The sequence below is a fragment of the Varroa jacobsoni genome, unplaced genomic scaffold (genome assembly GCF_002532875.2).
Source record: "Varroa jacobsoni isolate VJ856 unplaced genomic scaffold, vjacob_1.0 contig00012, whole genome shotgun sequence".
NCBI classification, from domain to species: Eukaryota; Metazoa; Arthropoda; class Arachnida; order Mesostigmata; family Varroidae; genus Varroa; species Varroa jacobsoni.
Genome location: NW_019214396.1, coordinates 108,317 through 359,980, shown reverse-complemented (window position 1 = coordinate 359,980; position 251,664 = coordinate 108,317). Strand labels below are relative to the sequence as shown.

Below are 251,664 nucleotides of genomic sequence, written 5' to 3'. Positions count from 1 at the left end.
TTTGTATGTCAAAGCCTGTCCGCGTTTATTGTTGTCTGTTATACTTAGTTATATGCCGGCGTAGGATATACAGGCCGGCAATTATGAAAGCCCAATGTTGTGCTACTGAAAGAAATAGATCTTATATACAAAAACTCATAGTTTACGTCTCATAATAACAACTTCAGCCTTGAATAACAATTACCAGCAAACATCCTATCTACGGCTATTATTGTAAATATAAAAATTTATGGCTCTTGTTGCTACTTTAAGCTTTTTAAGACTCTACGCTACAAAAGTTAATCTTTTTATCTCCATGTCATATCAGAAGTGTCGACAGCATCGTTGGTTAAGAGTGGTATGATGGTGGTCAAGAGTATAGAAAGCCAGCGGCTTTGTCCGCTTTTCTTTTTACTGCGCGATCCTTTACTGCGCATTTCTTATTTGTATCACGTACGATACAATCATGATTTTTTAATGGAGAAAAAATTATCAAAAAACAAAAACAGCGAATGGAGACAAAACTTCTTTTGCGGTGCAAACTTCTTTCTAAAGCGGTGATTAAATACACGTACTACAGATTATTTACAGCTGTAAATACGTAGAGCAACGTTTCATACCAAAATGTCGTCCGTATTTTTTTGTGTTGACGTCATTATCTAGTGATTATCACATCATTGCAACGCATCTAAGCACTAAACGTTATAATTCTGTCGAGCTACAATAATATATTATATAATTTGAAAGAATATAATAAGAATAAGAAAATATAAGAATAAGAAAAGCAAATGCCTGTCCATCATCCGTTAGCGACACCAGGTTCCAGAATCTCCCGTGCCGTGTCTAATCCTTCTATGGCGAATAGGCCCTCTCCAGGCGCTAGACGAAGGTTCTGGCCTAACCACTATCAAGCTGCTGCCCGCCATTCGGCCTTGAACGATCTTCGAATTTTGGCTGGCTGGCTGGCTGGCTGAATGAGAAGTGCTCCAATGTTAGTTCGAACCAAAGAAAAAACAAACTCATGTGCTACGATGTGAATGAAGTCTTGGTAATTAGTAACGAAGTCATCGATGGCAGCTAATGTGGCGGAGACTCGCTCCGCTGCTTTAGGAACTTTTTCGCTTCAATTCAGCTCGACATCAATAAACATCTCTCGTGTCAATGCAGTATACGCCTTTAAAGCTTTGCCAGCGATCTTTCGAAATGCTCGTAAAACATCTAGTAAAAGCACACTCGTTGTGTCCTGCCTGAAAGTTAGGCAGTGGAAAATTTAATTTGTCGTATTGGTAATAGATTATACGCGAACCCATGATGTATACGTTGAGCGAAAGCATCGTACCGAGTAGTAAAATAGTCTGTAAATCAGTTTGAATATGTTTGCCTTATAAATGTTTCACAACGGAGAAAATAACTGAGACAAAAAATTGAGGCTCGGTAGTTCATTTGATTCATTCTTCACGCAATTTATCTGAATAATTATATCAGTTCGACCACAGATGAGTTGAAGTCTGTCTGAGACGTGCGCAGATAATAGGGACCTAAAAAAACGATACATTCCTAGTAATCGAGTCGTGGCTTCTTGCCTGATATGATCCTAAAGCGCATGACGGAAGTGGGACAACAGGTTTGCTATAGTAAAAATGGGTTTTTACATACCCAACTAGCCTTAACACAATAACGTTGTTTTCAAGCTTGATGATATTCGGGTTAGTAAGAAGCAGCATATGCATGCAAAAAATGTTCATATATATGATCACAAAATGAAAAATGGGTAACGACCATGATGACTTGCAACTTAGACTTCTAGCGAGGTGCGCATGCTCGTTTGCAAAATTACTATTTCTACTCTGGAAGCAAAACATAAATCTTGAAAGATTAGTCTAAATAGCAGTCATGTTACATCAAGGATGAAGACCTTGAACAATGACTACAGTGCTAATAATGGCCATTGTGGGCCAAGCTGCGCTTTATATTCGAAGAAACATTATATTTCTGATTCTAAGCTCATCTGGTTTTCCTTGAATATGAGTGAGTAGTACGCGTACAATATTGAAAAAAAAAAGGGGGGGGGCGTTAAATGTGAATGCATATCGGGGCTTATCTAACAGGAGATTCCGATAATGATATTTAAGCCAATCTTACCTACCATATGTAGCCACTGGAATGTGCGAACCTCCTTTCATGATCAGATCATTGTTTGTTTGGTCAATGACAATCGAATCGCACACACGCAGGCGTACACATATATAAAAAAAAATAACGCTATACTATTTTGTTGAATAGTTTAACTCGATATCAATAAATTTACATACAAGTGAGGTGCGTATCTACACCCCTAAATTCCTAGAGACTTCACAAGCAGCGTTTTCCCTCTTACGACGATTTCTAGTTTCTTAATTTAGCATATTTACGCGTCTTCACAAAACCGGCGGGTTCCGCCATGGTTTCCGATTGATTTAACCTTAGCCACGCTTGGCTACAAGCATGGCGCCACTTCTGCGCACGGGATCGTGGTGTCATGTTCTAAGCAAGGCATCTTCTGTGAGATAACAATGCCGCGGTGAGTTACTGGGCGTCTTATTTATGACAAATACAAACCCATGTAATCGGTATGCTTGCTCTCCTAAGTGCTATCTTGATAATTGGGTTGATTTTCACGTTTTTTAATCATTCTTCTATGTCTCTGGAGCAATTCAAGGAGTGAAATTCATCCATTTGCACTTCTTTTTTGCATGCTGGGCATGTAAAGGACTCGCATGGCAGCACTCAAAAAGTAAACTGGGTTTAGTATTATGTCAAATTTAAAAAGAAAACAGTTCAATTAATCCTAAGCAGCTAAAAGAGAATGTTTCTGGCGAGGCAATTGGAAGTGTTCGAGGACCCTTTTCGAAGCCTTGTGACACATATATCAGTGCAGCCTATGCTGACAAATACATCAACCGAAGCTTTTGCGAATCGTGCGCAGCCCGAAATTATGAAATGAATCAATGACAACGACCGATGTCTATGTGGTCTCGTAGCTCATTCCAGACGGGCATCGATTCAGAGTTCACAACTGCATAGTGTGTGCATGCTAAGATAACTAAGTTGGTGGCCTTTGATATTGGAATAAACAACATAACAATCGTCAGAACTCACGGTGCTTGATCACATAAGTTATATTTAAGGAGACTAAGTAAGCAGAATTTGTCAGATATATTGAAGTTTGACATGCTCTAAATGTCATCATCCACAGAGCGAAAGCTAGTTCTTGTAGACAGTGTCCTTAACGCTCAAACCCATACGTCGAGCTTGTAGACGCATAGTGTCATTCAACAGGTTCTTTAGAGAGCGAGCAATGTTTGCGTGAATCAGCCAAATTCGTATAGAATCTTTTCTTGGATACAATGCAAGCATGAGACCTTATATATGTCCCTTAAAACACGTTTAACTCTCTGCGGATAATAGCATTGACAGTGAGCAAACGGTAAAAACTTCCGGACGTAACCCAGCAACTGTAAGAAGCTGTTTGCATTTCCTCCAAAAGCAACAAGAAGAGGCTGGCTCTAAAAACCGAGTAATTCGTGCATTGAAAAGCTAGCGTTCGGCTACCGAGGATCTTAATCTATTATACAGTAGGTTCAGAAATCCTATCGATAAATGGGGAAATACAACGGAAAAGTAACGTAACCCGCTAGCTGTTAATGAACTTAATGCTGGCTTCCTCGATCTCTATTCACGAAAAACTATTCAACTGGAGGAAACAAGTTGATAATCCCGCAGAATCAAGGTCCGTTTAAGCGTGCAAATAAAGAAGTCCATCCGACAAATACATACGAAAATACGATACTCACGACGAGTGTCGATTGATTTCGAGTATTAACCGACCCTTAAAGATAAAAAAGAAATCCTTTGGACCAGATTCTTATCCATGCATAAAATAGGACAGACATGTCTAAAAATGTTATCTTCAATGCACCAGCGATGAAAACAAATATTTCTATGTAATGATGTGCATACTTCGCTGAAAAATTTTAATGATAGGGAACAGTAAACCTTACAGGCCAACGATCTCAGTGATTAGCATCAAAACCCAAGGTCAAATACGTCACACCCACTTTAGTCCGCAAGTACCAAATAACAAAATTGAGACTTGGCTAGGTGTGGAATGTGTCATACTTTAATATCGAAAGTTATGAAGTTTGTACAAGTTGGTACAGGTACGACAGTTGGGACGGTCATAGCCTATCCCTAAAAATAATTGTAACTGCGCTAACTTGTGTATGGACATTAAATGTGGGTACCTGTGGGCAAATGTGGGTTAAATGGGGATTCCTTTCATTTCTTTTACCGAAGAGCTGAACTTCCGCTGGATCATTTCATATCGATTAACGCAAGTTTGCCCAACCGTTACTGACCTTTTTAGTCTTGTTTTCCTTAGTAACAGTTTAGAATACTCCGAGCGACAATAGAGACAAGACAAGCGAAGATATTACACTTGCCCGCATTTCACGATACCTAGTCCAATCCAGATCGGAACAGAGCTCCTTTGATTTTTGTATAAGAGAGCAGTTGAAAATGTAGTTTGCTCTCAACCTCTGCAATAAGCCAGCACCCATCAAGTACAGTACTAGTTTTTCTCGATTAAAAGAACGTCTGATGGCTGAATAATGAAATGGTCCCTATAGAAAAAGAAACCAAATGGCAAGCCTTCCTCAATTATTCCCTAGCGCATATCAACTTCGCATCACGTGGTTTCAGGAAGTTGCCGTTAGGTCTAGAGGGCCTCAAAGACCATTGTAACCGCCAGTGTCGTATTTTTCCGTACCTTATTGATTGGATAAAAATATTACTCTATAGTTTGCAGATCTTCTCCCGCCTCAAGCAATACAACACGTACCCAAAGGTTCCGAAGTCAGTGGTTGGTAATCCCACGTCGGCCGAGCTCAGGGCAGAAGCCAACGCAGTAATCAAATAGTACCAGTTGCATCGAGACGCCTACCTCACTGAATTCACTTACGTTATAGAAGCGTACATTTCAGCCACCAGCCGTTCGTTATCGATTAAACCAATTTTTAAATGCCAGTAATGTAATGTTGTAATGGTGCGAAAGGTTACCTTCTTGCCTACCAAGTGTAATTGAGGTGGTCTGGGTTCGAAATCGGTGGAGAGTAACTTTGTTCTGCACTGAAGGCTAATTTTTTTACGCTTACGGGTTATACCGGACGTAAATCTAAAAATATCATTTAGTGGTTGTTATTTACTGGCAGATTGGTGGTTGGTTTTAACCATATAGAGATTCACGTATTGTACTATATCATGGATCTTATCGCCAGCTTTCTCATACTCAAAATCAATAATATTTATTAGACCAGCAACCCGTTCTTTGTGACGTTCCGCCGTTAAAGAAATCTATCAGATACCCTGCTTTTGTGTATATATAAGAAACCAATCCCATGATGTGCAGAAAACGCCGGGTGATAGGCTGCTAAAAATGCATTTTTTTTTCAAATCAGGTTAGAATCTTATGGTTAAATTCCGCGTTATGAACGCGCCAACTTTAGCCAGTTAGCAGACAACCCTTATACACGAACTTACGTCCAAAATTCAACAGATAATCATTTATTTAAATCATTGGTCGTTCTAATAAATGTGAAGACTCAGTCATTCGGAATTTCTGCTTGCGATTTTGCTGACGTCTAAACGCTATGAAATTTTTGGTAGCGATCTATTACTTGAAAATTCTGAGAAATACGCCCATTCATTTTTGTTAAGAGATCAATAAAATTAGCGCCGCGATTGCGGTGAAAAGTCGCCTGGATAATAATTCCTAGACTACTGTGACGGCAATTTAAAAACTTTGTGTATACAAAAGAAATTCTGCCCACAATATGTTTCGGCTTTAGAGACCTGCATATTTCATTTTTGGGTTGCTTCAGATGCTGGTAAAGCAGAATAATTTCAAGTGCCATTGAAATTTTGCAACAAATTTAAAGGCTATCAAAGGGGCCTATGATTTAATTGAGCCTTTTGAAATAATTATTTTATTTTTATTCTAAAAAACGCGATATATAACGTTTTTCAAAATATTTTTCCATTGTTAAAGGTAAATTCGAGAGTGAGGAAAATTATATTTATATAGCAGAAGGGTCGCACTTTTTGCCATTTTATGAACCTACTTTATATTTGGCGACTCTTAAAGCAGACTCGAAGGTTGATGAATTTTGAATGATTTTGCTTCTCATTTGAAACTTTGTAAATCCTCCATATTGTGGAATGTACCCAATCGTGTGGTGGCTTACTTATTATGTAACAACGAATATAAATTTCGTATAATTCATTCCGATTTTTCCCATATTAACGATTATAGATATATATACTTTACAAGATCTCTATATTCACATATTTTGTCGTGTGTTTGGTAGAGTCACACCGATTCGACGGAACCATCTTTGTTAGTAGACATCTCCATACGTACTAATTATTAATATCGACTGGTCTGCCACTTGGCTAATACTGCATTGGGCTCATTTAGGAACACTACTTCGTTGTTTATTTCAGTCTGTCCTTTTTGGGTACCGGTTTTCAGTGTGCGCTATCACCTTTTTTTCATTCGCAAGCATGTAGGCAAATCTAAACAGGTACGTACACTATAGAAGAGGAAAACCTAAAAAACAAGATATAATGCATGCTTTAGCATACATAATGCATGCCTCTGCTCAGTCGATTCGTAGCCGTTTTTAAATTAAATTGGAAATGGAAAAAGGTCATCTTCTAAGCAAGCAGAGTTTAAAATTATTAGAAAAGAAGAACGTATCGAATGTTAAGCTATTAATCCATCTTGAAAAATTATTGATAATTTTCATATCTAGTGCACATAGAAGAATGTTGGCAATGATGGAGTAATTTAATAGTTTAGGCGTGCAAGACTCTGGTTAGAAGTGCACGGAGTTGCCGCCTGAAATTTTATCTATCACAAATATGTTATACAACTTGAATTAATAAAGAGAATACCATGTAGGGTGAGAATGTGGCCATCATACTGTTGTTAGCACTGAGTTTTTGTTCATTGATTCACATTGTAATCTGACATAAGCCATACTCAACTATCATGTATAGATAATAATATTTATAATTTTCGCAGCTTAACTATTACAGGTTTGCTTTAGTGTTCAGCTGTCGCTAATGATGCCGATTTCAATAGAGGAGTTCGAGCAACGTTCTGGCTTAAAGCGAAGGCACAAAGCGATACTCCCTCTACAAGTAGAGAGATAGAATCATATAGAACGCAGTTTAATACCAAACTGTGCAAATAAATAGGTCTTTAAGCTTTAGCTAAAGTCGCGTGCAAGCAGGCGTTGCATCTCTTTCTTCAACTGGCCAGTATTACCTGATGCAGGCACGAAATGTGTAGATCAATAACTTCAAATTACTGCAATGTTGAGCCAAGATATCGGTAAGCATAGGCCACGGGAGATTGGGTCGCAAGCGCAGAACGCTGGTATTCCTATAAAACCTTGAATACTCCTAAGCGTACGAACGTATTGCTCTCATTTAAATAAATCCTTGCGATAACCTGCCTTCAGGCGAGTCACAGTTCAAAGGAGCCTATGGCAACGAACACTCTAGCTCACTGCTTCAAACTAATATGGATAATAATAATCGCTATGCCGTTACCGGAAAAACCCATAATACTCAGTATTACCAAACTATTGTTCTGTTTTTGCCTTTTGTTAGTGTTCAGCTATGACACCAAAGCATTATGACGACGGAATTGACCTTGAACGAAAAAAGTTGAACGACGATGGCATTAGGATCCAGCGATTATATTAGTTCAGGTTCAATAGTGGATATCTGAATAAAATTAAACTGACCTTCGCCGCTTAACTCAAATGGATTATACTGAATGACTAAAAATTATTCGCAAAGATTTGAAATGCTTCTTTACAACAGTTAACTGATGATGATCACTTATCTTCTATGTCGTAATTAATTTTTTGAAAGTATCGTGAGAAGCATGTTGGTTTCAACATGTTTCTTACGATACTAGATATCTCACATGACTCAACATGCAACGACAACAAAACGTCAAGCCCAAGCAAATGCAAACCTCATAATTACAACACAGTAGTTGGTGTCAAATAGTAAAACAATTGTATTTACCAACTATTATCAAATTCTGGCTTTTTTACTTAGAAATTATGTATTTAATCCTACACTCAGAGGCAACAAGGCTCGAGAGCATTCTTTGCGTGTCCATGAGCCTGTGCTAATGTCAAAAATGTTCTCAGGTCACAAGTTCGTACTATCTTCATCACTGCCTGTTAGCCGTTCTTCCTAATCGGTCTAACCTGCTGTTTTGCATCTGTACTCAAGCATCTTCGTGGCTTACTTCAGTTTCTTTAGTGTACATGCATATATTTGATTACCCTCAGCTGTAATACACCCACTATAATGACACTCTATTCAGTCCAATGAATTCGAGTTCGGCCATGTCATTTACGAGAGGCTCATTCAGTCCGCAGTTTTCCGAGCAACTCGTTGACCATGTACGTGTATTTATTGTGAGGTCATTGGCCACACTAAGGCACTCACTGTTGTTGTTTCAGTCACCGTCCATCCGTACCTCAGTGTCTTTCCGTATCTTATGTGGTCAAAAGTGAATTCCTTATATTGTTATATACAGAATACGGAATAGTCGCGTATTGCCCACTACGTAGTGATCTAATCAATTCAGCAGTTTATCGGGCTTCTATGATATTGCATATGGTGCCCAGTACGTTTTACGCTAATATTGCACTTCCAAATATATTTTCTTTATGAAAAACTAAGATGTGGTTCTATGCATTTTGAAATAATTGGTTCAGTTATCAAAAACTGTCACATCAAACATTAGCAATCATACGCTTATCATAGAAGCTGTTGCATCATGTAATGATTGGATGGATGAAAACCGACGGATCAACGACTTTTGCGCTTGTCAAGAGTAATTTTTCATCTGCATGATGATAGTTGCCTAACAATCTCCGTGATGCTAATACGCTTCCGCTAAATAATACTTTTAGTTACTTTATTCGATTTATCTCTGATTGATTTACTTTATTTGATAAACGTGATTTTGCGCCTGTTATATTGCTGATCACAGCATTGTGTAGGCGGTAGCTTCCAGTTGTATTCGTAGCTTGACCGAGCTTCGCCTTCGACGTCGCACATTTGACCAGTGTTTTTCAAATTTTGAATTTTCCGGCGCATCTCCTCTGGCTTCTGCTTATGAGTGACCAGATACGAGTTAAGGCAACCCCTAATAGGTTTATGAAAAAAGAGAAACAAGAGAAATCTGACTATACGCTATTTACTCTATATACAAAAGGGAACATAAGCCTTCAGTTATGGATTAGCAGTGTTGGTGCTGAAAAAGAAATGGAATACACCTAAATACCCAACCGTTACGTGTATCCTTCACACATGCACGTAAACAAGCTCCCTCATAGACAACCTTACTTATAAGCTCCTATTTATCCTTATTTCTCCCACTGATAAAAACGCGATCGTCTTGACTAAATTCGCTATAATGGAAGATATATTTGATCACAGCGTCTACACCAAATCTCTTACCGGGATAGATATTCTGTATCGAATCGAGGATCGTGCACTCTTTTTAACGTTAAGCCGGCAGTCCACGCACCAAACGACACGTCCTCATTAACATACCTGAAATTACCATAACCAAGATCACAGTTCGTCGGACGATATTTTTATATATATATATGTTTGGAATATTTAGAAGACCTATTGCGTTATTTGACTCGAATTTATGTACTTGCTTTATACACGCAAACATGCAAATCACATTTTTTCCTTTATTACGTCAACATTTTAATGTAATTTGCTCAGTACTTAACTTTGAAACGAAGACCCTCGCAATTGATCTTACCTCTCCCAAACATCCACATAATCCGCAATGAACTTTCCTAATCCACCAGAGAAAACGTAACCTCCGCCGCGGGCGTATGGCAAGTATCGGTCGCATAAGAACCAATTGTTTTCAGCCCATCTAAAACGATTAGAGCGCAGTGTCATCTTGAATGATAATGCGGTACACATCGATATTTTGAAAGTAATCGCCTCATCATTTTGTACTATTGTGCCCCAGGCAGCAAAGAGCCCACAATGGTAGATATGGTGCAGCGTCCTGAAGGATTCATGGAAGGCATAACAAAGGCTAACTCAAATCATAGCTGTGATACTAATTTCTTCACCACTTGTTTGATTAAATCATTTCTGGTTAAGTATTATGATGAAAACTGACTTAATCCGTCTGACAAATTACTTGAAACAAATTGCGCCTGGGCATATAACCCATACATTACATCATAGTTAATAACATTATTGAACAGGTACGGGCAATCTATGACCATTATTCCAATATAAATTAAGAAACTAAAGAATGTAATTTATAATACAAAGAAAATATCTCGCTAACTAAAGGAAAACCTGCTGTTGCTGTAAAATCATTACTGAGGGTTTCCTTTTCATTTGTGGTCTTCATTTTACTTCTAAGGACGAGCACGAAGCAAACCTATACAAGTTATAGACGTATGTTCCGCAGAATGGATAGAAATGAAGACGTTGAGAAAATTGTTCTTTATGCTTAGCTAGTAAAATATTTCAAATTTAAAGTCTAACCTTCCTTTATGGTATACGGACGCACGTCCTGTAAAATAGCCCCAATAAAGCCATTTGTCCAAATTGACATTCGTTAGTTCTGCAAGCATTAGGTCAAGTCGGGCAAATGTGTCATCATCGGCCTGAGGATTCACATAGAAAAATGATATATAGTTAACTTTTACGTAGCAGTTATGACAAAAACATAGAATGTTGTTTTTGCACAAGAGCATTCATCCTAGAGGCAGCGTTTAGTTTTTCATCAGTAAACATTTCTAAGTAGGTAAATACACAAAGCGTATATACATACATATTTTAGTGTTTTGTATAAGTATTGTACATTTTACTGAGCATCCATAAATGGATAGAACATCTTGCTTTTTGTATTGTGGAACAAATGCTGGGTTACCAATTATTCCAAGTTACTCTCCAAGCAATAAAGTTACAGCATCTAATACATTAGAGGACATAGAATTAAGTGGTATTGGTAGTTACATACTGGTACCTCTTCGTATTCATGTGACTACAACCGCTTGTACTGAAAATTTGCCATGTCTTACCTTGAAAATAAATTTGCACTGTTCGTTTTCAGAAAGATACTTAATAGTTTGAAGGACCTTTAGACTAAGATTCGCGTAGTGATCGTCCAAGGGTAAGTCAACTAGGTCACCTAGAAGCAATTGGTTACCATTTTATCGTCCGTCATGCTCATGAGAAAATCATGCTTACACACAGACCAATAAATAACATTAAACTGTTGCACATTAACAAAAATTTCCTAAGCTGCATTGCTTGGCGTCAAATGTATCAGTAACGAAGACCGTGCGTCTATCGTGTCGTTCAAGCTTGAAAGGTTATCTTTTAAGTTTCAGAACGCTTAATCCGGAACCATTTTCTTAGTGGTTCTTGCAAAAACATTCCTTGTTTTACTCTATATGCAATAAATGAGACTGGGCAATTATTGAATATCTTTGTTGAAAAAATGATAGCCAACTCCGTATTAATGCAATAGCTCTTCTGTAGCTTCTCTAAATGGAGAAGTTTAAACCCTGGTGCTAAATGCTATTTAAGTTACCAGATCTTTATAAGTAACCATATCAACGAAACGGAAGGCGCTGTCTAGTTGCCTCGTCAAAAAGTGATCACTTGCCTAAATAAGTACTAGAAAATATCAGACGCAGCAATCTACGCTACTTGTTCGTTGTCAACCAGTTAACAATTACTTCTAAGGGTGTATGACAAAATAATTAGTAGCCTATTATCAGTTCCATTTTCGACTTCTATACCTGTTAGCAGTAACTACATGCCCTTAAGATGAACATAGGCACTAACTCTCTAAGTAATTTAAATATGACCCAAATTTTGAATGATAATTTCTTACAAAAATTTATAAGCTAGAATTCGCTCAAATATGGACAGAAGTTACCATATGCTTGTTGTTCTTCAAGAATCGATTTCTTGATTGAATTCAACGCGACCCCCGGCTCACTTTCTGCCCGATCCTCGCCAAGGGGTCCTTTTAAAAGATGCGCCAGTGGCTGACCAAGGAAAAAAAATGTTTTGACAGCAGCATCATTTTCAGGAGCCAGCGTGAGCCAACTATCCCGACAAGCGGCCCGTTTATGGGCACCCTCTTTATTAGGCGTCGAAAGAATGGCTACACAAAGCGTGGTTGCCTAAACACATACACACACAAGTTAACGGAAAGTTTTTCCCTCAAATTTCACTATGCTTTGGTCTAAACATGCAATACTACAACGCAACATTAAATATTTTTAATATACTGCGAGCATTTCTATTGGCTGTACATAAGCCGTATGATTGAAATTTTTAACCTGAAAGCTTACCTGCTTATCCCGCGTTGCTCTTAAATGATATATTATGAGCGGTATATATATAGTGAAGAACACTATGAGAGCACACATAATAATCTTGCGATTCCAACCACGTCGATTGTGCCAGTCAAAAAACATCGCTGTTCGAATAGAGTATCGGGTGTATCGGCGTTTGAGGGCAGCGAAGTTGTCGCTTTTAAACGGCATCTCTACATGTTTTTTACGGCTACTTGGCCGTTACGTAGATTTTAAAAACATCGCCTGAAGGCCATTTGCCTGTAAAGCGGAAAAATTAGAATAGCGGCGGTAAATCTGAAGGACATGCATTCGGTGGCCTTTTGTATTGTTAAACATCGAACTGAATATTACAGCGTATTAGAGTGAGGTACAATCGCAACAATAATGACAATAATAGAAATATAGCGATTGTATTGTCCATTGATGCTATTACCGTTGCTTAACAAGGATTCGGATACCGTATGTAAATAAGCAGCTGTCTCCTTTTTTTAATATGATTCTTTTTTTAATCATTATAATGTACTAGCGTAATGTGCAGCATACATCACATAAGCGTCCTAAATTAGAATTTCTAAAATTTCCTTTTGACACCTTAATTGATTAATTCATAAGCATCACTCACATAGTTTGCAACACAATATTAGTCCACATTTCACTTGATTTTAACAGGAACTTGGCGTACATCCTCAAAATCTTGCTATGTGTATTAGTTAGCGCATCAGCTCAGCTGGTACTTCGATAGATGTCTTTGAAATGATACTTGGTGAATCGAAGGAAAAACGCGGCTGGTGCGGTGACACATCTAAAGTAGAGTTGGATTTATTTAGTAAATAATAGCGATATTTATTCAAAGATGCATAAATTAATAATGAATTAACTCTCAAAAATATACGCTACAGCTTACTTTTGTCAAAACAATTCAAGACGTTTTTCTTGCTGACGATGCCGTATCGGTCGTTTGTCTTGATCTACATGTGTACACTGGCAAATAGGCTTTGCTTTATATAAAAAATCTGTCGTTGCATTTCTTACCTACACGAATTGATAAGTGGGATTCCGGCAATTAAAATTGCTTCACTTTGCCATATGTTTTTCATGATGCTCTGAAACAATATTTAAAAAACGTATTACTTTGTGAGGACGAATATTTGATCGCAGCAATAATATAAGTTTGAGCCGACTGTGACGAGAACACTTCAAAATGTCGATTACGTAACTCTGTGTGAAAAATGGTTATCAAACAAGTTTTATGAAAATAGCATTCGACGTCTGTATAATTTTCTTATGTTATCTATTTAGCTGAATTGACCATGAGCTAAACTGGTTAAAAAACAAGATCTTTCTTTCACTAGGGCTCTCATTATATTGTACATTCAAATAATTCTCGAATTATGCTTAGCACAGCATTGAAACACAAACTTATTGACATGTAAGTTGAAATGTTTGTAATGTTCATTCAGATTCCTCAGTACACGCTTCCGAGGCATAAAAAAACCCACAATCAGCTCTATATAAAAACACATTCTTTTATTGTTTTTTCAGCCTTAATGTTTTCGAGATATTGGAGATGAAAACTATCATATTCTGTATTTTACCATTGACCAACATTTTTAGTCAATAAGCGCGATTTTTTTAAGTGTATCTGAGCCTACATTGCAAAATGCATGCACCTTTATCCTCAAATATTCTTTCTAAACAAATAATTTCTTGACATCTATACCACTCCGGAAGCAGAACTTATCATGAATGAACATACAAACACATGAATGTGTAATTTATTTCGTCCCACAATAAACAACAAGAAGGCCCATATTTGAACACAGGTTTTTCCTCAAATTAAAAAAAAAACAACGAATAACGCTCTCAGTCGGTAATTAGATGCTTTATTACAAAATCACGTTCGACGTGGCCTATCTAGCAAGCTTATGCAAACGCCAAAAACAACTTCATCTTCACAAAGGTTTCGGACCTAATCCATCGTTGTACGCACCGAAATACAATATGCATTCGGCCGTTACGCATTTACAATCAACAAACCAAGCGAGGTTCTTTCTACGTCGCCACACTACTGTGCCTTAGGTTCCATACGTCGCTGAATCGCTGAACAAACTCCACCAGTTCATTTGTTCGAAAGACTAACTCAGCCGGCCTCTGTTTATGCAGATTATGACAGCGCGGTGCTTATCTCCGGTGAACTTTTCTTGCTATTGCCGAGTTCCGTGGATTAGCTAGAAAACGACGGAAACATTTATACATCCAGTTTTCTAATTTATAGCGGCGTATATGGCTGTATGTTCCTAAACGTTTCTAGAGGGAAAATCTACATATTGATTAAAAACTCAAGCAAGACCTTTTTGTGAGACAAAAACTATAGAAACTAAAAAGTCATCTGGATCGGTCGTCGTACGGCAGCCCCGAGATATCCGCACATTTGTGAGCTTATTGTGGTTTCACGAATTTCCACCATACAATACCTACAGATGATATTCTCTAGCAAAATCAAGTAGAACAAGTTGTGGATAAATCATTTCTTTTAATTTCTTTAAGTGTCTCGTGTTACGATTTTGAAGTGATTTTGAAGTAACTGTAATTGCGTACTCAAGTGGAAAGGAGTAAATTTAAACGAGGTAAGGGAGACAATTATTTTATATATATATTGTTTGCTGAAAAACCTGTTTATATGTATTATCTCACATTATTAAAATCTATATTTAATGAAAACAATTAATGAACAATCATGATCGTATAAGTAGCCATACTGTAGCGGAAAACATTTTTATATTAGCTAAAAGTTTTCAATCATCCATTTACCACAGTAAGTATGATGCCCGAAAAAAATAACCCATATACTTTTTTCATGTAAGTAAACCTTGCAATGTTTGCAATTTCATAAATAAAATTCATAACGAGAGAAGGCATTGCGAACTACTTCTACGGGCTTCTTATAAAAAATATTTGACAAAGAATTGTTTCTCTACTATACTGTCGTGCGTCTAACATGCTTCTCTGCATTTCTGATACAACAGAGATGAGCGAAAAAAAATCCGATCACTTGAAAAGTTCAAGAGCTCAAACCTCATCGTCTGAGTCCGACGTAGAACAGCACCCTGTACCTCGAAGTTTCGACGAAGTCTTAGCTTCGGCTAGTGATGCTTCTGCATACGGATCTCAAGGTGACAATTTAGACTTCGGTGATGAAGCACCTAGTGACGGAGTGAGTGGAATAAAGCTTGATATGAAACGGCTGTCTGACATGCTTGAGTGCATACCGCTTCCAGAACGTCTGGGAGTTTCGGAGGACATCTTCCTTCCTGAACAGGTGGCCGAATTTGAGCGTATAGCCAAGCAAAGGCTGAAAGCGTTTGACGAACGCGTGAAGAATATTGCCACATCGGAAATTCGCGGTGATCGAGCAGTGATGAGTGAGGCTGAAAAGGATCTCATGAAGGTTTGTAGTTTACGAATCTAAACTCCTTAATTGGCAAATTAGAGTGTATTAAATAAATGAGTTTGTACTTAATTGTGCTTATTTACTTTTAGTACGTACTTATTTGGTATTTATTATTATTTAAATATTAATAATATGGGTTTTTACTCTGAAAAACAACTCCATAGACGGAAGAGTAGTTATGTTTCTACTTTGATCCCGCTATTAGCTAAGCATTCCACAGTATATAACGAACCTTATATATATATGAATATTAACTATGTTTTTGCTCTAGGTGAAGTCTGCGCTGAAAGCCCGAGTTCCCACTGAAAATGAAGAAAAAGACGAAGCCGATGATGATGACGACATAGATGGATTAAATCCAGATGATATCGTTGACTGGCTGGATAAAGTTCTCGCTAAATAATTTCGGCTCTTGACCTGTTTCATAATAAAACTTTTTTTTTTTATTATTTAGCTCGGCATTTTCCAGTTTTTTTATCTGCCATCAAAGCAAGTTTCGATCACTTTTTTGGCTATAAGTTTTCCATGTTCAAAGGGTCTAAAAATGGAGTTGGGCAAATAGCGGCATGTGGGCTTTATGGTTAAATTTTGCACAACCGGGGCCTTGTTGCTAGCGATTCAGATGTAATTTTTCTACTACTGCACCGTAGGACTAAATTAGAAAACTCCCCTCCCCTTAAATGCTAAGGATAGCGCTGCACTTTTAGTTTTATTTGACAAAGCATCAACAGAGAGTCCCAGATAAGATGAATAGGCACAATAGTTCGTCTTAACTACTTATAATAGTAATTATCGTATAGATGGTTATTTCCGTAATCCAGTAAAAGTTTCACTCAACATGTCACAGCGCTGCAGCAGCTAATCCTTGCTCCACATATGTCATATTAGAAGATAGTTTTAATTGATTTTGATCGTATTTATAAAATGTTCTCAGTCTTTTGTTATCCGGTGCCCAATCATGATATTCTACGACCTCAGTATTAAGAAGATCAACGAATTAAAGCTATAATCTTTGTCTAAGAAAAAAAAACTACTTTTACATACATTTATTCTATAAAGTGCTTAGTAACATTTTCACTAATAATGGGGCACTGACTTTCTTCTACAGGAACCCTGTAGAGTGTGAGTACCATCTCTCATCGTGAATGCCGAATGTATATGCAGGCGTTGTGTACTTCTGTACATGGCACAGTCTGTGGGTTAGGTTAACTGAAAAGCTTTACATTCATGACTGAGTCTGTTTTTCTCAGGCGATTGCTTATGTGGTTAGCAATGATTGGCACTCTTTACCCTCGATTAGAAGTACCGCAATTAATCGATAAGTAAAATACCATTTTGTCTCAATAAGAAATCATTTTGTCTATTAGACACCTTAACTCACAGTTGTATGGCTTGCAAGGTGCAGACTAATTCAATTCTGATTATGCCTGACGCGTTGAGATTCAATGTGTATATGTGTACGTATGTTATGTTAAAGAAGGGCAGCACTTTCTAGTCGTAAAATTCCTGGGTTAGTGGGGTAAATATTATGAATTTTTATATCTAAGTGACCAGTATGCCCAGTAGTAGATGAGATTGCGCAGATAATATTGAACTAAGCTCGAAGTGAGTTACTTGGGCGGACAAAATGCCGTATAAACAAACAATACATCTGTGATCAATCACGTGTAAATAGTAACATATTAGTAGTAAAACAAAGTAGCTCAATAAATTTACGAGCGAATGTATCATTTACAAATCATAGAAGGCATCATAGTGGTCAGGATTCAAGTACAATCTGAACAACTGTTACGACTCTTTACTGCATAAGAAATAAATAAAATTCATATTTATTTACGATCGCAGAAAGCCAAGAAAATGCTTTTTTCCTCTCTCACTATTGTAAAACACTGTGAAGCAACAATTTGTTGGCTGGTGTATGAGGCGGACAGTTATGGCTAACGGAGTCAATTGATCTTCTTTGTAGTTGAAGTAAACAAAGGAACAATCTAAACAAGTTTATAGACATAGTTTTAGAGCCCTAGATCTGAGTGCTGTGGACGATTTGCAAAAGCAGTAATAGGGGATTACACTATTTGCTGCGTTGATTTACTGAATATTTCCTAAAAAAAGTTTTGTTCTTTAAACGATTGTTTTATGTTATTGCCATGCACAATGTACCATCGGGAACACGTTGTAGTACAATCAGAAAAAAAGTAGGTTTATACAGATTCACTGCCAAACAACTAGTAATGAGTTGTTTTCTTCTGTTTGATAACAGTTTTCTGTTTATGATATATCACGTTGGAATATGTTCAGACAGTCATCTGCGTGCACGACGTGACCTTAGTAATATATATATATATATATACGCCTCTTGTTGACAAGCGACTTAAGAATATTGATATTTTCCAAAAACTGTCCACAGTAACATGGTAAATGAGAAGCGGGACGCTAGCAAAACTTAGTTATTATGTAAATAGGTAAAATATGTAAATGGCATACTTTGATTAAGCTTCAGCTGTAGGCGGGATTTAAATCGGATGATTTCTTATCAGCGCTCTCAACGCGTTGCTTACCGATATTGTGCTAAAGATTTACTAAAGTCGCCTAGCTGTTCCTTATTTGCAAAGTCACAGTCAGATGTATTAATAATACCATTATGACAACAATCTGTCATTATCATTATTATAATCGTTGCTGTATTTATTTATTAAGGTGTTTCACTATTATAACCTTATGTCAGTTCTATTGGTACAGGCTAATCTAATGATATTAATTATAAGCTCGCTATTAATTATACGATGAATTTTATTAATTAACTATATGTCTGTCTCATTTTTAGTATCGTAGCGAGTGTTTAATGTAATGTACACTGTGCGAGATTTCTAAATCAGCAACGTCATCATGTGTCTGTTGTGTCTCAGAATTGCCTTAATCCAGAATACCGGCTGTTGCTAGTTCGTGTTTTAACATTTGACGAAACTACCTAATCAGATATACAAAGTTGCAACGTGCAAAATTCCCGCAGGCAGCTTAATAAATAGATAGAGTCTTGCTTCCGACTGTTAAACACATGTTTGAGTAAGTATATTAAGGGGGACTCAGCTGTACCGATACCGAATATTGGGGTCGATTCTAAATATTTTCCTACGGGCGCGCCAAATGCGTTTAGATACACGCGACACTCAGATTTACAGGTCTGATGAAAGCGTCAACAAAACGACTATTCAACGAAGCGATTGTTTGCGGTGGGCCGTAACACGGTACTTATTGTTGAGCTACAAGCTGTTTAAGCTGCAAGTTCATTGATTCCTCAGTTTAGCAGTCATTACGAACCGGACACTGCTAGTGAATACAAGTTTTTCGCTGTGTTAGATGCTATGACCATTATAAGGCTCATTTTGATGTTTGTCAAACATTATCACACACATGCGCTGCATTTCGTACGTCCCAGAATCTATTCGACGATAGGCTTTTAATTAGGCAGTTATTATAGAAACAGAAAGTACTGGCCTCGTAGGTTGTTCGATGGTGCACCGTTCTAAAACAGCTCCGTAAAGGGTAGGCGTACTTCTGTAATATAAGCATGCTGGAACGGTTTGTTTATCACCTTATTATATAGATTATGAAGAAATCGTAGAGAGTCTGTATCTGTAGATATGGCGACTTCATACTATGCATGTTATACATCAACATCCATCTTTTCTTTGCGACTTTTACTTTTTTATACGCTTGAGTAGATAGCAAATGGTGTGAAACAACCCCAATTTACGGTTCGTGCGTTACACCCTAATGTCGAATCTTTCTCAAACGTCAACCCGCAAGGAGGACATTTTGTTTCTTTCACCTCCGTTTGGTTCTGGAAATAATTATTGTTGGTACATAAGCCAAGATATTTACGATTTCAGCATTACTAATCCCATTGGCCATATGAGGGACCTTTGATAGCACCATAGTACCTCTCAGACCGAGATTACAGAAATTCGTCGTTTATATACGAATATGCATGCATATAAATATTTCAACTATATATGATGACAAAAAACAAAAAACAAAAATTACGTTCTAATTTTCATTTCATCCGGTTTCATTGGCGACAAGAGAAACCTTGATGAATAGTTCTCTATCGACGCGTGAGACCTGGTTAGACCTCTTTGGCGGATAGTTTGACCTTGAACGTTCTTTGATAAAGAGTAGATCCTGCGCAGAGTGCCGCAAGGAGAATAGTGATGGGCACAGATACCCAGAATGCCCATACCAAGGATAACACGATGCCCAGGCCCACGGATACCACTGAAATAGGTTACAGTGAGCAAAACGAATGCTATGAAGCTTCCCGATAACAGTATTAATGTCCGTGGCAGATAACGTTTACAATTATTTGTTAAAGAGTTTTAGCTAGGTACGTAGAAGCCTTTATAAAAGCTGACGTATGCTAAATCAATAATATGTATCGCTAAGGATGCTTTTAAGGATGTATTTAAAAAGCGCAAAACAGTGCACTCTATATACTGTAAGAAAGGCGCTGCGCCAATTTTTGCCCTTAAAAACCATACTCAGCTTGCCTTAATTGTAAATTTGCCTCATCTAAATTTATAAACAAACACATTTCCCATAACACGAGATTAATGTTAGCTTACCGTTTTGATATTAACTTTTTGACTTGAAAATTAAATCATCTTATTTCTGAACGCTGCTATAACAGCTTTTACCTTCATGTTCTGAGTTCAATATTCTTTTCCTTGATTTCAATTTAAAACGCAGTCTATAATAAATTTAGCTTAATGTGTATGGCATGAAACATTGAGTGTCTTACCCACGAGGAAGGCGCACGCTGCTGCAGAGCATGCGACCAAAAAGGCGGATAGAATAAGAGCGGCTGCCAGTGGGAGGACCATGACGATTGTCGCAGTTATGAGGGCAGATGACAGCGTTGCGTTATCCGCAAGGTACCTTATGGAGCCCACGCATAGGTCAAATAATAGACAAAATTACAAACACTGGAACAACACTTGATCAGTATTTGATTGGGTACACACAATTTCTGTTAGATGAACCACACCGTTCACGTATCGCTTCATATTCTCCACGTAGAACTATGGCATTGGTGGCTGTGGGTCTGTTCACAGTATTTGATACCTAAACTGCATAGAATATATCGAAATGCGTGGGTTTGTACTCAGAATGCAGAAAAGGAAGGATATTGTACTTACTTGCGGAAAATCATGCTATCGAAAAACCACTGAAGCCGTGGCTGGAAAAAATCGTGAATAACATAGAGTAGTGTGAGAAGCAGACCCGTACTTTCACTGCGCTCGCCGCGAGGCTGACACAACGCATCGACATTTTGCAGAGTGTGACTACGATCTGGGACTATACCTGTGTATATTACGAAGAGCGAATCGGGTTTGCTGTTATGTGACAGATGTTTTTTAAAAGAATAATATGTAGATTTTAATTACGGATACCGAGCCCTACGCCTAGACAAAATAAAATTTGCCGCACTGGAGTAAAAACTTTGCTAGCAAACTTACCAAGTACAGACGAGCCCTTTAAATGCGCACGTTTCCAGAGTCGGTATTTGTTACAGCACATATCTACTGTACTAGCTATCGAGCCGTTTGCAATATAAGACAAGCTTCAACGTGGGTGATCGTTTACGTTTTTATATTTTTTTACGTTTCGATCATTGAGATTCGTAGGTGCGTTTGCCAGTTGTTAGATTACGAAATATGGTGGTTTCTTACTCTACCTGAATGTCTAGCGGCAATTTCAGACGCAAAGCTCGAAACACAGGAAGACTATGGAATATAAATACGAACCCTCAGTTAACTTAAACAGCCTGGTAGTTTATATTCACATGACCAACGTTAGGAGTAACGTAAGTACTGGCAAATGACTAAAATCTTCATTCAGCCACTAACCTGACCCGTAGATATCGGCAATAATCATATTTTCAGAAACGTCTTCATCTCCGTCGAAGGGGGCTGTTACATGCTCTAGTTCATCATCAGCATCGCCTTCACATGGTGCGACGTCTTCCTCCTCATAATCACCTTGCCCTATTTTATATTATTCAAAAAAAAAAACTTCGCTATATTATTTTATCGAAGTTTTTTGCGTTAGCAAATTGCACAATGTCGTCTTTAAGAATACACCGTCTTTCAGCTATGACCATCACCGCATTTATCTGGACAACAGTTGTCGTTAGCCGCTGAACAGTCGTCACACTTCCTGTTTTTATTACTCCAATGCACACCTTGCATTCTACTTTGATGCGTCATAGTTTATCTTTGATATGCAATAATCTCCTAAAAGTAAGGCCGTTCCATATTAAACAGGATATAAATATGTTAAGTATAAAAGGTGTAATGTGGTCAGTAGACTCTTCCTTATAACACCGAAGCAGTACGGTAGATCTATGTAATTGAACTATATCTATCACGTGCCTTGCTATGCAATATATTCTTATGAAAAAATTTCTGCTGGCGGTGATCTTACCGGATCCCGCTTCAAGGTCCGGGTCGAACGACGGTGGCTGCGAATCTTCATCGTAGCTCAGCCGTTCCCAGTCACTATCAGAGAAGGTTACCGGCATTACGCTGAAAAACATCAAAGTATTCGTTACGAAACAGGATCGTCTCAGTTCCGCGAGGCCTTTTACTGATTTGGTTCAGTCATGGATCAGCACAATCCAGCTAATTATTGAATATATAAACAAGCTGGCTGCTATGAAAACTGAATCGTTACAGCTAGATGCCTAGGAAATATAGTAAATCAGAGTTCAGTTTTATGCCATGCGTGAGATTTAATGGTCTCGGTAAATTACTATCAAGTAGTTTTGCTTTGAAATGCAGTCGACGGATCTAGCTAAGAGAAATCTATCAGCTGCAAATTTATTCTCTGGCAGAACAGTAGTGATATAGCTTTAAGGTTCAGACCGAGAGGACTACTCAGTTCACCGATGCCGAGATTGAACCCTGACGCGTTCGCTATAATTGAAATGTTCACACAATTAGACTATTCCCTTCGAAAAGAGCGCAGCCAATACTGTGACAATATTATTCCAATCCCTTCGATTTAATTTAGTACAAAATATATTCTGCTGGAAGCCTACGGCATGTTTGGACATATTGTACCAAAATCTGTAATACTGAAACACTCATAAAGATCGTAAATTGACTTTACGGGATGCGTGTGATTCATTAACTGGTAACGAACAAAAAATATAGCTAATCAGTAATGTTGACCTTGCGAAATAAAATTAATGTACACTGTTAATTATTATTTGGAATAAATCACAGGAAAAAAAAGTCGTATCGCACGACTTGTTGTCATACCACACGTTACGGAAATACGGCAGAACTGCCAAATATGACATGAATTTTCGTAGAAGGCAACGGATTTGGGGGCCATGGGAAACTAAAAGTAGGTCTAAAAATGAATGACCCTTTTGCGCCGATAACATACTCTATACTTCGAGGGCAGAGAGTACGATAGGCAGAACGATTGACATTTCTACGAAAATGTACGCCTATCTGAGTTTTAAGCGCCCAGCACACGAGGACAAACAGCAGCGTCGTTGACATGCGAACACAAACGATCCTCGTATAAGATCTACCTTGGCGCGGAGATTTTGCAGACAAAGGTAACTTGAAATAAGTTAACATTATGATTTTATATTTACCTCATTGTAGGCTTTAATGCCGCTGTTTTATATTGCCTCAGTGTCCTAACAGCATACGGGAGGTTGATACTTACCATTTTGAGACTTTAGATCAGCAGTAGAGAATATGTAATGTTTTCCATAATTTACTTTAACGCTGACCCCGGAATAATCTAGTAAGATTTTGCAACATCTTGCAGCCATTAGTTTCGGATTTGAAGGGATAAATCGACGTACGAGAAAGTCTTCTACGTATTTTCTCTGTCTTTGCTTGAGGCCCGTGCAATAGCGTATTATCGAGTTCCAGTGAACAATTTATCGATTGTCGAGATCCCTTGACGATCGATAAATAAATTGTTTGGACGGCACGACCAGCATTACAGAGGGACTACTTGATCTTTTAGTTCAACTTTGTAATCTAAAACTGCGTTTCCTATAAATATCTTTTGCTGGACAGGCTGCTATTTGGGCTGGTCTATTGGTCACAAGCAGTCAGTAGAAATATTCGGGGACGTAGTGTTTATTGGGCATAGATTGTCTATTTTTGGCATCAAAATCGCCACGCTAACTTGAATAATACTTCACCTTCGTGACGACGTCATCTGATGAGTACCTATAGATCTTTTTCTCTTTCGAAACTATGCTTGCTATCTCGGCCAGTAAGCGTCAGCTATCTTATGCGTATCTTACTGAATAAGTCGGCCAACGGCAACAAACAGAATACGATTGGCACGTAATCTTTCTTAGTAACCGTCCGCCTACCTCACAATTTACAGCAACAACTTAAACGACATTTGGCGCCCTAGCTGCATATAGACAAAACTTTCTGTTCACCGTGGGCTGGTGAGGCGGCGCCGAAGAATACTAGCTCAACCTTATGCGGGTGGCAGGCGGAATCGACACAGAAGTCCTCATTGTTGAAAGAAAGAACGTTTCTGGCGTTCGTCATAGAATTGGTTTCCCTTCGCGCATTTCTGGCAGACCAATGCCTAGATGCGTGTACCTGTCAGTGTGCCATTCGGTCTGCAGGAGTGTCTATGAATCGACCCGGCCACATTTCTGGCTAGCTGTTTTTGTTGCTGTTGTTAGCCTTTGACGAAGCAAGCTCTTTCGGGGGCTTAAAAGCGTGGACCAGACCATGACATTTATAGATGCTATTGGCAATTCACGTAAATAGCCTACATTTTTATACAGCATAAAGTGGTAGTAGTGTAGTACATGTTTGAATATGACAGCCTGACTATTTTCGTTCTAAGGACAAGCGCACTCATGGATAATTAGACAAGATAAGGGTTAAATTTACTTATTGCTCGCAATTGTGCATTTTGTGGGAAATTTTGTATCGTTGATGACGTGAGCGTTCTGCTTGTTATTTAGTTAGACACGGATCAGGCATGAAACCGTTTGTAGGTGGCACGATCTCAATAGAGAAAACACAGGAGACCTAATTTCGTCTCACGACTTCCATATGCAACCATAAATCGCAGAAGTCGAATTCCTATTTTCTAAAGAATCCACAAGGCAAAAAACAGTCGTCTTAAGTCATGGCCAAGCTTTACATGAATAATGCATCAGCTAACTGAGGTGGGTATGCCGTGAACCCACCGAACTGCACCAGTCGACTGCATTGTGTTGTTAGAAGCTGCGCTACTATCGTGTACGTCGGCTCAATTCCGGTTTTAGAACATTAACACTGCTAAGCCACGAACTGCGAGATTCTGTGGAGACTTGAATGGTATGTCAGAGGTACGTAAATGCATGCGAATGAACGGCTTCAGTCCTTCATCCTGAACACTGATGATAGTGAAGTAAATCACGTAGAAGAAGTAAGACCACGATAAACAATCGTTAGAGATTCAAGCATAACGTTCAGGTGAGATCGCTGATATTGCGGTTAGTATTTGGTTCAGTCATTGTTTTGGTGTTTCCATCTTCCATACGAATTTCAGCCTGATTGCACCGTTTCTGTATCCAGATATTGCCCAATCAATTGACATGATTGTCTTTTATGTGCTGATATAAAAGCCCATTTTAACGAGATGTTCTTCTCGTCGTTACCGCCAGATTGTTCTCCACGCTGTAATACTGAGTTTGGCTCCACGAAATTTCCAGCCAGAACTGCCCAGCTGATGCTACGCTAATTTCAACAGTAACAAAATAAAAGAAGATCTACATATTTATGTAACATATGGAATTTTCATTACATTATGGAGAAATGGACAGCAATCTGGCAAGGTTGGGAATAAAATTTTGGGAAAGCTCGTTGATATAATTTCCTTGGGGGCAACAATTTCCCAACTTTATTCCGAAACAATGATGTATGTATGGAGGCGATCTCCTGTGACACGTTCGATGCTCAACCAGTTTTTAAGCAATAAAGTTCACTTGATAATAACTATGTAAATAACGTAACCATGAAAGTGGTTTCATCACGTCATGTATCGCATCAAATCAGCAATGCCTACTGTTGGCAATTCAAAACCCTACACTATGGCGCATTACAGAAGCGTTCCGTCCCCTTAGAGTATTATTTTGTGGGCTATAACCTTTCATTCACATCAAATCATATTGGACCATTCGAGGGGTAGAAAGAAGGCAGCAAGCACGCTTTCTCGATACCTAGAATCCATGATAAATCTACTTGACACTTTTTAGCCAAATATACACCACCCTGATTTTTGTCGAATAAGTTACAAATGAACGACTTAACAGAAAAGTAAAATTCTCGACACAAACAACCTTTTGGTAAATATCTTGTTGGCTATATAATAGGATTCAACGACTTTCCACACATCACTGCATGCCCCTAAGTAGATGGCAGAAGTGTGAGCTCATTTACACATGTGAAAACATTTACCTAGCACCGCCTTTTTCAAAGACTCCTAATTAAGCCGTTTTATGATTTTTACTATACAAGTACTTTTTACTCCATTGGAAGGGTTGTAATTTTGAATAAAGAACTGTACTCTAAACTAGAATTATTAGCGTGCAACGAACGTTCTGAAACAGAGGCACAACGTCCAGAGGTGGTTTTTAAGTCTTATACAGACTTTGAAGCAAATTTTCGTTTTTGAGTGTTGCCTTTATTATAAGAATCCCTCCGTATACTTTCCTGACAAATGAAACTATCTAGGAAGAAATATTCTTGCGAAAAGCACCACAATAGATCAGCAAAACATCAACTGTAGGCACTTGAAGAACACCGTTAGGCGTTCCAATAAGAACACTCAAGTGTTCTTAGAGGAACACCTGACAAAGATTGTTAATAAGCCGCCCATAGTTTAAATGAAAGCCAACTCAATGGACATGTTATAATGGCGGCCTGTAAAATTGTCCCTTCGTTGATATTTTTGTTGGAATAAAAAATATATTTACTGATGACCACTCATTTCCTGAAGCTTAGCTATAACTTACATTTTGATTATGTCAACCTATTTATGGTATGTCATTTCCTTCGATTCGGGGTGAGGTTTGTCTTTTCTAGTCCTTCGGAACGTCAGTTGCTTATAGTGAGATCCACACCCACAAACCAAACACTACGCTGCTTTCCCCCGTCGTTACTTCACAGCCTAACTTAGCACTTTGATATGATTCCTCAGGCATCACACATACGTAAAGTAGACATGTCTCTATCTGCTTTCTTTCGGACGATAACCAGCCAATAAAGCTAAGGGCGCAGAAATCGGGCACTATTTAGCTGTTCAAGCAATGATGGATTGTGTCCGCGACTACCGCTCGGACTGGTAACAGGCTACGGTGGACAACAGAGGGATTTCGCGTGATGGCTAATGGTAGGAAACAACTGAGGAAACAAGTACCACTAATTCACTCACCCGTCGTCGGAGTCCTCTTGGCGCGACATGACCTCCGCGCCGCCAGACAGGGTGACGTCCGCAAATTCGATAAACTCAACACATTTCTCGGTTTGGTACCGAGAAGCGGCGAGATCTGGAATACCGAAAAATGACAAGAGTGATTAAGCCGCGCCAAATATTCAACAACCAACAGCCAACAGTCAAGAGGAGTCTGTCGGTGGCTAACGAAGCGTCCACAAAAGGACTCGTATTATGGGTATGTTGAGTCGTTTAGGGGAGAGCACCTCAATGTTGTGCCTCGGTCAGCTGATCCCAGCAGACCTCGCTAACGGCTGTCTTCCTCTACAACGCTGTCCCTTTACCTGCAAAGAAAGCGACAGCAACCTCAGCTTTAGAGGTCCCCTCCCATCTTATAAACCCCCCTAAATCCCGCACCCCCGTCTCCTAATAAAGTTTCTCTCGCCCACTCGAAAAGCTTCCTCGGCACCAAAAGCCATTTTCTTTTACCTTGAAGATGACGTTACTACCAGAATAGTCGTTCCTTCAAAACAATTCAGTTCGTTGATATATAAGATACGTGCTTACTGCAAAGATTTATGAGACAGCTCGAATGCTGCCTAACGCCTTCTACGCCTGTTTTGCTTTAGGTTTGGTATGAAGGTGGAAAATAAGGATGGATGTATAAAACAGCCTGACATTGGCAGGCCTTTGCGAAGCTCCTTCGTGGTTCTCTTCCCCAAGCCGCTCTAAGCTCGCATGGTGTAGGAGTCACTCAGAAAGCCTCTTGTCCAACTCCTTTTGAGGGGAACAACTGAGAGTTGGCTGAGTGCAGAGGAAAGAGGGGAAGGGAGCACCGATCTATCGAATTTGGGTTTCGGCCGCCTGTATCAAAGGCAGACAGTCGAAATAAAAGGTATACGGCCCCAGAGCAGACGGGTTGGCGATTGAAGGGTCCGACGCGCATGCGCGGCTAGGATAACGCCTCGTTGACAGAAAAGGAGCCCTTCACGAACCTGTTACGCGCGTTGTCTCCTCATGAATGCCAAGTCATCATGCGTTCTAACTCGTGCTACGGTCGTGGAAGGGAAAAGCCTTCTAAAATGGGAAAGTACTTGAACACGTCAAACAGTCTGCATCAGCGGAAAAAAATCTATATATTGCTACTATTATATTAGCTTTACCTCGTTGGAGAGAGCCCAGTTGGAATCTAGAATTTAAGTTAAAATTTTAAGTAAGAATCATTCTTTTTACATAGAACCGCTTTTTGATATGATTAGATACTATGGAAATCATGAACGGGTATCACTGGCTGAAAGGTGTTTCACCTTTTAAGGTGAAACCTTAAAAGGCATTTACTTCAATTTTGGGTTTTTCTAAGGCATGAACACACTGGAGATACGTTAAAAAAAACCTATTCGCCCTAAAATGGATTCAATTCAATACGCGCCTTACACGTGGTGTTGGACAAAACGGTTGTCCAAGCTTCATCTTGGACCAGTTATTCGCTGAGGCCAAGTAAAAGCAAACTGATAGCTAATAAAATATAGAGATCGTCATGTCAAAAAAAAGTATATTTTGCTGATATGAGGAAGTTGATAATTTATTTTAGGATTTAACTTATATCATATCTAAAGCAGATTATAATAACACGTTTGGAAGGCGTTTTTCCTAAACCTTATTACTTTATTAAGTTTTGTTAAGATTACTATCAGTCAAAAACACTTTGATCAATTATATTATAAAACAGATCTGTGAACAGATACGCATTTCAGCCATACATATAAAATATATTGGAAAACTGAAGTCCGGAAGTAAGCTCACTTCGTCTCTTCAGGTCTAGGCTCACTCATTGCTAATGTAAAAAGCTATAATCAAATTTAATTGTTAAATGAAATATCCTGGCTGTTGAGCTATCATAGAGGTTACAGATAACTTTTAACCTTAATTTGACACGTTGGTGTTCCTTTATCCATTAGGTGTTTCATGTATACGTTCGGTTTCGTTGCCACCAAGTGTTGCTTCAATCTTCCAGTACAAAATGATGCATGTGCTTGCCAGTTCTAAAGCGATTTAGGTATCTCTAACTTTAATAGATAATTACACCACCACGGTGCCATCACGGGATCTTGCGTGTTTTTATCTAAGAGAAAATACTGTTTTTAGTGAAAAACAATGGTCGCCCCCTGTACAAGCAGTGCAGCATGATCAAAACTGAATTTGGGGGTCTTGTCGATTAAATAAGCCCTATTTAGATGTAAAAATAAATACAGTTGTTTCATTAAACAAGTATCTACAAAAGAAAAAAACAGATTCCAAAACTTCGAAGACACTCTGTGCTCGCACCACTTTACGACCGATCGGGAAACAACCGCTGACATTGAACGTATTCGCGGCGAATGGTAACCATTTCAATCTTCCTTCATCTACTTCGCTATGCCGGCCGGCTTCATAAAAAAAAATAGATAGTGCCAATCGTGTTCACCCACCCATTTAAGTGGAAACAAATCAGATTATATTCGAGCTAGATTGCATTACGTTATTTTCCCCACTTACGTTCCTTTTAGAGAAGCGGACGTTCTAATTATTATGTGCTCACTTTGGGGTTAAATTCAGTAATGGGCCAATCGACCATCGGAATATGGTTTACTCACATCAATGGTGAATCAAGTAGATAGAAAAAGCGGAATATGGCAAAAATATTTTGTTTGAAATTTGTTGCCCGTTCCCGCAATGTAAATGTAGATCGTTTCTTTACCTCTGATAGAAATTCGAATAACAAGTGGCTCTACACTAGGAATTAATTAAAACTAATATCTAAAATCAGCAGCCAATGAACATAAACAATAAAGCCAAAAGTGGGCGTAATAAACAAAAAAACAAAAATCGAACAAGAGAATCTTCGAGTAATTAACAATAACAATAGCAATAACGGTAACACAATGCAACACTGAATAGTACGCATGTATTATAAATACGTCGTTCCAATCATAAGACATCCTATGCGTATACGAAAAAGTTGCAAAAAGGCCTCTCAAGTCATCAATAAAAAATAGTTAGGCTGACTTACGTGCACTTACCTAAGTATCACTCATGAACATCATTGATCAAGTGTTATGGCCATAACTATAATAATAACATAACTCTAATAGTTATAATTATAATATAATAACATTATAAACATAATAATACTAATGGCGAAAATAAAGTAATAGCACCTTATTCGCGCGCCTGCCAACAGTACATTAATCATAAACACGTCAGAGACAGGTAACATCGAAGCAGATCGCAAAACTTGCAAAGTAGTCTTAGTCAGACAAGGACATGAAGAACATCTTTTTAATCATTATTCCAAACCGTTCTATCAAAGGCGGTCTTCTCGGAGGTCTACCGGCCTTACCGATAGATGCGGAGCCCGCTACCTTTCACGTAGCAGGCAACCAAAGGCGTTTAGCCACAATTTATACTGTCGTGACGGTTGTAGTAAATTACGTGGCTTTTTGCTGGTAGAACAGAGTAAGTAATACTATCTGTAGCTCACTTATTTGTCGCAGTCGAACGCAGATGGGCTCGAAAGCATTTCCCTAATTGGAAATATGGGACTAACATAACACTGTAACCTTTGTCAGTGCTTCATGCAAACAATTTCTAGTGCCGTGAAGAAGAATTAGTTAGCCATTGAGTTTGACGATTGCTGATTGCCTGATTATATAAATGTCGAATGTACGCTTAGGCAGGTGGGAGTAGAAATCTGGGCTGGGTCACACAACCGTCCCACGTCAGATGAATTAGTGTATGGCCATTTTGGGCAAATGTAAATCTGAGTACGTATTAACCTTTGAATTGCTAATAAACTAAATAAAATGAGAAGAATGAAAAAAAAAGTAATAAACCAGCGTCATTCTACATACAACAGCTTTAGCATATGAATATTCGATCGTTTTGTATGTGAAGCTTAAAAAATATACAGATAAGATAACAATTCAAGCACAAGGGAGCATGTGTTCAGGCTAGGAGCCTTTGTTATGTTCAGTGAATTTCTTTTTGTTCTCAATGTCTGCAGTCAATTGGGCAATTGGCTTATCGTGTTTTTGTGCGTTACTTGAACTATGCTTCTAACCGTACGTCGGTCGAAATGGTAATTATACAGAAAAATCTTTTAATCAAACTTCTTTATTGTAAGCAGTTAGTTGGTGGAGCCCTACAAAAGGCTATCGGGCGGATCATTATTGAAGGACTTCTGTTCCAAAATGGTTTTTGCTATAAGTAGCCCTTAAGTTACGATTAATCGTGATCACTAAAGCTATTAATATTGTATAGACTCTTGTATAGTAGAAGGCATCATTGAACTCACTGCATATATGAAGCGCGTTGAGACGGGCCATCCTGTAGCGCTCAAGTCTTTCAGAACTCCCGTTTATCAAGCGTTTAGGGCGTTAATTCTATTAATCGATATAGATTCCACGGTAATGGATCACCGATTCTTGGTCAGCTATCCTTAAAACTTTACCAAAATGCACCAGCAGAGCTCAGGCAAGATAAGCACTATAAACAAAGACGACAAAGTTATCAACTCTATGGTTGGACGCAGATTTATCAAACCTATAATAGACATCAACAAGAACACATCTGCTTGCAGAGAGCATATTCGATTGAGTCCGCTGGCTTGCAATATTTACAGAAACTGACACTGTCACACCAGCGTCTCCTCCATTTAAAAGTTTCTGTAATGAGTAAATATTGTTTTTTTTTTCTTTAAGAAAGCGGGAGGGTTCTGCACGTGGCGCTGCAACCCTCTCATGTTTGGAACTTTCCTAGCTAAAAGCACTACCACGGCTGTCTCTTTCTACCAGGGTCTGTCCTCTTTCAGATCTGAGGTCTGGAAAATTGGTGCACATAGTGCCAGGCCGCTAAAAAATCAGATCATTAAAGAAAAAAACTGACGGTAAAACAGGTGGTGCTTCGCCAACTTGCACACATTTGGTGTGGGGAATGAGGCCACCCAATCGAAGACCTCACCACAGTTTCTCCTCGCATCGGCTGTATGGGTAGAGCTGAACATAACGGAGTCGAATAGCAATAGGTGAGTAGTACTGCAAAACGCGGAGATCTATAAACGTTTGCTGCAATTTTGCGTACGTGTGTCATTAGAAGTTACAATGGGATCTTAACGAAGGCCTCCGTGTGGATTTTTAAAGAACTTTCTTGGCACGAATACTAAAAGAATTCCCGCAAGTGTCTCCAAAAGGACGTTGTCATTTAGCTGTCATAAAAATGTACGATTGTATCTAAACTAGAAAGTCTGCATGACGTATGTGACATCGCTAAACCTTTTGTAACTTATATTTAACAGTTAGCTAGCCTTGAGGCAATGTAAGGAAGCTGCACAATTTGTATGACAGACGCCAAATATACATGACGCCCAAAAACAAATCCGTGGCGTTGACATTCCATGTCAACTGGAACATCAACTGGAGATGCTCAGTGTTTTATGGCAGTGGAACTGGTCGGACATTTTTGTCCTTTTAAGTAAAATGTCGAACCATATGGTACCAGGCGGCTATAAGGTAGAAGTGATTCAGACAGAAAGGTAGCACAGCCTGTGTCACTGTCAGTTCGCACCCGACCAGAGCCAAATGACTAAGCATTAATTAGTCTTTGTGATTGGCACCTTTTGCTCTGGCCAGGTAGTCGACAAATTTGACAAATTCAACCACATCATATCAGTAACGTTTTGTATTTTGAAGGAATCATATTTTTTTTTCATCAATTAATGCTTTATTACGATGTGGAAGAGCCATCCATCACAAAAGTGGCATATGGAAATTTGACATAAGAAACACGTTACCAGATTGATTGCGGTCCTATAATGTCACCTGACAGGCGCGGTCGGCGTTTTTCAAATATAGTCTATGTGGAAGTGGAAGCTCCCTACGCTACTGGCGGTTAGCTGTAGGCATGCCCTGCACGATCGTCCTTGCTTGCGAAGGATCTGTTGGTAGATTAACCAGCTGAAGAAGGTTACGTGAGACAAGTGAGCTGACGTCTCTTCTATAATCGCATATATATATATATATGCGCGATTTTCCATGGTTTTAAATACGAAGCAGTATTGGCCAAAAGTTTTATATTGCTTTTTGTTAATTGTGCTTGCTCTATTGCATAAATTTGGAGGCCGATGTTTCTTCGGCAATTTTTGGAGCTAATTAGAAAAAGAAAATACTTAGGTTTTCGTAGACAGATATACTGCGTCACAGCGAACGCAATTATAGTCATTAAAATGTAATCTAATTTAATTATACTTAAAAGTCCGTAACCCACCTGCCTGCTATTTTTTAGATTTCGTAACTGAATAGATAAAAAGTCAAAATTGTTACATTTAACAGCGTAATGTTCGAAAGTGTGTATAATATGTATTCTTAAAGAAGCCAGCGATATACTTAATCATTTTGAGTTTAGGCGCCACACTCACTATACCCAAACGGAGTTCCGGAACTTCATTCCCGAAGGACTACACGACTCTTTCAATATTGGGTCATTTTTTTATGATGCCATTGCTTTGAAGCAGTTTCAAACAACAGCTTCTTACATCCTTCTTTTGACACGCTTTGCTTATACAGGAAAAACCTATCCTGGTCTAAACCTGGGTCTGGCAATAGAGGAGACCAAAGTAATATTATATATCATTAGGACAACTAATCTCGAAGACAAAGTGCGCTTAAGAGATGGATATTTTAACCGGCTAATAATTTATTATTGTTTTTAGTGCAGTTGAATCAATGTTTGTTCCTTTACATCAGTACGAATATCTCGCGTTTGCTATTGATTTTAACTGTATTTGGTTGACTGGCAGTTGAGTCAAATCACGCAATAAGAAAAACAGAAGAGCACAGTGAATTCCCACATAAGACAGATTACAGTGGGTGCCACAACTACAATGCTGTGATTTCAGCATGGCGCGCCGTGTAACGTTCGTTTTATATAACACTTTATCGTTATCAATAATTAAAATGAATAAACGTAATTTTGGTTAGTTTACTGTACTAACAAGACACGTGATAAGCTCAGTTTGAAATCAACGCTAGATGCACATTGTTTTGTGCTAGACTCAACTCGTCGTTTGATTGAATTAACGTAGCAGCGTTCAACTAAGGCAGTACTGGAAATGAAACATCTAGTTAATGTATTTTGGGATCGTTCTTTTTCGTGTACAGAACTTAACTCATCTAAAAGAGTGCTTTTAGGTATACAGGATGAAAACGTTGATTTATTTTCAAAGGTGTACGTCGATCCATCAACCAGAAGCTTATTGCTTTTGCCCTTCAAGCGGAAATACTTTTCAGTTGAGAAAACGTTTCTTCTACGTTGAATGCAATTCTCTGGAGTAATAGTGGCCACCATGTTTTAACGAAGCTAAGTGAAGTCATGAATTTTAGCAATAACCGTAATCTCATCCTCAGTCGTCAATAGGACCAACTGTACCTGAAGAACATGATTCGTGGTCTGTCAACTGACTGGATAATTCCCGCATTATAAGATCAGCTCTTACTACCTAATTGGGCTGAGATACAATGGTACTGCTAACGGTACTATAAACGACTGATACAGAATACTGCCACAAGCGTATTATTATGGAGCTATAGAAGCGAGTACTCAATGTGAGAATTATTCTATTACAAAAGCCAAAACCTTTTTTTTTTAATAAACTATTCAAGCTATGACATGTCCAATAACACGAATGTAACAGGCTGATAAAAGGCTCGTAAAGGGTTCGTACCATTATAAATTTCAAAAGGGGTAAAAACGATGATGAAAAAAGCGGAAAGGAATAAGGATCGGGCATCCACGCAAAGTAAAGCATATTAGCGGTTTCTGAATCTCAAACACGATTTCTAAACCGGCTTTCTTGTTACCGATGGGTCGATGTGCCAACAATTACAAGAGTTTAAGGAATTATGCCCTAAGCAATAGTGGTGTTTCAAGGTCAACCTAGCGATGTGATTGCTATTTAACTCGCACGGATCGGAAGAAAGAAAAACGTCATATACATCCTCCGTGCTTTGCCGCCTCAAACCAGTATTGATTTTTTTTTTTTGGAAAATAATTTCTATTATAGAAAATATAATATGGACATATTTTTCGACCCAGCGGATATGCTGTCGCTACATTCTATACGAAACTATATCTTACTGGTATCGGGAGCATTTGTGCTGGGATAAATAAGGCAAATAAATTTTCCCCGAAAAGTTTTATAGATCCAACCGCAAGCAATGCACTAAACATCACTCTAAGTGACACGCTATAGAGTGTTGAAGGCATTACGTGAGCGGAGCTATAAGTGTTTAATTAAATGACCGTTTTAAGTGTTTCTTTTCAAGGGGCGGATTACATTTCGATTTGCAGTGTATTATTAGAATACACCGGTTACGCAGTATCACGAGTAGACCTTTCGCACACCATTGCCCTGGACTCCCCGTTTTTTTTAGGCATCGGCATGGATTCAAACCCAGCGGCCGTGAATCCAATCTCCCTCACCCGGGACCAAACCCAGCCTCCATGGACTCAAACGTGACCCCCGTAAGCCCACATTCAAGGCACTTGACTCCATAGGAAGGTCCCTTTTGAAATAACCTCTACCTGACGACCCAAGCGCCTTAGATCGAAAGTAAGCGACCAACTCCGTGAACCACCCAAAACTGCTAAATAAATTCCTGAAGCCAAAAATAAGTTCTAAGAACGATTCCTTAGACTCGGGCCATTAACGAATGGACCTTTTTTTTCTGGAAACGAGCGCTTAATTGAGCACTTGTGTTCCACGGTTCTTTGGCTATCATTGCCTTGATCGTATCCCAATGATGGACATACTCAATTCGATTCAATTAAGATCTCTAACTGGATCACTCCAGCTTGAAATCCATTCCCAAACTCAAATTTTTTTCCCTACACCTAGGCCAGCTCATACAACCGATAGTACGACGCTCGATCTAGAAACTACTATAAGCGACGGCCTAACGGGATAAGGCGGGTGCAACACTGTATACACATGTAATGTTCTGTTACTACTCTTCCAAATAACCCTACACATGGCTGTTTTAATATAGCGTAGTTTGGCAAAAGTTTCGCTCTTATTTTATGTCATCACAGAACAGCTTTTACAGTGTCCAGTATAATAATACAGAAACCGTGGAAGCGTATGAGAGAGGATGAGTTAAATTACGAAACACTGTTGGCATTGTTTAACAAACATTCTAACATATATATATATATATATATACACTTATGTTAGCTAAACTGTTTTCTATGACTTGTCAATAAAAAATTATTACCTGACTGACCCCTTAATTGCAGACATGCATTGTCGTCAAAGCTGTGAATTTAGCTGATGACGCCGATTGCTCTAACCCAAAGAGGTTGGCCGGCAGCGTCGGAAAGATCGGGAAGTTGTTTAGTTCAACAACACTCGTCCGAATGATAATAGCAACAACAAAAACACCCACCAGATAAGCCAAGAATAACAGAATATGTTCTGTATCGATCACTTCTTTCCTTAACAAGTTTTTTCCGTTATTGCAGAAGATATTATAGTTGCTAGGCGTAGAGGCGACAAGAAGGATTCAAGTACCCAACATGAACTGATATGCCAATGTAGGCTAAACGAATATCAGCGCTGGTGTTGCCAAAGTGAGCTCAGAGCGTCGAGCGACTTTACAATGGACTCAGGGACAGAAAACAGCTATGAGTCTTGGCAAAATAGAAAATTGTAGCGGCGGTGCGAGGGATACTGGCAATACCAATGTGACAAAAACCAGTTAACAATACACGTCGGAAGGGCAAGTCAAGTCGCACAAGTATATGGGACAAATGAATCGAAGCGCAGCGCCCAAACAAGCAAATAGTAATGTCCCATCATAAGTAGTAAACCAACGAGCACAAATAAAGACTTCAGATAGTCAACAAGATATCGCGATAAGTTGAGTTTTGGGCTCAGCAACGAGGCCTAACGTTGACGAATGTAGATCAAAGAAATAGGCAGAGTTCAATGATATAAGCTACAACAATAGGCGTCAGTAGACATGCTAGTTTAAACCCGACCTCAGGAACGAACCGTTCAGAAGCTTCAGACGATTGCAGTTACATGCCGCATGATAGTTTGGTAGGTGATGTACTTACCTGCCAATCTTAAGGAAAGGTTATGGTTTAGGTTCGAACCTGGGCATAGACATAGTTCATTTCGCGCTTGGAGCCAGCCGTTCGGTGAAATGATAAGCGGCGATACCGGCCGTATACATAGAGCTCACAACATAGAGAGACGAGTGACATCTCTCACTTTGAAGTGAAACTTAACGTAGTTATTATGAACTGAAATTTTCTCGCATAGGAGCTAGGCCTTAAGCCAAGCACAACGCCATCATCATACACGGTAGAAAAATAATACCCTATGAAAGTAATAAAGCTATCGAAGCCATTGAATTCTCTAGCCCTATTTTGGACTACACTGCTAGCACTGAAATTGGATTTAAGCTTTTATTACCGGCCGGACTTACTTTCAATTGGGGCATGTGAATATACAACTATAGAGTGATAATTAGATTTGACTAAAAGCGTTTTGTTTATAGCAACTCTGCTTTCTCGTTGATATGCTAGCAACTTTGTGAGCTATTTAAGGCTCTCTGGCTATACAGCCTCGTGAAAGTGGTGTGACTGGTTGCTAGCAGGGTTCCGAAGTCGGATATTTAATCATCCCATTTCTACAATTATTGAAACAGCCTTCTTTATTTTGGCATGTTTGGTGATGTTTCCATTGCTTGCTGCTTTACGGTGTTAATGGCGCTAGGAATTTTTAATTCCGAAGCATCAATCACGTTCTTATGTTTTAATTTACTCTTATCCGCCTTAAGAGCATTAATAGTTCATAAGATTCCTGTATTTAATATGCTCTGTTATCACATCCTATGCTAGAAAACCACTTCTATATATATATATATATATATATATATAAACAAAATTGCTTTACAATTACCGATATAATAAAAAAAATACCATCTACAGAACCCTGGAACCACATATAAGTCAGAAATGCCCTTGGGGTTAAAATACATGACGCTACTTTAATGACGCCGAGCTTAATACGAGTAAATGGATTCCTTTACAACCAAATAGGTTAGGTACCTTTGAGTTACGCCATAAATGTTAAACGTTCTTGGCTTGTAACTTTTACTCGGCCTGTAGTAGGAGTAACTTTACTCCCTGTTTTTTATGTACTGCAACGTTTTTATTATTATTAGTGGTAGTAATAATAATTTTTCGCGTAGGGAGTGGGTGGTTGCCGCTTATCCCTGCCATTGCAATGGAGGTGTCGTCACATTGTTCGTCACGAACTTCGATACTCGGAAGGCGCCGACCAATGCTCCACACGTTAAGCAGCCAATCCATGTGTCTGCGTCGTCAGAGACCTGGCAATAAACGGCCTGATGGAATAACGTTATTTGTTTTTACCAGGGGGAAGTTCCGGATTTGGAACAACCTTATGACCGATTTTTCAACTGTCTTATTTATCTATCAGCCGAGAAGCAGCACTTAAGCCATACTGCCAACTTAGCGGAAGAACTCAAAAACAGAAAGGATGTAGCCCTAACAGGTGACCACTATCACCGAAAGTTCGAAGCTTTAGGCAGGCTAGGTTTTTTAGGCACACCGATTTTTAATGCGAAGGTTATCCTAGTACGTGCAAAAAGGTAACGTTCCTTTTCTTTTCCGCAGTTGAATGATGCAAGAAAAATGACACTTCGTGCCTGAGGTGGCTCAAGGGAGTAAAATTTTAAAGCGTTTTCAATAACGCCGCTATCATCAAGTATACAGAGTAGGCCAAAAATACCTTAACAGTAAATGCCATTTGATAGTTTCAAAGTCAAGATTATAAAAGTAGCGGCAGGAAAAAATGTGATACAATTACACGTAAAGGAAATAGAGCCAAGACTTGCTAACGACCAAAGACTCGCAATGAACTTTCACCCGATTTTATACATTCTCAATGTAATACACAAAGAAAACATTTTTGATAAACTGGCAGTTATGTCCAACCAACATCACGTGCTTATACCGCCTGAACTCAAATTCACTCAGATTGTTGGTGCCAATAGCAGACGATCGCGCGATACTTCCATTAGCGAGCAGTTCATGTAGAGAGGGCGACATTCTGCCGTTTGATGGAGGAGAGGGGACAAAATACTACGAACGATTGTGATCAGCTGATCTTCTTATTTGAGGACAGCATCTCTTACCTGTGTTTTGTTGCTGTTTCGGTTGTCTGTGAGGTTGATCAGTTATGGGCTGCTTATTTGTTTTCTCTGTGAATTTATTGAGTAACAGGCCCCGTTCCGCTGTAGAACGGTAGCCAGATTTAGTTAGTTTAAATCGCATCTACAACGTTTCATCTAGGGTTAAAGTTTGCCTTCGAGTTGAAAACTAAAAACATTAGAGACTGCGAGATATTAAAGAGATCAAAGGTAACGCGTATGCGACTTACTTCGTGTGTTAGATGCATTAGTAATCGCATATGTAGTATTGGTGCATTACCCGAATCTGTTTTTCACTATATTTACGTTGTGTGTAGCAAAGTCATAAAGAATGCATAAAACAAAAACTGCTTCTCTTAGTCCAATGAAAACTTAGCCGAAATTATGAAGATTTAGTTGAAAATTGAAAGGTTTAGTATCGTAAGTGGGCCGCGTAGATTTCGGTGAGTTTCATAATATATTTTAAACATATTATTTTGTATCAACACAGTGACTATCTAATTTCATTATTCGGGAGCCATCAGTGTACAAGCGAATTGAAGCTATGACGTTTTAAATGATAATTTCTAATTTTTGTTTTATCTCGATACCGGCCCCAAATTACCCCAAAAAAAGATATCAATTAGAAAACATACTTACGTGTTTTACAACACGTCAGAATTATCGTAAACTGTTTATAATTGATATCCAGTATACGTTGCTCGATTTGTTCCTTCGAGCTCCAAATATCAAACGAAGACTAACTCGCTTTATTCACACAAGTGATGTGTATGATATGATATCGGCGATACCCGTGGCCGCTTGACGTGACTGTATAAATTACATGTTGTTAATTACAGAAGACCAACTATAAAGAACGGAATAAAAACAGACCTGTTTCACTAATGGTACTACCGTGACGATTTATAGATTAAAAGCAAAACTGAATATATCTAATAAATACATTTGGGTTATGAAATATCTCATCTTTTATCTTCATTGAATACCGATTGTATCCATATAGAGCCATATAGATTGAAAGATGTGTTAACATGAGAAAACCTTTGCAATACATGATAATAAAGAGTATTTGATAAGCTCGAAATATTAGCGCATGTAATTTAAGAAGAAGATATTGTAGTGTTTGTCCTTTAAACGATGGAGCTTGAATGGCAGCTGCTTAAAGGGTTCCGAGGACCTCAGATTGCCTCAGGAGCATTACTAAACCTCTCTTGTTATATCTGCGCTATTCAACTACACAAACATGTCCATCCTATAGTCTTAACATCTGCCGTAAGCTTTTTATTTTATTTAATTCGAGAAGCCATAAAAATTTATTTAGAGATTATTTTTTTTTACCGTTTATAGTGCTCGTTGAAATTATTCACTCAATTTACAGTGTGATTGATTGATACATGTAGACAGGTTTCATTAAGGATTCACTGACTGTTCATCACCTATGACAGTGATTTATCCAATGAGCTGTTGGTAATGTGCGATAGTAAAAACACTCAGCGTTGGAAAGCTACTCAGATACTGTCTAAGGATTATGCGGAATATGAAAGATGGCTTCACATCAACGGTATTTCCTAATCCCTTTGATATCGAATACCCCTGTTTCGAGTTTTATGTCCGCTTTCGCCGTTAGGTATTCCATTAGATGGTATCCGATGCCTACGCATACTAGATTTGCCCTACCAAGAAAGTGTAATTTTAGTTTGAAATTAACACGATTATTCAAGAGCATCGAATTAAAAGCTGCACAAATGTTTTTCTCTTTCGTTTAAAATGTGTAACCGCGACTGCCAGTCGGAGGTATCCGCGAACAACGCTTAACATAAACGATTCAACGGGCTCATATTGGTAGATATCTAAGAGTTAGTATGAAGAGGCTATCGCAATAAACCAACTATGCTTTTTACTAGAATTTTCTTTCATTACTCTATATAGGGTAGAACTCAAGTTTACTCAAAAATGCTGTTCCTCTTCTTTGCTTCATTGCCCTTTCTAATTTGATTCATTTTCAACGTTCATTCTCTAGTTCATTCCAGCGGCGAACTACGCATCGTGAGTCGTTGGAACAGCGTACGGCCTTTGCATGCTAAAAAACCGTGTGTGGTTGCTCCAAAAACAAATCATGGACAAAATCTGCGACGTTCGTATTGTGGATTGCCTTGAATCTTCGTACATAAAACCATATCGAATGGAATATAAACAGGTAAGCTCGGCTTAAAGGATTTTTGCCGTCAAATAGACGCATGTTGATCAACAAACCTAGAAGCACTTGAACTTCTACCTATTGGTTGCTATGTGTTAGTTTTCCGAAGATACGCCTTTCTGTAACCTCCTTATAAAGAATAATAATAATAACGGACATCCGCTAATAATTATTTAATTATATTTAGTATTGTTTATCATCGAATCATCCCGCATGGCCAATATGACAAAAGTTCTCATGAGTGCTCTGATACGAGTCACTTGCATCGCATAAAAGAACATATATTCTTACAAGAAAGATACCTAATTTTTAATAGCGACGTTGTGCGACGTTTCCAGAATGGAAGACAACGCGTTTGGGACTTGTGTAAAGTGCATGACAGTGTTGCCTGTATCGTCTATAATTCAACGCGAGACCGACTCCTCTTTGTGACACAGTTTAGACCTGGGGTTTACATGAACCGGTGTTCTTCGGTAAATGGGGTGGTGGACACAGATCGGTATGTATCCGTGACGAATAATCGATTATATGTTATGTGGTATGTTTTCAGCATTACTTTCCTTCGTATCGAGCTATATTTGTTTGCGAGGTATTTTTTGTATGGACCTATTCACGAAACACACCAACATCCATGCCAAATTAAATAATTACTTACAATTCTAAATCAGTGATTATTATATTAAGTACAGAATGCAAGTTATCAGTGACCGGTGACTAGAGGTAGAGGTTTAAATATCGTCTCCGTAAACATTTTCAATGCGGAATAATTTGCGTCGGCTACAGCAACGGTAAAGTAGGTGTAAAAATTCTTTTTAACAAACATACACTAATTTGTCAAATATTTAGGTCTTAATAGAAAATGAAAACTTTTTCAAAAGTCTTGAAACAGGGGAGAGAGCACTAAATGATATGAAGAACACAGTTTATAGTGGGGAGCTTTCATACTTTTAAGCAAGCTTTATCCCCGTGACAGCGAAAGGGGTATCATTTTTGCCTGCTAAACAAGGTCTGAAGCCGGACGTAGACACTGTGTTTCGTTTCGTGGTAGAACGAGCGAGTAGTTTCGAGTAATACCTAATAGCTTAAGTACGATACGTAGAATACAAAAAATACAGTGATTTTATTTTCGAAATTCCAGTTACCCGGGAAGCCTGGGATTGACGTTGGAACTTTGTGCTGGCATTACGGACAAAGATAAAACGGTCGAACAGACCATGCAAGAAGAACTTGAAGAGGAGATTGGGTACCACGTTCCCCTTGATCGTATTCAAAAGGTATGTTACCTAGAATTACTAAAAAAAACCAGCTACGATTAATCATGCCTGCTTCTAGGTCGAGACTTTTCGCTAAAAATACTATAATCTGTGACGTTCTTTACCGTCTACGAACTAAATTGGCTCAATTACCGATTTTATAGGAAACTGATCCCCTCAATACATGTTCGTTATTGTGGTTCTAGGTAACCGCGTATCGTTCCGGTGTGGGGACTCAGGGTTCAAAGCAGACATTATTTTATGCCGTTGTCCGCGACGAAGACCGCACCTCGTCAGGGGGCGGCAATGATAGTGAAGGCGAGATGATACAGGTCAGACCAAAATTATTGAGAAACCTGATTTGTTGAATTAATAACGTACTGTCTATTCAGATTTCAACGAAACGTCTTTAACATTTACTCACATTAAATTACAAAAAAAATCAGGTACTTGGTGACAAGACAGCTTCTTAAGGTAAAAAAGAACTAGTGTAGACTTGAAGCATAATTAAAAGTGGCCAATGTTTTTCTCGGACGTTTACGCGCATCCCCACAGAGGTTTTTAAGAAAGCCTACAATACACCATTACTTCCAGGTGATCGAGATGAGTCCATCCGAAGCACAAAGTGTTCTTATGGACGAATCTATTATGCGCCCGCCCTCATTACTGTTCGCCGTTCAGTGGTGGTTAGCTAACCACGCCAGTAAATTCGCAGCCAAGGAAGCGGCTAACAAGTAATCGATGTTAATATGGAAATTCGACCCGTGTAAACGACAACCGACGAATGAAATATGCGAACCGATGTTATAGATCTAATAGGGAAAGGTTGCTGGCATGGGTAGAAGGAAAGCGAGGAGAACCGTAATCAGAAATAGTTTCTTAAACTCCATTCCACTTTGATTTGTCAACTTCATTGGTATAATATCTATATGGATATACGTATAATTAAAAAAACACATCTTATCGAAAGATACGAATTTAGGCAATAAAGAAATCAGCACTACATTTAGCTCTGCCTGGAAATACTGAATCATCGTAAAGCAATTGTTTCATTAAAGACGTAATTATCTGAAAGAACACTAATCTGAATACAAATTGTTCCATTTATTGTTAAATACGGTAGAAAAAATGGCAGTTTTGCTTGCGTGTTTTCTGAAAAACCAATTTCTGACTCATATGTGCTCAGAGTTTGCTGTTAATTGATTTAACAGAAGGCGAACGTGCCTGAATATTGCAATAGTATATTTCATTAAGATTTAAGGGGCGCTGGTATTGTTATATGGAAAAGTTTTCATCGTTTCACGTCTGTATATAGCTAATTATAACGATCATGCTTTAGAATTACTACGCAGGCCTTGAATAGCTTAGAAGAAATCTTGTGCTATACAAAGGAAACGCTCCGGCTCGTTAAGCAAGTTACTTTTTATTATTTAAACTTCAACACATTATACAATGATAACAAAGTATTAAGTAAAGGAAAATCGGTCTAACAGGACAGTGACATCAACGTCAGGATCACGGTTCTACGTTACAGAAATGGTTAGAAACAGAAAATGAAAAGCAAATATATTCGGAATACGACTTAACCATTGTTGTTCTGTATATGAACTACATCAAAACGCATGTAAATGTAATTAGATATTAGCGGGATCGACCGATGGGGCCACACGACGCTACTCAAGAGCGCGTTTGTGAACACGGATGAATAAAACTCAGTTAATACAACCCCTAGGCTCGATTTCATCGACTACACGACCCGCGTTTAAGTTATTAAAGGTGCGCATGGCCGCTGCACATGCACTGACTGAAAAATAGAGATATCTTGTGATATACCTCTATCTTTAGTTGTTTTGTAGTATAACTGGGCTATTTAAAGCAGTCAAATTTTGGCTAGTCGAGTACGTATTAGCGTAACTTTCCTAAATGTGTATGTATACATAAATGAGTCACAAAGCTGCTTGTAGTAGCATCTTTTCGATCGCCATTTTTATTGGGCACCTTACCTAAAATCAGAAAATGACTACACATCGACATGATATCAAAATGCGCGGAATTTATTATAACTGCCATTAATTTTATCGCTTGCTGGGTCATTTTTAAATCAACCAAAAATTCAAAAGCCTTTCTATTGTTTCTGACCCACATCTGGCCTTGTGTGTTTCTTCACTTCTGTTATTATGTGCATTAGATATATTTACTACTATCCAGATATTTAGTACCATCAATGCCGTCGTGTGTCATATCTTTCCAAATGGGCAAGTCAGCTGTTGTAATTATTATCATTGTGAGATAGAAATCTTTCTCTTTGCCATTTCAATAGCAACAGTGATGAGGGCCATGTGTGTTCACCAAAATTCTATTGGACATATATATATATATATATATATATATATATATATATATAGACATCACTATATGCGACGCGTGTGATCAGAAAAAAAAACATGATTTGTTTTTGCCATTCGTTTTCTTGCAACCATTTAAACTTTTTAGTCTGAGCATAGTGACTGCCCTTATTCCTCACAGTTAAAGAACTACCATCCGTCACTGTCGCAAGACAAACAATGTGAAATTATATGTGATATACATGTATACATATGCTGTCACATTGTTTCGTCTTTATTTCGTTTCGACATTTCGAAAAATCCATATTCGAGCACGTTTCCTATAAATTGTCCGTCCGTTCCCGTCTGACGTGGTCAGGCTATAAACAAATAAGTTTCGTTTTTTCCGAAATTTCTCGTTTAAGCCTTATTCCGCATACGATGGGTTGGCTTCGGAGTCATGTTGCGCGTACCTATCCACTCACCAGTTGAATATTCGATTTGTGTAGGTAGATTACAATACTAGCATCAATTTTATCAATATAATCATCCTTCATATAATAATAATTATTATTATCGTTTGTTTTTGCAGCAGTGGTACACGCGTTATTGTAGTATCTGTTGATGTGGTTGTTTTATTGTTGAAATAGTTATTCGCATGTATCATTATATTAGATATATTTCTAACATTGTTCCCGTAAATGACGAAATCTTGTGCCATTGCGTGAGGCACCGCAACAGCGTTTACTGAGGAGTCCACCCTACTGATTCGAACTGTTGAGGTTCTTTGTTGATATGCAAAATAATCCATAAACACATAATCAAAGACAAGGTATTGCGAGGCCGACCAAACTGATTGAAGGAGGCGATAAAAGAAATTAAGGCTATCAAACGGTCAGTCTTAAATAGGTAGGAACGACAGATAGAGACATTTTGTCGCTTATAACGCTAAATTGATTCCCCGGGAAGTAAAAGATTGTAGCATTTACAACGAAGAAATATAGCCCAAAGCGACAAGGATGAAAAGCCGAAAAAAAGAGGCATTACTGCGTTACTTTTTTCTCAATATGTGTTGCTGCTTTTCATGTTTTTTTTATTGGACACCCGTTTTAACAGGCCGCTTAGCGATTTTCGTGGCTGATAAGCCTGTTCAGTGACTGATTCGCGCGGTACCACACTTACGTGCGAGTATTCGATGTTCTTATCACCAGCCCAACCACATTTTCTTCGACACCGTATGTTTTGCTGGATGTAATAGAAACTCCGAACTTATCTTTACCTTCATCTATACAGTCTCATGTTTTTTCAACTCGTTATTACTAATTACCGTTACCACACTGGTTCAAGCTGTTACCATTCATGCTCAAGCTGATAAGTCACAGACAATATAGTCGATTCGTTCGCCAGACTCAGTTTTTGCTTTCTTCATTTATTGCTGCTACTGTATATCTACAACTGAAGTCAATAGCTGTCGCAGTCCAAGCTTTCGTTTATGCTATAGATAAACATACATTCATATGGGCATCACCTTCTTTTTCAGGCTTTTTCCAAAATTAACCTCTCGCATCTCGACGATCCAGCTCAAATCTAGTCTGTCGCACAAAGTCATTTTTCCACTTATTTTGTAGTGTTTTGTTTATTCTTTGATCCTCCATGCCTCATTTGGCAGCAAAGCAGGTAGAGTATCGCCAACGCCCTCTTGAGGATAAGCTAGGGCCGCAGACGTCCGCTAAATTGGATACCAACGGAGTGAGTTGCGCGACCCAGTCATTGTCCATATGCGGAAGCTGGAAAACACATTAATAGGACGATTGCCTAAATCTATTTGATTTGGGCCATGTCAATGTTTTCCGATTCTGCTGTTGTCAATCATGCCGAACATAATGTCTTTCCATCAGATCCCTTTCAGCAAGTCATTTTAGATGTCCTCCGTCCAAGATCAAGAGAGATGGTCAGTTGATGGTACTGTCCGTTCTTTCAAAATGTTTCTCTTAAGCGATTGTTTCCCTATACATTGAAATCGGCCCCACACCTTGTACATTTTGCACTGCGAATATAACTACTCGCCATGCACCAGAGCTGGCCTGACACCGTATGTCTGTTTATTTTTCTGTCCAATTATGCGTAGGTAATATCGTTCCTTATTAAATAATCGCTACATTTTTACACTCGGTACACGGGTCATACTCAGAATTTTTGTCATCGCCTTCGTTGAGCTTCAAAGATACCATCCTCATTTTTATTGGCCTCAGCTTCATGTCTGTCGTTCGGCCTTTATTGTATATCATTATATTCACCACCATTTATTCGTTGTTACGAGAATAGTAACTCAGGTCATCAGCACTCATCATAACCATTATCATCAGCATACTCATTTATTGTCAGTTATATTTACTCAGCTCTGTGGGCTGCAAACATATTGATGTTTACACTTACACATATATTTGTATATCATAGGGGAGTGTCCTCTTGCGATATATATATATATATATATATATATATATATATATATATATATATATATTTGTAGCAGTTAAGCATTATCATCAGTAGTATTATCTACTGTCAAACACTTCTCAGGGTACCATCGTAATGAGTAAGCAGTGCCTACAGTTTGTTGACACCATGTCGCTGATATATTTCCACGTACCTTGGCAATGGTAGATCGTCTCCTCGAAACTGAATCACACACATTGCTTCGTTTCTGCTAGCATAATCTGTGTCAACAGCAGTTACGTAAGTATATATATGAGTCTCTTGCGCACATTGTATATATGCCTCTTGCATTATTCTACCCAAATCAAATCGCTAAGTATCTTGTTCGTAGTGCACCGTTCCATTGAGATTTCATCCCACGCAATAATAAAGAAAAGCGAATGACAAGATACAAATTTTTTCTATCCACTGCACGTTTACCGCTCTGTATATAACTGTTTTAAGGCTTTGAACTACGTGCATTAGCATGGCAAGATACCCAATGCCCACATTACGTTTGTTGCATTCTAGTCCAACCTTGTTTCCCTTACCCTTTGAATACACGTTGTTGGCGTACTTCCCTATAAAAGTTTCATTTATTACCCACAGTAATCGTTCTTCCTCCCTTGTGTGTATGTACAATTTTTGCGATGTGTCTGCTCCTTGTTTCGAGAGCCGTCGGAAGTTTGTTTAACTTGCTGAAACTTTGCGCGCGTTCCCCTTTGAAAGGGCTTCCTCCACAATCCCGTCGTTGCACAAGTTCGCTTACCCGCTAACCGAACTGGGGTTACACACGCAGCTTACCTTTTTGTGCCGCTTTTTATTGAGGTATGGCTGAGCTTAGAAAAACAAGTGTCCGTGCGGTCAAGGCGCTTGTCGAACATTCGCCGTAAAGCGATTTACATGCTTGTATCGACTGGGCCAGACGCACAGCGTTTCTGCGTCCGACCCGTGCTCTTTTTTACTATGAAGCGTCCGCCATAAGACACCTGTATACACGTAAATGGCTGAATTGTGTGACTATGCCCGAATTCATCATCACACAGTGACGCTTACGAGTGGAAACAACTGATTAATTGTGGCTAGGAAGTTGGGCGACAGACAATTAGCTTGTCGGCTCCAGCAGTGGAAGGGGAGTATCGGCTGCGGCGCGGGCCGCTGAACCAGCGGATCCGACCAGGCTGGTCGTGCCATGATACGAGAACTGCTGGAAGTACGGCTGCTCTACCTCTTCCGAGATCGAGTTAAGGCCAGCATTGGCGGCGTCTGTTCCATGGTAATCTGGCGGCGTAAGTTCAACGCTCTCCCCTGTAAATTCCTGATCAAAGTAGCGGGTGTCGGTATCAGATGTCACCTACAAATAGTAAGGAACAAGCCAAACGAGAAGAATCGTCAAGCCACGCGGTGTGTTACTTTAAGTGCATCTATATTGAGAAGCAAATTATTAGCTCTGTATTTGTAATACTGACTAGATACCTTTCATACCTGGTTATATCAAATACATCGCTAACTGACAATAATTTGCCCCCCGGAAATAACCGATGTGTCTACTTATGGAACAATGACAAAACGGTACGTTTTCTTTTTAGCAAACACACTTGTCTTTTGCCTATACATTTTGGTAGCGGTTTATGCAAACGTACGCACCAGCTAATGAGAGGCCAATGCATATGGTTCGCTAGGCCATTTGCTGCTAGGCAGCACTCTACTGGAAATCTATTTTTTCAAATCCGTATTGCTTTCTGAATCCATATTCAAAACCGCGAATTAAAACACTAGTTATAACGGTAGTATTCTCTAACATAACTGATAAGTAGTACGCGTCTAGAATTGAAATGTAAATAAAGACACGCCAACATTTTGACCGTATACCTTCCTCATTCATTTGTTGTCCTAAGCGTGGGATGTATACCTGCGGTTTGAATGGAGGCGTCAACTGTTTTGCGAGTAGCAGCTCCCATGGTACTCGACAGAAAAACGCGTGCTCCTTAATTTCTTGAGCATCTCGTTCCGACCCACCCAATCGTTGAGAAGGTTCCTTCGTTAAAAGACCAGTCAGAAGATTCCGAGCATCTGGACCTAGCGTAGGCGGGAACCGTACGTCCTCTGCTAAGATTAACTCAAACAAGACATCGTGGTCCCGATTGTAGAACGGCAATCGGCCACACACCATTTCATACATTACAACACCAAGGCCCCACCAATCGACGGCTCGACCGTAGTCCGTGTCGTCCAACACCTCTGGTGCGAGGTACTCAGGCGTCCCACAAAATGTGTGAGTCGTTCGTCCTGTTGAACCGACGAAAATACAAATGAAAAGTTAGGTAAGCGTAGCGTAAAGCTGTGATTCCTACTGAGTGACTTTATAACTATGAGAAGAATATCAACGCGAATATGGAAAATAGTTACAGGTAGTTCAGATGCCGCCAAGGACCATGTTACAAGCAGAAAACTATTTTTATCAAAGCTATAGGTTACTGACCGAAGGGAACATCCTCTTTACACAAGCCAAAATCAGCGATCTTGATGTGTCCGTCCCGGTCAAGTAAAAGATTCTCCAGTTTCAGATCTCGATAAATGATTCCCTGCTCGTGAAGATATTCCAAAGCTAGTAAGATTTCGGCGCCATAAAAACGCGTCTTTTCTTCGCCAAAGACGCGCTCCTGTAACCGGAGGTAAACGAAATAATTCCACAGGTAAAATGATTAACTGCTTCGATATCTCTGCTATTAACACAATTCTAGGTTTAACTATAATTTAAGACCATGTAGCTTCAGCTTCAGATAAACGGATTGATTGCCTCATGATGTAATCCTCCTGTTTCCATTGAAAATAATCTTTGAGACCAGATGTGGCCATTAAGATCATGCGCAAATAAATCTTACCCGTGATAGATGAAAGAATAGCTCTCCTCCGTTAACGTACTCCATTACGAAGCACAATCGATCCGCTGTCTGTGAATGTTGAAACAGTCCAGCATAAGTTAAAAATATTTGCGATTTTTGGTTTATAATATTTAATGCTTGCTGCGAAAAATCCTTGCCTAGGTTATATCTTATATAGTTTGTTGTTTACTCTATATGCATGGTCAGATAAACTTAGACCTACATCCGGGAAAAAAACGAGTTAAAGCTTCGGTAATGACGTAAATCTACAATTCAAACTAATTAATCTGTTTCTAACTCGAGTCGTAGATTATACTTATCCCACCACCGTGGGCTTACCTTTGCCCCACACTGTATTTGAATATTGTATATCTAGCAGTATCAAATCTTGAAAATTTTGACGTTCGTCTTTTTTCGTCTAACCTGTCGAAATCGGCTTGTTTGGGTTCTGGCTTATTGCCATAGTGAGATAAATAAAAAAATAAAAACTCTAAATTAAAATCTTAGGTAACGAAAACCCCAATAGGTCCCGGTTTATAAGTAGTAAAACACCTAGTTAGAAGATGAGGCATTAAAGAACTGTTTGTTTTCTGTACTACTATCAAGTTTTTCACGTACCTGAAAAGAATACTTAAGCGAAATGAGGAATGGATGGGACGTCGTCTGCAGGACCCGGTTTTCCGTGAGCGTATGAGCCACTTCGTCCTTGGCGATTACCACCTTTACAGAGGATTAATAATAACGGCAAGAAATAATAAGCCATAAGTTATTGGAAATCATTGGACTCTCAATAGATTTACGTACACTATTGTATTTTTAAGAAGTCAATCCTTTTATGTTAAAAATTGCACTTGACAAGGTGGGAACCTTCAAAAGGCAATGCTATGCACGTACAGCGCGTTCAGAATAATGGTAATATATGACCAAGCAAAACATCGGATTTTATAATGTTCGAAAATTACTAAGCTAATGGTGCATAAGATGGTTGGATCTACGAGATGTATTAAAAAGGCGCGACACGTTTTTAGTCATCTGCCAAACATTTCACGACTATTGTCACGGCCGTAAAAGCTCCTGAGGGCTATTCTAGTGGGTAGTAACTCTACCATTGTTTGCACTACCACAACCCTGGAAATTCGAAGCCGCTGAAAGAACATGAAAGCGTGTACTTCAACGCGGGCAGAAAATGGTGAGGTGAGAATAATCTGCTACGTCCATAGACGTACCTGCTTTTTGAGTATCTTTATGGCGTAGAGGTGAGCGCTCGCTTTTTCTCGACACAGAATAACCTTGCCGAAAGTTCCCTTACCCAACACCTGTAATTATGTCAATTAGGATTTTTAGTGGAATTAAGCGTCGTCCCGTTCTATTTTTCCCGAGATTAATGGCAAAAGGGGTGTACCATTTTGTGGAGCGGACAACACCCACTTACGTAAAAACTACTTGAACGAATACGTCGCCTAATATAATCACTATGGACCAAACCAGCAAGTACTAAATCATGATCAGACTTTTATAAACTCGAAGTTCTCAAGTGTAATTTTCGACGAGGCGTCTCTGCGAGTCGACACATTGAACTTATCACGGAGACTTTGCTGCTCCAGTGTTGATGCCTCCTCAGCCATTTCAACGTCCTGACGCAGATTGTGATCGACATACTCAATCGCTGCCACCTATTCCAGTCGGGATAAAAAAGATATATGCATATATTATTGTAAGATAAGATAGGAGGACAAATGAAATACCTAGTATTTTTAATCGCTTCAAAAACTATTTACCTTCAGTAAAAACTATTGCGCTTTGCACTTATTTTTCTATCATATATGATAGAAAAATATCTGTATACATTTCAAAGTGGCAACATATTCGATACGGCGTATGCTTGCGTTCATTATTGAATACACTTCTACTAAAATGAATTAAATCTAGAAGCAGACATATTTATATTTTTTGATACACGGATCGTGCACGGGACTCACCCATTTTTCTCGTTCTTCGTGACTGTCGACAGAGAACATTCGCTCGATGACCTGAGCCCACTGTAAACCGCGAATGATGAAAGTGAATGCACGAGGACGCTCTTGACGCATTACCTATGAAGAGTATCGAATAAATGTGAAAACTTAGAGAAAATCAAGCAGCAGTTCTTTGTGCTTAAATAATGGTATAAATGAGAGTTTCTGAAAAATCACCGTGAACTTAAATGGACGATGGTTTGCAGCGTCCCTAATGTGAGAATAGGGAATATGTATCTTCAAATTGTATAAGCCGGGTTGCGACAATCGGGGTTTCAGGCCTAAAGTAAGCGCATGACTAAGACAAGGGTCTGCCTAACAACACAAGTTTTGTGAGTCCGACTATGAGATTATCGAGGTACACCTTTTAGCCAAACCCCAGTGTAACATATGTGAGAGACGTATAATAATAATAATAATGCTAGGAATACAAAATACTCCGCACTAGTTTTAATTGAGAAATTTAACTGAAAACATGTCTTTTTTGACACTAGTCGTTGACCCTAAAAAATTATCGTTGCTCTGCGAATATGACACCTATATTACATTTTGGTTAAGTCTTCCAACCAGTCCGGAATAGATATCTTACATATAGTGTAGTCGGATATGCTGCGATCTGTTTCAAAACCCAAGCGTCCAAAAAAGTCAAAAAGTCAAACAGAACTAACGAAGCGCAAAAAGTTAAGGCTTAATTACAGAATCTTGTTAATCCTGTATCACCATTTTTGTAATACTAGAAATTACATTCAAAGTCACTTTGAATTATTCTTATGCCCTTTCAATCTATCCCTAGTATACACATTCTGTTTGGCTTAAATCCGTGTCAGAAAACCTAATTCCGTAATTTCCTTCTAGTAAAAACCAATTGCCTTCTAGCACAGAGAGCAGCCGATAAATGTTTGTCTACTACCGAAAACAGCTCGTTAAAATGCGTTTTAATTTATCCTGAACAACCTGTATAAAAATACTAGTGAATTCCAGATTGTTGTAGTGTATAGCACTAGTAAGCAATCTGCTAAACGTCCGTGGTAACCGACTAATGTCTGTTGAACGTTAAAATCATAAAGTGCCGAATCTCTTAAAATTACGCCAACAAATATTACTGTTGATCCAATATGTTAGAGCCATCACTATGAGCCATGTCAGTCATTTGCTATGATTCTGCCGCTAAAAACAGGAATAGCGGAGGTAATGAGATGATGGAGAATAAGATAGCTCGATGAACTCACGAAGGCTTGGTACAACGGCCTTGAATAAGCCAGCTCGCGCACTGTGGACTCTCATAAAACTACCTGCCGTTCTCCTACCCAGGCCACTGCCTGCCTGGTGACAAAATGCCGTAATGCTACATACGTTGCAGAACGTGAGTCCGCGAGACAACCGAAAGCTTTACATAAGTAACACGTTCTTGACAGGAAACAAGCTAGTTATGTTGTGCCTTCAACCAGCGACACAACTTTGACAAAAAAACTCAAACCGAGAGTTAGCCGATTGGTCACATAACGACCAGGGATAAGGGTCGGGGTGATCAAAGGCGCTGTTAGGTATCATTAGCAGAACTCGACCTTTTCCACTTCTTTCCTTTCAAAATAACACCACCATTTATGCAAGTGCGAACAATACCAGTGGATCAGTTGAGGCCCATAGAAATATCGTGGCTTCGTCAAGTATAGTGAACATTTAACAATAATGCTTCAAATCCTGGCACAAATCAGAGCAACACAGAGACAATGCTAGGAAGAATGATATTATTCTAACACGAGTTTTCCACTGTGTTAGTCAACGAAAAGGTATGCAAGATTGAGTTTATTCAATTACTTGTTGCTCGCAACCTTCTTAAAAACAGGAATACAAAATCAGCGCTGCCGCCTGGTTAATAACTATAATTAGCACGTCCAAAAAGACTATGCAGTTATGAACACTTTTTAAAAATGAATAACTCGTTGAACAGGGACCCCTGTCGAACAGGGAATGTATCCAAACTTGTTTAGAATAAGCAACCTCTTCACAAAATTACTAGTTGAGCTCGAGTTTTATTCGACCGTGTATTTAGCCGATAAAGTTGTTCTTTTTTGACAAATTTTCCTGAGAGTGTCTACGACTATACTATAGAATACCTGTTAATAGATGTTGTAATTATGATGTTCGATTTTCTAGTAATAGACGTATTTCTTCACAAACAGATAAATAAGGATGGTGAATGTATATGAGGGTACCTATAGTAAAACCACCTAGTTTCAGTTGCAAAAATTTCTTGTCATAAATTCCGTTATTCATCAGTGCGTTACAAACCTGACAGTCTTTGACGGTGAAGTTATTCAGCGGATCTGAATACTGACCGGGCTCTGGCTGAGCCTTGAATCCTATCAGTGAACCGTCATCGCGCAGAATGAAGTATCGTTTTCGCCAGTTCTTGATATGCTCACCTTTCAAAACAGACAAGCAAAAATCAAAGTAACCGTTAAGAAACAGCTAGCAAAAGGACGCGTGCGTCTGGTACGCACATTGTAGTTCTACTATAGAGAAATTACATTCTGTGCACATCAAATATGTATGTTTTAACATACATCGCCTATTGCGACACGTTCAAATAATTTCTTAGGAAAAACAATTAAGTGAGTCATGGACTGATTTTTGCTTTCTAACCGTAAATACTCAGGTACCCTGAAGAACTAGAGTTAGCGTTTTAATCACTGCTATTTTCAAGGAAGACTTTTTGTTTAGCTTTTGTTTAGTTAGTGACCGCGCCGTTTGTACGTGACGAACCGGATTGATTACAGCGAAACACACACAGACATCCACACATACAGACACCCATGAACACACACCATAGATCACATCATCATCATCTATGCAGGCTTGCTGTTACTGTTCGTTCTATTAAGTAATCAGCAATTTTTGTGCATGATAATAGAACTTTGGTAGAGCTCTATCAGATCCATCTCATCAGCGTCGCTCACACCGCAATCTACGAAAAACGGTAAACAGATCGATGGAAAGCAAAAAATTTATAGGTACTAAAGCGGGTCATGCTGTTCATAAATTTTAGGTTAAGCATCGTTGCTTCAGACGGCTGGCTCTCTCCAGCTCGAAAATAACCTCGACTACCCCCGGTTTCAAGACCGTTTCAATTCCGAAAGTAGGAAAAGTAAACAAACACGTAACCACTGTACTAATCGCAGTGTCATATATAGACATAACAAACAACGTAATAATGAGATGATTAAAAAACGACGCCGAAGTCAACCACAACAAGTACATATGTTTTTCTTACGACACTAGGATTAGTGTTTTACTGGGAAACGATGACGGCCGAAGAAATTTATGACATTACGAAATTTCATCACAATAACAAGAACTGTGCTTTGTTATCGTAACACCTTACTGCATAAGGCGTCAATTTTATTACAAATTTCGTACACCAATCGGAGTTCAAAACGCAAGTCTAAGCCATAGATTTTCATGAGAAACTTTGTAAAACCCATGCTTCACACTTGGCTTAAATAAATAATAATGAATATTATAGTTAAATAAAAGTTACTTTTAACTTAAAAAGAAAGAAGACAGAAAAAGTACATACTTGTTACACTATTTTAATATGATAGGACAAAAAACGTTTCACCAACAACGAAACATCTGTCAAACACAGAGTCACACATTTTCCGCGCAACTGTTCAGAACAAGACAAAAAAAGCAAAACAAAATCGAACGTGTCTGATTTTAAATTAATCCAAATCAAGTGGAACAATGGAACATGCGCTTAGCCGATGAAGTACCTGGTTGGTGTTAACAGATCTACTGACTCTATCCGCTAAATAAAGGCAACAACAAGAAACCGTGAACTAACTACACAGACACACATATATATAAATGGAACAAAATGTGCAGCGCGCGCGATGGACAATTAATGAAAGCAGACGCACAGTTACAACCTTGTTATCTACTGGAGGTCCAATCGCCTACTGTCGCTACTATGATTCCGTGAAATTAGCTGGCAATTAAATGGCAAAAACATATCACCACTAAAAGCATCACGATAGCGTTCAGTCACTCCCGGCTTCATATATATATGTTTAAAATGTTACACTTTTGGTTGCAGTCACCTATCACCATGCTATAAATGCAACTGCTTAGGCAGAAAAAGGTCCGCAATCCCAAAAATTTAAGAGAGATGAAAAGCTTTTTTCAAGCCCTCAAACCATACCTCGTTTATGCAGCCATCCCTCTCGGACAATGCTCGGCCCCTCTGGGCCAGGGGCGACTGCTGTGCCCTCGACAGTCGCGCTCATGTCGGTGGCTCCTTCACCTGAAAATAATGACGACAAAAGACGAGTTCAAGCGAATTAAACAAAAGCATAGTATTATTTTCACACGTAAATACACCCAAGGGGAGAAAAACCACAAAGGTTACATTATGTTAATCGCAGCGAGGATCTTCTGTGGACAGTTTCTCTGTTTCGTTTCTGTGTCTCGGCAGCATGCTCACCGGGTACGGAAGATACAGCCGATACCTTCAAATCAAATATCAAATGAACTACTTGTCTTGTGTAGTCTATTGTTATCTTCGTAACATATTATCTTTATAAAAACAAATAACTGGTTTACAAACAATTATAAAAACAACGATCAACGTATTTGTTTTGCGTTGACAGAATGCTTTGCATGAGAAATAAGCGAGCCGAAGCTTGTGCTGCAAAATTGTTATATGAGTGCATCATTGATGTCGATGTTGTTATTGTTGTTGATGTTGTTACTACAGAACGCGCCAGTACTAGTTGTCAAGGAGCGAAGAGGAAATGGGGTATCCTATCGGCTGTGTTTAAATCATTGACGCAACATTATCTAGCAATTCTTCATATGTGAGCGGTTTCCTCAGATGTCTACCCGGAATTCGTAGTAACAACACTTTTTGTAGTTGTAATTGTAGCGTTTTGTCGGCAAATGTATCAATGAATGCAGGTTTATATAGAAACAAACCCGATAATATCGTCTGCACGTAATAACTGCCTTATTTAAAAAAAGAACGATCTGTTGTTCTGAACGGAGTGATAGAGCATTTGGTCGAACAAACGAATCATGTGGAACACCGTAGAGCAAGCAGACATTTGGAGATATCGTTGTTATAGGGACGATCTGATGCCATACGGCACTAAAACCCTTGAACTAATTCTATTTTACCTTCCAACTGCGCATTGGCAAACTAACAAAAATTACTCATTTAAAGCCCTTCATACATATTGCTCTCACTCAATATAGAGAAACATAGCTAGTTTTTTACTGCATGGTTTTGAGCAAGTCGTTTCTTGTCATTTACGCTAAGTAGCAATAAACTATACTAGTCGATAATTATATGCTAAATATAGGCCATGGAAAACCCGCAATATTGAGTAAATTAATGCTTTATTTCTGCCCTTCTTAAAGGGTATGTTTGGTACATTTTAATTGCAAATACTACATTAATAAAGTTTGGTCAATCGAACTACATTACGCACGGAAATCAAGAATCATAAAAGGCTCCTTTGCATATATTGAATAGGTATATTTTTGGATACTCGTTTAATAAATGTAGTAATAACAGCTCGTTCTCTAGGCATTACAAAAGTAAATCGAGTTTTCAAATTTGGTTTGCAAAGCAGATCCACATAGCCGTCATTTTTATCAAGTTAAACTACACCAAGTCACAGTGGCACAGTTTATGTAAACACTCTCCTCGAAAGAAGACTTATTTTTAATTCTCCATGCTATCTATTTTGAAAGGTCTTTATTTACTAAGGGGAGAGACAATTTCAGCAAATTAACAAGAATATTAGGGTGGTGCCGTTATCGCGAAACACAATTGACTCTCTTTCTAGACAGGTGATAATGTTTAATTTATGTGATATGTCTAATCTCACAAGCGAAGTCGATTTCTATACTGAGTTCTTCGGACGGAGAGGCCGTACTCGGTAATCGCAAAAGCTTCCTAAATCGGTGTCAAATAAACCATTAGATCAATGAACAACAACCATTATAAAGGCCATTTGCGCTACCTCAAAAGTACTTTTCGGTGGTATACTTGCACCACTTCATTGGCAACATTGTCGAAATGAAGCCTACCGATTTTTTTTTAATGTAATTTTACAATAAATCGCCAGTGTACGTTTAAATAAATTAAACCTAACGTGCGTAACGATTAAAAATATTAAACCTTTACAGTCTTCTTGCAGTACTTCTTAACGTAGCATTTTCTATCAAAACTGACTGTTAATCAATCTAGCGCACTATATGCCGGATAAACAAGAATATCCAACTTTATACAATTACTTTTATTGTGCACCTCCCTCCAATCATATTATCTAGCTTTAAACGGCATAAATTAACGCAATAGTGGAGCGTAGCAGTATCAAGTACTTTCGCTGCGATCAGCCCTCAACTACATAGCCTCGCCCCCAGAAACTGCTTTCTATGTCTGGTGGATACTTGTCGTTTAATAATTTTATCGATTTCGAACGGCGTTTAGGAAACGATACATATGTTTGATCCAATTCGTGTGCTAGATCTATTAAGCGTCCAAATACTGTAGCATTTGGACGCTTATACACTGTTGCATAGTGCACAGCATAATTTGAAAAGCATTGTAACTGTTCTTTATATATATATATATACACTGAATATTACAAAGCCCGTTGGTACTATGGTAAATATTATTGTCCAGTTAGCACACGCATGGATCACGAATGATAGTTTTACGTTAGTTGTCAACAAACAATTTGGTCCCAGCATCTCTGAATAGATCAACACCGTCCACCTGTCAACATGTACTTAAGACCAGGTTAAACGTAACAAAGCCCGACAGTGCTGGAAAACCCCCTGATACCACGTGATCGCCCGAACTAGGACGTTTACTTACCTCGCCCTTAATACAAATAAACACAAAGCCGGTAATACAGTGTTGTGCCAGAATTGATTTCCAGCCAGTAGTAAACACTGTTAACTACGCCCCATTTTCGCTGTTATTATTGTCATCCACATAAGAATCACCTTTTTCTACGACGGTAAACAGTTCGTGGGTATTATGAAGACTTATCTATATATGCCTAGTCCATCGCTGCAACCCACATATAGCAGCGGCAGCAGCATCACAGCATCGCGAGACCACATGGGCCTGCTGTCGTCCACAGCTGAGCAACAACACTGCAGCTATAGCGGCATAAACGCCAGCAAGACGCAGCCTCTTCACAGCCGAATAGCTTAGAGTATGATAGCGACAGTACGGGAAAAGTAACTAAAGTTATTTCGTCGATACGACAGCAGTCGCGGCAGCAGCGTTGTCAACAGCCGTGAAACCAACAACATTCCGCCGGCAGTACACAACTCGCTATATAATTTTATTTTCTATGAGATATCGGAGCGGTGTATTATTTGTCCGTCCGTCTGTCTGTCTGTCGATCCATACGCCCGCGATAAAATTTTACGAGGAGATGACGACGACAACAACAACAGTCTCAACGACGCATCAGCCTCGTTCGAATAACATGCATGAACGACAGCGGCGGCGGCGGCGGTAAAAAGGGGCAAATGCAATAGGTATGAACGAACGGGGGATGAAAGACGACAAGCGGATCGGGACGGCAGTCGCAACAATGAAAATAACAAGATCACACTATCTGCTAACTAATAATAATAATACTAACCCCTAAATAGTGATAGTTATCGTACTAAAAGGCTAGCTACTCATAATAATCTACAAATTCATATATGTACGGCAGCCCAACGAGATGACGGCCGAAGAATAATGCCTAAGAGAATCGACTTATATTTTTATGGATTGTTATGAATAGCGATAATAACAATTTATGAATAACCCCGCAGTAACAAGAAGTGGTCATGTCGAATGTTCCCCATGGTACCGAAGTTCTGGCGATGCATTTTTCTTACCCTGACGTACATGGCTTTTAAACATCATATCTGTTTGCTATTGACTCTTGTTTTCTTTCGTTCTTTCTGAGGGTCTCTGGATACTGACCTGTTTTCTGCGCACACTACCAGTACGACTATCTTCATGTGAATAATGTTTTCGTTGGCTGAAAGCGATGGCGCTCCGTTCTGAAGAGACGGGCACCTGAGCAGGCAACTGACTCGAGATTATTCGATCGACAAATTCTGCAGCAAAACTACAGAAGTACCTACATTACAAAGACGACTGTTTGTGTCCACAGCAGCCCAAAAACGAATATATTGGCCGAAACGGACATGTAACAACAACAACGACACTTACATTTATTGGGCCGTAAGGTCCCAAACAAAACCGGTAGTAAACAAGTGCCAGGTAACAGGCGACATTCGTTCGACCACTCGTTTTGTCGCTGTTATCACTCTAGTATCGCTGCTGCTACTGCTCCTACTACTACTACTACCGCCAAGGTAACAACAACTACTAACCATCCGCGTCTATTTCCATCGGGGGAGTGGACGGAGAGGGGAAATTTGACTAGTGCTTGTTTTGCAGCCTGCGCAATTCGACATTCGTTGGGGGCAAGAAAAAGAGGCAGACCGGCTCAAGAGTAAGCATTTGCAAACGCGCGCTCTGGGACGGACACATGGTCACTCAACTATCTATTTGCCCCTTTTCTACTACAGCACGGTTGGAACAGTTCATTGTGTAAACGGCCGCTGATTATTGTTGTTGCATGTAAATTTCTCGCCATTGATGATGTAGTCGTCGCCATTTTTCAATAGTAATTTTCAACTTTTGCTCTTATCGTTCATGATGTTAGTTAAACATACCCACATAGTGACGCATGCAGTCACTCTGCGTTTTCTGTTACGGTTTAGCTGCAAACTTTATTGCGCGCTGCTTAGTAAATCCAGGTTTTAGTAAAAGTACTAGTAGCATTTTCGCAGAGTACCTAGCCACCTTACATTTTTCGTCAGCCGCAATAGACAGTTAGTTAATGGCGCTTGGAGGGTATCCACTAATTATTCGAATAGCTTTCCGTGTTCGTAACAATAATGACAATAATAACATAAACAAATCCAGTTTCGTTACCTAATGAAATTTGTCCTGCTACTACTCACTGATCGACTTCCTTTTTCACTCGCCCACCCTCATATGCGGGAATTTCTATTCTCGCTCATCTGTTTATCTGCCTATGGCTTGTTGTTTTTGTTGATGACTACCCGGCGGTTCTACTAGCTGACGGGTCCCGTTTGATCGTTCTAACCGCCTACTCCCGTTCCATTAACTAGCGCTCCCTGGATAATATTACTGCTGTTGTTGTTATTGATGTCACGACGTAGCGAAACGCACGCCAGCGCACACCTCCATTCGACTGGCCTCATCATCATTGCTACTTATCATATCATACCGTATCTTCTAAGTCAAGTTAAGCAGTTCAAGTTCATTCTATGTTTCACTTCTCAGTTGATTTCTAGATGAATTAGACGTAGACAATGGACAATATCAAAACAAATTGCCTATAGCAAGTAGTCTGAGGACGCATAGCGCTCGTTCAGCTTGGGCCTGTACTCACCTTGATTCTTCACAGTTACCGTAGAGCAAGCAGCAGCCGCAATAACTCTGACCACAAAAGATGGAGAGGTTGGGTCGATTTGGGTTGGGTTCTACGATCAGTAATCAGCAGCAGCACACGTCAGTGTTATCGTCTCCGTTGGCGTTGTCGAATGTTTGTCATTGATCCGTCGGCCGGCTTTATTCCTGTTTGGGCTGCTTCCGGAGCCGCAACTCCGTCGCCGGCGTATTCAGCTAGCCTCTTATGCCGCTGTTGATTGATTTTAGCACTCAATTGAACATTGAATCGCATGCCACAGTGCAACGCTAGTACCGCGGACGCTCAATCCGGTCCCGGCGCTGCATCATGTGTACCTCGCACTTCTCACTGATGTGCTGCTTTTTTTGTTATCGTGGCGGGGTTGTGTCGCTGACGATAGCCATCGAAATAGTTCATCTAGCTTGGATGGACAGAGCGACAACAACGACGTCGTCGTTGTCGACGACGACGATAGGTCGCCGCTATTCGTCGTCCGCGTATGCAGTTGCAATCGCCTCCTCTCCTTAACTTTGTCCGTCTGTCGCTCGCGCGTTAGCTATGTTGGCGATGACTATTCGATCTCGATGCTGCCACACTCACACAGCGCTCTTATACAATGAACGTAGTCGGCGACTGCCGCACGCCAACAACAACGACGGCAGCTAGCATGGAGGCAACGGTGCTTATATAGCAGTTCTTGTACTATTGTTGATGATGATAGGCTTGTCTTCTCTTGGGACTGAGTAGCTAGACGACTGTGGCTAGCGCCCTGTCCCGTGGACTAAAGACCGCGCCGTGCGTACGCAGCGGATGAGCAGCAAGCACCTGTTTTTCACCGGCAACGTCGCGACGGACCCGGCCCAATTTGATTGACAGCGATAGAGATATTTTCAGAACGCAACTGTTAACAATACATTGCATTGTTATCGCCCCATAAAGAAGACGACGTCGACAGCTCAATCGTTAGAGTCCATGTTATAAGTAGCGAAGAGAGGAACGTCGAGCTGGCGTGCGGTACAATCGTCGAGTAGTTCGGTTGTTAAGGGCCGGAGACACTGTCAGTAATAGAGGACCAGCAAGTCGTAAGTCGGTACGCGCACGCAAAGCTCGCATTAGATGCCGGCCCACTCAGCGCTGGCTGGCAGTGGCGTCAAGAAAGCATCTAGTTTGTTGTTTATTGCGCCGCGGCTGAGTTCTGCAGCGACAGTAGCGCTAGCGGTAGACCGCCTCTATTCAAACCGACCAAAAAGACACAGCTACAGATTGGACCACACATACTGCAAAAACAGGTGGGCGCAGGCACCCTTGTGTTCAATCGAGACTCAGGCGCTCGCTTGTTCGTTCCTACTCCTTCCCGTGTTCGTTTGAACAGCCTCCCTCCAAACGGCCGTTAGTAGAACGATGATGCAAACAAGATCATCAATGTTATTGTTCGTTGTTGTCAGTGGTTCTTCTATTAAAAGATGCGGCTGCTATCGCTGCAGCTGCAACTGTTATTTTCGGCGATTAAACAGTACGGACGAGGGCAAAGCTTTGGAACAATAAGGCAAACGTATGAACTAAAACAAAACGAAGGCGTCACGACGCGCGACTTGAAGCCAGCTACATAGCGTATTGTAGTATCACAGCCGATAGACTAAACGGCGCCGTATCTTCGTCTCTCATCGTGATACGGTAAGTTCTGTAGTTGTGAATTCCGCGTTAATATAGTTACCGCTAGCTTGATCGTTCTACGCAGTTTTGGCGCGAATTTGTTTTACATTGCGTTGCCCAGTCGCCACCGGTACGTGAACGGCACGGTGTAAATAATAACGCTAGACACCAGAAGTTGGTTATGTTTTTGTTGCTGGTCGAATTATGTCTGTGAACAGTGCATGAAAGTGAATACGAGTCGCCATTGTTCTTAACGGCGTTGCTAATATCGTTGGCTCTTTCGAGCTGCTGTCTGATTTAGTGGTAGTTTTAATGTCATTGATTAAACACTTACGTTCAGAACGTTAAAAGGATTTTTCAAGAGCTACGACGGATCTCACGGCCAGTGTTGTAGTTTCAGGCCTGGAAGTCTCCAATGAGACGTTTTATGTGTGCATAATTGCAGACCACAACTGTTCATTGTTTGCGAAGATCGTCACTTGTAGTAAGTCAGTATAAAGCGATAATAACGTGTGAGTGAAGTTGGCGTTTAATTCAAACTTTCTTTGATGTTGATGTCGGTGACAGACAGCGTTAATATGTAACAGCTCGAACAAAGTGCAAAATAAACGTTTTTGAGCGGATTTTTACACGGGCGAACGAAAACAGTGTCACCCAGCGATTGTCGTAGACGTATAAAGTAAGCGTGCTATTCGAGCTGGTGTCAACATTGTTATTGCGTGTGGAGGGAATATAATTTATATATTGGGTATTTGTATTGTTATTTGCGTTCCGGTACAAGCGATTGGAACGAGTTCATAAGAATATTCGCTAGGCCGTCGGTGGTATTTCAGTCGAAGCGCATACAAGCATTTGGGCAGCAGTATCACCTGTCGGTAGTGCTTCGCATGGTATAAGGGCTATTTCAAATGTTTCGCGTGTTTTGTTGATGGAGTGCACTCAGCATTTCCACTGTAGTCGTCTATAAGTAGCCCTGGTGCAACTGCATACGTCCTTCGCTCATAGTAACAGCAATGTAGTACAGTTCAGTAATTATGAGTAAAGCATACGAGGTTTATGTAGTTTGAGTATAAGCTGTAGACTTAGACAAACATTTAAGGTACTTGATTTCAACCATAGCCGGAAGTTATTATTAGAAGGCGTTTCCATAAACGCATATAGGGGTGAATGAAATCATTTGTGCGAGATTCAGTTATTTCATTTATTTTTATAAGATGCTTAGATGGCCAATGTAAGTACTTCGGTCCAGTGTGAAAAATAGGAGTTCAGTAATTTCAAAAATAAATTGTTTTTGAATGTAAGCGTCCTGGTGATATTCTCCTCGTACATCGAACATTTCTTCATTAATTAGCTTGAACTTACTAAATGAGCTCAGCGTAGTTTTTCATTGCAGTACTATGTCTGGTTCCAGAAGTTTTAAAGACACGCAGGTCAGCCTTCAATGTTCGTAAATGAGTGACACTTTACAGTATGTCTAGCTCACTTGTTGCATATGATGTTAGTTCAGAATCGGATACGGACGAATTACAGTCTCCATTAAACGCCAAAGCTATGGCGGTGTTAACATCGCAAATCAATGCATCACCGGCTGTCCATTCAAAAGGTTTGGCCAACTATATTGTGCCTGTCGATCCCACGTCGAAACAGCTAATGTATAATCCTCGCTATGAAGACCTGTACGCCACCGAAATTGGACCAGTGAATCCTTTTCGCACTAGTGGTTCGCTTATTAAAAAAAACACATTGGCAGGCTTTGCTGAACCAGCCCACATCAGCGACTACCATTTTGAAGCAGAACGCCGAGCCTTCCACACGCTTGGATACGCCCATGATCCAACGGAAGATGCAAATCCAAATCGGCTCATTGGAGATGGAGCAGCGGCTCAAATGCGTCACGAAAAAGATGGAATTGAGACCCGCAATATAAGCCAGCACAAGGCTTCGGGAAGCAGCGCTATTAGTAAGAAACAGAAACGAATACGTAACGATGAGGCTGGCGATATTGAGGGTTTCCTAGGTCCCTGGGGCGGACTTGTGGGCGAGAAACGTAATGTCAAACCCAGTCCTGAAGAACAGGAGGAACTTAATGCAATTTTAGCCAAACGACAAAAACACATTAATAAGCAAAAAGATGAAGCCGCCGCTGATGAAAAAACCACGCTGCACATCGAAAATCCGCTTGACTATCAAGGACGAAGCTTCCTCGTGGCGCCGACTCATGTTGACGGCGTGAAACTTCGCCCGCCTGAAAAATGCTTCTTGCCGAAGAAGCTAGTCCATCAATGGGCCGGCCACTCGAAAGGTGTTGCATGCATCAAGTTGTTTCCCGATTCTGGCCACCTACTGCTGTCTGCCGGTATGGATTCAAAGGTCAAGTTGTGGCGTTATTATGACGATCGGGCGTTGGTTCGATCGTATGCAGGTCACAAACAGGCGGTACGCGACATCGATTTCTCGTTCGACGGCACTTCGTTCCTCAGCACAGCATACGACCGTTACGTGAAGCTATGGGACACGGAGACTGGTCAGGTTCGAGAACGGTTCACTTGCCGAAAAGTAGCATATTGCGTCAAGTTTAAGCCAGATAGCCAAGATCTTTTTTTGGCAGGCACCTCGGACAAAAAAATTATCTGCTGGGATGTGCGCAGTAACTCAATCGTACAGGAGTACGACCGTCATTTGGGAGCCGTTAACACGATCACGTTCATCGAGGATGGGCAAAAGTTTGTGACAACATCGGACGACAAGAGTGTTCGCGTCTGGGAGTGGGATATTCCGGTTGACATTAAATATATTGCCGATCCAGCTATGCATTCGATGCCTGCTGTGGCGTTATCGCCGAACCGTAAATGGCTCGCGTGCCAGTCGATGGACAATAAGATTATGATCTTCTCAGCGTTAAATCGACTGAAGATGAATAGAAAGAAGGAGTTTAAGGGTCATATGGTAGCCGGGTATGCGTGCGGTTTAAATTTCTCACCCGACCACGCATATCTTGTGAGCGGGGACGCGGATGGAAATATGGCGTTGTTCGACTGGAAGAGTACGCGCATGCTTCAAAAGGTAAAAACATCACCAGTCGTTGAACAAATTCATTGTTGTATTACACTAAATTATATATATATATAGTAGTAACTATATAGTATATATATATTAACTTGCTTTCCATTGCGTTGACCTCAATGTTCAAAACCATGTCTTATTATAACTCCCTTTTTGTTTCTTCTTTATTACTTCTACAGATCAAAGCACACGATTCAGTATGTATATCTACTTTATGGCATCCAATGGACACTTCGAAAGTAATTACGGCTGGATGGGATGGAGCCATCAAGTTATGGGATTAAGCTGCGCTCTGCTAAAAGAAATCTCGGTATCATTGCGCACCATTTGTACCACTTAATGTAGTTATATGAGCTTTGTGCTCTGCTAAATTGATCACAATTGAGCTTTGCAATGAATTATTAATTATTTATATGTATAAAATAGTTAAGAAACGTAAGATGAAAATAAATGATTATTTCTATAACATATGTGTAAGGCGATAAAAGAGAGATTGGTCAAAACATTTTGCTTAATAATTAGTGTTACAAGCGAGATGCGTTCTTCACTTGCAGCAAACTCAAATGACGCATATTCCCTATTTTTAAGATGGCTAACGAGTAAAACGCGACTTTTGCAAATAATTTGGAAGGAAGATAATGCTGACGTAAGCTAATTATTTTTATCTAGTCGCTGTTCCTCAATCGTTCGTTAACATTTAGAACTCCGGAAATGGATGCATATGCAATAAAGGGCGAAGAAGTCGACATGGCTCAATACTTTACAATTTGATCTCCCTTCCAGAATCACATTCTCGTGCTCATAACGAAGTGCGATACTCGAGTTAATCCTATATATAATCTTCTAAAGTATAGTCATGCAACTAACTTTAAGTATAGAGTTTCTCCGGCACTGTTAGGTAGAGAGTTGCTGAAGCCAAAATTTTATAGGCACTTTGTGATCTGCACAGTTCTTTAATTCGTAAAAATGTCGTAATGGTAAGCAAAGAATTGTACGAACGATTTTAGAAATACTCGCACTAAATGTGATTCGATTGGGATAAACAGAAACGCTTCGAGACGGCGAAAACGATAAAGCTTGCGAGCTCAGCATTCTGGTCAGAATAAGGGTGAAGCGTATATGAATAGTGTTGAAAAAATGTATATAAATATATTATTATTTCAATGTACGTTAATAATCTATGTGTAGTCTTTTTTCATCATAATATATCTTCGTAGATTTAGAGGTTTGTTTTTAGCGTCGAAGAGTAGGTATCGACAAATTACTTTCTTTTATTAAAAACGAATTTGGTACTTCCACATACAATTGGAACATTTGACAAACACCTGTGCTCTACAGAGGAATTGGTAAACAATATGGTGTAGACACAGTTAGAATGGCTAGAATTAGGTCATATCTTTAAATGTTCCATATTGGTTCATCAGGAAAAACTATAACAAGGAACGTATAATAGGCGTTAGTCTGACAAGCAATAAGCATTATAATTAATCACAGTTCAGAAATGATGATTTATTTTCCTCAACAGATTTTTTAATGCGGCACGAAGTTGAGCTATGGTAGTGACTGGAAAAGTGTGCCAGGATATCATAACTCTTTCCCTAATAAATATAAATTCTGGTTTATGAAAGTATTTTTGTTATTGATAGAAGAGAAAAAACAACATGTGCCGGAAAACAAAATTTGAGTCCCTCGTACAAACCATACCTCGTGCTGGTAGGTCCCGTAAGAAATACTAAAATCTGTTCCTGTAGCTACATCTTGAGTAAATTATGCAGAGCTTTTTATTACTAAAACAATACTCCTCTAAGTGTACCTTCTGTGAAAGAAACGTCTGACAAATTTCTGCACTTAAAGGTTTTAAAGTATTTCAGCTACTGTCGAAAAGCATGCTTTTTGAAGTTCGAAACAGGTAAGGCTGTTCGTTCGTAAGTTTTGTTTGTGATGGTTAAAAGCGAAACATGTACTCGGAGGGAAACAAGGTGTCGACATAAGTCTGTGTACTTCTAGTCTAACTTATTTTTGTCGTTTGATTATAGAATCCGTTTGAGTACATGGTTCAGAAATTAAGATAAACTAGAAGAAGGTAAGAGGGGCATATCAAGAACAGGCATGACGCAAGGATACTTTTCGCTTAGTATTCCGGTGATAACGATTAATATGTTGGGTTAGCAAGTACACGGTATACCTAGTGAGTAAAATAGCTTACAGAAGCAAATTTTAATACCGGTATATGGATATAGCGGAAACGTATTATCAAACCAGTGACAATACATCCTGCAAGAATTAAATACGTAAAGCGCGGATCTAACTTTATTTTGGACACCCCTCACAATATATGCATTCGTATCAAAACTAAGATGGATTTTTATTGAATGTGTCAGCAAGTAATATATGCTACGAAATATACGATATCTCTTCATGTGTGCAACCGTCTCACTGATTTAGATTTCGCATTCAATGCATGTGACGTTAAGAATTTCAAAGATTCTGAGTAGATTTTTTATGTTTATATATATATATATATATGTAGCATTTAATCAAAGTAGCAGTTAGCACGACTGCTAGATTGGAGAAGGCTTTCAGTAAGAGCAGCCCGCATACATGAGTTGCTATTGCCTCTGCAGAATCACTGAGATAATGCTTTATCAGTGACAAACGTAAGCGATCTAACTGAGCGAGTGTCCCACTTAGCTTGTAGTTTCTCCTAATGCCAAGCCATTCGTCATCGGAAAAGTGGGATCATTTCATCTGTTCATCAGTCGTTTTGTTTAGTAGTTAAATGGCGTCTACTGAAGATATAGTACTAACGTATTTGCTGGATCAAAATCGGCCCTATAGCATGAATGATATTTTACAGAACCTACGTCAGGGTATGTGTTTTTTGTTTTTTCTCATACCTTGCATTTTGTACTCTAAGTGTTCTACGCGGTGGCTACACTTTAAAATCAATAGAGATATAAAACATTCTTCGAAACTAACGGACATTGATGAAGATCACAATCTATAATAGCTTAGATATTATCTTCTGTTTTCTCAGGACAGAATTACCTGCTTTACTTAGCCTCTCAACAAGTCATGCACGATTAAAGGTTAGTAAAAGCAAGTGAGAACGGGTACGTCCAAAGAGAGTTTACAGCTACGACTCCATTTCATGTAGAGCTGCTGTCAATAAACCGGCAACCCGGTAAATGCCGATTCACCTACCTTGCTGCCGGTATTTCATCGGTGTTTTGCTTCTCATTTCTGCTGCACGCAAAGGCAGGGCACCAGTAATTTCAGCCTATTTTTATGTACATAGATAGCCAAACACTCAGATACAGCTACATCAGGTTAACCAACCTCTAACCGATAAGCGGATAAAATAAATCTCTTGAAACCAATGCTTGGCATTACTGCTAAGCGTTGCTTGAAACGGCTGGCTCGGACCAGCATAAAGCAGAGTGCGTCGGCGTCCGGTTTCAAAGACTAGCTAACGGTCGTCAGGTTTACTAGCCGGAGCCAGAGAGACCCGTGAAGATCGCCTGACAACAAAGCCAAATCCATGTAATTTGGTAGGCAAACATGTTATCATTGTATAATCACACACGAACAATCCAAGCAGCTAATTTCAGCACAGAAATGATCCGCGCTTAAATGCTCTTATATACTAGCGTGTTATAATTAGAAGAAAGTTCCTCCGATATTTCAGCGGTTGGGAAAGCAGCCTTACTTCGTGACCTAAACGCGTTAGTTGAAAGTGACCTTATTATAGAAAAGACCTATGGAAAACAGAAGATTTATTATGCCAACCAAGAGAAGCTTGCAGATGCAACACCGGAGCAGCTAGCTGAAATGGAAATCCAATGTATCAATCAGGAGAGCCTTTATAAAGTAAGCAGGATCAAAATTGATTTTCCGTTTTCGCCATTTGTTAATTAGGAATTAGTAATTACTATCATAACAACACACCTACAAATACTTGAGTTGTTACATTGAGGTTACGATTAGTAGAAACATATGGCACAAAAATAACATGATGTAGCGATGGCTTGAAATTTTGTAAACCTAAGATAAATGATCAACTGAACAGTTGCTACTTCTAATCTAGTTTACCATCGAAATAATCGTATGTCCGACCCAATATCTAATTGGTAGTTGCCGAATAAAGACCACAAACATATCGGAACATTCAAGTAAATAGAGAGCTTCACATATCAATCGATTTTGAGGCATTTTTACAGGAAAAGCAGCAAGAAACACTTGAACTTCAGGCTCGGATAAAAGTACTGCAAAAACAGTTCTCAACAAAAGAATGCTTAGACCGCACCGAGGCGCTTCTTCGCGAAAACGAACAACTTCAGCGCAAGATTCAGAAACTGCAAATTAACGGTAGGCTTCCAACAAACTAGGCAATTTTCCCGGTGTGTTACAAGAAAGGGTTTAATTATTTTCATTTGTTGGCGTCGATGGCCAAATGCAATACTAAATATCATTTGATATATTGCGCAAGATGATTTTTGATATGGTTTTTTTTCGGATTTATGTTATGATCTACTGGTGTTAAAGTGACGGCGCGCCTCACATCACTTGAAACACGTGACCTTAAATTGACTACTAGTAACGTAGTCATTCGAGTTACTGCGCATAATTAACCTAACAAGTGAATGGGTTGTTAAAAAAATTGTAATAGCTAATAACTTTATGTAGGACACAAATTGTGGAGCTTTCAGTTTGTATTTGTCAGTTTCCAGACTTAATAAGTTATAATACAGTTTCGGGCTTTTATTACCGAGTGCGCGAGATGGTAAACCCAGACAGCAACCGGCTAAATTAAGTGTAAAATATAATTGTTTTATTAGTTATAGCATGGTCGCCTTACACAGATGAGCTTAATAATATACATTATTTTATAAGAGATATCGAAATTTGGTGCCATTTCTTAACATGCTTTGTGTGCTAACATCCGATAAAAAAGTATCTGTGTCCAAACCTTTTTACATGCATTTTAATTAGGTGCAGAGAATAATAACCAACAACACCGACTGCAGCTCGAAGAATCAAGAAGACGAGGTGTAATGGAACTACAAAGACGGCGTAAAATTGCCGAAAATATTATAAACCGCGTACTCGACAGCGGTTACCCTGAAACCATGAAAGAGCTAACGGAAGAGCTTGGATTAGAGATCGATTCGCCAGCGAAATTTTCATGAGTCCAAATAGAGCCGCAAAAACGAAAAACGCATTCACAGAAGAATATCATCTAAGCAAATAATGCAAATTCAAAAAAACTTAGGGAGGCATAACATTTAATTATAACATAAACATAAGCAAGTTCATTGAAATTTCTATATAGATTAGTTAATTAGACTAGCTAAAACAAGCCAGTGGAAGATTGAAGCCAACGGAGTTTTGTCAAATTTTATAGGATTTACAGATTCCTTATAATAATTGAGTATTGTTTACTTATGAAGCGATCAAATATCAATCATCTCAAAAATGGACTTGGCACATTTTCTAATATGGCATATTTCTTTATAGTTGAGGTAAAATAAAGTGAAAATGAAATAAAACTATGCGATCAAATCATTTGCTTATGATATCGTTTGATAGATCTATATTTAAGACTAAAAAACATTGTAAGTTTTTTCAATTGACGTTTCTGGCATCATTGATAAAGTTCCATTTGAATGCAACGCCTGGGCACGTATCCAGTACGAATATGTACAAGTATAAATCTATTTTCAGCGTAATTTATCAACATTCCCCTATCTAATTATTTTGAACTTCGGGCATAGAACCGCCATTAGGCGTTCCGTCAGACGGAACATCCACCTGCTTAGAAACATATAAAGGTGCAGCATAAATTGTCGGCCACATAGGACTGTATATCGCCTATGATTAGATTATGCATTCAGTGTAACGCTAAACCGATTATAAAAGTTCCTGTCTACACCTTTGGTCCAATTCGCAGTTGCCTCAAAGGCTTCCAAATTCGTACGAATGTATTCCTATTTTTCTTCTTAGATTCGATTATCAGTGTCTATCCCATATTTACCTCAATACATCCTTCGACATGAAGCAACACACCGTTATTAGTAATAATTATTTTCCAAATACGATTTTCTCCGAAAGTAATACCATACACATTATACAATTGCCTATTGCGATATTTTTAAATGTAAACGGAATAATAAATAAGTATAATTTTTATTGAATGTCCAACTACGCACTATTTGCCAAACAGGTGTACCAAAAACGTTGAGCTTCCCGACTAGCGCCACTTCTATCGTTGACCGTAGGTCAATTAGAAAAGGCCATGCTTCAGAGGCGATAGGTATGTCATTCTGCGTAGACGGAAAGTCACAAAATGAAAGGAAATCCAGCAAACATGTTAGTGGTCATCTGTAAAAAAATGAATAATTTTACTTTTGCAATGACCGCTCGGCGACGTTGTTTCCCGTGATGTCAACCGAAATTCAGATGCATTATGTCGCTTCTAATTATACAGCTTCAAGTGAATCATAAGGAACGTTATAATAATGGGGCAAATCACAATTAATGAAGTTGCACCTGTAACTGATCCCGTAGCTCGTATTGTTACAGCAGGATGTTTTAATTCAATTCACCAATAACTGTCAGAGCTTAAGACGCGCCGGATTACAACTCAAAAACAATATATAACTCTAACTTGGAAGTGAATTAGTCACAACCTACTAACACCAAATCAGATAAAAATGACGTTATATATCTGAATAAATTTTAATTAGAATGTAAACCAGACACCACACTGAATGACGGCCATTGCCCTAAAGTCGAATGGTCTTACCTCTTCGAGTGTTGATGTATCCTTTACGATTAGTAATAAAATATAAGCGTTTGATTTACATCTAGAAGAAAAACCTTATTATGACGTTTAAGCACTTGGTTCAAATATCTATGACCTATTGTATAAGGTGTTCCGCTCGTGTGTTGGTGCCTAGCAAAGGTGCTTGCTTAAAAATTAGGTTTTTTCAAGTAAACGTCGGTGTGATTAAAGCCATGATATATATATTTTTTTTAATCTAAGACGCTTACAATGCTGCTTTAATTATGTTTCAAATAAAATCCTTTTCGAGTTTGGTTAGTTGATAACCAATCCTGGTTGTCCTCTACCAGAGAACAGTTTCATTTCCATAACAGCACATATATATGTATATATAGTTTTTATTACCAATTTGTACATTTCGAGATGATCAATAAAGCCAGACAGGAATATACGCTAAGTGAAAATCTGAACACGCAAGGCGTCGGAAACCGTGCTTCTGATTGACTTAAATGAGGATTTCTGGGAAGGAGGAAACCCATGAATCAATTAATTGATGCTCAATTATTACGTAATATGTGAGAAAAGAAAGCAGTAACCAACAAACAATTTGCTCACATGTTCTGGCTCGACGGGTAACGGCGTCGAGGTTTGAAGCATCGCGGAAGTTTTTTACATTCAGTTGTTTCATTATTATTGAGTTCAAATAACAAACATTAAAAAGAAAAAAGTAGCTACGTGGGTACACGAATCCTATTAAAAAATCAATCTTCACAAAACGGCTACGTATTGTATTTGCATAACCTACCCGTCACATAGCCTTCAGCCTAATATATGGACAATGAAACACAAAAGAAGATAACACATTATAAAAAGCATTATTCCAGCATCATATGCAAAACTCATGAAAAATAAGGTCATGAGAAATGACACAAAAGAAAAGTTCTGCAAAATAAAAACGCTGCAATAGAAGTTGCAAATTTATCTCTGCTACCTTTTTTTCTTCTATGTCCTCCTGTACACGTGACCGACCATTATACGTTAACTTTAAATAGTTATGCGATGAATGAATTAGAGCTAGAGATGCATGGGTGTAACTTCTTAACAAGTTACAGTTTGATCCGACTTGACAATTAACAAAAAACGACGATGGCTGCAAATTAAAAATGATATTAGGGATATGTAGCTCTTTAACTGTCTCGTTATGGTAAAAGGACGGCCGGTAGAATCTCCTGGGAGCGTCATTCAAACTACAGTCGATACATTTCGAGAGAACGTAATAGGTTAAATTCAATATAAACAAGCTAAATATCTTCACAATCGACTGTGCGAATGCGCACTATTTTGAAATCAAATTGATTCAAAAAATTAGAATCCCGTGATGGAAACTTTTTGAAGAGGGTAGTTTAGGAGCAAATAGCATACTCACGAAGCTGACGTGGAAGACTCTGCCTGATAAAAGACTGCGAAATCACTGATATCACTAACCAGTGTCTCCATGTGCGAAAGAAAAAAAACATGTATTGTATTTAATTTGAATACATTTCCAAAAGTTAGCGCAGTATTGTATTATACATGTATACGGTGGTTACCAGTTTCAAGGAAATTGCCCAGGTACGTAGTGCAAGGAGAGTCAAACGAATGACTCAATCCGATGCAGTACAACTTCCTATCTTTTCAACCTTCTACTATGATATAGCAGATAATTTTTCTATGAAAAAATCGACCACTGATTGTACGCGTTTGCTGCGTGCTTTGCTTCTCTTTGCATCGATATGGTTTTATGTTCCCCGAATACATAATAATTCGCTTTTTTTCTTACCTTTCGTCAGCCTTCTGCTGGGCCTCTTTAAAGAAACACCGCTATTTTAAATGAAAATAATTATAATATTAGCTGAGGATTAGCAGAAAAAAGCCCACTTTACGTTCTATTGAAGAGACAAAGATACTTCCATTACTTTAGAAGTATAAGAAAATGCAAGGTTTGTGTTTGTCAAGATCGACTCAATTATTATAACTCGTCCAATTATCAAAAAGCACGAAATGTCCTAGTATATCTGTCTGTTCCATACCGAGACATATGTCTGTGACCGGTTTAAATGGTCTTGCAATTTCCTGTTTGGCAGCACACAAAGGCCAATTTGGTGTTCGTATTGTGCTCTGTGTTGAGCACTATTGTTGACATGTTGCGCATAATTCATCTTTACTTAATAAGAACGTAAAAACCAGCATTCTCTAAATAACCCAACACATAAATAATCAGTAAGCGATTCATATAAAGTGTGTTGTATTAGGCCCGTACTATTTCTGCACATACAGCCGTTTTTTGGCATACTCAAAGGCGCGCTTATTTACCTCGTTGAAAACCGTGTATCACCAAGGGCGTCTGTAGAGCTATATGCTGCTGCTAATAATGAAGATACGCTATAGGCAGCATATTCATCACCAGATTTTAAACAAGGTAAATCCCTAGTTTTAAATTACATACGTATTATGCATAATCTTAAATTATTATACACAAACAAAAATATACACTAAAGACCTTGAATAGATGCAAGGATTTCTCAAGTACTTTATATAATTTTCTTTGGCGGACTGTTTGTCGTAGCAGGCATTTATTTATATTACTTAAGAAAAAAGCCGGCTCTTTCTGGAACAAATATCTTCTAGAACAATGCAGTCACCATGGCGAAATAAGGCTGTCACGATTAACAAACTTCCTTTTTTGCCGGAAATCGACCATTACGTACGAAAAATCTGAAGCAGGCTTTTAAAAGGTAGATCAGACAATTTTCAAGAGTTCAGATTTGGGGGGTTCAGAAAATTCATTAAGCATGGTTCAAAAGAAAATTTTAGGTAGCAAAATCGAGTATCATTGGCGCGGTAGGTTTATCACACAGACTGCAGGAACGTGTAAACAGTAGAGACCGTTATTTCGAACACTTATGACATGAAGCTTCAACCATGTTATTCCAATATAAGTCAATAAAACCATAGAATGACTACAGCCGTGATTAATATAGCTGTTGCACTTTAAATATTTATCAAAATTATGACATCGTAACATAGGAATTATATGAGTGGTGATTAGATATCTCGTTCACGAGTGTCGTGCGTGGGTAAACCTGCTTTTCATTTCAATTATTTGCCATATATTATTAAACTACATCCTGTATGCTGAATCATCTCGAATCTGGACTGTGCGATATTATTACGGGAACCATCCAGAAGTGGGTTCACGGCCTACTAGGTTTGCTTCAGTTGTCCTCTGGAGGACAAGCCGAAAGTGAAATGTTATACGCCAATTTTTTTTTGGGTCTTTTTGGACTTATCTGCATCATTTCCCAACAGACCTATAAAAAAGATCATTAACAATATGCCGGTAATCATTTGCAAGCGATGGCCGCATTTTTATGATTGTCATAGGAAGACAACCAAAATGATAGCTATTAGCTACTCGGATCACGACACCCCTTACCGATATCGCTTGATGTACGCCTGCTAATTGCGGATTAAAAAAAAACCTTTGAAAATGACTAGTTAGAGGTTGTAGATGCAATCGAGGTGAATTGTGGTTGTATCGAATACAAATGACCACCAAAAATTACCATCCAAAAAGTTTTGATGAAATATCTGTTTTTGTTTAGATACAGATTCAAAAACCTATAAAGAAAGTTTGTCTTTGCATGATTCATTGCATAGAGATACCTATCAATGTTGCAAATGTCGTGGGAACACGTAATCAATGGTACAGTACATATAAACATGCTAATCTCTGCCTATAAGATATTTATTTCTAAGAACCATCTAATTGTGAATCATTCTGTGTTTTAGGACGTTGCAATGGCACTGCACCAACTTACTTGATACAATCACATTGAGTTAGAAGATTATCTGTTGATGTCTTCTAACGGATACGGAAGATTATTAAGATGATGAGAGCTGTAACAATTGAAACTTTTTTATTTAGTATTTTAAGAAATGTTCAGAGTAGACAACATTTGCACTAAATGGTATAGTAATGTAGCAAATAGAAGAAAAAGCAGCCCACAATTGTTATGAGGATTTTTTGCTCATAAATATTCGGGAAAATTTAACACTAGGTCTCTTTCGCAAAACATTCGTGCTGCGAGTCGTTGGTGAATTGTGATAACTGTATGCAGCTTACATATGTTCGTAAATAGTGACGACTACTAATCAACCATATATATTCTCATGATTAAGTTCGTTAAGTTACTTTCGTTCATCAAACTGCTTGGACGCGGCTGATCCAACACGCAACGCTTGTTCAGAGTATAATTATTCAACCCTTCATAGATAAGAGATACCAATTTACAAATCTGATTATATGTTGGTTTTTATAGTTATAAGTAAATTGGAATAAGGTTTAGCGATCATACCGCTTGATTGAATAATGGTATAATATTTACTGTTGGACTCAGTAAACGTATATTTACTTAAGTGACTGAAACGAGGAAAGCTTTCTCAAAGGAACTTTTACAAAGAAATAAAAAAAATGCCCCTTTCATATAAACCAAAGTCGCGCATATAGCTAGCATGCTCAATAAATGTTTACTCTTGTGTACGATAAAAACGGTAAAACAAAATATACTTTATATTTGTATTTTTATTAAACGTCAATGCTCTGCCCCCTAAGTATGATGTAATTATCACATTGTTCAAGGCAAATTAAGTTCAGTTTTATGCTGCTTCGAGCAGAAAATCTTGTGTCACGTAAGCTTGATTTAATCCAGAGGTACCACAGCCTGTAACAATTTGAAGTTTAATGTGACGTCCTCATAGATCGCTATAGCCTACTGTTTTTGCTACCGTAAGTCTATATCTCCTCCTTAAAAAATTGACTTTATGTACGTAAAAATAAGTAGATCCGACAATGTCGTCAGTATAAGCCATATAGAAATTGCTCTAAATAGCAGACGTTTTATTATGCAGCACAGATGTCAATAACTGTTTCTCCAGTATTGCCATAATAACGTTGTACTTTATTGTTAATATTTTTGTAGTAGATATTGGAGTTTTTCCATCATTTCCAACTTTTAAAGATGCTATATTGTGAATAACGCAAATGAGTATCGGTACTGCCAATTCAGTGATGAACAGAGAGCTTTCGAATTACTTTATCAAATCAATGTCCGTTTTTCTTTACTGTTGACTAAGAGTTTGTGATTTTCTAGCAAGCGATAACTATTGAATTCTGTTTAAAAAAAAAAGCCTTCATTTTTTATAAAAAATTGATTTGTTATGTAATATGTTTAAATGGAATTCTAACAATCAAACCATTACGATCCTAGGTTAGACTCAAATTTAAGCTCAGTTTAATTAGACCTTAAGAGTTATTTATATTAAATCGACATTCGCACCCCTTCAGCCAGAAGAATGATAAAATTCGGCAAACAGGTTTTGGCTCGCTAAAAATGATGGCAAAGAAATCATCAATTGCGGCCATCTATAATTCTTGAATGATTGATTTTTCTATTTTTTGCTATTCGTCGCATTGTTTAAAGCGGAAAGATATAACACTGTTTCAATTACCCATAATAGTATAAAGGAATGGTGCCGATCAATAAATTTGCTATCTCGTGCATCATGAAATGCATCGCACATTTTATGGCTTTATCTTAAAATTAATTCTCAGAATATTTAATATTTAACCTAAAAATATATCTTGTCTAATACCGATCCAAATTTAATCGTAAGCAAAATAAAGAAACAATGGTTTACTCGATCACTCAAATGGTTTTGCATTTTCCGTATAAAAATTTTATCGAAAAAAATCTCTAACTGCAAAAGTGTTGGTGGATTATCCGTCGATGACCTACTTAGTCTACCTAGTGTGTGGGTCGGCGCTGATCAGCAATTTATAAACCCAATACAAAAAGGCACATATTAATCTCATCACACATGACCGACGGTTTCTACATTATTTTAAAGCACAACTGTCATCGATACATATCAGTCTTTGACAACCCGCATTACGTTCTGAAGAGTACTTTTCCGCAGGCTTGTACGAAAAGGCCATAATGCTGCGGTTAGAGCCAGTAATAATTTTCTGAAATCCCTAACCGTAACTGCGCTCTGCGTAAATTTAAACTTACATGCAATGTTTCAAATGGTTTCATGTTATATGGAAACCGTAGACCGAACCGTGTACCCCAAAACTTAGCTACTGCTTAGCAGCCAATTCATTTTGTGTGAAAGCCAATCGAACGCAAGGCATACATACCATTTACTTCGATTTCTCAACCACTTTATAAAGACTTCCTCCGGTGTCGCCCAACAAGAGTCGTCCACTTATCGGTCGAAAGCTTTGTATTAGAAACATTGTCTTTCTTAGCTACCTCAGTGCGTTTGCCAACGGATAGCTCTACACTACAGTCGGCGGAATAAGATAAGCCTTCTAACTGTCAGACCATTCATGTTCTTAGGTAAGATTCGTCTTCAGTGAAACCGGTTAAAACGTGAGTATTGTGAATTCATTTCTTCACGGAAGCGCCATTTCGAATGGATCAGTTCAAAGACCTGACTGAGCATTTTTAGGGTTCCAATTAAGGGTTAATCTTCCAGTAATTGCTGACAAGTGTATTACCGATAGGTTTCTTACAGCGTAGTTCTTCGCGCTGTTAATAAACTTTAAAAAATAGGATTTTGCTGGTTTTCACAAATTGGATTTCAGAAACCGTGTGTATTTTCCAATAGCTTTTAGAAAACAACAAGGACGAGTGGTTTGTTACATAGTTAGCCTTAAACTCTGTCAGGTATTTTTAATAATTTTAAAACAGCTATATACATGTTCTAATTAAAAATAAATCGGAATCGCCTCGAAGTGGTTACACATAGGTTACATATGGTTCTAGCGATAAGTTAACAAAAGATAACACCTTGATTTAAATTTTTTCTCGGTCTTTGGATATGTGGTTTAGGTCATGGTTCTATTTGTTTCAATGATTGCTTCTATTCTTCTCAATTAGGTTTTCCTAAATTCTTAGTCCTTTGATGCATTTGCTATTCCAATTTATTTCCGTTTTATTCATGAATCTTACAAACGCATAACAATAATAATACAAACAATAATACTCCTTAGAAAGCGTATAAACTAATAATAAGTATAAAAATATAAACTATGCTTTGGGCTATGGAGCGTAAGATCGAACTATATTATAGATCTGAAATTTTGCTCTCCTCAACAGGTGTCCGTTTGTCGATTCATCAAATCATGACTTCATTGAAGTTACAACATCTTTCGTCGCTGTTACTATTAGTCCTATTAAGTGTCTGTTCCCACCATGCAGCAACAAACAGCTTGATGCCAACGGTTCCATGTGGAAAACCATCTTACCGCGAAGCGCGTATCATCGGTGGCGCACCTGCGAAAGAAGGCCAATTTCCGTGGCAGGTAAGTACTGAGTAAGGTAATGCTAATGCAGTCTCGACTCTTGAGGAAGTGAGCTCGAACCTAGTAAGTTGCCAAGGCTCACAACAAACACCATTAGCTGCTTGAAACGCATGTGTATCATGCATTGCCGACGCGGTAAGGACGCATTGTCCAATGGTGGTGCAGTGGTAACTTATTTACCTATCAAAGCTAAGGACATTTGTTTCATCCAAGTTCGTCCTGGAAAAAGCCAATGGAAAAAACTAAAGCAATACCTAAGTAACGTCGTGAACAGGACATAAAATCCAACTTGATGGCGTTTCTACACAATCTTGTCCTTCTTTTCTAGGACTTATGGCTTTTTCGAGATGGCATATATTTCATGTTCGTTCAGTTTCCGATTAATACTTCTATACAAATAATTATCAGCAACTAGTTCATCGAACTGGATAGGTAACCGATCATTAAGCTCTAAAAAAGCAATCGATGGTCGGTATGAGGGTACATACTCCTCAAGAAGAGTGCACTTTGTTCGTTGTGAAATATGAGGTTTGCTTTCCTATTACCAAATTAATGTGTGATCTAGGCAATATGCCGAATCTATTCGTAAACTACTGCACGACATTAAAGCAAAGACCAAATATAAACAAGTAACGGCAGGGGAGGGGGCACAGTTTATGCTACGTGTGTTTCGGAGACTTTTTCTAAAGGATCCTCACATTACCGCATTTTAGTAGAACTTGCTCTGTACGCGGCGGCGCTGTTATGGCCATGAATCGTTTAAAGTGCGTTCTGTTAAATTATTTTCGTCGCTTCATGAAGATGTATAAAATTATCAAGTGGTGCTTCAAATAGCGATTAATTGGGTGTATTGTTGTTGAAACCTGCACAAACAGTCGATAAATTTATTACGCATGAATTTGAATGTTCCAGTTCATAATATTCCAACTCATTTACAAAATATACGCGACTGTCCTTGGCGACACGGATGTGATTAGTTTATCAGTTGTAGTTGAGAAATCTCCGGGTCACCTTTTATGTTACTTCTCCAAAGATTTATTACCTTTAATTGATTGAACAATGAAAGACGAATCTAAAACGTATATACATCACGCATTTTCACCGTTTGGCGTGGCCGTAGTAGCGGTCACCTCAACAATGATGCAATTTCATGCCCTTTCTGATTATAATCATGTTCTTTCAGCTATTCATTTTCTGCTAACCACCCATAAAGCCAATTCGAGTAGTCCTATAAGAACTTTTTTTTAGTACAAATAATTTATATATATATATATATATAATAATCGATGCTGCAGTACTTTTTTCCCTATTGATTTGTCACCAATGTACGGGTGTACAGATACGGATTCCGCCGTAAACTTTTTGAATATAGTATTTAGGACACTGCTTTTTCGGTAAAAGTGTCATCCATCATAAACCGCCCAGCCCTAGAACTTTTTCGGCGGAGCTTCGTCGCTTTAAGCATATTCTTGACAAGCTGGAAAAATATATTGTTGCGATAAAACCAAGCAACAACTTAAAGATGCATATTACAAGACACTGAAGGAGTATTGGTCACATGCTGGTTAAAACTGTCGCAAAGGTATTGGTCCGACTACAGTGCCTTGTATTAAATCGCTGTGGCGTCTCGTTAACAAATTCTGCGTCAATATTAGACAGGCTTGCCCATCAAGAACTACGGAACCTGACGGCATCAACTTTCGAAGGCTATCATGAAGTAACTGAATTATTTACGTCTTTTTCGCAGAAGTGAGTTTGACCCTGACAGCTCACTTGACTCACTGACTATGATATGTTTTCTGCCAGCGTACGCTTTGACGCTCGCTTAAAACGCCTTTTCCTTTTCTTTTTTTTAATTTGTCGGATATCAGCAAAGAACCTGTTTTATCACTTGGCATTTCCATGAAAGCCGACTTCACTGGCTTACTACTGATCCGCCCAGAAAATACTGCACGTAACTGCCTGGCTGCTGGCGCGTATACTTTGCTCACCTCTTCAGGTCTCCATCTTTCCAGCATCGTTAAAGGTCTCTCAAGTTACCCCTCAATTTAAGGGTAAGGGCGGCTGTGATAGTCCCACAACCTATAGACCCATAACTATAATCCTATACCAGTGCAAAACTTTTTGAAAAATAATTTAAGCGTCAGCTTAAAATCCGCCTGTTATTTTTTAACATATTTTTAATTTTTTTCTAAATTCGTGATGGCTTTACTTGTTCGTTCTCCTGGAATATGGCTCTTTGTGATACCTATCATGATCAAACACTCGCTCTTGCAACCGAGGAAACACCTCTACTGTAACCTTATTTGATGTCGCAAAGGCTTTTGACACAATCTCCCGTGATGTCCTTTCAAAAAAGTAATTTCCTCCAATAACTCTTTTCCTGTAATTTGCGATTGGCTCAGATCTTATTCGACCAACCTCTCCGCAACTGTACGCATTAGCAACGCGGTCTATTGAGACGTAAATTCCGCAACGTTCAGTTTATGCCCACTTTTATTTGTCCTTTATATGAACATACTGCTACTTCACATCGAGTCCCATGGACAGATATCGTGCCGTTTGTTTTGCCGCGGATTTCGCCCTCATCAGACAGATTCGCAAATCGTCCACAAATGCAGACACCTGTGATCTTAAAAACAAATTGGCTAACATTAAATATGTTTATGATATACTTGGCCTTACTGTAAACATTTTAAAACCAAGGCTTCACCAACATACCAAGCGCCTTAGTCGATCTTGATAGGACAGTCATTCAGTTAACTTCATCCGCACGGTGCCTTGGCTTGACATTTAGAGTGGGCTAGTGATTTCCTCAAATTACGCTCAAAATGCTCTGTTTGCATTGTTATGCTATTTAGTATACGAGTTGGAAGTCTGCGCTAATGGACATTTCTGAACCTTTGTGGATTTCTTCTTGAATCGATAATTACATACGCTGTTGTGGTCTAAGGCGTCCTTTCAGCATTTATATATAATGTCAAGGGTGTATCATGATGCCAGATCATCAAGGCTTGCTCATATACCAAGTGTTTTGAATAAGCATAGAACTGCTACTGGGTGACAATTGCACACATTTCGAATACTCCAGTCGATGCACATATTTAACACGAACCAAATTGCATTTGATTTCCACCACCGTCCGTCTAGTTATCCTTTTGGAAAGGACCATAGGACGCAACTGAGCGCAGGAAGTACCTAGTCAATTCCCCGAATTGTGAGGAGAAATATATTTGGATTTCTTTACCATTCTATATTCGTTACATAGAAAGTTCTACCCTTAAAGTTACTAATATTTATTAGACATCTCTAGCAATTACTTAATTTTGCCGCTGATTTTGTTGTTGCCATATGCTGAGTGTGTTACACGAGACTGTTTTTATGCCCTGGTTAATCTCAGTCTATTCACGCCGTTTTGGGGCTCGTATGTTAGATGATGTTTAAAAATCACACGAATTTATAAATAGTTAAGTAAGCAGCCGTCGATAAATTTAAACTGTTGAATACGATAATTGAGTTGTCTGCCGTTGTTGAGCGAAATAGGCGTCGTATGCACCAGTTAAATCGATAAATGCGTTATCAAGCTTTGTAGGAACATGTCTTGTTAAGAAGTGACCATTATATATATTTTTCCAATATTTTGACAGCAGCATTCTTAAGAAATTATTCTAGTTAGAGTTAAAAAAGGTACCAATAAAAAGTCCACTTTTTATCATCCACAACCAAGCCATGGATTATGGCATCACACTCACCTGTCCGTCTGTTACCTTCAGGCCGAACCTTGCATTTTTTTAACGTATTAGAGTGAATTACTTTTAGCCGAGTTTTATTTTGCTGGTGCATCAAAGAGCATCATATTCTGTATTAAGAACAAAATGAAGAGTGCACAAGCGGAGCCTAGAGACAATTGTTCGTCCAATCACTTAAGACAGATATTACAAAGTAAACTTGGGAAAAAGCAATTCATATTGAAGGACGCACGAAGTACTTTTAAGCAGCTTACAGAAGATTCAGGCACCTTCACACGAGTCGTTTCGAACCATTTCGGAAAATCGTTTCAAGCCAAAGACCCAGGGATTATGCCGAGATGCTTAAATTTTGAGCAAATGTAGACCAGCTATTCGGAAGACTTAACGCACTTAAAACGATCTAAGGAGAAAAGTACAATCGTCTACCCGTATCGTGTTTTTGTAGCAAAATTCAATAACTGCGTAGCGTTAAGTATCGATTTCATTGAATATCTATAGCCTTTGTTACTTTTTCCTCATTTTAAGGCTCGAAAAACACCAGAAAAAAACTTTGAGACAATCGAAGAAGTTTAAAAAATGATGGAGCGAAGCTGAGTCTGAAAACGTTCTCAACATCTAAGAAAAGGTGGTATGTAAGCATTGAGCATAGCTTAACTTATTACGAAAAGGACAACTGGGACTTCGAAGGTTGACGCGTGTGTAGAGTTGTCACAGAGCCCGACTTTTAATATTATTTAACCTAAAGGAATTTATGGCTGTTACTATTTGTTTCAAAAATTTCTTCAGCTCCTGGCGAAAACCGGCCATTAATGTTTTTCGCACGACATAATGCAGTCCACGCAATTCCTTGTTTTTCTGTATATAATCGCGGGTATAAAGATGGGTTCTAGCCACTACATTTTCGAAGTAGCGGTAGTTTCTATTACAGACTTCAGCGTTAACGATGAACATAGAACTGGGAATGGCCGAGCGTTTTATGCTTTGCTTGAAAAAATAGAATAGCGAGCAACTTTTTCCATTCAAAAGAACTTTACATGATTCGCGTTGTATAATCTTCTAATGTTCATTTTAGTAATATGCATTGGTTTTTGATGTCCTTCTGTGATAAATTCTTCCTCTTGACATGCAGGCGTCTTCTTTGGGCTTTTCAGAAATAGCGTGATAATTGACTATGGCATAAATCGCTGACTTGAGGTGTTGAAGGAGGTTCGTAATTATAGACATGCTGCGTTTTACATGCAAACATTTGACGTCATTTGCTTTCTGGGTGTGTTTTTGACTTGGCCATAATCATATTATTATTGTATTGTACATAAAACAGACTTTTTGTAGAACGATTCGCAAACATGTACGGTGCGACTTACAATTAAAACCTTCCATAGCGGCTCCACCATACACATACATGCAAATAACGTTATAGTGAGAAAAGTAAAATGGTACCTAGATAGTCTCGAACTCGGACATAAGTACTTTATATATACTGAACATAATACGTCACACCGATACAGTCACTTAGTGACTCAGAGTAGTCTTTAAAGTTAGGATATCTATGTTGCTATAAATTATATAGTATGAAGTCCCAGGAGAGGTGGCCGCGATAATGTACCCGCTTTTTCAGACAGATCAGGTTCTGTGCAACGTGTTAGCAAAAACGAAAGCGACTTTTGAGGGTAAATAGGTGATAATGACATAATAAAATTACCAAGAAAAATGTAACTTAAATTGGGCATGTTACAAACTAGCTTCCTAAAACCATTATGTGAAGCGAAATTGTAATGAACAACAGTTACGCGTATATGATGTGTAAATGGATTTACCAATACAAGGAATGCCAACTAACATATTATATACGACCATTGTGCAAATAAAGATGTCATTCGATTCAAACTCCAGGTGATTCTTGGCAGATACCGCAGGGCCGTTTGTGGAGGAGCAGTAATATCACCGAACTTTGTCGTAACTGCCGCACACTGTTTACAGGTGGGTGACTAGAAAAGTACAGTATCTAAACTGCAGGTTTTACTAGATAGTGAATATTGTTTTACTCCGCCTCATAAAATAGTAGTCAAGATGTTTTTAGCGTTACTTTGTTTCTCTATGCGTAATATCTATGCACAATTTTAATACTTACGTCGAAGTAAAACACTTAGTTTTTGTTGTAACGTGTATTCGTGGGTGACAAAGGGTGTGTATATGTATGTGTGTGTTCGAGCGCGTTCACCATCTGCAGAACCCTCCTCATGATTCTTGTGATTTTTCGGTGTGTACTTAACAAGACCAGTCACTAGAAGACATTGGCAGAAAAAAAATCAGTTTCATGCAGTACAGCATTATGTAGAAACGAATAGAAACTAATATACGTTTACACTTGCGGTATCATCTGAACAACGGTTAAGCGTTTGTGAATCATTCAAATGTAACCGTAGATTTTTTAAAATAAAATCTTGTCAAGTTTTACAGATAGGCATAAACCTTGATTTGAAAAAAATAAATTTTCTTATTTTTTCATAGGTAATAGCTTTTCAAGGGTATAATATTTTCCAGAAATATTAATATTACTTGCAGTATCACGGAATTAGTAGCATGCCATAGTTAAATATTTGACTTCGAGTTACCCGCAATGAAAACAATGAAATTTCCGAAAGAAAAACACGGTGATACGAAAATACGAGAAATTCACAAACGGGTTGAATACTGCGTGGGCTATACTACGACAGGCAACCAGGAGAAATCTTCAAAGAAACAACAACGATAACTCGAATAAAATGATAGAACAACTGCAATTAGCAGAGATCTAATAGTCGAGTTTATCAGATCTCAATTTGCCTCAAGTTTAGAAAGCAAATGGAACGCCTTAGGCAGAGGCTAATAGGTATGTTTAGTACAAACCATGTGTATAACCCACACTATTTAAAGGTAAGCGTGGGCCAATGTTACCTATAACATCGAGTCGAATAAAGACAGTTCACATATGTATGGAAAATTTTGACAAAGCAAATTAGTTTCAAAAGTACGTTCTTACAGTGCGGATAAATATTCGACTAGAGCTTGTAGCTTTTTAAGATCAGATTTTAGCGATCAGACATTGTAGCTAAAACAGTGACATATACTCTTATTGGTGTTGGATGTTATTTTCTGATGATAATAAATAGGAACGTGACTCAGCAGTATACCGTCTCATCACCGGGACCATCCGGAAGGGCGACTTCGGAGTTTCTCCTTCGAGTCAGATGCGCAAGGTCTGTTCTTACCAACGGCAAGTAACGCGTGTTCCACTGAGAAAACATAATGGCAGTTTCAAAATATTTATAACTTTAAGGCTTCCTAAACACATGATGTCTTTTATTTTGATAAAAAAGTGTAGAAGAGACATCCACGAGAACGATTAGGCTGTTACAAGCGAACCTGGTGGTATTCGAAATTAAATAACTTTTGAACTAGATGATGAAATTTGGCGGGTAAATACTGCATTATTTTAGAAACCTATGGGTCGAAGCCGATTGAGTTTATTCCGGGAGAAATGAGTTCATAAACAAGAATATCTTTTAGTCTCAAAAACCAACACTCAATGGTTAGGTTTGTCTTCCTTGAACGCCACAGCACTGCAGAAACCCATCAAAGATAGGTCAAGACATTAGGTTAGGAAGCCCTAGACGAAAGCACATAACGTGAATGGTGCAAATGTTTCAAGAACGAAGACAGGAGTGTTGAAGATCGATGAGAAGATGACCAGACGTTGGGGTCGGGCGTTTTGAGTCAGGATGTATTATCGTATTCGAGGAAACTTTTCACTAAAGCAAAACTTGGAGTCTGAAAGCTTTGTTGGCTAAAACTGGTATCTTATACATAACGTGTCGCAGAATTGTAACTAAAACACTGGAAATGCGGGAACTGAGTAGAAAACGGGTCTCCCGTAAATTTGACTCCAGACCGAATAAAATGCATGTGGTGTATCCTACGTACAATTTAGAAAACTTTAGCCAACAAAAACCTATCTGGAGCATACGGTCGCCATAGACGAGATACGGTCCGATTTCTACAGCCAGTATAAAAAGAACAACGCGAAAGAACTGCTCAAATCAAGTTTGATAGTTGAGTCAAGTAGGTTTGGACGTAGAGGCGATCGAAGTACCTGCAGTGAACACCTAGTGCATCCGCTAATATGAGATATTACCCCAAACTGAAACAATGAATGTGGCCTGCCATTTCGGGTTCCCCAAGAGACCCGTGAATTCTCTGAACGGTAATTTAAAGCACACGGTTGAGTTTTCCAGCTTGATCTTATCGTCATGCCTTAATTACTTCCTGGGTTGAGCAAAGGAATATTCAACGTTGGCGTCAATCTGCTTATTCTCCCGATCTAAGTCTGTCTGATTTTGGGGCCTTTCGTGTCCTAAAAACATACCCCACTATTGATTTACTTCAAGAAGCCGTAAGTAGAGAAATCACATATGGAAGTAAATATGTGGCTGCTCAAAAGCTGCCAGAGCATTGGGATGACTGTGTAAAAAATAAAGTACCTCTAACACATCTTATTGAAAATCCTCTCTCTAGCCTAACGAGTTTATTCTAATCTATTCAATTTTAAAGCCGTATTTGTTTTTACATTTACAAAGATTGGTATGGTACACAATTTCTTCACACTTTTTTCAGGTGTTAAGGATTATGTATCATCCCGGATGGCGCCTAGATGCCCCGTTGTCACTCAGCAATGATTTGGCTCTATTGAAAATCGACCGACCCTTCTTCTTTGATACCCATACTTCGCCTGTGTGCCTCCCTATTAGGGAAAGATACTGCTCGAATAATTCCAGCAACAACAGCACTAGTGATCAGTGTTCCTGCATTGTGTCCAACCGAAGCGCAAATGAGATTCATAATGATAATGATATTCGTAACGGAAAGACCAACTCCAACCAAGTCCCAGTGGTTCCTAACGGACCTTCTACCATTAATAGAACACTTTCTATTTTGGTATCTGGTTTTGGTGCCACTCATGAGATAGGCACACCCTCTGACCGGCTCCTCTACACGGAGGTAAGCTTTTATTGAGCATAGATCTATCTCGTGGTTGAATTTCGGGTTGACAAAAATCAACCCGAAATGCAACCCAGAACTACAACTACAGCTATAATGCTTTTAATGCTAAATATTGCCGGTTGTCAAACGAAACTGGTTTCAGCTATTCCTGATAATTGATGTTTCAAACGCTGTTTTAAAGCATAGTTGTTCGCTTTACTAAGAGATTTACTATAACTTCACTGAGACTGAATAGCATTTTTCTCAGTAATGCATAACCACAGTAATTATTTTTGCATTACAACAATTCGGTTACAAACATTTTTTTGGATAAACGCACGTGATATTTGAAACATGGAAAGATTAATTACTTATTACATGATTCCTACAATGTTACTCACTACAGTTCGAACCCTATCATAATTATATCGATACAGCTTGGTGCTGTTCAACCTTTTCCTTTTAAAAGCCTCGATTTGATCTATATGTAATTATTATTTTTGCAACTCTGCCGTGATGCCTAGGTACCGCAGCTAAGTGACGCCGCCTGCTATAGGGCCTATCCAAGGTTGTTCGACGCGACGACAATGTTTTGCGCCATGGCTGAAGGTGGAGGACGGGACTCATGTCAGGGTGATTCTGGCGGTCCGGCGGTTATAGAATCAAGTTTTTGTAGACGTAAGTTGAAGTTATAGTTAATGGGATATATATAGTTTTTTTTTTACCCAGATAACTTTGAAATCGCACATCACATAGTAAGGTGAAATCTGGTAATAGTGAACGCGTTCAAATTGTTCAAATGCCTCTTGTTCAGAGTCAAGGTAGAGCGCCTTGACGACAGGTAAACTTTTTGTAAAAACGCGCTAATTTTATTACGATAAGAATGCAAATTCTGCCTAAGCCCGTAAAAAATTTTGTGCTGTTTATGTTCAAGATACATTACTCCAAGGAAACGAGCCAAAGATATCACTTGTTCTTGAAATGTTGACAGTAGCTCTTTTCGCAGTGGTCAAAAAAAAATTACAAAAAAAAGCTGATGAAATGATTGCAAAAGCTGAGAAAGACCTAGACGTGAGTAGCCGTGATATCGCCACGGGTTACGCAAAAGATTTTACTCGATTGTATTCCCACCCGTAGAACTACAAAGAAACGCAACGAAATCAACCCGTTTTTAAAGAGTATGATAAAGCGAAAAATAGACGAACAAGTCACGATCAAAATAGGAAAAAATATTATAATCTATAACGAAGCCCGCACTAACGCCGAAGGAAGTGATTCTATGTGTTTGGTGAAGTAGGAAAGCAGAAACATTTTCTGCTTTACGAAGGTTATGGTCGAAGACGATACATTATCGTCTTCGACCATAACCTTCGTATGGTCATACGCATATTTAGTTATCCTTTAAAAAAAATTGAGAGATCTTGGATGGGTAAACTTTACTGCTGGCACAACCAGACAGTCAGTCTGTTTCGGTCTGTGCAACAGTTCCCTGAAAAAAAATTTAGTTCCAATTGAGGGATACAAAAATCGATTGTCAGAATTTTTTCGGGGATAAATTACAGAGTTTCTACAGTAATAAGACTATGATACTCTAAAAGGAACATTGCTTAAAAGAATAAAAACTATTTACTAAAATTGCACTTAAATTTGCCAATACTTTTCTGACCACTTAATATTATATATATATATATATATATATATAAACGTTGCTTGACGCCTATGAAGTGAAATTAATGCGTAATTTAGATGAACATCAATTGAAACGTTTGGTATCGATAATGGTAACTCCTGATAGCGCTATTAAGTATGTAAGTAGATTCAAGTCGTATTTAGGTTAAATTAAGCAAGGCGTATAGGAATTGCACATTTCACTTGTTCACACATTTCACTTGTCGAATTGTAAAATTAAATTGGTATTAGGCTATATGCTTCTCAGTAATCCTCTTCTGTTCAATTAATTTAAGCTAATTGACTGCAACACGCAGCGCCTCAATATTATTTTGATTGAATTCATCTGCCTTAGGAAACACTGATACCACTACTCCTGGTAGTGGGGCGTCCCTAGACAGTAACGAAGATGCAGGTCAGCATAAAATGGTCTTAACGGGCATCGTCTCTTGGGGAGTTGGCTGCGGCCGTAACAGGTTTCCCGGTGTCTATACTCGCATTGAATACTTCACGCCGTGGATCATAGCTAACATTCTGCAGTATGGAGAGCAAGAAGATCTACAACAGGTGGGAGGAGGAACAAAAGAAGGCATACACAATTAGCTTACAAACGGCGCGCAATGAATCGCGCGACCTCAAAAAGGCTTTGTTATTCGAGAACTAGATTGAAAGTATTTCATTTGCCTGTTGTCAATACATTTTGAAAGCCTTGATTAAACGATTAAGTGAAGCACTAATAAAATATTTTTTTGAAAACGACTCTTACCACGTTACAGATTTCCATATGATACATCACTATCACATCGAAATCTGCCATAACAGAAAATTAAAAAGTAATGTTCTTCGAGTGGTGTTCTTCGACTAGAATTTAAGTGCGAGTTTATTAAATCGAAACTACTGTCATTCCACAGTTTGTTATTTAGAGAGGACTCCATTTTCAGATGAAGTTCTCGTTGCCTAAATGTATCGTCGTATATAATGGAATGTGTTGGCGTTATCGCTTAGTTACTCCATGTTCTTTTCACCTAATTAATTTATAGTACGTACTTATTATCCAAGTACATCATCTTTTTCTTTTTTGGGCAGATATCGAGTGCAATGACTCCGGAGATGATGCAGGAATATCGGGAAATGGCGAAGCATTTTTTTGGCAAGGACTTCTATGATTCGTCCAACGGGAACGCAAACGAGCAGACCATCAACTCGAACAAATGGAGCATTAGTTCGTTCCTTACTGGCTTTTTTGGCTAATAAAAAGTGCTTTACACTTCCTACAGCATTTAGGCGCATGTTGTAGAACGTCACAGAATGACGCTAGAAATTCCAATTCATATTGTCTTTGCTTTGAACATAACTGGACACGCGCTGTAAAGCTGAAGTGATGTTGTTAACTTCAGAATTTATTAATACCGTTTTAGTAGTAGCTAGATATAAACGAGCCGAATGCAGTCATACAGTTAATGAAACAGAGAGCAGATCTAGAGGCTCTACCAAAAGTAGTTTTGTTTCTCCAGAGAGCAGATCTAGAGGCTCTACCAAAAGTAGTTTTGTTTCTCGTACGCGTACATTGTGTCAAGAGAGTGTATACGTCGTCAGTTTTTGGAAAAATACATAAACAGCGGTTTCTGACACGGGAAAAATGCATGTTGAGCAAGGCCTTGTAAATACAACCTGTAGCAAAAATTTGAATAATGACCTGAAATTCGTACTGATTACAAGGTTTTCTTTCGCTTTGCGCAACAGCTAATGCTCAGTACCAGGGCATAGTTAACCCTACTGTTGGGTTAGTAAAGCATTCAGCTAACGGCTGTACAGATCTTTACGTGGTGCAGGTCATGTATAGAATGATTATGGTGTTCTGTTTAAAAGAGATTCTGCCAATTCATCATATAAACCGCTCCGACCATAGAATACATGATGCGCTTCCAGAAAACACGAGTAGTAGTCTATTAGGGACATTATGAAATCATTATTCCTCGAATTTAACGTAAAACACTTGACTAGCTTAAGAGATCCCTAAAATTACTTTCGCGATAGGTTTAAAATTTAAATCCTCATTAGCTCCTATAGAAGAATGAATTTAAAATTTTCGCTTGGAATTTGTTCAACGAATTCAATGTTGTCAAAGGTGTTCAATGAATTGAATGCGCATTGTGATTTTACGTTATATTTATAGCACAATTCTTAGTTTCCTGGCCCCGTTTTAAATACATGTGCTCATCGAAAGTGCTCACAGGTTTTAAAGAAGAAAACACTTGCAAGACTAGTAAATGATAGAAGTATAGTGTTCGTAGTATTTCTTATTGCAGTACGCATTCTCAACATAGAAGTCAATCTTTTTGTGGGTTTTTGCTGCGCGCAACTCCTCGGGATTCATAACCAAAATGGCCCTCAACTATATACACAACACATAATCCCTGGACGCCTTATTTTAAGGTTCAATGGAGTCAAAATGAGTGCAATTCCTTATAAAACTTGTTTGTTTATCTCAACCTACCCTATATATTAATCATACTGGTGCTTCGCGTTAACTAATAACACAACAAATCAATTATGAAACATTCTTCGATAGTTGTATTGATATACGTTTTATATAAAGTAGCAGGAACCGGGACGCTATATATATATATATATATATATATATATTGTGAAAGCAAAGCTTCTTGTAGTTAAGTAGACGATGAAGTTAAGAAGCGAACTTGATGAACAAAGATAAAATTAAGAAAGCTTTTGGAATACAGCCTGCATTGAAAGCAACTGATAAACTTTAGTTTGACCAGATAAAACTACATTTAGATGATTTCTTTATAGAAATAAATCCTGAAGTTGATGTAACCTGAACACAACTCTTCGTTAAAATCTTCCTATCTGTTTACCGACGAAACACCATAAATTAATAACATCGAATTCAAATTTTAAATAAAATTTACGGCGTTGTGCTTTCTATAAACGTAACCTATTTCATATCTACAATAAATATATCTTGAAATAAAATTGTAGCCTTTAATAAATTACAACAAATCGCCTCCTTATTGATCATCGCCACCGAATGATTATGCAATTGTATTCCTAGTTTTTTTCTTATTTTACAATCATCCCATCTCCTTCTTAGAATCAGTCCGCATGGCTCTGTTCGCTGCTCTCTATAATTCTGCATCTATGAACTCTTATTTAACATACTCTCATTTTTGTTTAGCACTTCCAGAATTAATCCGTCCAAGAAACTGTCGTGCTCACGTTTCAACTTAAAAATTGGCTACAAGTAAATAATCTTAGGTAGTCTTCTCATTCTATCAATATGCTTTCCAATTCGAAGTCGCCCTACCTCCAATGCTGCCGAGTCGTTCTGATCGAAAGCGCTCTCCAGCAAAGTACACAGGATATCGGTATTACTTTCTTTCCTAAAACTTGCTTAGAACCGAAGTCTATACATCTGTCCTCGAATTCTGGTGTACTCGGTTAGGCCTTCTACGGGGCCGACAGCGGCCACAACAGGACACCTGAAAAACAAATATTTTAAGGGGTTGAAACACTAACGAAAATTCTAATATGTCTTTGCCTAAAAATATATACATACACAATAGTGGAAAAATATCTAGTGTACAATTATCGTTATTTTATGCGATGCGTTTCTTTAAAACCTACCAGTGTAACCCATCGACAGAGCTAAAAATTTCGTCATCAATGATAACGTTTCTCATTTATGACTGAATGAACACGTTCAACCATCATATCAAAATTAGTAGACAACCAACCGGAAACTAGATATATGCATTTCAATCAGAACATTGAAATTTTTATTACCATTGGATATGAGATTGAGCTTAACTTTGCCTACCTGTCATAGATGTAAGTCTGGCAAACATTCCTGATTGTGTCGGCGTCGATGGCATCAATGCGCGCCTCGAGCTCGTGCAGGGGGATCCTTCTTCCATAGCAGAGCATCTGTCGACCGATATCTTCGCAGAGAGGGGTGGTACCATCTAATTGCAACAGAAGGTTGGTTTTCAGTAGGTTCTTCGCCCGGGTTACGTCGCCATCGGTCGCCTGACATCAAATTTACATTGATAGCAGTCTTAACCAAGCTGAACGAATAGAGTAAACGGTTCGTTTTCTCGTGCTTTTTTCTTACACTATCATTGCGCTGTGTATTTATTTGGTGTCCTATGGATGAACATGAACGTAAGGTTTCAAAATTTATTGGCAGGACCATTTTTCCTTAGATCTATGTAAACTAAAGGAAGGCCAAATGTAATTAAAGTAATCCCAGTATAGATCGCTTTTTCGGCTTTAATCGTTAGCACAGAATTTCATATATTTCAAGCTCGGTCTCTCGAGTTTCATTCTGAAATATATGCTATTCAAACCCAGTAGGCTTGATTGACAGCCATTTCCTTCAGTCAATATAGTCTACATGTACTTCTATACCTAGGTCGTTAATCTCACCTCTGTGCAGATACGCATCCATTCTTCTTGAACCGCTATCATAATATCATCGAGGTGCTCGTCGCCATCGGCCACAAAGTATAGGCCCCATAAGCCGGTATCCTTGTAACACGTATTGAAAGACTGGAACGAATGCATCGACTTGAATGGAACAGATTGTGCCCATGCAGCTAGACGCGATGAGGCGTTGGCTCCGCCACCGTGTGAGCGGTCCCACGATCCAATCATCGTATTAGCAACCATCAACGGAATATTGTCCGCATTTGCCCAGCCAGCGCCCTCGACGGCGATCGCGATGTGTGCGAACGGCATGTCATCGTCACGGACGCGGATGTCTGAGCCAGTGTAACGGCACGGAGCTAGTGTCGGGCATTGAGAGTCCATTGAATTGCTGACTTTTCCAAATGTCTGGAAACGAAACCGCCACAAAACGGCAAAAAAGCAGCAAACTGACGAACGTCACATACTGAATAAATAAGACAAATCGAGGAAATCGTTCTTCATTGTAAATATAAAGAAATAATAGCAAGTGGAAACAAATATTAGGTTGAATCGACTTAAGGCTCTTCTTATATGGGCTATACCTCTTGAGCATATATTCTATACACAAAACTTCAGAAAGAAACGAAGTGCAATTCTAGGTGCAAGCGAAGTCAAAGACATGTCGATCTCGTATGCATACGTAATGGATAAAAAAAACTGTCTAAACAATTAGTCATGATGTTAATTCCGGTTGACTTACAGGAAAACAGCTTTCCTGAGACCAACAAAAAAAAACGATGGCACTTTGCGGCTTACTTGTTCTGCGATCTTCACGAGCTCGTCGTGGTCGACTCCGCCAGCTCCAGCGAGCACAATTCGGGATCCCTTGTAATGTGTATCGATGTAGTCCTTGAGATCCTGCCGCTGAAGGGACTTGATGTTCTCCGTGGGGCCAAGGATCGTTAGACCCAGAGGGGTGCCCTGATATGCTATCGAATGGAGGTGATCGAAAACTACTTCTTGGAGATTGCCTTCAACCTACGCCAAATGTTTACGTTACAAATAAAGTACACAATAAACATCAATTGTATTACAAATCACACAAAGTGAATTCATTACGTAGGCAGAGCAAGGAGTGCACCCAAGGTCAGGCACTCTTTGCTACTGCAGATTTGATTGATGAATAGTAGTAGCACCATTTAGCTAAAACATGAATTTTTACCAGTAGGCAACGATGAGCTCAAACATCTCCTAACGTGCATCTTCTGGGCTATGGATATTTCTAACAATCGCGGCGAAAATTATTTTTAGGAAGAATACAACGTATTCTTAAATTGTATTTCAGTTCATAAAATAGTATACTACCTGTATATCAACTACCTGTGTGAATAGTGTATACTGCAAATAGAACGCGATTTGGTTACACATCAAATTCTCTTCCGCGCATGTTCTTAGTAGGCAGCTTTCTTTTTTTCTCATGACACATAAATATGCAATACAAACCTTTTCTTATTTGCAATTTCGTATCTGATTACTCACCTCTTCCATCTCGCGCAGGATGACACCCCGCTCTCGTTCGATTTCCTGCTCGCCCAATTTCGGGTTCTGTGTTATATCGGCAATAATATCGACGGCACGAGCAAGATCCTAGAGATGTAAACGACAGAAAAAAATATACCTATAGCTTTGGCAACTTTATCATGTCACATCAGGTCGATTTCCGCCACAACGAGTAAACCTATTAAAGTGTTACTTTTCAAACTAGTTCATACCTCTTTTTCAGATTTAATATTAAATTTAGGATAATTTTCTCTTCTACTGGCCACTTTAAGCCCACTAAATAAGAACACATTTAGTTAAAAAATTTAAACGTCGACGAAGCTTATACTATAGCCTGCGCCAAAACAGAAATCTTTTGTATCGCTTACTTTCTTCAGGCACTTCGCATAATATACGGTCTGTTCCCTTGAGGTGTAGGCGTTAAGATGCATGCCAGCGTTTTCGACCTCGAGCTCCAAATCCGTTTGACTGCGCTTGCCAGTACCCTGCGTAATGATATCAGAAGAAAACAAACTGAAATCTCGATACGACACCAGGATTTGAAACAGTATTATGGCGACAAAAAGCTTGACCTATTTGACGCTAGCAGCTTAGGAAAACACGTAAGTAAGAAAAGGTAAAAGCAAGCAGAGCTAAGTTCACAGCTAGGTTCCAACATGAGTTGTTGGACGCAAATGCTAGCGGAAGAATTTTGAGATTGATAAATAATTTATTGTTTACCATCCAGTGGACATTGCTTCACTGACCAAGTAGGTACAGGGATGTTTAGCTGACTCCAAGGAATGGATATGATCCAGATTTTTGATTAAAAGGCGTGGAGATTTAACGTAGACATAAATATAATCAGTAGTCATCAATATATAATCGCTGGCTGAAAAATTAGGCCACTAAAAATGGCACAGATTCGATAAATAAATAGATCGATGTCATTTATCGTCACAATAATCGCGTCAACACAGAACCTTTTCAAAGGTTATAAATGAATCTACTCGTTTAAAATAAACAAAATCTTTCCTGATGTTTTATCCCCAAGCTAATTTAGTAATAAGGTTTTCTTTATGCGTTAGAAACTTATGCTTTCAAGCAACGAACTTTTTGTTTATCAAACATCCTTGGCGTTTCAAAATTGTCTAAGCAGTAGCAAGTTTGTCGTTATATAATCGCTGGGTGCCCATCCATGGGTACCTGGCCTCCAGCTAGTGCGTAAGGCAGCGACTAGTCCTGCTGGTCGCATCATCCATTAGTTTGATTATACTGTGTTAACAAACTAGAGACGAAACAGTAATCTTAACAGTCATTTCGAATGTGATTTGCCAAGAATGCTCTCCTCTTTATGTAACACGCTGGCGCGCATTAATAGTAAAAGTGGCAGGTCATTCACATGTGCGACAAGTGACATTTTATTTATTATAGATACTTACATACTTTAATTCCTTGCTATTGCCATTAATATGTGAGCCGTTCCGAACTCAAGTCTCCAAAAACTCAGCAAATTGCGTCAACAGCCTTTTTTTCGGACTCTGATGAAAGTCATAGGCTTGTGATTTTTCCTTCAATCCTATAATCTCACCTTGAAGGCCATGTGCTCCAGAAAGTGTGCCACTCCATTAGTTTTCTCTGTTTCGTATCGGCTTCCAGCATCTATCCAAATACCGACTGTAGCCGTTGGGGCACCAGTATCTTCTGAGGCTACTCGCACTGCGTTCGACAGGGTCGTCACCCGAGTTTCGGGCACATTGAGCAACGACTGGGAAAACGTTGTACGCGTCAGATGGGTCAGCTGGCGTCTGTGGTTTTGCAGGGCCGTATGATGACGCGAGCCTGCTCGAAGGAGTGCTGTGAAGAAAGGCATTTTCCTGTCCGATTCACACCAGCCGGACAACTGCCAAGTATTGATGGGATGCACGGGGGAACCGCACCAGCACACACGACTATTTCGCACCCTGACCTGAAATTGCGATCAGCAGAAACCTGACTTTGCAGTGCCCTCACACGAATGTAAACATATAACCGATGTCGTCTGCTCAGAGATGAAAGCCGTTGTTGAGGGTCTGTTGCTGTCGTCTGCTGGTAATATGGAGAGCGGCTGTTTGCGCTGATCAATGAACGTCACGGATGTCTATGAAAGCAAGGCGTAATACGGAATTCTCGCGGTAGCTTACTGACTTAAGGTTGATATCAAATGCATTTAAGATATTAGACGTTCGTATCAGTAAATAGCTCAATTATCGCTTCTGGACAGAATTGCGCATGAGCTTTGTCTGTTTTGTATTTACTCGTTGGTAGTAGGGGAAGGGAGACTGATTTATGCCTACGAGTTGATCTAATAAGTATACGCCTGTAACATGAAAAAAAGTTATAGATTGAAATTTCAATTTTCCTATGCAGTATTATTGCGAAATTGCTCAGTATGATCTGCGGTAACATACTTTCATATTCATCTGAAGCAACGTCCCGCAGCTTCACCAACTCGCTACGTCTCGATTGCATTTGATACCAAAGTAGAAAGAGCAAAGTTACGAGAAAGGGAATACTCATTATATCTATTTCTTGGTATATCCTACAACCGACTAAAGACATAAACACTCACTACTGAAACTATTCCTTCTAAGGACCAACCCACACCTATCATAGTCGCTCAATGGGCCCGTACCCAATTAACAGCCGAATGAGCGGCAGGCCTCCTTTGGCATCAAAGGACGTCGTCTGCTAATCTTGTTCGCACTCCATCTCTACCGTTAACTTAGGTCTGTTCAAATGGATTCACGCGTCTCGTTTACCCACGTTCATCGAATGACGAGCGCTGCTGTCGCAGACGACGACACCGACGAATCCGAGAAAATCTAAATATCGTGTACCACCACTTGCCTCCCTCAAAACAACGTGGGTGCGTGAGTCCAGCCCGGCGCCACCGCCGCCTCCATCATCCGCTCAGTGCTCGTAGCGCTCTCCTGACGCCGACTGTGTCTCCTGCTGCATCCAGTAACGATTTCGCGCTGGGGCCACCGCAGCCCCATCTGTCGTTAGAAGCATCGGCACTGCCTACCTCTCTCCACCTTAGCCACCGCGCCTTGCAGCTCCGCACACAGACACGCATGCTCACTGAATAATAGAGAACGGTTAGCGGGTCGGCTCCTTCCGGCACCGCCGTCCTGTAGACAGGTGCTCCTGCGCCGTGTGTGCGGGCGCGTTTTAAGGTTCGCTCCTGCCGTTGATGCTTCACTACAACTGCTATACGATGAGCCAGCAGCCCAGCTCGCCCAACAGTCAAAGTGTGCGCGAGCTCCGAAGCAAGCAACTAAGCGCTGCAGGCGGTTGTAATTCGAACGATTCGCGCTGCTACGGCTGTTGTGCCACAGCAGAAAGTGTGATAATATCATCAACATCGTAGTATGAATAGTGAGGGCAGCAGTCAACGGTGGTGGTAGTTCCAGTAGGTAAGTAAGTAACTCAAGAGTCGCCAGTGAAGCGCGCGAACTGGAGTAGAGTCAGACAGAGCGGCACTGTTTGTGGCGCTCTAGACACAACAGCAAGCGGCAACAGAAAGCTGAACAACAAAAGCAAACTGCTGCCCACCAATGAACAGGGCGGGCCGCTGACGGGACCGCCGGGGTCTGCCCACGACAAAAGGGCGACAGCGCCTCCATAGAGCAACGGACACGGCCAAATTGAAAGAGACCTTTTCCTCTGTGTGCTACATTTCAACAGCTAGTTGGCTTTTATCACTGTGTATACAACTGCTAATGAGCCAGGTTGAACAACGACAACAGGGATAGATCTCTCCCCTGCACCCCTCCATAGCAGCCGCTTATCTACCGAGCGAATTACTTTGTCTACCGTTGCAGCTGCCTTTTCTTTGCATTGTTCCTGTGCTATGGTTACTGTTGCCAGAACAGCTCGGCCACGTCGAGTCGCCTGTCTACTCCGCTGTCATCGTGATCGACCATGGCGCTCGACGCTTGATCGTCGCTTCATGGTGACGGCAGCGTCGATAGCAGCGGCGGGAAGGAGTGTGCCAGTAGCTGAAGTCGCTGCTGTCGTAACGGTGGCGAGAGTGGTGAGCTACTGGCAATAGTTGATGCTCGGCAACTGCTCACAGTAGAATATTGCTGGTATGGTCGTCTGCAGCCACAGCTCCAGTGGTGAGTCGTTCGTTGATCGGCAGGTTTGCAGGGCTGCTTTCTGATTTTGCTACCAACCGTACAACGATTTAAAAAAAATCAGCACGAACGTGTTTTACTTTTGTGCCAGTTTCACGGGGGTGGTCCCGGTGTTCGTAGACTCTGCCTGTTCCAGCAAGCATTCGTCGTCGGTGATTGATAAGAATTTATCGATCTACTTTCGACAGGCCAGTCAATCCACGAGTCGCTGGGTTTTCGCTTGTGTGAGTGAGTCAATGCAGTGATGGTCGATGCTGCCTGTTTGTGCCAACAAGTTACCATAGATACAATGTATGTTTATACTAATAATAATTCTAATGACTAGTTAAGTATGCAGCTGTCGGGCTGTCTGCGCTGATGAATCGTCGACCCATCGCACCGAGTGACGGAGCGCCGTCATGAATATACCGGCTCGGTCTATTCAATTCTGTTCCACTAATGTGTGGCAATGACCACTGTTTAATGGGTCCTGCTACTATTTGCTACTAGTGACAGCAGATGTGAGGCTGTGCGGCCGCTAGAGAAAAGCAAAAACAGTACAGTGTGATTTTTCATCGTTTATCAGTCCGTATCTCCGCAGATTCTGTGTATATTCGCACGCATATGTGTACATACGTGCCTGTATATATATTAGATAAACTTATCAAGCTACACTGGACTGGATGCTATAATATATGAACTAGAACAAACCAAGCAACAAGTACCGTACGCGTTTGTGGCAACTGATCGACATTCGCCTGACAGCAACGAACAGCCCCCGGTGTTGGCAGCCAGCCGTATTGAATACTGGTTGTCCCGTCAAGGGGCTCGGTATAAGAACTACACACTAAAAACGTTGCGCCATTGCGAAAGTACTGATTGCCGGTCGCTCTGTGGGCGGTTAATTATAGTTATTAATATTGTTAGTACAACAATTGTTACTATTGCCGCATGATCTACCTTTATGAAAATACCATGCGTCTTTATGGTAGTTTGCTGATGAGTTTGAAAATGTCGTTACAACAATCGTGAAGAAGAATGAAAAAAAGAACGTTACGGGAAAAACTGCTAACGTTTTAAATGTCTGTGCTGCGTTCACTCCTATAACAATTGTCGCTGGCATCGCCATTGGTTTTGCCGTTGCGCGTTGTTAGTTCGTAGAGTTGGATCATCCTGGTCCAATAACAGGACTTTACTGTTCCTGCAGTTGTTCATGTTGATACTGGTAGACGACGTTGGCCACCGTTGCACATTGTCGTGTACTGCCAGATTTTTTTTTATTATTATCATTGTCGTCCGTTGTTTAAAAGGAGCATTGGCGAACGTTAAGCGTTCAATAAATAGCAGTGCGAGATAGCCAGTTAACTCTCGTAAATTTACAAGAACCGACCTGTCGTTGCCGTTCCGTGCGTATTTTGTATGTAAGCTACCATAGCGGCAGATCGTACTGTAAAAGTGAATAAGATTACTGAACTGACTATATGGTTCATTCAAGCACATACAAACTGAGAATTACTGACAAGCTACAGCAGTTCTTTGTTTTTTCGGTAATCACAATTACACGTAAATACGTACACGGTTGCAAATCACAACCAGAAACAGTTTAACAGGAGGCTTAATAGAACACAACAGTTTACCTACAATCTATCCAAGCAAAGCTGTCAGACAATGGTAAATAACAGCACCTCCGCTAGTGTCTTTTCTCACTGTACGCATATATATTAATTGATTCTGTGAGCCAACAGAACACTATAGCGGTTTGGTAAATTGCATGATTCAGAAGGACAGCTGTTCTGGCTATCTACTTCATTGGACTTATCTGTGGGCGTTCGTTAATGCCGGTCGAGAATGTTCCTTCGACGAGGAGCGCCTCTTCTGCGCGTCTCTGCTTGGAAGAGGCCGTAGTCACAACAGGAGGATGCTACGACTAACCTTTTTTTTAAGTATTTAAATCAACAGCAATGTCAATGAGGCGAAGTGGAAATTAAATGGACTACTTTAAACGCTTGACGGCGACTCAACAGATGGCGAGTGCTCAACTTCAGGGGCCAATAAGGTGTGAGGGAGGCAAAACTACATACACAGACAATCATTTTTACTCTCGTTGTACGCTCATGCAGTCGTTTGAAGGGAATTCGAAGGAAAGTCGCTAGAATTTCAAATACTGAAAACACTCGAATTACGAGCGTTATTAATGGCGCTTTTGCTGCAAGATAACGGAGATTACAGCGCCCTCTATTGATGTAATGGTCTGAACAAGCGGTGCATTTCTATGACGAGAGTGTGTCGAGTGCTTACGCAAAAACTTCATAAGCAATTTTAGCTCACGCGAAAAAACCTAACCACAATATAAAGTTGTATCATTTCTGTACTAGTAGCCGTATTTGGACCCTTAAGATTTGCATTTGCGAAGATGGCCACTGCTAGTGGGTGTGATGACTACTGCTCTACTTGGATCATCAATGTAGTGTTGTAGCTAATTGCCTGCCAGCACAAATCCTTTCTAGGCAGTTAGCGCAAACAAGACAGGTTAAACTTCCCAACTAACTGTTCAATCAGAACATATAAAAATAAGTGCATAATACAATTAGTTGCTTGTTTAAAGCGGACATGTTCCGTCGTAACAAAATGTGGGTAAACGAATCTTTTCCTCACTACTGCAACTATCGCTATAGCTGTAAGCCTACTCTTACATTTGGCACTTTTTATTAGAAAATATCGCCATCGCATGCCATATTCTTGACATATTGGCTTCCGCAGGGGTGCTGCAAGCTTCTTACTCCTTCGCTTATCTAGTGGTGAACGGGGCTCAGCGGCAGACCCAGCAACCCGCCTACTAGCATTTCAACCAGGAAGCGAACATAGTGAAGGTAACGAAACAGGCCACGAGGACCGTGTAGCATGCCGCGAGACAAATATAGAGCCAAATAAACTATGCCCTTCCCCCCACCTGGCTCATCGCCCCCGACGGGCTACCCTCCGACCGCCCTTACCCTTTTATCCGTTGGACCGCAAGTGTTTCCATGTGTCATTCTGGTCACTACCACTACACTGGTTCTTGTTATTGCCCAGTGCTAACAACCCATCCCACAGCATCCAGAAGCGGTGTGTCTATCCATCGCCTAGCGGATCCGTTGCTACCACTGTGAAACCAGCAAGCGGAGTGGTGGAACTAACGCCCCAACATCAAGTGGAGCACCAGTTATCGTGCGGAATTCGTGGATAAACGAAAGGCGATAGAAATCGCTCACGGTGTATATTCGTTCTGGTTCGGTTCGCTCCTGTTGACGACCTCAGCATAGCCGGCAGCGGCGGCCGCCTGCGCCGACGACGCTAACGCTGGGTAAACGGGCGGAAGGTAAGGCGATGGCTTGCAATTGACACTCACTGTCAGCGGCAACGCAACCCGATAGAAGCAAGGCACAAACAACGGAACACTCCTGAGGGCTCAGTCGTCTACTCAACTGGAGGAATTGTTGCGGCTGATGATTGGGCCGTTCATTACTCGCTAAATTGGAGTTGCTGGCAGAAGACATTACCGCTGGATCAGTTGCTACTATCGTGTGATCTGAGATTCAAGATTATTAAAGAAAGGGTAAAAAAAGTGAGATAGTGGATACGTCGTAGTCGATCTTTTTGGCTCGCTTCTATCGGCGCGTGAATATAGAGAAGATGTTCGAACTTGGTGCGAGGACAGCGGGTCCTTATCATGAAAAGATGGCAGACTTTCAAGTAAATGTTTTGAGTTTTATACTTAGTACTGTCGTATCTTGTATTTTACGAATATTACTGTTAATGTTAAGATAATGAAAACGTAAGGCGTAATTAAGAATGAAAAGAAATCAAGCATGTCTCCTTCAAATATTTTTTATTTTACGGCCTGTGTTTCGGACACGCTCTTATTTATATATATATATATATATATATATATATATATATATATATATATATAGGCATGCGTACATATAATGCAGGCATTTTTTACATATACAGGCAATTTCTGGAAGCAGCGGTTCTGGTGAATCTAGCGGTCGCTTGTTATTATTCGTTGAAAAGAAACAGGACACAACAGAGCTGAGATCTGTTTCCCTCGAGGCCTGATCAAAGGTGTAAACCCAGGTGAATATGCGCCTACGACTCTTTGCTCGGTGGAAAAATCACGAAGCAAAAAAACACCAGCCTAAAGCTAGGAACAACAAAATCCCGCAGGCGCAATGTTCAACCAGAATCATCAAATGAGTAGGTAGACCGTGGCATGAAAAGCAGCAAAATCCAATCGTTAGCAAACGACTAGAGGATATAGTGGGACAGCGGTCACTATTTGGAAAACAATGCAGCGACTATGAAAAAAGATAATGTCAAACCGCTGCGTGACAAGGGAAAGCTAACGAACGTACAACCTTGAATGCGTTAAGATCGTGAGCCACAAACGACGTAACAAGGCCCGGCTGAGAAACAATGGTAGCTGCAACAGTGATAACGGGGATAGAGGAGCCAGATAAGAGCATACAGGATTGCCCCAGTCATGTCCTCGAATATATTTTTTTTACCATCCCCCACTGCCGCTTCCATTACCGCTGACCAATACAAGACGTACAACAAGAGAATAGAAGATAGATACTGGCCCTATTTCGTCCGATCTGCCAGTTTACGGTGTACTATTTACGGTAGGCCATTAACAGCTTCTTATTCTACCAAAGAAACGAAACGAGGGGTGAAGAATTAGTACCGTCGTCAATCGGTACAAAGTAGAAAGCAGCAGTAACCGTAGCGTCGGAAACCAGTGTTCCTATTCAACATAACATCGCAGTTTTTTTTTCGTCAACGTAGTTCGCCCGCCGTAGTCACTACATATAGCAGTGGTAACCAGTTGTTGACACTGCTGTGTTTTCACTCTGTGGGTTTCGCTATCTCCAATACGACCGTAACACCCATAGCATATACCCTATAGTGTATTGTTGGCTCTGACAGCAGCATCTTTTATTAACGACGTAATACCATTACACTCCCAATTTCCCCCTCCACACGCAGATACCCTAGAAAGACACGTTAATACGCTTTCCGTTCTCATTTTTCTAACGTGCTCTCACCCTCTTTGGCATATCTCTAATTAATCTTAGTAATAATAATAATTATTATTATAGCACACAGTTCATCACCATGAACACGCTCCACCACCACAGAATCGGTAGATTCGGTGAATATAGAGGGAGTTTAAGAGAGAGAAGTATATCGAAATTATGGTAGGAAAATAGAGCATATTGAAGTTAACCTGAAAGGAGACACCGGGCAGCCATTGGCACGAGTCGCTACTGGTGGCGCCGCTGTCGCCGCCACCTCCGGACGCCGCATGCACAAAGCTAATGTACCTGTTTGCGACTGTGTGTTCATATTTCTCTTCTTAACGTATAGCGTCCTTTCTCAAGTGTACGTGTAATATATGCAGCTCAATAGAACATTCGAACTAGACCAGCGTTCGTCGTTACCAAGAGTAAGCAGACACGCGCCGACACTCATCGTGGGCGAGTCGCCGTCGTCTTGAGTCGGCACGAACGTGACTGTCCGTCTATGGACTGCATAAATGCGTTGGCCGTGTTGCGCAGCGAAAGTGTAGTACCTCTTAAACCAACAGCGGGAGCAGCAGAAGCAGCGTTAGACGACAGGGTTAGAGAAGGAAGCATACGGACGACGCAGCTGCTTTGTCACGAATGTGGCAGAGAGGGAGCATCATCCTAGATTGTTCTCGCTCGCAATGGAATGGCGGTTACTGGCGCTGGCTGGCCCCTGTGTCTGGGTAACTGCCTGGTTAGCTGAGCTGAGTTGACTGGTATGATGTCGCTGCTGGCCCCGTAGATAGACATATCTCTGTCACTATTCTAGTGTAGCCGGCCAAATAAAGATCGTGGCTGCTGTCTCGACGCTGTTCCATCAACAGCAGGAGCATCGACGCTGCCAGCTACTTTCGGCACAGCTGAACATGTACGTGCACAACAACGTAGACATCTACTCAGCGGATCTCATCTACGAGTCGCTGTAGCACTACTATTTAAGCTTTAACTGTTAAACATAAGGTCGACTACCAGGCGTGTCTACGTGTGCCTGAGCGATCAACTTTTGCCTATTCCTTGACCTCAAAATGATGAAATGCTCATTGTACAGCAGCTTCTAGTCGTCCTTATCTTTTGAACCAACTCGCACTTTCAAAACAACAACGATACGACACAGGGAGTACCGACAAAAATTCATGGTAACGATTTACCAGGACAGGTTGCAATTGACGGCAATCCTCCTTGTGGTACTACTAGTATTACTGTAACATTACTATGGTCGCGTTGATAATTGATTCAGTGACTCTTGGTAGTTTGCTTTGTTGAATCGTTCGTTCATTGCGGGATCCTATCCAACATTCAACGACCTCGTTTGTCCGTAGGTTGAGGGGCTGTGAGCACAAGTACGAGTGGATAGATGCTAAAGCTGTTGTGTTTGACGGGGCGGTAATGAGAAGGGTCAATGGGGCATAAATGGTACTCTGTTATTTACGAGGAGCGCTTTTTTCATATACATTAATTATCGATTCAAACAAAATCGTTTTCATTTAATTATATTCTACTGTTTTGTGTCTCAATGTTATTTTTAGTCAGTCGCTCAGCCAGCGACAGCCAATGTACATCAACTGTATGTGAACTGTGAGAGGACGAAGTGAAGTTCACGAATCCTTCGCGACATCGGCGTCCTTTCATCCACCTCGTGCTTTCATCGTTGGAGAGACGTTCACGCCTCTTTCGTCTTCTCCATCTCCACCATCACCAGCAACCTTTGCCAACGCAGATTCGTCTATCTATTGTGCTTTTGACGTGCGTATAGATTATCACCTGTCGATGTTCGTCTGCGTGTCTACAGGAGGACCCACCTACCATTATTACCTTCTTTTGGCACTGTCTCGATCGCCCGTATTTGTAACGGCCGTATTTGGTTAGAATAGCACCTGGATAGTGCTAGCAGACGCGTCGCGATCGTACGAGTGGCTAGAAAACATAGTTTCCTACGACGATAATTGCTTGCAACTGTCGGACGCTGTAGTGCATTTCTCGACTGGTTACACAGCTCCTGTTAACCGCCTGCGCCAGCCACGTTCTACAGTAGAGCGCTAAACTGTTGTTAATTTGGCGTCGACGTCGCTGGCCCCTCGACGTCTATAGTGAACAGTATATAGAACAGTCATTCACAGAAGAAACCAGGACGGATTCTGCAGGAGGGTACGTCAAAATAGAGGGCGAGACATAGAACGATCGAGAGGAAAGGTGAGATATTTACGTCGTACATTATCTACGATACGATCTACAGTAGAGATTCTACCTTGTTTCTACAGTGAACGTACGGTGTGCAATCGCGTGTGGATATAAACAAAATAGCGCAAGTCTAACGTGTGTGTGAGGGAGACGACGAAAAAGTAAAAGAAAAGCAGATTTTGCAAGCCACTGATCATCACGATCATCAGCATCATCTCCGCCAATAAAAAAGCCGTTATCGTACGCCAGCCTTCAGTGATACCGTATGTAATGCGCGGTTCGGGTGACAGTGCAAGGAAATATCGTGGAAGGAGACGCTAATAAAAATCGGCTACAATTGTTATTATTATTAGTATTAGCCGGCCAATCAGTTCGAGTATATCAGTATCAAAATATATCCACGTATCCCTTTGTTTCATGTAGTGTAAACGCGGCGAATCATAGAAAACCTCAGTGAAAATGAATCGACACGACGTTCCTCCCGAGCTGACGAACCTGCTCATGGAGTTTACGGTATCAGTGCTCGTCGAAAGGCCGGACGATATCCTCTCGTATGCCGCACGATACTTCACGTGAGTACCTAAAATTGACACTAGTACTAGTCACATTTGCTATTAATAATAATAGTAATAGCGTTCTGATTGACGTCGGCGAGAGATTTCGCTTGGTATCAAGTAACACTCTCCTTAGTTAGACCTTTATGTAGGCATTTGGCTGGCATTTGTTAGACAAAACCGAAAATCCCACTAAAACTATAACCCGCCTCAACTTTTATAGCCGTTTCATCGACGTGTATAAGAGATTCTTCACGAGAAGGGACAGATTTTAAAAGTCCCATTGTTGGACAAGCAAATATCACCAGCTGTGTAAAATATATAGGATTAAGGCATCAACAGGACTACTAGACCTAAGAACGTGGAGGTGGTATAGGTTCAAATCTGAGCGTCGACACACAGTTTGTTCTTGTGCTCGGAGTGGCCCTCTTCTTAACCAGTTCCTAACGGCAGTACCGCACGTAGAAATTCAAAAAAGTAGCATCGGTAAATGCGCAAGATGACGCTTCTCGCAAGTGCATATATTTATCTAGCCTGTATATATATATATATATATATGTAAAATATCCTACTGCAGTTTAGTATAACGCGATGGTTCCGTTCAGCCATAGCAGCTATGAGGTTGGCTCGTCTGAGGCAATATGTAAAGACAATACCGGGCGTAAAATTTGAAGTATTTATTCAGCTAGAAGCCCGTTGTCTTACACTCATTAATGTCCTGTCAATCGTAGATATGACCATGTCACAATTGTTTATGCTGGTTTTATTGGGCTAGAGTAAAACGCAGGCATCATATTGAAACTATAATATTGGAAACGCTAAACAAAAATTGAATCTATATGTATACAGCGTGTACAGTTGGCGTCAGCGGTTCTTCCTTGATCCATTGCATTCAGGTTGTAATGGAAATGTTATATCTCTGCCATTTGATAGTTCTGGTAGTCGTCTCAGTAAGCATTGAAAGGCTAATCTGGATTTGCTTCGTATGTGGGACGGTGCAAAGAAACTGCTTAGGGCTCAATGGAAGTGTTCAGAAAATTTTAATGAACCACTCTGACCTTAGTTGTGAATGAGCCATTTTACGTGAAGGACCGCTATTCTACAAACAGTAACAAACAATTCGGAGAAAATTATCTTAGACACCTAAATACTCGTTTAAACAAAAGGCAAAATAACCTAAAGAAAACACCAAAGACAGAAAACAAATATCTAACTATTTAGCTGCTCTGCTATTTATCTGTCTGTGATTTAACTGGCAGGAAAATTAGGGACGTGGTAGTAAATTGGGAAACCAAACAAAGCATGGATTTACTACAAAAGCAAGGGGACTATCACTACTAGAATAATCTCTAGCCAGATTGAGCTGAAGATCAGCTGTACAGCTGAACTGGGCATATTCAATGATTACCGATTTTTGCCACTCGACGGATACAAAGCGACCTCAGGACTTCGATCAGCTTCATTATATATATATATACAACATAATTCTGCATAGAAAATGTTCAGGTGCTACGTCAAAACTATGGAGTTCACTTAGCGTACAAAAATTTGACATCAACTACTGCGAATCTAACAATCGATACTCCATAGAAAAATCGAAACCTTCTTAAACGTACTTGCATTTATATGCAAAGGAAGCCAGAAGATTTAATATAGTACCTTAATCATATATACGTCGCAGTTATTAGTAGCGTCGCGTTTGAGTATGAGAGAGAGAATCGAGTAGTACTCTCTCGGCGTGAAAATACACGTCGATTATTTAGTGTCTCTTATAATTAAGAAGACTCGTTGCTGATGTTCTGAGGATACTGTCGTTATAGATGTTGTAACATGTGAGGATTTTACTTTATAGAAATAATAATGGTTTCGAGAGTGGTATTGCAAAAGAAGAATGATAGGTGGCTAATTCTGATATCCAACGAATGGCCAGAAGTTACATTAAACGGATAATCGAACTAGTACGAATTTACAGAAGCAAGCGTTCCTCACCAAGAAACACAATAAATGTTTGTTTGGTAATGTTAAAAAAAACACAATAAACAAGGAAAAGTGAGCAGTTTTTTTTATTCTGGAGACGATAAATGAGGATTAATCAGTTAGTCCTATCAATACCACCAACTAAATCAATATCAACCAAAATGCTAAGATGCTTTACATTAAGTATTGACGCGTCATATTTATTACTTTCTTGTTTATTCACGTTTTTTTTTTATCTCATATCTTGAAGATTTGGTAGGGGCGTCCATGTCATGTATCTTGTCATCATTTCCCTAGCATACTTCTGGCCGTAAATAATTTCTCGCTACACATTACGAATTGAAAATCGTGACGCCTTCTATGCGTGGCGTAGATATACGTGTCTCAACAAATTTTAGCGAAATCTAGATTATGAAAATGTAACGCCTCTACCTCTAAGCATTGTACACGTTTTAGGTCTTATTCGGTGTCGTAGCTACATATGAAGCTTTGTGTGATTCAATTTTATCTATCCTAACCGTTTTTGCTTTTAGCTGAACAATGAACCTTGTCGATTGTGTAGAAAATCGAAATCATTAAAGGATTTTTGGCGTTTTACGATGCGTATTGTCCAACTTTCTCTTCTTGAGTCGTTCATTACAAGAACGCCGTTCAAGACTAATTAATTATGCCAAAGTAACCAGACGGGTAAAAGTCGACCGCCGTCTGCCATTGCAGAGAGTGACCTAGAATATGCGTTTTTAGGCTCGCCATTAACATTGCGAAATTAAAGTGCGCTCGTATCACCGTAAAGTCAATATCGATATTCATGGATACAAACGTATATATCCATTTGTAATTGCTATTTAGGCTGCTCATCGAGCTTTGGGGGTTGCCGTAATAGCATTATCAATGGAAAACATTTGCCACTCTGAGGGGAAGCATCTCCTGAATAGAACCTGTTAAAATACGTTTTTTGGCATCACTGTGACGTCTTTGCTTCCAACCTAAATCTCCTCGAAGCGCTGGACTTGTGTGTTGGTATAACTAAATAAACTAATTGCTTATTATTGCACCAACAAGGGATATGGGTATGTAGAAGAATGTGTCATAATCGTTCGAATCAATGAGACCCAATTTAATACAGTCGTTATTGTTATTACTGACAATACGGAAAGTCACGTGCTTTCCCAATGAAATGCGTTGAAAAAATGATCTACCAGCCAAGTAATCAACGAAATAACATATGCGCTTAAGTTTACGTAGTAGCATCGATGATCTCGACGGCCGAATGCTCCCATACGGCTTCTCAACATAGACGTCGGCCAGGATGATCTTCCTCCCTGGTCGATTTCTTCCATTTATCTGGATGCGAAAGCTGAAAGACACGAGCCGTTTCGCTTTGTCTGTGAACCATTTCTTGCTATTATAGCTATTATGTTGAATGGTTGAGTTTAATTATGAAGTGGATTACGCTCGAACGTATTACTTCTACGGGGAATCTGGAGAGCGTCGCCTTGGGAAAAACGAAAAAGCATTTAGCCAAGAGTGACTGACTTTGTTCAGGCTATTTATCGATAGGCACCGTGACGATACGATGGCCGCTAAAGATCTAGACGTAGCAACGGAAGCAGGCCAACGATTATATTATTATTATTGCCAGCTGATGTTGTTGTTGTTGAGAAGGCCACCGGTAAACATTAGGACGTCGTCACCCGAATGTCACTTGAAATGCACTGTACGTTCATAGCTAAATGCGTGTGTTTTTCATCCCTTTTGACGCGTCCTGGCTTCTTTCTGTCCGTCCTCTTTCGCTATAATTCCTGCGGTACCATCCCGCCGTAATTTGATTCGTTATAGTCAACTGATGTATTGGCGTCTTTATGAGAACATATGCTTTTGAGATAAAATAAGTTATGTTTTTTGAATTAGACTAGATATAAGTGAATTCAAGTTGCTGAACGACCACGGTAGAAATGAAAGCGTCATTATCTTGTATCTAATTATAATGCAGATTAGGTACGTGCAAGAATACGCATCTAATTTTGTGAAGGGAACTTACTCTCATTATGATTATAGTATTCGACGTTTCCATCTTTATCCCTGATCGTTGTCGCGTGGGTCGTTTTCAATTTCTAATGACGTCTGCAACTTAGAACAAATAACTTTCTCCGCTCGTTACCGTTGCAAGTTACCACTAAAAATGCGTGATAGCTACCAGGTCAGACATTGCTCGTGTTCTTCTCTACTACGACACTGCCGAAGTTCGTCAGAGCTTTTTTTTTAATAGGACCTACTTTTCGCTTCCCGGTCTTTCTTCCTAGTACTTTTTTTCGTGCATTTTATTCCACTGATGTGCCATTCCACAAATGACGTTCAATCGACAAGTGTATGTTGTCTGCATTTTTCCTCGTTCTTTCTCCTGGGTTCTCCGTGTCTGCCGGCTGTAATAATAATTACAGCGAAAATGCACCCATAAACGAGTATTACTCGACTTCCGTACCTAAGCGTAGTCTGGGCAGGCCGAATAGGCGAAGGTTACTTTGAAAAGCTAAACCCGGGCTAGCCAGTTTATGTCCGTAAATAGGGTACAGCAGCAGCACAAGAAGCTCCTGGTTCAAAATTAGCTGCAGGTGAAAAAGATGGCCGATGCAGACTGCTTTAAAAGTAGAGTCTCATCTGTGCAGTCGGCTGCATCCCGGTTGAAGTTTTTGTTGGGAATACGGAGGTTGAATGTTCCTGGCGTGTTTGCTGTTGCCTTTATTGTTGCAAACGACGTTACTAAAATTCAAATTACTTTGTAGTTTTCTCTGTTGGAAGGGGTATTGCAGAATGGGCTCGTGGCACCGTGTCTGAAACAGTCGGCTCACAAGTAAGTTGACAAAGTCCGGGTCAGCCACTATGCATTTCTGGCCTGGTATTTTGTCTGATATTACGCAGATTTTGGTGTAGCAATGCTACCGACTACTACTCCATTACTTTTATAGCCCATGTCCCCCTAATACAGAGAAGAGGCCCTGGCAATTTCCTTACTTCGTCTCTCTCTACACATCTCGCCCTTTACCCCCTCTTTTTACTGGTCGCCATCATCCCGTTGATCTTCAAGTTATCGTTCGCATGCAGCGCTGTGGCTAACAGCCGGCGATCAATTAAATTATAGTCAGAACAATAACGATTTTGAGAGAAAAGGTTACCTCTCGTAGTACCGTTACGACTAGAATTGTGATTGCGGATATAAAAAAAAAATGTGCTTCGCGTGGGTAAAATCTGCGAAACAGGTAATGGTGTACTACCCTAACATATTATTCAGGCTCTGATCTTTAATGCGCTACATGTACAAGGGATAATTTTCTTGATCGCAAGTAGAGAATGAACGTTTGCTTGCATTTTAATTTAGCCGTATGCGTCGTTCTTGGCTGTATCGTACTGTAATTAATTAAAAGCTGCTTGATTGACTGCTGCATATGAGGCACTAACAGTTACGAATTGTTTGGAAACCGTAAAAGCCAGTTGTTTGTGGGCCCTGGCTTCTGCAGGCGTCTGATTTTATTGTAAAGCAATAGGGTTTTTTCGCTAGTATCTATCCCATATAGATGCATACATACTAAACTTCACCCAAAGTTGACAATTATGCCACCATTTGCAGTATTTTAGTCTGACTCGTTCTATTAAATTCATTAAAGAGGTGAGTTGTCTGTCATTTAGCGGGGTAACAATGTTGATTTTTCATAGCAGTTCAGCTAAGCAGTCAACAGATCGTGATCTACCAAAGCAGTACCATTCATACTATGCTTTATCTATACGTAAACAATAGCAGCAATAGCGAAAACTATATCCACTAGTTTCCATATAACAATTGTGCTTGCTCGTACTCTTTAATTAAGGCCTCCGTTACACTGCGTTATATTCTATTGTATAATAGTATCAACAGACAGGCGTCTTCCTTCTATAATAACGTCCAAAGACAGACACAGATATAGTACGCGGCGCTAAAACTCATTCTTGTCTAATGATTGATGCCCTAATCCATGAGAGTATGCATTGGCACAGAGACCTTCCACTTTGCTATATATATATATCTATGCATTTTCTATGATCACGTTTACTTGACGATCTAATTTTGGGCGATATAAGCCTCACTTGTTTCTATGGGTAAAGTAGTAATATCTGGAGCAGTGACACCCCTTCTCCTGCTCCCCTGCGCCCCGACACCGACTCAACATGACGATGAAAGGAAGCAGGCTCTTTAGAGAAAAACTGTTCCTACAGCTTTACGTTGACTCTCAACCAATTTTAAGCGAAATTTGGGTTCAGCTTCCGTGTACTGTGAGCGGGCTTAGAATTATTATGGCATGGATTCAACTAGAAGAGTAAAAATTAATCGCTTTACAAGACCCAATGAGCCGCAATTGACCTGTAGGCATTTTTATCACGTATGCTTTAAACATAGAATTAAATGTTAGCCATTTAAGATGCGATCATGATTATTCTACTAAAGCTACTTTAAAATGTATTTAATAGTTTTAATTGTCGTCATTGCTATTTATTTATTTTTATAGCTATTCGTTTCAGCATTTTATCATTGAGTCGGGCATAGTCTTCCTTTGACTAGCAATTTTAGTGCAGATTTTTCTTATAGAGCATAAAGCAAAACAAGGCCGAATTACACATATTTTACATAAAAGATTAGTTATATTACATTATCTTGTTAGTTCCAATTAGTTTTCACGGATGTAGCCCTTAGGGCCTCGATTATTAGACCCTTTGAGTGCAGCTGTCTACCTAGTCAGAACGACTGACAACTCTGGAGCAGCCAAGAACTCACACAGGGCCGTTCGGCGGTTTGTTTTCAGTGTAGTGAAAAAAGCATACCATACCGTCTAGTATCAGTAAGATCCTGTTCGCAAACAATTGCGGTTCGAAGAGCGTGCGCCGTCTGTTTTGATTAGGCTCTCTCGTTTATCCTTATCCTACAACTTATCCTAGCTTACAATGCTGAGCAGACTTTGGCCTGCCCGCTGTCGGATTTCCCCATAGACATCTTCCCTTGCCTCATTCGACGCGTGCCAGTTCGTGAAACACAAATGCTTTTGCGTTCTCATCGCTACCACCTTGGTATTATCGTGTCTTGTGGTGGTTACCGGTTTTATCAGTCTATTATCAGTAGATGGCGACCTGTGAGGAACGTGTGTTCAATAAGCCGGCAAATTAAAGTGGAAGAAAATGCGAGTTAGCCAGCCAACAAAAGAAACACATTGCTGCTGCTTTGAACACTCCTCTAAACATTTCGTCCCAGGAGGACAAGAGCCGTCAGGCGAGAAGGGCGACGGCACCAGCAGCAGCAGCAGCAGCAAACGCGCCGATTTGTGGACGGCGTCAGATCCGTTGAGATTCGCGATTATTTCTAGATCACACAAGATGTCGCTGTTTCAAGCAGAAAATAGCTTCGATTTTTGCCTTTCTTTGCCAGCGGTAAATTGAACTGATCGAAGCACAGTGGTCGCGAATGCTACATATAGCACTACCACTCTACGTAGCTTTTTTTTTTGTTAAAATTTTCGACATTCGGCAACGGAGTGTAGGAACGACTAACGTATATGCGGTAATAACGGCCATTCTCAACAGCGCGGCTACCGTTTTCATGCTTATTGTATTTTCGTTGACTGCCATATTCAAAGGGTGGGGTGCACAAGACTGTACCTTTTCTGAGCTGTCTCCGGATTGTACACTCCGATTGTTTGCTACATATTTATATTAACGGAAGAATTGAGGACGTGAGAGCGGTAACAAATTGGACGGGCAAGCAAGCGAAAACATTCATCGTTTTAGAGGGATCTATTTATTCAAGCTACTAGGGAAGCTGGGGCTTCGTCCATATTAAGCGTATATCGAACAATTATAAAGATAAATATAATGACAATTCTTGTAGGCATGCTGTAGATATATGTACCGTTTAATGTAAAGCTATAATAAAACGCTACGAACAACGATACATAAATTAAAAGGCAATTTTCGTTAGCGAGGCAAATGAGGTAGAAACCCTAGACAAGACTAGATTCAGCAAGACATTCCTTGCTAAATCTTTTAGTGAAAGAAAGGCCTTAATTATATAGTAAAGAGGTAATTAATTATACAAAGAGTTTGTTTATACAGTGAGAACAGTCCGAGGCTTAAAAAAGTTTCGAAATCGACACCGGATTATCATGATCGATGAGAAATGCATATTTATATCAATAAAGGCTTCAATTTTTCTTCAAACGGAGGTATCGTTCGACCGTGAATCTTGTATTTGTTCTAATGGTTGACAATCTATTTGCTCTTAACCTCACGGTTTTTCAATGTTTAAACATTGTGGAACTGCATTAAATTTGGGTTTGCAATTCTCGGATAGATTCGCGCGGATAATATTCGTGACTGGGGCAAACGAAAAGTATACATTCTGTGTCTAAAATCAATGTCAGGATGATGAATTTTTTTTGAGAAAAATTGTAACGGTTGAGACCGATATAAGGACGACTTCAATAATTGCGCCACAGCATCACTTAGATGCTTTGAAGACACGCAGAATCGTTGAAAGGATCGAAACGACAATTAAAAAGTAAAACATAAACATGCTGAGCGTACTACATGTAACCCGCATGCATGTTCCCTTCATCTTTTAGCAAGTGTTTGTTCAACGAATCCGCGTAATCGTCCGATCGCCGGCTTTAGCCACAGAAAAATTATACTTCTACAGTAATACAAATATTTACATAGATGCACGTAAGATAGATATTCGCCCTTGTGAACAACATTTCGTTGAAGGGAATATTCTATTTACTGGGTTTCTGATATACCATTCGAGCTTGGCTGTTTGTAAGCGCCATAGAATTGGCCGAATCGAATGCGCGCGTCACGCGTAGTCACAGACTTCTTGCTAGTATAATCTAACCCTCATTCCAGCTGTCTTGTAAGCACAACTGCAACAATAAGGAATGATAGAATGAACGCGTATGTGATCAGCCGTATATCCGCCAGTAATGGTCATCGGTATACAACAAGCGTGTATTAGGGTATCAATTGTTTTTTTCTGCCGAATCGGTCACAGCTTCATCCAGCCTCTATTAAAGCTCGTTTATTTCTTTATCTTGTTAGCAAATGGGCCAATCTGACAACTTTCACAATTCGGTCTACTGTCGCTGCCTGCCGTTAACGTGCTGTCGATCTAAATAATCATGATATATGTCTCGAACTGGCTCTGGATGAACTTCAGATTTATTCGTTGCCTTTCGTAATGTCGAACCGTTCTTGGCCACGGTACTCTTCTACAACTGTTTCATCGTGTTCAACGTACGCCCTACAGTTATTATCGAAGCTGCCAAAACAAACTCATTGCAACACCTGACAGTAACAATTTTTACATACATTAATAACAAGGTAATGGTCGCAACGTGTTTTAGTCGCCAACTGCATAATATACTGTGATTTGCCTTGACCGTTTCATAGTAGTAGCAATTATCACTGCATGTAAAAGCACGCAGATCAACCAGATTTCAGTTAGTTTATGTCACGCTCCCGTTCGATGTTTAACTCCTTTAGATACTTTTTACTCTGCGTAGTTGTATCACGCAGATACGTTCTATTTAGAAAATGTCCATTAAGGCCCAGAGAGAAATTTGTTCGTTGTGATATATATATGTATGCTATTATTTTTCAATAGAAAGCATAGTAAATGCAAAATGAAGCTGGCAACAGACGTCCGAAACGCTGCACCTTAAGTGTCTGCCAACGAACTGTGCGGGTATAGCTCATCAGAAATACAAGATCAACGAGCACGAATTCTGTTTCTTCTTCAAGCTTCGGAGGAAAATCAAAGGTACCACGGATGGGAAACCAGTGCCAATTGATCGATCCATGATACCCTCCTGTCCTTTGCCTCATTGTTGGTTCTGCGACGAAAGCTATTTAGAGATTCGGATAGTTCAAGCACGTCGGAACGAAGTGATTATTATTCTCCTTTGGCTGAAGCTCAACTGCCTTCACTTGCGGCTCAATGAATAAGACCAAGTTTTAACTGGGATTAATAGTTTGGCAGAAGATTATTAATGGCCGGCTTAAAAACAAGGCTTCTATTAATTATTATTAATACCAATAATATTAAAACAAGAAGTACAGATAAGGTTGAACAGTGCAAAGCTTCAACATCAGCTTTAACCCTACCCTTATCGCTGGGAAAACGGACAAGCCTTTTTTATAGCCTTAACAAGCTAATCAAGCGCATCTAGAACCGAGAGCGGTTTCTGCTCTTAGGTACCCTACAGAATTTCAACACTATTCACTAGTGCACAATTTCAATGTAACGACGTACATTTTATCTGATCTTTTCTTTTCGCGTGCGGCCTTTTTTGCCTCGATCTCGACTCCGTAGTTTACTCTTTACCGTTTGGGACCTCAATTTTTCTCGGAGTTCAAAAAAGCAAACAGGTTATTTCTTCTATTATTCTAGTAACGAACGGCAAAGCTCAGGAGCAAACAGCCGTACAACAAGTTAGCTGCCCTGCTGTGACCCTATCCATGCTCCCATTTGCCATATGCTGGAAGTTCCACCCGCTGTTACCTCAGGTGGATTGGTGCCATCAGCGGGTAGTGGGAGACAAAAAGTCTGCGTTTGTTTATGGTTCCGCTGCGAGATGCGAAGTGTGAAATGAAGTCTGCCAAGAATAACCTATAGACGAACAGGTTATATTGGAAAAAAATTGAGCACTGAAAGAGATGATATTTTTTATGCTTCTTCAAAAGAGATCAAGGGACCGAGGTTCGTCCCAGAATGCCCCCCAGCTCTGGCTGGGGGTGTGTAGATGAGGTACATTTTAGGGGCACGTTTTATGAGAAGGTTGAGGGAAATGAAGATTGCTTTCGAGTCCTTCGGTTTTGACGGTCTGGGATGACGGTGTTGCAGTAGAAAACGTAAGTTTGGAATAGCAGGCGGTTTGTACAACTGAGGTTCGAAGGTTGGGGAGCCTGCGTGTGGCGTCCCTGCCTGAATCAGTCTGTATGTTGACATTTGAGTGCAGTAGAATGGTTGTGGCCCACGGACTGGTCAGTAGTGGACGTGGGCTGAAATACCGACATCATCGCGTATTCGTGGAGTTGCAGTGGCTGATATGTAGAGAGGGGTACTGAAGAAGTTGGGATTCGATTTTCAGCCCTCGGTACTAGTGGTGCCATATTCGCGATATGTCCAAAATGGAACGGACAAAAGAGGAGTAAAAGAAGAAGAACACGAAAGAACGAGAAGGAAGTAAATCATCGAAATGGACGGTGATGTTAGGGACAAATTAGATTCTGAAGGATGTAGAGGACCTGGAAGCTTGCTGAGCAGAGCGCCGAAGAGGGTAACAAATATGAGGCGGCAGAGTAGAACGTTATGGGCAAACAGAGTACGGCATCTCTTTTATGTCCTGGACAGTTTGCCGTTTAAATAGATCCGCTCTCTTTGCACGATGGTGTTATGCTTTCGGCTGAGCAGAAGGTGTGCTGTGACAACGTCGAAATGTACAGATTTAGGCCCTTCTCGTTTTTGTCTTTCTTAAATGAACTGTCGAATGCGTACGGTTTATGAAGGGGGCTTTTTGGAGTTGAGGCTGAAATTAACAGGTTTGCATCTTGAACATAGCCGCTTGTTTGAAGCATGTTCTTAGAATCTTGTTCGATAAGATATTTAAGCGCTGAGACAGAAACGTCATACACTCGGCTGCATAGGCACTCTAACTTTAATTGATTAGATCATTTAGGTTTTGTCCGTTTTGATGAATATCTTATTTCGGAGAATTTCCGAAAAAACTAACGAAGTGAAAGGTCGAGATTGACAACTCGTGTGCTTTGAGACCATTTTGCTTTAACTGTGGGTCGCAGCCCACATCGTTACTGTTTCTGCCATTGCGCCACGGAATCTACACACTTCACACGTTGTTGTAAGTTCTCAACACAACAGCACTGATTTATTGCATATAGAAATTGTATAATTTGTTATAACCATTCATGTATGTGATTTTCCACCTTTCCGGCACAAGTTCTCGATATGTATCTTCAAGACAAATTGGCACCGAATGTTTAAAAAATATATTCATTCTTTCTTTTGTCGGCTAGCCCGTGCAAACGGGGTACGTACGGGAAACGTACGATCCGACTGAAGCAGCGTCAGAAAGAATCGTTTTTCTTCAGGTAAAGACACTTTTACTGATTCATCTTTGCTGATAATACTATGACTTTAATATATTATTCTCTAGAACTAAAAAACACTTATGAGAGCATAAGACGCATTTAATGTGCCCATCAACGTATTAAGCTGAATGCGCAGAATTTTTTTTCAGAGAAAAACCTCTACGTGCTATAGATATTACTTCGAAATTCTATGGTATTTAGAACGAGCCATCTGCACCTTTCATCTCGAGGCAGAGCAAAATCCAGGGCAATTGGCAGAGAAGGGTTTTAATTTTAATAAGTAGTTCTGACGAATGAACGCGCATGCCTGTTGCGTGTGTGTGTTTATCATAAATTATCCTTTAATCTGTTTGAAAAACATCGAAAACCCGGAACGAGGGACGAGAGCAGGACTGAACGTGATTTTAATAAATTCCAATAAAGCCATGTGTGTGATTTGTATTATAGAAGTATCGCAGAGGGAAAAGGGCAGGGGACTAAGGGCAGCGATTGTTGAAGTAATCCTACTCAAGCTGTTCCCCATTAATGTCATCTTTTCAGCTAAGCTCTAAACTTATGTCGTTGGCATTTTCTATCTGATTCAAGCTAACGACGTACGCTGATCGACTTAAATCTGCAGAAGCTGTTGTTCACGATTACAAAAGCACATCGTTATTACGGAAGCAATTTACAGTTAACTTAGGGTAAATCATAATGGACTCGAGACATAACGAAGCAGGGTCAACTACACTGTACTTATTCAGTTTCCATACGTAGATTTTTTTTGTTCTGTGTGAGATGTTTCTTTAAAATCGATTCCTCGCTCCGATATGTAGTTTTCGATGAAGTATAGCACATGACCTGTAACCCCTATGCTTCGAGTTTTACTTCGAGGTCATAGCAGCTTGAAGCCAGCACGAAAGAATATATATACACACCCGAATTCGAACCTAGACCGCAACATCTTTCTAACATAAGGAGACAAATACGTTAGCGACTAAGCTATCACCGAGATATGTCCCTGTATCTCGGGACGAATATAGCTATATTTCGGTGTGAAAGAGGCCTACTATGGTATCTGATGCACCTATGTCAAGGCTGTGAGCTTCTTTGAGCGATTTCTTTAATGAAAATCAATTGAAGGGATCGATTTTGATGAATATTTTTCTTTCGAAAAGAAATCCAAATGAAAAAAACATTTTACATGATCACACTGTCTTTATTTCGTCCGTCTTCCATAGGTAGATGCCAGTCAATTCGGCCACGTCTCCTGCGAATGCGATGTAAAGCACGTTTACAACTGAGTAACGATTGAATAACGGATTATTTTTAAGCGCGTCGTATTTTTCGCGTTAAAATATGCGCATCATTTTCACACCTGACAATTTTTCACAAAAATTTTGCACGCGAAACCCAATTCCTCTAGCTGCTTTCGTTTCGTACCTCTGCGCCATACAATCGTCAGCCTATAGAATCAGATACGTTCATGCACTGACTTTAAAGTAACCGCGTTAAAATCTATTTCTACAAAGAGCGGCAAACAAAAGCTTTACTTAATTAAGCTTAGCTCGTAATTGCTCGCTGTAGATAGAGGTCAACCTAAATAGTATGATGTTTGTCGACCTTTACAACCGACAGATATTAATTGTATAAGTGACCATGTTGCCGAGGCGACGAACGGGTAACAGCGACAATCGCCGAATGAAAAAAAGGCTCAATGTCGGAGGCGGACGAAGTAGACAACAATCAGTATCCGTGTGACGATAGGTTTACGAAGAGATGTTTAGACAGGTGCTACGGTTACTTCGCGACAGAAAATTCAGAATTTGTCTTCCCACTAGTCTGAATGAGACGAATAGATGTCACCGCCTTGGCAAGAAATATGCTGCCGCACTGATTATTAATCAATCACTATTTATTTATTAGTGAGTTGTTGAACCAGGTGTACAGAAGGCAACTTAATATATACGCCTTCTAACTTGGGTCAAACGCATCGGGTATTTGACTTTTAACGATAAGTAAGGTTCGAAAGATCGCGGCACATTCACTCATCCATGCACCATGCGACTCCTTTTGTACCTCATATTTTACAGGACGGCTTAATGGCGGCTAGACTAGATGCTAATGCTTGACTCTACCTTTGCGCCTTCGGTTGGCCGCATTCCTGGCCAGAGCATTTGACTAACGTGAAGCCTATTATATGGGTCGTAAAGAGAATGGAACTATATTTCCATATGTAAATTAGCTTGCAACTTTTCTAACGACGATAGGACGATATCTATTTGATGCTTGTACTGAATCGAACGGCTGAAATGAGTTACTATCTGACTAGAAGGAATGGTTCTATAATGTATTAGATTGAAATAAATCCACAGTGTGAGTTTTGTTTGCCTCATACATTTATGAACAGCTTATTAAGAATACGCAAAAGTAGGTATTCAAACTGAAGATCGTTGGCATCAGCTCGTACCTGTTCAGTCGGAGCGCTGAGGCACACCTGACTACGTTACAACAAAACAGTCCCGCTCACAGCGATAATAACCGTACGTTAAAAATAATAATGTCAGTCCGTCTAAATCGGCTACGAATTATTATGGATCGTAGAGCAGCTATGGATTGAACCTTGGTAGTTAACTTTCGTTGCTTCGATCGATTGTGATGCTATGGATTTCGAATCCGTTTAATTGTCGCTACACAGCCCCATAGGGAACCAGTAGCTACTGTGCCGGCTTTTGATGTTCATTGTTCTACCGTTTCCGCAATGGCTGAGTCACACACTGACCGAGATCCGTTTGCAGGTCTGCGTAGGCTGTGCCGGCGTTAGGTAACGGTGTTTTCCACTTTTGGTCTGCGTTTCGCTCGTCTATTGCGGGCCTAAAGCTCAGGGCAATCCGGCTACTAGAAGTCGGTAAGCATTCAGCAGTCGTATGCAAACGGACAGAAACCCAGGCCACAGAAGGGCTCGTCTCTCAAGGGTTATTTTGAACCGGTCGGGCATACCGGTTCGTACAAAATCCATGTGGTGCGACGGACATAGGTGGAACACAAAAATCGAAATGATTGGCGTTAGTGGCACAATGGGATAAACGATAATAAGCTACATTGAAGAGCACGCAAACAGCTATGTCGTGCTTCGTTTGTATTGCGGTACCGAGTTAGCAAGCCGGATGCCTGCAGGCTCAATTGTCAAGATCTGTTTGTTTGTAGGGTCACGCTTGTCGATCGATATGCACGCATAGTGGGAGTCAACGAAGAAAAATGGTCGTTTTATCGACGCGTCTTCCGTAATTGCCTATCATGATCCGACAGCCCAATCTGTCAGGCTTCTTTTTTTTAGACTCTGCAATTTCAGCGTTGGAACGATTCGGACTTTTGGTATGACAGTCCAGCAGACTGCCTAATAATATACAAGCCCATTGTCGTCGCTGAGCCCGTAATCGCCATACAGAAAGCATCGTATGTTTGCGAATGCTGTTGGATTATATCGGGCAGTTTGTGTCGAAACAAACCTGTAGTGTTCCCGTATGATGCGGCTTCGTGGTTCAGCGACAACAATGGGTCATGAGTGAAAAAAGCCAGCGCGAGTACAATCAGCACTCACATGACGAGTGAAACGGACCACACAGAGCCGACTTACGCAGCCCTTCCATAACAAATAGTTATATAGCAATTGCGGTACAAGTTGGCAAGATAATTGCGATTCTACAAGGTATATATCTCAGTAGGTGGTTTCGAAACAACGATACGGTCAGCTTCCTTCGTAGCAGACCACAATTCAGGTTATAAGGCAAGAGGCTCCGTGATGTTGGCAGCTTCTGCTGATAATATGTTGTTAGGTCCTACTGAATCTATGTACCTCAGAAGCCCTGTTAGGGTTCTTTGTGTTTTTTCATATATAGATCTATTAGAGCTTCACCTATATCACATCCGAACGACTGGTAGGCTCAATTTTATTGTGGCTTCCATTCCATCAGACGGCTTCCAGTACGAAATTTATCTATGCCCGGGTTCGAACCTAGACAACAACGCGTCCTCAAGATTAGCAGGCAAACACGTTACATACTACGCTAGCACGGCGTTAATTGTAACATGAAGCTTGCTCTTGCTCAGGCTGCTATAACTCACCCGACAGCCAGCTTCGCCGGATATTGACTCGGAACTCGGAAGTATGACCAACCTATTGTACCTCGTAAGCCTATCATCGCGTATACGCCTTTTTTTCTCTATATACGTGATTATCTCTACGCGTTATATATATGCATGTGTATTCGGAATGCTATTATAGTAAAGCTAACGGTAGTGACAATTGTCAACGGTCAAGGTTGCTTAGGCTCTAAAGCTACGATAGAGCTGTTATCGGTTAACAAAATTAGTAATTATTATAATTATTGACTTGCTCTCGATGTTCGCAATGTTTAACGTAGACGGAAAGTCGTACGGTAGTATAAGACACCACCAAATAACCGAGACTTAATTCTTACTACACTCGTATGCGCTCTCTGTAGTTCTCCCGGTAGAAGCAATTTCCACGCAAATTATTTGCTTACCAAAACCCATGTGTGAGGTACAATCACACAATTGTTTAACATACTGAAACATTGGAGACATCCAGTATCAGATTTTTGATGACCGATCGCCAACAAACAGTGGGTGGATTTTCGTTTCGATTATATATATAATGATATTGCATCTGTTAATGTCCAATAAATAATCACAGGATAGTCAGAATACGATGAACATAAAGATTACGTTGTTGATTAGGGTACAAAATTTAAACAAGACACAAATACTTGAATACATATATATGTAAATCAATCAGCGCCGCTATCTCAAAAGCTTAGCGCGCTTCGATGTTTAAGCGCGGGTTTTTTTAAAGTAGGCGCCACTCACAAATGCATTGATTTCTGCACAAACGTATGGCCAGATGCTGGCGGCGACGGCCTTTTCCAGCTTATTGTTTTAGCGATCGTTATCTGTAGCACGATTTCCTTAGGTGTCTACTGTTGCAATGCATAATGTATTGGGAGGGCTTTCAAACTATCGCTAGACGAAGGAGCTTCCGAGCTTTTCCAAAAACATCACTATTGCTTCTGAGAATTGGCTTCCGCTCCCTTTATTGCCTTTTGGTTGCTTCTAAATCGCCATATGAGTAAAAGATGGACGCATTTAACTCAAAAATCAATATACGTTGATCATCCTGATAGAAAATAACAACAGCTATAGAAGCATGTGTTGTCACCATAAACAGCTGTATTAAATCTTCCAGAGAAAGTGGCTATATTTATGATAATATGGTTAATCACTAGGAAAAGACCGGGGTAGAACCTGCGTTTTGCCTCTTACAATTACATCTCTCTGCCCCGTTAAAATGCGAAATCTATATTAGTGGTATTATCTCTTTCATTCGACTTGAAAAAATAGTTCCCTATTATGATAGGATATCGGGTAAGGGGCGGACTTTCTGTCAACGAAGAATGCACGATGACTACTAGAATGGAAACTTAATCAGGCTCATATACGTGCCTGTAAATCCCACTTTATCCGCATCTTATGATCGTTGTCGTTAGAATCGTTAGGTCACAGATCGGATAACCACAGTGCTGTCGCGTTATTTGTTGAAACAGCAAACATACTCGGTATTAATGACGCACGCTTGAACATACGCCTCGTGCATGCGTGCATTTAAGGAGCATCGGTTGAAGTAATCAATATTCAATTGGTGCATTTCCTTACTTAATTAGATTTTACGTGTAGTATATGTCGTTGGTGAAGCTCAAAATTAGTTGTCCTTGTAAGCTCTTTTCGGCGATAGGTTTACCTGTTTAAACCCGCACCAATGTAGAATTGGGCAAGTGATCGGCCCTACTAAAATAACGTTAAACTGATTACAGATGACTCTCATGCAATGTTTATGTGAGCTATAGAATTTTCCATACATAGATAGACTATCTTAGCCTGTCAAATCTTGGGTGGAGATGAAGATTTGTCATGAAACGAGGATACACTTGGGCATATTGCTAATTTGCGAGGCCTGCCTTGCGGTACGGCCTGACCCGAAGCTCTAGAGAAGGGTCGTTGCTGTGATTGTTCGTTGGCCGTCTCCCATTGTTGCCGTCGTCATGAAAGGAGGATAGATAACTAATATATACGACCGCAAATAAAAAAAGCCCTTTAGACGTCGTAAACGTAATAAAATAACTACGGAAACGAATATCTCCTTGTTGTTCTTCAGCTGAAATCATAGGCGTCGTACGACCGCGCTCAGGCGCTTACAGTATTCATTATTTTTGTAGCAACTGGAAGTACATCGTACAGACCTGTTCGATTACAGATGGTTATATAGAGACTGAATAGTAATGTGCAAGTATAGTATATAGTAATGTGCTGAATGTTTTTCTGCTGTCTATGATCCCAGCACATAAAAGAAAAAAAAAAAAAGAAAAAAGCTCACAAACAAACACATACATATATATATATATATACACACACTCAAACTAGCGAACTTTTTTATATATAAGGAATCACCGTGCGTGTACACTTCAGTTAGGATACAGCCGTTAGTATTTTCAACTTTTTGGCATTTAATTTTTCGGCATGTGGATAAGATTTAGAAAATCAACGTTATTCTGCTTTGCCTATGATACATTGTAATCGTAGGCGTTTGTTGGTTTACCATATATCTGGACATTTATCTATTTCTGCAAGGTCGACGTATCTTACCGTCGTCTACATTCCGATAGCGACCGCTTACTAAGATATTTCAACGATAACTACGACAAGGCTAAAGGCGTTGCGGTGTCGACGAATACATGAAAAGGCTGTCTGTAGTAGTTGCTTGGGGATGTACGGCGTTTGTGAAGTGGTTACGAACCTATAACTATTAATTGAGGTCCCTCCACTTGCGGTTTGCCATATAGAGACCTCACTGTACTTGTGACTGCCGTACGATTCGCGTGTCTGGTAAATGGTTAGAAATGATTTCACAATGGATAAGGACAACGATAGCTTCGGTCCGAGGTCACGAGGACGATACGTCGTCTAACGAGAGTCGCCAACTCAGTCGGGCGAACAGAAATGGTAAATACTACAGCTTACAGATTTGTCTCCTGATTTCTCTACCCTCATTTATTACTATCACACACAGCTTATTCGTGGTGTTCGGTCGCACCAGTGAAATCAACCCGTCTAACTTTCATCTTCTCCTTTCGGCTCATTCCTTGTAAATTGTATTGGGTCTGAAGGCGCCGGTATCGTTGCAGTTTTTCAGTCAATGCGAGCGAGCTATTGAGTTTGCTATTCGTAAAAGGGACGTACGTATGGCCGATGGCTGCATTGCTCAATGGAAAGACGCAGATGTAATAGAAAAGAGTGGGTGAAAGCAGAATATAGAGATGATAAATAGTGTGAGTCTCCGGTTAGAGAGTAGAAGCTAGAGTTTGCATGAGTATGGTGTATAAGTACGGTTTAGAGTGCAGTCGGCCTTTGTTTGCCGTGTAAAAGGCACGTTGTACCAGGTAAATGGATCGGTAGGGACGTTTTTTTTTTTTTACCTACAACAAGGTAAAGGAAACGATCTGGGAGATAGCAGAATATTATTAGGGCTTAGGTTTACAAAAGGCACAAGCTTATCTAAATAATTTTTCCGCTTAGCAAAAAAATTGTACTTGTGTAGAGTGGGTGCTGTGAAATGCCTGGCCTTTAGCTTAGTTACCAACGTCAGCAATGTAATATTGATTTTGTGTTCAGCTAGTATTTTGTGTAGGGGATGCCATGGGTTAAGCAGAGAGACCATATGTTAGCTTTATTTGTCAACTGAGGGGTATAATTATTCAGCAAGAGATAGGGCACATCCATAATAGGAGATAAGGCATGTATTAGGTAACAAAGCTTATTGTGTTCAGCTTATTTTTGAACCAGCCTGTATCGCTGTCTAGCTATACAAAATTTACCTCGAGAGGTTTGTCGATGTTAGTGGCGTCCCCATACGAATACCTTGCGCTATATTTAATAAATCAAAGTGCAGGATATGTTCTATTTGCTATACGAAGTGATTTGCCACTGTGGTCTTGAAGCTGAGCTACTTCATAACAAATAAGCGAATCTAGGATACTTATATACAAGATTCTTCGTGGATACGAACGTACCTTTCCCACCATGGCATTAATATATTATTTTATAGCTAGATGGTCTTCGCTTCCAGTGAGGGCCATTTATTTGAAGGCTGTTAAGCTAATAAATGTTTTCAAAGACCAAATAATATCTGCCTCAACCTGTACCGCCTATGCTCAGGATTTATTTTCTGTCATATGGCGAACATTTGTTCTATAGAGACTGCGCTGCTGTGATTCTGGCTTCAATGAAGTCAATTCTTTATTTTGGAGATAGGTTTTCTACACGATTAGCTTCATTGTAACTAATCGATATGTCAGGTAGAAATCATCATCATCATCCGTTTTCTATTTGTACGTTTACTCTCGTCGGCTAAACGTGACGACATTAGTGCTGAAATGCTGTTGCATATCAGAGTTGTCCTGCGCCCTGACCTGGCAGCTGTTAGCCCTTTAGGCTTAACACCTTTAACAGCGGCATTGTTATGCTTTGTTTACCATTTATATAACATACATTGTGTATATATATATATATATATATATATATATATATATATTTGGCATACTTTGTATAGCCATTCTGCGCTACCGTAGCGGGCTGATAGACGATATTCTTGAAAAGTGTAATTATAAGAATTATCATACGTGTATCTCACCAGGCTAAAAAATACGCGGAAGAAAAGAGAATTGACAAGAATTGCCTGAACAGAGACCCACCTGTGACGAACAAGAAGTAAGTAGTGTCGTATGACCATTGAAGGGTGCGAGTTTTCCATGGTTATATCCCCGAGTGTGCTAAGTTGGAGGACACCCGAATGCGCACGTGTCAGGCCGAGCCGTTCCTCCAAACGCAGGACGCAGGGAGTTAGCCGAATCCCCTGAGATGAACATCATTTGCACAGCCCAATTAACATACAATGGTAAATGCCAGAAAAACAAATGAGCGTTCGTTCGCATTATATATTTAGCATCTGCAAGTGCTCTACGTCTAAGCCATACAATAATATTATAACTTAGCATCATTGCTTCGACAATTAGAAAAAACGAGTCCAGATGAGTGTGCGTGCACACGTAAGTTAGTCAAGTCGGTTTTATACTTCTTCTTCACATATTTCCGTTCATGACGATGCTTTCTGCTATGACGTATTGAACGATAAATATGTCCAAACCGTCCTATTTCTGTCTGGGGCATTTTTGAGCAAAATAGAGAAAGAAAGCGTGAAGGCCGAACAGACAGAAGATGGTAAACGACTTGAATTGTTGGTGGCATTTTTTTTTCCATAGAGCTAGCTCAGTTAGGCAACAACTACACTCAGCACTTAGCATTGACAAAGGGTCGATCAGACTCGTTCACCGCTGATCGATGGGGCATAACTTGATGAAAGTATGCACGGCTTCGCTCGTGGTCCGACAGCAATGTAAATGCTCTCTCCATCTTCGCGCTGTATTTTTCCGTTCCCGATCTCTCTTCTTGCCCATTTTCGACCTTTCTTTCTGTATCATGGAAAGCCACCACTGTGTTGGATCAAGATCGATTGAATGAAATGCAGGCAGGCACGTCATTTCCCCCCTGGCACTTTAGTCTAAACAAGTCGTCGTAAGATTTGTTCTCTTGCACCTTCCCCCTAAAACGCAACAAGAACAGCTGTGTATTCATTGGTCTGAGTTCCGATCACCCGACAGACGTCTACACACGTCCGCTTTAAGTTGACGGCGATGACAACGCCTTTCACGATGACACCTAGCCTTCGGGACAGGACGAAACGATGCCGCTACTGATGAACCGAAATGAAAATATTTTGCCCTCGGAATTCTTTGTTGTGCTTCTAGTCCAATGAGGATTGCCACTCTAAATGTAAATATAAACGTTTTTGTTGATTTGTCGGAGACGTGACAACCGTTTTTCTCTCTTTTAGTTAGATGTCTTCGAAATCAGCTATCTAAGGTAATAAAAGTCGCCTCGAGTCGAACTTAGCTTCATTTGAAAAATAAGATTTGCTAAAACTGTCGAAACGCCAGACTTTTAGCATTTTAATGAGGCAACTCACTACTATATGTGGCATGTTCATCTATAAAAACAGCCAATTTTATCGTTTTCCCAAATGTGCACATATTATATATACAATGTATGTGACGGCCTTGTTTCTCACAGTTGGCCACCAGGTAAAGATGTGCAACTCTTCTTTGATATCGAACGAACCCTCCCATCTCTGTGCCTTCTTATTCCTAGGTGACAAGGCTGAAAGCGCGAATGATGTGTGCATGACAATTTGCGTGGATGATCATGCCGCCCTGCGTTATCTATGATAAATGATTGCCGATGATGCTCCATGGTAGTTACCACTACTTATACTACGAGGTAACACAGATATCCCATAAATCTCCAGGACGTCGCTATCAATAACCATCGATAGGTCACAACCCGTACCTGCCTCGATACAAGCTCGAATGTGTCCTTACCCAGTGTTTTTTCGCCGCTATACATATATGTATATGAAGCAGTTTTCAGAAAGATAATCCAATGAATTTTCCAGTATCATTATCTTTGAGTAATCATTAATATGTTTCGAATTTCATGTCTGACATCGCTGACGGCCGACCCTCACCACCAAATGAAACGTGCTTATGTCTGGGTTCGAACCTACACTAGCATGTATCATTGAGATTAACGAGCAAACAGATTTCCTACTGAACTATCATGGTAGCATGTCATTCCCGCTGCTCTACGTGAGCGTATAGACTCCCTCCGCCGGCTTTTTTTTCTTCTTTCGTAGATAAATGCCGAGTGTATGGTTCGCGTAGTCGGTAACAGCAGCGGCGGGGCATCTAGATACAATGAAACCATAGAACGTCAACACTATTTTCAACGGGCGTCGTATGATTGACTGATACGATGTCGGACTTTTTCTGTTTCTGTCTCTATTTTTCTCTCGGTAAAACCTTCGTTATCAAACGAGTGCAATGCCTGTAATACAAGGCTATATGGCTTGACGGCGAATTTTTCACGGATCTCACTGTTCGAGATTCGGCAGTCACAGAAATGATCAGCGATTGTGTGTCGGGTTGTGAGCACCTGGCCAACCTAGTGGCCTTCGTTACGTATTGAATATATTGTGTCAGGCCATTATATCGTACTCTGAGTCGGCTACTGTTTATACTATTCGCCTGTTTCAAGTATCGCATACAGCAGTCGTGCCATTTCATAAACAAACCAAGTGCGGAAGGCAAAGAACGTTTTTTTTGTTTATTTAGTGTGATCTGCATTATCAATATTGTTGTTGCTGTTAATAGGATTAGATTATTGAAATAATATTCGCGGCTAGACCTAATAGCAGTCATTTACTTTTCTTAGTATTGCTAGCTAAGTTACCTTTCAATCATTTGCGAGCCATGTCTGTATTAATATACGTTCATGTCGATGATTTTTCATATAATGAGGCTTGAATTTCATTCGTCATTTGCCTATAAAACCTAACTATCCTCTAAAAATTACTCCTCTGTTTATTTAAACGGTGTATAGACCTTGTTGTATACAACCTACGCAGTAGAGACAAAAAAAACCACTAGGGGAGGTCACTGTGCGCTCACAGGTGGCTAACTTCATTTACCAGCCTATTAGCAAATTTCTGGCACAGGTCATTTCACTTTTATTCGTTTATTATGCATTTACGGTTTGTTATTTAAAAGCCAATAATTTATGTTTGAGGCAGGAACTTATGGCCAATCTAATTCAGACTATATATATATATATATATATGAATATAACCATTGGATTGTTAAAAAAGGGTTGATTATTTGTTAGCTAGCTGAAGTATATATATAAATAAAAAAAAAAATATATATATATATATATATATATATTAATAAGAAAAATAAAAAATAAAGCAAATAATGTAAATGACATCGGGTCGGCGTTAGCGTCGTTCGAAAGTTGCCTCTATTCAGACTTATGATGCAACACCTAGAGTATAAGTGAAATTTCTGAAATATCGTTATTTTATTATCGCTACAATTTATTGCCCACACACGCTACCCAGGGACATAAACAAAAATGTATGCTGTTTATGGTTAAGGTGCGTATCACCGGATGACCCCCTCCTTCCCACCCCCTCAAACATGCTCCTTTTTCTGTCAGGCTGGAAATTTCGACGTGAAATATACTCCTCCTAGTAATAGGCCAAGCACGAAAGAAGTTGATTGCGGAAGTTCAACGTCAGTAATCACCATTACCGAACAGTTTTAAGCTGTTTGAGCAATTTTCCTAGCTGCAAAAAATCTTGACGTTTGAATGTTCCATGCATTAACGAATGTTCTCAATGTAAGGCAACGAAATTGAGCCGTCTTTGTAGCAGCTGATCACAATAATGGAAAATAGATCGCATACAACAACCATATGTTGAATATGTGTTTCAAGTAAAACCTGTGGCAAAACCCAGAGTGACGCCATGATGAGAGAGATGTCAGAGGACGCTATGGATTTGGCGGTATTGGAAATGAGTAAACAGAGACGTTGTTGCCTTCCATACAATCTTCCAGACAATATCTGATCACTCAAAGCTTTACTTACTCGACAGAAATTGAGAGACCTAAGGTGGAAAATTTCATGGACATGCCCAGCAGCTCAGATACTGTACCGTCGGACTAATAATATCTGTTTCGGTCCCTGCAATATCTTAGCAGTATCTGTTCATTCAGCTTCATTGGATGTATGTAAACGTTTTAGCTTAGCAATGCTATTTTACATTATACGAAAATATTTACTTCAATCTTGGCTCACAACAATAAGTGCAATGTAATTAGCCCCCGGTCACTGAGACATTTTCTCGGCGCCTTTTTATACTATTGAGAATATTACTGAAATGATAATCTTGTTGTCGCATATTTCTCACATAGCAGACTGCTACTTCAGAGAACTGCTTGAAGAAAGCTTGAAGTTTACGAGTTTAAGTTGAAAGTTCATTAGGAAAAAAAAAGTGGGTAGGAAAATTAAAAAAGCTTATGATATGGTTGCTCTACTGCTGGAGACTAGTCTTGGTAGGCATCTAGGCAACAGTAAAAGGTTATCTACTTGGGAGGTTAGCTGCGGATTTGCTCAACAGAAGAAATTTCTTGTTGGATTTTCATTACATTTTAAGTAAGATTTTCATTGAAGGTAATTGAATAGTTATAGGCGAAGGATTGGAATGTTTCGCCTACTAATATCTTATTGCAATATATTTGATATTTCAGTTTATTGAGCGAAATCATAAGGTCTAAAGAGCTTGTCTGTTACGCCATCCACATTTCCAGGTTGCGTCTTATTGCAGTTTTGTTAATAACATACAACAAGGAAACGTCGTAGATATTTCATGTCCATCCTATTGTCGACCGTCTAAGAATCTACCAACGTCGACCGCGTTTTTTCCAACCGTATTCAGCTGTATATCTTCATATACTGAATAATCCACATGAGCGGCCCTAATTGACAATGTAGGAAGTGCGCAACGTTCTTCTAACGTCCGTTTTCATATATTTGCCACACGATCATAAGTCACTATGCACACTCCAAAAGGACTGTTGGGTCACAACTGGGCGTCTGTGTACTTAAAGGACTGCGTATTGCGTCCTCTACGGATATGTTTAGAGTTCACAGAATATATTTTTCCTGCTTTCACGGAAATCCATGCCCTATATCAATAGAACTCTTGTATACTTAGTCCCCCTGGAAATACTGGCCCGCCGTCAGTTCATTGAATGCTCTGCGGACAGAACGCTGCAGTAACACATGTGAAGGATTGATCCCAGATGAAACTTGGTAGTGTGTAAGGAAGCAAATCATGGTTCAGAAGTATATAGCGACGGCCACCATCGTACCTGTAGTGGTGACAACAGTGCCTGTAGTATATGCACTGCTGTTAGTTAGTAACTCGCCGAATCTAGCTTTGCAAAGGATGCCAGGTGAAGCCAAGAATAATATGACACTGAAGTACGCCAGCGCCTAAGAAGATAGATCGGAAACTGAAGTAGGACCCGCGGCCGGACTTGCCCTGCTATTGTTGTTGCTGTTACGACGCTGCTTGTTAGTCGATGGCTTACCGTTCTCAGACACGGTGGCTGGAGAATGCCATCCTCTGACCTAACCTATGCGGCATCTAACGTTGTTTGTTTTAGAAATATCTAGTTGTACTAGTAGTATTTTGTGGCTATAAGATAAAGGCTGACAGCAGATTTGCCCCGAACAACGTTACGATGTTGTAGATGGTCTGAGCAGCGGTTTGGTCTGAGTAGCACTAGAGATCCTGTGCACAAGCGAACTGTCGCTTGGTCTAGTCAGTCCCGAGAGAAAAAAGCAAATAATACCAAATGCAAATAGCTCAAATATATTTTGAGTGAATGAAGATCAAATGCTACAGCGTATTATGAACGAGTAAAAAGCATTGTCGTTTCTCCTGTTTTTATTTTCTAGATAGTTACGTCCAGATAGTTCTGCTATAGCACAATACGCCGTGCATTATGACCCTAGTTTCATCGTTTTCTCAATGATGTTTTGTAACATAATAACAATAATACATTATCTCGTAGGAAGCGATCTTTGTGACGATAATGTATGGCCGCCATATCTAAACTATTCTGTTCGGGTAGCTTTTTTCCCTAAATATAGATGAGCGGTTTTCCATGGGCCCTTTATGGTTTTGTACTTTCACAGCGGCTCGCGCACGGAACATTACACCGTCGTCGATTCCATTTCACAGTGACTCAAACACCAGGTACCGCTTGACCACTGACTTGACTGTTGCGGTTACAGCTGGGGTGGGGGGTAAGATCTTCGACGTCGCGCGCTATTGACGATGGTGGCAACCATACTCGTTATAGATTCGAACGCCACGTTCAGGGCGGCGATCCCGAACGACACGGCGGATTTGGATCGGCAAATCGAGTTCATTTTCTGGATCTGGTCGTGAGCTGATTTTCCAGGAAAAGAGAACTGCGAAAGGCGCCGATTCGGTGACAGACAGCGGGACCTACTGAGTCGAGCAGCTAGATACTTTCTCAGAGCCACCAGAGCGCGCTGGTTTTTCCTGTTGCACATTCATGGGATGGTTGGGTGAGGCGTTGCCATCGCCCTCGCTTGCCTAGAACACAAGGCCGCTTTAAAAAGAGCGAGGCACAGCGGATGCAAGGAGTAGAAGAGGAGCATAGGAAAAGAATAAAGGAAAAGTGTTTCGTCCGTAATCGCACCAACGTCGTAGAATGGAAGAAAAAGAGCAATTGTCTGTAAACGAGGCATACGGATAGAAGCGAGACCAGAGCAGAAAAGAACAAGTCTTAACTTTGTTGTAACTTGCTTTCGAAATATCAGCAACCTGAGCAATTAGATTATAAAAGTTTGTCCCGAGGACTTCCGGGAAAGGGAGCTGTTTTGTCTTTCATGCCTAGTCTCTTCGGAAAAACAACAGAAAAATAACAACAGAGAATGCAGTATACACAACAAAAGGAGCCGTTACGATATGTTTAGAAATAGGCCATTTATTTGGAGTTACTTTGAAAATAACTGATGCTAGTTTCAGCCTAGTTTTGAATGGTGAAGTTGTTTCTGTGCAGGACAAAAAGGATAGCAAAATAAATACGGACGCAATTCAGCCCATCATCATTATCACTGTATCATTGAGTTGCATTGAGTTTTCTAAGAGATTTGCTTGTAAAACAACAGCCGGTTTGAAGGTTTCATAGTGTGCAGTTTTCGTAATAGCAATCGTTACGCTTGAAGTAGAAATTGGAATCTATTAGTACCACTGTCCTTGATCGCGACTGAAGTGTTATTCGGCCTTTCCCTAAGAAACGTATTCTGCTTTCGTCTGCTTGTGAAGACTACATGCACCCTTCTAAATATTTACTGCCAAAATGATATCACCGTTCATCCGTTAGTGATGCGAGCTCCGACAAGGTACCGCTCAACGAATCAAAGCGTTAAGATGACCAAAATAGACCGTCGCCGGCAAAACTATTTTACGAAACAAAAATCTACCGTATTGGCAGCAAAAGAAGACCGGTTGCTATTAGATGACCGTTTCATGGAGTTCTATTAGCGTGTGATGTAAGAACTGGACCCGACCGATTATGCCCTGTCGAAGTCCGCAGTTTTAGCTCCGTCCGCTGCTATCCATCCCTTCGATAAAGCCATGGCATCGTTGTTGATTGATAAGTACAAATTAAACACGTCGCGCGAAATGGGTATTGGATAAGCTACATGAACGCTACAAGCTACAGCCATAGTAGCCTGCTACAACTACAAGCCAACAGCAACTCGAAGCGGAAAGCAGCCGCCGGACTGCTCAAGAGCTCGGCTGCGACTGTCGCGCAATACGCAGACTCTTCCTTTGGAGGAAGGAGGTCAAGTCTTCTGCAGCAGGCAATTTCGTATCCTTCAACCCTATCTACCATTTGCCCGGAGTCACAAAGCTTGAGTCAGGCAAGACAGGGTGATGCGCTTGCCGGCTAGCTATTTTATGCAAAGTTCACCAATAGTGTATTGTAACAACCGGAGTCCACAATAGTGCTTACTGAGCCATGAAACGGCCGGAAAGCACTGGCAAACGGAAATGCGTCAACCGGGAGCTTTACTAAAACGAGGGATGGGAGAAGGTAAGGGGTGTGGGCATTGAACGAGACAATTTGACTGAAGTCCGAGGTGACAAAATAAAAAGGACGTAATCTCGGCTAGTCTCCTTGCCAAATAAAGGTCGTTGGCAAATGAGACCCGCACACCCTGCTGATGTATAAGCTTTGCTTACCTAAAAAAGGAAAACGTTTATTAGCGCCCTTACGTCAGTTTAGGAGCTACGGTCGCTACACTGATTCAGCCGTACCAGCGGGGCTTGATTTAATTTTATTGTGGTTAACGAAATTTTATTTTATCTATTCGTCTACAAGCAGCAATGCATAGGTTTAGAGTTGAATTAGCCAGTCAATATAGAAACCTGATCAGTTATTGAGTTGGTGCATCAGCAATAGTTTTTTTCGTGTGCTTTCATCATTATCAACAACGGGAACTCGTTATTAATACGATTGTAACTATTACTGTTATTCGGTAAACGATTCTGAGCTAATAAAAAGGTAGAACTGGTCGTGCGTACTCCCTTTGAGGTGTTTATTCTTCAATGAAATCATTCGATTTTCTTGCAAATATAAAATAGCATCATTCTTATGCCAGTATTCGCAGTCTTTTCGTATACGAAAAAGGTTAGCGTACTCTTAAAGTTCTGTTCAGTATTTTGTATTTTTGCACCGGCCGCTTCTGAAACGCGGCCGGTGTAGTGAGCAATTTTAGGTACAGATTTGGCCCTCGGGTGAGCATTGTCTCACAAAAGCTAATACGTACCTTTTTCTCACTATCAGATCTGACTATGACCCCATGTGGTTGTATGTTTCACTAAATTACATGCCATTCAAGGCTAATATTAAGGACCCCAACGGCTTATACGTATATCTGCAGGCGCTAGATACAAAGTTTCGCGTTTTCGTTTATACGCTTTTTTAAGTACGCGATTTTTACGCCTGAACACGACCTATGCACAAATAAATCTTTTCATTTTAACAACCCCTGTTCATATGATGTGATAGGGCTGAAAGTAATCGTAGGACCCTATTATTTTCTATAAAGAGCTGAACGATGTTGCTTTCTAATGATGGCTCTCTCGCGCTTCTCCATATTGAAGTATTAGAGAATTGGTATATAACAGCTGTTACATTGCTCTGGGACTTAATACACATCCGTAGTTTAATGCCTACTAATTGTTCATTATATGGTTGTTGTAAAAGAGTTCTATGCGAGCAAACATATATGTCACAGCTTCCAAGAGCACGCGTAACAAATTAAATATTTTTCAATTTCCGCCTGTCACTTCCAACACGTACTCTTAGTTGACCGATATAATTAAACTATCATGTAATAATTTCACACCTACAAATGTATTTTTTTTTTCGGTAACTGCCACATATGTACTTTCATTGATTCACTTTCACAACCTACGGAACGGGGCAAACCCGCAGGTTTTTTAAGTGGTCATAATACGTATGTCTATGCGGTTACAAACTATTGCCTAACCTATTCGGTAAGTGACTGCCAAGTTGGCTGCCTCTAACGCGTCATCAAATAGCTAGCTACACCCTAAGCGACACTTTTCTCATACTTGGCAAGTTATCTCGGTTTCTACACACTCGTTAACCCGACGGAGACTACCTGAGGATAGTGATAAATATTTGAGGATTCTCCTAGACGACCGATAGATACTGTCTTTACTAGTTATTTTATATTGGCTTTGCTATTTGCAGTGATAACAACCCACAATCAAATACCTTGCGCTCTTTTTTGGGCAAAGAATTCAACATAGGTATTAGTATGCAGCACACACAATGCATAGATAAAGCCGATTCTAGATCTGTTCATAGAGTTATTTGACTCAATAGATTAGTGAAGTTATCGTGAAACTCTAGGTGTTCCTTATTCACTTCTATGCCGGGACAAGGCTCAAGGCTGTCCTAGACTTCTTTGCCGGCCCGTGTCGATTTTTCTGACTTCTAACAAAAATTGCACTGTATATAAAGTTTTATCGAGGAGAGGACCGACTAACAAGAGTTACTGACAGCGATCCACTCTTCGATAGCCCCGGACTGCCTCTTTCCGTACTCCTTGACCTAGTCGCTCCCAGTTATCAGTTCCAACGACTTAGAAGTCGAGAATGAGGTGAAGCACGCGCATCGGTTTAATAAGCAATTGCTGAATAAATAAGTGGCATTAGTAGCATTGAGCAGATCCATTATCAAAAGTAAACGGGCATGGCCAGTCGATCTCTGATTTCCGAGGCATTTTATCGTCCCGAATTTGCTTGGGGCACGTATCTATTTTTTTCGATTTCGACCTGCTTAGATCCGAGGCTCTTAAGCTTCGGTGAGGTTCTGTAGGCCTTGCCAAAGGCTCAACCCAGGCGTGTTATGGATCTTGCTGTGAATGTTTACAGGAGTCGACAGATCCGACAAGGTAATCAGCGTCGACTGCCTACAGTGCGTACGTCGTCGTTCTTTACGTTTGTGGAAGACGGGCCAGCACGCGTTAACACAGACGGATCCAATGTACCTACAACGCGTGTTCCTGTGTTTCGTCCTCTACCTGCAGTTTGTATTATGTGCTTGGCACCGTTTGCTGGTCCCAATGTGTTTGAACAGTAGTTTCGCCGATGAAAGTCCTGACTCAACACTCAGCAACATGGCAGCTAGAACATCTAATTAGAAACCGAGTGAGCTGTTTCCAAGTAGCATTGTACTTGCCACCACTATGAAATCCTGCGGGTCGTGTACTAAGTGGCTGGTATGCTGACACCAAATCAACGTTACTGATCAGAACACCTAGAGGGACTATGGTATACGAGACCGCTTCTAAATGCAACTATTCTACCTATAACAGCGAAAATTAATAAACGTAGGCGGATCAGGATATTAATTTAATTTGAACGGAAGCCTATACTTTCTTGGTCTTGTTCATTGAGTGGAACAATAAAACAAGACCAACAAACATTAATGGTGATCAGATTCTTTTACTTGGTACACTGGTACAGAGTAGGACATTAGTAAGGGCGCGACATTTTCTTTACAAAGCATGTCGGAGTTTGTAGAAGAAAAAGTAATCGATTAGCTAGCCGTTAATGTAGCAACCATGTGTACGCTCCGTATTAAGGCGAAATGAACAATTGATGACAACAATGAATTGATAGAAATATTTGTGAGACAATTGGAAGGTTAGAACATTGGTAATTTTATAAAGCTACATGATAAAGACGATGGCAAATGTAATTTGTTTTATAGTAGAAAAGGCGAGACGTTACTTTTTAGCGTTTTTGTATAGAAAAAAAACATATGACAATGATGATAAGTAACAATATGTATCGGCAACGAGATGAGATAATGGACCCTCGATGATTTTTTTTAGCATAGTGCTATCGAGTATGTTATTTCAAGGCTAGTACAGCATTCATGGTAAAAGAGTAAATTTTTAGTAAAAAAAAAAAAAAAAAAAAGTATTAGTGAGAAGCGAAATTCCCGACGGGCTACTAGAAACGAAAATGTGGTATTCTTGATTTTTTCAGCTTATTGATCATCTAATCCAAGCCCTAATGCCTACATACGGCGGGCAACTAACTCGGTTGTTCGGACTGTAACGTAATCCGATGGAGCGTAAAGGGAGATATCACACATTCGAAGGCAAAAGTCAACTGTATCACAATACGGTGACCAAGAAAAATGATACCTCTGTTTAAAGACTTTAAACAGTCGTCCCCCTCCAATCATTGCTGGCCCTTTTTATCGTCGATATATTTAACTAGAAGGTTGCACGTCCGGTCCCAAAAGACATACATTCATTCGCTATGAGATGGCCTTAATGAGCGAGTCCTTTACCAAGAGGATCAATTTCGAGTACAGTCTATTCCTAACAGACATATTTGAGGTTATGCGGTGGGCTCTGTATATTTTAGCATCCCAGTCTTACAAAGCTATAGAGTGAGAGCTTGAGCATAATATTCGTTGAATCGAAAGCTTTACAAAATTAACTAGACAATAAAAATCAAGGAACCGCACGAATCTAATATTAAAGCCCTAGTGATGCGTCCGTATATCACATACATACATCTGTTTATAAAGTCTTGAGCGTAGCGATCGTATAAACAATCGACATAAAACTAACATCAGCCGAGTTAGCGGAATGCGGCGACGACGGCGCCACTCGGCCAGAGTTAACTGATTAGAATGCATTTATACCGCTACTGGTTCTTTGCTGTCTGTTGCCTTCTAGCGACCACATAACGATTCAACGATAAATGTATGGCAGCAGGAAGCCTGTTGTCGAGACGGGCATCGAACAAGCTATCTATTCACAGTAATGAATCTAGAGCGGCAGACGCGTCGACAAAAGATTACGTAAGCATTCGATTTCGATGGTTAAAAACCGATAGGCGTCGGTGGAGAGTTCGTGGCCAGTTTTACCGATGCGCTGCAGACTGGGGGGCGTATCTGTAATTGCTGAGATTTATATCATATTCGTACTCCCGCCACGTCACTGTCCCACAACAAGTTGTGCTCGTGCCCACTTTTTACCACAGTAGATTACATGTTCGCCAAGTGAGTATCTATTGATTGGGACTCGGGGCTAACGTACGTCTAAAAACTCGTTTCATAGTCACGTTAATCTAGATATTTTCAGATGCAATTGCAGCTGAATCTGACCTAACACGAACGTTCACGAAGTTTCGGATCGATCACCCGTGGGAGGTAAACAAGTGTCGATAGGCTCAATTGAGGATAGGCACATTTAAGTGCTTTACTGCCTTCTTTATTATTACTATTATTTCAGTATTACCGCTGTCGGGCGGCTAGAACCGAGACATGTTGTGCGAGGCGAGACAAATGTTCTCTCACAGTTTGAAGAACGTCATTCTGTCTTGTATTTATTACAAAAAAAAAACAAAATATAGTAAAACTGAAATTTAAAAAAAAAGAGCATGCGAAGACCTTCCAACTGTCAACTAGTCTTGTGGTTCGCCCCGTCTATGACTACGAATTGCTGCGATGCGCAAGCAGCAGAGTTACTAATTGAGGTGGAAGAGTCTCCATTGCAATCTATAGGATTATTAACTCTACATTAGATTGACTAATCAGACTGTCCAAATGGGAGCATAATAATAAGAACACATTCTTCTGAGTTGCTGTAGTGATTGGTTTGTGACTGAAGTGAATAGGTTTATTTTTGTAGACCTTCGATTATATCGAGAAATAGTGATGCTTGTGTTGTGTTCATCAGAATTCTACCAGTAGGGTTTCCTAACTCGGTTTTAAAGACCCCTCATTTCAAACACGAGTGGCTTAGAACGTCTAATATACATTTCAATATGTGAAGACTATTAGGAAATGCATCCTTTAGTCGGCGACTAAGTCTAGCTTACTGAATGTTATCGATACCAATGAACGCTAAAACTCTTCAAAAACGCATTATGGCTCGAATTATGCAGACCTATGCCAAATCGTTTATTCATCAACAGAACCCGTCGTCCCTATGTAGGCCAACATAGTTCCTGGACGCGCGCGCCTGCTCAGTGTTGCGCCAGTAGGTCAGCGGCAGCGTCAACTCAACGCCGCTTGAACCTAAAATAAACCGAAAGCCCATTAAGAACAAAGCTAGCGCCGTTTCTACTGAAGCTCTAATTGTAGATTATTCCTTGTCCTACAATGGATTGCAGGGCGTCTTAAAAGACTGAATTGTCAGCACAGGGAACTGCCCCGTGCAGGCGTTTGGCAAATGGCAAATGGCAGAAGGACGTGTTGAATGAGGAACAAATTGAATCAGAGCAAACACTTGTTTCTGTTCATATATCATTGTAGTTTTTGTTGCACCAAAGCGCCGAATCAGTTGAATTAATCTCAGATACATGATATATCTGTGATGATGACGATGGTGATGAAAAAAATAAATCAAAGGCTTGAGTTAGGGATTGCATACACATATATATAGTCTCCGGATAGAAAAGATGTTCACCTACGTTGCGGCTAGTGGAGTAGTGTTTATAGAGCTTAGGACATAACATGTAATCTATTAAAAGAACATTTCGGTGCATTTTGTTGGGTGTTAATTCATCCAGTCACAATTATTATTACAGGGTAGATGAATCGAACTGTCAAGTCCTATCTACTCCAAAAGGCTCTATTGAGCGGCAAGAGTTTTTCCTTATTGTGGCTTCTCTGTCTAACGGTCGTAGAAAAGCGCCGTTTGTTTGGCCTAAGGAAAGGTCCTGATAAGGATGTGGAGGCTTCAACGGGTATGTCTGGTCGACGAGCCTGTCTCATATATATATATATACAGTAGTAATACAAAGTCAGTTTAGACTACATAAAAAGCAAGTAAAAGTATCTTTGATGTTAAACGAAAAGTGTAACCAAAATAGTCTCTATGAAAAAGAGGCAACAGGAAATTCTCTGTAATGTTACGTATATACGTAGTATGAATTGAACGTTAACAGCTCTCGTGTACGTCCTTCTCATAAGATTGCCTATCATGTCTTTGATCACTGAAGGCGGTGATTTAGGTTATTGACTAGCCAACTAGTAATAATTTCCTAGCGTTTTGTTGCTTTTCACGCTAATCCATCTCCTATATTTTTCTCTTTTTGTGTCGCGATGCTTCCATCTGCCTTGTGTCAATGTAGTGTTCGCAGTACACTGTGTACGCATATATAGAACCAATGCTGGTACATTAGTAAATAAACGTTATCGAATTGGGTGACGAAGATAGATAGCAACAAACACGTCGACTTTCAATGCGTGCTAGTCGTTGTCTCTGGTGTTGTTGGCTGCTGCGGAAGATCTTTACAGCGACATCTCTACCCATGCGTATTGTTATGGTAATCGACAAGTTAGCCCCTTCTTTTACCGATTGATGAAGAACAACCACTTGTATCTCATCTTCCGTCGCTTCATTGTACGCTAGCTCAGCACAAAAGGGCTTAGCGGAAGACAAACAAAGCTAGCTTACTCGTTTATTTCGAACGACGTAGATATTCGTAAGAATCTTAGCGATCACGGTGTGGCCGGCTATGTTATATAATAGCATAGATGGCAACAGACGCCTCCGGGCTCGGCGCAAGTCGACGTTCGTGGCATTGCTTCCGCGACCGCGCTTTGCACGTATACGGAATCTTTGTTTACATAATAATGATCAGCTGCCGATAATGCACATCCCCTATAAAAGTCGTATCGTTTATCTGAATCTATCTGCTTGTTCGTTGTCTGCTGACGTTTAGCAGGGCGTTAGTATCGTTCTACTCAGCTGAGACGACTGCTCAGATGGCAATGCTTAGGACAGTAATAGAGGAATACGTTTAGACGAACACGAGAAGGCGCGGTCGGACAGGCCGATGACGACCCGATGCCAGACAAACGGAGCGACAGAGGAATGACAGGAGAAGAGATAGAGAGATAAGCTAGGACCGGCGGCGTCTGAGGCGACGCCGCCTTTGACCGTCAGTTGCAATGACCTGGAGCGCCAGCATTAAGGCGGTAGCCGTCTGCGTTCAGACGCGTGCAGCGAACTCTATGACGACAATAGATTTCAGAGCGACAGCTTAGACGGTGACAAAGCATGACAGTATCTGAATAGGAACGCGATTAAGTGGCTGTAATGCTGTTTTCCAGATGATCCTTCCCTTCGTGCGAGTGGATAAATGACAGGCGACTAAATGCACAAATATTTTCAGAGCACGGACGATAATTGAATTACGGGCGGTGGCTCTTCGGTCGTGAACGACCTAACAACTCGTCTCAGGAATATAGTATTACTATTTAAGTTTGGAACCAGTGGGCAGAGGCTGGTGTCATATCCAACAGCAGCTCAGCGTTTCCTGTTTAATTGTTCCTTATATCGTTACATTTACGTCTTCCCCTTATAGTCGATAATAACAATAACTCGGCTATTATATTTGTCTTTTAGAGCATCTGTTAAATTCTAAATAGCGCCACGAGAATCGAAGCTGTCCCTACAAACAGTATACGTTGCGCGGCCACTCGAAAAGTATCTAGTTGATTCAATTTCGCCTATGCAGAACTGTGCAAAGACAAATAATCAGATGCCATCGTTATCTAAGAGATATCTCTTGAAGATATCTCTTGATTGGGTTATCGAAAATTTCCACTACCCGCGCTTGTTTCCTTATGCGACCCGCTTTTTCGTATATTTGGTTCACTATTGTCATGCTGTTAAAAATTTATGCATGGTAATTGCCAATGGACATATTAGCGTACTAATACTGTATCCACTTATTTGACCATCTATAGCCTATATCTAACCCTGGGGCGGATCTGTTTATAAACGAGTGATTATATCAGGTCCCCATTGGCTATGTCCGACAATGTTCGAGTAGTTGTATTTACAAGCGCTCGCAATAACTTTTCTTCTAGACAAGGAAACAGAACGAGGCGTCCTGTCTCGCTGGTCAAAACGTATGAGCAGCAACAAACGAGAGTCACAGATGGTCATTACATATGACGCCGCTGGCCAACGCCAATATGAACATCAAAAATAGGACTTCCATAGGAACGAGCATGCGATCGCGACAAGGAATAGTAATTTGGCTGCTGAAACACGGGGGGAGGCGGGGGGGGGTACGCGTCCGTTCAGTTACGTCTCCATCGGAATGGTTACGAAGCGGGGGTCTTGTTTTGAATCGCCACACACACGCATATATGTCTACGTGTATATATATACACATATACATGCTCTCGAATCGTCGTGTCAGCATTGGAAAGTTTGAAACTGGAACAGTATTGCCCAAGCCTACACGACACACGCCGTCGATCTATTAGAGATGTCCTTTTGTTTTTTTTGGCGGCCACAAAACGATAACGATAGATAATATACTTTTTCAGACCCTAGCGAAGAAAAGATCAGCTCCGCGTCCAAAGACATTGCTCACTGTTTTTGTCTCCGGCCTCTGAAGGCAGCTGGAAATGGAAGCGACTCTCGTCAACGACTCTTTCAGTTCAACGTCATACTTCCAAAGATGTGTTTTCGTTGTCCTTAATCCCTGTGTCATTGACTCACAGCAACCGGCTATTAAATACAGTCAACCTAATACAGTTATAATAAAATATAAATAAAAAAAATGTTAGCAGATTTACAATGTTCTGTAAACACATCTTACAGAATAATATAGGTGATTAAATCTATGTATGTCGGCTTTACGGCGGCGATTCGCTCATTCGATGCTGTTATTTTTTCCAGCTGAACCAGTAGGAGCGATGCCCTTCAAGAGTGTTCTATGCTAATCAAGTCGTATTCTTCTCTACCTTAGCCACCTATAGTATATATGTGGGGAAGCGGTGGCCTTCTCTTGGCAAATGTCCTTACTGTTTGCATTGGCATTGGCAACAGCACCCGTGCCTGTGTTGCCAGTGGAAGGCGAAGATAGGTCTCGAATTGGTTCTGTCGCTTTTGACGTGTGTGCGCCTCGTAAGTCGTCAAGGTGTTCGACGTAACGTGTGCGCCGCCACTTTTAGGACGAAGGACAAACGTCCTAGTCAAGCCACACCAGGTCAAGTCGGGCCAAACGTTTAGTACTCACCGTGTCTGTAGGCTACCCAGTTGCAGCATAATCGATTTGTACCTAGGGAGTTTTTATGTAGACATGCGTTCTAACTGTCTGCTTGTTTTTCCGTCCATCCCTTGACGCCGCTCAGCTCGGTAGCATTCGTCCCGGTATACGATATATATATGATACAATATTAAGACAGACTCAATCTGTCTCACTAAACACAAGGTTCTTAACTGTCTTTACCCGTTGCTGAGATTAAGAGCGACACAGGTACGTATAGGGCAACATGTCTCGATGTATTTCGTAGCCAACACAGATTCGTATGTAATGAATTACAAGTACTGCTTATAGCAGTCGATTCTGATGCTTTCACTTGTCGTTCGGGCCAATGGCTAAGTGACGGCAAATGTGTGATGCAAACAAATGGTGCAAAGAGATCAAGCACACAGCGCGTACCGCGGCAGAGATACGCACGAGGAAAGGACAGATGAGACGTTTTATACAAAAACATTAATCCCCGTCATATTTCAGCGGGTAACATATTTGCCTGCTAATCTTAGGGACACGAGATGCGCAGGGTTGTCTCCAAGCGTGGGGATGCTTGTTACGTACTAGGAGCCAGCCGTCTGATGGAATGCTAGACATAAAATCTAAAACGTTACTTTAGATCAGGACATTACCGATGTCAGAGAGGTATAATGGTCCTGAGAAATTCAGCGTGCTTTAGAAATGTACAAAGTCATAGTAGTAATTGCCGACAGAATATAAGAAAATAGCTTTGCTTACCGTCGTTTGTGCACTTTGAAATGAGGTGCAAACACCAACGGTACGTGATGCTCATCAGGGCAATGCTATGCCATATAATAATACTATATTCTAGGGGCAGGCAGCTTAAGTCATATGGAATGGGTATTCTTTTTTTTGGTTGGGAGTAAATTTTTCTGTGAGTATATCCAATAACGTACTTAATGAATGAGGATCACAAATACTTGATTGTGCCCCTATACGTGTACAGGTTGATAAATATTTGTGCGATAAGTAAAAAGGCGTACAACAATGTTCTTATACATACGAATTCTTTAAGAAAATGTTAGTTGTAATAAATCTTTTTAGGAAAAGGTATAATTCTTTTTCTGCATAACTCAGGACGAGGTACATTTTGTCAGTAGCCCTATTGACAAACCTTATTATGGATAAACTCGATCACAGGCATAGCAAATATCCCTTGTCGATCTATTCCCTTTACTCAACCAAGTGTGAAAGATGAATGCTTCGGGTGCTAGGTTCGCTACTGCCTTTTTTTTAATCAGGCATCGCTTCAGGCGGCCGGCTCTTGGCACAGGAGCAGCTGTGCTTACGCCTAATTTCGAACTTATATCGGCAGAAGTTCTTAAGATAAATAGACAAATGCATTGTAACAGAGATGCTATATATCGCATATATAGCTGGCAGTACACCGCACAGTGGAGCCAAGAACATATATCTAGAAAAAATTGGTCGCCTATGGTTTAAGTGATGCAAACTCTATACATTCTGTTGATTCGCTTACCTATAAGTGTTCAGCGAGCTGAATAGTAAAAGATAAAACCTATTCTATATTTATAATCTTTATTTATGTAGACCCGATTTAGCCGTGAGGATTATGCGCTGGAAAAATTGTTGTTACGTATCGAAGTGGGTTTTTGCTGATTCAGCACTTCAGCGGCAACTTGCTCGCGGTACAGGCATATCGTTATTTATATGACGTCGCAGCAGAGATATGGATGGTAATAACTTAAAAATTATTGTTATTAATCTGGTCTTAAAGGATGGTTGTTGTCAATTGCTTTTGTCGTCGGGATTGTAGGAACTTCGCTCCTTATGAAGAACTACTAAATATTGAGTATTTTAGGTGCGGCAGATTGACCTATTTGCTCTGCTCATGTCATAAATAACGCATGTTCTACATGTGTTTTTGTGCACGGCTAGGATTGTCGGATTTAGCAATCCATCTAATTCCATGATGTACCAATCTAATGACTGTTAACTCATTTCTTGCAAAACGTATTCTTTATCTATTTTCTGTCTCACAGTAATCTCCACGAGCAGCGTACGGCAATGTCAGTTTCGAACAATGGTGGGGGCGGCCCAGGCGGCGAAGGCGGCGCTTCCGTCGACAACGACGAAGCCATCTACAGCGATGAAGACGAACCCGAACCCCCGCCGCCCACGAGGTACAATCGAAGGAAGAGTGTCTTCGCTGAACACTACGATCCCGCCGAAGATGAGGACGACGATGGACACAGGGTCAGTAATCAAATAAGCACTTGGTTTGCTGCTGTACTATGTATACACGGATTCGATTAATTTTGCTTGCGTTCAAGCGTTATCGATGAAGACATGTCGAACGCATAAAAAGGATTCGGCTAGCTTTACATCACAAAAAACTTGATATATGAAGATCCTTATATCGGAAGGATTAGTAGAGACCGGATTTCGGTGAGATATATTTAGTTGCAAAGGAGGCAGAACGATGCCCTGTTGGGCGTGCTCCGGATCTTGCAATTGATAAGTGGAAAAATCGCATTGTAACTTGATCGTATATATACGACGTGAGAGAGTTCTGACCGTATTTCTTGCATACAGTGGCTGCTTTGCGCGCGGATGAACTTAGACTTAAATTCAATCAGTGGATACAAGCAATAACAATGAATACCAATTATATGTTTAATACTTCAAGGTGTTTACGCACTTTTTGCTGTTTTAGGAACTTTTGCTCTGTTGTGTTGCCACTCGATACAGAAGCATTTTAAATTATAGTAATTTGTATTGCTCCTTTTCCGTGGTGTGGCAGCCATATATATTCAGGCGGTCGTAGCTGTGGGCCGTTTGAGCGGTAGGCAAACGATCGTATTCTGCATCCAAATCATTTCTGTTCTTCTGCGTCTTAGCAGCGACTTCGCCGTCCGTCGGAGGCACAAGGGCGTACCTTCTAGTGTCTACTCCAGAACGCGCTTTTTGGGCGCATCGTTTCATCAATCCACTTTTTGCGTTGCACGCATACGTCTCCGACCCCAAATCCGCGGACCATCGACATCCACGTCTGGTAATCCGTCCGTCGAACAGAAATTTACGAAATGTACTCTTGACTGAACGCTGTCAGAAGAAACAAAATCAGGCTTTCTCTCTCTATGTTGAACATTATTTAAGAAATACAGTGAGAGGTCGAATCTCATTTTCCCCAGAAAGTCGTTATAATTTGTCGTGGATTATGTTCGCTGCCACGATAGAAATAGGCAAAGGATCGTTGGAGAGGTAAGAATCTCGGCCGCTTCTTGAATAGTGCGAGCAATGCCAGAGGGCGGAGACGACTTGTGTCCTGGCGGCAATCGTTCGTGAATTTACAATATGTTCCTTCTCATTTCGTATGAAATCCCGGCTCTTTTAAGCTAACATTTCCTGCAATTTCAAATATGATGGAGCGTACTGCATGTTATGTCGCAGAATACCTATCGACATGTGCCGGCGAAAGTCCACCTAAGGTTGACATTTACTCTACCCGCGTGAGTTCTGTTTCGCGTCGGACAGCGATCGTACGTATGAAGTGCAATGCCGTAGGTTTAGGCTTGCAGCTGTTCGTTTACCTTGTCGTTTGGCGTCGCGTACGTTTCAGCTCGAGGGACGCTTAAGTCTCTACTATAGGTACAGGGATTTGAATGAGGTCAAATTTTATTTCAAGTTAAGTATTCTCTATAGCTTAAGTCAACGCCACGACGAGTGAACCAAGAGCCTTGACATACGTTTGATCGCATTGGCCACGGCAGAGGCAAAATCGCTTTCATTTAAAGGACCTAATTTTCTAAAACTCTAATCTGTTTGGACGTGCTCAATACGAATGCTGCATAAGAATCGACATTTGTGGTACCTAAGACACTCAGTTGAGGTGTCTTTACACAATCGTAGAATCTTTATCAACTCTCTACGATTTTATACATGGCAGGCGCAGGATAGATGCCATCGGAACCGTACTTGATGTATCATGTTTGTCGAACAAATAATTACGAACTGAGAGAACGATACTGACACTATAACTTACCGCTTTCAATCAGGCATAACAATTATACTCTATTTAAATTCCGTTATGTTTTCTGATTTAGTATGATCATACGGCTACGATTATTCGGAAAGACATTTTAAGGTTTTGTACGCAACTGTAATCGACTTAAATGTTTTTGAAAACGTAACGAACGCAACAGTGCAAACATACAAAAGTATAAATTGAGCAGGTTTTGTGTAGAAAAAAAACTTTTGTACAAGCACACCTAGTCGAAGTAATTTATTAAAACAAGTATCAACAAGGTTACGAGGACAAAAAGGGGTAAGGAAGAATTTGGCCTGAGTATCGTTTGTTTTTGTATTTTCGTATCGACCCAGTTTAGGCTAGAGTGAGCCACGAAGGCCCTATGGACATGTCATTCACTATACAGATGTTTTCAACTAACATGAAAGATTTATTTGCGAAGATGTCCATTGATCTTGACCTATATCTATGTGCAGTAGTTGTTGTAAGGTCGGCAACACCGTTCCAAAATAGGGATCAAATGTTTTGGTAATGCACAGCCTTGGCCATGATCTGTAATTGGACATCGAAGTTTCTACTGTTCATATTAATGCATGTTAGTTCTATGGTTAAATACGCGTGTATCTCTAATTTGTTAATAAGCTAAATGTACATAGGAAAAACCCTTGTACGCCCAGCTGTTTCACGATTCTCCCATGTTTAAAGGGGGAGTATACGTCTCGGATGGAGCCCTCCTCACATTTGGGGCCTTAGACTATAGTTTAACAAAACAACAGTAATATAATTAGAGTATTAATTTTAAGGCCGTGCAACATGGACATGTTCCGAATACAGCATCACACATTAAAACTTCGTAGAAGTAATTAGAATTAGTTGTCAAACGTATCCGATGGTACGCAACATCGGGAAAAGTACGGTTCCCGTTATTCCCGTTCATGCGCTTTTTTCTCTAGCAAAAAAATGAAATTACTACGGGGTACTTGTCACTTTTGTTTTGCCTCAACCACTAAAATAACTATGTGTGTGTTACGGAAGTGGGTTGCGCTGGAGGCGTGAACGCACACGTAAATAGAGTTTTTGCCTAGTATCTGCTCGTTGTTATGAGGTTTGAGCTAATGCCGAGTAAAGGGAAAGCGGCCACCATAGACGTCGTCTGTAATCTAACGTTTCGACCTGTCCACTCTCTCGCACTATAATCAGCTCATCATTGCCATTAACATAATCTAAGCTAGGAAACCAGCAAAACGCTGCAAAAGAGACCCTAAAAGCTCTGGCTAGTACTGTCTTTGCAGCTGCTGCCGCTGCTGTTCTTTTATGAGCTTAAACACAGTGGCATGGCCGCCACTCCGATACAAGGGAGCTGCTGCTCCACTATAAGTGTAGTGTGTATACGACGCTGCTTCGCAATCTCTCGCGATGAAAGAAAACAAAGCCAAGAAAAGCTTTTAGAGTTGTTCCCAGATCTCCTCTATTGCGTCTACCTTTTCCTTGGAAAGAAAGAGGCCTTTGAACTTCCTTCCGTTGCGTTCCTCCGACCGTCAACAGGACGGCTGTGCCCCTATAACCGTAGTTTCTCCAACCGCTTGTACCCCTTGAGAGTACGGACGCTGCAACGTCCTTCGCTTTTTTTGTCTCGTGCCTCCTTCTATCCATTGTACTTTCTTCGTTCTCTTTCCTACAAGTTGGCCCTTATCGTTTTTCCCACCCGGTCTCATGCCTGTATGGCCTGTTTTCTAAAGCCCCAACAGCCCGTCCATTCTTGTCACTATCCTCTTGCTGCTATTGTCACCGCATCACATTGCCACAGCAACTGCTTCTCGGCCTTTCTGCCTCTTTCGATCTCCCCTAGTAACCTTCAGACCCTCTCGCCCAGGGCAGTGCCCCTGCTGTGCTACTACTATTTGGAGTCTTTGTGTTATTACTACTGCAAATTAACTAGGTGCTTCTGCGCTTTTGTTCTTATGCGAAATTGTTCCGCCGGCCGCGTTCATAGAGATGACGATCGCCGCTGCGATATGACGGCCAGTCGGTCGGCTATGAAACATAATCATCCAAGAGGAAGGATTTCTATCATTTTTTTCAACTCCTGTTGAGTGTAAGCGAAAAGGACAAGTCCAGTACAGGAATCGCTGCTACCGATCGCCCGAGATCGTCGTTTGTCTTGTTTGTTCTAATACGAGATTCGATATACTTTCCATTGAAGTTAGGTCAACAGACGCGCGGGTACAAGTGGATCTCGAAAGCATTTTATTTCCTCTAGCTACTAAAATTAGCTTAGCCATTGTCAGTTTCTTTTACGTTTACACACGAATAGAGAATTTCAGAGTATAGCTAGTATAATTATACGAGATAATGAACAGGAGTTAGTCAACTGCTGGCCTCTGTACTTCGAGAAATAAACGTACAACACCGTTTTGATGGTAGAAATGGATCTGAGCGCACAATTTTTATTTCACTAATGACGAATAGTAGTAATAGTTATAATAAAGAATGAAAGAGCGATTACTAATAAATAGTCAGAGTTATTGTAGGTCGATCAATAAATAACTAACGAGTACATGGTCGGGTTGAAGCAGACACAGCTAACTGGGCCAGGATAGCAAGGACGAAATAATTGTACTTCTTTTGGGTTTTCGCTGAACGAAATAGGATCGTGTCTTCGTGACCTACTTGTAGGACGAGGGCGGCCTGGTGCGGTCGCCTGCCACGAACGAGTCAGTCGGCAGCAGTTAACGCTAGAGTTGGTATCTTTCTTTTTCTTCAGTATTAACGGAAGTGGAAAACTGTCGAGGGCGAAACAGGCGTCTGTTGTGGGAAGCTGGTCCCGCAGGTACGACAGCGAAAAAAGTTTTCTTCTGTGGATAGAAAACATCAGCGAGCAAACAAGGGTTTTAGGAACGCTACTAGTAATAGGCGACCGACTAATATAAGGATTTCGCGCTATATGGGATAGTTTGTGTTGGAGGTGGATGAGAAGCAAGGACGAGAAGATATTTAGGATGATGATTGAAGAACACTTACTTAAATTTACAGCTACTTGTAGTGTGAGTTTCATTGGTATTAAAGGTCCAGAAGAGAGCAAGGCGTCTAACAGGTAACGAAACCGTCTCGCTTCGTTGAGCTCCCATTTACAACAGAATACTTAATGTAAGGTTCGCAGTTACAATCGTCCTAAAGTGGTAGAGGGCTGGTGGGACATACTTATGGCCGTCGACTTCACGCTCAGCTCGACCGCAGCGGTAACAGCAGTCCACTAAACGATGAGTCATTTCGAATGGATATCAAACAGCGAAATTATCTATGACGTCGTTAGTCTGGACAGTCCTTTAGGCTTCAAGGCGATGCATGCACTTAGCATGAATAAACATTATCGGCATATCTAAGAGTGGCGTTTTTGTCCCGCATTTGACATTCCCGGATATAAGGTTATTCTATGCGGGTCTCTATTTTTGATGAATTTTTTTTTTTTTTTTCAAAATTTTTTGATGTTGTCGACATCTTGCACAAAAAAGATCTAAGTATGTTTCTGCTTACTTTCAAACCAAATCGTGTGAGTACGGTAAGTTCAAGCTTTCGTGCAAAACGGTTTAAGTCTATTTGAGTGCGTCACACTGTTTATCTGTTCATATTTTCTATTTAGAAGAAAAAATACAATATATTTTCGTCTTGCGTCGCCCAAACGCTTCCCAGCTGATTCGTCTCCGTATTCTCCGGACGTCAACTGTTAATGGGGTTCTTTTGGTCATCGCTTCATCCCAAGTCGTAAGATCGCTATAAATTTTTGCCGAGGTCTCGGGACACGCCTGTTTCACGTTTGCGCCTATACCCATTAGGTGCCTATCAGTATCTAATAACCAGTTGAGGATTCGAAGATGTAGAAGTTGAGTAGGCAAAAACGTGCAGTTGTCAAAAGCAAATGACAAACTGGACGTTTTATAATAGAAGAACTATCTCAAGACCGGGGAACAGCTAGTACACCTGATCAAGAACTGGCAAGACCCTTAATTACTATCGGTGACGATATAAATTTGCTATATTATCTGCAATATAGCTGTTTTCATTTTCGCGGGTGCACAAGAACCCGGAGATATACGCAATATGATCAGTCGTTTCTGACAGCAACCCCGCAGATAGGGGTGAGGCAAAATGGCAAATTGTGCATATACTACAATCGGGAGAAGACGGTGAGTGAAGCGTATGTGGTTTACTTGCGCTAACCACTAAGTACTGAGCAGGTAAAATTATCTAGACGATAAAAAAATGATGGAAATTAGCGATCAGGTGCGAGAATATTATTCAACTGTATGTCGTACAGCTGTTAATCAATACCAATTAATTGGCGCACTATTCTTCGATACATAGCAGGCTTATGCTCGCGAAGTGCTAAAATTTGGTTGGGAAGTAAGTTGACTCAACTCAAGTTAACACTAACTTTTCAAAGCATTGAAACGGGAACAACATCAAAAAAAGCTTAAAGCTAAAAGGAAACACTCTCAGCACCTGGTGGTAACTTAAAGAATAACAATTTAAGATATTAGATAATGAGCTAGAAGAAAAAACAAGTACAGAAATTAAAATGAATCATATCGAAGATAGGGGCGCCGATTTGACAATTAAAGGGAGACAAAACCCCAATAATATTAAACTTACTAATCATTTCGTCAATGTCTGAAAAAGCTACTTTCTAGTAAGGGCATAAATAATAGTAAGACCCTAGGAGCTGTTTGAAAGCCTTCGAAATTTTAGAGCACTTTGTGGCATTGATTTGATAAAAACTTGCCGAAAAAGAAGGAAAGAATTTCAAACCAGGCCATAAAAAACCACGAATTATCTATACTTTCTGCCACGCCAAGATTACGAAGTTATCGTTAGCCAAAGTATTTTGCCTAAAAACCTAAAGAAAAAAGTCTGATTACGCCTGCTCACATGGCCGGCATTTTAACGCTTGACGATCTTCCACAATCAGTAGTGTTATCCTATTTGGTGAACCCATGAAAACCCTCACTGGTTAACTAATTACATTCTTCGATAGAGACAATAATATCTATAGAAACCACTATAGAATGAAAGATCGAAATAGGTGCTAACATTTCGATACCGCCCTGATCAAGCGAGCCAAGTGGATTTGTACGATTTAACGAAGGCCTTCGATGATACATACCTACGTAGAAAAACAATATTGGCTTCAGACAGAACACGAATAGGAAACTGATCTAAGTAGCTAATTAAGGACAAATAGTTCAAGGATTGAATAAGGCTAGTTTTAGTTTTAGAAAATTAACACGCAATCCCGTCCAGTTCTATAGATGTCTATAGATGATATTTTGTATTGACTGTTACCGTTTTTCAGTACTCCAAAACAAACAGCCTGAATTAACTATTTGCCCAGCATAGACAATCACTACCTTAATCTAGTTCATCACGTATCGTCAATACCTGAACACTGAGCAGAACTAAACCAGCCTGAAAATAACGGTTGGAAAACTTGCTTGTAGTAATTATCGGCCTATCCAATGAAAACTCAAACGATTGCCGGTTCGTACGGGAGCCAGTAAGTATAAGTACAGTAACTACCATACACCTTCACAATTGCGCACGGAAGTGTGGAACTTTCTCTAATATTGTTAACAGACTGATACGAACTTGAATTCAGTGCTTAACTATTAGGGTAGCGTATTTAATTTATCATTACTTATACTACTATTACTATTTGTGTTTTCCTCGTACATTCGGTTGAACAAAAGGAATCATTCACTGCCTGATTTATTATAAATGACAATAAACTGAGGTCGATCACTGTAAGAAATAATCGTAGCCACACCTTTGAAGCCTTTCAATGGCTGACGTGTTGCTTCACTAAGACTTGACCATCCATATTAGTTGGACGTGCTCTTGCTCTAATAGACATAGATCTATTTTATGCATTAGAAAAATTTGAGTACGGTGTGCCCCTTCGTCCTACGGTTCGTTCCGAAAGCGGAAACCCTTGGATAACTTCGGAGATCTACACCCTTCCACTTACAATGCATTCGTCATGGATTCGGCCAGTATAGATAATGGATTAGCACATGACCGTTACATGTATATACGTATTATCCAATGAAAATGTGTAGAACAGGGTCTTCTTACTACTACAAGCAGGACTTGCCCATTGCCAGTGGCCCAAAAAATGAAGAAAAGGTATTGGCACAATCGATCCATAGCAAAGAGACACATCCTGGGCTCTACTTGAATTTGGATACAGTTCAGGGTTAACTGGCTACAGAGCGAAAAAGCCTATAACGAAACAGCAATAGGGCACTGTGCTAGAGTAGGGGCATAGCGGACGACAGTAAGAAACGAGCACCTTTTGCATGACTTCGCAAGCGACTAACGGGAACATTGGCTGGATTTAGTAGGGAAGCTTAACAATTACTCCTGGTGCCACTTTGCCTGCATTATCCTATTCTCCATATGTTGATGTCCACATGTTAGAGGCTACAGTCGTGAAGCCTGAGCTTGAAGCGAACGAGCTGCGAAGCTCGGGGCGTTGAAGGCCGATGGGTAACCGACCTCTGTCTACGTCTTACAGTTAAAGGTCTCGATGAAGCGCAACTCGCTTGAGGTACAGGAGTTGGGGAAAAAAAGACTATGAAATGAGAAGCGATGTCGATGTGGAGAAAAGGACTACAGTTGGTTGGCCCCGACTAAATACACAAGCATGCAGACACAGGAGTAGATGAAAAGACGGTCAACGACGGCCACCAATTACCATGTTACCCTTTACTCTTCGTCGGTTAATATGGATCAACGGCTGTTTTCGGGCCGGGCAGTTTCGTAGGCTCAGGATGGTTCCAAGGCATGAGTCATGAGTGGCGGATAGAGCAGTCAGGCAAAGCCATCCCGGAACCAACCAAGACTCTGTGATGGTAGGCCAATTAGTATCTAACTTTCTATTAATAACGTGGCGTCTCGTCGTCTGTATGAGCCAGCACATGGCGCCATTGTGGAATGAATATACCTGAGGGGGGAAGGTAAAAAAGAGAGCTTACGTTGCTAGAGTTCCACTCTAGATAGGACGACGACAACGATGACTAAGGCTGTCATAGCTCTGAGGTGATGAAGTAAATGAAGCGATGAAATCAAAAGCAGAATCAACTGGTGGCGGTCAGGTCATACTCTGCTTATAGAACTACGATTTGAGAAAACGATTTTTTCGGAAACCTGTACATTAGTATATGTTAGTGACGGATCCCTACTTAGAGATGGGTATGTTTGAAAGGATTCGACTACAAAAACAAATAAGCAGCAACATATTACGTAATAGTTAGTATATTCTAGAATTACTTAGTAAATTAATAAACTAATTCTATCTCCCATACTTGGCAAACTTTATAACGTAATATTATTATTATTTGCATATTTTTTATTATTGTTATATACCGTTATGTAAGTGATATATGATGTTTTCCGTCAACAATCTTATATATATATAATGAAAAAAAAAACACCTTATTTCTGCCCCCTGAAATTGGTAGATGGTCGTTCAGTATAACTGACAGAGTCTGGATTGGTGGTGCGGAAAGGTCACTAAATGCCCCTGGCTAAAGCGTCGTATCGTTGATAGACATATATTGAATTTCTTTGAAAAACGTACCTTATAGGACGCCTACTGACTTAAGAACACGTAGAGAATTTTAATTTGAAGCCTTTCACTAATTAAAATGTTTAGCACGTTATTCACAGATTTCTACATAGATATTTGGCAAATTCTATAAGTAAATATTTAGAAAATAAATACAATTCGAAGCCTTGGACGCTGATGAGCATAAGTATAAAGAAAATCTGTGTTTTTTTGTTTGTTACACAGGACCGCTTTACCGTGTGCGGAAATAGCGTAGAGCTAGACGAGACTCTTTAGGGTAGGAGGGGACAGGGGCAGTAAATAGTGTGCTGTTTTATTGCGTTACGACCCCGATGCCAGTAAGCTGCAGGCATAGATTGGCTTGTCTACCTTTCCGTTTTGATGCATATAGTACTCAATTCTCACGATAGGTCATAATAGTATTCCACTGTAATTCAGCTGCGCATATCATTCTGAAGCTTTTTTGGGACTATTGTCATATTGCGAATGTTCTGAGTTAATGGAAAGCCGTGTACCAGGCATAATCGGCGGACTATTGGTCGTATAAAATTGGTATTAGGTTTTTTTTTCGAGACTAGACGAAATCAATAAGAAACACACTGTTGGCCTATTGTTGTCCCTTTGTATTAGCATCGTATTTTTCTCTACTAATATTTCAGTTATCTTCATATATCCGTAGAATAAAAACAGAGATTTTCGCAAGATGCCATCGATCACTTTGTTCTAATACCTCTAAAATAAAACAGGCAAATCGACATTACGCTAAAGGGTTGCTAAACCGAAACAATTTTTAGCTTAGACGTACGCTTTTGCGAAGTCTGTGAGTGACGGTCGTCGAAGCCATTAAAAATGTGTTTACTAAGTGGTTTTTACCCTGTTTAGTTGATCTTCTTAAATTTTAGTCTTCTGAACCCCTGCGTTCTGCGCATGTTGCTTTAGATCGGTCAGATAGGGCTCTGAAAAGTTAACGAGAAAAAATGGGCTTAGGGTAGTTGTGATAAGTGTTCTCGTACCCGCAGCCAATAAATGCGCGCGTCTTCACGTTTTCATCACCAGTCGACACCATTGCGATCATTTGGTAATCGAAAACAACGTGAAAACAGGCGATAATTAAAAAAAAATATCCTAGTGCTATACCTGTACGCATTTTGAAGATTATCACAATTTACAATGCGGATCTGTTGTACTCTGATAATTCGGTGGCTTTTAAGTGTTTCCATACAAAAATGATTCTCGCTATTAAGCAGTGGGAATTGAAAGCATGATTTGTTACTGCAATGTTTTTCTGGCTTTGTTTTTCTTTTCAATGAATATTATATATATATATATGTCAGCTGACCGATGGTGCAGACTCCCGTGTGGAATCATACGCAAGACATTAACGCATTTATTGTGCAGCTAAATTCTATTCGTGATAGATCAGACTTTTGACGAAATCCGCTGTCTTCTGTTGGAGAAGAAGGGCCCATCTACCAAGCAATAGACCCGATCAAGCACTAACGCATGCTTCAATATCAACCTACTATTAGTGTATTTCAACGTGTCACTTCGCATCAAGCATAGACAATCGCACCTATAACACAAACAGTGTTATAGACCCTTGGAAGCCAACTTCCAAAGGTCGCCTTGTGTCATGACAACTTCCTTAACGTGTATTCTTAACGTAAATAGCACAGGCTTCAGCGCTTCTCTAGCGTAAACTGAGTCACATACTCAGTACGTGTAGAAAAGCAAAGAGGACAATGCTGCCACGAAACTGCATTTCCAACTTGTTAGTGAATGGTTAAGATTCGTTCAGGGTTAGTAACAACTCTGATCTGTCTACATGATATATGATGATAGGCGACCTTGATCTGAACTCGGCCGCCATCTTTACGGCTCGGTGTTGGCGGCGTTCATATTGACAAAAGCAGCAACAGCATGCACGAGGTAGAAAGAACATTTCTGTTTCGGCCATTGCGTTTATTGCCCCTGTTATATAAGGCGATGGTTGTTTACGTATGTATATCGTAGATTAGTGCCAACTCAACCTTTAATACGAGCGTTCACAATTTCGTACGTCCTGAATGCGCAAGCTTATGCGCAGCTAAATGAGTCAAACAAATCCCGTGGGAGCGGATTATATAACAAAATGAAACTCCTATCTTGTTGAAAGCTAGCCTGCCGCCATTCTAACAGAACCCTTGCAACTATCGAAGTGTACGTTTTCGTTTTACTTTCATCACTTCGAACGCCGATTCCATCGGCTGCTTGTGGAAAAGGTTGACAACCTAAGTTAGCTCGCAGAGTCACTCCAGTGTCCCAGTTTATGTTTCCAGCTTTCGCCCAGGTCATTAAGCCTAAGCCTACCCGTGTTCTGTTGCCTTAGTGATTCCATCGCTCTGACCCGAAACCTCCCTTTTTTCCCCGCCTACACGCAACCAAGCATATTCTATCCTCAGTCACTGTTATACATGTATGTCAAATGAGTATGTTTGTGTTCATACAATCGTGGAGAGATGCGTAAACGAATGAACGAAAACCTCCAGCGTCACAAGTCCGGCTGGAAGGGCCCGAGCAGTTCGCAGGGTTACTTGCGAAAGCTGGTTGTAACGGGTAAGCAAGTAGCTACGTTAGATAAGAAAAGGAGAACACGACGTGCGTTGAGGGACGGAATAATGCCACTCTCAGTGCTCGACTTGCGAGATGTTATGTGTGGGTTTGGAAAAGGGGAAGGTGTATTTGCGAAGAACCTGTTTGACTTAGCAAACACTGCAAACGCCGATACAGCAAGGGTGGCAAAGGACAGCGTACCCCGGGACGACGATCGGAATTGCTTACTGGAGCGTGTGTAAGGAGCTATAACGCAACGACAGTAAAATGTAGCCAGCAGGCGGGTTAGAAGATGGGCGAAGGCCGAAATGAAAGGGGGAGCGATGGGGGTGCCGGCTGGTTTTTTGCTCCCGTTCTTTCAATAGAAGTTTAGATACTTCTGCCTCAATTGCTGTTGATAATGCTACTGTTGCCTAGGCAGCTGGATGTTGTGTAGGCATGTGCGCTACTATGTGAGAAATAGTCGAAGGCGTCGTCTGTGGGCTGAGCGTTAGTAGAAATTGGCAGGAAAGCATATTGGGTAAGTGCCAATTTTTTAGATCGAGGCGGCTAAAAGTATGTGCAATGTTTGCCCTTTTCGCAAGCGCCTTAACGCGTTGAGAATCATGGGAGTAAGTTCTTTCGTACAATAATATATTAGGTGAACATTTTCACGGTAAAAAAAATTTTTCCTTGCTAATAATATTTTTCGTTGCTCTGTTCTTTCATCGCTCTTTTATCAGTATTTTACCTCTTTTTTATCCAGTTTGCTTATATTTGCAGACACGTCTCTGCGCAAATGAATATTTTTAACTGTACCATACTCGTGCCTTATATATTACAGGCTAGTCAGATCCCGTCAAACGCACAACAAAACGATACATAAAAATCAGAAGCAATATTTGCCCATTACCCTTCTTAATCAGTATATTGGCTCTGTGTTTATTATTACACGTTAAAGTTGTTGAAACAACATGTTAGTTTGTTGTGTCAAAGACACGTCAGCTGCTGTGGCTTCCAAGGTGCGTTCCATGCCAATCGACCGTATCGCATAGCTATAGCAAGCTATCCTACAACAGAGAAGTTCAATTGTAGGTGTCAAAGATGTTTTTTCATATTTCTGTTTGTTCCATGTAGCAGTCAGCGGTGATTTGATTGCGGTGGTGCATCGTTCTAGATTTGCCCGCGGGTGACAAAATCGTTGCTCGTTCAGGAACAGCCGTAAATTGGATTCCTAGAAATCGATAGTAAACAAAAGTGTGGCGTTCACGGCAAAATCGTAACATTTAATAGACGGAGAATTAAGGCTGTGAGGCACGAACTTTTTTCGTATTACCCGAACCTGTCGGAGCGAAACGACCTTGGGTTTTGACAACTTACTTTCTCTTTCTATACTACATGTATAAGATAATAATAAAATAATAAGCATAATATCGATAACACGTTTTCGATCAAGTAAAACAATATGAGTAAAAAGGAAAATCGGCTTGTCCTCTTGAAGTTTGTTGTATACCTTTAACTAGGCATGTTGGAAAGGGAAAAGACATGCTCTGTATAGTTATCCTAATTGCATTCACAGAAAATTGCGTGTAACCAGTGTGTTACCGTTTTATGCGCTATGCTGCACAATCGCTCGGTCCTCATAATAGAAAAATGGGGCACTCTATTGACGTAATGCTTTATAATGCCTTATAATGACGAATAGTCTTTAGGTAGAGGTATTGTCAAGATATACTGTTACGAGAAAGTTAGAGGCCCCGGTTGAAGTTGAACTCATCAGGAAAGGTGGGTTGCATTAACAGATTTTTCGGTAGTGGGTGCAGCTAAAACTAGCGAGAAGATACCTTGAAAGTAGTACTGGGTATTCTGAAGTATAGTCATTTTTATTAGAAGGAGCATTAATGCTAAAAAATATAGAATTTTTTTTTCATTCGACTGTGATACGATAAGACGTAACCTGTATATTAGAGAGTAATAAAAACGCCAAAGATGAATTTAAATAACAATAATAGTAATAATATTTAGAGACGAAATATATCAAATGCTTTACAGGAAAGAAGAAAACAAATTAGGTAACGTATAGATACGACGTTCTCCGTATTATAAATCGAATAGAGAGCAGATCATCGTCTGTTTGCATATCCTGTCTGGGTGTTGACAAGTGGTTTCACCGATAATTAAGATATTTTCTAGTTGTACTACTACTAAATTCACACTCGTTGTGTTTCGGGCGCAAAAAATAATCGGGTTCTCATTTACCACTTTTATGTGTTTACCTCATTTTGCAAATACGGCTACTTATTTTTGGCGTGGTCTATTGTTCTGACTATTTGTAATAAACTGGCTCAGTCAGGTACGCTGCGTACCGAACACAGATCGAAGTCTTTGCAACAATCGAGAATCTTTCAGGTTTTTATAGGCCTGCCGAGTAGAAAGACCCTTGGTGACGGCCAACGCTGTAGTGGGCCACGTCACATGTGGTCGAGGAAGTATTTCGTCCACTGATCGAAGCTCTGGCGCCAAAACGGCAGCGCCTTAATTATTGCTCAGAAGTTACGCCGACGATGGCCAGATAGCCGCGAATTACAAAGGTTTTCTCAGAACTACGCCGCAGCATGTATGCACCCTGAGCGAAAGCCAAAAATGGTTTTCGAATTCAGCTTGATCAACTAAACTATTTCCATAAAACTTCCTACTGCGTGGGCTTGTGTGTGTATCAGACTCGAGTCAACACGAACTTACGCTACTTCGTTCCCAATGTACGCGTGCATCAGAAACAAGAACCGAGTAAGGCAACAGGCACCGTCTCTCCTGGGACAAAGCTGTAAATTTAGCGGGCCTGAGGCGTGGATGGTAGAGGTTAGACGCTTCTTTGTCAGCCTATACATATTTAGCCATCGACGGCTATGCTGATGACAACCCATTTACTAATTTGATTTTTAGTTGAAAAAACGAGAACTGTTAGAATATGCTGGTTGCTTGTATGCTAGGGGCCATCTGCGCTATACACCGAGTCCTAACGGCACCGATTCTGTCCCGCCCGCCACCTAACTCATGTGTATTTGAGGTTACGCACGTCATTCAAAAATGAAATCGAGGCGGAACAATAGTAGATTGCCATTCAGCTGTTGTATCTGCACATACCATGCGTACGAATTGTGGGAGTGAAAGGCACTGCTTTAATTATATTTCTACTTCTCTTGTCAGGTTCCTTATAAGAAGGCCTCCAAACAGACAACATATCTGTCTACCCTCTTCCCTTCACCTCTGCAGCGACCCTCCTTCGTCCTGATCGGGCGACAGACTCTGCTTGACCAAGCTGATAGCAACCATATCTCGTTTCAACCAGATTAGCCCTGCAGCAGGCTTCGTTGACGATTCTCTGCTAGTGACAGAAAAGAGGGGACATTTGAGACGATTACTCAAGCCCTACCATTCGAGAAGAGCGTGCAGAAAATAGCTTGTTACCCGCTAACTGTCTTGCTGTGACATGTCTGATCACAAACCAAGCTGCTCACGTACGGCCTATCTAGAGAGATTTAAAAAAAGAGAAAATCGGGCCGAATAGATTGTTTTTGCCGATATGGCGATGAACCACGGTGTGATTTGATTTTTGTCAGAAGAGTCTGATTCTTAGAGAGTTACCAACTATTCGAGCGTAAATGGGGGAAAGAGCAGGCCACAGTAATAAACTTTTAAGAAAAACAAGATCCTTCAAATACCTTTCTACCTGTAGTATATAATATAATCTCTCTCGTCGCCTTGTTATGCTATGTAACATTTATGTTCTCTCCTTGTGTTTTTTTCCGGCCGCTGATCTCCTGGTTCCACAAATGACAAGATTTCCACTGCTGTTGCTGTTGATCAGTTGGAAGCCTAGCTCTGTATGTGTAACTGAGGCACACAAAAGAAGCACCATAAATACAGCACAAAAAAGTGCCTTTAACAGCGTCTTCTTTTTGGTGATTTATTTTTTTTGGCGAGAACTCCGATTCAATGGTATTAGTGGTGACCTAGTTATCATTCGCAAGAATAACAACAAGCGAATAGGACCACGGTAAAAGGGCTAGGGCATAACTAGACAAGCACCATAGCGCAATCTCCTATCCAATGTTTCGATTCGCAATTTTTTGAGGTTCTTTCATTCCAGTCCTGTCGCTATTTTTGCCTCTATTTTTCTTTGACTGAAAAAGAGAAACAGAAAGAAGCAGTTTTTGTCTAATATAGCCTCTATTCCCTAAATGTTTTTCTTTGTGTCGGTTCACCCAATACAGCAGGACCCTTCCAGCTATTATTATTAATCGCTTATAGTAATTATTTAGGTTATTATCTGCCCCCAGCAGTTTTTTGCATTGAATCGATATCATTGTCGTCATGTTAGCGCCGCACGATGGCTTGTTTTCTGTGACGGGACTATGGAAGTAGATAACAGCAAGTAGAGCAGCGACAGTGGCTGCAGCTTCAGTGAAGCCGCACATCGAAAGCGACGACGATCATTTATTGAGTGATGAACGGCTAGCGTCAGTCCACTCACATACAGGTTTTAGACAAACAAAAGGGTGAAAAAGAAGCATCACAATGTAAGTTATGTCGTGGGTACTGAGGCGGTCATCGTCATAGAGCTGAACTGATGGCACATGAGAGGAAGAAAGAATGTAGACGTTTGTCCGTGGTCAGGAGGTTCTCTCCACTCCATTATATCACAATAGGTCGCCATGGTTCTGCCACGTGCGTCGGTCTTACAGCGCAGCCTCGCAGAGGTGCTACTGACAGAACGGTCTTCTGGGAGTAGCTATATTGCTTCATGGCTAATAAGGAGTTTGTTTTTCTAGTTTCTGCTTTCCAGTTGGGGGCGATTGCTGCTAGGTTTGTTGACTGTGCGATGGATTGTAGGTGTCTGAATGCTATGAGTTGAAAGCAGTAGTTAAAATGAAAAAAAAAAGTATGTACCGCCTTCGGTCTATAGGTCGGTCGGTAGAAGTGTCACTGTGAAGGCCCAACATTAAAGCTTACAATTTTTTTAGCCCCCGCCGCTACTGCTGCACTACTTCCCCTGGTCTATGAACACCTGGTGCGTATTAAACAATGGGCAATGATGTCTCTCTTAGAATGGTTTCGTATCGTTATGTAAAACGTCCCTGCATGAAACTGGGACCTACTACTTATTAGATACGGTCGCCAACAACGATGACGAGGCCAGCGAGGTTTGTTGTTCGGATTGTGTCCTATACAGGCGGGGTCCTGCCGAGGAGGAGCAGTTGGCGGCGAGCTGACGAGGACGATACCGCGTAATGGATGCACAACAGGGTCACTGACCGCGTAGAGAAGCGTACGCCGATAGGCGGCATGATGCCTGGCTAAAGGGGTTGTGTGCAATATGTGCCGGCGATTCTTAGCGGATGCAGTTTTGAATGAACCGTTACGCATCGCTGCCACTCAAGGATTTTACTATCACAGTTATGTAGAATAATCGTATGCGACGTTGAAAGCGTATATAGGAAATAAATTTCATTCTCGTCTGTCAGAAGGATCATCAATAAATAATCATTTTCTATTTTTCATGTAATATCAAGCTTTCATAAAAAGGATCTTTACAGTACGAACAGTGATCATTACGTTCGTAAGCGATATTTTCGAAGTTAAGCGGCTTTCAATAGAATGGTTAACGGCTGGTTAACGGCTGATCTGTCGTTCTCTTCTGGATAATCTCGATATCGTCCATACAAATCCTAGTAAGAAGGTGCTAGCGGAAACAACATAACAAAAATCAGACATCGGCATGGCCATGCTCGTGCCAACATCTGTCTGTTTATATTTCTGATTTGTTTTAATATTTTCAGATTGTTCATCCTAAATCGGACGAACAGCGTGAGGTGCTAGCAAAAGCCGTCAAGAATATACTTCTGTTCCGCTCACTTGATGCCTCTCAGATGCAGGAGGTAAGTAGCTTTTTTAATGCCCCCAAGTATCTGTCAAGCTTGCCGTTTTGCATAGGAAGTAGCTAAATAATGATAAGCTTTCCTGTAATTGGTTTTTAGGCCTCACGTTACGTTATTGTCATATCGTTGATCGCCAGAGTCTCGCCAGACCCTGGAACAGCATCCAGTGAGAAACAAATTTAGCTCGAGCTATAACGAAGACATCTTGTTTGCAACAATCATTAATACATCATCATTAGTGTTATTATCCATCACCGATTTTCAATTAACAGGTGCTTGATGCCATGTTCGAACGGAAGGTTGGTCCGAATGACATTGTCATCCAGCAAGGTGATGATGGTGACAACTTTTACGTTATACAGAGGTAAGTTATCAGTAAAGTCAGCTAACAGGTTTGAGTAGTCGGCGTAGGAAACTTCAGATGAAAGAATTCGATGTAGGCGACAGCGTTTGTGGTAGTGGGCCGGTGAAGGCCGGTATCAATACACTGAGCTGAGTTTTGGGGCTGCTGTTCAAAATCGTTGGTACGCCGTGTCATTGGGCAACACTTTATCTACGCTAGTTGTCTACCGGCGGCATTATCGGCTTGCGTCAAATGCTTTGTCCCCAGACTAAACTGAGTTAAAGGTGTAGCCATGACACAGACGGAAGCAAAAAAATGTTGTGTTCTAAGAAACCTTCTAAAACAATTAGTCGATGCCTAACACAAAAATTCCAAGATGAACGAATATGCGATTCAATTTTTAGAAGGTTAGACAAGAGCTAGAGCCCATAGAATAAATGGAAGCGGCATAATCAATATAAAAAAAAAAGGTAATTGTTTAGGCAGTGTCACCTCTAGATTTTATACACCTATGCAGAGGGTACAGGATGAGCATGGGTGAGCTGTAATGAGCCAGCTAGACAAGTAGCACGTATGATAGGGTAACGCGTGGCAAGTATCAACCAAGTTTACTGTTCTCAGAAATATATCATTTCAAAACAAAAAATGCTATTAGCAACAAGGGAAGGCTAGCACAATTCACTAAATATAGGCTCCACATCCGAAATTCAAACTGACAAAAACAGTTACTAAACAATAAACGAACTATGATAGAAGTTAGCGATAGAAGGTGAACTTGACTTGAAGCGGAATTTTTTTTAAGAGACTGTTAAAAAGTGCCTACTGCCTATATATATATATGGCTGGAGCAATATCTGAACTGCTTTACTCTGTTTATTATACCAACGATTGCTCTGTTTATTTTTTGTTATCTCTCAGCAAAGAAAAACTCTTAAACACACAATAGTCACCGCTTTGAAGTTTTTTTCGATAAACTTACAACACTTGCATGTTAGTGTCAATTCGAAATTCCACTGGTTTAGATCGTATGTCCAAATATCAGAATCTGGACGTCAAGCGTACTGTGCGAAGAAGTATATAAAAAGTATACAATAAATAGCTCATCTCGGTTAGAGCAACGATGGATACACTCCTTAACGTGTGGAAGCATACTGTAGGGACACACCGAATCTGACCGATTATGAAATTCTACGTAACGATTAACTTGCGTTGGCCTATAACAGGCCAATATATTAGAGAGCCACAGAGTGGAAACCTCTTTGCGTGATTGCCCATTTGTTGAGCTTGATACCTCCGTATGTCAAATCGAACGCGATAATCTAGCCAACGACGTTTTTAACCCAATTGTAAACTCGTTTATATTACAGGTCTTCCTTAGAAGTGTCTTGGGCTCATAGTAATCGAAAGGCCGTTAACAGGACATTTATAGAGGAATTCTACTTTAAAAATGAATACACAATGAAACAGATCCGATTAAACATGCCACACGGGTATTGGCTATTACATTTTTCCATTCTGAGAGTCTATTTATTACTCGAACTTGATCTGCGTCCAAAATTATTGCGAACTAATTGCGCCCGAGCTATTCGAGGTAGTAGCTATACGAAGTTCTCTTTCCGCATTTTCACCCACTACGAATCCTACTAACTGAATGCTTCGAAACGCTGAGAAGACTCGCGTGGACATGTAGCGAGCTGAATTACAGTCGAACTAGGACACGCTCTCACGCTGTCCTACGCAGCCTATACATGCCCCACGCAGCCTAATCCATCTCGTAATAAGAATTATAATGTAAGGGCAGTTCCTCAGAACATTATTTCGGACCTCAAATAAATGAAGAAGCGAAGTGCTACATTTACACTTAAACGTCCATATACACGGATAGCCAGCTAATAGAACATTATTTCTCGCATTTATTAGATTATAAAGTGCCTTGTTTTTTTTACCATGAAGTAAACTATTCTGAAGTGTGGCGGTAGCATCAAAGATACACGCGCAGATATGTACATACATTGAGGTAGCTATCTTTCGAGACATTCGAAGGCCTAACAACAGTATTGACCCTAGAAAGTGTAGCTGGAGAACAAACCGTTCTTGCCGTTCGTGGACAGATAACCAATGTTAAGACCAATTCCCAAGCTTGGAACTGTCGGTTTTTTGGTCGTGCGCCAGACCGGACTACAAGACGAGGCACGGTCAGGGGCCTCTTTTGAAGATCCTTTGTACGGCGCGCCCATTAGTTTCTCAAAGCAAGTGTTTGCGCTTGTTTTTTTCCATAATAGTCGGAAAGCATACGACAAGTCTGCACCTGACCGTCTTCTACGCGCAAAGGCCTGTTCTGTACGCGTGGTTGTTCAGTTTGGGCCGTCATCGGTTGTAGAAGTCGACCGACGTGCAATAATGTAGGTACAGTAGGAGAATCCAGCAGGGGTACGAAGAAAAGGCAGCGAAAGACAAACTAGATCCTCGCGTGAGTTTGAAATAGTGCTTTTAACAGTCGCGCACAGGCGATAGGGGCCGGGAACTTAGGAGAATCGAATGTCCGCGTTCTCCCTCTGGTTTTTTAAAAGGAAAAGAGAGCGCACACGATACCGCGAATCGTTTCTTCCCTTCATTCTTCCTGCGTTACACATGTAAAAAAATCGATATTGCTTTTGAAAGTCTGTGCGACAGTGGAGGTCGCTGCTGTTGCAGCCGTGTACATGAAAGTGACTCGTTACGGGTAGATTTTTTAGTTTGAAACGACAAGCTGACAGAGAGGCAAGGCTCTGCCAAGAAGTTTCGCAAATTTCCCAGGCCGGTGTGAGAGTTACTCGTGAGACGATGGCCACATAAAGAAGGAAAAAGCTAAGAGAAGAAAAATAAAGTCAAAAGTGACGGGGCAGGGAATCTGTTCAGTTGAGAACGACTGATTTTCCACGATCGGTGCATAATCCACAACGGTGACGCCAACACGAATCCATCTGGATATTTGGGCGGTAATGGAGTTGGCGATGATTCCAATGGTCGGGGCGGAAATGGGTATCTCGAGAAAACGCAAAATGTCACGATAACAAAAGAGAAATGAAAAACCTCTCTGTCGACAGTTGTTTCTACCGTCGGGAAGAGGAAATAATGTATTAGGATAAAATGACAAAAGTCCTGAGCTACTGCTTTCTCAGCGCAAGAGAATTGGACGACAAGTCAAACAGCTTTCTAACTACTAAAACGCTGCTATGTACGATGTATAGTAATGTAAGGCGTTATTTCGGCGCATAGATACCATGCTAATTCCCGATCCGTAGAGCTGTCACGTCCTATTATTGGATTTTTCTCACTGACGCTACTCGAACCGTTGACAAAGAGTCAGTCCCTAATAAACCAATTTAGGCAAGTCGTGAAATTTGTTGTGAGTTTATTACAGACACATTAAGTAGGAATAATTGTGAGTAATGAAGTAAGATACCATGTTCCATTAGTAGATAGAATGTAAGCTTAATTGTATCAAATAAACCGTTTAATAAAAAGTGAGCGACTTGTTGAAAACAGAATTGTTTGAATGCATATATGTGCAAAATGTGGATGTCATATTTTATTTACCCCTTCATGCATCCATGTGCGCCTCAGCAGATACCCAATGTCAGTGAAGATACAGTAACAGACAGCGGTCAGTCCGTCCCGCCCGCTTTGTATTGTCTATTCCTCCAGAGGGAGTCTCGTTTACTTGTCTTGTCGCTAATGGCATCATTGTTAATTCAGCAAGACCAAAAAGGCCCCTGCCATGTGTCAAAGTGTGTTCTGGAACACAAACAAACCAACATGTCAGCTAAGGGGAAAAATATCTGCAACCCTTTTTCGAAAGAACGGCACAAATTTGCGAACGTCGAGAGGGTGAACGCCACCATATTGGAGGCGCTAAAGGGATCATTACATTAATGGTTAATCGTTATCTATTTCTGTTGTTATTACTGTCGGTACCATCCCTATAGTTACTTACTCATGACACTGCGTTAGCTTTTCTCTATGATGCCTTTAGATTCAGTTAAAGCATCGCCGGATGCGGAAAGCCGCCCGATGAATCGACGGGATTGACTTGTTTGCTTGACCGGCACTGTTGTAAATGGCGCTCTAAGAATCAGTTAGGATACGGCTACAGAAAGTGGTATAGAATATACGCAAAACCTGAAAAGGAGGGCACATTTTGTATTTGACGATGACTATTAAGCAAACAACCGAAAGTAGAGGCTGCGCAAAAAGCCCACATTACATCTACACTGGATAAAAGCGACTTACAAATCAGCTATTTAAGTTATACATAACTAAGGAACAGTAGGCGCTAAGGTTTCCTAGCAATTTCCAGTGTCGATGTAAGTTTAAAATTAAATAACTACAAAAACAGTTATGAACGTTGAGCCATCTACGTATCAAAATGGTTTTTGTTTTAAGGGCTAAAATCTTTCAGCACTGATATGCTCCTTGCGGAGTATATTTTAAAAAACAAGTCCAAAGATACTTACTGATAAACGATAACTACGAAAACTGTTTTTAAACATGGCCTATATATATATATATATATCTCAAATGTCTTTAATGCATAGCGGCAAATGGCAAGTGATGGCGGTCTTGTCTAAATAACGCTTCTTTAATAAGGCTTTTAGATGATCAGAATAAACAAATACGGAACATATATATTTCGATGATATCGCTCAGCATAGAGGTGCTCATTAAATATACAATTATGTTGACTAAATACGTGTCCACTTCAATTCAATTGTTAACTCAATCACCGTTTGGTTCGTGACCTGATTCCATCCTTCAACACATCTTAACCCTGACGTACTTTCTGATGCCTGCTTGCCCTCTGGAAACCATCTACAATTCAAATCCTTGTCTCCATGCAGTTCTTACTCGGCTGTTGCATTACTTCATCGGTACTGCAGATTTTCATTATCTCCTGCCTTCAAGAGAACATCTCTAGAAAAAGTACTTGCTCATCAAACTGTACTCTTACCAGCGTTACGGCCTCTCGTAGAGGGCACCATCTACCTCTGTTTCTACTATTTACAATACAGCATGATATAAAGCTGGGCAATTTAGTTACACCAATTTGTCGACTGGAAATATTACGAAGGATAAAATTAGCGGGGCCTTTCTGTTTCATGCGTGTATGATCATGGCTTCCCAATATATAACAAAAAATAACTAGCGTTCCCGATAAAATTTCGAAGACACATATTGCATCAGCAGCGCTACGGCTCGAACTAGATTAGGAAGCTGGCAATTGTGTCCTGCTATTGGTAACCTTTGACCTTAACTAAGAATTGTCATTGATAACAGACAATCGGCAGCTATTTTGTCGTGACAGAACTAGCAGGCTGGACCGGGAACGCCGGGCTCGCTTCAGGACAAGGCTGTCTTTGGTTGATCGCTAGTGGCAGCTTCGAAACGTGAGCCACGTTTCGTTGGGTTGGAAGATCTAAAAATTACCAGCAGACCCTCGTACCAGTAATAACTCTTTCTAGGACACACTGTATATGTGTTAAATGATCAGTCAATATAACTTAAAAACTTTGAACGAACGCATTTTTAGATAGTTTTAGTATAATTATTGGCTAAGTTTCGCAAAGAGAAAAGCTAGTCCGAGCTAGTAGATCGAGCTAAAGTTTCGTATGAATAAGTTGCTTCAAAAGGAACATGGTTTAATTTTCGCGCTTACACAACATGTTGAGGTTTCTCTTTGAGCTGAAAAGCAATGTGTGTGGGTACATTGCAGGTTTAGAAAAGGGCCTTTAATTACATATTTGCCTTAGCACAATATACAAAGTGAGTCAAAAGCCCCTGAAGAGTTGGAATGACCACATTTAACATTTGTTATTGCCATAAACAGCAAAATCAACTGTGAAACACATCTGTAATAGGAACAGTTAATATATATTCTTGTAATACTATGTTAGAACGCTAAAAGTTAGTATACGTCTATGAAATTGAATGACTTCAATAAAATTAGCTGACCTAGAATGATGATTTTTAATGCGTGTCAACGGTATTTTCTTCTATCTCGTACACATTTATCCCATTTACATTGCCGTAGGTAATTATTATCTATGGCTCCTTGAAATAAATCAATTGTAGAATACGCTTGCCGTCCAGTTGCCCTGCTTAGAGCATGGCAAGCCCCGTAGTTACACAGATTTGAATCAGAAGAACAAACGAGTTGAAGGCAACGTTGGATATTTTTTTGCTCATGTCAGGAAATAATTGGAACATGGCAAATAGACCGGCGTTGTCATCAGGTAACCGGACCGCGTCCCAAGGGTCTCGTGATGAGCTCGACACTGCGGACATTTATTGCTCCGTTTTCGGTGATTATCTTATAGTAGCGAGTACTACTAATACCTTACGCCCGAACCTACTCGAAACTGTTACCCGACTCCATTTGTACTCAGTTTCCACAACTGCCGTATTCCCTGCCAGACGTTAAATATGAAATACCAGTTTTAGCCCTCAGTAACAGAGCACTCAAACTCTAAGCTTTGCCTTCGTGAAAAGCCTCTTCGATTGCAAGTATGCGGCGTTGTCCTTTAGGTCCAAACATCTGGTCACCTCCTAACTAACTTCCAACATCCCGACCTTCGTTTCTGAAGCGGTTTGTGCTTTCGGTGAAGGCCTTTTTGCCTAATGTCTTCATCACTCTTCGACAAACTTCGGCAACATTGCGACTTTCGATAAATGAAGACTTGATAACTGAGCGACGATTTTCAACGTAATCAATTTCTCCTGGAGTAGACTCAGCCAATTTTCTCCTACGAGTTTTCGCAGACAGTAACCCGTAATTCCAAAAATCATTTAATTTCAAGGACGGTCGGATTCGGTTAGAACACCTTAATATTAGCCAGTGTTGACTAACTTCACCTTCACTGCGATGATCAAGTGGTATATTAACGCGGTGGGTTCTACGTTGTACGAAGGGCGTGGTGCTTCGCCTTCGTCCTGTTTAATCTGGTTTGAAGTTTATTATTATGAATGCCCTTGTTAATGATGTTGCATTTATTACAGCAAGGATACATAATGATGTCAATCGGATCCGAGATCATACAACATTGATCATATTGCTCACGAATAATAAAACCTAATAAAGATATTTTGAGTGGATGTCTTTTATGTGGAAGATGCTCCACAGGTCACCGTCCACTAGCTATTGGCTAGGAATTGTTAGAGACAAATTTTCAGATGTCGTATTGCCTCTATATATTATATCAAAATAAGTGTCTAACCTCTATCTATGTACACCTGAACCATTGCGATTGTGTTATAATTTCAGCGGCTTGTACAACATCTTCGTGAAAAATTCGTTGACAGGTGAGAACGTCAATGTTGGAAAATATGATAACCATGGCTCGTTCGGCGAGCTATCGTTGTTATACAATCAGCCTAGGGCGGCGACGATCCAAGCGACAACGGAGGGGTCTCTCTGGGCTATGGTGAGTAACTTGTTTCGTTCTATATAGTATCGCGTCTATGTCGACTATGGACCGGCTGTTTCGCGCCCCACCCGACGAATATGACAAGCAACAACAGTGTCCAATTGTATCTCCGTTTTTGAAAATCTTCGCTTTTATGAAACTGCCATAGCAGCCAACGGTAGAGTTTCGGCACTTCCAGTATGTACATACATGTATATATTGGCCAGGTCTACAATGTTGGCGGGTTGTTTTTTTCGCAGCTTAGTTTGCCTACGTACGTATGTGTGATTTGAGGAAATTCGTGCGTTCAACTATTGCGTGGGACTAATTTGAATCCATGCTTGTGTGCAAATTTCTCGTCTCGAATAAGGACAAGTATGTGCGGATACATCTAACGTTAAGACCCCATTTGGTCTGCCGTATGCAATGGATTTTTTTTAAAACATTTTACCTTCTTTTACAGCTATAAGAAGCTCTATTATTAGTGAAGAACTAACCATTTATTGGTCGTCCACATAAATGCATTCGCACAGTCTTCCATTCGTGTTGACTTCAATCGAATCCACTTGATTGACTTCAATCGAACAATACTTTTATATGCCATAAGTGACTATAGTGAGTAGATATTTGGTACGTTCAGGCCATTCTGCAATCAAGGTTTGTTCATTATCCTAACGTCACGTCGTAAGTGATAATTCCCAGCTGCTGTTGTGCGGCTTCTGCATCTGTTTGCTTGAAATGGAATGAGCGAACATTCACAATTAACCAAAGCCAAAAGATCAGCTGGCACCCATCCCGTTCTTGATGCGAACGACCGGCTAGCTGGCGTCCGTAACATAAGAGGAATCCGTTCATGCCGAGACGTTCGATCGCGCGTGAAGCACAAAACCGATTATGCTGCCGAAATTAGCCCCCCTTCCTGCCTTAATCAGCTAATATAGCCAGAAAAGTACCTCTATTTTGTTCATATCCTTAACCGGTGAGACAATCATCGCGGGCGGGGCGGGGGGTATTTTGAAAAGAACCCTGTGTTCATATATCCCACTGTGCGTATTTCAAATATACTGCTGTGTTCGGGCATGGCGTACATTCGGTTGATCCTATCTTGAATCAATTCTGTCTACTGTAGTTATGATTACACTTCCATTATCCTACAGAAATTTCGGATTAATTGGTGATGCTGATATCTAGGCTGAGAGGTGTTTATCGCGCAGACTGTCTAATCGTAAGTCCACGAAAACCAGCTAGAAACAAGTTGCTATATTAGCTTGGGTCGAACAAGTGGACGCAATCGAAAACACACAAAAACAAACCTGTTTTTGCGGATCTGCCTTGAGGCTCGCTGCTGGACTTCACCGGTTGGGGTTTTGTCAGTGTGATTGTGTATTCAGTAAATAACGCTGTTCTTACGCATAGAAAGGTTTCCTGCGCAACGTCTTAACGAAAGACAGACCTAAGCTGTGGCAAGCTATCTTCAATCAGAAAAGAGCCAACAAGGGCTTTCCTTAATGAAGCCTGCAATGTGCCTGCACAGATGATGAAAGCAGGTGAGAAACTGTACTGGGTATTCCTGAATTTTTTCGCGTTACACCATGATCGGGAACGATGGCAGCCATATATATTGTGATTCGGTATAATGTCGTATATTGATACTATTTTTGTATGTATATAGTAAAATGAAGCGCTCGGTATGAGTTCAAGGACTCTCTGCCGGGATCCTTTTATCGCGGTCTGCAATTTGCTCTACCGACTTTAATTCGCTAACGAGAATAGGCAATACTCGTATTCGTCGTTGATATCAGTTCAATTGTTGCTTTGTTTTATGTTTAAGTGATCCACTATAGAAAAGGTCATATAATGGCAGTCGCGCATTTTCGTAGAATAAGTTCAATATGGGTAATGCAAACGGACCTGATGGAAAAATCCCCCGAACGTCATTTAAAGCGCTCAGATCGCAAGAGCAGAAAAATGGCAGACTCTTTTTTCATACTTCTGCAAAAACTCTGTGATTATCGTGGGAGAACGTTGGGAGATTAAAGTGGTAGCAGATTACATAATTTTTTATAGCAACCGTTACAAATATCCACACCGATTTCTTATACTAAGAAATCGGCGTGAATATTTAAATAAAGTAGGAAACTCTGAGAGCCATTGTTTCAACGTAATACGCCCGTTTCAGTCAGATCTAGTAATATTTTAATTTGATAGGACCCATGTTACTGATGCACTTTCCGTGATTTTGCAGTGGTAACGTGTTCGTCTATTAATCGGAGCGATACGGAGGTGGTCTGGAATTTAATCTGGAGGTGTAGACACACACGCTTTGATTCTACAGTGAAAATTCGAATAGTAACAGGAAGAGGGGCGATGAATATAGTCATAATCCCTTCTCTGCTTAGTCGCCCCAGATTGCCTCCGTATTAAGCCCCTTATCTGGATAGGTCCTCGAAACAGTGTTGAAATAATGGTATCAGACCGACCGTACAGGGGACAGTTGAAAGTTAGCTATGGAAAAATGTTTTTATGTCGATGATGATACCACGTTTTCATTTGAAAGGCTCACCTCTACAAACATTCATAAAAATTAATAAAATAATTTATAGAATCAGAAAGTAGGATAAGTCACACGCACTTACAACTGCAGTTATATATCAATCGAGGTGAACAACACTAGATACACTAGAACAGGTAGAACAACACTAGAGAGAGTTCAGATGCTATCGACATCAGACACTTCTAATCAAATTTTTTTTAATTCTTGGGTAATCGCTTTACCCGCTTGTCAAACGACTGTGCTCGGGAGATCAGCGGGATATATCACCGGTTCCGCCGCTATTGTCGACTAAGGAGCTCTCTCACGAATCAGCAAATGGCCTCCTTGAACTGTGGAGTGGTCTGTCGTTCAGTGGGACATAAGTGGCGGTTTCAGCCAACTTTTTCCTATCTCGAAAGGACGTCTCTGTATGGTCTGTGACTATAATAGATCCAACATCCTTTAGCTACAGTGGACTCCCATATAAGATATATATACAGTTCGCCTTTTTGCACAGGAATACTTTGGCAATAATTGTCGAAGGACAACTCGCAGCGTACAAGATAATAAAGCGACCCGAACTCGTCCATAGCTGGCGTTAAAAATCGCTTCGTTTCAACCGTACATGTGTTTACCGTGGGTAGCTTGTACCGTCCCGGCTCTCACGACTGATGGCATAGTTTAACACGCGTAGCTAGAGCGCAGACTTGCACAGTAACTAGTGCTTTCACCGATATCTTTCTTCGCAAGAAAAGCTAATCTCGGGTAACGAGTTCTATCTATACGAACGAAGTGAGGACCAGCAGTGCGTGCCTAGGTTCATGTATAAGCGATGAACGAGACCGTCGCAGAGTGGCCAAATAACCTGTCGTCTGCTTTGAGATCGGGTCGGCTCTACGAACAAAAGGAGCTTTATTTGGTGCAGTGAACTCGTCGTCTTCACCGTAATGCAGTTACTCGCCGAGCGGAACATTCGAGGAAATGTGAAACGTCAAAGCTGTGGAAAAGTCCCATGTTTTGGATTATGCAAAAACAACTATTATTAATAATTACTCTTTAACGTAAATTTCAAGCTGAAGTTGTAAGTTAGGGCATGTAAATTAAAAATACACTTCTTCTTAATCAATTCATTGTTTCTATAACTGGATCTAAACGTAATTTGAATGGAACTTTGCACATATGCTAGATGTGTCATTCCTAACTGCCATGTGTACTCACCATCCACCGCGTTCACATTCTCCATACTAGACCTAAACCACTTATGGGTTGTTTCTGAAAATTTTTAATCTGAAGAAAAGCTTTCTGAAAATAATCGCGCGTCAACCAATACTGGTAAGTATTGCTCACTCTGTGCAAAAAAAGTAGAGTGGAATTAAATTATCAGGCGGACAGCAGGCCAAAAAAATGAAAAAACTGACCACTAAAGCTTTTCTGAACGAGCTAAACGGACACTAATGAACTTTTCTTTCAGACAATTTGCAACAAAAACTAATAATGGATTTTTGAGCCGTTGGTGTACACTTTCGAGTCCTTGAATTCTAAACCCTATTAGGAATCTTCGCGTTTATTTTGTGCTAGTCTTTCTGAGATTTTCAGAAGCTGCAAAAAACTGCCAATAAAGTAGGCTGTCAGTTGCGAGCAAAGAATAAACCTTTAGTTTTTGTAGGAGTTTGTCCAGCGCTGAAAGACTAGATCCTAACCCTCGCCAGAACTTGAAAAAAGCCGTGTTGTTATTCGCCACAACGAGCCTGCTCAAGGAAGAGCTGGCTTTTGTATAGTATTAAAAAGATCGGATGAACGCATTCATCGGCTGTCTTTCCGCCAAAGATTCCTCGATTTCAAGGCACGACTTCGCATATAATATCCAAATAGGATATTAATTATAATGGATATTTTATATTGTCTGTTACGTCGTCTATGTTGCTTGGATTTGTTCCATTTGATCGGTAACTCCTTACTAATGCAGCCATCTTGCGCCATCACGAACAAGATAGTATTTCTACTCAGCTCTAGTCCATGCATATGTATCTATAAGTCGTTCAGTCTAATCCCTTAAGGCCTAGGTGTCCTCGCTGCCCCTGATCTATGCGTAATCTAGTTTTCTGATTAAATCGTAGATGCCATGTAGATTACTCTTCAGGTATGCCTTAGTCACCCTTAAGAGTACCAATGAGAAAGATGCAATAGATTCAGCAATGTCAAAAATTCGTTCCCTCAAAGCGTACCCTGCCATCTACGTCCAACGAAGACTGGCTATTGATACTCGTGTTGGTGTCAATTAAACTTTCACAGCACGAATCTGAAGGGCGACTGGCTTCTATAATCGGGTATATGTGCGCTTCATATGAATTTTTCTAAATTGATCAGATTAAGTTCGTCTTTGAGTCACGGTATCTTCGCTCATTGTTATCGGAAGTTGCATTGAGAATAGTTTTCGGCGTCATCGGCTTACAGAAAGCAATCCAATGTGAGCTTTTTAGAGTGGGAAACTTTTGTTGTGAGTACCGGCGGTAGGTAGAGATAGCTTGCTTCATCTTGAGAATACCTGCAATTGTGAATTGTGAACGATAGGCTTGTGTAAAAGTCGTTGTCTTTTCCTAACCAATGGTAAAATAGTTTTACCGCGATACATAGCGGCACAAATTATGTGCCGCTTATGTGTCGCGGTACGTGGTCATACCAGCTAAAATACGTTATCTCAGTTAACTCTTATTGGTTGCAAGGGTCCGTTGTCGAGTCTGCACTAGATAAATTGCCGTTACATGATTGGGTATAGCAATAATTTGTGATACCTTTTGTGTGTGTACTATATGAATCGACCAATCAATATATATGCTGCATGCAAAAACTATATGCCGCTCCTACAACCGTTGAGTGTCACTCGATTCGTGTAATGCATAACCTGATGGATCAATAGCAGAATGATCATAGGTATTGTTATAGTCATAGTTCTTATTCGTTTATAGCGTCATGAACCAGGACACAAAATGACGACCAGCACAGCCGAGGCATGATTGTATTGGTCTATATATACACTTTTGATATCCTGTTATCGGCCCTCTGTTGTCGTAACGGAGGGACAGAAATAGACGTACTCCTATTGCAACAGATATTATCCTCTATCCTAAAAAAAATCCACTATACAATACAACTTGCGAAAAATAAATAGCGGTATTCGATCTCACCCTAGAACATGAGAGTAAGTGACAGTCAGTTGTCAAAATCTTAATGTGCTTATACAGAACCTGTTGTTAGTTTGAGATGTTTCGTCAATGTTAAGTGAAAAGTGCAGACAGCCAAGTCCATATAGCGGGTGTAGTTCTGGAATGAACCTATCGGAGCCGAGGGCAAAAGCTTAATTTTACAAACCCAGTACCGTACGCTTACGACGCCTTTGAAGTCGTAAAAAAAAACGAATATTTCGAGCCGTTCATTTGCTTCGAAATGTGTCGTGCTCGTATTACGCGCATCAATATAGGAACATATGTTAACCCTCCTATGCATTTTCTGTGCTATTTGCATGTTATCCACAAAAATCCCTATATTACAGAACCGTCAAACATTTCGTCGAATCGTGTTGAAAAGTGCCCATAAAAAACGTATCGAGTACGAGAAGTTGTTGGAATCTGTTCCGATGCTGAGTTCGCTTAACGCCTATGAACGTATGAATTTATGTGACGCCCTCATGCCAAAAGACTTCCACGACGACGAATGTATAATCAAGCAGGGCGATGTATCAGACGGTATGTAACATGACATAGGATTTGTATGTAGAAGCACGCAGTATGATATGTGGATCTAACCTGAGATAGTGTAAACTTAATAATATATTTATTTTGCTTTCTGATCAGAAATGCTGATATAATTTTACTGCTCAGTAAGAGAATTTGAATTATTGCTAAGTAACGTAGGGATTAATGGACTTCTAAACAGTGTAAACTTTAAATAAAAAGGCTAATTTTACGGAAGTACTAAAGATTCCCTTCAAATATAACGGCTGTTTATACCTAAGCTCTATTGCGGAACATACAGCTTGGAATATACTGATGATCGCGATTTGCCGGATTGACCATACTGAGGCAAATGCTTTACCAGTCATAACCAACAGATACTCAAGTGAGCGTAGCAAACATGAGAGCACACTATTGCCCTGGCTTCCTTTAAGGGAATAGCAGATCTCACTTTACTAACTAATTTTCCACGTGTCAAGGGTCAATCTCCGCCCGTAAGATTGATTGGTGTGCGACTCCCCCCCTTCAGCGTATGCCCTATCAAATACAAACTAAATATGTGTATAATTAAAGTTGCGTAGAAATTCTGCGACTAAATTGGTAGCTTTATCGAGAAAAGTACCTTTTTTTTCTGTCAGGTTAACCAAGAGTTGTCCAACCATGCGATGACGCAAAATGCAGGTTGGATTACCGAATGGTAATTTATGTCACAGGCTTACATGAAGTGTGATCATTAGCAAGTAAACGTTACAATGCCGTACTTGTGCTCCAGCGACTAAAATGGTTTGTCATTAATGTATCATCCGGGTTTCATCATAAGACCGATTTTACGTAGATTATATATAGTGAAAATTACGCCGAGACTTCACAAACACCACACCTACCAAAATATTATTATATAGTTATACTCTTAACTGCCATGGACCTATAGACCCCTTCCACTACCTATATAAATTATAATATTAGGCTAATTTATAGTCGATATTGCCCGAATTAAATTCGATGAATCTTCTAGCTCTACTTCAAGTAAGACAAGCAGAACGGCATTTTCTAGTTGCAATTACAGGCGCGGTACCATACATATATACATGTATACATATATATATTCAGCTATGGATATAGACGATAATAGTCGGGAATCGGTCAGCAGGACGTAACTTTTTGCCAAACTTTTTTGGCCTTACCCATAGACATCCGGAACCTTTTAGGCGCACCTTAAGTACCTGCGCAGGTTCGCATTGAATTCGAAGAATTGTTGTATGCTGCGATTGTATTATTCAGCCCCATGACTTGTGACTGATAGTTGGTTCGACCCAAGTGATCTAGGCTCACGGGCCCGTTAGACCTGTATTTGTACTCCCGTTTCTGACGACAAAGAGGTTCTGGCATACTGTGACACACGACACAGCAATGATATCAATAGCTCTGTTATTCCTGTCCTGCATTCACCCTGCACGCTCGATGCGCCAGTGTCATTCTGTCTAAAAATGAAGAAAACAATTCGCTGTTGAGAATATATAGTGTATGACATCCAAGACCACTTGACTAGCATTTTGTCATGTAAAAGAAAATTGATATCTTGTGTCTAAGTACCAGGCCATTAAGACTCTGCAATGCCCGTAAGCTAACTGGTCTTATGTATCATGACCGAACTGTAGAAAATGCTTTTCGTGTTTGGTAATGAAATGTGTTGACTTGAAGGTTGTAAACGGTAGAAATTATTTGAAAGAAGTTGAAGTGATACTAAATCACATATTAAGGCCTATTATATTATTGAATAGTTTATGGCTTATGGTAATACTAATAATTTTCCTTCAGATTTTTGCTTCTTTTAATATTTTTATAGTAATTTTACTCCACTTACTTAGACAGATCGTCAACCTTTCACATTGTGTTGGTACGTGATATTATTATTATCACCACCTACACGATCTCGATCAACTTCGTCAACCCAACGAGAGGATTACTTCGTGTCTTAATGTGCATCTTCTTCCTTTTGGGTCTTATGCGATACGGCTGGCTGAATGGGGATTTGCAGGTATGTACTTTCTCGAAGATGGGACAGTTCGATGCTGTTTCCGCTCTGACGGAGGCGAACAAGAGGTCTCCCGAATGACGAAGGGCAGCTACTTTGGCGAATTGGGTCTCATCACTCACAAACCCCGCGCAGTTTCCGTCTACGCCGTTGGTGACGTGAGAGTTGCCTGTGAGTATTTTCCGTGAAAATAGTTAGTCAGCTGCTTTTTTTTTCCTTACAATGGACTTACCGTCCTCTCGACCTTTCAGCTATTCGGTAGATGCGCGTGCATGTACTTCGAAGAACACAACAGCGCTTGTATGTTGGACATGCGCAGAAGTTCATCAACTCACCGTATGAATACCTTCTGTCATTCATGCAATAGGTAGTTGGATTGCATTTATATATAAACATGCAGTTTTCGCCTGAACTACGGTGTGCCTTTATTCAGCTGTTGTCAGGACCATGATTAACGTTCTGGCGTCGAGCGTGAACAGTTCGTATTCATTGTAGCTATAAATAAGGGAACATGTTTATGGTAAATTGAAGACCGACGCATCCGTTACGGGAGAACACATAATTTAAGATGATTTTCTATCTCCGCTTGAGCACAGCGCCATATTTGCTGATCTATAATGGCCTAAAATGTCCTAGCGGTGATAAAATACATATAAAAACACGTCCCAAGCCTAGCTATTTTGCGATAGAAAGCTACACCAAGACTTACACTTATGGGGCATTTGATAAATTCGGTATCTACATTAAGAAGACTGTTGTGTCGCTTTATTGAGTTAGTTTGTTCAGTAGCATTAAACATAGCCTGAAGCGATTAAAGGTCAACAAAGTCTGGCGCCATCCCTATAGAACGTAACAATAATTGCGCGTGTAATTTTTTCAAATAATGTGTGAACGCTTTCGCAGGACGTTCAATTTTCGGTAGGACGTAGTTCTTTTCTCATGTCTGTGGCCTCACCTGCTTACACCATCAGACTAATTTTAAACGTTTGTTTTTAATTCTCAAGTGAAGCTACCAAACAGCTGGATGGCGTAAATAGCTTCCCGGTCCTTTTTTATTTATGTCATGTTTAGCGAGAATGATTAAGCCAGTGTACCAAGTATCCTCTGTTCAAGCGGCACTCTAAAAGTATCTTAACAAGTGTAGTATCGTTTGTTGGCAGATGAAAAGCGTGTCGGCCGATGTAGTTATATATCTTATTACTGTTTTCCGTAATTGTAGTAGTTCTTTTACTTCTTATCAAAACTAATTCTGACATTCAGCTTCTTCAACTGAATTGTTCATTTTAAGCCAGAACTTCTCCCATTGTTCCCATTGTATCAAAATGTATGTTCCGTTAGATGAACGTTCTCATATTTGACTATAGCAATGGGCAGCAATCCTTGTTTGACTTGATCTAATTTTTCGATCATTGTTTGCCTATTTCAAGGACCATATAATAATGCTTTAATATATAATAATAATAATAATAATAATAATAATGCAGTTAACGAAGCTGGCGGCGAACTTAAATTGTAGTATTTAATGCTTTCGATGTTTTTGCAACGGTGCTTCTATAATATTACATATTGCTAATTGTCTAGCAGATTACAAATTTTAGCGTACACGTATCCGATTTTTTAACCGTATTGCCAACGTTTGCATTCGCTTTCTACAGTTCTATCATTAGGAAAACGTGAAATAGTTACGTTCTTAAAGATCGTTTCTCGTTTGACTTGATCGCAGCTGGCAGTGGTATACTCAAATACTATACAGGCAGTCAGCGATTTGACGTTTACTGCACTCTACTTATTATTGTTCCGTCTAGAGATAGCAATATTATCAATGGCATAATTTTTTAGAAAATTATTAACTTATTATTTTCTTTAAAAGAAACTTATAGCACTCCCCAAAAGGAATAGTGCATTTTTCCCACTTTGATCTTCTTTATTTAAGTATTACTAACTATATGATGTACTCTTGTTTTTGCCCGATTTCTGTGCGTCCTGACCAACTGTGAATGTTTTCGCCTAAAGTCCTTGACGTCGAGGCCTTTGAGCGTCTGCTAGGCAATTGCGTTGAGATCATGAAGCGCAACATCACCCACTACGAAGAGCAGCTCGTACGAATCTTCGGCTCGACCCAGATATCCGACTTACGATAGACTGATGAAACGACTCACGTCCATTGAGCTTGGCTTCATACCTCGCAATTATGGTGGGCCGCAGTCAAACAGCTCTTTCGATATCTTCGCCCTGTTCTGCCTCCAACCGGCGGCAATCACAACATTCAAGAAAGCGATAAATATCAGTAGAGAGGAAAAACAGCGTCTGTACTTTGTGCGATAATTACAACAGTTTCAATATATCTGTTGGCTGTATGCCAATAGTCTGTCGAAATTTTGCGGCGCCGGTTGGCAAAAAACAAAGAAGAGAAGCTATTTTATCGTACAAGGTACACCGTGCTATACGAGCTTGTCGACAGTCGAATATCACTACAGGCTTTGTGGGTCTTTTAAGAGCATGTCAAGTCAACGTTACCAACTACGGGCATCTGAAACGGCGACCCTGGCAGAAATGCGAAAGTGTACGCACGTTCGGTGTCAATCAGTACCCGATAAAAGACACCCCGTGTAATTATCACAGATATCATCTTTTCAGTGTCAAGTCTTGTAACTAAAACAGATGGAACTGTATGACATTGCGTTGGCATAAAGGGAATGAGGCAAAAAAGGCCAAAAATTATTCGTGGACAGATGACACTATACAATATATCATTAACAGCGGCAAGAACAGCGAAGACGCTGACGACGGACGCATGAATGATGAAGTAGATTGAATAATAATAGTACTGCTATACACTGACAATTATACAGGTCCGACAATGCACAGTACGGAAATGATTATAGGTGACGTTGGTATCTGTGACGACTTTGTCGCTCATCTTTAATGCTGCCCCCGGACCTGGAACACTGACCATATGATATGTATGAAAAATATAGATATTTAGTCTAGATATTTGTCAATGTAGAATGAATGATTTCGAAAAAAAAAAAAAAAAAACACTACACTACGCCCGGTCACGCTGTCCGCTTCGGTCTGAGTTGACTTATACCGTTTGTAGTCGCACCAAATCTTAACAGAGCAAAAATATTTCTAACGATTGTAACTGTCAGTACTACAAAACGGAAGTGGTAAAACAAGAAAAAAAAAAAGTATAAATCATTAATTCCGCCTGTTGACGCGCGACCAGACAATGGCATGGATTTCATATGTATTCTTTTGTAATTATTCGGGCGCTACCTCGTCTTACATTATACATGGGCCGGTGGAGTCGATCACAAATCATGATTCACCGTTATGATAGAACGCCGGCGTACATACTACAAGCAGTTGTTTGGCACTGGGATACAACAAAAAAACAGAAGAGAGTTCTCTGGTAATAAAGCAGGTGATTTAGCGAATGAAATTCGTCAGCTCGGACCGAAGCAAAGGGTAAACAATGATCGTAGAAGCAGACGCTCTAACGAGGTCGGCAATGATTATACGTGCAGCGGATTTATTTTGGGTTTAATTGTACTGAGAATTGAAACACAACTTCTACGAATGTCACGATAATTATTATTAGTTGATAAGCGAACTGATATATGGAGCAGGAAATAGGGAAACCATAATAAAACCGACTCCAAAATTACAAATAGAAGGACAGCTGGAAGTAGAACTGAGATAAATGCTAAGCCGAAGGTTTCGAGCACCGGACAACTAGGACATATACTGAAGATGAATGCAGAGCGCAAAAAGAAAACAAAGAGGAGTGGAGACAATGAGGACGCATATTCGGTAACGTATGTGAATAGAGGAATTGTTTGAAATCATACGCAGTGGCAAGCATAAGGCAAATTATTAACTGTGTGATATTTACGCAATCATTAAATATTGATAAACACATGCATAACAAGCAAGAGCAGCAAATGGATGATTGTTTAGCTGTCCGCATGAAAAAAAAATTACTGAAAATACATAAGGAAAAGTTGATAATAATAAGTATATTGACTGCAACAACAATGATAAGAACGCTATCAACAATAACATTAATAGTAAATATGTGTGTCCGTATGTTTGTTTATGTTGTGCGTCTCCAGATATGTTTGAATCTAAACAGCGTACAAAGGCCCGTATGTATGTAATAACACCAAACACGCCTGCCACCACCATTAATAAAGTGGTGTGTAGCGGTAATGAAGAATAATAACAATAATATTAATAACAACAATAATAATAATAACTATTATAGTAATAAAAAAGGTAAATGTGTGAATTCTTGGCGGTTGATATGGATCAGAACAGACCCAACGGTAGAGGCAGCAAACGCATTCAAGGGCACATAACAACAATAATAACAACAACAACAGCAAAATGACAAACTGCAGAAGGGTGTGGAACAACCAAGCGGACATAAGTGATCTACAGTAGAGAATTTTATGGCTTGCCACAAAGTTCATTTTCTTAATAGCAGAAAAATCGACAGTTGAATTGAGGAGGGTATAGGCAGAAACGAAAAAGCAGCGCTTAAGAATCTGCTGAAACTTCAAAAATCAAATAGATGTTGTCGATCGAGATGAAAAACTAGGGGCCGGACTCAGAAAAGCAAACAGGTTATATAGGCATAGAAACTACTAATATTGACATATATAGTTCTCCAGCACGTATCGGTGGTATCGCACTGTCTAGGCGTGTTGTTACTATTGCTAGATACTAAATAGCGGTATGTTTTTTCAATAACAGTTTCTAAAATTGTAGTAACAATAACTACTAATCCACCAATACTGATCAAACTAATTATGCCCAAGGCAAGTAAAATGAGAGACACTGGTGGCGCGAAATTTGAATTTGAAATTGATGCTAAAATGGCGACGACGGCCGACCAACGGGCCAAAAAACGAATGTTACGGGCGATAGCCACGTGCAAGGAAGATGCGTATAATTGCCACCGAACGGTATCGTTTCGCCATTTATTACAGTACTACTTATATAATCAGTATAGTTTTATCAAAGAGCATCATGTAATGATGCCGAGTAAAGTGATTAACTAAAAACTTTATAAATGGAATATTATCATATACATACTACATATACATATATATATATATATATATATATATATATATATATATATATATATATACATGTGTGTGTGTATGTGTGTGTGTGTATATGGAAATCTTACCAAAAAACGACGCGGTGTTGTGTGGACGTTGGTGCGTGAGCGTTTCGGTGTAATTGAACAAGCGAAAAGTTTCTGTGAAACAGAATTAGGGAGGGACAAAAAAAGGAAGCGGATGTGCACTAAAGGAAGGTAAAAATATAGAGATATCTTGTCCCGGCAAACAAACAAAAAAAGACATAGAGAAGTTTGACAAGGCATACAGAACGGCAACGCATAATAATTAATAGATACAACAACAATAAAGAAGATAATATATATTAAAATCTATAAATACACTGCTATATATTCGTATACAAGATGGAGGTCACAATACATTTAATTACATTAAGGGAGAAAAATAACATTGACTTTATTATTATTAGGAAAACATTCTCTTTAACTAGAAACAGGCAAGGAGCCCGATAAGGACTAGGGCGTTATGAAACACCATGACGGCAGAAAGAAATAACCAAAGCTGAATTTAAAATTTCTAATGACTTTTGATATAGGGATTGCAATTCGGATATGATTCTTATTCCGCTTGTCAATTACGACATTTGTAAATTTAATATTATAGCAACAGTCACCATAATAACTGAGTGGAGTTTTAATTTGAATGCAACAGGTCCTCGCGCCCATGAATCGTCAAAGGTATGAAGCCAGTATAACCGAGCGTGGAAACTTCATTGGGCAGGTAGTTCGTACGCAATAACAGGGATACGTAAGAGGGAAAATACTCGCGTCCAAGTAATATTGATCAAATATGTAGATCTAGCAGAAACTGGAAGTGCTATACTTTACATACATGAACATCCATTTACAATTACAGACGTAAATTTCTACCTTTACTAATATTAATATCTGCATGGTACATATGTACAAATAATAGCAGAATTAGAGAAAGAATAGGGTGATTAGTATTTTTTTAATTTATATGGGGAACTTGTACACACATGAACACATGGTAGTTTCAATGACTGTGTGTCCGATAGGAATTGTTAAAAAGTGACCGCTATCCTGGATTGAGTTAGAATTTTCAATGAACAAATAATTCCTCATCGAATCCGTACATTCATATAAATATACATGAAACAACACACATCTGTATGGATATATATAAACAAAAAGAAGGCCCTCCAGTTAGCGCAAACAAACATAACACACTAATAACACAAATTGAGTATTGATAATGGAGTTAGTATAAACCTAGTAACAAAATCGAAAGTGATAAGGTAAAGACAGAAAACACGAAATGAAATCAATAACAGATACAGGTAATGATGAGATCATGAAAACAAAAGCGAAATCTAATAACCCGTGATACCAAACGACAGCTGATGGTATTAAGAACATGATCATCGATAATGGAAACTAAGGAGGAAACAAATCAAGAACAAAACACATCTAATAAAATTCATGCTTAATTTTACGACGCGTGTATTGTAGTAGAAAAAACACACTGAATGAAAGTTTAGAAATGTGTATATATATATATATATATATATATATATATATATATATATATATGTGGAAAGGGAAAGAACTAAAAGCTCACATCAGTGCCATGCTAACAATTGCAGAGGCAGAACTCTTTAAGAATTGAAAAGATAAGTCCTTTATGAGTAAACAAAAATTCCGCCAGTATGAATCTAATAAACATACGCATTTACACAGTTTGATAAATTACGAAAGATCACCGATAGAAAAGCCTCAGCTTTAAACATCCAATCGTCCAACGGTTGAAAAAACTTCCATAGCCAACAGCTGAAAATAACATCACTCCAATGATCGAAATGTTGGCAGTAGGGCACAAAACGATTAAGGCGGCTTACACGATAGGACGCGTAAGCATGAAATACAGGCCAAATATGCCTAATTGTCTGTTACGTATAAGTCATAACTCTGTGTGTAACATGAGCAACTGTGTCTCTCAACAAAATGGAACTTCGTATTTAGTCAATGAAATACAGTTATTGATGATCCCGATAATTATGATGTAACACCATTCAGCGTTGTTATTCATGGACGGTAGATAGGTGCACGAAAACTAAGTGAGGTTTCAGGAGAGATTCCGAGAGAAATCGGAGAAGAACAGAAGCCGAAGACATTATAAGGCGTAGCCTCCCGGCAACAGCTAAGACGGTACCTAGGGTGGTATACTAAGCTAGTTTGTCACAGATCGCGTATTCGGATTTGAACATTTGCCTAACGGCCGCAAGTGTCCTATAAAGAAAACTGATACTATATGCTAATAAAGGCGGAGAGATGCATCATGGAAGCCACTAGGTCGAGCGCGGACTGATCATTGCTTCCCTAGCAGTGAAGCCTAAAAAGGCATCGAAATCAGAAGCTATAAGGTACTTCAGCCCGAGAGCCGGCTGAAGACCAAAAACCTGCATGGACGGTAGCATATCAAACTCTATGTAATGGTGATTTGCAGAAGCCTTTTGTTTAGAAAGTTGACCCGGTTCAATTAATAGGTGGTTGACGAAGTTAAGCTGTGAAGTTTCTATTTGGTGCGTTTAAAGCTTATTGACTGACAAGTTTTTAAAAAGAACGACTGATCAGTTAGTGAATCAAGTTAGAATAGTCGTAGGTTGTGAGCAGTGAAGACCTAAATAACCTGGCTGTCCATTAAATTATGTCGACGTGAAGCTAAATATAAGTAGGCGCCAAACGGGCTTTCTATTTTTCATAGTTTTTAGCAACGAAAATCTTTCGCATGATCCTAATTATATTGAAGGAATTAGAATTGCTAAGCGGTTACGAAGCGATGATTTGTATATTTTATGTGGATGCTGACTCGATACAGACATACGTTAGCTTAACGAAGCTTTTTTTGCGTTATTTAATTATCCCACACAGGATATTACTGTTCCACAATATCTGCGACACTTTAGGGACACCGGCACGTTCGTGATTCTGTTAAACGGAACATCAGCAGAATGAGCAATGAAGATCTTAAACGAATGGCTTAACCGGGTATTGCGCCAGTTGAGGAAGCATTTTTCTCTATTCAATGTTGGGTTGAAATATACGATGTATTCAGCGCTTCAATGATGTAATTTACACATTGTCTAAGTAAATAGTGATAAATGCATATAGTAAATGATACGCTGCAAGACGACTTTGAGAGGGGTCTATCTAACAATTGGGAATAAATCAGCTATTGAGCACGATGGTGGACATAGTAGTGATCACTATGCAACGCAAGACAGCCTTCAATACGGGGTAACGGAAAATGGTATCCATATCTGTATGCTCTCCGTGTTCCAAAATAGAGTTGACATTTAGCTCAAAGCGATATTCTCAAATAGTTTGACACGCACTTTTCAAAGACGGTCCAGCAATTCGCCTAAATTGAACACAGAGGTCAAGTAATTCCGTTTTACTATCGTACTTATGGTCTTCAACGAAAATTTCATAACTGTGTATGTATAAATGTCGGGAACGTGGGCATTAATTTGCGCTCAATGATACGGAAAAAAATTTCGCTGGGTATTGAAACATCGTAAGAGTATGCTCATCGTGCCGCGTTTATAACGACCATGACCCTATGTACATTTATTAATGGCTTTTTAATTCCTTTTCGTATCGGATCTGCATTCACTTACGAAAAAATATGCAATAGAACAATGTATACCGTTCGAAATCTACCTACGGATCTAACAAATTTGCTCTACCATTCGGGCGTATCAAAAGCTACGTAAGTTTCTTTCACGATTTAATAATGGCTGCTCTATAACGGCGGAAACGGCCGCTTTACAAAAGACTAAATGACTGGTGACAGTCGCAGAAATTCAATCTGAAATTATTTAATAATTTCCAGAATACGAAATTTCCCACCGCACATCCTCCTCGAAATTTTTTTATCGATGTAGCGCACGCAAAAATATATATCATACAGAAGGTCATTAAACCTTCTCATCTTTACGTTTAGAGGTTTCATCTTGATTGCTTGATTGGTTGATCTTGTACCTTGCCCCCGACCAGCGTCACCATACACCATCGGGTCGACTCATATGTGAAGCTGTGTACTTGCGGGAAAGATTGTCACATCAAACTTGTCCGCCATCAGGGGACCTTGGCTAATTATTTGGCCGAATTTTGACCTTTTAAGACCTTTTAACTGAGACTTTGAGCCTTGACGTAACGTTGGGCATATTTTCCCAGCAATACTTAGCAACTTGAGAAGGCAGAGAAAGAAAACAAAGGTAAAGTATATGTTGATAGCGATACGAAAAGTAACTTGAGTGTAACACCTTTTTGAGAAATAAAATAACCTTTAGCGGGAGAAAGCGGAAATTTTTATTGTCATATGACATCCAAAAGCTCCTTCTCCAACTTTTCTCTCAGATCTGTCCTTCATATGAATCGTCTGCTTGGCAAAGGATGCAGTGCTGTGCCAAGATTACTCGTTTTTCAGCATTTCGGTAACCATCTCAACTCAGGGTAAGTTTAAGGCGAAAGCTAATGTTTTCCTCAGCTCTTTCCGTCTCTCACCAGACGCCGAACAGAATTCAAATGGTCTGTTCTTGTGTCATACACGGCATCTCGCCATTCGAAGAAGCGCGAGGTGCTGGGACTTGTGGCTTAGCAAGGAAATCCCCTTCCTGTCCTCGACTGAAGACGAACTGGAGCGCCACTTTTCACTTTGGTACCGTTTGTAAATGTAGCGGTATCATACGGTTGTGTCCTTGGTTAGCTTCTGAAACCCCGAATTTTAAACTAGGCGGATAATCGACTAATGAGCAACCAGCATAGTAGGTCTAACTTCATAATGATGCTGGTGGTATGACGGACCTTTTGCGCGACCCACGGAACTTCCTTAGATCTTCTTATAGCAGCTGCGTGTTGTGCTGCCAACGAATTCAACCACATTACTCTCGCTGTACATATCAAACCGGTTGGTCGTTCAGCTAGACTTTTCTAACATTAACTGCATAGATGTTGATGACGATGTTATTAGAAAACGCTAATAAACGTATTTCTCTAAATAATAAATTTATTCTTGATTACTTAATTGTTTCAAACCCAAGGCAGCAGTGAAGGATGCAATAATGTGTTCGTTAAATATTGTAACTGTATAAAATTTTAGTCTAGAAAAGACGCTAAAACCATGGATCATAATACTGAAACTTGGACGACAAAAGCCATTTCGGGCTATTTTCTCGACGACATCTATTATCTCGTGCGTTTTTAGACCTATAGGCATTATTGTTCCTAAATTCGAAGTATTACTAACAACGTAACTTAGTGTTCTCGGTCGACATCGATGTTACCGACAGTGTTTCTGACTTACGGTGCTTGCTGTGCTGTCATCAGCTTTCTCTCGGGCCATCTCTGCAGAATAACTGTGAGACGCATTCGGTTCCATGTGTCGATGAGTAGCTATGTAATGGCGGCTTTGGAATTTCGTTTTTGCATTTAATCCGGAAAAAGGTGGATATGCGTCCTTTCCAAACAGAAAGCCTAGCATTGTATTGCCACAATCCACACATAAATGTATGTATAAACGTCTATTGAAGTACTTATCAGATTGACACAATTGATAACCACCATGTTATTGATAACGATTTCAAAGAATTTATGCTAAGGAAAATTTCCCTATATTTTTGAGGTATTAGAATGAGATTCTCAATTAGCTCAATTCGTGCTTCATTTTTCATATTGTTCTGTATATTGCTATTCACTGGAATAAATGTCTATCTCAGCGTGGCTGTCGAATCCTATTAATTGGAGAAGCCGTGTGTCCTGCTGCCGGTATATCATTTCAGGGGTTTCAGCCTTGTTCCTTTTCTGCCGTACGTTTTAGATCTGAACATGTGTGTTAACTTTAGCACATACTCAATGTAGTTGTGAAATAACAACTGCCGACTTCTAAATATGTAAGCCACTTTTAGAAAGGGCATGTATGCGGCCCAATCACGTGCTGCCTGACTAGCGCAGAAAATCACAGTCTACTTAGGAAAGTCGTGGACATTGTGGCTTATCAGAAACAAACTGTCTCGCAACTACGTCCCCGAGTAAGCCGTCAATATATATATGTATATAATGCTTCAACGATTTCGTTCGCGGCAGTTCCCAAAAACCGTGTCTATATATAACCGTGTATAACCCAGCACGGCACAGCTTAAACTTACTGGAACCAAGGTCCTGCGTAACGGCGACGTCCGGATCAGCGTGAAAGAATTTCTCGTAGGTGTTTGTCAAGCTTTTGTAGATCTGTCGGAAGAACGGGGCTGTGTACCATATTCTGTCACCATCATAAGCACCCGGTAATTCGGAATCAAGTCCCATGCTCTTCTGTAAAGACGCTTTCTACAGCTTCTGAGGAGACTGGAATTAACAAGGATAGCCTGGTGGTTAATAAACTTGTGAAGCGCGTAACGGGGGCCTGGCCCACTATGGTAGCGTTTTCTGATGATTTTCAGATTATATCTAAATAAAAGCGCGTATTTTACGCAATTTTGCCGGACTTGCATGTTGGAGGTAATGTTTACTCGATATAATTATGATCCATCACAATCTGAGACCTGGGCTTAAATCTGAGACCTAAACCACTAACTATTTTTTATACTTTTTAAAAATCGTTGTACGTCAAGCAATAGATGTAAATTTATTCAACAATTGCTCGACTACGTTAGATACAAAAAGTTCGAAGAAAAATACACCTTAGATCCAAATATACTTCGAATGGACTTATTGGATGGGATTGCTTAGATAGAAGCATAGTACATTCATTAATGATGAATAAATAGTGTTATTGGTTTCGTTGATAGTGATCGAGCACACAGGCAGGCTTGGTCTCGGCTGCGTTTTTCGTTAAGTCGTTTTTGGTTCGATGTTTGGCGGAATAGTTTTAAAAACCATTAACTTGGCTTCTCAAATTGGCGGCGGGCACCACCGCTTTCGCCTCTTGACGGCGACGCTACTGTTCACCGCGAGCCCTCGTCGCCATTTTAACCCATCGGCAGCTCGAGCACTTTAGGAAAAACTGAAAAAAAAATTAAATCTTTGTAGAAATTGATTTCAGAGAATATCAAACGGGCGTCGAAAGGATAGAAACCTGAGAAAACTTTGCCTGTGTTGAGAGGCGTGTAATAACACGCTATGCAGCGCACGATTTTCATCACAGTTTATACAGAGTACAGGGGCTGCATCATCCTGAGGAACATTGTATATGTACCTGGCGTAGCCAACCTTGTGACTCGTACTATGCTTCTCGCTGCCTACTAGTTCAATCGCTGGGCACCCTTGGTCAGTAACTAACCGAAGATCTGCAGTAACGTTGGTAGGCCCAGAATGACCCCCTAAAACCCTAAGTTGACCATACAAAAATTCGTCGTTAGCTTTAACAAGTAAGCCGTCATATGTGTAGTGTAGGATAACATATAAAGCTTATGTTTTAAGCATTTGTAATACCACCTAGCAAAGGCGAATAAATTAGCTTGATTGATTGGTATTTTAGATAACTTGGACTAGCCGTAATGAAGGAGCATAACGAACAGAATTCATTCAGAAAGAGGCGTTCATCTAGATGGAAAGAAGCAAGCCGAAAATTGTCGGAGTTCAGGGAACTATGATGAATGTATCAATTGAAATCCTGAAGCTCCAATGAAGTTCTCTCGAGGCAGTTCAAGACAAAAAAAATCGGCAACCTACGACAAGTTTATAGCCTGATTTCTTTACAAAACAATTAGTAAAACGAGCGGGGCTGAACAGTGTGAGTTACGTTCCACACCGTAGACAGTCACTCGACGGAACAAACTGCAAACTAGGATTGAGGAAAAAGTGCGTTCGGAGAAAGTAATTGGTAAGTTAAAAGACAGACACAGATAAAAGACAGGTACGCCGGTTTCTGTGAGTCGGTTTGCCTCGATGTTCTGTCAGTGCCAATTCTGCCAAATATACAGATACGAAGAGATCGATAACTACAAAGAGGTGCTATAGATACATAGACACGAAAAAACATCGATCTACAGCAAGAAGAGGAAAAGGTAGAGCCGCAAAGATACATGTGGAGGTTGCGTGGCTACAAAGCCGGACGCGCACATCTTACGGCTTTCGTAAAGGTAACATGCAGAGGGACTCAGAAAAGTTGAGGCAAACCGGCACTCGAGGTTCGACCGAAAAAAAAAAATATTTAAATTAACGGAACTAAATATTAAAGTCGAAGGTAGACAAACTTAATATACTATTATTAAAATGGAACTTTCCTGCTAAGCTAAGCTAAGATCCTTCGGGGCCAGTAAATAATGAAAACTGCTGCCCCCAGTATGATAAAGCCTCCTGAAGACTTTTTTGGAGAACGCGTTTTCAAATAACGCCCACGCTTTCGTGGGTTAATCAATAGAGTTTTGCTAGAATAGAAATTTGTTGGCTTTTGCTGGCTCTTTGCATATATTCACTTATTTTTTTTACCGAAATGCCTCAGTAATTTTGTTACCGTACTTTAGTGTGTACGGTACGTAGGTGTTTCATCAGATAATTGTAATTTAGGTCTTATTAAACTTACAGGATGAATTGGAAGCTCTCGTCTTTGTAATTATCCGTCGACTATAATGTTATTTAGCTGCGTTATTTTCTATTTGGTAAAATTAATTTCAGATTCAGTCAATCTATTATCTTATCTCAGCGCTACCGTTAAGTTGGCATAGTCTTACTATTTGTTATAGTAATTGGCTAACGTTAATTCAGCGTATCGCTAACTTTCAGTAACTTGATTAATTTATTGGTAGCTCGTTGTATGCAAATCATTAAGAATATATCAACTAATGCACAGGTAGCTAGTTTGGATGTGGTCAAAGTACGCGATGGAGGGAAATACGTCATTTCGCAGTCCGATTCGTTGGCTCCAACAGATGTCGAAGAGGGTGTGCGTGTCGGAGTTGACGACCGGCGATATGTAATTCACGTACCGTTAGCAGCAAAGATTGACCTACCTGTAGCCATGATGCATATCGAAAATAAGCCTGATGTTACCTACAATAGTGTCAGTGGTTATGTTGAGCAGTTAAAAGAGCTTCGGGGGTTGTTGAACTTCCTTTGTTGCATTCGGAACGTTTCGACCCGCCAGAGAGTGTCCCCTTGTACGAGCCGCCAGGTAAAGGAAAAACTCTATGCGCTCGAGCTGTAGCCAACCGTTCATACATTCAACAAAAAAAAAGAGCTGAGGTAGTCTATGTTCAAGGTATACATCAGCTTGATGGAAAACATACAGCTTAAAGCTCTCGCTCTAGTTATATCTGTTAAGTTAACTCCCGGCCTTGCGAACAGGATTAGTTTGTCACTAAGCCCTTACCTAACCTGGTCCCTGAACCAGATACAAAGCCGCTATTGGTTGGCGCCACAGCGTCTTATCGTTGATAAGTAACCCCACTCCTCCGTTGACATTTCGTGGTACCCCGATACATTACGTTTTTGTACCTTTCTATTGCCATTCATCTGTGTTTTTGGATTTTCGGCCATTCTAATTACAATGATCCCGCTACCTTTACCCAACTTGAGTAATCCTGTTGCAGCCACACTAGCAAAGAAGCCCTCTAATTTCTTACCATTTTGCCGCTTAAATGCGCAAATGTAAAAACCTAAGTTAAAAAAAGCGATTCTTTAGAGGGTCTCGAGAGGTAGCTTTCCAACATGAACTTTCTAGCGATTATCAACCATTGCTATATAAATGCCCAAGAAAAAAAAGAAAGTCACCCATACTTAGTACGAGACTAGCTCCTGAAGAGAAAAAATCATGAAAATTTTATCCGTATCCTGCCCGAGGACGAAACACAACAAGCGCGTGAAGAGATTACGTGAAGCGAAGCCTCTTCTATGCGAATCGTTGTTGATATATAGAGAAAATAAATGTAATATATTAGATTGTCCGGAGCAACTAAGAGAGTCGGGAGTATCCAATAACCTTTAAACCATGTGAAATGAAAAAACGATCACGCTAGGCGTAATTCCCTTATAAGCTATTGCTTGAAGCCAGCACTATGGCACGTTTTGTGTCGGAAATTTATATTATTGTACGAAATTTGATTGCTACTTCTGGTTTGCAATGCTGTCGATGATTTTCTCATCTTCAGTGTTTTCGTTTTTATATTATTATACTATTATTAATTTTATAACAGATACTTTCAGGACTCTCCGATATTATAACCGTTTTCGGTATTACGTTTTGAATTATTAAGGTGAAATTTTAGTTTATGTGATCCGGATTTCGTTTTTGAAATAGTAGAGCTTAGCTAGGAGAGCAGATCCCGATCCGTCACCAATCATAAATAGGCGCTCTCATGTTCGTGAGACAATGACTTAATTATTGAACGGCGCTTTTCTGCACTAAATTAACTTCTAATGGTATTTATTCGGCTCGTAATCGTAGACAAGCAAAGACTTAATGTAAATATTTACAAATTACAGTTAAAACGGATGGTGGTTCAAAAACCACCTGGTGTTTTATCAGCTCCGCTAAACAGTTCCAGACAAACTAGTAAATAAATAGTACTGATCGATATCTATCAATCAAAACTTAAGCAGATACAGTCGCCTGATTACTCTCGTATCCGTTTATGATAACACCGTCATACAGCACCGTATCTTCCTTTTTAACCCATACTAACACATATGGTTCATAGTAGAGCCCTTCAATCTGTCCGGCCCACAGAGTTAGGGGGCTTTAAACTAGAAGGACTATTTTAGTTTCTGTTGTCTGCAGGCGAAGATAGCCTGATTAGAAGTGCGTAAACGTTCCTAATCTGTATATAAATGTTGTATATTTGCTTTTGATCGTTTCTTTAGCAAGAAGTCAAAATGTTTAGATCGTGGGTTTCGACCTATGACCAAGCAAGGTAATGTTCTATTGATAAACATCTGTTGTTACAATAAAGGTGCCTTTTAGCACATCTGCCAAATTCATTCTTGCCCTGCGATATTTAAACAAATTTCGGTGGCCATTGGCCCTATGCAGTAAATTACGACCGTTCTGAGCAACCGTAACTATGTCTGCCATCACTCAACTCTCAACGAAACACCGGTTCTAATTGGTATGTTTTATATTAATTAACTGATAGGTGTCACTCTTGATAAAAAAAAAATGCTTTTTCTTTATTGGAGAACTTTGATAGCGCAACACGAGAAATGGACCCCTGGTTCCGGGTACTTCTCAATCAGTCATGAAACCGTCCGCGATACTTGTCACAAAGTTCCTTGGGATACCAATCCAAACTAAGCTAGACACGTAAACGAAACTTTGCAGCTGCAGCACAAATATGAAATCTTTAATGATTGCTTAACTTTGTCACAATATTCTAAAGAAAAATACAAAAAAAAGAAAAGGTTTTCAAGCGTCCTGCTCTTGTAGAACAGTGGTTCCGTACATCGCACCATATGAACTCAAATAGCACTTTAAAATACAGATATCATGTGTTGGAGTGATTAACTCAATCGACAAACTGAAATATGACCTAATATTTATGGGCCGGATACAACAAACGACGCTTTGCAGTGTCAAAGGCCGTTTATAAATTATAGACCTAAACAAAAAGGTTGTCCTATGTGTAGATCAAGGACTGCAAGTCAGACAGAATGAAAACAGGCATTAGGACGCGCTCGCCATATTAATAATCATGGTAAGCACATGGGTTAGTAAAAATGGGCACACTTTTATGAAGTATCGTTGACAAAGCGAATTGTCTAACGTATGATAGTTCATCCTTCTAGCTACATACGTGTAGCGAGGATGATACAGATGATAAATCGAGCGTGGAATCGATAAATCGGGCATGTATAATATTTAGGCAGATACGTTTTCGAATGAGCTTTCGATCTCGAACACGTCTACTGCTAATATAAGCGGTAAATACTTGCAATATTGTATTAATAATAATAGCGAGAAAAATAAGAACGAAGATTGTTTTTGAGGGATAGGGACCACCCTCACAAAGAATAGAGGCTAACTTGCTGACTGCAATTCGATTGTTGGCCTTTCGTCAAAGGAAGCGCCAAGGGGTAGAGCGGTAAAGGAGAACCAATTGCTTTCTTGAGAATCAATTAGAAAGATTTTCTACCTCAGATGGGTTATGTGACCTATCGTATACTACTCGCAGGGTTGAACATATGCTTAGACGAAAGCCACCAGCGATGCGTTCGGCTACCGTGCGACGGGCCGATAAGGCCATCAAGGCGAATTTAACTGACTTTTCTTTGGCTTCATAGTTCCAGGGCCTACGGAAACAAAAGCCTAACTTGAAATTTATTACAAATATCTCTAGAAGAATCAAGAGTCTTCATTTTACGTCTGCTAAAGTAACAAGAAAAGATCAAAGGAAGCCTATCGAATCGTAAATGGCCTTTTCCCAAACTGGTCAAATTTGTTTCATCTTCTTACGTGCTTCGTCCTCTTAGCTTATCATTTACCATTATTCAGGTTACTAAAGCTGAACTCGATCGATTGAAGGGCTAATTTGCATAAGAGTAGACAACTAAAATTTTTATCTCAGTGGGCAAAAAAATATCGATAATTTGCTTGTGTGACAATTCCGCTTGCTGTAGCCAACCAAATCCCACCCTTTTCCTTTGAAATCTATTCTTGCTAGTTTTGATGCATATGCGTAATTGTTTTTTCTTTCAAACTGTAAAACACCTTTTTCGATTCAAAACTTTCTACTTTAAAATGTGTTTAGACCTCGGGGGCAGGAAAAGTCGTGGGGTGCTGGATCTAAGCAATACGACGTTTTAGAAAATGCAGGCATCACATTTTCCTCCGAAAGGGAAACCGTTTTCGGAAGGTGTTGCCCGTCCCCCTTGCCTCTTTTGTAGAATTTATTGAATTGCTTTTTAAAACATCGTCGTGAATTATGCAATTTATTATTTGGAAAATGCATACGCATTAAAAGTGGGAAAGTCATTGTTCACCTATAAGAGTTTTAGTTAAAATGCGTTTGTTAACCTTTGTCGGCTAATATTCAAACAGTTAATAATATATGCTGTATTAAAGGCTGTTCATGGAACGGTTTTACTATATACACTATGAGAGTTTTTGATCTCTGATATCTCTAAACAGGGCTAAGCCTAAACACAGTTATGGCTTTGTAAGGCGAAAACAAACCGTTGAATTTTTGATGACTCGCTTTTTGGCGAGCAATTTTCAGTATTATCAAAATGGAAGCAATTATATTAAAGTGATAAACGCAGTTAATAACTTAATTAAACCTATTGAGTTTAATTGAGTGAGCTAGTATTCTGAGTTGATAAGAATCTTGCAAAAAAAAACATGTAGCGTCTATGGAGTGACTGAAAAGGACGCATTCTGTGGCAGGGTTCTGCGTATCCGTCCCTTTTTTTCCGAACGTCTAACAATCTAGTCTACCACTATAATTCGATTTCCTTCTTTATATCTTTCATTGCCGACAGTTTAGGCTGTTCTACGAGCCCTCACTCCGTTGGAGGAGGAAGTGTGTGAGTGACATGAAACACCCCGTTGCGAATTGACAACATCCTACGTTATCGTACTGGGTTGATATAAACAAGGGTTTGACACTTGGGCGTATACGATAGATCTGGTTATTATGTCCCATTTGCAAGAACGTACTGGACGCAATACGGAGCCGCATCTATGCAACGACCACCATTGCGAATAAGTACTGATATTGCGTTAAGTTCATTTTGGCTAGATGTTAAGAACATACGAATTTTTAAACGTAAGCCATTGCAGAACTTGTGCCGTAGCATCAAAAATCTGGCCGAGATGTGTCCGGCAGTAATGCTTACCTAATTATGATGATTTCGAAAAAAGCTGCAGGCCTGATGCCTCATACGACCGTCAGTTAGAATAGTAAATCACGTTTTTGTAGTCTTTAAAGATACAAGGGTTATCATTTCTGCGGCTAACACTTCAAACGGCTTATTACTTATCATGCTGAAAGGTGACCGTATAGACAGTGAACTCGGTAGCTAAGGCAGTAGTCGAGAAGGCAATTTTAACAAATTACACACTCCGCCGTTTAATTAAAACCTGCGTTCTATAGCGGACCATTACCGTCAACAGACAGGAAACACTCTACATACAATCATGGAGCCATGACGGCTTCTCCCATAGAAATCATAGTATTCTTTTCTCTATTGCTTCGTAAAATACCTGTTCTAGAATAAGTTGAACGTCATATTTCCAAATAGGTAAACTTTCGGCCTACGCCCCCCGCTTAATTCAGAAATATGCCTCGCGCTTACTAATTTAGGTTAGTTAGATGGGCCCAAGGCAAATGGGGTCAGCCTGTAGAGCTGTTGATTAAATATCCGAGCCTTGAATTAAGAACTAGTGGTGTCGACAGGAGTGAGGTTAAGCTACGCACTTAAGAGTGCTGATCGTACCTCGATAATGTTATTCAGATTCTCTATTAAAGAAAAAAACCGCTGAGAGTCTTTCAAGTTCATAAAGTAAGCTATGATAGACTGTTTTCACCAACACGGCTTTCTACACTGAAGCTTTCTAATGCCAACTCAGTTCGAATTCGGAAGAGGCTTATTGGAAGCATTTTGCTGAGTTAAAAAGTGAAGATTTTAGATGCTCACTTGAATTTCCACAGAAACCAAGCTGGGTCTGGGATTTTTTGCTCGATATTCCAACCCTCATTTGCTCTCTGGAAATCTGATAAGAAACAATCTTTACTCTGTGGGTTCGATCTGCTTCTGCCTGATACGTGATGAAGCTTGCCCCGCATGCTTTTTAACGGCTGTCAAAATGCTGTTTTCCTGTGTTAAATGGGGGCCCGCTTATTCATTCTCGCCGGAACAGCTTGGCAAGGCCACGTCGTGCATAGAGATTTGTACCTACGTATATCATATACCTGAATCAAGTGTGGATATTCCACCAAGGTAACATATATCTATTATGGATATAAGAGCCACTTGTTTTCCCTGATATGTCATTTAATACGTTTCATCATAATTCTAGTATAGTCCTTTCTCTGATATAGTTGCATATTGACTGCATGTTTCGTTCTTCACCTTCGGCGTGAATATAGTTGACACGCACGTTAGCCTAAAGCCCCAACGTTCCAATTAAACGGAAGTTTATCGTCCGACATAACCGGCACGTCACGCTAAAATGGTTTCTATGAAGCGGACCTGCTATTTATTCTCCAGAATGCACACTAAGGTTCATTTTTATCATACCTCGCATACGGTGGGCCTACGCTGCAGAGAGCCGTGTCTTTTCTCATCTCGATTCGCAACGACTTCGGGTGTGTACCTGGATTTGGCTAGGTGCGACGACATCAGGTATATCATGGCCGGTGTCCTCAAACTGGAAAGGTTTGAGGTCACAAACGACTGCGGTACGGATTAAGGCGACTGGAGCTACCTACGGATGTTTGCAGTTTTTCTAGATTTTGACTGATTACGGTTATCTATTCAGCGGCATCGCATAAAGTACTGGTGTTCCTCCCACGCTGTTCTGACAGTGCCACATCCATACAACTTCCGTGCTGCTGATCCAATAAAATTGTTCACGTTACCAGCGACAGTGGTTGCATCGTAGAAATAGTAACTGGCTAAATGTTTAGTGAATCCCACAAGGTTTAGAGACGACAGAGAACGTTGATCTATCTAAAATAAAAATGGATAGTGGGCGCATGGTATTTTTAGATATCTGTTAGTTTAGCATTCGCCTTCTACTAAGCGCCTGTGGGAAGACAGCGCCCTCTGTTCGCTGGTAATCAACATTGAAGGCAATAAAAGCATTTTTTGAAAATCTGTTTGTATCGTTGCAAGTCTAACAAATCTCTCAGTATTTGAAGTCTTAGACGATATAGCTATGATTACCTGGAGGGAGGCCTTTGAAGATTACTGACAATTCATATATTTGATCCACTTGCCGCATATTGCTTAGGGACAAAGAAGCATACAGGTTGAGAAATAGATCTTCATTGGCTGCTACGCTTTCGATAAGCAACATATTTTTGATGAAAGGTAATGATACTACTGTAGCTTGGTGCTTTGCCCCAGGCAAATCATCTACTGACTGAGGATTAACTATGTAGCGTCCATCTGAGATCGCTTTAATCTGCTTCTTCCGTGCTGCAGATTTACAAGAATCATTAGATTTTGTATAATGGTCTTCCTGAAATCATCACCGTATGTACAACTCACACGATAATCGTTTGCACCGTGCACAATACAATGATAGAGTTTGCTTCACATGCAACCTGAATATCATATCGGTGCCAACGATCGCAACGATCGAGGCCGGTTGTTTTTGTCTAACAAAACTGATATTCAAACTAACAAAAGTCAACCTGATTTAGAAACTATTTAAGGTCGATAGAGACAGACGGTGAATAGCTTAATAGGCACCGTATCTGCATGCTAATCTTAGGGACGCAGAAACAGACTGTTTCGTGACGGGATACAGCAGTCTAAAGCAGCACCTAATGACAATACCGGTTACGATAGATTTGGATCAGCAGTCCGAAGCAAAAAGATAGAGGCCGTAAAAGTTGAAACACTTATCGGCAGGCCGGAGTACTACATAAACGATGTCTTTTCAAATTCGAATGTACACAGATGATTAAATCAAGGAAGCATCGAAAATTTATAGCCAGGTCGTGTACATTTTAAATATGTACAGTTCTTAGTGGGTTTGTGGAAGTCCGACCGGGTAAAGTAACACATCATAAAAGTAATCGGTCTCAAATTGTCTGGCGGCCTGATCGTTTGAACGTTTCTTCCACATGCCATGGCCTACCTATTTAGCATTGCGGAAACTGTTGTTTTATTGCGTTTTTTTTTAAGGAGAATTTACGTGCCTAACTTTTCGTATAGCGCATTGCAAATTCGTCAGTTTCATAGACTATACGTTCATATTAGTGTTTCATTTCGAATCAGACCAAAAACACAGCCCAAGATTATTCGGTCTATTGTAAAACGCATAATACATGCATAAGATAGCTACTTCAGGTTTGAATTTGGCGGGCTTTTCCTTATATGAGAATAGGATCTATAATAAAAATCAAATTTTGCCCGCAAATATTTCTCAGTTAGGTATTCTTACTTTTAACTTTAAGCGTATTTCCTGTGAATACTTTTAAATAACAGAATTATAATTATAAGCTATAACATCATTTTGTTCACGTATAATGACTATATTACATTACGCTCTTCACATGAGCATTTTTCGAAATGAACTCTTCTGCTTGACCTCCTAGACTGTATAGCACAGCGTGCATCACCCATTGTGGTCCGAGATCATAAGCGTCTTCAACTGTTCTGTGAAAATATACCCAGAAAGCAAGTTTATCCTTAAGCAACGCGGATCTCACATTAGTTCGCAACAATTATAATTTCCCACTGTTCATTTGTGTTGAGAAGACGCAAATCATGCTTTCGATCGGCCATTCGGAAGTTTTTGAGTCCGAACCAAAAAAAACAAGACTTGTATGAACATCGTGAATTATCGGAAAGTTCTGTAGACTCTTACGAATCATCTACCGACCTGGTGGCAAACTTCCCACCTCGCTCGTTGCGCTTACTTAAGTTTGACAAAACTTAAGTAGCAAAACGAAGGCGTTTATCACAATGCGTAGTTTTCGACGGCGCTGAAATCGATTTTTTCGATTTCGATTGCTGATGAACGTCTGCCCTCTGATAAAGGTCGAAAAGCCGCTGTCGCTGCCGACGCCGGAACTGTGCTTATCGGATCTTTATGGGGATTGTGGTAACCAGATTAAAAATGGAGAAGGTGGATATAGAAATAAAGCTCCCATGTGCAGACAGAGGCTCTCTCGCTTTCTTTCCTTGGCGTTCGTCGGCTATTGCTACGTATGGTATTATCGGGTTCTATTCCCCCTTCTCCCCAACCCTTCTCTCTGAAGCGAGCATCCGTAAACATAGACCCAAAAACAAAAGGATGCTTTATTTAGGCTCATTTTCGGGCACGCTAAATTTGGCTCAGGCGGAAATCGTCTTCATTATGTGTTTCGCCTCATAACACTTCGATGTTTCAGTAAAATTAATTTTACGAAGCAATGAGTAATTGCATATCTGAGTCTCTTTGTCGTCCACCTATTTCTGTTTAGGTAATAGAGAACATTGTATCGCTATAAGGGGAGATTTTAATACAAGGGTGCGGCGCTACTGGCATACAAGACAATAATATATCTAGTCGCTGTGATCGAGTAGTAGATAAAAACGCTTGGTTTTTTAGATCCTGGTCCCAAATGATGAGGACTTAGGCTGCATGACTTCAACAAAGCGTTTCGCAGATTTTAGGTAGGATCTTACTGTTTGAGCAGCATTTTATTGTTGCAAACGCGTTAGCCAACGATTTCACGACGTTATCAAAGCGGACGCGCTAAGGACAAAAGCAACCTTTACTGTAGAATGTCTAAATCGTTATTTAATAGTGTTTCTATGTGTTCATTTCTTTCGATTACGTTACCGATGTGAAAATTGCTGAAACGATTTTTTCAAAAGTAAACATCCTAGGTTAGGAGCGATGGATGCATGCGGCTCGAGTCGTGTAAAAGCGAGATATTTATGCACAAGTTTAATTATCCTGTTGATGTTTGGAGGACAATCGTAGACTACGTCATCATCATTCATTCATCCAAGTACAAAGTAAAGTTCTTGCTTTGTGTCTATAGGGAGCTTCCTTTCGAACACCTAAGCGACTAATATGATAAAAACCTGCATCTGATAGCGGACGTGCTATACCTATAGCATCGATCCGATGTGACGTGCTTTAGGCGTTGATTTGCCACGCAGATTTCCTGAGCGGAATCGTGGAGGCCTGTCGCCCTAGTGTCTGTGGACAAACTTAAATACCGCGTACTCCGTATGCCTGCAAGATTAGAAGTTCCTATTTCCAGTGGAGCAGTTTTAAGTGTGCTTCGATAGAGTCTCCGCGTTTCCTGTATATTTAAAATGTAGTTTCCTGTTTGGCAGCGTAACTGGGCAAGATTATGCAAAACGGCCTGTCTGACACTTAGTCCTAAAGGAACTGCAACCTTTTGATTGGCACGGAATTACATTGGGCCCTGTACTCGAACTTGCTTACCTTCGCACTAATTAATTTTGAACATCTTTTGCCTCTAAAATAACCTGAACTTATCATTAATTTGAGCTCAGACGGTTATTTCATTTAATTCCAATGCTAAAGGCATATGCGTCTCGTGTCGATAAAGCTAAATAAAGTGGCTTCGTTGTAGCAGGTAGTACCAAACGGTAAAGCTTCAACATACTTTAGCAGATCTGAAAGTCTGACCTCTCTAAACACTTGACGTATGGTAAAACAGAATGGCCGCAACAGTAAACGCACTAACCTTATCTAAAAATTTCACCGTCTTGGAACGTCTTTTTTTGCGGTTGAGCGTATTGAATGTCTTTCGCATAGCATTGTATTACATTTTATATAATTAAAAAGACCAAAATGTCGTGCGGCAAACATTAACTTCTGTTCGATCCAACGTCATTTCGGAACACCTGTTATGAAGCCGCGATAAAAGACCATGTTTCTTACACTTTACTAAATCGTTTGTTGCTTTAAATGAATCCGAAGATAGAACGCAAAAAACATTAGCCAAGGCCCTCCATTGGAACTGTATATTACTGTTTCTATGGGCTTGGTCAAAAAATAAGTTTCTGTAGTCGTGTATTGCTTTTGAACTTGATATTAATATTTCGTATGATTTTACCTGACATGAGCATTTTTTTCTATAGTAATACTAATAAAGGCGAACTTGGCCCCGTCCTACGGTGGTTGCAAGTGTAGTGAATGGAACTTTAACGCGGCATACCTCTCGGATACCCATGTTAAAGTTTGACTTACATCATCTAAGTATATGCATTTTGAAAGTTGTTAACTCAAATAGTGAACATTCGAAGATACGAGCAGCCGCCTGTCATTTATGAAGCAACTGCGGATTTCCGTCACGTTATAGGTACATACTAGAGGCGTAAGGCGTCGAAGGGGGTAAGCAGTGTATTATTCCAACATTTTAGAAGTTTTCACAGCTAGCCTCATTGGGGGCCAGTCTCTGTCACAGTATGTTTGGTGGATTTAAACTAATTAGTTAACAAAATTATCACATTATGATCTTCATAGAGCTTTTCGGAGATTTCATTGTGGAATACATTCGCATGTAGGCCATACAGCTGGAAAAAGAGGGAAAAGAAGAAGACAGCTAATTGGTGTTGTAGATTTGACCGTATGATGTACGACCAGGAACTTAAATCTCATGACCAAACCTGGATCAATCGCGTCGTCGCAGATATTATGGTGGGTAATTCTCACATTCTGACGAAATTATGGGTGTACTTAAGCGACGCCCTATCAAAAGCCAGCCATCTAACGGAAATGTTTCCAAATACACGGTCGAATATGCTCCATTAACAGTTATTCAGAAGAGCAGAATTATCTTGTGCTTTAAGCAGGTGCAAACACACAGCGTCTCAACAGATAGACAACACTCGTCCTGTTGAGAGTGAAGAAATTCTTTTCGTTATGAGGACAACAAAAATTGGCATAGCTGTTAGACCTTCGATCCGACGGACGGCTGGCTGGCTGGCTCCCAGAATGGAACGAAGTGTTTCTGTGCCTGAATGCGAACCTACATCGTAACATGTCACTCAGATTAGTAAACGAATACGCTATATATCAAGTTATGATGGGAATTGAGAAAGTAAGCTAGGTCACGACGCATGTGTCCGTCTTTGACTGTGTAAACAACTATATCGCGCGATTGCCTTCGATAGTCTCTATACATTGTTATGCTATTGGCATTTGCTGGTATGACTATCTCCTACAAACCAATATCATTCTACCCGTTATCATTTAATAAGCTTCTCAAACTGCCCCTATTGTTTAATTAACACAATGGGTCGGCTGCTATTTCTCGAGAGGTATAGATAGCAACAGCCGGTTTCTAACAGGTAAGACGTGCTCGCTCAAAACATTCGTAATTATGTATGCAAACTACAGTATTTACGAGACTGGTTAGACAGATAATCACCCTGCTGTAAACGACTCGGACCACACGAGCCTATATATATATATAGCGCTGGATAAATGCAATTAAAAAAATCTTAGTAATTCTTCGACTAATATCCGTCTTATATATGTATATATATATCTGTGGTACCTTAGTGGGTGCGCGGAGACGCTTCGTTTCGTGCTGGCATCCAGCCGTCTAAAAGCCCATGTACTTCCGATTTACAGTAATGTATCTGTAAAAAATGGACTGTAATCTTTTTCAGATAACTTTTTTCTTAACTTTTTTTAATAGGCAACCATTTATCCGTCTTTATATTTCGAATCACTTTTAATCTTTTTCCATATATGTGAAAATAATCAGTAAAAATATTTTTTGACGAATATATTTTACCCTAAGTTTTCATTGTCCTTGCAAGTTTTAGTTTAGTCTATAACCGTCATCTACCGCGTGTGTACTATGTGATATCTCCACTTCTTTCATTCTTGCCCATTACTGTTACCTTATGTTCTATACATTATATATGACACACATGTACTTACAATGGCAACTGGGCACTGCAGAATCGAAGTAATGTCAACATGTGGGTCGAAAGGCGGAAAAGATATTCTGAAACAAAGAACGATCGCGTGCTTACCCGCGTACTCGTTTACCCGAATAAAGTCAAATGAACCTAAGTCAGGAAGATAGAAGATGGTGAGCACAAAACGCAGCTAAATAAAGGAGCTAGCCTGATAAATGATACTACGTAAGAAACGATACTACTAGCCCGCACTCTTTCTATTAAACTCTAATCTATTACTTCTATCTAATCCAAGTTAATCTAGCCTATGATTCACGGTGTCAGAATTTTACTGAGAAAACGCTAATACTGCTGTACCAATCTCCGTCAATGATTATTTTTCAGTATTTTCAAATCTGATAAACACACTGATGAAATTTCATGTTCTATTCGTATAAGATCATTCTTTTTTTTTTTTTAACATTTAGACTAACTACTTAAGTATAAGTTGACTACATTTACTCCATATATATAAAGTTCGATATATCGAGCGGACCGGAGCATCTTTAGAAGTAAACGTACGCTTTGATGCGACAAATATAGCTACTTTATACAAAACCGGCTAGATATCAGGAAATATTTCCTTACCGAATCCTTCATGGAATTTCATAGAATTGTTTAGTCAGCACGCGGCAGGTCTCGATTTTTGGTGCCTCTACGCATCCTCCGATCACTTAGTCGCTATTTATTTCGAACTTTTCCAAGGCAATGTTCTTTTTTTCTATGAGCGCAAATTCAGCTACAGGCCCAAGCCGCCCAAGTTATGGTTATGTCTCGAAAGTTTTTCCCCACGGCTGCTTCTAAAGAGGATAGTCTCTTACTTTGTGGGTATCCCTTTTGCTTACGCGTCCTCTCTTTCTTTGCCAATTGCTATTTCAATTTTTTTCCCATCTCCCGACGCACTACATGCTATCTCGTCGTTCTGGTAAGTCTTCCTATTCGTTTTCTCGATTGTATACCCTCGTTCTCTGACCCCCGATGCCTTTGAGCTGGTTTAAGTAACATCATTCCCATTCCAAAAAGGCCGATTTTCCTGGCTCTCATCATCGACCTTCCGTATTTAACGTTCGAGCTTGCTCGTTTGGTACTCACTTGAATGGGTGAAAACCTGGTTGCTGACGCAAAGACCTGTTGGAGTAGCAGCGTTGTTGCAGGGAAGCGAGCTCAGCTTTCTCCCATGAACCAGGTCGGAATCCTAAAGTCTTTTCCAAACAAACAACTGCGCGTTCACCCATTCATTCTTCACGAAGGACCCGAGCCTTTTCAATGTTACAGAGTCTTTTCGAGTTTCCGTGTTTCATTCGCACACGAATTTTTTTTGTGGTTTTGCAAGAACTCAATTTTGCTTGGCTTCTAAATTCTGTCCGATCTTAACTTATTGATCCTACTACAGGCGAATCACCGAAGTCGCCCCTTGAAGCCTTCGCCACACACATTCTACCTACCAATATCAAAACCTTTCGACAAGAAGTCTCAACCCAAGGTCGTTTACTTGCCTCAGGTACTCGTATAATCCAATACATTGCAACATGAAAGCAACGTCTAAGCGAGCCCAAGCCTGAAAGTTATAGACAACACCTACTGCATACGCTATAGGGGAATTCATGTTGCCTGTGGGACTTTCCGGGCCCAACTGAGCTATTTCTTAGACTCAGCCTGCACCTTATTGGTTTGAGTTTTTAAAGCTGCCTGCATAGGGTTGCCGGTTCAGGCTACAAGCTACCCCTTATAATTCGAAGCCTGACTTGTTTCCAATGGATCAGTATTTTCTTCTGTTCATTCATGTACCCTTAATTATAGAAATACATAAAGTGATTTTCCGTTAGTAGTTGGAGCCTGTACAATTGTTCGATTAATGCATGTCTTCTACAAATTGCCTGTTTCATTATAAGTATAGGCGTGGCAGACTAACGGGGGCAATCAGCTAGCACACTCAAATGCATATTTTACGCTTCCAGATACTAGATCACATAAGTGGTAATCGTGATTTTGTGTTTTACTTTCAAAGGAATTGCTATTCTATTAAGGCAAGGCAGTTAATAATTCAATTAACTACTTCATGGAAGGCAGTGAAAATTGTGTGTCGTAGAATCCAGCATTCTGTAGAGAGGCCGAAAGAAATAGGTTACTTCTAAAGATGATATATGGCATATTTGTGGGCGATAAGGATGCAGCGACAGCACTTAGTCGGAGGGTATAAACCGGACGTCGTAAATAACCTTGATAATAGACCCAGTAAAAGCTTTATCAAGATACGAAATGGTGTACGTTTATTAGGGAAGGCCATCCTTTGGAACTGTTAGTATACCATGAGAGGACAGATTTTTACTTGGAATTCATTTTAGTTCTTCGGCCTGTTTTTGCACTATTAAAAGCTACAGGCACCAATATGATGACGTAGTTTCCATAACAGGTTACCATCCATTTCTACCAAACCAATCCTCGCTTTTAATCTTTTTATTTAATAGGGAGCTTTTTAATACAGAAACAAGCACCTTCAATCGCGTTAACTTTGCGGCATGCTTCATCTTTACTCACTATTAGTGATTTACGTAGACATTTCTATCGATCCAAGGTTGTATTAGCGTATATGACAAACATTTCAGATAGGCATACGAATTTCCGTATCTCGATAGCATAATTATGCTCAGAGATGGAACAGACTGGCACAAGATAGCCATTCGCTTCTTTCAACCTCGTGCCACTTTTTTAACAATGAAGACGCTTATTATTAGCATTACCTTCTGTCATCTATTGGTAGGGATTGACTGAACTATTTTACTACTACACAAAACCCATTTGTCTCCAAGCTGATGTGTTGTATACTTTAAATGCGAACCTGTTCAAGTACATACTTAACTTATCAAATTTGACCCACTCGTTGACTCATTTCAAGTTTAATCGCTAATACCGCAATTGCCACTTGCTCCGAAACGAGTATGATACCTTTGAATGGCGCAAAATAACTGACCCATCCTCAAGACACTATCAGATTTGAAGGTCGTAAAGCTCGAGACGCGAAACGCCTCGCTGCGAAAAACCTGACTTCGCTGTCGTAAAGTCAACAAAAGTAGTTATTAGATTTATTTTCCACATCATACAGTGTTAATTATAAGAACTTCGCATAAGCTTTCTCCATTTTTGACAAACTTTCTTGATTTTATGTTTGCCACTTTGGTCGCGGCAGAACAGAGCGCCCAGAGTCATGTTAATTGCCACTGACAGCTTTCTTACCTTAGTGGCTTCTTTGTTTGCTAGACGATAAATTAAAAACACTGAAGTAAACATGCCCACTATACAAAAATCGTTTGAGTTCTAAAACGTTGTTTACTGAAAACCTCTGTTGAAAAATAGAAGTCGATGAGCGCCTTTTATCTAGTTCGACCAAACATCATTGCGTACTATATTCAACGACCACATAGCCATATTTGAAACTGGTTTGTATTTCGTAAAATGTCTCCAATTGTGTATAAGATTTGTTAAGTCCAATAATAGTTAAATTTGTAGTAAGAAAGTGTTAGAACACTTTCTTTGATTTCTAAGGCAAGGTTGGCCACATCGAGGCTATTTAAAACGTGTTGTTTGTTAAACTCTAATAGTTATAAAGCAAGATACTAATTAGCTCGGCACATACAATTTTTTACAAATTTATTCAACAACTATTATACAAATTTATTTAGTGTATTATTAGTAGTAATTATTTAGTGTAGCAACAACTATTATATAATCTGCGGTATTTTTCACCACTCACTAAATCTTCTACGGCAATTACTAGCAAGGCTTGAAACATGAAAGGCAGCCTTCAATTCATTAATTTGTTACGCTCCATTTACAATTTATATACAATGATGACGCTATACGATAAAACTACATCAATGAAAAATAAGATTTTGTAGGCATTACATAGATAGAAAATGTGTAGGTGCTGGCTGGCGAGACGGAAATAAAGAACACATGCTAGAAGGTGCGATTCAATGTGAAAAGATCATTCAAAACTGATTCTTTACGCTTTATTCTATATTAATGTTATTCAGAGAAATACGTGGATAGGGAAGGTTCGGCTGAGTGTTAGCTATCTGTTATTCGACGGATCTCGGTGACCCTTCTTAGCATTGTAGTTAGAACACCCAGTAGGGTTGAGGATTGAACACGTGCGATATGAAGACAATCGGAGCGAGCAGAGGTTATGGCCACTGTAGGTATCCGTTTTCCCATTTCCTACGTTTCGACCGAAGGATCAAACCACGTCTACACGAAGACTCAAGCCTAAAACACCTCTATATCTCTCCTGTTAGTAAGCAAACATGTTAATAGTAGACCATCGGGGGTATACAGAAGCCCTGAAACGCTTCCCTACCTACTTAGTGGCTCCTTTTTAATGCAATAGCTAAAACCACGGTTGCAAAAAAAGGTCGAATAATTGTGATTATTGCATCTATAGGCTATCAGATGAATCGCTGCTACCATTGTAACTAAATATAAGCCGTCCGGAGATTGCGATGTCATGTTGAAGACTGTAACTATAGATGTCACTAATCTGGAACCAAAAGTTGAAAGAAGAGACAACAGCCTGATAGGACATCTCTACACCTTCCAGCATCCAAAGAGCTGCAATGTAATCAATCAAAAATGGGATCAAAAGAGCACTGTTGTCCCATTGCAGCTAGTACGTTGCGCTGATTTAGTGTAAACCTTGGAAGAAGAATTGGGAGGAATTAGTGAGTAGTGGTCTCGACGATTTAACTGATGAGACTGAGCCCCACATTTGACCCACGTAAAGCAGCCATTATGCTCTAGTAGTCCTGGTGTGTTACGCAAACTTCCTACAAAAAAAAGAACAGACCTATTCCGTTCCTGCTGCAGCTATATTCCGTTATATATGTTTAAGTAGTTAACTGAGATTTATCCGTTACATCTGAGCAGTTGCAATTATTTGATTACGTCAGTGGAATTGCAGGATACATTCGATCTTTAAATAGAAATAAATATTTCTGCGGAATATTTTGCTAAAAGTGTAATTCCTAACATTCATGTTTATTCATCATAACTACCTAAATTACAACTTTAATTCGAGATTTAAATTTTAAAAACACTTTTTTAATCCGCAAGTAACTTTTTAATACCAAGCGTGCGTCAAGCGATATTGGTAGGTCTACACTTGCTCAAATACAGAATGTTTACACTATATCTGATGGAATTAAATTTTGGACTGCTAGCAAGCCTCGAAGGGGCCAAACGTTCGAAAATGTAACGGAGGGCGGTAAGCCTCAAAAAGACTAAACAGCCCAGTTAGCAATAGACATTCTCCATTGCAAAATGACCATTAATTTCCTCACAAAAGCCTCGATATGGCAAAAATGGCTTTTTGCCCCATTCCGATTAATTTTATACCCCTTTGAATCTAAATTCGATTGAGAATTTTTCGGGTTGACCCATTGAAATCTTCCCTTCATTTTTCGTCCGATTTCGGGCAGAAAAGATAATTGTAAATCTTCGCGGCGTTCATTCAACGCGAAGAGGTCGGATAATAGCTGATTTTCATTCATATCCTGAAAACGACGCATTGGTTTTTAGTTACAATGAGTTTGTCGTTTCAATCTCGAACAACCTGAAATTCTATGGTAAACAGCCCGCCAAAATTCAAAAGCTGCACTCTGTATTATGTTCTTGTTTTTTTTTCTTACAGCTATAAGTGTGACCCGCTGAGCTTGTTGAAGTTGTGTTGTTACATCGTGTTTATTACGTAACTTATGTTCGATAAAATGCATAAGTAGAAGCTAAGGGAAAGTTAAACAATGTAGGTAGTTCTAGACGGGTTACACGGCCCTACCGTCCATATTTTTAGTTCTATTCTCTAATTGAGCATATGCTGGATCTGACGACAAGTTTTGCTGCAATATGCAAGATCGGAACATGAAAACAGCGTCAAGGCTCGATTGTGCAATGAAACATATAACTTCATAAGATCGCCCAAGCTGCTCATTTCCCTTTTGCCATCTCTACAATCTATTTCAATTGAAATCTACGGAAACAGCAAGAAATAATTACATGTTCAAATAAGTATTAGGCTTCAACGAGACGTAAAAGGTGCGGGCATTCACAGCTGATCAAGCTGGCCGTAAAGTCAGACGGGCATAAAATTCAATTTTTGCAACTAAATTTGTCATACCCCTTAAATCTTGGTTTGTTATTTTTTATGACCGCTTCTAAATAATAAATAATATACTTCACCATCAAACGGTATACATGCACTAAAAGATGTAATCACACATCAAACAAAATGCCCAAATTTCTATTCAGCTAAAAAACAAATTTTCCCAAATGGTCCTAAAATCGATATGACAAATATATTTTTGTATTATTAGAAATATTATTATAGAAATTACATAAAAATACACGTGTTTTTTTTTGTTTTCATTTATACATGTACATATTTCAATTGCACTAATATGTCCCAATTAAAAATATGTATAGATAATAGAGATTATTGAAATTCGATTATTCTTGTAAAATTAGGCCTTAACTAAAATGATCATACTTTTCAGTAACATTCTGACCTTCATACAATTGTTTTCGAGCGCCAATTAATCGATCATATCAGTCAAATATAGATGCGAGTTACCTACACAAATTCGATAGATTGCTAACTATACATAGTACAAAAGTTCATTTCCTCCAACCCACAGTTTTTGAGATGTTTGACTTTTTATATTTTGATTTGACCCTTTCCCTTTCGACGGAAAAAAAAGCTCCTTTGGTAAATCTAGACATTGCGGAGATAGGTACGTTTTAGTAATCATTGTGCGCCAATGTCGTCAGCGTAACATGTACGTTTTCGGAAAATGGAGACCTTCCAAGTCAACTAAATATAACACTGAAGATGATTCTGCAGGATAATCCAAGAAAGCTATTTGTAGATTAGGAGATGAGCCTGCACTGCAAAAACTTGTTCAATTCCGATGCTAGAGAAACACAAGTGACGAACGTTTTCATATATCGACCCGACGTCCAAACACGGCATATTATGCTTTTTCAAAATGTACTGATCCTTCAACCCTCAAAACATATAAGCCTCATGCCAGTTACACATGAAAAGGCGTTGTTAAATCCCACGCATAAATCCCTCGAAGAAATTTTTCTCAGATATAGCTACGGCATGAAGACAATAAACTCGTAATTCACGCTATTTATAGTAGTAACCACCTGGTTGCGTTAAGAAGCTTAGGACAGGCATAAATGAACATAGTTAGTATACCGGATGGACAGGGCCTCACAAGCGGTATCAATTGCTCCAAGCTGGTATCAGTAATCACGCATCAAATGAATCGACTCGTATATTTCACGTAATTTGAATGAGCTTCATTTCGGTTTTCGAATGTAAACTGTGTGTATTGGCCTACGTGTGTGTGTAGATACAAAAAATAAAGTCATACTTATGTATGTACAGTGATGGATAAAAAAGCGGGCGGTGCCAAATCTGTGACACAGTTATATATATATATATATATTTACTGCAATCTCATATTATTATAGTACATCATACTAATAATGTAGGCCATTGTTTAATCAATTTCTTGCATATTTTATTAGCTACACAGGACAACAGAGCCTAAGTGAACTAGTTTATCGATACAACGTAATGCGTATTTGTATCGTTTAGAGACACAACATTGTTTTGCAATGATTATTTGCTAAGACAAAAGTCCTATTGTAGGATGATAAAAAAAAAATATGATTAGAAAGTGTTGTGTAACTCGTTGATTGTTTGTACCTGAAATAGCATAGGTGCATAAACATAAATGCTTAACGTACTCTGTTGAATGATAGCTAACATTAAATTGTAGGTATAGCCCTTGGCGGGGCTTCAGCCAGCAGTGGTAAAATTCTTTCAATAGTGGTTAGCCCAGAGAAACACGCAGCGGTCGAAATTTTGGGTGCTCGCTCATCAAATAATATAATATAAAGGTCCTAACTAGAGTAAGCGTTCCTGATATTATCTGCCGAAGACGCTTGGCTTTAACATAAATCGAATAAAATCACAATGCATAATATAGATGTTGTGTATATAGCACATTATATAAATACTATTATTAGGAGCCGATTGGAAATGAAAATAAAGGAAATTTTTAAAAGAACAGCCTGATTTTTACTGTATCGTTTATATTAGTATTATTTTTACTATACTTATTATTAGTATGGTGCACTATGGATATATTTGGCCGTATATTTTCCCGAGATATAGTTCTAATGGGCGTTTGCTGCGTCTTAATAGAGGAAACAATAGGCGATATATAAAGGTGTGATGAAATCTATAAACAATACAGACTAACCTGGCTTGTTGTAAATCGATGCACAGTCGTACTAGCCATCCTGGAGCAATAGATCGGTACAGCGGTCTCTCTGAAGGGCGCTAGACAAATTAACGTAACTATGCGGCTTTGACTTTCTGCTGGAGGGGGCAGCTTCGTACGTACGCGGACTATCTGCCACCGACGCTACGCAGGCGCAGGTTGAGTTACGCGAAACCAACGCAGAGGCGTCTGGGGCGCTGGAACGCAGTACGGGTTGAAGAAGCACCAGGGAGGGACAGCACTCAAGCCAAGATAGGGTACATGGACGAAACGGGGCAAATATGTTACTCGAGCTTGGATGTCATTAAGCGTGACTCTGAATGTCATCTGATCATATGGCGCGCTGTGGAAAAGAGATTTGACGGTCTCTCAACTGGTAAGTCAACTACTAGTCTGTGACTGGTCTGTAGTAATATCCCTTTACCTTGTGTGTATATGATGATAGCCTTAGCATGATCCGCAGCTGTCGGACGAGTTCGGCACTGAATCGCTAGCTCCCAAAAAAGACAAATCAACCTGTGCCGTAACTTCAAAACGAGGAGACGCCAGACTCGACTGTTCGCTACGTACACGCGACGTAATTTTCGACTAAATTATACCATTATTGAGCTGTCAATGCACGTTCAATGATGGCTGCGCTACCGATTCTGGGTCCTGACAAGCTGCAGTCTTTCAGGACTTAGCGTCGGTCTCCAGTGACTACGAACCGTTCACTGTAGAATCTGTGCGCAGCTGCGCGATGATACTGATGAAGGTCCTGACTTTAATTCGACACGCTTCGAGTACAGCGTACCAAACTGGGAAACGTTATCGCTTTATACAGTCTGAAAATTCGCCGCGAGGGTACAACCTACCCTGAGGATCTCGTACGGGGGAATATGAACTTATGTAGAAATAGAGCCCAATTCTAAGTTTTGCGTGCCCGCGCGGTAGCTCTTACTGAAGGATAGTAGTTAAGTTTTAGTCATCGAGGTAAGTATGAACAACATCTGTGAAAATAAATTCCGTATGGAAGAATGAAAAGTCATTTATAAGCTGACTTTAAGTTTATTCACAAATCTACCAACGAGTGATACCATCAGTTTAAGCATATGCCGTGACGACTCCGAAGCATATTGATTGTCTTACGCATGATAATCTCTGCAGTGTTTCTTTCCATCTGGTGACAAACATTTTAAATATCTCCATCATAACCACAACTGGTGCCAAGGCTATTGAATGTCACGAACAACTCAAGTAAGGTACAATCAAGCCAGCTCATCCTTTCCGGTATCTATATATACACACACGCGACGATACGAAACGATCATCTAAACGCCGTCCTTTTCAGCTCATGGTATCCGTCCGGCTACTTTGGAGGGTGGACGTATCAAAAGTTGGCGTGTCCCATCGGACATCTACCATAGCGATGGCTGCGGTCCCCCGCGCCACTTACAATAACGGCGACACTTTGTGCTGACAACATTATACCGGTACTGCAATGTATACGTGTCCCCTCTGCTGGACTCACGCGGGGAACGAGAGCCTCTGCCACTGTGCTTGCTTACCCGCGCGTTTAGGTCGTTACTGTGTGGCCAAGCTGATAATTATTGTGGAGTTGACTTTAACCTTCAGACACAGAAACACCGGCACCGTACAGCGAAGGAACAGCTGTACGCTCTTCGACGACAAATAACGGAACTAGACCACAATGGACCATTCTTCTTTCCTGTTCCATGTAGGTAATACATCCAAATCGAGCCTCACCCTGCAACGACCTACGCAGCCTTGAGTTCAAGCTAGGCGTTTCTTCCCTTATAGCAGGCTTCCTGGACGGACCCCAGTAAGCTATTTTTGAGATATAATTCTCGAAAGGACTTCACCTTTTCATTAGCAATAAAGAGTTCTTCGATTTTCGAATCAAGCTGAGTAGCCGATCCAGGGCACATGTCGGGACGTGCTGTCTAACTATATCGGGCTTTTTCCAAGGATTTTTACTGGAATATGCCTTCCTAGGCTGAGCAAGCTTTAACGTTCGGCTTTGATCAGTATTTTATGCGTGCTAAGCAAATAAAAATGTAGGTGTTTTGAGACATACAACAACACTATACAGTTCGTGCTATTTGGATAAATTTACTTCATTGATATATGCTGCATATACGCCAATGGGTTTGTGAAATCTACAGCCCAGCTGTGTTTACCATGCTTTTTACTACTTAAGCGTATATTGGTTCACATTAAAAATGAAAAATAATATAATTCCGCTTAAAAGGCACGCTCTATTTTGCCTATTACATTTACCTGTAAAATTTGTGGTTCGAAACTCGTTGATTTTTCGTATAGTACCGTTATCTAATCTCCATGTATTAATATAATTATCTAGTCACAACTCTAGTAATTTCAGTTTCGGAGAATGCCAGCCAAAGAATGAAAAAATCCAATTTTCGTGTAAATATATTTAATAAGACATACTCGCCAATCGGCACTATTCGTTAATTGTAGTTTATTTTCAGGCATTTTCCCTGTTACCAGTTCAGTGTGCCATCAGGAGAGAACATACCTTTCGTTTGCGCAGCCAGTGTACATTTCCAAAGCGTCCCAATTTATATGTACATATGTGCGTGCGTCACTTTTAGCTGCGTTGTATTCCCGGTGTTTTCACGCCCGCTCAAAACATTTATTGTGAGTACTAGCTATTGCTTTGTCCTTCATATCGATCAAACTTTTTTTTTTTTTTTCACTAGGCTCGAAACCTAGCAACTCAGGTTCAACCTGTGACTATTTGAACTTGAACCCATCTGAACTCAGTTTTCCTCTCATAAACTAGCCACAGAGAACCGATCTGTAATATTTGCCATAAGAAAAATCACTGTATAAAACAGCGTCCAGTGTGCGTGCATAAACTTTTTGGTCTGGCTATTCTGTCACGTCGAAACCGTAATTTGTGGTGAAGGACGAGCGCTCGGTTGAACGTTATCATCCTCGTCATTTACTAAAAACAATACAGTGCTCAACAAAAGGTTATTGCCTCTAAGCACGCCGGTTTGTTTTGAGACTTTTCCAGTTGAGGTCATCTGTTCTAGCTCAGCTTGAACGACTACGTAATTCAATAGTCATCCCATGCGCGCTATATTCCGTTCGGAGCTATCGAGGGCCACCGGGACGGAGGGCTTCAGCTACCCCGCAAACCTCTGTTGTTTTACTTTTCAAACTCTTTCTTCTCTTAAAAACCAAGCAAACGCATTATCAGCGAGGGCAGAGTTAGTGCGGAATAGCACCATTAAGCTGCATCATGTATTTATGTTGTAACGTTTTGAGGTTTCTAAGAAATGAATCATTTTTATAGAAGTTTTTCCTCGTCGCCAACTGACGTATATGTAACTACGTTACGTATAGCGTTTGCTGTACGTGTATGTTGGCCTTCTGTTACCATTGAAACGTGTCTCGTTTTAATACACCTACGTTTCAACGCTTTCAAGTAGGAGCGTTATGAGAAGGTTTTGAATTGTTTATCATAATATTATTTAGAAAGAACACATACTTTTTAAAGCTTAGTCTAGCTTTAAATATTATATCCTGTGAATTGTTTTATGTGCACTTTCTTGTTACACTTATATAAAAACCAGCTAATAATAAGTGCCGCCCTAGCAGCAGTTATATAAGGGACATGCCTTTCCACATAATTGAATCTGAGCGGGTAATGAAGGTACAAAGAACACAGGCAGATGTCAAGGTGATTCTTTTTATAGCTAAAACAATTAGAAACTATTCGAAACAAAAGTCAAACATATTTTTGCGACGTAAACATCATCGGTTAGTGCCATAACATGGCGTTGCTTGGAAGTGGTGCGTTTACGCGTGCCTCGAAAGTTCTATTTGCATTGCTTTTGTTGTTAACGACAGAACTTTCCATTTGCTATATAATTTATGATAATTCTTTATTGTACTTGTAGTCGTTTTATCCAATATGAACTTCCTCTACGCTCACCGTGTATTGAATTAGCAACTGTACAGCGGACAAAGACATAGGTCCGCTCCGAATGTACACAAATCGAAATAGCAGAAGACATGGTCACCCCCTCAAGACTCACTATGAAAACAATACATTTATCAAATTGCTACGCAGTAAAAGGCAGGTCGGATTACCGTAATTACCATAGTGGTACTCTGGACTGTTATAAGTCTACGAGGATTTACGGCCTGCCCTCTATAAGTTGCCGGTAAATAGCGATAAATGTAACGGTATTAATCTTTTTTTTGGGTTTATTTTGCTCTTAGTTTATAACGAGTGCCGCCTGTTCAAGCGAAAATAGAAAAAAAATACTCGTTCGCACCGGGTTTCAGTTATTAGTTATTTGAAAACTAGATTTTGAGTAACCAAAGTCAAGTAGATGGAAGTTATAAGAAATCATGAAGAGCATATCGCGCCCTCTAAAGGCTCATCAAAAACTAGAATCAGACGCGAAGGAAACGCTTTAGGCTGGGAAAAAGTGGGCTGAGATACTGAAAAGAAATTTCATCCTAAGGACTTGCTCTAATTTTGTTGGGTTTTGATCAGTCGCCACGCAAGGCATTGTCGACCGAGCACGCCCGCGAAATTCGTTAATTCTGTAAAGCCTTTAAACGCTGTACAAAGGACCCGCTTGCATTTTAAATCAAATAAAACATACTAAGTTGTGCGATGTTTGGCCTCCTTTTAAGAACACGCTATCGGATGTTATGCTGCCAATAGTAGTAGACTGTCAAATATCGATGCTGTAGCATAGATTGCCACATCTCTGGCTGAAGGGGCGAAGCTCCATCCGACTAGTTGTTTCTAAGCCCACTCTCAGTAGACCTTGTTATATTTACATGCAGCTCAAGCAAATTCAGGGCAATTGAGCCTAAACCCTGAATATATAAGAAAATTGAGGAGATCGAGCTGAGCGTTAAAATTTACGCTTCAAAGTTGTTTTCATGTCGGGAGTATTTGGCCTTAAAAAGAAAGCAAAATGAACGAATGGATAAACTCTAACTAGCATGGCACATTGACAATTCATCTGATTCAATTGCCTATTAAGTGTATTAAAAATTGGTCAAAAAGCGTTCATTCTTTTCACCATTTGACATTTGTTTCCGTGGTACAGAAAGTTTAGTAATCGACACTATTAATAAGAAGAAAACTAATCATAACTTGTTCAAACTGTACAATGATAGAACTTGTATAATATATAAAAGTAAAGTTAATTCTAAGGTCAGCTTTATCGCTGTGAGGAGTGCAATTGGATGCGTTTGGCAATTCTTATGCAGACAACGCAGGCAATGAAAAGCCGGTAACGACGGTCAACGAAGGACCATTATGCTTATCATTACCTGCACAAATTGCGGCTGTTGTGGAGCCTTAGATGCAATACTATGCGTATATATGTATGGAAGCGTTTCTTGTGCACTTGCCTATTATTCTTTTCATAAGGGCTGGTTTTTGGAATCACCTCTTCCGTATCACGAACTTAGCCTGCTAGGACAAATCGCCGAGGTAGCTTTTACTGGACTTTTTAGGTTTTCTCCAAAAGACCTATGAAATGCTATGCTAAGTACGTAAAAGAATGTTTTGCATTTTTTCCTGCCGAAGTTTGTGTTTGAATTAGAGGGGCTATACATTTATTCTTTTCATGGTTACAATGGCAGCGCTCTGAAAGGGATCTGCGTTTGCCACTGAACCCACGGCACCATGATATGGAACCATCATTGCTCACTGCTGAACTGGCAGTTTGGATGGATACGTTCATAATCTTCTGTACGAAACGTACATGATGCGATCTACCACCGTTGCGATCCAAGCGTTATATATATGTATACGTTATATATATGTTAGATATATGTATACGGCGTGTATGAGTAAAGTGATATATCTACACTGTTTGTGATAATAAAACTGTATACGGTATGCTGCAGTTTAAAATACTGCCAAGCTGAGAAGTTGTGTTGTTATATCACCCGTTGGCTAAGTCAAAACGAATCCAATTCAATGAATCATGGATATTACACAAGGTTGAAGTGCACACGAATACCCTAGAGCTTCAATATCACTACGTCTTTCGTATACATGTTCACTCATTATGTTGCCACTTACACGAAACAATTAAGTTAATAAATATAATATGTTGAAGCAACGATTCGTGTTCGCTGAAGCTACGGTTCTGTTCGCAGTCCCGCTTGACGCAGTCGGGCCATCATAGAGGTCAAGCAATTTCTCTGCTGTTTCAGCGCGATGGAGGCGGTTGACATGGGGCTTCGGCGGGCAGGCTTAAGCGTGAGAAGGAGCAAAACAAGGGGCTCGCGGTAGGCCTTAATTAACTAATATACATGTTCAAGGTTGAACCCTGCGTACGGTGGCTTTGGCGCACGTGAGTATAGCACAATATAGCTTACTGCTCAGCCATGCACGCCTGCAAATGCAGCGTAAAGACGCGGACTTAAGCAGGCCCTCGACTGGAGGCATTGAGTAACTGGGAAAATTCGTCCTCCGTTAACGACAAAGTATGCTAATGTAAGGGCTTTGAAAAAGTCAGGCTCAAAAAACGTGAACTCCTTGGATAACGAACCAGAAATATTAATATATTATTCCAAGTGAAAGGATCAAATCGTTAAAATTCCGTAAAGATTCCGAAAGTTCATTTGGCAATTAATAATTAAACGAAATATATGGTATCTTTGTTGGAAGGTTAGAGCAACTAAATAAGTCAAATGGTTTGGCTCTTGCTAATTTGTAACTTGGCATCCCGTAGTTACCCCCATGAAAATTCTGTATGTAAAAGTGCACTGAGAACAGATATATATATATATATATATATATAATATACATATAGTCATTTTCCCCATTCACACCGGCTGTACAGTATACGTCATTCAACACGAAACTTGGCCGTCGTAGGCGCTATATCGATCATACATGTATATTTTTTCTTAGATGGCATACGCTATCGCGTAGCAAATATAGTAAGGTTTGAAAAGGTCGTAGAAATGATTACGTTATTTAGGTAACCTATCTGATACTGAAGAAATTCGGAGAAAAGGGCTTCGCTTATTTAAAAACAAGTTATTTCACTGTTCAAGTTTCATCTGCTTGCCTTTTCAATGCAAAATTGACGTGACACGCAGGAGCGGCAGGGTAAAATAGAGACTTTGTATACTTACTTTATTTTCATACCTTGTTTTGCCGCTCGTTCCAGTCGCTCTTAGTCTATAACTGTGTGACGGTGAACGGAACTCAAACATGAGTTTATATTTCAAACGTGAATTTCGTTAACGAGAAAAAAAAAAACGAATTTTCTACATCTACTGAATTCCTTCATTTGGCCAAGTCGAAAAGTTACCGAGGCAAACTCCACTATTGACATTGGCTGTCCAATAATGTTGACATTTTGCATATCGGCCTGGGGCAACTTGCAGTGACTATAACACGTTGCTACATAAAATCATTACAAATGATAATAAGCGCCGTCGGTGCGTCAATATGAAGTAGAGAAAGGAATGGCTGGACTCCGAAAGCCTATTTTTTTGCGTTCCGTATACATAAGAGGATCTTATGCGATCAGTGTAGCCCGAGAAATACAATACGTTGAAGAGGAAAAGACCTGTATATAATATAGCCAAGCTGCACCAAGTAGACGGGGCTACTCAGTTAAACAGAACGACAAACGAAAACAGAAAGAAAACAAGAACTTTCTTTCTTTGACAGTACTGATAGCTACCCTGCAAAACCTTGAATAGGATCTCAGAAATTGGTCGAGTCCTCTACCTCAGAAACTAGATAGTTCCTTATTAACGCCAGGCCCAACAAATTAATTTGTTGAAAAATGGGAGAATGATGAGAACGCATGACGGCGAGTAATTTGGTGCTAAAATTTAGAAAAAAGAACCGTGTCTTTTGTTGTATGAAAAAAAAAACATCGATTTTTTGGCCAACATTGCATGTTCCGGAAAACGAGAAATGAACACTAATGGCGCGGCAGGTATAAAGGAAATATGGTTGCTAGTGAATATTGTGCAGATATTCGTGACAAGTTTACCGTACTACTTACAAAAAATAGTTGTCCTTGTGTTGTTGAATTAAACGGGTTAACGAAGCGGGGCTCTCCTACCTTACGGTGGTAATCGCATCGCGTTCGTTGTGACATCGATCGACGTCAAACGGTCGATGCTATAAAATTAGACTTGTTATTTAACCGGTGACGAGGGTGCACGGGCCATCTCTTCGAGACAGTTTACGGGTAGCGCAATACTCAGCTTGTGATAAGTTCACATTGATAGCCGTCCATATTTGCGCCGCTGGCCTCATTGCCGATATTGTTTTTGACCCCGTCGGGCCTTTCGTGATCCCGCAACAGTTCAAGATTGAGCGCACATTTTCTGCCCAGTTACTTATTTGGGCGTGTTGAAGCCCAGCTGCTAAGTTAAGTAGGGGTGGAATGTCTGCGACTCTGTGATTGTGAGTATATGGAAAGGATTGTCGAACAAGTCCGTCGTCAACGAAGATACGAAGGAAGGACTGCATATATTCGCCGCTAAGGGCTACTCCAACCAGCGCCGCCACTGTTCCGGAATGACTTTGGCTCCCATAGCTATCGCCACTTTGGATCTGTCGAACGGTGCGGAACGAGTGCTGATTGGATAGACGCGATGCGTATAGAATCAATGGAACTACCTCTCCTCTCCTCAGTCGCGTAACCCGGATCGTCATCGTCTGTTTTCGTTGCTCGATTTTGTCCGCTCGAACTTTCGCTAAAAATGATAGGCTTAGACATGTCGCATGGTGCGGCCGGTGCTGCTACCTGGTGGGGGTTTGGTTATTGACTCGATTCGTTTCAGCCACAGCGTACCACTCTGCTGGACTTCGGGGCTACGATCTGATTATATCTGGACATTTTGGGTTAAATTAAATTAAACAGCGTAAAGAATCCTTTCGAAAGCCGAGGCCAGCTGGGAATTTAGCTGGCTGCCTAACCTGATACTGAACGCTTTCTTTGCCTCGGATCGGGGTAGGTCACCGATAATATTATAGTTTAAAATTAATAGGTGGTCGGACAACTGTATATCTAATATACTGATCGATGAAAGTGATCTGGTCGACTGGTAAAGCATACATGGCACTAACAAATAATACTACTACTTATTAACTAACGAGATCGAACAAAGACATTGAATATAATGAATACTATACAGAATAGAACTATTGCAATAATTGCGCTACTGCCCAAAAAAATAGGAATTATTAGTCTGAAGAGTCAGTATCATTTTATTAAATTCGACCAGAGTGAAGCTGATCGAGTATGGGTTAATCTTAAGTATTACGGAATATCAATTTAATGTTTTCAAACTACCCGGGAGTTTTTTTAGCCTCTGTGCTTCAAATTGTACGTGTGGCATTTCGTTAGAGGTCTGTCTAACTGGCTCTCAGCACGAAACGAAATCTGTCTGTCTATGCACGGATTCGAATCTAGACCAAAACGTATCTCGTAGATTAACAGGCAAATATTTTACCCACTGGGGTATCACGGGGGCGTCTCGGTGATAACAACCACTCGAGTGTTTAGGTATGATCGATTAGTTTACACACGTTCCCTTCTTTCAAGTGGTACCAAATATTAACCTTATCATTTTAAGCTATTAAAATAAACAATAAATAAGAAAATATTTACTTTACTTTTTATGTTTTACACAAATCGTGTAACGTTTGCGTATCGCGGGCAGGACTTAGTGCGGGACATGAGATCATTGACTTTTTTTTTTTTTAGTTTTAACATTGATATACATTTTGAGAAAATGTTGAGATGAAAAAAGAGAAGAAGCGTGACGAAAACCGTCCATAATTGGATCAGTAAATGTGCTAGTTCTTGCACTCGCATCGGTTCAAAGAAAAAAGTGCACTTTTCCTCAGCGTGTTTGCCTAACTGCTTGGAGACGTGAATTTATTATCCTTCAATGTATTTTAAAATGAACATTTGGGAGAACCTGGTTTTTTGGGATAAAAATACATACGTTTTTATAACAACTCGTATTCTACCCAACTTTTTATGCCATATAATCAAATAGACTATTCGCTTCGTTACAGTGTCTTGCCTGTTCTCTATTAGAAAATCTCCCATTCTCGTAGTCGACCAATGCAGCGAGTTGTCTCGTTTGCCTGCGCGTCAAAATGTGGGGAGGCCGACACGAGGGGCAGCTGATGCTCAATGATGTCGACTGTAGCGTCTTTCGTTGCGATGGGATAGACGACAACCGCCCCCACCTCTATGTCCCGAAAGCCCAACTCTGTGCCTCCATGGTTCGTCTCGGCTTGCCTATTTGTCCTTCTCCCCAAACGGTACGGAAACGCATGTGCAGCAGCTCCACCTTCAGCCGTCTTGGCCAGTTTACTCTTGTCATATTAATCGGTAAGTGAAGTATCGTACTTTTCAGCGATGGCAAGAGATTCCGCTTCTTGGTCGACGGGTACAGGCGACCTGATATATTCTCTCAGCACGTCTAGTTGCTGACCCTTCTCAGCGTCGACGATACCCGTAAAATGCGTAATACCCGATGTATGCACGTATAAAGTATACGAGAAGGTTTTGAGTGTATAGTAATTGCGCTGAATTCTGACTAAATCCCTTGGATAATTTCAGCTCAAGGTAAACTGTGACAGAGCAGCATTTGGAATGGCGCGTCGAAACAAATGTGTGGCGCGCTTTTTTTTTTTAAAATAAGAAATACGATGATTACCAAAGCTCAGTCTGCATACGATCATACCTCTGCATATTGTATACGTATGATCTCAGCAATTTTAAAGGCAAGCTTGAAAATGATAAGAAGATGATACAAAACCAAGTTATTACGTGGCTTCGTAAAACTGGTTTTATTATGCTTTGGAAGTGAGTGTTCATTTTTGGAGTTTTTCTATTTTCCCAAGAGGAAACCTAATTAATATTATCCTTTACTGTAAAACACTAGCAGCATTTTACACAGTCGGGGCCGTAGCAGTTCTGTTTGCAGTTCATGCATATTGTTTGGTGAGCTAAGAAGCAATTTGCGTCGGTGGTGAAAGTAATTGCCGGTACTCTCTATATAATCTACGTGGTGTCAACTTCAAAGCGCACCTAATGGACCTGTCACTTCACCAAGGCTTCAGACCTGATTTGACCTCAGGTCTGTAGTTTTGTCACTAGCTACTTAAATACCAGTGCAGTAAGTTACCTTTCCGCTGAGTTTCTAGCTGCTCCATATGGACTAGAATAGCTCTCTTCTCATAGCCTAATACGATTAGATACAAGCTGGCGACTTGTCATTAGGCCCCCCAACAAAACTAATAAACTGGATTCAAGTCCTTACATAATCTTGTACAACCATGCTGAGCCTGCGATATGATTTACCCAACACTGGACTGATGAGCGTCCACAATAGTGGCGGATCGCATGCGATAGGTTGGCCTACACGATGATATACTGAGCGGTCAGAGGACCAAAACAAAATCATACTCGCCGAATGTCGTAGATTCGAGAATCACGTTTGCATGGCACTACAGTGTTCGTGAATGGGGACATGAAGGGCTGACCATGAAGAGGATATGAACGGGGCGGCTTAGAACTTGCACTCGTTTTTGGGGCGACTGCATACGTAGGGGCAAATAGGGGCATGGAGCTACCCTCCAAGTCGCAGTGGGAATTGGCTTAATTCCTCGAGGGACAGGAAGATCTAAAGATTCACAGCCAGGCCTCGCATCTTTGACCGTTGTTCGAAAACGGGCAAAAGTTTGCTTTCTGCCTACGTTGACAGCTTATAGAGATTACCCTGTTAGTGTTCCTGCTGAGTTGGATGTTACCGGGAATATAAAATGGACGAACTCACTGTAATGAAAGTAGATTAGTGTGAAAGCTCGCAGCTCATGGTTTATATTGTGCCTTTTTGGACAGCTAGAACGCATTAAAAGACATCTGGCGGTCATTAGTTTTTTATAGGTTATTTTTGAAATCGTTTTGGTCTAAATAGCAGATCCATAAATATGCGTTGGTTATCAGTATGATTTGAAATAAGCTTTTCAGTAAAGCCTTTCGAATTGAAACGTTTTATAGCACGGCCTGAAGTTTTACTGATATATAAGTGGCATTTATTATTTTTTGCTGCAGTCCAAGTCACCCACTAAGTAAAGAATAGGTAATATTTTTACGGTCCAAATAACGGCGTATTGTACAACGTCCTATGAGTTTTTAATCATTTTTTTCTCTGAACATCAAAGCGAATCTGAAATCCTTCGGCGCTGATACCCTTTTAATGGACAATGATGTCTATCTCACGGAACTTTTTTATGACTTCTATGGACAACTCTATCTGTGGTTTTAGCCCCCAGGGAGCTCAATCTACATCTCTACGTTTCAGTGTAATAGCTTTCCTGCTTTATTCATTTTTGAACCAGAGGAAAAAAAATCGAGTTGTTCGGTTCTGCCCGAATTTCGATGAGAGTGATGTACACACTCCATATACAAAACATAAGCACGAATGGCATTAATAAAAAAAGACCCGTCGCCAACTTGTAAAATATCGGCTTTTCCAGTCAAACCTGTGCGTATGCCCGCTCCTCTTCCAACAGTCTCATAAGCTTTTTTCAATCTGTCGCCGCCCAGTATGATGGCAATAATACGCTTCAGTATTTGAGTCTCTCACGTAGAAATTGATTGTTGGAGGCTAACTTGAAAGGAAAGGGGAGCGAATCAAGCTCACGGAGAGGGGCCGTAAATCATGTGAATTGGCGAGTTAAAGGACGAGAAGAAATTCACCCTAGCTTATTTGCCCTCAAACGTGTGTTCGTGTGTATCCTTCATTGTATTGAAAGTTACCCCCTCTGTGGCCAAGGGGAAGCTATGAAGGGCTTGATTTAGCGAGCGGACGTCGATAAGCCTTCCACGTGATCTTTTTTTGCTGATTTTGTCCTTGTACAAGCGATTTTGCATTTTCAGCTAGCTGACGAACAATTCACGAATCGGCATGAGACAATCAATCCCTAAAGTCTACGCCAGTCATTTTCTGAATAAGACAACGACTGGCTTGCCTCTTCTAGTGGATATCCAGTGCGATAGCTTATAAATACGGAACTAAAATAGAGATTCTAGAAGGTCCAACCTAGATCTCGACGACATGAGCCCAGAAAGTTCGTACAAGTAGACAGGTTCGTTTAAGTGTTCCGTTAGTGGCACAAATAGGTTGCCGTGAAAAGTTGATCGAGTTTATTAGGTATTGTGTTTAATGAACCCTGAGACCTTTTAATATAGGTCTTTTATGTAATTAACTTTATCAGCATGGTCTGATTGATTGTCAATGAAATGAAAGAACGAAAATAAAACGAACAATTTATGAATCGGACCGCGGTGAATAGCGATGCCATCACGCAGCCCCATTAAAAAAATGTATTCAAATATCATTGAGTCTCTTGGAGAATACAAAAGGGCCAGTGCTACTAATTCATTGTTGGGCGCATAAACAGGAAAGGAAAAAGGGCTGTGGATACCAGTTATTCTTATACTTACAAAGGATAAGCTTACGCAGTATTAAAGTTTACATTTATACAAAGCAAATTATTAAATACACTTGCGGATTAGATCAGAAACACAGTAAAATGTCGGCATCGGCACATCGGCAGCAGTTTAAGCGTGTATTTTGTCTTACCAGATCAGGTACTTCATATAATAAGCTACGGTAATTATTCTCGTTTCGGACCCAGTGAAGACCGAATCAAAGACTATGCTTAGCAAGAGAACGTATTGTACTTCAAAGAAAATATAAGTAACCAAAGAAAATATCCGAAAATTTCTTCGGTCAGGTTGTATCTGCTAAGGAATTCCGTTGGTTCGACATCAAGGTCGAGTGCATACATCTAACTAATGTTTAAATGCTACATAAAACTTCATCTCTGAAAGCGGGAGGTCATATGTACTTATTTATGAAAAAAGATAAGGCCTCCGAATTGGCGTATATCATCCGAATGCGAGTACAGAGCAACTATCTCGGTATACCAAGAGTTCCGGTCCACATATGGCTCACGCCTTAAGGTTCACACGCATTTCCATATGTACCTCATTAGCATGGTAGCACTGGAACGTCGGCATGCCTCAGCGATGTCGGCGTTTGGCCATGCTATATTATACAGATAGTTAGTGATGGTCTTGGTAAAGTCTTCCCGAAAAAAAAGGTTTGGTAAACGTTCGCAGAATTCGCTGAGCCGGGCCATCCACGTATTCCCATTACGGCCTTCATCGGTTCGCGTTTCAACGGCACAGATGGGCTTGGAGACAGCGAACGGTGTGGCTTTTGGTGCAGTATCTGTGTGCCTGTACTTTTATCGCTACATCGATAGATTACTTGCTCGTAATCCTTAAGGAATGGAGAAAAAAGCTAAGGACGTACAGACGCTAACCGGTCTTATACGGAACTGCGAAAGCTTCGAAGAGACTACAAGTTTGCGTGGCATTAAATTATTATTAATAGTCACTTGATCCTGTGTTCTTACTATAGTTTTCGGTAATATGATGGTGATCATAATCATTACGCTGCAATCCCAACTGTTCCCGTTTCCTGGTGCTACCTGAGACGCGACTGAATCTCAGACTTACGCTGAAAACGAATTGATTTCATATAGTTGGCGAGTCTTTGCAAGTGCTTCTGTGATTACCATTTTTTTTTTATTTCTATGTGCTATTTTAGGGGGTGTGGGGTAAAGAAAAAGGTGGGGATGGCTATAAGCGTGTGTAGGCAATTGTGATAACTAAGAAAGTGGGCCGGATGCTGCTGTTGCTGTAGGAGATAAATTCTTAGCAATAAGATGAAACGGCAATTACGGCCTTCGCGTGAACCTTCAGAGCTACGTCATGTTCGCTTGTAGTAGTTTCCATTCGGGCCTATTTTGGCCTAATTCGTTAATCATGTTGTGAGACTGATTCACGTATATGAGTGTTTAAGTGTACTTCAATTAGTATTATTACAGAAGTTTTCCTAGAGAATTTCTATATGAAATGCTGCCAGATGGAAAAGAGACTAAACTGAAAGCATTCAAGGCCAAAATCACAATGGTTCAAACCTGCCAATCTGCGATCGGATGGAACATGTTGCGATAACGTTACCACTGTCGAGAGATGATTTACTATAACCAATGAATCGTTAACTAAAGGCCTCCTTGTCGAGCGTTGGTCGTCGACCAGTGTTTCTACTACATTATGTGGGCAGACTCTACCATGCCAATTGCGTCTCGGGAAGAAGCTAAGAGCTAGTTTTGGGGCATTCGTGAATTTTCAGGCCAGACTTTTCTTGGGAAGATAGAAACAAAAGCGTTTATTAAAAGTGCCTCCTTAGAGGGTCATTTCACGCAATGGATCATCTCCGCCAGCCAACGCGCGCGCTATTCTAGATCCTGGTCCCTAAGATCATGTATCGGCAAGCTGTCGATCCAGCCGATCAAGCGTTTATTGTTACGACCTACAGAACTCGATTACCGATGGCTAAGATGCCACGAGAACAAATCACGACGCGCTGTATATAGGCTCTAAATTGCAACTGATCTCATTGGACGTTGCAGTATCGCGCGAGTTGGAATTCAGCCGATCGGCGTAGATAATAAGCGTCATTTCAGTGTTACTACTGCCACAGCTTATAAATATTGGAACACTTGTATTGTAAGCGGACCGACCGGCCATACAGGCGCAACTTAAAGCGGCTTTCACGGTGTTTCCTTTCAGCCAAAGAGCTTTGAGAAAGAAACAACTGGATCTGGCCATTATTCTATGTTTCAAGAACGTATCCATTCACTATCAGATCAACAGTATGCAAAGTCGTATACCGGTGCTAATTTTTGTCCACACCTACGCAGTGTAACGCAAAACAGAACGAGGGTTAAAGAAGTCGCTGGCAAAAACACATGATCGGTTCAGAGGGAAAGTTTTCCTTTCCTATAAAATAGTGTATTTTTTTCTAATACACCCTTCGCTATCTGTTTTACCAGAATAGGTCCTTGAAATCATTTTTCGTTATAATATCAGGTAACTAAGGGTAAACATCGCTCTATTTCACTTTCTGCATTGTATATATATATATATATGTTGCTAGGCTTAGGTTGATTGTTGAATGCAGAAGGTTTGAAAAATTTATTTGGACCTACTATGATTACATCTACCTATGATTACATCTAAGCAATTTATTTACTAATTATCGAATTTGTCATATGATAGAAACATAGAATAGGCCTATACGTTCAGCGCTTGTCGCACTTTGTTCGTTCCCTTTTTGTGCAGGAGCTCGCTGATCACGCCGTAGATTCATGGTATGAAGGTGCCCGTAACATGTAGAATAGTATCGCATACGTTTCCTGATTCTCGCAGAGTAAAAGTTCTTTGTTTATCGTCGTTCCTGTTAATGGAAAAGCGTGTACCTGTTAAGCGAGAACTTTCGATCTCCTATAAGCATTGCGTTAGGTCGTTCTAATTGACTATGGAAATGGAACGTGCTTCAGCCCTGCAACAATCAAGTCTGCACTTTGTCGGTGTGTCGGGCAGTACCATAAACTTAATGATTGTATTCAGCTTGATTAAAGGCCTGCAGTCATCATAGGTATAGTACATATTACATACTTTGTTATATATGGACTCAAGCGAACGCTATCTCTTTCCGATACGCAGGGTCAAATTGCGCAGATCCTTGAGGTAGATAATTTGAGTACGATTTTTTGAAGATTTCTCGATGATTTTCTATGTTGAACACTTTTTTTTTGTTGAAATATGTCCTTTTTTCCTCAATCATCGCCTATGTGTTTAAGACGTACGAGATGGTTGATAGTACGTAACAATAGCAGAGATAATTGATAATAACACATAAGCGGTAATTGATACATGTAGCAAACCTGTTGAAAATAATCAGTCTATGTTATTCACGTTAATGGAAAAAACACAATTTGATAAAGTCTCAGTTATGAACGTTTCAGGTAAACAAGCATTTGAATGAAGAAACGCACTTTCGACACCTAAGTTACTGTGCATCTCATTAGGACCAATGTCCGTTTAAAAGCGTGAAATGGAAAAAGTGAAATGACCCGTTGCCCCTCAAGTGAACGCATACCTCAGGACTCACCGTTTAAACCAGTGTTTATTAACACATACAGGCCGATGTGACATTTCCGTAAGTTTGAAGCATTATGAAGCACGAAAATCATAGCCGGTTCTATTGATTGCTATTGAAAAGTTCTTTTGTAGAGTTTGCAACGCATTCGAGTAGAATCGTGTCGAACTGTTTTAAACTTACCCGAGGCAGTTTAATCTTTTAAAACATCCGTATTCCATAAGATGAATTTTAATTGATAAAGGATTCTTCTAAACTTTGACCATTGAGCTTCCCCTTTTTGCAGGGCTCAAGATACTTGAAGTCATCCCATTACCTGATATCATCGTTGTTGGTTACTATCGTCTCTGTAGATACACGGGGTTCGATGTACGTTCGTTCACTTAATCTTTCGTTTAGTCGGGAGTGCCCTTTCCTACTACAGTATCAATATACGCACTGTTCTATTATTAGATGAGAAAGATAATAAATAATTAACTTCAAGGACATAACAAAGGTTTATTATTAGATGTGTTACATCGTACATGTTGGTCACAGGAAACACAAGACTAAAATTATCTATCGATACTGAAATCTTCTGTTACAATCAATCTAACCTCGGTAGGTGCATAGGCGACCGTCATGGTGGGATGTGCAGAGAATTCCCGATAAATTCGCTCGTACCGTTATAACACTTGAATGTAAATATCGAGAAATGATCTCGTTTGAAAACGAGAAAAACTGGGTTCGGATTTGACGGCTTTCCGGGGGGCGGGAGACCGCGTGGGCTATACCTTCACATATAGCTTTTGAAGGCAAGAGATCAACAAGCCTGGATAGCCTGTTTTGCAGGAGCGGCAAAGGCCAAACCAGGGGCTTGACTCATTCCTCAACCCAGGACACAACGCGCAGAGGACTAGCAGGGCACTAGCGGGCAGAAGGAAAGAAAGTAAACGTGATTAATGTCGATAAGTACCAAACAAGAAATAGCAAGACAAGTGTGTCATAGTAATTTGTGCGCTATTCTACATTTGAGTGTTGCTATGTTCGACAGTCGCCGGATCCGTCAGCGACAAATCGTTGAGGCGAGCAGTACACAGACGATGATAGACATCGATCGTTCCAACAAGGGAATCAAGCTGCTGCCTTTTCCCTCCCATCGACCTGCGAAGAAACGGTTTGTCCTGGTGAACTGAGGAGATAAAGAAAAAAACCAGAAAGTATTTATGCCTTCGGTCGGTGTATTTTAATGCTGTTTCATATCGTATCACGTACAGATTGGAAAAGACGACTCAGCATCGTCTGCCTCCTTGAAATTTACCGCGTTATTTGTTTCAAAAAAGCTGGAAGTGGTTAGAATAAATATAGGTCTATTCATTTTCTAACGTTGTTGATATTAAAATTATCATCGTTTTACGACAATCACAAAAATTCTACTTGACAATGTAATATTGGACCAAACAGGCCGACTTTACACTTTCAAGCCGGTGAAGTCTTGCGCATACACTGTCATTACAGACACTGTCATGGCAGACAAATTAATAATCATGAATTCAGGGATACGTGACATAACTTTAGCTAGATAAACGCTATTACTGTTACAATTCATTTTTAAACTTTTTTTTTTTTCTTTTTAGAAAAAAGATACAAACGCACAGTAAACATGAGTCGTCTTTCTAACTGGTTTCCTGTGGATGAATGTACGGCCACATTGGTTCCAGTAGGCCAAAAATGACCTTTCGTTCTTGGCCGAGACAGATGTTGCACTCGAATGTTGGCGGCGCCGACATTATTCATCGAAATTCATGCCGGACTTGGTATTATATCGAAAAGCAAATGATGGCCACTGCCACATGTCAGACGCTGTCGCTGGTGTCGACAACGAAAGCCTTCGGCAGGCTATGTAATGTTAATGACTAGTTAAAGCTCCATGAATAATGCCATCGCTATTATAGGCCACAGCGGTGTTTATAAGAAGCTGTTTATGCAAACGTGGATAATTTTCTGCCCTCATATCAGCGATGAGTAGGTTAAATAGTATCGTATAGAATAGGTAATGGCCGCTAAGCGGTGTCTCGTCTACTTTCGGTCCCGTCGGCGCAAATAGTGACGTTAATTTGACTTTGGGGCGTTTGTTACGCCTGTCATATGGACACATTTACAGTAGACGAAGGCGTCATAGTGTTTTTAAGTGTACGTCTATATTTACAATTAGCTTATGAATGTATCTATTTTCTTTGTCAGTTCAATTTATTATTTTCACAGATAGTAATTTATCTCATACGTTACTTTTTAATAATAACGAATTATTATACGGGACTTGAAAATGGGTTCAAACTCTTTTTATTTCGCGGTAAGTCTCTACGTGTTCGATGAAACATATGATACAGGTAGGTTGCCTTTTATTCCCAACTTTGATTATAACTTAAGCTAATATACATATGTGTATAAGTAACGGCCTGAGCATTTCTCATCTGAAATGAAACCTTTTAATACCGTCAACATATTGCTTCTATTGCGTTACAGGTCGTGTCGCTGTGGATGCCGTAAGCGGCCTTTGGTGCGACGCGGTTAACTGAAAATTATGTTTAGGTCAGGTTGTCTGTGCCAGGAGAGACTTGGATTAAATTTAAAAACTGTCTTAAACAGTCAGTTTGAAGATGATCGCTATAGGTCGTATACACTTTATTTCTCTGCCTTGTTTTTGCCCAAAAATCAATTTAACCTGTTTTTTTCTTCCAGATTCTTTCACCAACTAGTTCCGTATTTTCTAAACTTCATATCGTCTGTTGTGAATAAAGTTACGAGTGACCCAGATGACAGTTCCATATGGTAACCGTCACTTATCCAAACATATCCAGCGCACAACTCGAATGTCCTCTGCTGGTAATCATAATTAAAGCGATCTTCACTAATAGTTAATTGTGCTTCACTGAGTATACGCGGTTGATTTTTGATAAGTGATACACAAAAGAGACATCGCCGTGTAGAAACAGGTCGCAAAGGGGTATCCAGTCGCCGACCATCCCCCATTAAACATTTTTTTTCCATTAATTCATTAGATATATAAAAAAAAAAAAAAATATATATATATATATATAAAGTCAAGTAACTAATAATAATTTAAATTTGTCAAAAACATACACGCACAGTAATTGGAACGTAATGCAGCTAATTTTTTAGTACGACAATCACACTGAATAGACATATATGGCAAGCGGATACCGCAATGCACAGTAAGATACGTAACAGTATCATCATATGTATACATAATTTTATTGTGACAGTAAAGGATATAAACGATAAACGGATGCTGGCATAGATGCGCCTAAGATATGAACGCCCTAGCCGATACGTTGTCAGCCCCCGACTAAAAGCCTAGTCCTTCGCAAGATTAAAAGTTACGGGCAAAACTTTCGCTACTAAGTAAAAAGCCTCCACGATGAGCCTTCATTAGCTGAACCTTGTTTATCCTGACATCTGCTGAAAGGAGCTACATTGTCGAGCACTGTGGAGAGAAGGTTACACATATGGCTACGGTACATACGGCATATAATGTTACGAAGATATGACTGGCGGAAAACTGACAAGATATAACTATTAGGCGATATTATCATATATATCATAGTCAATATTGAAAGCCTTTAAAGGCGGACCCCGAAGCTTCAATGGTTGATCGTTTTCAGTTAGAACGCCTTTACAAACCACCATTGAATTCGCACGCCAGGTTATATGATGATACTACACAGTTGATTGGGAAACGTATTGAAGAGACGTATGGATAGATGAAAGAACAAGGCGAGAAGAACAGGCGGTCCTATACAAATTAAAACACGTTTTAATTCGTATGATGAGTAAATTGACCATTGTCTGCTTTGCTGTCTCGCTCGTCATATGAATTTCTTATTCGGAGATCCCTGTTTTGGGCTTCCGTGTCTGAGCCGGATATCGACCCAAGTAGCCGTGTACCAAGGTCATAAATACTTGTGCTAAATTAGCAGTCATTTTCGATGCGATAAAGCATCCAGCAATCTATTCCCGACGGTGGGATTCTTACATTGAACAGAGCATAGATACCTATGCTCTGTTGAATCACGCCAAATTCTGGGGAGGCCAATAGTACAATTGAGCCAAAACAGAACATGTTGAGAATCTCTTATTGCCGACAAGCCTTGCAAGAATCGCTGATTTCCCCGATACGGGAACATCGCCATATGTATGCACATACAATCCGCTGGCATCGTTACTTGCTCTAGTTGGTATCAGACACAGCCGCTTTCAATAAGGCTCGTTAACCTGTACATGTTTTTCAGAAGGTTAAACAATATTAGGGTCATAAATAAAGAAACAATAAACCCTAGCGCAGTAGCCTCTCGCTGAGCGTCAGGTCCGGCTGTTTCGTTTCAGCAATTGCTACGTACACGGCTGCCATATGCGGGTACCCCCTTCGTTGTTTCCCATCGTCATCACGCTACTTTCGTTATCTTTATTACGTTGCACGTTTCCGACCCTGAAATATTCTCCCTTCAGAAAGCTACGAAAGGTTAGTTTGGATGTGACGATTCAGAATCGTTTATGGTTGACTATCTACAACAGGTTTTCTTGACAGCCGTTTGTAACGCTCGCGGTTTCCGCGTCATTAGAACACTCCTTCACCACGATTCATCCAGCTGTTCGACAGTAGTTCTCGTCTGACCCTGCAGAGGTGCGTATCGTGCCATCGGTGTCGTCGGACATTTGGACAATCGCCGAAAAGCGGTCGGTGAGCTTGCTGGCCATTTGTTGTTTGAGTAGCGCCTCAGCTTTACAACAAAATGTTACAGATACAAGAATCCGTATAAGACGTTCCTGGATTACGCACGAGTCTCTGGACAGCAGAGAATAGAACAGTTCTAGGAAGGAAATTTTCAGTATGAACTTAGATCTTTATACGCATTAATATAAAATCCTCCTCTAGAATGATGGCATTTTTATTAAGAAATAATATTTAACTGGCATCTAGATTGAGGTAGGGAGGACATATAATGTGTCGTTCGGATAGCACGCAGTAGTCAGCGATTCCATTGTTTTTGTTCATATTTCCATTTTTCTTTTTAAAGCAGAGGTAATTTTTTACGCTTGATTTAGTAGTAGCAAATGTAGAAACTAAAGAGAGTCTGCTGACGATACAAGACGCTACCTTTCTGACGATCGAATTAATTTGCTATCTGTAGAATGTGGCTTTTTGTGAATTTTTCTCACTATTGGCGTATGCTTAATAAATACTTCATCAGCTTCTCACTCGCCACTAATTATCCGAGTGAAAAATTTCTTGCGTAGTGCGATGCTTTTATTTTATCAGTATTTTAACAAAAACCCATACACAATCATAGTTGTAGTTCTGTGGAGAAAAAACAAACGTCCCCGCTTTTTTTTGCACGATTTTACTGTAAGCCTTACATTTTTTTGGGTAAGCTTAAATGTATGTCACATAATCGAGTACGTAATGAGTTTTTTCGATTCAGAATTCAACATATTTATCTTTAAGCCATTTTGCGCCCACGTAGACCAGGCAGCTTTAGAGCCATATCTGAAAGCAAGTAGGTCAGGTTGAAGACTCTTCAGCTGCTTGGATAGATCCCTCCTACTTTTACGAGTACGGCAACCTGTGTCTGACAATGGAAAAACGTGGATTTCAAACCAGCCGACCTCAAAGATGTCATGTTCGAGCAAAAAAATTGCTCCAGAGTCCTCATATTCACACGCAGCTCCCTAAAAGCTACAATTGCTCAGAACATGTTTGCCTTGGCCCGTTGTTCTATGTACGAGGGGTAACGTCCAACATGGCAGTGTCTTTATTTCGAGGCAATTTTCATGTTGATGTGATGAATGTATCCTATTTTAAATGAATCAGTTTCTAGCTTTATCGGGTCGGACAGATTCATTATCTGCTCAAGAAGATTTGTAGAGGAATAGAATGAATCACAGTTAATGAACAACAAACCAGTGCCAAAATGTTATTCGATGGGTTGTTGGTGATGACTTAGGTGGAAGCTAAATTTTTTATGCGTTTATAGGAGGCATGATTACTGAAAATTTGAAGGTAGTAAATTTTAGTGTAATAATGATAGAGAAAACAATTAAGAAAATCCACAACCTAGCTTTTTTCTTCGATTGCCTTCTGTTATTGTTTGGCCGACTTCGTCTTGGGAACGTTCATTCGGTTCGAGGTAAGACCTATGGAAACGGTGGCCTGGCTGCCGTTTACCCACGCCCGAACTATAGTTACCGTGTATTCGCCTATGTAATTGTAAAGCCATTGTGTTTTCTGTGACCTTCTACGATATAACGTTTTAACAACTATTTATCCCATAGAAACAAGTTAATTTTATCAAAATCATATGTTTCAATTCTTAGTGGGCGACCAGAGAGAAACTACACAGGCACTAAGCTGATTTGTCTAAGTATAGCAGACAATAGCGGCAGGCCTATGAGTAGTATTAGGCTGTGTTTGTTTCTCTCGCAAAAAATTCGTATTTTCATAATGACTGCCTTCCTGTCACAAGGGCGCGTTAAAATTAGGTGGCAAACGCTTTCATTGGATGAGACGTGCAAAATCCGCGCTGATATAATACTAAAATAACCCACAGAAAAATGTCAGTCATCAAGCCCTTAACGATCAGTGACTAGTTCTTTTTCTAGTTTAGATGGCTGGTCGGTTCCTGTGATTACGTGCGCGACTGATGACGCGTCTGTCCATTTAACTTCAAGAGATCTAGTGATTTCGGCCGAAACCAGGCCTTGACGGTTTCGTTTTAGGTTGAGAGAGGCGAGCCGTTTGAAGCAACGATTAACAGCAGCAGACACCGGAAGTGAAACAAAAAATATTTATTTAAACTAGAGATATTTATTGTAAATAAAAGCAAAAACTCACTCAAATAAGGCTTAATTCGTGCTGTTCCGGCTGAACCGATCACCGCTAATGGCCTAAAACGATAATCCATAGCTGAGCCTTTCTGAAAATTTTCGATTTAATAATCGCTGGATTATGTTTGTTCATCACCACATGAAACTAATTCTGGTGAGTTGTTAGAAGCTCGTCACAGAAGCACTATATAATAACTGTATGATCGTATGATAAAAATAAACGATTCAGTCATCTATTCAATTGCAATACGGTAAAGTTTTAGCCGAGATCGAGTAAACTTATTCGCCTTCAATCGTTTGGCAGAAATAAACGAACTGGATAATTGGTATAGGAAATAATGATATTTCCTCACTCAGTTTGAAAAGGTCCATACCTCAATCACTTTAGCATGTTCCTAACCTGGCTGCAGTTGGTATCGCTAGAGACGACTGCTGCCTGACGAAAATCGGTCACGACCTATACGCGGTGTCCAAGTAAAGCCTTCTTCAGGTACGGTCTAGCCTCGTTATAGAAGCGTCTCTAGAAGACCTGGTAGGCTTGTACGGCAGTGAAAAGCCGGCCCGTTTGCTAAAGCCATTTAGGCAAGCAATTATGATCTACATATAAGCAATCATGTCGGAAATCGCTCGCGGTCACCGCTATAGAGAGCATAGGAAGTGGTCGTGGTGATCAATGCGTGAGCCGCCGTTTTGAAACGGAGAATGCGCAGAGTTCCGAGTCGGCAGACCTCTATTTCAAAGTTAAGCGGGGAAAATTATATTAATAGTAAATGACAATAACGGATTAATAGTGTTTACATCAACCTATCGGCAATGAAGCGCATAAAGCCTCGGCATGTTTGTTATCAATTTTTTATATAAATTGTGTTGTTGAACGTCATTAAACGTGAATAAATTTTATGTATCATTGTAAGTAAAGGCTTTCAGCCTGGAGTTCCTTATGACGTACGTCCTATTATAGTTATGTTTGAATTCAAATCGACCGCGTGTGCGGATTAAGAAGTGTCAAGGACGTTTCAGTCTTTCGTAGATTAAAGGGTGCGATAATCATCTTGCGTGCTCTAGGTTGCGTCGTAACTGTACTCGATCTGTTTTTATCAATACAGAGTTAGATTAACTGTCTAGAATATTCGGTCAACTATCGATAGTTTTATCGGTGATAGAATGATAATGCGTTTGGTGTTGCAACCCTACAGACTTATTTGGGGAAACCATACATTTTTATACATTGAACTTCGAGTAGTAAAGCTGTTCTTGTTCTACTAAGCCATATGGCCGGCCGTTTGATCAAATGATTCGAACAGACCACCCCCCTAAACGTATAGTTTTACCAATACCTACCTTTAGCATGGGATGTATTTTTATACGTTCGTTTGAAAATTCGAATGGTATATCAGGCATTCAAAAAACATTTTTTTAAGAAATGCATCTTAATGCGCGATTCATTGTCATCAAAGGTCTTAAAATCAAAACAATAAGCATGCTTTTTGTGGTACATGTCTAGGCAATAAATAAGACCTCATTTACAAGAGCGTAGACTCAGTGTGTGACCAAAGGCCGCAACACTTTTTCATCCAAAAAAGAAAAAAAAAGCACTAGGCCCTTCCTGCTACCAGCTGATGAGGTAGTTTACGCCTGATTTTTTGCGATAGCTGAGGTCCGACTTTCTGTTCTTGGCAGTGTAGTTTACTAAGCCTATATATGTTAAAGGTCCTTTCTGCCTGTAACTAATCGATACTATTTGTATGAGGCCCGTTCGACATGTAGAGGCACAAAGTGAAGCGTTCAGACTGTAAATGGGGCATTGTTGCAAGGTTCTGGAAGATCACTCCACAGCTGCACGATACGAGAACTAAATCAACATGTGTAAATCATATACATCTTAGTTGGCAAAAAATATAAGAGCAAAAAGTTAGGTCCTATATAAAAGAGTCAAGGTAAAAGAACATGGATAATACATCAAAAAAGGTGGGCGTACTGAAAGGTATATGGTCTAGAGGATTATTTACGTATTCATAGATAAAGTGTCTGCTTAAACAAAAGATACGCTCACGACGACCCACATTGGATTTCGCTGAGATTTTATGAGCTGCCCTCACGAACGCGGTACAGCGGTAGCGACTGGAATTCAACTCGAACAATCTGCAAAGTGCTTTATTAACGATAGAGAAAAATACATCTTGTTGAAATTATTTTTCTATTGGTATCTAATCAAATCTATATCTTGTACCTAAACAGCAAGTATTTTTGTTTTGATTTTTTCATAAAAACATTTTGCTTGGCTTCAATTAAAAATATTTTTGTTAATTTGATTTTATTGATAGAACATGCCTCACTGATCACACTGCTGACACGCGCGTTATTATTCTCCTATAATGTTTTGTTTTCTGGGATCTTTTACAGCCAACACCATCGTTATCGGACAGACCCGATGAACCACAAGAAGAGATGGACATTGTCGACTATTTTGAGTCTTGATTGACCTGTAATTAAATAACATTCTACTCTGTTGTTATTACGTTGTTATATTCATGGCCCGCTGAATGAATGCATTGATAAGTTTGTAAACGTTCTTCGAAATGAAACGCCCTAAGACCTAATCTGTCGGTGATACTAATCAGTCATATAGCTAGTAAGTAGAACATAGCTAGAACTGTATATTTCTACCTACCACCTGACCTGATCAGACGATCGTCAGCAATGCTAAAATTATTCAGGAAGTAAATGGCTATATATTGATGCTAAGTAAGCTTGCATCACTCATCGGATGCACGATGAGCTGAGCATTTCTCAACGAATTTTAGTCGTTAGACAGATATGTTATTGGCAACTTATCTGTCATGACAGTGTCCCAAAGCAGCTGCTATTTTTTTGGGGGTGAAGCGCGTCGATGCACTAAGGAAACCGTAACGAATGATATTTCCCTGAAGGGCTAAAAATATTCACTAAGGTTACCGTCTCTATAAGCCGTAAAAATCCTTATGTTTATAGGCCCGCACCCCCGCACCCCCCCAATTTTAATATGTGACATGACTTTATTGCCTGCTAGCATTGTTTATGACTACTAGAAATCAGCCAGTGCAACTATATATGCAAGAGGTTGTCTGTGGCCGAGTTTTACCACGACCTAAGACGTAGGATTTAGTAGAAAGTTCCTGGAAGTTAAAATCACTGTTACCAACACATTGGGTGCGGACAATATATAAAAATTTATAACTAGCAGCTATTTCGTGAGAAGTGACTCACAATTAAAACACCATAAATCGTCATCTAAAGTATGAAATATTGATTTAATGATAGTTACTAGACTGAAAAGTTCGATCTAATCTATTATTATTTATTTATTAATTATTTTATATCTATGTTTATATATATAAGATCGATCGGATGTTTTTGATCTGACGAGACATGACTACTATTGCTTATGCTACTTGGATGCGAACGTATCGAAGTGATAATTGTTGACCGCACCGTACATCCTTACAGCAACAACGGCTGATAAAGAAACTTGTTGTGGGAATGAGTGTAGCATAGTAACAGTAAGCCAAGTACGGCACTGAAGTAACACAAGAGATAGCGCGCTCGAATCAAGTAAATAACTTGAAAATGAAGTTTACGCTCTTTTATGTACTTCATAAAATAGTTCTGTTTTAAACATGATGCGTCTAATTTCACATGAAAGCGTCGGCAATTTCATGAAGCTACATCTTTTATCGACTATAGCACGGTAATTACGTGTCTATTAACTGAACAGGGTAACTGATCGATGACCATTTTCAATAAGTTGAAATTGGGGGAAAGCGTAAAAATTGTCGGGGAGCTGAGCGTAGATACTGTCCTTAGTTGCTTGTAACTGTTACAGCTGGATATTTTCATAAATTTGAAATAATGAATTGAAACCTTTCAGCATATCCGATAAAAATTATAATAACATAATTGTAAAAAAAAAATTGTTTTTACTAAAAGCACAATTTCGAATAAATGAACGCAATAATTGTTTCTGCCCAGTAGCACCACAATGTTGTTTCAATTGAGGATGCGGGGCGTAGCCGAATGCGGCGACCGAGCGACGCTGAGTATGTGCTTAAGTAACAACAACAAAAAAAACGAAAGCCAAATATAGCAGGAAAATACTTGCATAAATCACAAAATAACAACTTCACGAAGAGTATGACGTAAATATTTGCTAAAATCTTATTAGTTATATCTATCGATAGTTAAAATATCTATCGAAATAGGTAGTGCCTTATTTCATATAGGAAAAACGACTGTCTAAAGCTGGAAAACGGCAATCATTAGAACGACTCGGACCTGGCACACTCAGCAGATGCTCAGCATGCTTGGCTGGACTGTTTTTTTCTGTACGTCAGTTTTTTTTTCGGAAATATAAAAAAAAATGATTGTTTAGTCTCGCAGACTCTTTAAGAGTAAAATCAATGCAGAAATCATATTCAATAAACTGAAACCTCTTGCTTAATTTAACTTTATTTGAATTTAATTTAAACTGTTCACAAATAAATGAATTGCTATATCTGGCAGAATTTGATAATTACTACAACTAGCTGTTATATAGAGCCGGGAATATTTCATGTCTACAGCGAACTCTCGCAAAGCCTGAATCAGTCGGCCTTTACGTTCCGTCCACTCATTCAACTCTCAACAAGAGACGCTTTAAATTACATCGTTTGGTTATCTTACGGTTCGAGAAAAGAAAGAAACACATGAAACGTGTGCGGAGAGCTCTTGAACGTATTATATTTATAGCGTTCATGGGGAACTTGTTAGGATCGTCGCACTTCTACAAATTGAAGTCTAGCTTATTGAAGTAAACTAAAACGCCTAGGACTGTGTTCGTATTGAACAGCTGTCTCTTGCAATCGTTATCACAAGGAGTCCGGAAGTTAAGGCTAAATTGATGAGATACAAGAAACGGGCTTTGTTGCTTTAGGCAGTGATACATTTTGCTACAGGTAAGCTTTTCATTACAACCCATCCAACTTTAATGGTAGCCAATATTTTTAGGTGTATGGACTTTTCCGTTGATGGTCATATAACCCATTCCTCAGAGTTGGTTCATAGTTGAAAACTATTAAGAGGATGTCGATTAATGAAATCTTCTAGTTCCTTAGAAGAAAAAACTCGCTCTTATCATCCAGTACAGAACGAAACAGGTTTTGTTTACTCAAAGCACTATCGATATTTAAATTGGAGTTTTATTGCATAAAAGTGGGTTTGCATAGATGATTGGAAATTTGCCAAAGCCTGGTTGATGAAAACAGCTGTGTGAGTCTCGAACTACCCTTGCGCCATACCTAAAAAGAGTGAAGGCACAATCACCTACAAAAAATGATTCCCTTTGGATGTTAACATATTTTTCAGGCTACAGCACCTAACTTGTAACAGACCTTAACGGACTGTTTGTGATCGCTGCGGGGAGCTATTATCTAGACCTCTTCGCGATTGACAAATCTTCACCGAAATCATAAATTTCCTTTGTTGGCCGAAATCGGCAATTTATATTATTCACGGTGTTTAGATGGCTTCTGACAAATCCGAAAAAGACTTCCATGAAGGAAACCCGACGACCCTCAATAGGCTTTAGATTCAAAGATTGCTCAGAAGCAATTTTGGTGACATATTTGACGAAGTTATTTATACCGAGTCTATTTTTACCGTTATTAATTTAATACACGGCTACTAAAAAAATGTTATTTACATGATAAAGAAATAATATTCCAAACATTACTAGTGAATGGTTTATATTTAATATTGAAGGTGCAATTGCAGTAGACGATGGCTATATTGAATAAAAATAGCCATCAGAACTTTTAGCAAAAAAAAAATTATGATTCAGATGCAGTGTAGAAACCACACATAAAATGTTCTCAATTTAGGCCACGTACGCTATACATTATATAGCATTACGCATATGTAAAGCTGAGATGCGTTTTCTATTTCAGAAACCGATCATCACTTCAATTCTAATGGCGTTGCCCATCAGCGCCGATTACCAGACAATTGGCTTGTACTTGACAAGCCGAGTTTTTTTTTGGGCTTGCTGTGTATTCAATTCGAGCAAACGATTATAACCTGTTTAGGCGACCGCGTATCAAAAAACCATCGAGTTCCGCATTTTGGTCTCGAGAATTATATCTCACAGTGACCTGTCATATCATCCGTTCTGGCTTCCAGGTACTTCACCTTTGTGACCATGTACAAAATTATAGATGCCATAACAAACATACACGATTGATAAACATGAACTATTACTTGTTCTATTGAAGTTTGAAATACACCCATCATTCTACGTATTCCCAAGATAAGATTGCGTAGTTTATATTACATAAGGGTCTGCTCCAAGGGGTACGACGTAGCAGCATATCTGTTTTAAGTACAGCTTTGAGTGATACGATTTGTATCAAGGACGAGACCTCTAAATCTAACGGCGCTTCAGCCTCCTAAGCTAATGTGCTAGGCAAATGTACAATCACCTCTCATCATGTGAAATCTAGCGCCTTTGTCCCTCTGTAATTTTAACGAAATGCTTTTGTCCGTGGGTTCTGGTCGGTTCTTGGGAACGAGCTCTTACAGAACCTTTTTTAGGATGATTTCAGATTTTCGCGCTCAGGATCGCCCTGGTCGTGGGCTTTTCGTCAGTCTAATTCCTTTTAATGCAGGCAAATATCTTTTGTGCGAAAAAAAAAAAAGCAGTAACATGCTTACCGTGCACGATGTTCAAGTTCAACATTTAAGAAAAGCTTACAAGCCACAACGGATGTTTGTACTAGATATATTCGTATTTCTATGTTAGTCCGTGCTTCGCAATAAGTAAAAATAGGGCTGATAACAGAGTTTATGCAAGCCAATAGATAACTAGAAATAAGTAATATGTACTTGTCAGAGACCTGGCTACAGTCAAAGAGAGTATGGTTGCGTTCGAGTTATAGAGAGATAAAGAGAGTATAAGCTGCGAGAAAAGGTAACGACCTGTTACGTCGAGGAACGATATTAATGGCCGACTGCGTCCATCGCAGTAGTGGTTGTAGAATCGTGGAGGTAAGTTAATCGCAGGAAATACAAAGTTAAGTGTAAATAATTGCCTGATCATCCTGTGCTTTTTGCCACTAACTTAGCCGCTTACCTGGCCATTACTGATATACTATTGGCCCCTTATCCTGCTAAATATCTTATAAAAATTTTAGATCTATTTTTGCTACAGTTAGGTATGTTGTTGAAAGTGGTGTCTTTTTTCATGCCTGTTATGGTAGAAGATATGTGCGCAAACATTCATATGGTGAAAGATTTAACCATGGAGGCTAAAATGTCCCTACGTAAAGCCCTAAAGCAATATCCGTATTCACGGAAAAACAATCCGCTCCTGCGCAATGCTGATCATACCCATTTTAGTCGTCCAATCGTTGAGATAACGCCAGGGGAAGAAAGTGCTGCTATATAGATCTTTGTTATAAAGCGGCGAAGTGTTAGGCTGTGTAAAACCTTGAAAGTCGTTGCGTGCGGCGCGGCGATCGCCTCAGGATTTTAAAAAAACAAAGAGCATGAACAGACAACCAATAGGCTAGAACTGTGAATTATATAGTGCTTGGTTTTTGGAGATGTTAACTCATTCATCTAATTATTATGGGCTATTTTCATATTAGGAATTGTCGATACGTACCTTTGTTTTAACCGACGACTTCTGCGCCCTTGATATAATATACGCCCTTCTGTGCTCTTTCAGAAGGCTTTTTCGGTCTACGACTCTCTCTTACTATATACTTCTATTCTATCTAAATTCAAGTTAAATTCAATAAAAATATTATAAATAGATTACTATAAAAAATATATTCAAATTATATGCATAAAGAAGCTTCCCTACAGAGGCCGTAGTCAAATCAATCGCAAATCAAAGCAACACATTTTTACGTAATCGTTTAGCGTAACCAGGGAACCGACATACTGAAGGCATTCTGCCTTTAGACAATAGGTTATTAGGGGGGTACCTAGGTAAACGTAACATATGTCGTGCGCACTCGTAAACACAGCTCGCATTGCAGGACAACTTCTTCTTAATCACAACCGAAACCTTTTTAACACGACTGCCTGGAAGAAAATTGTAGCCTATCAGGTAGGCACGGAAATTAAGCGCATTTAAGCACACAAGGGCCTGGAAAATTTGCCCTATATAGGCAAAAGATCGTTTCTCGACAAATGAGATTAAAGAAAACCCTGCATGATAGCTAAAAGCGTCTCTTCAGTTATCGACACTTGTCGCTCATTTCTCATTTGCTATTAGTAATCCGAG

At 40.0% G+C, this 251,664-nt stretch overlaps 10 protein-coding genes and 3 long non-coding RNA genes across 34 annotated transcripts; 8 read left to right on the top strand and 5 right to left on the bottom strand.

Annotated features, from left to right (window-relative positions):
- Nucleotides 1–8,089: 8,089 nt before the first annotated feature.
- LOC111270592 (beta-1,3-galactosyltransferase 6) lies at nt 8,090–14,690 on the bottom strand. 2 transcript variants are annotated; one of them, XM_022850889.2, is made up of 10 exons: nt 14,467–14,690; nt 13,509–13,579; nt 13,099–13,278; nt 12,471–12,734; nt 12,050–12,299; nt 11,184–11,293; nt 10,645–10,766; nt 9,893–10,012; nt 9,574–9,669; nt 8,090–9,259 (listed from the first exon to the last, which is right to left on the bottom strand). In XM_022850889.2, the coding sequence occupies exons 4-10, from the start codon at nt 12,663–12,665 to the stop codon at nt 9,058–9,060; spliced, it is 1,095 nt and encodes a 364-aa protein (XP_022706624.1). In that variant the 5' UTR covers nt 12,666–12,734; nt 13,099–13,278; nt 13,509–13,579; nt 14,467–14,690; the 3' UTR covers nt 8,090–9,057. The 2 variants fall into 2 exon arrangements, with proteins under 2 accessions (XP_022706624.1, XP_022706625.1); XM_022850890.2 differs by lacking the exons at nt 13,509–13,579; nt 14,467–14,690 and adding an exon at nt 13,381–13,399.
- Nucleotides 14,691–14,761: 71 nt separating this feature from the next.
- Nucleotides 14,762–16,388, top strand: LOC111270597 (uncharacterized). Its single transcript, XM_022850902.2, has 3 exons — nt 14,762–15,103; nt 15,503–15,924; nt 16,199–16,388. The coding sequence occupies exons 2-3, from the start codon at nt 15,505–15,507 to the stop codon at nt 16,328–16,330; spliced, it is 552 nt and encodes a 183-aa protein (XP_022706637.1). The 5' UTR covers nt 14,762–15,103; nt 15,503–15,504; the 3' UTR covers nt 16,331–16,388.
- Nucleotides 16,389–18,699: 2,311 nt separating this feature from the next.
- On the bottom strand, nt 18,700–32,077 carry LOC111270594 (uncharacterized). Its single transcript, XM_022850891.2, has 7 exons — nt 31,742–32,077; nt 27,409–27,523; nt 22,411–22,511; nt 21,834–21,971; nt 21,123–21,288; nt 20,726–20,862; nt 18,700–20,202 (listed from the first exon to the last, which is right to left on the bottom strand). The coding sequence occupies exons 1-7, from the start codon at nt 31,770–31,772 to the stop codon at nt 20,054–20,056; spliced, it is 837 nt and encodes a 278-aa protein (XP_022706626.1). The 5' UTR covers nt 31,773–32,077; the 3' UTR covers nt 18,700–20,053.
- On the top strand, nt 24,564–25,760 carry LOC111270598 (uncharacterized). The gene is made up of 2 exons (XR_002686363.1): nt 24,564–25,321; nt 25,640–25,760. It is a non-coding gene; the product is annotated as an uncharacterized LOC111270598 (long non-coding RNA).
- Nucleotides 27,561–29,696, top strand: LOC111270601 (uncharacterized). Its single transcript, XR_002686365.2, has 2 exons — nt 27,561–27,646; nt 28,038–29,696. It is a non-coding gene; the product is annotated as an uncharacterized LOC111270601 (long non-coding RNA).
- Nucleotides 32,078–39,645: 7,568 nt separating the features above from the next.
- LOC111270595 (uridine diphosphate glucose pyrophosphatase NUDT14) lies at nt 39,646–44,971 on the top strand. Of its 4 annotated transcripts, none has more exons than XM_022850896.2 (6): nt 39,651–39,893; nt 41,704–41,880; nt 42,219–42,379; nt 43,019–43,154; nt 43,340–43,465; nt 43,728–44,971. In XM_022850896.2, exons 2-6 carry the CDS (start codon nt 41,761–41,763, stop codon nt 43,869–43,871), a joined length of 687 nt encoding a protein of 228 aa, XP_022706631.1. In that variant the 5' UTR covers nt 39,651–39,893; nt 41,704–41,760; the 3' UTR covers nt 43,872–44,971. The 4 variants fall into 4 exon arrangements, with proteins under 4 accessions (XP_022706634.1, XP_022706631.1, XP_022706633.1 ...); XM_022850898.2 differs by lacking the exon at nt 39,651–39,893 and adding an exon at nt 39,985–40,126; XM_022850897.2 differs by lacking the exon at nt 39,651–39,893 and adding an exon at nt 41,338–41,525.
- Nucleotides 44,972–45,166: 195 nt separating this feature from the next.
- On the bottom strand, nt 45,167–63,040 carry Akt (AKT serine/threonine protein kinase). Of its 4 annotated transcripts, none has more exons than XM_022850876.2 (11): nt 62,345–63,040; nt 57,037–57,138; nt 55,125–55,258; nt 52,797–52,910; nt 52,329–52,490; nt 52,044–52,133; nt 51,436–51,537; nt 50,818–50,886; nt 50,415–50,595; nt 49,845–50,221; nt 45,167–49,286 (listed from the first exon to the last, which is right to left on the bottom strand). In XM_022850876.2, exons 2-11 carry the CDS (start codon nt 57,119–57,121, stop codon nt 49,038–49,040), a joined length of 1,563 nt encoding a protein of 520 aa, XP_022706611.1. In that variant the 5' UTR covers nt 57,122–57,138; nt 62,345–63,040; the 3' UTR covers nt 45,167–49,037. The 4 variants fall into 4 exon arrangements, with proteins under 4 accessions (XP_022706611.1, XP_022706612.1, XP_022706613.1 ...); XM_022850877.2 differs by lacking the exon at nt 62,345–63,040 and adding an exon at nt 61,090–61,213; XM_022850878.1 differs by lacking the exon at nt 62,345–63,040 and adding an exon at nt 60,838–60,857.
- A 345-nt stretch (nt 63,041–63,385) lies between these two features.
- Nucleotides 63,386–67,834, top strand: LOC111270587 (pre-mRNA-processing factor 17). 2 transcript variants are annotated; one of them, XM_022850872.2, is made up of 3 exons: nt 63,386–64,036; nt 65,427–67,078; nt 67,258–67,834. In XM_022850872.2, the coding sequence occupies exons 2-3, from the start codon at nt 65,486–65,488 to the stop codon at nt 67,360–67,362; spliced, it is 1,698 nt and encodes a 565-aa protein (XP_022706607.1). In that variant the 5' UTR covers nt 63,386–64,036; nt 65,427–65,485; the 3' UTR covers nt 67,363–67,834. The 2 variants fall into 2 exon arrangements, with proteins under 2 accessions (XP_022706607.1, XP_022706606.1); XM_022850871.2 differs by lacking the exon at nt 63,386–64,036 and having other exon boundaries at nt 64,733–67,078.
- A 509-nt stretch (nt 67,835–68,343) lies between these two features.
- On the top strand, nt 68,344–72,627 carry LOC111270596 (homologous-pairing protein 2 homolog). 2 transcript variants are annotated; one of them, XM_022850901.1, is made up of 4 exons: nt 68,344–69,948; nt 70,767–70,948; nt 71,299–71,446; nt 72,071–72,627. In XM_022850901.1, the coding sequence occupies exons 1-4, from the start codon at nt 69,858–69,860 to the stop codon at nt 72,265–72,267; spliced, it is 618 nt and encodes a 205-aa protein (XP_022706636.1). In that variant the 5' UTR covers nt 68,344–69,857; the 3' UTR covers nt 72,268–72,627. The 2 variants fall into 2 exon arrangements, with proteins under 2 accessions (XP_022706636.1, XP_022706635.1); XM_022850900.2 differs by having other exon boundaries at nt 71,287–71,446.
- Nucleotides 72,628–72,640: 13 nt separating this feature from the next.
- Nucleotides 72,641–99,699, bottom strand: UQCR-C1 (Ubiquinol-cytochrome c reductase core protein 1). 6 transcript variants are annotated; one of them, XR_002686361.2, is made up of 9 exons: nt 99,268–99,699; nt 98,066–98,182; nt 97,677–97,784; nt 96,954–97,175; nt 96,156–96,563; nt 95,548–95,756; nt 95,035–95,209; nt 77,723–77,801; nt 72,641–73,459 (listed from the first exon to the last, which is right to left on the bottom strand). XR_002686361.2 is itself a non-coding variant. In XM_022850880.2 (7 exons), the coding sequence occupies exons 1-7, from the start codon at nt 99,547–99,549 to the stop codon at nt 95,122–95,124; spliced, it is 1,434 nt and encodes a 477-aa protein (XP_022706615.1). In that variant the 5' UTR covers nt 99,550–99,699; the 3' UTR covers nt 94,699–95,121. The 6 variants fall into 6 exon arrangements, 1 of the variants encoding a protein (XP_022706615.1); XR_002686360.2 differs by lacking the exon at nt 77,723–77,801; XR_002686359.2 differs by lacking the exons at nt 72,641–73,459; nt 77,723–77,801 and adding an exon at nt 78,840–81,244.
- LOC111270602 (serine protease SP24D) lies at nt 81,001–90,850 on the top strand. 2 transcript variants are annotated; one of them, XM_086972542.1, is made up of 3 exons: nt 81,197–81,273; nt 86,916–87,002; nt 88,175–90,850. In XM_086972542.1, exons 1-3 carry the CDS (start codon nt 81,198–81,200, stop codon nt 88,180–88,182), a joined length of 171 nt encoding a protein of 56 aa, XP_086828668.1. In that variant the 5' UTR covers nt 81,197; the 3' UTR covers nt 88,183–90,850. The 2 variants fall into 2 exon arrangements, with proteins under 2 accessions (XP_086828667.1, XP_086828668.1); XM_086972541.1 differs by having other exon boundaries at nt 81,001–81,273; nt 86,916–90,850.
- An 854-nt stretch (nt 99,700–100,553) lies between the features above and the next one.
- LOC111270591 (cAMP-dependent protein kinase type II regulatory subunit) lies at nt 100,554–191,492 on the top strand. 6 transcript variants are annotated; one of them, XM_022850887.2, is made up of 10 exons: nt 100,554–101,134; nt 108,474–109,137; nt 109,549–109,697; nt 150,105–150,318; nt 168,128–168,226; nt 168,499–168,590; nt 175,870–176,029; nt 182,095–182,287; nt 184,314–184,481; nt 186,324–191,492. In XM_022850887.2, the coding sequence occupies exons 3-10, from the start codon at nt 109,585–109,587 to the stop codon at nt 186,449–186,451; spliced, it is 1,167 nt and encodes a 388-aa protein (XP_022706622.1). In that variant the 5' UTR covers nt 100,554–101,134; nt 108,474–109,137; nt 109,549–109,584; the 3' UTR covers nt 186,452–191,492. The 6 variants fall into 6 exon arrangements, with proteins under 6 accessions (XP_022706622.1, XP_022706621.1, XP_022706618.1 ...); XM_022850886.2 differs by having other exon boundaries at nt 108,474–109,388; XM_022850883.2 differs by having other exon boundaries at nt 108,474–109,697.
- Nucleotides 130,184–133,728, bottom strand: LOC111270599 (uncharacterized). Of its 2 annotated transcripts, none has more exons than XR_015315001.1 (3): nt 132,615–133,728; nt 130,643–130,803; nt 130,184–130,391 (listed from the first exon to the last, which is right to left on the bottom strand). It is a non-coding gene; the product is annotated as an uncharacterized LOC111270599 (long non-coding RNA). The 2 variants fall into 2 exon arrangements; XR_002686364.2 differs by having other exon boundaries at nt 132,620–133,728.
- Nucleotides 191,493–251,664: the final 60,172 nt, after the last annotated feature.

What these genes read in the sequence shown, in the direction of transcription:
- LOC111270592 (XM_022850889.2), bottom strand. Translation starts at nt 12,665, where the DNA reads ATGCCGTTTAAAAGCGACAACTTCGCTGCCCTCAAACGCCGATACACC. An exon ending in TCCGTATACCATAAAGGAAG is followed by an intron (nt 10,013 to 10,644) that starts GTTAGACTTTAA and finishes TAATCGTTTTAG; the next exon opens with ATGGGCTGAAAACAATTGGT. An exon ending in TATGTGGATGTTTGGGAGAG is followed by an intron (nt 9,670 to 9,892) that starts GTAAGATCAATT and finishes TGGTAATTTCAG; the next exon opens with GTATGTTAATGAGGACGTGT.
- LOC111270597 (XM_022850902.2), top strand. Translation starts at nt 15,505, where the DNA reads ATGAGCGAAAAAAAATCCGATCACTTGAAAAGTTCAAGAGCTCAAACC. An exon ending in CTGAAAAGGATCTCATGAAG is followed by an intron (nt 15,925 to 16,198) that starts GTTTGTAGTTTA and finishes TTTTTGCTCTAG; the next exon opens with GTGAAGTCTGCGCTGAAAGC.
- LOC111270594 (XM_022850891.2), bottom strand. Translation starts at nt 31,772, where the DNA reads ATGGCCCGTCTCAACGCGCTTCATATATGCA. An exon ending in CAACGCGCTTCATATATGCA is followed by an intron (nt 27,524 to 31,741) that starts GTGAGTTCAATG and finishes TCGGTATTCCAG; the next exon opens with ATCTCGCCGCTTCTCGGTAC. An exon ending in GGACCTTGAAGCGGGATCCG is followed by an intron (nt 21,972 to 22,410) that starts GTAAGATCACCG and finishes AATATAAAATAG; the next exon opens with GGCAAGGTGATTATGAGGAG.
- LOC111270595 (XM_022850896.2), top strand. Translation starts at nt 41,761, where the DNA reads ATGCTAAAAAACCGTGTGTGGTTGCTCCAAAAACAAATCATGGACAAA. An exon ending in CCCTTGATCGTATTCAAAAG is followed by an intron (nt 43,155 to 43,339) that starts GTATGTTACCTA and finishes TTGTGGTTCTAG; the next exon opens with GTAACCGCGTATCGTTCCGG. An exon ending in GTGAAGGCGAGATGATACAG is followed by an intron (nt 43,466 to 43,727) that starts GTCAGACCAAAA and finishes CATTACTTCCAG; the next exon opens with GTGATCGAGATGAGTCCATC.
- Akt (XM_022850876.2), bottom strand. Translation starts at nt 57,121, where the DNA reads ATGAGCGCGACTGTCGAGGGCACAGCAGTCGCCCCTGGCCCAGAGGGG. An exon ending in TATTCTTTCATCTATCACGG is followed by an intron (nt 50,596 to 50,817) that starts GTAAGATTTATT and finishes CTCCGGTTACAG; the next exon opens with GAGCGCGTCTTTGGCGAAGA. An exon ending in TAAAGAGGATGTTCCCTTCG is followed by an intron (nt 50,222 to 50,414) that starts GTCAGTAACCTA and finishes TCGGTTCAACAG; the next exon opens with GACGAACGACTCACACATTT.
- LOC111270587 (XM_022850872.2), top strand. Translation starts at nt 65,486, where the DNA reads ATGTCTAGCTCACTTGTTGCATATGATGTTAGTTCAGAATCGGATACG. An exon ending in GTACGCGCATGCTTCAAAAG is followed by an intron (nt 67,079 to 67,257) that starts GTAAAAACATCA and finishes TTACTTCTACAG; the next exon opens with ATCAAAGCACACGATTCAGT.
- LOC111270596 (XM_022850900.2), top strand. Translation starts at nt 69,858, where the DNA reads ATGGCGTCTACTGAAGATATAGTACTAACGTATTTGCTGGATCAAAAT. An exon ending in TTTACAGAACCTACGTCAGG is followed by an intron (nt 69,949 to 70,766) that starts GTATGTGTTTTT and finishes CCGATATTTCAG; the next exon opens with CGGTTGGGAAAGCAGCCTTA. An exon ending in TCAGAAACTGCAAATTAACG is followed by an intron (nt 71,447 to 72,070) that starts GTAGGCTTCCAA and finishes CATTTTAATTAG; the next exon opens with GTGCAGAGAATAATAACCAA.
- LOC111270602 (XM_086972541.1), top strand. Translation starts at nt 81,001, where the DNA reads ATGCTTTGGGCTATGGAGCGTAAGATCGAACTATATTATAGATCTGAA. An exon ending in AAGGCCAATTTCCGTGGCAG is followed by an intron (nt 81,274 to 86,915) that starts GTAAGTACTGAG and finishes TTCAAACTCCAG; the next exon opens with GTGATTCTTGGCAGATACCG.
- UQCR-C1 (XM_022850880.2), bottom strand. Translation starts at nt 99,549, where the DNA reads ATGCCTTTCTTCACAGCACTCCTTCGAGCAGGCTCGCGTCATCATACG. An exon ending in TGGAGCACATGGCCTTCAAG is followed by an intron (nt 98,183 to 99,267) that starts GTGAGATTATAG and finishes ATCATTACGCAG; the next exon opens with GGTACTGGCAAGCGCAGTCA. An exon ending in TCCTGCGCGAGATGGAAGAG is followed by an intron (nt 97,176 to 97,676) that starts GTGAGTAATCAG and finishes CATTTGGCGTAG; the next exon opens with GTTGAAGGCAATCTCCAAGA.
- LOC111270591 (XM_022850887.2), top strand. Translation starts at nt 109,585, where the DNA reads ATGAATCGACACGACGTTCCTCCCGAGCTGACGAACCTGCTCATGGAG. An exon ending in AGGGGTCTCTCTGGGCTATG is followed by an intron (nt 176,030 to 182,094) that starts GTGAGTAACTTG and finishes CCTATATTACAG; the next exon opens with AACCGTCAAACATTTCGTCG. An exon ending in TGGTGACGTGAGAGTTGCCT is followed by an intron (nt 184,482 to 186,323) that starts GTGAGTATTTTC and finishes TTTCGCCTAAAG; the next exon opens with TCCTTGACGTCGAGGCCTTT.